Source organism: Trichosurus vulpecula, chromosome 3, assembly GCF_011100635.1.
Source record: "Trichosurus vulpecula isolate mTriVul1 chromosome 3, mTriVul1.pri, whole genome shotgun sequence".
Taxonomy (NCBI): Eukaryota; Metazoa; Chordata; class Mammalia; order Diprotodontia; family Phalangeridae; genus Trichosurus; species Trichosurus vulpecula.
In genome coordinates this window covers 217372367-217643269 of record NC_050575.1, presented here as the reverse complement: position 1 = coordinate 217643269, position 270903 = coordinate 217372367, and the positions used below count along the sequence as shown (strand labels likewise).

At 37.3% G+C, this 270903-nt stretch overlaps 2 protein-coding genes across 3 annotated transcripts; both read left to right on the top strand.

The window, feature by feature from the left end:
• Positions 1-42986: 42986 nt before the first annotated feature.
• DPY30 (dpy-30 histone methyltransferase complex regulatory subunit) lies at positions 42987-60100 on the top strand. Of its 2 annotated transcripts, none has more exons than XM_036753074.1 (5): positions 42987-43072; positions 43343-43416; positions 43500-43547; positions 54930-55072; positions 59765-60100. In XM_036753074.1, exons 2-5 carry the CDS (start codon positions 43381-43383, stop codon positions 59835-59837), a joined length of 300 nt encoding a protein of 99 aa, XP_036608969.1. In that variant the 5' UTR covers positions 42987-43072; positions 43343-43380; the 3' UTR covers positions 59838-60100. The 2 variants fall into 2 exon arrangements, with proteins under 2 accessions (XP_036608969.1, XP_036608970.1); XM_036753075.1 differs by having other exon boundaries at positions 43010-43031.
• Positions 60101-65060: 4960 nt separating this feature from the next.
• On the top strand, positions 65061-186414 carry MEMO1 (mediator of cell motility 1). The gene is made up of 9 exons (XM_036751559.1): positions 65061-65553; positions 111376-111457; positions 140038-140106; positions 147549-147661; positions 149388-149499; positions 159173-159315; positions 167933-168009; positions 183631-183735; positions 185738-186414. The coding sequence occupies exons 1-9, from the start codon at positions 65493-65495 to the stop codon at positions 185867-185869; spliced, it is 894 nt and encodes a 297-aa protein (XP_036607454.1). The 5' UTR covers positions 65061-65492; the 3' UTR covers positions 185870-186414.
• The last annotated feature ends 84489 nt before the right edge of the window (positions 186415-270903 follow it).

The following is a 270903-nucleotide window of genomic DNA, read 5'->3' as shown; positions in this document are numbered from 1 at the left end:
CTCCCATTCTTTTTGATTCTTCTATGCAACATGACTAATGTAAAATGTGTTTGATAGGAGTGTATATGTAGAGGAGGTCTTGCATTGCGTGCCGTCTTGCGGACGGGAAAGGATGGAGGGAGGGAGGGAAGGAGGGAGGGGGAGAAAATTTAAAACTTATGGAAATGAATGTTGAAAACTGAAAATAAATATTTTTTTTAAAAATAGCCCTTCCTCTTGTATGGGACAGAAATTTTAAATAATAGGAGAGACATCTTTAAGAGAAACAAAGTAAATTTATTATACAAACCTTGCAAGACTTGGGCACACATTCATAAGGGAGGAGGCAAAGTAAAAGAGAACCTTCCTTAATTTATAGTCTTAATGAAGAAGATTCCCACCCACCTCTATCCCTTCTCACCATTGGCAGGGTGGGTGGGCTTACAATCTAGGCGCGAAAACTACACAGAGGACCAGGATTGATCCGGTTCGTCCAGGTTTTTCCCTATCAGAACTCAACTGCCAAGGTGGCGTGAAAGTCTAGGAGGAGAAATGGGATGGGGGAAGGAGAGACCCTTCCCAGAGCAGAGAACAAATAGCTCACAGGAAGTTCATTATCTTCTAACATCTGAGAGAGAGAGGGAAGGGCATGCCTTCCCAAAATTACAAGGCCAAATCCCAAAACCTCTCCATTAGACATACCCTGTGAAGTCTTCACAATTATCCAACCCACACACTCTCGAGATTACAGTGCAATGGGAAAGACAACATGCAAAAATTATGAACAAACTAGACAAATACAGGATAATTTGGGGGTAGTCTGAGGGAAGGTATTAAGATAAAAGAGGACTGGGAAAGACCTTGCAGAAGGTGGGACATTGGTTCTTGACAGAAAAAATCCAGGGAAACTAGGAGACCCAAGAGGAGGGTGGGAGCTCCTAGTAGGGGGACAGACAATGATGGACTATCTTGTTCAAAGTACTGCAGATGTCAGGATCTTATATTTGATCCTAGAGGTGCTAGGGAGCCACTGGGCATTTCTCGAATAGCTGAGTGATGTGGTCAGACCTCTGCTTTGGGAAAATTGCTTTCAGAGCTGAGTGGAGGATTGACTAGAGTGGAGGAAGACTTGAGGCAAAGAGCTAACAGCAGGTTATCGTCTGGGCATAAGGTGAAGAGGGCCTGCGGGAGAGTCACTGGAGAGAAAGGAACCTATATGTGAGATATCACCAGTGTATAATGGACAGGACTTGGCGACAGATTGGATAAGGAGGGGTAAGAGAGAGCAAGCCAGGTAAAGGATAGAGTACTGGAATTGGAATAAAAAAGATATGAGTTTCAATTCTACCTTAGACACTTAACAGCTGTCCCCCTAAATCCTTCCACCTCCCCAATTTCCCTATTACTATTGAGGATACCACTATCTTCCCAATCTCTCAGGCTTCCAACCCAGATGTCATCTTCTACTCCTCTCTCTCACCCCTCATATTCAATCAGTTGCCAAGTCCTCTCATTTCAATCTTCATAATATCTCTCATTTGTGCATAATTGTTAGCTTGTCTCCCCAATTAGACTGTGAGCTCTTTGAGAATAGAGACTGCCTTTTGCATTTCCTTGTATTCTCCCACCAATTAGCAAAGTGTCTGGAACATAGTAGGTGTTTAAATAAATATTTACTGACTAACAAAATGACTCTGGAATGTAATCATGGGAAGAGTCTTTTGGCATGATCTAGTCCAGGGGTGGGGAACTTGCGACCTCAAGGCCACATGTGGCATTCTTGGGCGCAGCCTTTTGACTGAATCCAAGTTTTACAAAATAATTCCTTTTATTGAGGGGATTTATTCTGTGAAGTCTGGATTTAGTCAAAGGGCAGCACTTGAGGACCTAAAGGGCCACATGTGGCCTTGAGGCTGCAAGTTCCCCACCCCGATAGTCAAAAGCTTTCTTTTATAGGGGAAGTAAACAGGAGGGCAAAGGGACTAATTAATTAGATGAATAATGAAAATAAGGGCTTAAAAAAAAACGTTAGATGATGAAACCCTAGATGATGTGAACCTCAATATAGGGGAAATCTCAAATCTTAGGATAGTAAATTTAGAGCTGGAAGGGAATTTTAAAATCATTTAATCCAGTCCCTTCATTTTACAGGTAAGGAAACTCAGGCACAGAAACTTGACCCTACTTCACCTCTGAAGTTTCTATATGGTTTAGACTTTAGTGCAAATCATTTAAATTTCATTTAATTATGCCACAACATAACTGCCTTCTAGTGTAAAAGACCCTCTAGACTTCATTATTTTCCCCATGCTGCTTGCTATATAGCTGCAAATCATGGAATGGCAGGATCTCAAAGGAAACATATTGCCACAGATTACTTGTGACGGTCTTGTTCACTCACTGAGGGGGAGTGGGAGGAAGCGCCACCTTCCCCTTTAGCCCTGTGGCCCTAAGAAACTGGTGTGGAGTCCTGGTCTGTTTCAATTCTTTTTCGGTTCCGGGTACAGGTGGTAGAATTCTGGACTGGATGGGGTGCTTGTGCTTGGACCCTAACTCTAACGTTTCCCCTTAGCCTCTGCTTGAGTGCCTGTGCCTGGACCCCAGTTCTAAAATCATCTCTCCCTACCTTCAAAGCATTGGCCCTAGCAGTCCCTCTCCAGTTCAAGGGCAGCATGCCTTAGCACAACACTTATCTCTCCTCCTGATACTGTGGCCAGCTGCACATATAGAATTTATTGGTCCAACTCCTTGTGTATTGCTAATTGGCTGTGCACTGGGACATAACAATATTTACTACTTACTGACCTTCCTGATATGTATCCTAGACATAGTCAAATGTATACTCCCTTACATTCATCTTGTCTAACAAGACATTTGATGGAAGCAAGCTGGATATCTTCAGCCAGCCCTGACCTTTGGTTGACTTAGTGATGTTTCATGGTCCAAACCACACCCTCAGGTAGCCCCACTCTTGGCCTATTTCCCAGTGAACTCTGGGTAAGATACCTGCACAGTAGATACAAAAAGTGCATGTTCCTTTAAGAACTGATCACCCCTTAACCACTCCCTAATCCCACCCCAAAACACCTAATTGACAAGTTTCACCCCCAAATCTCTTATAAAAACTTTCCTGCACCCATGTAAGGTTGCAGGTTCCCTAAGAACTCTTGCCTGCTGTAAAGCGTAATAAATCTTTGCCACCTTGACTTAAAGAATGACTTAAAGAATTCATTCAGAACAGTGCAACCCTCTCCAGTACTCGAGAGACCTTAAGCAGTTAGAGTCTGTAAAGGTGCTCCACTCTCAGAATCCCTTCCTAAGCAGTTAGAGTCCCTAAGGATGGGTAAAACCAATTTGATTCCTGAATCCCTGGGTTTTTCCCCCTCAACAGACCCAGAAGCTCAAGCCATGGTAACCTTAGAGCCAGGATACCAGGCCAGATGTTACCATCAGCTGAGAAGCCAGGGTGCTAGGATGAGAGCCAGAGAGGGGTTTTGGGCTTAGAATTTGGTAGAACTAATACAGGGGTGTGGTAGTAAATGTTTGACAACCAGCTTGGGGGGGGGGGAATTGCGGGAAGAATGTAGCCACAATATATGTTTAAGTTTAATCTGTATTATTTACATTTTGTCCATCACTATGACTGGTAGTACACTGGACGGTGAGTGGTTCAAAGCAGTGAAAACCTTCACACAGTTGCTATCACAACTCAACTCTGTCATTTTTCCGTAGACAATAAATAAATGAATAAGCGTGGCTATGTTCCATTAAAACTTGGACACTAAAATTTGAATTTTATAAAAATTTTCATGTGTCCTGAAATATTATTCTTCCTTTGATTTTGTTTTAATGATATAAAAATGCAAAACCCCGGGCTATACAAAAACAGGTGGCACAGTGGGAGTTGGTCAAACAACAAATGGGCCATTTAAGTCTGACACCGATAACTTCACCTAGTATATTAGGGGATGCAGTTAGTCATGTGTTCCCTGATCAACCGTCCTACCACACAAGGGTCTCTGGTTTTTAGTTTTTAATCTTTTAATAAATCTTTCCACTTTGCAATTGTAGATATTGTGACTTTTTTATTTGCAAGTGAGTTTGTGTCAGCTGAGATCCTTACATTGCTCCCTATGGTGTTGGTCTCAGTCTTTACTAGACATGGCTATATTTACTATCGCCTTTCAACTTCTGTTTCCACTGAAATCTTGACCTAGGGTACTGACATGCCTTTTTCTGCAAAGAGAGTGGACTCTTACTCTGGCATCAGCAAGTGTTTCCATTAATCTACTGCCTCAGCCCCAGATGAGGCCTGCCATCTCCTATGCAGCAGTATCATGCTCTTACTAACTCACCTAGGCTTTGCAGCTGGACTTCTTCTCAGGCTGCACTCTAGTACAAGCAGTTCCGCTATAGCAGGATGTATTAAATCCCCAAAAGCACCTCTGCTCTATACAAAATTACCTGATAAAAAACCACAGAGCTTATGAAGAAAATGGAGTTAATAACAAAATGCTCAAAAACTTCATCATGACATATAAAAAATAGGAACCTAATAAAAAAAATGGTAGGACAGTTTTATACATTTTAAATAGTTAAAAAATACATAAGGATTACAATAAATTATAACTGCATCTGCAGCATTGGTGCCTACTCCACTCCACGTAAGCAAGGTAGGCAGATCACCACTGAAATTCCCAGCCTTGGGGCTTTGGGGTTATGGAAGAAGAGGATAGGAGTAGCTCCTCTCATAGCTCTTACTGAACCAGAAAATATACCACAAACATAGCACTTTACCTTGAGAAAGATCCAAAGTTTGCTTGTGGAAACGGGAATTGGAAGGGTTGTAGCTTGTGGGTTAGCATGAAATGGTACATAGGTTTCTGCATTCTCACCATTTCTAGTAGAAGAAATTTCCCTAAAGCAATCTCAAAATTTCAAAACATGCATTACACATGCAAGTGTTTAGAAACATATGATAAAACTGACTGTTCATGTCTTTTGCATCTGTCTGCTTGCTAAAATACACCAACGTTGATGAAGGGGAGGAGAGAGAAGGTCTTATTCTTTTGTTCCTTTTTTTTTTTGGAAGGGGGAAGGCAAGGCAATTGGGGTTAAGTGACTTGCCCAAGGTCACATAGCTAGTAAGTGTGTCAAGTGTCTGGGGCCGAATTTGAACTGAGGGCCTCCTGACTCTAATCACAGCGCCATCTAGCTATCTCCCTTTGTTCCTCTTGTCTCCTCTTTTTGACTTTTCTCCCCTACTCAGATGCAAGCAGTAACAGCTTCCCTAATTTTGATTGCTATTTATCTAATAAGAGGACAGAGAAAAGGGAAGGCCAGAAACAAGTCCATTATCTCTGAAAATCTTCAGTGAGTTAGTTTCTTGACCCTTTTAGACCCTTTTAGCAAATAGACTACTCAATCTGAAAGAGGCTTACCCACATCTCTCTCTCTCTCTCTCTCTCTCTCTCTCTCTCTCTCTCTCTCTCTCTCGTTATCTGACCCTTGTGTTGCTGCTGTTGTTCAGTGGTTCAGTCAGACCATGGGACCAGACCCTTCTATCCTCCAGTACCTCTTGAAGTTCGTCCAAATTCATGTTCATTGTTTCCATGACACTATGTATCCATCTCATCCTCTGCCTTCCCCTCTACCTTTTGCCTTCAGTCTTGCCCAATATCAATCTTTTCCAGTGAGTCCCATCCTCTCATTATGTGGCCAAAGTATTTAAGCTTCAGTTTCAGTATTTGACCTTCCAGTGAATACCATATTTCCCCATGTACAAGATGCACCCTTTTTCAAAAAATTTGGGGTCTAGAAACCGGGTGCGCCTTATACAGTGGTTATAGATTTTTTTACTTGCATTTCCCGCTTTTTTGCGTTTGTTTTTACGCTCATTGTTGTAGATTTTTTTACTTGCATTTCCCGCTTTTTTGTCCTTGTCTTTGGGCTCATTGTTTCACATTTGTTACCAGTATATTAGGTTACATTTTGCCACGTCCTGCCCAGAAATGTCTCAGAAAAGATTTTCATACAATGCTGAATTCAAGTTAAAAGTGATCCACTTTGCAAAAGTAAATGGAAATCGTACTGCTGAACATAAGTTTAGTCCTCCTCCAACTGAGAAAACAATCCAAGACTGGCTACAGGAAGAAGAAACCCTAATGAAAATGCCACAGCAGAAGAAGGCCATGAGACGCAAGAGTGAAGAAACCAGCTATAGGAGAAGTTTGTACCTGGGTGAAAAGATTCTGGGATAATATCAAGATTGAGATTGTTGTCAAGTCATTTAAGAGTGTGGCATTTCAAATGCCATAGATGGAACTGAGGACAAGGCAATAAATGAAGACAGTGATTCATCATCAAACACAGATGAAGAAGACAAGCTAATGGATGGGAGTTTTGACAGTGATAAGGAGTTGTATGAGTTTTATGATGAATAAAACTTGAATTCAATAGCTTTATGTAACACATTTTTTTTAAATTTCGGGCCCCAAAATTAAGGTGCATCTTATACATGGGGAAATATGGTAGTCTGAATTAATTTCTTTAAGTATGGCTGATTTGATCTCCTTACTGTCCAAGGGACTCTCCAATGTCTTTCTGTAACACCACAACTTGAAAGTGTCACTTCTGAGGTGCTCAGCTTTCTTTATAGTCAAGTCTCCCAGCCATACATTGCTACTGGAAAAACCATAGCTTTGACCATATGGACCTTTGTCAGCAAGATGATGTCTCTGCTCTTAAGTATGCTGTCCAGATTTGCCATAGATTTCCTTCCAAGGAACAATAATTTCATGGCTACATTCACCATCTGCAGTGATCTTTGAACCCAAGAATATAAAATCTGACACTGCTTCTATTTCTTCTCTCTCTATTTTCCAGGAAGTGATGGAACTTTTTGTCAAGATCTTCAGGGTTTTTTTTTATGTTAAGCTTCAAGCCAGCTTTTACACTCTCCTCTTTCACTCTTCTCAAGAAGCTTTTTAATTCTTCACTTGCTGCCATCAGAGTGGTATAGTCTGCATATCTGAGATTGTTAATATTTCTCCCAGTGACCTTAATTCTGTCTTTTGATTTGTCCAGCTTGCCATTTTGAACAATGAATTCTGCATATAAGTTAAATAAATAAGGTGACAATATACAGCCTTGTTGTACTCTGTTTCCAATCTTAAAACAATCAGTTGTTCCATGTTTGGTTCTAACTATTGTTTCTTGACATGCATACAAGTTCTTCAGGAGACAAGTATGATAATCTGTTACTCCCATCTCTTAGAGGATCTGCCACATTTTGTTGTGATCCATACAGCAGAAATAGATTTTTTTTTCTTCTGGAACTCCTTTGCTTTCTCCAGAATCCAGCAAATGTTGGCAATTTAGTCTCTAGTTCCTCTGCCTCTTCAAAAACAAGCCCGCTTTACTGTTAATTCTCTGTTCACGTATTGCTAAAGCCTAGCTTGCAGAATCTGAAAAAACATAACCTTACTGATGTGAAATAAGTGCAATTGTTCAGCAATTTGAACATTCTTTGACATTGGCCCTTCTTTAGGAGTAGAATATAAACTGATCTTTTCCAATCCAGTGACCACTGCTGTTTTCCAAATTTGCTGGCATATTGAGTGTAGCACTTTGACAACATCATCTTTTTGGGATTTTGAATAGCTGAGCTGGAATTTCATCACTTCCACTATCATTTTTAGCAATGCTTCCTAAGGCCCACTGGACTTCATTCTCCAGGATGTCTGGCTCTAGATCAGTAACCACACCATTGTGGTTACCAATGATGTTAAGATCTTTCTTGTGTAGTTCTGTGTATTCTTGTCACCTCTTCTTGATTTGTTCTATTTCTATTAAGTCCCCACTATTTTTGTCTTTTTCACATCCATTTTTGTATGAAACATTCTTTTGAAATCTCTAATTTTCTTGAGGAGATCTCTTGTTTTTCCCACTCTTTTATTTTCTTCTATTTCTTTGCATAGATCATTTAAGACAACCTTCTAATTTCTCTTTGTTATTCTCTGGAATTCTGCATTCAGTTGTTTTACATCTTTTCTCTTTTACCTTTTGCTTTCCTTCTTTCCCCAGCTATTTGTAAAGCCTCATCAGACCACCATTTTGCTTTCTTGCTCTTTGTTTTCTTTCAGATGTTTTTTGTTGCTGCCTCCTGTACAATATTGTAAACCTCTATCCATAGTTTTTCAAGTACTCTATCTACCAGATCTAATCCCGTAAATCTACTCTTCACTTCTACTTCATATTCATAAGGGATGTTATGAAGTCATACCTATATGGTCTGATGATTTTCTCTATTTTCTTTAAGTCTGAATTTTGTAATAAGAAGCTCGTGATCTAAGCCACAATCAGCTTTAAGTCTTATTTTAACTAACTCTATAGATGTTCTTCCCCTTTGGCTGCAAAGTATATAAGCAATCTGATTTCTATATTGACCATCTGGTGATGTCCATGATGTCCACATATAGAGTCATCTTTTACGTTCTTGAAAAAGAATGTTTGCTCTGACCAACAAGTTGTCTTGGCAAAACTCTATTAGTCTCTGCCCTGTTTCATTTGGTAATCAAAGGCCAAACTTACCTGTTATTCTAATTATCTTTTGGTTTTGATGAATGTGACATCTTTCGTTGTTATTTCTAGAAGATGCTATATGTCTTCATAGCCCTGATCAACTTTGGCCTCCTCATTATCAACGGTTGGAGCATTGTTATGTTGAATGGCTTGCCTTGGATTCAAACAGATATCATTCTGTAATTTTTAAGATTAAACCCAGTATGCTTTTCTCTACCTCTTATTGACAATCAGGGCCACTGGGTGGAGCCAAGATGGTGGCTGGAAAGCAGGGACTAGTGTGAGCTCCCTGCCAAGTCCCTCCAAAAACCTATAACAAATGGCTCTGAACCAATTCTAGAACTGCAGAACCCACATAACAACAGAGGGAAGCAGGGCTCCAGCCCAGGACAGCCTGGATGGTTGCTAGGTGAGGTCTTTCGTGCATGGAGCTGGGAGCAGAGCAGAGCAGAGCCCAGCGTGGGCTGCGTGGACCAACCAGACCAGGAGCTGGGCAGAGTGTGCCCTAGTGCCCTGAATCAGTGAGCTACAGCAGTTACCAGACTTCTCAGCCCACAAACACCAAAGGCAACAGAGAAGGTTAGTGGGAAAAGCTGTTAGGGACAGGGGGATAGAGTTTGTGGTTCAGCCACCGCCCCGGGGGTGGGTGGAGCGGAGGTGGGGCAGCTACAGAACTAGAGCTGCAGTTGCTATTGGCCCCAGGCCCACCTGGTGGGAGGAATTAAGTGGCAGATCAGAGCAGGAGTGCAGAGCCTGCTGAAGATCTAAGTCCAGTCCAGGTTGGGGGTTCTTGGGGAAGGAGGAGTGCTGGTGTGGCAGAGATGGCTGTAATAGCTCTGAAATCAACAGCGCATCCCCCCAAGCTTGGAACATCATACTCTTTACTCTACAAGCAGTCATACCCCGCTGAAAAACTCAAGGGTCAAGTAAGTTGGCTGGGAACGTGGCCAGGCATCGAAAACGCACCCAGATTCAGTCTCAGACTTTGGAATCTTTCTTTGGTGACAAAGAAGACCAAAACATACAGCCAGAAGAAGTCAACAAAGTCAAAGAGCCTACAACAAAAGCTTCCAAGAAAAACATGAACTGCTCTCAGGCCATGGAAGAGCTCAAAAAGGATTTGGAAAAGCAATTTAGAGAAGTAGAGGAAAAACTGGGAAGAGAAATGAGAAGGATGTGAGAAAACCATGAAAAACAAGTCAATGACTTGCTAAAAGAGACCCAAAAAAATACTGAAATATATACTGAAGAAAAAGACACCTTAAAAATTGACTAACTCAAATGGCAAAAGAGCTCCAAAAAGCCAATGAGGAGAAGAATGCCTTGAAAGGCAGAATTAGCCAAATGGAAAAGGAGGTCCAAAAGACCACTGAAGAAAATACTACCTTAAAAATTAGACTGGAGCAAGTGGAAGCTAGTGACTTTATGAGAAATCAAGACATTATAAAACAGAACCAAAGGAATGAAAAAGTGGAAGACAATGTGAAATATCTCATTGGGAAAACCACTGACCTGGAAAATAAATCCAGGAGAGAGAATTAAAAATTATTGGACTACCTGAAAGCCATGATCAAAAAAAGAGCCTAGATATCATCTTTCAAGAAATTCTCAAGGAGAACTGCCCTGATATTCTAGAGCCACAGGGCAAAATAGAAATTGAAAGAATCCACCGATCACCTCCTCAAATATATCCCAAAAAGAAATCTCCTAGGAATATTGTTGCCAAACTCCAGAGCTCCCAGATCAAGGAGAAAATACTGCAAGCAGCCAGAAAGAAACAATTTGAGTATTGTGGAAACCCAATCAGAATAACCCAAGATCTAGCAGCTTCTACATTAAGAGTTCGAAGGGCCTGGAATATGATATTCCAGAGGTCAATGGAGCTAGGATCAAAACCAAGAATCACCTACCCAGCAAAACTGAGTATCATGCTCCAAGGCAAAATATGGATTTTCAATAAAATAGAGGACTTTCAAGCTTTCTTAGTGAAAAGACCAGAGCTGAATAGAAAATTTGACTTTCAAACACAAGAATCAAGAGAAGCATGAAAAGGTAATCAAGAAAAAGAACAAGAAAAAGAAATTGCAAGGGACTTACTAAAGTTGAACTGTTTTGTTTACATTCCTACATGGAAAGATGATGTGTTTGATTCATGAGACCTCAGTATTAGGGTAGCTAAAGGGAATATGCATATATATATGTATATATATGTGTGTGTATGTATATATATATGTATGTGTGTGTATATATATATATATATATATATATATATATACAGAGAGAGAGAGAGAGAGAGAGAGAGAGAGAGAGAGAGAGAGAGAGAGAGAAAGAAGGCACAGGGTGAGTTGAAGATGAAGGGATGATATCTAAAAGAAATAAAATCAAATTAAGGGATGAGAGGATGAGAGAGGAATATATTGAGAGAGGGAGATAGGGAGGGATAGAATGGGGTAAATTATCTTGCATAAAAGTGGCAAGAAAAAGCAGTTCTGTAGGAAGAGAAGAGAAGGCAGGTGAGGGGGAATGAGTGAATCTTGCTCTCATCAGATTTGACCTGAGGAGGGAATACCATACACACTCAATTGGGTATCTTACCCCACAGGAAAGAAGGAGGAAGAGGATGAAAAAGGGGGGATGATAGAAGGGAGGGCACATGGGGGAGGAGGTAATCAAAAACAAACACTTTAGAAAAGGGACAGGGTCAAGGGAGAAAATTGGATAAAGGGGGATAGGTTAGGAAGGAGCAAAATATAGTTAGTCTTTCACAACATGAGTATTGTGGAAGGGTTATACATAATGATATGCATGTGGCCTATATTGAATTGCTTGACTTCTTAGGGAGGGTGGGTGGGAAGGGAAGAGGGGAGAGAATTTGGAACTCAAAGTTTTAAAAACAGATGTTCAAAAACCAAAAAAAAAGTTTTTGCATGCAACTAGAAAATAAGATACACAGGCAATGGGGCGTAGAAATTTATCTTGCCCTACAAGAAAGGAAGGGAAAAGGGGATGGGAGGGGAGTGGGGTGACAGAAAGGAGGGCTGACTGGGGAACAGGGCAACCAGAATATATGCCATCTTGGAGTGGGGGGGAGGGTAGAAATGGAGAGAAAATTTGTAATTCAAACTCTTGTGAAAATCAATGCTGAAAACTAAATATATTAAAAGATCCCCCCCCCCCAAAAGAAGACAATCAGGGCTACTTCATTTCTTCTAAGGGATTCTTGCCTACACTAGTATATGTAGTGATCATCTGATTTAAATTCACTCATTCCATTCCATTTAAGTTCACTGACACCCAAGATGTTGATGTTTAATCTTTCCATCTCCTGTTCAATGACATACAGCTTACCTTGGTTCATATATCTTATATTCCAGGTTCCTATGTGATATTGATCTTTATAGTATTGGACTTTTCTTCCATCACCAGACAAATCTGCAGCTGAATTTCCTTTTGGCTTTGGCCCAGCTGCTTTGTTAGTACTGGAACTTGTAAATATCCACCACTCTCCCCCAGTAGCATGTTTGATACCTTCCAACCTGAGGGGCTCATCTTCCAGCATCTTATCCTTTACCATTTTAATACTGGCCATGGAGTTTTCTTGGCAAAGATACTGGAGAAGCTTGCCATTTCCTCCTCTAGCGGCCTACCTTTTGTCAGAACTCTCTACTATGACCTGTCTGTTTTGGGTAACCCTGCACAACATAGCTCATAGTTTTATTGAGCTACACAAGTTCTTTTGCCACAACAAAGTAGTGATCCAGGAGGGGTAGTAACTGACCCAGAGTCCCCTTATTATTCCCAAACACACGATCACACAAAGATAGCATCTGGTATAATCAAAAGCATAGCATTGCAATTCTTTTTTCCTCAGAGGAGAAATATAGTAAGCACAAAAGCTTTTCTCCTTTTCCTTCTTGGGCATACTATCTTCCTGAAGGTATTTATGGTGGCGCCTTGGAGCTGGTAACATTGGAGTTGGTGGAAACTAGAAAAAGAAAGAATGGAGCACCGGCAATCAGGGGGAAGAAGCAGCAACATTAAAAGTTTTATTCTCTTTTTTGCACTAGGAAGATCTCACTGAAGGACCAGTGAACTCTAGAGACATACTCAGCATGCCCAAGAAACTGTTAGACGATATGTACTCTATCCTCCATTTTGACTAGTAGAGTTTAAGCAAGCCAAGACAGTGCATGGAGGAGCCACCATCAGAGATCTGTATCCAAAAGGAACTATGTAAAGACAGAAAGAAAAAAAGAAAAGAAAGAAAGAAAGAAGGAAAGAAAGGACTTTCAGTCTTTGCAATTCAGTGTTGAGTTACCCTTTGCCATGCATGTATCTTCCATGTGTATACCACTACAAATGGAAGTTTGATCCCACACTCCCCATGAACACTGCATGTATTTGTGGGATAGTATACCCCAGGATTGGGGGAGAATGTTTTACACCAATTATTCTTTTGTACAATAATACTATAGTAAAATATTATATATAACTATTATGTGTATAATATACAGTATTGTATTATATATAACTATTACATGTGTAATATGCAGTATAGTCACATATGTAAATATACTACAGTACAATATGGTCTAGTCTAGCACATGGCTCAGTGTATGGAGTGCTGGTCCTGTAGTAAGGAAGAGCAAATTTCAAATCTGGCCTCAAATACTTATAAGCTGTGTGACCATGGGCAAGTCACTTAGCCTCTGCTTGCTTCAGTTTCCCCAACTATTAAATGGGGATAATAAGCACTTTGATCCGAAGCACTTGCTTCGATGGATTGTTGTGAGAATCAAATGAGGCAATGTTTACAAAGCACTTGTACAGTACAATACCTAGCATGTAACATATAAATGCTTATCTCCTCCCCCCATACGATCTTGGTGCTAATTAAATCTACTAACTAATTTTTAATGAGAAGTACACTGGTAGGAGCTCATTTCATAAGACACACTGTTAGAAATGTAGTCCCACAGGGTTACCGCTAGAAATAGTCTCTCTGCTTGGGAACCCAACCCATGAATATTGAGTTCAGGGAGTATTTCATAGGGTGTCTCACACAAGACTATAAGTAGAAGTGTGCTGGTAAATATTTAACAACTGGCTCTCTGAAAAAAATGTATGGACAGAACACTTTTAAGTTTGATATGCATTATTAACATTTTCACCATCACTTTCCTGTCTAGGCAATAAGTCAAGTTCTGATATGTAGCATTTGCAGATTTGCGAGCTCTAAATGCTCACAGACCTAGAAAACTTAGTGGTCTTTGAAAATTTAACAATCAGCTCTCCTAAGCCTGTTCAGGCTGCCTCTGGCACATCCCTGATGGAGATTTCCATAAATATTTGGGATTAATGGCTGCTCAGCCTAATGATCTCTACTTTATTCTCCTTAATTCAATAACATTTTGTTCTGTACTATTAAGAACAGTATACTTAGAACTAGGGAGTTGATCTCAGTATGCTATGGGTTGTCAATTCATACACTTCCCTAGATTTTCTGGTGTGTATATGGCAGGGGTGAGGGGTATATGTGTCTGACGTAAGAGTGGTACTATGAAGCAAGAGACTGAGAAAATTCCTCCAAGTATGCTTGGATCCTTTGTGTCATGAGATTCTTCAACACAAGAGTTACATTGACAGAACTTATACAGAATAAGGAAGCATGCATACATTACAGCACCAAGTTATGCCTTACCCAGCTTCTTTATGAATGGATATACAAGGGAATAAGACACATGAAATTGAAGGAAAGGCAAACTTAGACAAACATTGATGATTTCAATAAGTTAGATGAGAAGCTGCCATCACATAGTAAAGAGAGTATTGAAGCAGGAGTCTGAAACTTGGGATAATGTCCTGGTTCTCCAAGGGGAAACTGCTTCCTGGGAAATGCAGCTTTAAACATAAAAGCAAAGCTTAAGATATGCACTTCCGTGTAGAAGGCAAACAGAATCAGTACAAGATTTGGACCTTTTGAGCCCCTTCACAAGCCGATAATACAACTGCTGCCTTCTAAAACTGTTTATGAAGACTCTCAAGGAAAGTCTTGCATCAACAGGAGCACTAGCCTTGGAAGGAGAAGACCTAAGCTCATATTCAATCCAAGGCAGTGGAAAGTGAAATGGAGCCAGAAATCCTGGATCTTAGTTCTCCCACCTGTATAACTCTGGCTAAGTTATGTCACCTCTCTGACCCTCAGTTTTTTCATCTATAAAATAAGGGGGTTAGACTACATGATCTCTAGATCCCTTTCAGCTCTAGGTCTTTGAGCTTAAGATCCTCTGCTATTTTCCCACTTGTATGATCTTTGGCAAATCCCTTAAAACTCTGATCTTCAATTTACTCATTTGTAAAATGAAGATTTTGGACTAGAAAATCTCTAAAATATCTTTCACCTATGAAGTCTATGATATTGGAGAAATTTTTATAGAGCTAATGTGTTTACTTCAAGAATACCTGATATTTGCTAAATAATATTCCTTTTCTCCATCAAATCCCCCTTTCATGTGATATGGAGGTAATGATGAGTTCTTGAAAGCTATGCTAGCTGAGCAGAAGCTCTAGCAGGTTCTTCCATGCTGGAAAGGCTTCAAATACAGTCCTAGCAATAGTAATTCACATATTCATATTGATTTGGAAATCAATGATTTATTAATATGTACTACTGTCAATCATATCTATCAACACCAAGAAATATTTTAAGAACCTATCTTTAATATGCTCAGAGCACAGCCTCAGCATTCTAAATGGCCACTGAGCAATAGACAAAGTTCTCCTAAAGCTTATAAAGTTTTCAGTTATCTAAGAGAATATAAAAAGATACAATTAGAATTTACATTTGTCAGAGAGAGAGAGAGAGAGAGAGAGAGAGAGAGAGAGAGAGAGAGAGAGAGAGATAAGGACTTAGATTTCAAAGATAGGCTTGTAAAATGTATAGCAGCCCCTGGAGTTAGGAGGACCTGAGTTCAAATCAGCCTCCAACACTTGATACTTACTAGCTGTGTGACCCTGGGCAAGTCACTCAACCCCACTTGCCTCTCTTATTCAGATTTTTTATTTCATCAATGTGGGGAATTCCCAATGTGAAAACTGCCCCCACTGATACAGATCACAAACTTATCTATAATGTGTAGTACTAGAAAATAACCTATCAAGATCAGAGAAGGGATTATTGTGGAGGAGTCAGGAAGTGATCAAGAGAAGACATAGGTTTGTCTTTAGCAAGAAGGGCTACCTTTTCATCAAAGTCTAGGGCAAAGGAGAAAAAAGATGGTGGATGACTTCTAGGAGAGTTGAAATACAGAGTGGGAGAGGAGATCATAAGGAATAGCCTCTATTTTCTCAGTAAAGTATGAGGTGAGGTCCTTTCTGAGAGGAAGGGGGAAGAGGCAATATTGAAAGGAAAATGCTTGAAACAGCTGCTATGGAGATATGATAGTTAATTAAGTGTAATATATCCTCTGGGATATTCCCTTCAACTCATACTCACAAATTAGGTACTCAGGAAGGGACCTTCTTCCAGGAGGGCAAATACCCTTGTGGAACTGTACTCCTAAAACTTTAAGCCCTCCAGTGTACTTCCCATTACCAATCAGCCAGTAGACTTAGTTTTCAACTAAGGCATTTGTTAATTGGGTATAGTAAAAATAATTGGTATAAAACATTCACCGTAAAATTTAGGGCTTACTCTCCCAAAAATATACACCATCTATGGGGAGAGTGGGCTCAAACTGAAAACATAAAAGACTCACATGTAGACAATACATGTGGCAGAGGCATACCTCCCAACTTTTTTTTTTTGCAGGGGGGAAGGCAGGGCAATTGTGGTTAAGTGACTTGCCCAAGGTCACACAGCTAGTAAGTGTGTCAAGTGTCTGAGGCCGGATTTGAACTCAGGTTCTCCTGACTCCAGGGCTGGTGCTCTACTCACTGCACTACCTAGCTGCCCCTATCTCCCAACTTCTAGTCCTGGATATCTTTTCTCCCTTTATAATGTCTTCTCACAGCTGCATTGAGATGCTGTTCTTGTCTAGGAGGACCACTTGGCTGGGCTTTAGGGGCTTTAGGGGTCTGTGCCTTTATTGAGTCAATAGGATAATAGATCTAGAGCTGGAAGGAACCTTAGAGGCCATCTTGACCAACTCTCTAATTTTACAGGTGAGGAAACTGTGGCCCGAGGAGGATAAGTGTCTTGCTCGTAGCTATACAAGTGGGATGAATTGAGATTTGAATTGAGGTCTTCTGACCCCAGGGCCAGTGCTCTTTCTACTGTGCCATTCCTATGCTTCTTTGGGCTATATTGGGGATTGGGGATGGAAGGATACCTACAGAAGCTGCTTTTCCCTTCATGGCTATCTTTCCTCATCCATGGTTTTCCCCAGGATGTCTCTTCACTCCTGATATAGATGTTTTTACTGACCTCAGCCATTGCCACTTTAAGGACACTGCAGCTGCCACCTCCAAGCTCTCTTAGAATCTTTAGACCTTTCAAAACCCTTAAAGTAACCTGGACACTTCTTGGGATATTTATCACCTAAAATCAAGAAAAAAAAGAGACAGGTGCATTCATCTGCTCCCAGTTGGCATGGTCAGATACAGAGATGGAAGCAGATGCTCTGCCCTCACCTGGCTCTCAGGAGGTAGCTCAAATTAGTTCTACCTCACTGTTGCTTGTAAGAAAGGACAGTGATAGTTTGAGAGGATTGTCCCATTTGTATATCTACTTAGTTCCAGCTCAGTAGTTAATTAGGGAACTTTTCAACATTCCATAGTATAAGCCACTAAGTGACCCATGGCTAGAATTAAGCCTCCAAAGTTCCTTGTGGTAATAAATGCTTATTGACTGGAACCAAGCAAGGCATATCTATGCTTGCCATTTTTGCCAGTTGATCAATACTGCTGCAGCAGTGAGTGTCTAGTAATGATTATTTAACATAAATTTGTAGTGAATTAAGTCAATAAGCTTGTGTAACTTCCTCCTGCACCATTCAGCAACATGAGTAGGAATGGAGAAAGTAGATGGTGGGGATTAGTCAAGGGTTGGGGTTTGGCAATGAACAATGATAGGACTTGATAGGGTAAAATATAGGTTTAAGGGCTTTCATCTAACAAGGTGTCTCTATGCATATATTATGAGCATGCAAGATTGCTTGATAGATGCAACAGAAAAATCTTTAATCAACAGTTCTCTATTCGTCAATACCAAAGGTATAAAATAGGAAAATACAAGTTCTTCAAAATTCATGCCATTGATGAGGTTGAGGTTTGTGCAGGTAGATAATCCCCTTGTATTATGATCTTTAGGAACAGCTGGAAATGACCAGATAGAAGAAAATTAGGTGGTGGAATCTGAGATTACAGATCTTGCTAGAGATGGATGGCCATCTGCTGCCTGGGAGTTTTAAATCAAACCACCCTCTTAGTATACTGGCTCCTTCTAATGCCTACAGACATGTTCAGGTCTCTCCTTTTCTTTCTGGCATTTTCTCTTGCAGGTTTTTGGAATGTTTCTCAGGCATATTTTGTTCTTTTCCATGAAACACAATCACTCTCTTTTTTAATGTCTCATTTATAAACAATGAATGAATTAATCAAAAAGCATTAATTAAGCACTTAGTATGTGCTAGTAACTGTGTTGAGCTCTGGAAATACAGAGAAATGTAAAAAACATTCCCTGCCCTTTCAGGAGCTCACATTCTAATGGGAAAGACAATATGAGAATAAGTAGTTCTATACGATATCTTAGAGGGGCCGTAGGCACTATTTATATTGCTTCTTTGAGGTAAGTCAGCTCTACACTGCCTATCACTGTGTCTCTTTTTTGGGCCTTCAAGATGGAGACTGTGCTATGGAAACACCTATCATCTGTCTCCATATCAGTCTAGATAATAGGCATTTTTTATTCATTCTTCCCCATATGGACTATTTGGCTTTTTGGACTGTTTGAAAGGTTATGTGAAGAGGCTCTGCAATATTATGGGGCTTGATGCAATTAACACAATGGCACCCACAAACAAGGAGACCTGGAATACCTTATCATCTCTAGAGAATCCCTTATTTTCCATGCAATGGCAAATATTTTGGAGTTCCTTGTGTTATGTCTCATTTGAGGCTGATAAACAGAATTATTGACCAAGGTTATCTCTATTGTTACATCTATCAAAGAAACTTGTGAGTTCATAATGTGTACATAGAGACACCTTGTAGGAAGAAAGCCCTTAAGTCTGTTATTTTGCTCTATCCAGTTGAGTGCTTCTAAAAAATAATGAACAATAAATATGATTTCAGTCAATTATGTGACTGTGAATTAAAGTCTACTACAGAAAATTGTTCATGAAAACCAGCCTGTTTCCTTCTCATAGCTTTTTTTTTTATCAAAGATAACATGTGTTTAGATAATTTTCATAAAAATAAGAAGTTAGACATGTATGTAATTGATATAAGGCAGTGTGGTTTAATGGATAGAGCACCACTCTTTGAGTGAAGAGCTGAATTCTTATCCTGTTTCTGACAGGATCTACTATCTATGTGACCATGGGTAAGTCATTGGACATCTCTGAGACACAGTTTCCTCATCTGTAGCATGAGGATAATAGTACTTGTTAAAATTTATGATATTTGAAGTCTCAAATATGGTAATATACACATAAAGTGCCTTGCAAACTATAATTCTGTTTATAATTGCCAGCTATTATTGTCATTATAATGAACAGAAGGATGTGGAAGAGAATTATTTAGGCATGAACCAAGGTCCTCTTCCTTGTTCTTTCGTAACAAGATGTGAATTCCCCTTGTTGTTCAGTCATTTTCCAGTTGTGTCCAACTCTTTGAGATCTCATTTGGGGTTTTCTTAGCAAAGATACTGGAGTGGTTTGTCATTTCCTTTTCCAGCTCATTTTATAGATGAGGAAACTGAGGCAAATAGGGTTAAGTGACTTGCCTAGGGTCACACAACTAGTAAATATTTGAGGCCAGATTTGAACTCAGGAAGATGAGTCTTCCTGACTTCAGGCCCGGTTCTCGATCCACTGCACCACCTTAACTATGCTGTGAATTCCCTTGAAAAGATAAAAATTCCCTTTGTCTTGCTCCTCATTAATGAAGCCCAAATTCTGACAATGACTGAAGTTCATGGGGAGTTCACATATCTGAGTTAGGCCCTGAGACTTGACTTTTAAAAGATAAGTCAGACAGAATTTGAGACAGAAAGATAGACAGACAGACAGACAGACAGATATATGGGCACATAGATACACACACACACACATACACACACACACACACACACACACACACACACACACAGAATCATACCTGGAGGAAGGCCAGCTCAAACAGCACAGTCTCCTAAGTAGAGAAGGAATCAGTGTTAGATGAAAACAAAGATTGATGTGGTAGGAAAGAAGGATCTAAATGGAGATACAAAAGGGGAGAAGGATAGGCACAATAAGGTGGGAGGAAATAACCCAGATTTATCACTTTACACCTGGTATTGCCAGTCAGTTAAAAAGTGAAGGTCCTGATGGAAAGCGTTCCTTAGAATTAGGGAGGGTTGTTAGTCTCCTTAGCAACCCCAGAATTGTTTCTTTTTGTAATTAAGTGCAGGCATCAAGAGTAGACCTAAAAGTCTTGATGATTATATAAGTCCCTAGTAGAATTGTGAATTGATCCAATCATTCTGGAAAGTAATTCAAAATTGTGAGAAATTAACTAAAATGTTCATGCCCTGTGATTCAGAGATCCTATTGTTAGCATATAAGGACATTGACAACAAAGACAAAGGCTCCATATACACCAAAATAGAACTTTTTTGTTGTAGCAAAGAATTGCAAAGTAGATACCCATTGACTGGAGTATGGCTAAACAAATTGTACCTCATGCATGTAAGGGAATATTTCTGTGCTTTAAAAACAATGAATATAATGAATAAGAAAAAGCACAGAAAGACTTGCATGAGCTAAAGCAAAATGAAATAAGCTGCAGGAAAACAATGTAAACTATGATCACAATATGTAAATGGAAAGAAAAATATCAAAACAATAGAAACTAATGCTTCAAAATTATATTGATCAAACAGCCTCAAATAAGAGACATGAGAAGACATTGTCCCTCCAACCCTACATATAATGCTAGGCTTTTTTGATAGTTTGACTGAACATTTTGTTCTTCATCTCTTAAAAAAAAGTTCTTGATTATAAGGAATGGTTTTCACTCCCCAGTTGATAGATGACCAAAGTTTATGAACAGGCAGTTTTCAGTAAAAGAAATCAAAGCTCTCAATAGTCACATGAAAAAATGATCCAAAAATCACTATTGATTAGAGAAATGCAAATGAAAACAGCTCTGACATACCATCTCACATCTATCAGATTGGCTAATATGACAGAAAAATAAAATGACAAATGTTGGAGGAGATGTGGAAAAAATGGGACATTAATGCACTGTTGGTAGAGTTGTGAACTAGTTTAACCATTCTGGAGAACAATTTAGAATTATGCCCAAAAGGCTATGAAACTCTCATATATAACCCAGTAATACCACAACTAGGTCTGTATCCCAAAGAGATCATAGAAAAAGGAAAAGGACCTGTTTGTCCAAAAATATTTATAGCAGCTCTTTTTGTGATGGCAAAGAATTGGAAATTGAAGGGATGCTCATCAATCGGAGAATGGCTGAACAAGTTTTAATATATGATTGTGAAGGAAGGAAGGGTTCAGAAAAACCTGGGAAGACATATGAATTGATGCAAAGTGAAGTGAGCAGAACCACGAGCACAGTGTATACAGTAATAGCAATATTGCAAGGATGATCAACTGTGAAAGACCTAGCTACTCAGATCAAGACGATGATCCAAGACAATGCCAAAAGACTTATTACAAAACAATGCTATCCATCTCCAAAGAGAGAACTGAAACTCTGAATGCAGATTCAGGCATAATTTTTTAACTTTATTTTTATTGTTTTATTTTGTTTGTATTTTCTCTTGCAACATGGCTAATGTGGAAATATGTTTTGCATGACCTCACATGTATAATTGAAATAAAGTTACTTGTCTTCTCAAGGAAGAGGAGTAGGGCAGGGAAGAGGGAGAGAATTTGGAAAGTTTTAAAAATGAGTGTTACATTTTTTACATGTAATTGGGAAATTTTTAATGAAATAAATAAAAATAATTTTTAAAAATAAGTAATTGTTCTGTAGAAGGGTGTTGTTGAAAGGGTACTGTGGGAAATGTAAGTAATATAAAAACAAAATATTTCAATAAAAGTTAAAGAAGACTCATAGGAATAGTAGTATTTGATTTCTGGGCTTTGAAGAATAAATATTATTTTGATGGAAAGATTTGAGAAAAGGAAAGGTATTCTAAGTGGAAGGATTATCCTAAGCAACGGCATAGATATGGATGAAAGTAAGATTTATTCAGGAAATGGTGATTAGAACACGTCACCTGGAGTGGAAAGTACCTATGGTGGTGATGAAAGTGAAGACTGGAAAAGCAGAAGTGTTATTTAGGAGGTAATTGTTATTATCAAAGTGGTACTGTAAGAAAATTACTTTGATTCTATTTCATTGGATAGACATTTTGGAACATTTTTATAAAATTGCAGAAACTCCCAAATGAAATTCATAATCATTCAGAAGAATTTATTTTAAACTATCCCTACAGGGAAAACTAAGTGGATGAAGAATGTCTATTATCCACACTATTAAATACAGTTAGATGGATGACCTACAGAGCACATATTTGTGTCTTGGACAGACAGTGAGGTTGGATGATGAATGCGGCCCAGAATTAGAGGAAGAGTATGTTTTTAATTCGATTGATTAAATTTAGGAAATTGCACAGTGATGACCAGGATAAGAAGGTATGGATGCATTATGTAGGATTAGAAAGAGTCGCCACCTAGATGAAATCACACATCCACCAAAGCTTGGAAGTATCTTCATTCAATCACTGTTCTGGGTAATAGAGATATAAAGAAAGGATGATATAGTACCTACTCTCAAGGAGTGTACAATCTAATATGAGGATTAATTTCTACCTCCTTTATGACCTCTTCTCTGACTGTTCTATCCCACGTAGCTCTCTCCCTGTTTCAAATTTTTACAGAGTTCATGGTCTTATAAATGAACTTATGAGGTGTTATGTGTATTGTCAATATTGCCACTTACTCCAATACAGGGCTGTCCAGAATCCAGGCCGTGGGCAGCATGCCACCTGCAGTGCAATTTATGCAGCCTGCCTACAAGCATAGAAATTTACATAAATGCTTTAATAAATGAAGCCAAGCTACTGCAGAGCTCTCACTAAAATAGCAAATCAAAATATATTGTCTATTGTTTCAATAAAAACCTAAGGTTGGACAGCCCTGCTCTAATACTTTATTATTATAATTTCAATGTTTCACATTATTCTTATTCTCACAACTTGATTGTAAGCTCTTTGAGGAATATAGCATCTTATACATTTTGTAGTATTCCCTACTTTACATAGCATGATGCTGTGACTATTACATGTTTTCAAAGAAAATGTATTGAATGAGTAAAGTAGAAGTGATTTTTCATTCAGGATCAACATGTGCTTCTCCGTACTGACTCCCTATTCTAGCATATGAGTATACTTGTTCATTGTTACTCTAATTTGTGGATTTTTTAATATTGACACAATTATCTGGATGTCCTTTATTTGCTCATATCAGCATCTTAGATTATAAATTTTTGGAAGCTATTGGCCATTTACATTGCTTTGTACAGCATCTAATATGCATAAGTGGTTGTGGAATCAATTTATCAGTAATAGTATGTGGTAAACAATTAGAACAATGGTAATTGTAAAAAATTTAAGTTGCATGCCAATAAGTAGGTCCAAAATTGGAGGAGAATGTGGAAAACTGCTTATTTAGATGTACCATCTGGTACCATAGAAAGAAGCTGGTATCAAGATAAGAAAATGTGTAATTTGAGGATTTTAAGGAAAAGATTCACACTCTTAGCTAACTAGAAAGTTTGTTGAATAAGATACAAACCATATGATCATATCCATACCTAAAGAATACATGTAGATGTACAGGCTCTACTTTTTTATGGCTTAGGGAGAAGATGCTGCCTATGAAACTAGTCCCAGAAAGTCAGTTCTACCCAGATCATTGGATAGAATGAAGCTGATACCAGTCTTATACTGAAAAAGACAAAGGGAGCTGGTGTCTTTTACCAATGTACCAGTCCAAGGTAAGCAGATAAGACTGAACACAGGGACTGGCAGAATTCCTTTGGAGTCAGAGATTTCATTCATGGATATTCATCAGTCACTCTAGCTGTTTCTGTCTCTCTTCCTCCTCTGGGTAAAGTTCCTTGATCTGACTCACTGTGTGAAAAGAAGACTAAAAGAAAAGACCAGTAAGCCTTGGGACACAACATTAAAAAAAGAGAAGTGGCAATAAAACTTATGACCTCAGATGCCTATAATTTATAGAAAAATGCATAAGGGATGGATAATAAAATAAGGGAAACCAGAGATCCTTACCCACAGAAAGCAAATCCTCAGAGGTATCACTGAGACTTTGTTGGATAGAACCTCTGAGTAGTATATGGTCCTGGATAGCTATAGTATATTCAAGAGCAATAGAATAGATAAAATAAGAAAAAATAGATAAATGGGTGCTCCTTGTCGAATTAAATCGGAGAAGGGTCATAACGTTGTATGTTAAGAAGATAATCTTCACATGAAGAACTATAGGAGCCCTAGGAAGAAATATGATAGAGGATGTTGGGATGAGGGTCAACAGAGGGAGAAAAAATAAAATTATCATTGAGCATAGATACAGAATAACTGGATAGAAGAAGGAAATAAATAAGAATGTAAGTAAATCAATCACAAAAACCAGTACAGAAGTATTATATCATAGTGATAGGGGACTTCAGGTACAAGACCACTGGGGGAAGTCTCTTTTTTTTTATTTGCCAAAAGCAAAGTGGTTGATAGAGTGGGGATTTGTCTACTTGATAATTGAATCATTCAGCAGGTGGAATGTTTTGTCTGTTACTTTCTATAGTTTTTGTTAGGATGTTTTCCATCTCCAGTTGGAGTTTCATTGCTCTAGGTGCCAAGCTTATTAAGACATAGAACAAGGTCTTCCCTACTGGCTAATAGCTTAAGGCTTAATCTTTTCTTTGATAACTTCCTGGCTTGGATTGGAGGCTCTCTGTTGGAGATCTTACTCTATCATGAACATTTCCAATGCTTCCTGACCTTAATCTCTGACTATTAACTTACTCCTAGTTATCATTCATTGAAAAGTATAAGGTGGAGTCACATGACCAATAAGATAGGAGAACAGACATTTTCCAATCTTTACTAACTCTCAAAAAAATTTCTAGAAGAGGAATTATGTTCCAAAAGTAAAGCAATTACAGCTGAGTCCAAAGGACAAGAAAACTAGAAAATCGATGACGTAAATTATCAATGTAAATTAACAGACAGCACTATGATGGTTCTTTTAGCATTGACACCACATTAGCTGAACACATAAACCAAAACACAAAGCTCATGCTTTGGGACCCACTTAGGAATATCATTTCTATTAAAGAGTCTCTAATGGCATACCCCATCCTCGTTCTTCCCCCATCATCCTGTTCCAATAAGCCATGGACATCAACTCTTACTAACTATGTGACAAGGAGGAGGAAGTATAAGGTGGGTTCTCCCAACCCCACAAAAATTGAAAGTAGTTGATTCACTCCACTCAGAGAAGTAAGAAATGGAGGGAACTGAGGCACTAGGGTTAAAGGAAAGGTGACTAGAATCTAACTGAAGATAGTCCTGTCCCTGGAGAAGCTACTTGGTATGAAGATCAAGGTCACTGAAAAGTAAATTCCTCCCAATTCATACTCAAGTCAAGATATCACCCTGTGATGTCATTGGTTCTCTTCAAATCAAAGGATAAATAACATTAATCCCATGCCTGAATGTAACTCACATAATCTTTCAGCAAGAAGAGGGTACAGAAGAATGAATGAGGTGGCTAAGGGAGGGATTAAGGAAGCCTCAATACAATGAGGAGAGAAGATCTCACTGAAGAGAATTTTCAAGGGAGAAGAGGTACGTTTTATAATCAGAGATGGAGATCTTACAAAGGGTGTGGTCTTCAAGGGGTTGATGCACAGAGAGACCACATCCTCTGAGAGGACATCGTGCCTCTATTGACAATCCCCTATCTTAGGAGAAAGGATATTAGAGTTCTTTGAGGTAATTAGCACCCAGAAGGGTGGAAGAACAAGGCCCAAGGGAGATGATTTCATAACAAATTAAAAATATAATAATCATGGGGAGGGCAGAGGGTAGAATTATAATGTATAACTGGGGAAACGAGGAAATTCCTGCCATGGGGGCAATGATAACAACAACAAACAACAACAACAACATTTATATAGTGCTTAGTGGTTTGAAAAGTTTATCTCATTTTATCCAGTTTACAAATATTTTCTCATTTGATCCTCAGAGCAAACTCTGGGAAGTAAATGCTATTATTATTCCCAAGTTTACGGATGAGGAAACTGAAGCAGATAGAGATGAAGTGAAGCAACTTGTCCAGGGTCACACAATAAATGTCTGAGGCTAGATTTGAATTTAGGTCTTCCTAATTTCAGGTCCAGCACTCTATTCACTACAGTATCTCACTGCCTCTATTACTTACCTCATGCATTGACACTTCTAAGAATGAGAAAAAATGGGTAACGGAGCAAGATCTACAAAGGCAATAAAACAGATATTGGCTTAAAAAGGGTGTACAGATTTGGTCCTTCAGAAATATTAATTTCATGAGAAACATAAAGACTAAAGAAGAAATAATATAAAAATATATAGACCCTGAATCGAAGAATAAAAGTACAGAAAGTCAAAAAGAGAAAAAGATTAGTAAAGGGAACAAGATAAATAACTACTTCTTAGAGAAAGATGCAGAAAAAGGAAAAAACCCAAACAAATAAGGGGAGGAAGTGCAGAAGAATTAAATAATATATTAGAAAGAAAGAGAAATCAGTAAGTTAAGTAAAACTCCAAAATTAGAGAAAGAGTTGATAAATGGAAGAGGAAGATTTGAGGATAGAGAAAATAACCTGCAGAAATAGGGTTTCATTGAAATATACTATGCAAAACTACTCAAAGTGATAAAATACTAGCTAAAAGAGGAAGGTTAACAAAATAAATCTTATTTTGAAAAAAAAACAATACTAGAGGTATAAATGAAGGAAAACCATAAATCGGACCAAGTTAAATTGACTAGATTAAGCAATCTAATAAGATAAAAGAGAATGGCAGATTGGATATGAAAACAAATCCCCACAATCTGTTGCTTTGAACAAACACATCTTAAAAAGCAAACATAGAATAAAAAGGAGAGGCACACAAAATGTATTATGCATCAACTGAATCTAAAAGGCAAAAGTTTCAATCATGCTATCAAAGTGAAAAAATAAAAATTCACGACATAAATGGAGAGCTTTTATGCTCCAAATGACATAGTATCTAAGTTCATAATGGAAAAAATATTGAATTTCAGAAAGACATAGATAGTAACACAGTAATATTAAGAGACTAGTGTTGGAGAAATCAGTGCAGAAGACATATGACACCTTCAGAATGGGATCATAAAAGACTGTACTTATTTTTCAATAACACAAAAATTGACCATGAATTTCAAATAACTGTAAAATAATAGAAATACTAAGCATGTTATTTATAGAGTACAAGACAATAAAAATGACCATCAATTCAGGGACTACATAAAAGACCTAAATGGAGACAATAATGAAATCCTAAATAATGAGTGAGTCGATAAATAAAGAAATAATAATTGCGTGAAATGAGATGACATACCAAAATTTCTGGGATAAAGCTAAAACAGTCCTCAGAGGAAAAATCATATCCCTAAACACATACATTAACAAAATAGAAAAAAAAGTGAGGACTAATGAACTTTTAAAATTTTTTAAATTTAAAAAAAACTAGATTAAAATTTTAATCTAGAAACCCTGAAAAATTAATAAGCTCAAAATTAGCACAAAAAGGAAATCTTGAAGACTAGAGGACTAATAATATTAGTGGTAATGATATTAATAACAAAGCTAACATTTATATAGTGCTTACCAGGTACCAGGCACTTTAGTAAATACTCTACAATTATTGTCTCTCTTGATCCTCACACAACTCTGGGAGATAGGTGTTATTATTATCTTCACCATTTTACATATGATGAAACTGAGGCAAACACAGATTAAGTGCCTTGCCCAGAGTCCCAAAACTAGTAAATATCAGAGGTAAAATTCAGTCAGGTCTTCCTGACTACAGGCCTGGTGCTCTATCCATTGTAGCACTTACTTGTTCCCAAATAGATAAATTGAAAACCAGAAAGATCCTACCATTGATAAACAAAATTAAAAGCTTGTCCTTTGAAAGTACTAACAAAACTGAAAAACTTTTAATTTACAGCTATTTGCTCAACTACTGCCAAGGCGCTTGGGTCACAGGATCTTCCATTTTTTCAATCCCAAATCTCATTCACTTTCCCAAGTAAAGATGAATGGTCAGGAGATGTTTCATCTTCCTGGCTAGTAACATTCCCAGACTTTCATATGTAGACATGGTTAGTCACCCTTACATCACTATGTACTACTCAGGGTCCCTTTCACATTTGCGAAAGGAAGTTATAGTTCCACTGTGCACTCTGTGCTCAGTTGCTCAGACCACACGTGGGGTAAAGTTCATTACGTTCAGTGATGGGCACTGCATTTTAGGAAGATCACTGCTATGCTGCTGTGCCCAGAGGAAGATCAGGATAGTGAATGGCATTAAGATCTTGTCGCACGAGAATTAGTTAAAAGATCTGGGGATGTTTAGCCTAAAGAAGAGAAGACTTGGGAGGACGTGTTAACAGACCAAGAATTTGAGGCACTGCCATGATGGAATAGGGGTTATACTTGTTGTCCTTGACCTCTGGACTCGAACCAATGGATCTAAATTACAATTGTGTATTTAGGCTTTATATAAGGAAACTCTTTCTAAATAATGAGAACTCTGTAAAGACAGAATGAGCTGCTCTTTCATTGGGGCTGTTTATGCAGGGGCTCAATGACCACTCGTTGAGGATATTGTAGAGATGATTCTTGGTCAGATTTAGGCTGAACTAGAGAACATTTCTAATTCTTAATTTATAGTATAATTTTGTTGTATAAATAACCATTTGAGAATAAAAGTGAAGGAAATGCTAAGAACAAATCAAGTGCCTTCCAATTAATTTGTGTTTATTAAAATATAATAAAAAATTTTGATATGTACCCATGACTGCCTATTAACAGTGAGCCCTTATAATTATAGTCTAAAACACAAATATAAAGTATGAAATTATTCATGAAGGAAAGTAATATTGAAACAATGTTCTGGATAGAAAATAATAGCCATCAAGTACTGATGGAATAGAGAATGCAATTTAATACTTACCTCTCGCTACTTTCATATACTGTTATTTTGTATGTAGGTTAAGTCTATGTGATGTAAACTATTGGATTATATTGATTTTATATAATGATTAGATCTGATCAATTAGGCTGATTGAAATAGGTGAAAATCCTCAGTTGATAAAAGTAGTAAATAATAATAATAATAATAATGGCCACATATAAAAACCATATGTATAACACAAAGTATCCCAAAAGTCTTAGTGCAATTTGTAGTCTTTAGAGGTTTTAAAGCTTAAAATTGCACTGAGATTTTTGGGACATTTTGTATAGTATTGAATGTCATATCAGATACTCAGAAATGAGAATAGAAAGAGACAGCTAATGGCATAGTCTTGGTGGTAGGATGGTTCAGGAGCAGAATTGGGAATTGGAGGAAAGAAGAGGTGGGTAGATGAAGTTTAATGGTGGAAAGAGTATTAGACTTGAAATCAGGAGAGACCAAGGTTCAAATGATGCAGCCAACATTTCCTATCTGGGTGACCATGGATAAGTCACCTAAGCTATCTGAGCCTTTTTCCAACTGGGAAAAGTAGATAATAAAACCTGTAGCACTTGCCTTACAGGCTTTTTGTGAGGATCACTGAATGTAACAGATATAAATGCTATATAAATATTAGTTATTATTTTTGTACCACTCATTCCCCAATGACCTGTTGGCAACTCAATTTACCTGACTTGGTACAAACTTTAGGTGTGCATTAGGTCCTTCCTACTTCCTATGGCTCCTTCTGGTGATGAAAGCACTCTGTACAACTCTACTCAAGGATCATAATGCTCTACCTTCCTTGTACTGGTGACTCTCTGTGTGACCCTGGAATCATATCTTGGTCCTCCTAGTGCCTCAGGGTCCCTAAGTATAAAATAAAAATGATAGACTTGGACAGTCATCTAGTGCCTAATACTTAAGTCCTGACATGGTGCATACTGGACAAATAAAAGAGAATAGTTAACACCAAGAACCTTACTACTACATGAGACCCAGACCTAGAATAGAAACATTCTTGCTTTAGTGTTTAATATGTTGGTGTTTACCTATCTATCTATCTGTCTATTTATCTATCAATCCACTGATAGGAAGATACTGAAAAAGTGTTACAAGCATACTATCCCTTCTTCATTATTTTAGTAATAGTAACTTACAAAGAATAAAACTAGTGTAGAGAGCAACACTCTGATACAAATGTACAAACTAGAAATATTTGTTTGAATCCAGCAAAGCTATGGGCAGACAGTATGCCGGGTAAAGGAAAATGTTTAATTTATGCTCACAAATTAAAAAGTTAAATTTAATTCTTCTAAATAACATTTATTTATAACTTGAGCATATTTTAGTAAAATAGAGATTTAAACTTCAAAATAAATATGATCACTCTTTTGTATATACATACTACTTCTTTCATTGCCTCCCCTCTTTTCTGTTCTTATGTTTCACTTAGTCACCTTCATGTAGTACAAATGCTTCTGAAACTATTTTCTTCTATTAAAATCACAACCAATTAGGTCACTTCTCTTCAGTCTTCTATCCAAACAATTTTCACAACACTCTACATCTTCGGAACACTTTACAGTTTCTCCTACTTTCCCACTAATTGGTTTGGGTCACTGTTTTAATCGGCTGCCTTTTGCCTTTCTCTTTCTAGGGTCTGGACACCTTTAGCTTTTGACTGGTAAGCTTCCTTACTTCAAATTCTTTAGTTTGGAGATTGTCAAAATGTGGTCTCTGAGCCCCAGTGGTCCTCAAGACTCTTTCAGGAGGTCTATAAGGTAGAAACTATTTTCATAATAATACTAAGGTGTTATCTGAGTATTCAGCTAGTTCTCCTCCATCCCTCCCCGCCCCCCCAGCCCACCACTACTCAGTGTCCATGTGAGGCCGGATTTTCTTTAGGTACTTTAACCAAAACAACATATTACAACAGACTGAATGCAGTGGCAGATTTGAAAATCCAGAGAGGAGGTTAGGTGGTAGGTGATAGAGTTCTGGGCCAGGAGTCAGTAAGACATGAGTTCAAATCTAGCCTCAAACACTTACTAGTTGTGTGACCTTGGGTAAGTCATTTAACCTCTATCTACTTCATTTCCTCATCTGTAAAGTGGGGAAAATAACAGCACCTTTCTCCTAGGATTGGTGTGGGGATCAAATATGATGCTATGTGTAACGCATTTAGCATAGTGCGTGGCACACTGCCAACAACAGGCTGAAGGAAGAAGCTTAAAAAGAATCTATGAAGCTCTGACTTGTAAAATAAGCCCTTCTGGTTAAGGATTAATATCTACCAAAGTAGACATGCAAGCTAAGGTTAGGAGTGCTTTCCTCAAATGGAAATGATCCCATTATTATTTAACCTTTTAAGACTGGACTTCACTTATTTCTTTCTTTATTTCAGACTTAAGCCTCATAGAGGGAAAAACTTCAGTTTTACTACTTATAATTGCTCAGGAATTTAAGTTAGTAAATTGTTGTATTGATATATTTAAGAAATTCAAATGACAACTGAGAAATCACAACAGAAACATTTTAAAGTAGGCAGAACTCTGAAAGCCTTTTAAAATTACCAATGTAATCATTTGATCTTACTGCTTTCAACATTTTCTTCTACAATTAATTCCACTCCAGTCAGTACACAAGCAGAAGGGAGGTCAAGGGTTTGAGGCATTTCATCAGTAAGGAACAGTAGAGTTCATAGGAGTGATGGTGTGTGGAAGCAAGGCAACTTCCTTTGCCTTATCCACACTCCATTGGCTTAGCACCCGAAGGGACTTCAACCTTTTTACCCTGTGCTCTTGATCCCATCCTCTCCTACCTTCTCTGGTACCTTAATCCATTTATTATCTCTCTTATTCTCTTTCATCTTCCATCTCTTCCTCTCTTAGTTTCTTCTCATATGTCTACACATGTGGTCAGGTTTTCCTATACCCAAATATTCAGCAAGAATTTATTAAATACTTATTATGAACAAGATACTGTTCTAAGCTCTGGAATATGAAGAGAGAAGAAAAATCAGTTTCTGCCCTCAATCAACTTGCATTCTAAAGGGGACACGTATATTACTAGATACATATAAGATAATAGATATTGTAAGTGGAAGGTAATCTCAGAAGGAAGGCATTAGTAGTGGGAAGGTATGGAAGGGTGCAGAAATGGGGAGAGAGAAGGAAGAACCTGGAAAAGCCTCTTGCAGGCGGAAATTTCAATGAGTAGTATTTCTTCAAGCAGGCCAGGGAAACCAGGGGGTGAGGATGATAAGGGAGTGCATTCTAGGCATTGGGGACAGCTGGTGCAAAGTCAACAAAAAGGCTTGCTCCACCAGAAGGGGCAGAAAACAGCCACAGAATACCTGTGTATGATCGAAAAGGAAGAACCAGATCCTTTCATCCATCTCATTATGAATTTCCAGAAGCAAGCTTACACAGTCTCTACATCAGACAGAAAAGGTTGCACATGTACCTAAGGACTGTTTGATACTGTTACAGAAAAAAAATGCTCCAAATCTTTGTTGATTAAAAAAAAATGCACATTTAAAAAACTTTGAGGTTCTACCTCATACTCATCAACTAGGCAAAACTGACAAAGAAAACCTAAAGCAACAAATGCTGGAGAGGATTTTTGAAAACAAGTACATTAATGCACTAATAGTGGAACTGTGAACTGGTCCAACCATTCTAGAACTGATTTGGAACTTTGCTCTAAAGCTATTAAGCTGTGTGTACGCCCTTTGACCCAGCAATACCGCTATTAGACCAATACCCCCAAATATATCAAAGAAAAAGAAAAAGAACCCATTAGTACAAAAATATTTATAGCAGCTTTTTTTTAGAGTGGCAAAGAATTGGAGACTAAAGGGGTGCCTGTCAATCGGGGAATGAATGAATAAATTATGGTTGTATGTAAGGAGGATTTTGTCAGCCTTATAAAGTTCAATTTCTCAGGATCCATGACTACGGCAATGTCTAGTTTCCAGGTGTTAGATAATAACTCCCAGAATAGCCCCAAGGATCCTAGATAGTAATTCCCAGAATCATAGCGAGGCAGTCCTACTGAGGCTGCGCCATGAGATATAGGGGTGACATAATTGGTATTTACTACTCTTGCACAGAATGATGATATTGCTAAAGTTAACCTATGAGCTTAATGTTGGCAAGATGCCTTGTTTGTTGCCCTATAAAGCAAGTGGGCACTGGTCAGTGAGTGGAGAATCCATGGGAAAACCATGGGTAATGCATAGAGGAATGCATGTAACCTGCCTCAACTGGCCCCTAATGAGGCTTGAGGGGATTTAGAGGAGTGCACAAGTTGTGCTTGTCTCAATTGACCCCGTTGAGATGTAGGGGGTAGTTGCCTCCCTTTCTTACCGACCCCTGAAAGAAGGGTGATTAGGGAATGCTGTAGGAGCTGGTTCTCCCATTATCAGCAACCTTCTGAGAAGACTAGATTAGAATTATTAACCCCTCCAAAGCTGTCCTTCCTGTCTGACCAGATCAAAAGTAAACCTGTTAGAGGCTGAAGTCTGAAAACTCCAGTGCCTCCTGTGTGTTATCAGTGAAACAATGGTATATGAATATATTGTAATATTATTGTGCTATAAGAGATGATGAAAGCGATAGTTTCAGAGAAACCCTAGGAAAACTTGTATGAAATAACATAGATTGAAATGAGCAGGATCTAGACTCTAGACAATTAATATGATAACAACAAATTGTAAAGAAACACAGTATTGAAAGACTTAAAAACTCTGATCAATGCAATGAGCGAGTATGATTCCAGAGGACCAACATGCTACCCTCTTCTTGTCAGAGTTGATAGACTCAAGTTGCAGATTGAGACATACATTCTTAGACACATGAATGTGGGAATTTGTTTTGCTTGAATGTGCATATTTGTTAGAAAGGTTTTGTTTTTCTTTTTTCTCAGCTAGAGTGAGGAGGAAAAGAATAGAGAGAAGAGAGCTTGGGATACGAGAGGACAACACTCAGCATAGTGTTACAGAGGGGGGAGAGAAAGAGAGAGAGAGAGAGAGAGAGAGAGAGAGAGAGAGAGAGAGAGAGAGAGAGAGAGAGAGAGAGAGAGAGAGAGGTGGGGGAGTCTTTGAAACATTTTTTAAATGCACAAAAGGGAATAAAATGAAGGTCTGGAGGAATCACAGATGAGCAGGACAGCTCTGAAAGTAACAATCTGAATTCATTAGACTTGAAAGGAAAAGCAAGCTGTATATAATAGATAGGCACTTTCACGTACTACAACTCCCTGTTCTACCTCATTTTAGTTGATATTTGTTGTACTCGGGATTTAAAAATGGGAAAAAATGAGTAAAATAACACTTAAGCTGAACCTTTAACAAGCTAAGGGTTTCAAAAAGTGGAGGCATGGAGGGGACTCTGTGCAAAAGCCTAGGAGCACAAGATGGATGTTGTGTACAGAGAACAGCAAGCAGGCAGACTAGTTTACCTACAGCATAAAGAATGTGAGGAGGAGTAATATATAATCATCTTGGAAAGATAAGAGTGTAGCAGAATTCTGAAGTGCCTTAAATACCAAAAAGAGGATTGTTAAAAGTTTATCCTAAAGGCAATGGAGAACCACTGAAGCTTCTCCAATAGGAGAGCATCACCATCAGACCTAAGCTTTAGGAATAACAATTTGGCAGCTGAGTGGAAGCTAGCTTGGAAATGGGACAGGTTGTTTACAGTGAGATAAATGAGAAGGTTATAGAAATAGTTCAGGCAAAAGGTCATAAGTACTTGAACCAATATAGCTGTCATATGAGCAGAGAGAATGGAACAAATGAGCTATGGAGGTGCAATCAACAAGCCATGTCCACTGATGTGAAGAATGAGAGTTGAGTCCAAGGTGACCCCTATGTTGTGAATGTGGGTGACTGCAAGAATGGTGTTGTTGTTAACAGAAATAGTAAGGTTAAAGAGGGCAGGTGAATTTATGGGGAAAGATAATGAATTTAGTTTTGGACAGGTTGATCTGACATGCTTATCAGACATCCAGGTAAAGACAAACAGCAGGCAATTGGAGGACTAGATCTCAGGTGAGAAAAGAGGTGTGGCTATATAGACTTGGGAGTGACCTGTACTAGAGATCATAGTTGAATCCTTGGAAGCTGATGAGGTCAGCATGAGAGAGTGTAGAGATAGAAGTGAAGGTCCAGGGTGTCTCCCCAGGATATGAAAGACATCAGACATATATGATGGTATTGCAAAAACCCAAGGTCCAAATCTCTCATTTTGAAGATGAAAAAACTGAGGTAGAGAAGTTGGGACTTGCCCAGAGTTATAGCTAGTGTTTGAGGGTAGGATTTGAATCCAGATTTTTGTAACTCCAGGTCTAGAGATCTATCCAATATTCCTTGCTACTTTTGACAGGGGAAGATAGAAAATCAGTAGGTTTTGGTTAGATAAAGGAATTTTAGAATTATGGATTGTAGAGGTGGAATACTTGTAGGTGGCAACAGGTCAAGGCCCAAATATTGGTGTTTGTTCTTTGTTCTCAGAGAGGACCATGACATCAGGAAGGTGATGCCATGACTTGCAAGTGAATTGGATTTAAGTGAGGGAGGGCGGTGCAAAAGTCACCAGCCCCCCTTTCTCCTCTGGAGTCATCTGGGTCCAGTGACAAGATATAGATCAGGATGACTGGAGATTGTCCCCAAGGTCCCAAGTATGGGACAAAGATGAAGTGTAAGGCTGTTAGGAAGGTATTTAACTCCTTGATTTAAAAAAAGGAGAATGATCTATGGGTTGGTAGATTCAATTCAATAAACATTTATTAAGCACCTCCTATATGCCATGCACTGTGCTAAGCACTGAGCATACAAATAAGAAAGACAGTGCCAGTCCTCAAGAAGCTTACAGTCTAATGGAGAAGATAACACACAAAAAGAAGCTGAAAAGGGCAGGGGGAAGGGCCACCAGGGGGTGGAGTATGATGTTCCATGGAGTGAAACCACATAGAGCTGCTGCTGAAAAGTAGAGTTATCTGAAAAGTTTAGATCCCAGTCTGCTATAAAGGAAGGCTTTGGGAGGAGTTTAATACTTCGACTTTTAGTCCTCCAGTCAGAGGAGAGAGTCAATTGAGGGATCCCAGAAGGTGTGGAACATCAAAAACTGAGTTAATCAGCATGATGATGAAACTTAGGTGATCAAGTTATCCTGGGTAGTGCATGATCTTCCATGGAGTCTAAACTAAGCAGAGATGCTGATAGAGAGTCTCTAGATAGCCTCCAGGATCTGGATATATATACATATATATGACAAAATATATATATATATATATGTATATGTATATATACACATATGGATGGAGTGAACCACAACAGAAGAGAGTTTGAAGATGCTAAATGATAGTGGTGAGGGGAGTGGCTAAAAGTGGAAGTGAGGAGCAAGAAGCATATCTGCACTCCATCCTGGCTGAGTAAATGAGAAAAGGTACAGATAGTACTGGAAAGAATATCAAAGGCTGCAATAAAGGTAAAGATACTCTTTTGGGAGAGATTCAGCTTTTCTTGCCTGCAAAGAGAAGGAAGGAACATTAATGTAAGAAATCTAATTAAAGGGAAGTTTGTTAACAATAGAATGGAGTTCCAGAGGCATAATGGAAGGTGAAGATAGAGTGAAATTGGCACTGGGAAGCCTAGGGCTGACATGGATGAGTATGAAGAAATGTAACTATGTGAGTCAATGGTGTCAAACACAAATAAAAACAGGGGCTACTAAACTATGCATACAGATCCCTGCAGGCCATGTATTGACATAGAAAATCACATATTAATATTACCTATTTTTTCCTTGTATTTTTATTTTTTTGTTAAATATTTCCCAATTTCATCTTAATCTGGTTTGGGTTGCACTTGGGACTGTTGTGAACCATATGTTGACACCTCTGAACTAAGTGATGGCTGGTGAAGGGGGTTTTGGTTATAGATTGCCTGTAACTCTGAATCACAGGGATTCTGAATGGAGCCATAACCAGTAGATGGTGACAGCCTTCCTAATAGCAATAATAATCAATTGACAGTCAATAAAGCAGCATTTATTAAACCCCTACTTTGTTCAAGGCACTGGGTATACAAGTGGAAGAGTCACAGATCACAGAAATTGAGAGCTGAAAGGGAACTCAGTGGACATTTACTTCAACCACACATGAAGAGAATCTCCATAATAATGTACCAGTGGTTGTTCAGCCTCTGAGGAAAATCTTCCATGGAGGACAACTCTACCACCTTCCCAGGCAGCTCATTCCACTTTTTGACCGTCTTAATTGTTAGAGTGTCCTCCCCTTCCTTTGACATTAAGCTTAAATTAGCCTCTTTGCAGTTTTGTCCTTTGGGGCCAAAGTGAACAAGTCTACTCTTTACTCCATATGAAAGTCATTCAAGTACATGAAGATAATTATCATTTTCCCTCTGAGTCTGCTGCATTCTAAATATGCCCAGTTTCTTCAACAGGTATGTATATGACATAGACTCAAGGCTCTTCGTCATTCTGGCTAACCTCTTCCTGAATAGTCTCCTCAATGTTCTTAAACCACGGTGACTAGAACTGAACACAGGACTCCAGGTCAAGCCTAAAGAGGTTAGTGTATAGATTACTTCTCTTTTTCTGGAAGCTATGCCCATCCTCATACAGCCTGAGATTTCATTAGATTTTTAGCTTTCACATCAAACTGCTGACTCATTTTGAATTTCCAAATCTTTTTTGGAATAATTGCTAATTATGCTTTCTATTTTTTTTGTACCTAAGTAGATTTTTTTAACCCAAGTGTACAACTATATATTTACGTATATTGATTTTTATACTACTAGATTCATCCCAATGGCCTATTGAGGCCTATTCCCTGACCTATTGAGATCCTTTTGGAATTCTGACTTTGTCATTGAGTGTCAGTCATCCTTCCCAGATTTGTAGTATCTGCAAATTTGATAAGTTAATATCTTTATTCTAGAAATGGTAAACAGCCCAGGACCAAGCACTGATTTCTGGGGTACTCCACTACAGATCTGCTGATATACTGACACGCAACCATTAAAACTATCTTTTGAGTGGGGCTATTCAACCAGTTCTGAATCCATCTGATAGTATCATTTTTTTAATTGGTAACACTGCATTTTCTCCATAAGAATAGAATGAGATGCTTTATCTTAAGTTGTGATAAATTCTAGGTAAACTATGTATACAACATTCCCCTCATCTAGTAGTTTAGTAGTCCTATCAAAACGGAAGTGAGAATAGTCTGACATGAATTGTTTTTTTTCAAATAGATCTTTATTGAGATCATTTGTTTTTACATTGCCTAGTGTTCCCCATTTTCCCACTCCTCCTTCCCCCTCTCTGAAACATACCCCTTATAACTAATCATAAAAAAAAAGAAGAGGAAGGACATGGTCTGTTCTTGATGAAGTCATTCTGGCTCTTTGTAATCACCCTTTCCCTTTCTAGATATTCACCAACCATCTCTTTAATGATTCTTTTGTGAAATTCCCAAGAATCACTGTCAGGCTCATTGGCATATAGTTTGTAGACTCAGTCTCTCTTCCTGCTTTTTTTGAAAATTGGGACATTTACTCTTTTGCTATCTTGGTATGTCTCCTGCTTTTCCTGATTTTTAAATACACTGAAAGTGACTCAGGAATTGCATTTCCCAGTTCTTTTAGGACCTGAGGATGTAGTTCATTTGGGCTAGGTAACTTGAACTCATCAGCTAGGAGGTATAGTACATAGAGTTTTGGCCCTGGAGTCAGGAAGACCTGAGATGAAATAAAATCTCAGGCACTTACTAGCCACGAGTCACTCAACCTCTGTTTGCCCATTTCCTCATCTGTAAAATGGGGATAAAAATAGCACCTCCCACTCTCCCTCCCCTCTGGTTGTTGTGGAATAAACGAGATAATAATTGTAAAGCATTTAGTACAATGTCTAGCACATAGTAGGTCTTACACAAATGTTAGCTATTATTATTATTATTAATCATCATCAGGAAGCAGTGAGATATCTCTTCCCTATTAGTCATTTTTGTCCTCTCCTTGTCAGTGCTAGGGCCTTTCTACTTTGCAGAAAAAAAAAAAAAACAGAAATAAAATAAGAACTAAGCAGCTCTGCCTTTTCTCTTGCCAATTATTATCCTGTACAGTCTGAGTAAAGGTTCTGTGCGTTCTTTCATCCTTTTCTCCCAATATGGATAAAAAACAAAGCAACAACAAAAAATCAACCCAATTCCTCTTCCCCTTCTGTTGCCTTTAGCTTTCCTGGCTACCTTCAGTTTTGTCTAAGTTTCATCACTTCTGATACTATTTTTATGGAATAGTGCCACATGATTTTATTCTCAGGCTCATGGACTTGCTTCCATCTTCTGTACATTTCTTTAAAAAAACAAGACAAAACAAAACTATAGTAGTTGGTGAGTTCCCTGTGCATCTGTATTAGTATCTCCAGATAAATTTCATTTTCCCCCTCAAAGAAATTTTTTTCTTTCTTTGTGTCTTCAAAATTTAATGTGTCACTCCAGTCCCAAAGCCCATTAGTATGGGACTTTCTTCTCATCGGTGAAGATCAATGCCTTGGGTCTCTGGGAGGTGTGGGCCAGGTTTTCTTCTAGGGGAAGGCAGGCAGCTTCAAGAAAGAAGATGGAGGAGGCCAACCAGATTGCTGAACGAAAAGACTCATAGAAGTAACCAACTTAAGAGGAGTTTCCATCATGTCTCTATCCCCAACTTCCCCTTGGGTGACTTTTGGGATTCTTTCTCTCTCTCCTCTCTGTCTCTCTCTGTCTTTCTCTTCCCCCCCGCTGCTGAGCTGAGTTACCTCACTCCCAGTGGGAGAGCTCCTTCACTCTGTATTGCTGGTATATTTTCTTCTTTGTATTCCTTTTCTGTTTTTTGCCTGTCATTGAATTGGCTAAATAGATTTTTTTGCTAAATTCTATGCTTGTTCATTGCATTGTGGCACTGGTATTTGTGGTATTTGTCAAGCCTTGGATATAAATTTTGAGATCCTGTTTCCCTTCATATAATGAAACAGAAATCAGAAGTTAGCTCGAACCTGAAAAATCATCTCTCTTAAACCAGGGATGGGGAACCTGTGGCGTTGGGGTGGTGGTGGTGGGCAAGAAAGAGGCTAGGGAATTCTGTTCTGCCTCCCTTTGAGCCACACAGATATCCCACATACATGCTTTATGTGGGGGACAAGCCCTCACTACACATTTTTGAGCATATATAATTTTTCCTGGGCTGACTTCCCCTGTAGCATGGGATCCTGCTTATTTTTATTTTGAAACTTTTGAAATCTGCTTTCCCTTGCATATCAGACTATGCTTTAATTTCCTCTCCTCTACCACAAATTTTGGGATGAGGCTGGCACTTCTATGATTCTTGGCCTTTTTTCAATCTTTATTATCCTTGATCTCTCTGCAGCCTTTAATATCCTTGAATACCCTCTTCTCCTTGATACTCTCCTCTCTCTAGGTTTTCAAGATACCTTTCTCCTGGTTCTCCTCTTAATCGATTGGATCTCCCCTTAGTCTCCTTTGCTGGATCTTCATCCAGATCATCTCTTCTAATTGTAGATGTCCCTCAGGGTTCTGTCCTAGTCCTCTTCTCCCCCCTATATTACTTTATTTGGTGATTTCATCAGCTCCCATAGATTTAATTACCATCTTTATGCAGATGATTCTCAAATTTATCTATCCGGCCCCAATCTCTCTGCTGACTCCAATCTTGCATTTCCAACTGCCCTTCAGAATTTTGAACTGTATGTCCAGGAACCATTTTAAACTAAACATTTTGAAAATGCAACTTACTGTCTTTTCCCCTAAACTCCATCTCCCTCCTACCTTCCCTATTACTGTAAAGAGTGATACCATCTTCCCAGTTCCTCATCCTCCACTCCCTTCTATCGCTCATTCCTTATATACAATCTATTGCCAAGGTCTGTCAATTTCACCTTTGCAACATCTTTCTAAGAAGTCCCTTTCTCTCCTCTGACAGTGGCCACTCATCACCTTATGCCTGGGCTATTACAATAGCTTGCTGGTTGGCCTGCCTGTATTAAGCCTTTCTACACTCTAACCCATCCTCTATTCAGCCAACAAAGTGATTTTTCTAAAGCACAGGTCCTACCATGTTATCTGCTCTGCTCCCCTCTCCCTGCTCCCCCCGCCCCCGCCCCTTCTTTCCAAGATCAAATTAAATATATTGGTTTGGAATTCAAAGCCCTTCATAGCCTAGCCCCCTCCTATCTTTCTTACACCTTACTCTCCAGTACATACTCTGCCATGCAGTGACACTGGCTTCCTGGCTGCTCTACAAACAAGACACTCCATCTCTTAGCCCTGGACATTTTCTCTGGCTGTTCCCCCATGCCTGGAATACATGCAAGGGAGACCTCAACTCTGCTTACTGACTTCCTTGGTTTCCTTTAAGTCTCGACTAAAATCCTATCCTGACAGGAAGACTTCCCCATCACTTCCTGGCAAATAGAGGGAAAAGAAATGGAAGCAGTGTGAGATTCTTATATTCTTGATCTCAAAGATCACTGCAAAAGGCAACTGCTGCCATGAAATTAAAAGAAACTCCTTGGAAGGAAAGCTTTGGTGAATCTGCATAGCATACTAAAAAGCAGAGATATCATCTTACCGACAAAGGTCTACATAGTCAATGCTATGGTTTTTCTAGTATCAATATATGGCTGTTAGACTTGGATTATAAGGAAAGCTGAGTGCTGTAGAATCAAGCCTTTTGAATCGTGGTGCTAGAGGAGACTTCTGAGAGTCCCTTGGATAGCAAGGAGATCAAATCAGTCAATACTTGCAGAAATTAATTCAAACTATTCAGTGGAAGGTCAAATATTGAAGCTTAAATACTTTGGCCACATAATGAGAAGATGTGACCTTATTGGAAAAGTTCCCCATGTTGGGAAAGATTGAAGGTGAGATGGACAGATAGTGTCATAGAAAAAAAAATGAACGTGAACTGGACAGACTTCAAGAAGTACTAGAGGATAGAAAGGCCTTGTGTGCCCCATGGGGCCACAATGAGTCTGACACCACTGAATGATTTATCCTGTACATAGCTTGTGTGTATATATTTGTTTGCATGTTGTTTCTCCCCTTAGATTGTTAGCTCTTGGAGGGCAGGGGTTGTCTTTCACATCTTTTTGTATCCCCTGTGCTCAGCACAGTGCCTGGCACATAGTAGGTGCTTAATACATATTGATTAATTGATTTACCCCATCCACCAGTTCCTCTCTTTTACTGAGAATCAGATCCAGAATAGAACTTCTCTTTGCTGGTCCCTGCACTTTTTGACTAGTCGAGAACTTAATAGCTGCTGTTTTTTGGCAGGGAGAGAGCTCCAGCGGACGGCTGGATAATTTGTCTATGTCTAGAATTACCCCTAGGAGAGTATTTTTCTCCATTAGTAGCAATTTAGTTTAATTCCAATTGAACAATCATATTAAGTACCTACTAGGTAGTAGACACTGGGTTACATAAAAGATTAAAGAAAAGGAAGCAGTCCCTGCCAATGAGCAGTATAAGTGTGAACCCATGAACGTGCAAGTGTACACAGAAAAGCCAATTCAAAATGTATACAAAGTATTTTCGGGCTCCAGAGAGCACTGACTCTTAGGCAGTGGGTGGCGGGGAATCCGGAAAGCCCAGCATGGGAGCAGAAAACAGGGTTAGCAGAGAACGAGGCCACCCCCTTGCTTGGGCAGCTGCACTGACCAGCCCACGTCCTCCCCCTAAAGTGCCCCCGGATAACCCTCGTCACGCTCCGGGGGACGGCCCCCTGCGGCGGGAGAGGTCACGGGTACCCAGGGACTCGCAGTTTCCTTTACCGCCCTCCTTTCTGCAGCCAGCTCCGGGGGTATTGGGATCTGCGCAGGCGCGGCACTCGTGCGACGTCCTTGCTTTACGGCCGACCCCAGCGGTTTGCGGTAGGGAGACGGAGGTGCGGTGCAAGGCTTTTGGGCGCGGTTCGACTTGAGCGCGGTAACGAGCGTCCTTCCCTCCGAGCTCCTTTCTGTAGCCGGGTCCCGGGGCTGTGCGCTGCCTCCCGCGCCGCTCCGGGCAGGCGGGCGGCCCCACGTTCCCCTGGCCAACTCCGCGGGCCGTCCCTGGGCTCCGGTCGGGGCTGCGGGGGCGGGGCCCGGCCCCGGGCCGGTCTCGGCCCCCGGTTCTGTCCCTTCCCTCCTGTCCCAGCCCCTCCTTTTTTCCCGCTCTCAGATGGTAACTGACGCGGGGCTCTTCTTGTTTCCCCAGACTCGCGTCCCGAGCCGGCCACTTGCAGGGCCCGCGTCATGGAGCCAGAACAGCTGCTGGAGGGACAGACGCCGGTACCCGGGGGCCTGCAGGGAGTGGGGGTGCGGGGCCACCGCGGGCCGTGAGGCTGTGCCCTGACCCTTGTCTTGTCTTATAGGTTTCAGAAAATCCTCACTCCGAGTATGGCCTCACTGAAAACGTCGAGGTAACAAACTCCACTTCTTTAACTGACTAGTAATACTTTTGCTCTGGTTGTAACCGGGAATGTGCTTGTTTGTTTTTGTTTCTGTTAGATTTGCAAATGAGGGAGACCTGGATGCTTGTGATGGTATATGCTTGATGTTTTAATCTTACTGATAGTTTGTTTTTATTGCATTTGAATTCTCTGTCCTGTAGTATTTTACATTGATAGTATATGCTTGATGTTTTAATCTGACAGTTTGCTTTTTATTGCTTTTGGATTCTCTGTCTCGTAGTATACAGTGTAGTTGTCTTCTTTTGCATCTATAAAATACGCTTATTAAAACTGGACTGAAGAAAACATTTCTGAAAGTTGTCAGATACTTTATTTGGTGGGCAGTGGTGATCGGTTTCACCTGTCAGTTCATGTGCTATTACCTACGGCCTTTTCTAATCCTTTAGTTACTAGTGCCTCCTGAAAATTACTTTGTATTTACTTTGCATATACTTTGTATTTACTTTTATTTATACCTGTTGTTTCCCATGATAGAATGTAAGAATGTAGGCCCTTTGAGGGTAAGGAATGTCTGTTTTTGTTTTCGTATCTATAGCACCTAGCATAGTGCTTGGCATTTAGTAGGTTTGTAATAAATGCTTGTTGATTGATTGATCTTTCCATTACTTTTTAAGTTATTTAAATAATCGAAAGTTTTTTTTGGTTGACTCATGGTTGCTAGTCAGTATTCATTAATTGGCTAAGAGATACATAATGCTGTAGGAGTTGCTGTTGAGATACATTTAGTTTAATTCAACAAGCATTCACAGGTTACTATGTGCCAAGCACTGTGCTAGGTGGGGATATGTAACAGAACAGAAACAGTTCTAGCCATTAGGCAGTCTAAAGGAGAAAGGAGGATGAATTCACTAGAAAACAAAGGAGGTATATGCTTTAAATATAACGGTAAAGCATGTACCTCCTTTTGTTTTCCAGCAAATTTATTTTCTAGTTTATACTATATACATATTTTTATATGTGCATATATTATGTATGTATATAATACATACATATAAGTGTGTGTAGATATTCAGTGTGTGTATAGATACACACTATGTATAATATGCAAGGGAGTATCTTTATCATTTATATATAATCTATTATATATAAATTATTATATACATTTTTATTTTGTTATATGAAATTATATATTATGGAAATAACATATTAATGATAAGGGGATTTTCCCTTGCATATAATAGGTACTTAATTTTTAAAAATAGAGTGACCAGAGCTAGGTACTTAATTAAAAAATTTTTTCTTGGAAAATAAGATGGGTGAACATTATTTCAAAGTAAGTGAAAGAAAGGACCTGTTTTGGAAACAAAAGGGAAATGCATTTCAGGGCTAGTGGATCTGATGTTAGTGGGATTTAATTGAAATAGGATTGAAAAAGCACTCTCTAAATTCCCCTACTGTCAGAGTTGACTTTGATGAGGTAACTGGTAGATTTTATAGTGCTGTGTTAGTAGGATGGAAGTTTTAGAGCCGGGAGGAACTTTAGAAATTAACCAATTAATATCTCTTTGATTTCACTACCCAAAACTCTCCTCCTTGGCCACTACTCCTCTATGTTTATTGTCTTCCCCTCTTAGAACATAAGCCTTTTGAGGACAGAGATTTATTTATTTGCTTTGCTTTTATTTCTGTCCCTAGTGCTTAACACTGTATCTGGCACTTAATGTTTATTCATCATTTTCAGATGAGGAAACTGAGGCTTGAAAGGTGAAGTGATTTACCTGAGGTCACATAGATAGTTAATAGCAGAGCTCCAGGATCCTCCAAATCCAGAAGTTTTGTGATCAGTACTAAAAGGCGGTTATGTGGTACAGTGGATAGAATGTTGGACTTCAGAGTCAGAAAATCCTGAGTTCAAATCCAGCCTGACGCTTAACAAGCTTTGTGACCCTGGGCAGGTTGCTTAAATGCTGTCTGCCTCAGTTTCCTTACCTGTAAAATGAGGATGAGTAGCACCTACTTTCCAGGATTGCCACAAGGATAAAAATGAGATAATGTTTGTAAAGTGCTTTGCAAACCTTAAAAGGCCATATAAATACTGGTTATTTTATATAGACTATGCTGGGGTTTTTTTTTGTGTGTCGATGAATTAAATCAACCACTTTTAGCAATATAGAATATTGTTTTTGTTGCACCATTGGGTTAGATCCGGAGTAGAGGCAACATAATTTGCTTGTACTTTGTACTTATAAGACATTTCTAGGTACCAGTACTCACCCTGACAAATGATTTGAACCTAAGGCACAGCTGCAGCTCTTTTCTTAACTAATTTTCATCCTTTATTTTCAGAGATATTGAAATAGATTAACTTAGGGTTATAACTAAAATAGAGTTAGAAAGGAATTTCTTGTAATTTAGTACATATCTAACTTTTAGGATACCTGGTAGTTATGTTTTTTATTTGAAGTTTTCATATTGGCTTTATTATTAAAATATGTAACGGACTACACTTCTTGACATAAATACATGGTGTGTTCTTTCTCAGTTTTTTCACCTCTTCAAGATTTAGGTAGGTAGTGATAAAACTTTACAAAATGTCCTTGATTCTATGTTGCTTCTTCTTTTTTTTGCAGTAAAATAATCCTCAGAAAGATGATAGTTTTTGCCATAGGACAGAGAGACCTAACCACAATGACTTACCATTTTCAGAATTTAAATGTATAAAATGTAGTCTAGGAATTTGGTGTGGAATGGGGAGGTGAATTTATAAAGGAGAGAAAGGAGGGGCATTTCAAAAAATAGTTAAATTATATTCATAATGATCAGCAGTATCTTTTGAGCCCAAATACAGTTTTTATGTAATGTAATTTGTATTTGTTATACTGTCATTGGATTTTTTTTGCACTGAAGCACATTACAATACCTCCATGCATATTCATCTCATACAATTCTTTTCCACATGTTTCTATAGATCTTCTACACATACTGTGGAGCCCTTTTTTCTACCTTTTATACTATTCCTAAGATTCTGCTGTAACAATCAGAAAGTCTTTTGCCTCTCATTCTTACTACATGACCAGCACATCTCTTCTTCTGGCCATTTGTGTCCTAGAGAGGTTTTAGGTGATAACCAGCAAGTGATGGTTATTGTTGGTAAAAAGTTTCAGTCTACTTTTCATTGCCATTTGAGGTTTTTGTAATTTTGATTCTTGTGAGATTATGTTCTACAATTCATTTCTACATAGCATCACTAAGAGAATATTAGTTTAACAGAGATGGGACTTTTATATTGGTTTTAGATAATTAAAAGTACTTGAAATTTCTCAAATGTGCTCTAGTCCATCTTTCTTACTCAGTTCCTGGCTCAGCTGATTGTTCATACATTTCTCTCTCTCTCATACACACACACTCTCTCTCTCTCTCTCTCTCTAGACGGTGCAATTGCATATCAAGTCTATGCAATATGTATTTTTCATCCTTTTTTTTTTCTTTTGCTGTGGATTGTTAGACTGTTTTCAAATTCTGTGAGTTTCACTTGTGAGGCTTGATGTAATTAGTACAGTTTCATATGTGAGTAGAAACATTGGAAAACTTGCCATCAGTAAGGAATTCTTTTATGTAAAATAATAGTACTTTTATTACTTACCTCGTAGGGCGATTATGAGGAAATCACTTTGCAAATCTTAAAGTACTTAATAAATGTGAGTTATATTATTATTTTCTTTGTAATCTGTTCAGGACGTCTTCTATGACACTGGTGAGCACCTTGGTTGAGCATGAATCTTTTATAGTTACCCGTTGACAGTGGATTATTGAACAAAATTATCTCTGTAGTTGTATCTGTTGTAGTTTTGTATAATTTTAAGATATATTTGGAAGACCTTTTTTTTTTTGAGAAGAAATTTTGTGACAATTTTTTCTTGTCTCAAATACTTAGATTTTTTTCATGACTGCAAAATTGATCCACTATAGAAAAAAATCTATAAATTCCAACGTGCTCTAGTGTTATCCAGGATATTCTTGATGTATGCATACGTGTATGTATGTATGTGTATATATGTATACATCCACACATATGTATACATGTATATATACATATATGTATACATATGTATACATTATTATTGCAATAAATATATTAAGATTAAAAGGCAAGCACATGGTGATGACCAATTGATGGTTGGTGATGACTTCTTCGCTGCTGGTTTTTTTTTTGGTTGTCAAAGCACTTTAAATAATCTTCATTCCTTTGACATAATTCCCTTTTTTAGGACATCTTAAAAATCCGTTCAAGGTTGTCTTTAAAATTGGGTTACTTCCAGTGTGGATTTAGTCTGTATTCATTTGGTCAGATAACAAATGCTTGTTGAATGAATGAATCAATTCAGCTTCTTTTTGAATCAAAGGATTATAATATAGGCTCTAGAGCTGGAAGGGACCTTTACAGATCACTTAGTGTGGCCCTCTGTGTTTTGCAGATAAGGAAAGTAAGGCACAGGCTTAATCCAGAGGTTAAATAACTTCATTTTCTTAAGTGTTTTTGATGTTTCCTAACAGTATATTTCAATCTTAGATGAGTTCAGATGTGATAGGACATGAGAAAAACTTAATCACACTGGTTTCATTTTGTTTGTTTGATGCCCTGGTTTTCATCTATAAATGTTGGCATTGATCTCGAACCAGGTTCTCAGGTGGCTTATTTTCTCTGTACAGACAGATCTTAGTTTACATAAATTCTATCCCACCCTCCTGCCTTCTCCTCCCTCCTCCCTGAGATGGCAAGCAATAAGATATAGGTTATACATGTGTATTTATGTTGCTATATTAGTCATTTTGTACAAGAAGACTTGAGTAACAGAAAAAAAATGAAAAAAGTGAAAAATAGCATGCATCTGTCTGTATTCAGTCAGTGTTAACTTTTCTCTGGAGGCAGATAGTATGCTTTATCATTAGTCCTTTGGGATTGTCTTGGATCATTATATTGCTGAGAATAGCTAAGTCATTCACAGTTCTTCATCATACAATATTGCTGTTACTGTGTACAAGGTTCTCCTAGCTCTCCTCACTTTACTATGCATCAGTTCTTGCAAGTCCAGGTTTTTCTGTCATCATCCTGCTTGTCATTTTTTATAGCACAATAATATTCCATTACAATCACATACCATAGCTTGTTTAGTCATTCTTGAGTTGATGGGCATCCCTCCTTTTGATTTCTACTACCACAAAAAGAGCTGCTGTAAATATTTTTGTACAAATAGGTCTTTTTCCTTTTTTTGGATGTCTGGCATATAGACCTAGCAGTTGTGTTGTTGGATCAAAGGGTATGTACAGTTTTATAGTCCTTTGGACTTAGTTCCAAATTCTCTCCAGATTGAGAGGATAAGTTCACAATTCCAACAACAATACATCAGTGTCTCAGTTTTCCCACATCCTCTCCAACATCCAACATTTTCCTTTGTTGTCATATTAGCCACTCTGATAGGTATGAGGTGGTACTTCACAGTTTTAATTTGAATTTCTCTGATAAATAGTGATTTAGAGAATTTTTTTCATATGACCATGGATAGCTTTGATTTCTTTTTCTGAAAACTGCCTGTTCATATCCATTGACCATTTTTCAATTGGGGAATGATTTCTATTTTTATAAATTTGACTCAGTTCTCTATATATTTGAGAAATGAGGCCATTATCAGAGATACTTGTTGCAAAATTTTTTCCCCAGTTTTCTACTTTCCTTATTATAATTTTGGCTGCATTGGTTTTGTGCAAAACTCTTTAAATTTTATATAATCACAGTGATCTATTTTATATTTTGTAATGCTCTCTGTGTCTTCTTTGGTCCTAAATTCTTCCTTTGTTCATAAATCTGACATAAAATTAATCCATGCCCTCTTAATTTGCTTGTGATATCACCCTTTATTTCTAAATCATGTACCCATTTTGACCTTATCTTGGTATATTATACCTAGTTTCTGCCATACTGTTTTCTAGTTTTCCCAACAGTTTTTGTCAAATAATGAGTTTTTGTTCCAAAAACTTGGATCCTTGGGTTTATCATATACTAGATTACTATGGTCATTTACTATAATGTAATTTGTACCTAATTTATTCCACTGACCCACCATTCTATTTCTTAGCCAGTACCACAGTGTTTTGATAATTACTACTTTATAATACAGTTGGAGAAATGGTATGGCTAGCTAACCCTTTTCACATTTTTTTCATTGATTCCCTTGCTATTCTTTAGGTTTTATTCTTTCAGATAAATTTTGTTACTATTTTTTCTAGCTCTATAAAATCATTTTTTGATAGTTTGGTATAGCACTGAGTAAATAGATTAATTTAGGTAGAATTGTCATTTTTATTATATTGGCTCAGCCTATCAATGAACCATTGATATTTTTCCAGTTGTTTAGATCTGACTTTATTTGTGTGAAAATTGTTTTATTTTTGTGTTCATATATTTCCTGGGTTTGTCTTGGCAGGCTGACTCCCAAGTATTTTACATCATCTCCAGTTATTTTAAATGGAATTTCTCTTTGTATCTCTTGCTGCTGGACTTTGTTGGTAATATATAGAAATGCTAATGGGTTTATTTTGTATCCTGCAACTTTGCTAAAATTGTTAATAATTTCAAGTACTTTTTTTAATTGATTCTCTGGAATTTTTCAAGTATAACATCATGTCATCTGCAAAGAGTGTTAGTTTTGTTTCCTCACTGCCTATTCCAATTCCTTTAGTTTCTTTTTCTTTTCTAATTGATATAGTTAACATTTATAGTATAATATTAAATAATAGAGATGATAACGGGCATCCTTGCTTCATCCCTGATTGTATTGTGAAGGCTACTAGCTTATCCCCATTACAGATAATGCTTGCTGATGGTTTTAGATAAATATTACTTATCATTTTTAAGGTAAGCTCTTTTTGTTCCTATGTGCTGTATTTTGTCAGAGGCTTTTTCTGTATCTATTAAGATAATCATATGATTTCTGTTGCTTCTGTTATTGATGTGATCGATTATGTTGATAGTTTGCCTAGTATTAAACCCGTCCTATGTTCCTGTTATGAATCCCACCTGGTCATAGTGTATGATCCTTGTGACATACTGCTGTAATCTTTTTGTGCTAGTATTTTGTTTATAATTTTTCATCAATACTCATTAGGGTAATTGGTCTATAATTTTCTTTCTTTGTTTTGGCTCTTCCTGACTTGGGTCTCAGCACCATATTTGTGTCATAAAAGCAATTTGGTGGGACTCCTTCTTCACCTGTTTTCCCAAATAGTTTATATAGTTTTGGGATTAATTGTTCTTTAGATGTTTGGTAGAATTTGCTTGTGAATCCATCTGGTCCTGGGAATTTTTTCTTACGAAGTTCATTGATGGCTTGTTTAATTTCTTTTTCTAATATTGGGTTAAGTATTTTATTTCCCCTTTTGTTAATCTGGGTAATTTATACTTTTTGTAAATATTCATCCATTTCATTTAGATTGTCAAATTTATTGGCATGTAATTGGGCAAAATAGCTCCTAACAAATTGTCTTAGTTTCCTCTTTATTGGTGATGAATTCATTCCTTTCACTTTTGATACTAGTAATTTGGTTTTCTTCTTTCTTTTTTTTTTTAATAAAATAAACCAGTGGTTTATTTTTATTGGTTTTTTTCATAAAACCAACTTCTAGTTTTATTCAGTGATTTTCTTACTTTCAATTTTATTAATCTCTCCTTTGATTTTCAGATTTCCAATTTGGTATTTAATTGGGTTTTTTAAATTTGTTCTCTTTCTAGTTTTTTTAGTTGTGTGCCCAATTCATTGATCTGCTTTTTTCCTGTTTTATTGATGCAAGCAATTAGAGATATACATTTTCCCCTTGGAATTGCCTTAGGTGCACCCCATAAATTTTGGTGTGTTGTCTCATTGTTGTCATTTAATGAAATCATTGGTTGTTTCTATGATTTGTTCTTTGACCCACTTTGTGCAGCTTTTTTAAAGAAGCTATCGAGAGAGGTTTGGACAGTGGCTCTCCTTTTTCCCCTCATATATCTGACAATAGCAAGCAGTATTATCCTCAATTAGTCTTTGAAGTATTTGGATCCAGCTTTGAATACAAGAAAAAAATTCACTCAATTGATGAAATGTTTTTCTGCCAGCTGTTTCATTGTGAACCTTTTTGGTTTGGCCTTGGGTTCCAAATCTTCCCTTTCTTCAGTCTTTGCAGCTAGCAGCTCAATCAGATCCTCATTGGACAACTCTTGTCATTGAGATACACTTAATCTCCACGTCATTCTCGTCTACTTATAGCTCTAATTCTTTTGTTAACTTTACAATCTTCTTTCTCACTTCTTCAAATTGGGAATGAACTATGCGCTCTCTTCATACGTGTTTGTGTTACATCTTTCCATGCCTTAGCATTACTCTGGATTGCATGCTAAGTATTTTAGGACTTCCAGAAATCTCTCAGTGTCAAGTCTTTGTCTGAATCCAAGGTGCAATTGCTGGGCAAATGTAGTGCATAAATAATATGTCTGCCTTGAAATTCGCAATCACTCCATCCATACGTTGTAATAATGAGGTAGCATTAGGGGGAAGGTAGAGCATTTGTATATTTTCATTTGAAATTGTCCAGACGGGGAGGGAATGAAGCAGTGTATAAACTATTGTTCAAAGATGATAAAGGTTATCCATGCCCTAGGATTAGTGAGATAATGCACAGGTGGTGTTGCTCTGCTGATTTTTTTCAGTGCTGTGGGATTTTCTGGGTGGTGTACAAGAACAGGTTTTAATTTACAAGTCCCAGATATGTTTTCTCCAAGCAGAAGAGTAATCCTGTTTTTCAAAGCTTTATGCTCTGGTATAGTTTTTTCCTCCACCAAGTTGTAGGTTCAAGATGGAATTCTTTGATAAAATAGGCTGGTTACATCTATACTAAAAATTTGTTCTGGTAAGCAGGGACGTTCATCTATATTTTTTGTAGGAACTCTGGGAACTTCTTTGCTGCTTCAGTATCTTCACTTGTAGCCTCTCCTGAAACACATTCATTATGAAATCCTGCACAGTTTTAAAATCATGCAAACCGAGTACTGCTTGCTGTAAATGCCTGTGTTCCTTCAGGGACTTTACCTTTAAATCTTCAAAGAATCTTTGAGTCTTGGCTTGAATTGTTATTAAGCTTAAGGAATATTCTTCTGAGTCTTCTGAGTCCCACATAGTTAAGTAGTTGTTCCATCTCCAGACTAGTACTTTCTTTTCTCAGATTAAGTCACCTTCATGCAAGTACTGCCTTTTGCGTACTCCTTTGTTTGGGCAGCATCCTTCACTGTGGTGTTTACAGTTGACACTGCGAGACTAAGTTCACATGCTACTGATGACAGTTTTTGTCCTCCGTATTTTCTAATTATTTGGCTTATGCTTATGAGATGGTTTATGAGTCCCCTCAAGAGTATATTTGATGCTAGCCATGGTGAAAATATAAGAATCACTATTGAACACAGGGAGAGGCATAGTATTCTATGGGACAGAATTTTTAAATAATAGGAGAGACATCTTTAAGAGAAACAAAGTAAAATTTATTCTACAAACCTTGCAAGATTTGGGCACACCTCCATAATGGAGGAGGCGAGGTAAAAGGGAAGCTGCCTTAATTTATAGTCTTAATGAAAAAGATTCCCACCCACCTCTATCCCTTCTCACCATTGGCTGGGGGAGGGGGGGTGGGCTTACACTCTAGGCGCGAAAACTACAGGGAGGACCAAGATTGATCCGGTTCGTCCAGGTTTTTCCCTGTCAGAACTCAACTGCCAAGGTGGTGTCTGAAAGTCTAGGAGAGACCCTTCCTGAATCAGAGAACAAATAGCTCACAGGAAGTTCATTATCTTCTAATATCTGAGAGAGAGAGGGGGAAGGGCATGCCTTCCCAAAATTACAAGGCCAAATCCCAAAACCTCTCCATTAGACATACCCTGTGAAGTCTTCACAATTATCCAACCCACACAGTATCAGTCACTGTCTGCTGACATGTGGGAACTACTTTAGAGATACTTCTCAGCTTCCTCCTAGCATTTAGGCTGCCTCAATCATACAGTGTCTTACTGTCCAATGTCTGCTTTATGTAAGGAATGTTCCCAGTTTTTTTTTTTAGAATGCAGATTTCTTTCAGAATTCTTTATATAAAGTCCAATTTATGTAAAGCAAGAATATTTTTCATTCTTTGTTTTCTTTTTGGAGGGGGGAAGGCAGGGCAATTGGGGTTAAGTGATTTGCCCACGGTCACACAGCTAGTAAATGTGTCAAGTGTCTGAGGCTGGATTTGAACTCAGGTCCTCCTGACTCCAGGGCCGGTGCTCTACCCACTGTGCCACCTAGCTGCCCCTATTTTTCATTCTTTAAAGAGGCAGTACTACTCAGTTTTCCATTACCTTTAAGTCTTTAGTTATCTTCTTTCATAATATTTTTGGAAGTGAACTTTAAACCAGTATTGTCTTTAGCTACCATTTTTCTTGGCAGTGATAACTGGGACATAATTGCTGGCCTCTTTATTCTAGGAGTTGGAGATGCTGTAATTTCATATATTTATCCTTTTGTAATAGTAGTTAGTCAAGGAACATTTTAATATTGTTGAAAGTTCTAAAACTAGACTGAAAAAATGGCTGATAATATGATGTTGGTACCTGCTCTTTATAGTAAATTCTTTTTTTTAAATGTATTAACTTAGTATAAAAGTGTTTCTTGCCCTTTGTATAGTTTTGCTATAGCTTGGGTAAAAAGTAATTTAGCTAGAAAAGTATTTACATTATATACACACACATACATATGTATTTGATATATATGTGATATACAAAACAGGTAAAGTATATTTCAAACATTGCCTTTTATGACTTTCTGCCCTAAATTTCTAAAATACTTAATTGCAAAGACACCAAATTGAGGATTTCAGTAAAATATTTCTACCTCATATGATTCCAGTTTCTTGAGAGTTGGTTGAGGTCCCTGTGGAAACTCACAGCTTAAAAATGCATTTGGGCTTGACGGATGTTGCAAGTAGAGAGGTTGAATAAAAGTTATGAAAATATATTTTAATGGAAAAGAAGGAATATTTATTGCCAGAAATACAGAGGGGATTTTAAAAAGCAGAAGTAAAAGAGAAAAATCTGATGGTATATTACAAACATAAATGATCAGCAGTTATGGGGAGTAAGGGGAGAAGTAACCTGGATGAAATCTGGTAAGAGAAATTTGGGTAGGTTCTTGGCAGAGAGGGATTTGGAAATTGAAGTGTTCTAATTGAAAAACATTTTATTTCATTATTGATCTACCTTGAGATACTTAACTTGTTCCTTCGTTTATTTTTGTCACTCAATGTGTCAGATTGATGGATCATTTTTTAATTTATTAGCGAATAGTGGAAAATGAGAAGATTAATGCAGAAAAGTCATCAAAACAGAAGGTGGACCTTCAATCATTGCCAACTCGTGCCTACTTGGATCAGACTGTTGTACCTATTTTATTACAGGGACTTGCTGTGCTTGCAAAAGAAAGGTGAGAACATATGTAATCTGATTTTCAATTCTTTGACAAATGATTTATATTTTTCTTTAAAGTACTGTATGTATGTTAACATAAGTATTTCACATTTTGAAACAACTATATGAGTTGTAAGCCTGAGGTTGAGTCTAAGTAGAGACAATAGATGATACTTGAGTCCTTTTCTTCGAATTGCCTTTTCCTAGGTACCCAAATCAAACCAGAGCTAATTTGGGCATGATAGGAATGCTTTTCCTTGCCATTTCTTTTCCTTTCCTGTTCCTGGGTACTTTATAAGTCTTTAAGAAAGATCTTAAGAGAAATTATGAGAGGATTTGGTATTTAGAGAGATGCCATTGCCACCCTTGGAGTTATCTTTAGCCAGGGTATTCTCTCAGTCACTTAGACAATGATGGGAAAAGGATTCAAGGAGTAGCAGTGATGATAATACATTTATGCTACTACTTTTCCTGCAAGTCACCTGAGGGGATAAAATGACCAGTAAATTTACTCTGGCATTTATTGTTTGACTGTGATTTACATTTCATTATGTAGTAAAGATAATTATAAAAGTTAACATTTTTTGCATGTTATTATTGCCTGTAAATTACAGTAAAATTGGAAATCATCTTGATTTGCAACACCATTGGCTTTACAGTTATTTTTCCTTTTTCTGCCTGTTTATTTTTCCCATAACTCCCATCTAATTGATTTCTTTTTAGGTAAGTAGATCCATTGGAAAAGATCTTTTTGCTAATGAAGTTAGTCATCATTTTAGTGCCCATTGTGTCCTGGTGTAATGAGTTTAAATTTTGTCAAATAAATTTGAAAATTTACCATAGTACAATTTAGGAACATATCTCAGGCTTGAAGAGATGAGTATTATCTAATATTTAGGCTAGATGTGCAAGTTTTTGCTACTTCTGTCAAGTGTAGTTCTAATGTAATAGAAGCTTAGATATTTGTTTTGATTTTTATGTGTACAATTTAAGATTTCAATGAAATTGGAATTACTCTATGGGTATTTGGATTTATCATTGAAATATTTAAATTAAAGGTGAGTTTTTAATCTCTGTTTTTTTCCCTCCTGTTAAATAAATATAACTTTGAATATAAGTTAAGGTTTCAAAAAAAGTTTTTGAATGGCAAATACTGGAATTTTAAAGTTAAAAATAACTTCAGCAAATTGATATTAAATAAAATAAAACCCAGTTTGTTTACATGTGAAGCAGATGGTAATTTGTTTTTTCAATTAGAGCAAATGGATGTTTCAGGTCTTAACATCTTTGGGCTAGTGTAGGTTAGATGTCAATATAATATACCGTGTTGTGTGAAATATGCCATTTTTAGCCTCCAGATATTTAGACTTCTGAAATATAATAAAATGTGGTACAAAAATGATAAAATGGTATAAACTTTATGTGTTCCAAGGTGATGGTATTTAAAATTGTCACAATGTAAAACCATGATGTAAGAAGTGACTATAAGGCAATGAGATGAATTTGTACCTCCAAATGGGTGTGGTCTTTAATGTAGTCACATTGTGGAGGCTTTAAACATTCCACAATGTTACTTCTTTATCTTGTCATCGCATTTCTACTCTAGCCCTTGTCTTACTTGAGTAGCTTCAATTTACATATCAGTACAGGTGCAGACACCTTGGCCTTCCAGTTCATTAATCTCCTTAGCTTCAGTGACTTCCATAATTATTTTACCTTATCCACAGAGAGGGATGGCCATGCCCTTGATATGAACATTATCTATAATTATTCCACTTCCCCTGATCCAGAATTCTGAAATTCATCTCTTCGACCTCAGCCTTCTGTTCTTCAGTGTCTCTTGCTTCAGTCTCTCTTGCTTCAACTCACCTAAACCTGGCCAATATACCTGTAAGACTTTCAGGCCTTTACATCTATCTTGTAGTTAAATTTTCTTTTATACCTCTTTGAGAGCAGGCACCTTCTCACTTTTTCTGTTTATATTACCAGTGCTTAATATGTAGTAAGCACTTAATAAATACTTTTTTCTTCATTCTCACTGAGAGTTCCGTATAGCAGAGAAATCATAGGTCCAGTCAATATCCTTGTCCCAGGTACATGGGCAAGCTTCATGACTGTAAAGTAATAAAGTGGAATTTTCAAATATATGTACTCTAACAATGCATCATTTTACTCATATGGTTTATGTCTTACCACATTTCTCTGAATCTTATATTCATCATTTCTTATGGTGTAGTAAAATTTCATTATATTCACATACCACAGTTTGTTCAGCCATTACCCCGATAGATGGACACCTATTTCTAGTTCTTTGCTGCAACAAAAATGCTGCTTATAAACATGTTTTTATGTGTGCCTTTAACTTCCTTGGGAAGGATGTTGATGTCAACAGAAACAAAGAAGTTTGGAGGAAGGATGGATTTAGGTGAAAATATACTGAATTCTGTGTTGGATACGCCAAATTTGAGGTGCTTATTTATATGATATATGCCTCATGGCAATATTGTTGGATCAAAGTGTATGTGCACAGTTCAGTGACTTTTTTGTACATTGTTTCTAATTGTTTTCCAGAATGATTGAATTAATTCATAGTTCTATTATTGTTCTTATCCTTCCACAGCTCCTCTAACCGTTGTTATTTTCCCTTTTGGTCTTATTTCCCAATCTGAGGAGTGTGAAGTGGAACCTTTTGAGTCCTATGAGCTACTCTTTATCTTCACTATGACTTTTCCAGTTCTTTCACAATCTTGACCCCAAGTTAAAACATTGCAGCCATTCTCTGTCAGGTACCCTTGTTCCCTGAGCCTGTTGACACTCATACCTTGCCAGAACCAAACCAACCCCACCATCCACCTTCTCTGTGTATATGAGCACATCTGGAGAAAGTAACATGTGCTGGCTGGCTTTCCTGCAAATACAAGTTATCTCAGCTGTGCTCTCACTGCTTATGTGGCAATCTTTCCCTGATTAATTTTATCATACTCTCCACAATCACTATTCTAACCATTTTCTGCTTGCATCAAACTAATATCACTACCCCTTACTTACTCCCTCTCACTGAAGGAACTCCCCTTTTGTTCTACTGAGAAAATAGAGGCCATCCATCATGAGCCTCCTCATTTTGTACTTCAAAACTCTTCTTTATTGGCCTCCTTTTGCTTCTGTCTTCCAGTTCCTTGTAAGTAGGTGGGTCTCCTCTTTTTTAATACTAACCCCTCCACTTATGTTCTCGATTCCACCCCTTCTCTTTTCCTCTGGGTGCTTGCCCCCTTGATCATTCCCTCTCAATTGGATTCTAGTCTTTTCCTTCTACTAACTTCCAAATTGATATTCATAAAACAGATGTGAACATGTCACAGCACCCTTCTCCTACTCAACAGTTATCAGTGGCTCCCTATTGCCCTTAGTATCAAATACAAACTCCAAAACTTGCTGTTTAAAGCCCTCTACAATCTGGCTTTCCTATCTAACTTTGCAGTTTTACTTCATGTTAACTTTTTGTCATGTACTTTCCATTTCAACCATAGATGTTATTGTCTCAGTGCCTTTACACAGGATGTCCCTGATGTCTAGACACCCTTCTTCCTCACTTTCACCTTGTGGAATTCCTATCTTTCTTTGAAGCACAGCTCAAGTACACCTCTTTCAAGAGGTCTTTCTTAACTCCCCCGAAGAAAGTAAGGTCTTTGAGGTTAGGGACTCTTTTTTTGCCTCTTTGCATCTCCCCTTAATAAGTATTATTGAATTCATTTGCTAAAATTATTTTTGGATCTTGGCTTTCTCCTTCAGAACCATTTTGACAGATACAAAAGGAAACCAGCCTTTTCATTTTACAGGTTATTTTTTAACTACAAATGATATTTTTCAGCTAAATTACCCATTTACTCATGAGACTTCCCTCTGAATAGTTTTGGCTTGTTTCTAAAATCAAAACCACCTTCACAGATTGAAGACTTGCCTCCACTAAGCATATTCTGAAATGTGCACCAGGCTTTGAAAGTTAACTCTAAAAGAGGGTTCCAAAAATACTTTGTTCGATGGTACTGTCACTAGAATTGTGTATAGCCACGTCTAGTGATTACTTTGAAGGGGTTAGCATGCATTTGGATGTATGACTCAGAGTACATTTATTTGAAAACTCCATCTTATTGCTTTATAGTCATGAAACCTGCCCATGTTTTTGTGGGATAGGGATATTGACTGGACCTATGATTTCTTTGCTGTAAGGATCTCTCAGTGAGGAAACTCCCTTTAACAGTGCATCTTATTTAGGGAGTTGCCTAGAACACTTGAGAGGTTTAAAAATTGCTTAAAAAACACAGCTAGTATGTGTTTTGAGGTGAGACTAAAGCCCAAGTTTTCTTGGCTCTAAAGACAGCTTTCTACACTACAACATGATGCCTTTTCATGTTTGAATTGAAGATATAGAATGTTATATTTTAATTGGGAGTGAAGGTGAAAATCAAAATAATTATCAGTTTAAATTTTGAGAAATACATGGTTATTTGCTAAAGAAGTAAATGATTTTCTTGTGTTACAATGAAATAGAATAAAGATATCTATTCCTTGAATTTTGGTAAGAAATTTCTTCTGAAAATGTGTTAAATGGTTATTATAGGGCAATAGTACAATGTCATTTTTATACTAGTCTCCTTGGATGGATATATCTGGAATAGATTCTAAATCTTGGATCTCTTTTTCTTTTCAGACCTCCAAATCCCATCGAATTTCTAGCATCGTATCTTTTAAAAAACAAGTCACAATTTGAGGATCGAAACTAATTTTGGGAAAAGAATAAAATAATTTGGTTGTTACTGTAGATACGTATGATTAAGAGGCAGTTCATATTGCCATGATTCCTTTTTTTTCTTTTGAAAGTATATGAATCTTCAGGACCACAGATCTTGTTTCAGTAACTCCAGAAGGGAACATATTTCCCTTATTCTTATTTAATGAACATACTTATTTAATGAGCATATTCTTTGTTTTTATTTTTTCACATTGTCTTAAAATCAACCTTCAGAATAAATTGCTAAAAATTTGATTATTGGAAAGCAGTTTTTATTGAGGATATCTGTGTATTGTTTGGGTATTACTTCATAGTTAGTACTGATCCTATTTCTGATCATTTTTGCATCACAGTTTCCTTTTGGCTTCATTTCAGAATGTTGTATTGATTTACACCACAATGAAAATACAGCACAGAGAAAGGATACTATAAAAGCCTGAGCATTTTAAGTGGGATACAGTTTGTCATTTCTACTTAACTGTCACTATATTGCCTTAACCTGGTTGTCTCCAAATAGGTACTTCATATCCAATCAAAAGGTAGCATTGTTCTTCAGTTGCTTCCTTAAGCAATTACATGGCACCCAAGACTGATGCATTTGCTTGTTTGCTTTATGTAGATATGTTGAGGTAACCTACCAAACTAGGGAGAGAGAGTTTCTGAATACTCTTTGGAGAAAAGGGTTTTAAGATAGGCAAGGAAAAAATTACAGTAAGTACCTGTTTTAAAAGAAAATAAATGAGTCTCATGTCTTTCAACTAAAAATATTAAAAAGTTTTTGCAAAATTAAAAAAAAGGCAGGACATGGCATAACCGAACTAGGTCTATTAAAGAAAAGTAGTGCTGATCTGTGTCTTCCAAATTTTTGTTTATATGAGTAACAGAAATTTGGAAATACTGGTTATCGTCATTTGCACAGTTGTGTCATGATGTAGTAGGAAATATATTGGATTTGGAGTCAGAATACTTGGGTTTACTACTTATGAGGCCTACTCTTTCAACTGCTTCATCTCTAAGATGAAGATAATACTTAAGTACCTCACAGGGTTGTTACAAATGTAAGAACATACATAACACTTTTGGAGACTGCAAAGTGCTTTACAACCTTAAGGTGCTATTTTCAAATGGGTTAGATTGTGAATCCTTGAGAGCAGAGCGATGGTGTTATCTTTGCCATGTGTACAGGTACTTAATAAAATGTTTGAAGGAATCAGATACACCAGATGTTTCACTCTGTCTGGTTTATTCCATTTTTATGAATCTCCCCTGGAAGTTACATTTTTTATTTTAAATTTAATTTTCAAAAATAATTACACATACAATAACATGTATTTTCACTTACCAAGGTCAAACCAAGTAAATTAGCAGGAAAAAGGAAAAGAAAATATGTTCTCTGTCCCTATTGCTTCCAAGGCTGTCCATTACATTTTGACTTTAGTTTTATTTGAAAAAGTAATTGTAGTCAGTATATGGTACTGGTTCTGCCAGTCTTCATTTTTGCATCAGTTCATTTGGTCTTTCCATATTATATTCTTTAAATTTGTAAAATTCCATGGTATTAATACATAGTTCAGCCATTTTCTAATAATTGAAATACAGGTTATGCTATTATAAATAAGGCACTTGTGAATAATTTTGTATAGATAGACTCCCCCTCCCATCCTCCCCTCCACAACCCCCACCCTTCACTTATGATAGTCTTAGCACAAATTACTGCTGCTGGAATTGCTGGATCAAAAGGTATGTTATCAGTTTTGTGAATTTTATTGTATATTACCATAGTCTCCCAAACACTTGCACAGGTCTGTAATTGCCATTGGCATTGTGTTTAGAGTGCCTATTTTTCTTGACATGTTAAAACTGAATTTCATCATTTTTTGTTGTTTCTATTTTGCGGGTATGTAAGATGCTATCTTAAGGTTTCTACGATTTTCATCTTTCTGATTATTGGGGAATTAGAACAACTTTTCCTGTGGTTATTAAAAGTTTGCATTTTCCCTAAAAATTGTTACAGTTGCTTAGTTGAACGAAATTGTTTAGGTTGACAACTAAAATGCATACCATGCAGTTAAAAAATACAGCTCTGAACTGGGAACTCAGGGAAATAATGTAATTAGACATGATTCCTTAAAATCTAAATGAGACCAAATACATATCTTAATTATATACACATATATACACACATGTGTATGTATTTATTTGTATCTTCAGTAGTAAGCACCATGCCTGGCATATAGTAGTCTCTTAAATGCTTAATGATTATTTCCTCCCCCAAACTTAACTTTTCAAGGAATGTTGTTTAATGATTTAATTTCTTGTTAGCTTTTAGTTATTGTTAATGTTTGGGGAAGCAGAGGTGTTGATCATCAGCTGTCGTTTATATTTGACCTGGCTGACATTATTCCTGTCCCAACCTTCTTCATTGATATCTGAAACAGTTCCTAAAGTAGCAGGTTGGGGCAAGTCATCAGGGAGGACTCAGCAACCCATTTGCCTTGGGTACAAATTAGCCTCAACTGGAAAATTTTTTTTTTAACTTTTTTAGGGTTTGATACTTGTTACTCTAATCTAGAAGTTTAAATCTCTAAATTCTAGTTGATGTCAGGAATATAATGCTAATTCTAACCCTAATTATAAAGATATGTGTTATTTCCTTACTTGATTTTTCTTACCTCCAATCTAGATTTATTAAAAAGCTTTGTTGTATTATTCTAGTATTTATTGTTCCTCAGGGCCATATCAAATACAGTATTTAGAAACTTGGGGGCCACTCATGCTATCAGCAGTGAATAAATTGAATCACAGAATTTTAAACTTAGTAATGCTTTGCATCTCACTGCTAGAAAACTCCTTCTACCTGTACAAATGAGAAACTTTCTTGTAACTTAGCCTTAGTTGTCTGGGGCCTACAACTGGTATTTATCAGAAGCAGGACTTAATGTCTTCTGATTTCAAGGCTTGCCTATCTACTACATCTTGCTGCTTCTCAGTATTACAAGATGGAATCTAAAGTAGTATGACTGTGTATTGTCATACTGGGCTTGGTCTCCTTAAATTTTGTTTTAACAAAGACCTTTTCCCCCAAACTACAAAAGCAGAGCCAAGAAATCTTTGGGTGTCCAGAAGGTAGTGATCGCTTACATAGATGACATTTATATAGTGCTTTTTCATTTGTAAGGGACTTTACATTGATTCTCATTTGAGTTTTGGAACAGTGCTGTGAGATAGGTTCTGGAGGCATTATCAGTTGAAAGTAGAAGAAACAGCTTCATATAAGTTAAGTTCATTGCTCATGCTCAACAAAGTAAACGTCAGAGGCAGCATTTGAATTCAGGCTTTTCTAATTCTAAGTTGTTCAGTCTTAACCTACTATACTACACTGCCTCCCCAAATATACATATTTTTGTCTTAGGAGAAAAGAGCAAGGTATAATATAGAAATCCTTGAAAGCTGAGAAATTAACCTTTATGAAGGGAATTTGGACTTTTGGATTGACAATTAGAATAGCCTGTCATGGTCAAAGGAGGTTGGAGATTGACAGTAGCATATACAGTGTTAGAGCAGAGGACTCAAGGTATTTCCAGTTTTGTTCACCTCACCAAGTTGCATTACCAGTGGAGACTCGGCTGATCTGTCCAGGCTCACCAGTGTAAAAATTTTTTGAAATTCTGGGCATTTTTTTTCCTTCTCTAAAGAGAACCTAACCTTAAATTTTGTGTGTGTTGTGGAGGTGACATTTAGGGTTGTTGATAGAACAGATGCTCTATGCAGTTTTTCATTATAGAACCTTAAAATAGGATGCCATTTTTATTTTGCTGTAATTCTCCATTTCACCACAGAAACACAATTACCAATCATTAGGAGGAAGAGCTGGCATGTTGCAATGATTAATGATCAAGGCTCACCAATCCTTAGAGGTTTGTAGGACTTAAAGGAGGGTCCAATTTGGTATCCCTAGATATTGGTATCATTCGACTTTGTGTACTTCACTAAATTTGTCTGCTCCTTACTTGGATTTTTGAGAGGTACCTAGAAAGATTTAGTATTGTTGTACATCGAGTATATCTGGTTAGGCTGTTACAAAGAAGGTGGGTATGTTGTGTTGATTTTGATTTTTTTTTAATTCAAAAATTTAGGGCTTGAGTGGAGAAAGACTGAAGAGGAAAGCAATAAATACTTAATCCAGTGAGGATTTTATCCCAGCAGAGGCAGGAACCCAGACAGTTTAAATGAGCCAGACTTTAACTGAAAAATTTCTTAGTGGAATTTCATATAAAAAGAGAAGTGACAACCTACATTCAAGAAAACATCAGGCAGAAGAGAGCTGATCATGGGAGTTTCTTTGTAATATCATAGACTAGTATTAAAAATGTTATTAGGTGCGTCTTACGCACTGCTTTTCTCTGTGCTAAAGAGGCCTGGCCAGTGTGGAAGTGGATGTTATTTCACTATCCTGGTTTTTAACTTGTGTTCTGGCTGAAGCTGTCTGGTTTCAAGACTTGTTTCTCCACGTGTGAGACCAAGAGCACCTCCACCAAACCACACGGTGCACCTTGTTACATTGGGCCTGCTTTTGGAAACCTTGCACTACTACAGTAACTGTCACCGTGAACGGAGCGCTGAAGGGGACAAATCCCTCCAGGACTAGATCAACCCCATTGGTCTCCATATAAACTCTCCCTTCGTGGCCACAGGCTAAAGTTACCCAGTAAAGGAAACCTTGGCGTGTGGACTCATAAAGGCCGCCTTTTTGCAAAGTACGAGACTTCTGGGGGGCTGGCCGGGTTGGGGGTGATGGACCTTCAGTGGGTCCGGGTCTCCGGTCCCTGCTTTCGGCCCCCCTCACGCCAGGGGAGCGCAGAGCCGCACGTTCTGCCGGCCGACAGCTGGGCATGCTCAGTGGGCAGCTGTCGTTGGGGGGAGGGGGGAAGGTGGAGAGTGAGGAAGACTTGGCTCATCCCAAGCTCGACCTCCTCAGCTGAGGCCCCGGCCCCAGCCATTTTTGTACTCGCGACCGCCTCCGGGGGCTCAGGCAGACCTCCGATGCAGCTCTGAGTGGCCGCAGTTCGGTGTCTCCCAGGCCCCGGGGCGGGCGACAGGGCAGGCGCGGGCAGGGGCGGAGCGCGGCGGGGCGGGGCGCGCCGGCCCGGCCCGGGGCGCGCTGGGGGAGGGGAGCCGCGGAGGGGCCGGGGCCGGGGGCGGGAGCGGAGTCAGGGGGGTGGGGTCACCGGCGGCGGCGGCGGCGGCGGCACCCGCCCGAGGGCGGGGGGTGGGGGGGTCAGAGTGGTGTCGGGGAGGCTAGGCAGCGGGCCCTGCCCCCGAAGGGGAGAAGTGGCGACTCCGGGGGCCGGCGCCAGGGATCTGCCAAGGTTTGTGAGGCCGCCGCGGGCCCCTTCTTCTGGCGGCCATCCGCGTGCATGGTGATCCGGGACGGGGCCGCCGCCGCCGCCATCTCCTCCTCTTCCTCCTCCTCCGCTACCGCCTCCTCCTCTTCCTCCTCCTCCTGGGTCGGGCCGATCCCCTCCCCGCGGCCGCCTCCTCCTGGGCTGGGCCCGTGGTGCCTCGTCCCCTCCCCGAGCCGTTCCTGCAGCCGCCGCCGCCGCCTCCTCATTCATCCTCGTGCACCATAGGCGGCACAGGTTCCAAGATGTCCAACCGAGTGGTCTGCCGGGAAGCCAGTCACGCCGGGAGCTGGTACACAGCCTCAGGTAGGAGGGCGGGAGGGCCCGGGCCGGGCCGAGCTGAGCCCAGCGGCCGCCGCCGCCTCCACGACTCCCCCTGCGGCCCGGGGCGCGGCGCGGCGGGGAGGAGCGGAGCTAGCGGGCCGGGCCCGTCTCCGAGCCAAGGCGCTCCGCGGCACGCCGGGCTGAGGCGGGCGGCCCGAACGGGAGAGGAAGGGGTGTTGGCCCGTTCTTCCCCCGTGTCTTCGCCCGCGGGATTATTCCTCCTGGCCTCCGCCTTTCTTTCCGACCTTCGGGCCGAGCTGACCGATCCCGCCCCGGAAGCCGGGGCCGGAGCTGTCGGTAACCCCGAGCCCTGGCCTCCAATTCACCCTGCGAGGGGGGCAGGAGAGGGGCAGGCAGCCCTGCCCATGCCCCTTGGAGGGTATTTCCTCCTCTTACCTCTGAGAATAGAAAGGGGGCAGACCCTCCCCCACTACCCCCGGCTAGGGGACGATCTTTCGTTCCTGAGTCACGGGTAGGACCCTCCCTCCTCTTTAGCCTCACTCGCGAGAGAGGGGAATCCCCTACCCGCCTGCCTTGGAGAAGAGACACGCTTCCCTTCTCCCCCTCTTTCCCTTCTTCCCTGTGTTTCTCCTCCCAGAGCCTCAGGCTCCAGGGAGTTCTCTCCCTCCGGAATCTCTCCCCTGCCCCCTCACGCTTCTGCTCTAGAGTCTCTTGTCTAAACTACCCGTGATAGTTTAGAAAGCGTGGCAGCTTCCTTACCTCCTTTCCACCCTCCTCACTCCTCGAAGACTTAGAGTGAAGGGTGTAGACTGAGCAGATGTGTCGAGAACCCAGTCCTCTCCCATCCTCTTTCCTTTGCTTACAAGTGTGCCCTTCTTTGGTGGTGTGGGAATGGATTTGCAGGCGTGTGTGTGTGTGTGTGTGTGTGTGTGTGTTGGGGGTGGGGCAGAATTATTGTTAAGCCGAGGACTGGGGGTAGCCTGTTGGTTCTTTTGTCAGTGTTTTGTTGTTACTGTCATTTACCCAAGGGGCAGCTAGAGGTGGCATCAGCACTTTTCCAGGGCGACCTCACCAATCTCTTTCGTAGTCCCTCTGCACCCTGCAGTTGCTAAGGCTAGCTACATAACAGACTAGTCCAGCTTTGAAGTGAATAAGCCATTCCCACTTTAAAGCGAATAAACCTTCCATGCTATGTGTCTCTTCAACCATTACATTAGTGTGTTCTGTGTAGGAGGAAGAGAGACCTTCCCCTATGCCATTGTTAAAACTTCTGTTTCCCGGGTGACTTTTTTGAAGTTATTTGTCTCAGATACTCCGGTTGTAACTACCTATAATTTCTTATTGAATCTTAGACTATTACCCTTATATATATTTGGGTTAGAATAGTGACATGCTTTGTGGGAAAACAAAGGGATTCAGAAAAGTTAGACTCATAGTTTGCTAAACCAGTTCATAAATATATTTCACTCATTCATTTCAGAATTTGATATGTTATGAAAAAAGATACAAAGAAATTGTGCTCATGAGATTTGCATATAGCTGTGGTTCATTGTTAAAGATGGTATTTTATATAGTTACACTGCTTTTCCTCTATGAACCTTAAAGTACTTCATAAACACTTAATTGATTCTCACAACCTGAGAATATCAGTTGTGCTATTCCTGTTCAACAGATGGGGAAACAGATGCAGAGAAGTTGTGATATCCCTAGCACCATGCAGTAAGCCAGTGAGTGGCATGGCAGAACAGAATTTAGAAATGTTTAGTGTTTCAAACTTCAGGACTCCTGCTCAGAACTTTAGCAGTTCTCACAGTGGGGTCCCCTTCTCAAAATGTGATCTGGGGCCTCTGAGAGCCTGTCAGGGAGTCTGTTTTCAAGGTAATATTAAGATGTTTCTTAATCTATTAAGACACCTTAAACTATTTTCAAGGTAATATTAAGATGTCTTAATTTCTAATATGGTAAATATTGATAAATATAATCACGTAAACAAAAGATCTTTCTCAGTAATTTTTAAAGCATAAAAACGTCCTAAGGGCAAAAAGTTTGAGAATTGCTGTTTTAGACTACTACCAATTTTAAAAAGAATGTCAACAATTACATATTCTTCTGTGATGTAGGCAATTTACCTGTATAGCTATGGGGGCTTTCTCATTATACATTTTTAAAAGGGCCAGCTTCTCAGTACTGACATTATGGACCAGATTTTTTGGCTTATTCTTTTGTCGGTTTTTACCCATTTCCTTTTTTTTTTTTTTTTTTTTGGATTTTGGACCAGACCTGTGATTTTATTGGCACAAGGAACTCATGATGAGGAAATCTCCTTTACCAGTTCAGATAGTCACCTGCTTAGCAACTTAGTCTTAGAGTTCCTGGGTTTTTCGAGCTTGAATGATTTGCCCTGGCTCACACAGCCATTGCCAAAGGCCATACTTGAATCCAGTTCTTCTGACTCTTCAGACCAACTCTCTATCCACTATTTGATGCTACCTCTCACAGCTTCCTAAGTGATAAAAATTTTTTTTGGTAGTTTTACATTAAAAATTGCATGACTTTTTAGGCTTCTTTTGTGTAGAGTGCTGGAGTGTGGAGGCTGGGAGAGCTGGGTTCATATTCTGACTCAATAGTTATGGGGCCTTGGGCCAGTCACATTTATAGATTACAGGTTACAGATTATGGATTATAGATTTAAAGAGCTAGAAGGGACTTTTGTGGTTACCTGATTCAAGCCCTTCAGTCCCAGAGAGGTCCGGTTGCCTAAGGTCACACATTTCAAGTGGCAGAGCTGTTCTTGGACTTAAGTCCTCTGACTACAAATCCAGGGTTCTTTAAACACCCTTTCCTGCCTTAAGTTGATGAACTTCTCTCTGAGCCACAGTTTTCTTACCTGTTATTGGAAATCCTGTCACCTGTAGGATCTGATTCTTTGGGATTTGTGAGGTCCAAATGAGATAATGTATTAAATGCTGTTTGCATGAATGCCATTTAATGTTATCATTATTATAGATTTCTGAAGGAATCCCATCCATTTTATCGTGTGTGTGTGTGTGTGTGTGTGTGTGTGTGTGTGTGTGTATCTTGTTTGTACATTGTTGTTTGTATGTTTTCTCCCCTATTAGAGTGAGGGCTTCTTGAGAGCAGAGACTGGTTTTTTTTTTTTTTGCCTCACCAGAACAGAGCATGGTACCTAATAGATGCTTAATAAATTATCATTGACTTATTGATTGAAAGTTCCTTTGTAATAAGTATGTAACATACAGCAAGTTACAATTTGAACTTGAACTGTCCCTTTCTTCAGTGTAACTCTTTAAATATTATAAGAGCCCCTTAAAGTCCTCTAGCTTAAGAAATCTAGATTACACCTTTTTACTAACAATGAACTATGTCATAATTTCATTAAAAATTTAAGATAAAGACTTGCTTTTCTTTATCAATGAAATGGTTTGGGAAATTGCCTATATGGATTCTATGGAGGAAAAAAGTTAAGCATTTATTTTGCATTAAAAAAAGATTAGGTGATTTTTAATAGAAAAGTAGATGAAAGATTAGCACAGAATCTATAAAATTAACTTTTTTTTACTTAATTTATTTTTATCTGGGATCATAGGATCATAAGAGAGTCAGAATTTGTAACACTTATATTGCTTTTTGTTAAAATGTTGTTACTTGTTACTGTTTCTGTAGAGAATTTGCTTAAAAAAACAGAAACCAAAAAGACAATTGTGATAGGTGATTATCACTTCATAATAATAGCTCAATTTAGTATGTACTTAAAGAAAATCTATAGCATTTCAATGTCTACAAGGTTCTTTCCTTAGAACAACCATTTGAGATAAATGGCATATGCATTTTTTTTAATTATTTTATAGGTGAGGGCATGATCTTAGAGAAGTTAAGTGATGACTTAGGCTTTAAAATGTCAGACCTGAATCCAGGTTTCCTGATTTAATCAGTGCTCTTTTACACAGGGCTTTTCTTCTGGTTCCCAACATATTTGTGTTCATAAGTGTAAATTCAGATAAATAGCAAGCACAAATTCACATTTTTTTCCAGTGTGTTTTAAGTAAATGCTTTCATTTTTTGTTTGAATTATCAAGATAGGAAGAACTGGATTTGGATTTGGTTCAAATCCTGTGTTAATTTGGGAAAATTACTTAATCTTGCTGTTCCTCATTTTCCCAGCTGTGAAATTACAGAGTTGATTAGGTGGTCTCTAAGTTCTTCTTTCTCTAAGTCCTCTGAGTCTATAAATCAATGCCCAAAAGGTGGAAGGAAGCATTGCTTTGGAGAGAGAGAGAGAGAGAGAGAGAGAGAGAGAGAGAGAGAGAGAGAGTGAGTGTGTGTGTGTGTGTGTGTGTGTGTGTGTGTGAGAGAGAGAGAGAACTTTAGAGAGGAGAAGTCATATAGTGTGAGATGAGGCCCAAAAAGTAGGTATGAGACAGATTGTGGAGGTCCTTGAATGTCAGACTTAAGAGTTTGGATCTTATTTTGTGGTCAGTGGGGAGACATTGAAATTTTTTGAACAGGAGAATAACTTGATCAAAGTGGCACTTCAAGAAGATTAACTTGGCAACAATGTACAGTATGAACTGGAGGAAGTAGAGACTGGAGACATGGAGACCATGTAAGATGATAGTGGCTTGAACTAGGTGGCAGTAATGAGGCTGGAAAAGAGAGGAAGGAATTGATAAAAGAAAGTACCGTGAAAAAAGACTCATTAGGGTTTGATCACTAATAGGGTATAGGGCCAAGGGAATGGGTGGAGATATTGAAGATGACTTGAGAATGCAGAGTTAGAACACATTGATTATGTTTGTTGAAAAATAGTAGCAATAAAAATGTGTAAGGACACAGAAGGATAAAATTATTGAATTCAAAAGACAACACAGTAAATCAGTTGGAAGTGTGGCTTAATGGGAAGAGTGTTGGAGTCAGAAGACTTGAAGTTCTCATTCTCACTCTGAGTTACCTTTTTATATCCCTGGTTTCTGTTTGTATAAAATGGGGACAACAGTATTTGTACGTTCTACCTCATAGGGTTGTAGTGAAGAAAGCACTTTGGAAAACTTAAGAATATTTTATCAGTGTTAGCTTTTGTAAGTAATTATTTATTAAAATGTGAAATTTTTATCTTTTGTGAAATGTCAACAAGCATTTATTAAGCACCTACTATGTTCTGTCACTGTCCTAAGCATTGGGGATACAAAGAAAAGGCAAAAAAAGTCCGTAAGGTCAAGTAGCTCACAACTTAAAGGGGAGACAACATGCAAACAACTATTTATAGATAAGATATAGAAAGGATAAATTGGAGATAATCAACAGAGGGAAGACACTGGCATTAAAGGAGATCAGGATTTCAGCTGACACTTGAAGGAAAGCCAGGAGGCAGAGATGAGGAGAGAATTTCAGGTATGAGGGATAGACTGTGAAAATAGGCATAGAGCAAGGAGATGGAGCGAGGATGGAGAACCTGCAGCCTTGAGGCCACAGCCTTGTGGCCTTCTAGGTCCTTGGATGCAGCCTTTTGACTGAGTCCAAGTTTTACAGAACAGTGATTTGTTCTGTAAAACTTGGACTCGGTCAAAGGGCCACAAGTAGAGGGCCACATGTGGCCTTGAGACCCCAGGTTCCCCACCCCCGAGAAGTGTCTTGTGCAAGGAACAAGGAGGCCAGTATCACTGGATTATAGGCTGAGGGGAGTAAACTGTGAGAAGACTGGAACAATAGAAAGGGGATTGGTTATTAAGATCTTTATAAACTGAACAGAGGATTTTATATTTGATCTTTGAGGTGATCGGGAGCTATTGAACAGAGGGGTGACATAGTCAGACCTGCCCTTTAGGAAGATCTCTTTAACAACTGAGTGTAAGGTGGACTGGAATGTGGGGAGACTTGAGGTAGGGAGACCAACAAGAAGCCTTTTGCTTGTCCAGGTATGAGGTGATGAGGGCCTACACTATGGTGGTGACAGCGACAGAGTATAGAAGGGGGCTTGTATCCCCGAGATGTGATGAAGGTGGAATTGACAGGACTTGACAGTAGATTGGGTATCATGGGTGAGAGTCCAGGGTGACATTTAGGTTGTGAGCTTGGGTGACTGGGAGGATGATGCGTCCTCTGTAGTAAAAGGGAAATTAGGAAAGGAGGAGAGTTTGAGGGGAAAGATGATGAGTTCAATTTTGGACATTTTGAGTTTAAGATGTCTTATGGGGTGTCCAGTTTGAGAGGTCTAGACTGGAAGTCCTGACTGGGCTGGATAAATTTAGATCTGAGAATCATCAGCGTAGAAATAATTCAATCCATGGATCTGTTGAGATGACCAAGTGAAATAATACAGAGACAGAACAGGAGGGCTCACAACAGAACCTTGCATAACATTTACAAGTTTAGGTAAATGGAAGAAGCCATGGAAACAATTTGTGGAAATAGGTAAGTTATATATTTGAAACAGATCTTGGATGGGGTGCTAATCTTTTTCTGAGAAAGGATCTACTTTTTATTTTTCCTGAAGCCTTCTGGTCTGTCACCCTGGTTAATGGGAAAGTGGGGGTTGCTTCTAAATACCTGAACTTGTCTGGGATGTTGATAACAAATATTTTGGAAGCTAATGACTGGGAACCAGTATCCTGGTTAGAGATCTCAGAAGTAAGTTATATAATCCAGTCTCTTTGGTATGTGGTGCTTTCAAATTATATTAATTGATACTTCAATTAAAAAAAGAAACACTCCACAAACAACACAGTACTCATTTTTCCCCTTAATGGCTTTTTGTTATTTTATGAAGTTATAGCTTGTAAATGAGTGGGTAGCTAGGTGGTACAGGGGATAGAGTGCTAGACCTGGAGTCAGGAAGACCTGTGTGACCCTGGGCAAGTCATGCCTCAGTTTCCTCATCTGTAAAATGAGCTGGAGAAGGAAATGGCAAACCACTCCAGTATTGTTGCCAAGAAAAATCCCCCAAAAGGAAACAAGTGAACGATGAACAGAATGTAAATGAACTTTTATTCTGAATTGGTGTTGCTCTTAGCTTTCATGTTTAACCTGTTGGCAAAGAGATTTTTACTGGCCGAGGTAGTTTCTGAACTTTTAGTGTTTTTTTTTTAAATGGCAGTTATGTTGCATCAGTTAAACTTCTCTATGTTAGTAATCACAGTCAATATCTTTACTTTTATCCTTTTTTAATTCTTTAGAATCATTAGCTTGTTTAAACAAGGTTGGAGTTGATGTAATTGTACATAGTGTTGGCTCATCTTTATTCATTTTTATAATTTGGTGTTGATTTCGGCTTTACCTAGTCATTGTGTGGTTAGAAGGAAGGTTTTTTAGATGTTCCTTTTTGGTGGATACTTTGTAGTGATTATGTTATGCCCTGGAATGCTATAAGGCTGCCTCAGTGAGATCTGTTCTTCAGAAGAGTAGTACACACAGCAAAAATCAAGTGGAAGAAGACATGTGGTTAAATTGGAAATCCATTAAAGTCATCCTTAGTACCTATGTATTTGGGTAATCAGTGTAGATAGATTTGAGCTAGCGTTAAATAGAAGAAAGATACTGGGCATGAATGAATTTTGGAAAATGCCCTATCCTCAGGTACTCCCTTCTCCTGAACAGATTTTCTTTTTTAATATCACTGTTCTCCCAGTGATGCTATGTAACTGAAATGTGGAACATTGTGGGGTGAGGAGAATTAGATATACAGTTCAAAGGGTAATGGAAATAGGTCTGATGGTTAGGAATGGGTTGTAAAATATTATCATTGGTGATTTGATTGATAAGTACTATAAAGGATATCATCAAAGATGTGCATAATGGGAACTGGAGGTGGGCTGGTTATATAGCAACAGTGAGTTATTGCCTGAGTAACTATATTGATATTCATGAAATGTTATAGGAACCTAAGGAAGATCTCAGACATTTTCTAGAAATATACAGGGAAGAAGCACACAGAATGAGAAGGCAAGGATGAGTTGTGATCTGAACCTGTTGAAGGGAGGACTTGGGTCTAGGAAGGCACAGAACCAGTGGAGCATAGAAAAAATGTTTTTACTTTTTTAGTTACTTTTATTTATTTCACTTTATTACTTTTTAAACATTTACTTAGTTGGGTGATTCTAAAGTTCTTGAGCTTAAAAACCCCATTAATCTTTTGTATTTTGAGACATTTGGCTTTGTCTTTTGTTCTAGGGAGTCAGAAGAAATTTGTAAACAGTTCTATGGTTTTTAATGAACGGGAGCACCACTATCTAGTAAAGTGTATTCCTGCTGTGCTGAACAACTTTGCTGAGAAAAGATGCTATATAGCATTTAGTGACTTAAAAAATTCAAAAGTTCATTTCTAACTAGAGAGTTTTATAGTATGCTGCTCTTTTCTTGTGTATTACATATTTCTTTACTTTTTGCCCTGAAGACAAAATTGTATAGCAGGGAATGCATGAAGACCAAGGTTAAGCTTGATTAAACTGGCAATCTGTTCTCTAGTACAGGGGTGGGGAACCTCTAGCCTCAAGGCCTTAGGTTCCCCACCCCTGCTCTAGTACCTTTCTTGTTGGCTTTTCAGATTTAAAACCCTGACTTTAAACCCCATCTCTGATGTAGCAGTTTGGCATATAGTATAAAGAGCTTGTGAGCAGAGTCAGAGAATTTAGGTTCTACCACATATTAGCTCTGTAGCTTTGGGCAAGACACTTAACTTTTTTCGGAGTCTTAGTTTCTGTATCTGTAAAATGTATATGCCAGTGCCTGCCTTGTCTATTTTTTAAATTATTGAAGTTGGGATACTACTACCACCTCTTAGGATTGTTGTATGGAAAATGCTTTGTAAAACCTAGAGTACCATGTAAATGTGAATAATTGTAATTCTTATTTCAGGCAAAACCCACAATTGACTTAGGGCAAAACAATAAAATTTAAAGCAATATTGTAAAGGTTTGATCCAGATGTGGCCAGTAAGATTTGGGCCATTTTGGAGAATTAATTTTAATATAGCTTCTAAATTCTATTATGTAGTTTTTTTTCTGGGCATCATCCTTTTTTTTTTTTTACTGCAATTAGAAATTATACCAGCTATCCCATAGAGGATATTTTATATATGCTTAAATATTTTTATAGTTGTTGATTTGTACTGTTCATTGAAGGAAAAAAGCAAGAGCTTTGGTGAAGCTATTGACTTTATTTTTATTAATTGTAACTGAGGCAGTATTTCAAGAATATTGTGTTTCAAGAATTGGAAATATGACAAAAATTTTGTATTCATAAATAAAATCACACACAAGATAGTACAAAAGCCAATAACTAAAATGTTTGCCTATCTCATTGGGATTATCTGATGCCGGTTTATCACTGTTTAGGGACAAATTTAGTTTGGTAAGCATATCTGTAAATGCTGACCTGTGTTATATTTATTATAGGGAAATTGTTACTAATGAATTTTCTAAATGCTGAGGGGAAATGTGTATAACTTATTTAAATATTTTTATTGCTATCTTTTATTTTTATATCATTTGCATTTCATAGATGCTTTCCTCCTTCATTTTTCCTCCCCCAGCCTATTCCATTTAACAAAGAATAAAAATCCACTTCAGCAAAACCAGTCAACTGAGTCTGACATTGTATGCAATGAGGAATTGACTATAAGTTCCCTACCTTTGCTTCTTATATCTCTTCTTTGGTGTCAACGTGGGTCATTGGAATTTCACTGCATTCTCTTTCTATTTTTGTTGTTATTCTTGCCATTTACATTGTTATAGTTGTGTATATTTTCCTGGGTCTGCCTACATTATTTTGCAGAATGGCTTTCTATGTTTCTCTCTGCCCTGTCTGGAATATTCTCTTTCTCATCTCCACCTTCTGGCTTTCTTCAAGAGAGCTCACATCCTGCCTTTTTGCAAGCAGTGTTTTGCCCGGTTCCCCTCATTTAATTCCTTCCTTCTAAGATTGCCTCCAGTTCACCTGGTTTGTTTCTTGAGGATAGTTGTTTTCATGTTGTCTCCTTCCTTAGAATCAAGGGAGGTTATTAAGCTCCTTGAAGATAGGGATTGTTTTTGCCTTTTTTTGTATCACCAGAACTTAGCACAGGGCCTGCATATAGGAAGTGCTTAATGAATTCTTGTTGATTAGTTGACTAACCATATTCATTGTTTCTTATGGTGTATATTCATGTTCCATAGTTTGTTTAACCATTTCCCATTCATTGGACATCTGCTTTGTTTAGTTCTTTGTGATTACAAAAAACTACTGCTATAAATATTTTGGTATACATAGGAACTTTCTTTGTATCCTTTACCTCCTTGATATGCCTAGTAGTGAGACCTCTGAGTCAAAGGGTATGGACATTTTAGTACTTAACATAATTTCAGATTGCTTTCCTGAATGATTGGATCAAGTATAACTTGTTTTTAACTTTCTAGGTGAATCATAGCAACCCATTTAACAAAAAAAAATCTTCATCTTTTCAAATTTTTAAAAATTGGAGCACAAATAAGAGATGACATGTTCTTTAGTGCTTGTGGATGTAAATAAAAACGCTAGCATAGGTCATAGGATTTTAGAACTGGCAGGAATTAATTTGCCCCCCTTCTCTCCCCCATATGAAGCATATTTTGTTATTTTGCTCATTATTGGTATGTTTTTACTGATTATCTTTTCCCCAAGACCCACCTCTCCTCCTAATGTTCCTGAGAACAGCACTATCCTTCTAGTCATCTAGGTTCAAAACCTTGGGGTCATTCTCTTTCCCCTTGGCTCCTTCTACCTCCATCTAAACACTTACGAAGCCTTGTCAGTTGTACCCCCTCAGCATCTCTCCCATCCATCTACCTCTGCTTATCTCCACTCCAACCAAGACCAGTTTCTTGCATCTACTTTTGCAGTAACCTCCTAATTGGTCTTACTTGTCTCTTCCCCTGTACAACTTGTCTTCCATATAGCTGCCATTAAAAAAAAAAACCACAATCCTGTTAAATGTGGAATGTAGAATTACAGGTTTTGTTCTTTTTTCTACTTGAGGGTGTTGTTAGAAACATACATTTCTTTTTATGATAATAACTCTTCTTGCCATCTACTTTTAGGAAGATATACTTTATACATTATTTGTTCATGTTCTTACCCCTTTACTTTCTGAAGTTTACTTTGACTTTATTATGCTGTTCTTTTGTTTAATTTTCCCTCTTCTTAGCCTCGCGTTATAACTGGGTTAAATTCTGGTCTTTTTCTAGGGAATTTACAGCTTATGATGACATCTTTGTGTTTACTCTTTAAGATCTTTATTATTATTATTACTGTTTTATACCATTTCTTCTGACATTTTTTTCCCTGCTTGGAGTAGGGAGAAGTTGAGAGCATGTTGTCATTGCCACACAGAAGTATGGTAGTGTTATGTTGAATTTATTCTTCTCTTCTGCTGTAATTTAAGCTGGAATTTGTGTCAGAGAGAGCTCTCTATATTAGACATCCATTTCTGAGAGCTTCCAGTCTGGGTAGAGCATGTTTTTTCCCTTTTTTTGTGGGGAGGGAGAATGTATAAATATATATCTTGAATTAAAACCCATTTCTATTGACTATTGTGTGTGTGGAGGGTTCTTGAAGACTGTGCTGGCAGAGTACCAGTTGAGACAGGTCCTGCCAAAATTGGAAGATAGAGCTTTCAGTGAACTCTGTGACTCATGAGGACTAGTTTAGCTAGATTCAGGGAGGCTTATCAGCTAATGATACAAATCATTTAATACGAGGAATTTTTTTTTTGTAGCCACAGCGGCTCTAAATCATACTGGCTTATCTACCTGCTGAGAGAGGCAGTTTGGCAGAGTGGAGTAAGAGGACCCTAGGTTCAAATTCTTCCTCCTTTCAAAGAGATTTCCTTTCAGATTCATTTTTCAATTTCAATCCTTATTATGTTTTTTCTCCTTTTTAATGATATAGTTATTATTTATGAATATATTTCCCTTCATACAGTGTTTCTTAATAAAAAAAATATATCTCTGCTGACCAGTGATTATTTTTCTTTTACAAAATGTCATTTGTCATTTCTACCCTAGAGTAGATAGAAAAAAGTTTTCTGTGTGTTAATGGATGCCTAGTGACAAATTAGAAGTTAAAGTTCCATTTGCCTTATGGTCAATTAATTGGATTACAAATTCTTTTCATTTTGAATATTTAAGGTTCTAGATACACATCATATTAGATTTTTGTGTTGACTTGAGACACTGGGAAGATAAGGAATCTGATTTTTAATTTTTTTTTGTATTGTGTCCTAGTATAATAAAATGAGGTATGCTTGTAATAATGATGCATTTAAAATACTACATGGTTACCTCAAAATTGTACAACTTAGCACAATCTCATTTTTGATCTTTAAAATATCTTTATTTTTTCTAGCTGAATCATAGTTAAATTGACAGAAAACATGTCTCCCAATGGTATTGATTTTGTAAGAACATACATTTAGAACTAGAAGGTATCTTAGAGGTCATCTAATCCTGGCTCTTCATTTTACAGATGAAGAAATTGAGGCCTAGAGTTTAGTTATTTACTTAAGCTAGGTGTAAGTGGCAGAATTGTGATTCAGACCTAGGTTTTCTGATTCCAGGTCCAATGTATTTCCCACTGTATCATGAATTGTGTGCAAGGCCAATGAGGACACATTTATCTATTGCTTTATGTATTACATAGTACTTTCAAAATAGCAGTCTTGTGAAGAAGTTTGTTCTAATGTTATTCTTTCCATTTTATAGATGAAGAAACCGAAGTTCAGAGAGGCTAGGTGTTTTTCCGACCCCCCAAATTATCTTTTTATGACATTATTTTTCATTAAATTAAATTTAAGTTGATAAGTTTAAGTTATCTGCCAGTTACTCACATGTCAGGAACAAGTCAGCCCACATGCTTTATTTGTATCCCTGAAATGTCAGGAGAAGATGAGGAAGACATTCAGTGAGTGGATCCCTTGTGGCAAACTTATGGAAGACATGGAAAAGTTATTATAGGATAGGCAGTCTTGGCTCACTTGTGATCTGTATCATTGGAGGAAATATCCATGGACAAGATCATGGATCCAATTCTGGCGCCTGTCCTTGTTGATTTTTTAGCCAATATTTATTTGGAAAGGAAACAAAAATGAATGCAGTCCAAAGGTACTTGGCATCCTGGCCCAGTCTGTATGTGTTTTTGCTTATCTATAACTTAAGAACTTTAAATATAGAGATATTATGCAGAATTATAGTTATTTCTATAACTGCTGTTTTCAAGTGCAGGTTGTGGCATAATTAGAAAATATAGAGATTAGAAAAGAAGTAAAACTTTTCTAATCAAGTAGTTAATTGATAATTGTATTTATTAAGTATCTACTTTGTGCCAGGCACTGTGTTAATTGCTAGGGATATAATCTTCACTCAACAAGCATTAACACCTTTGCTCCAGGCACTGTGCTAGTAGGCCTTGAGGTTATAAAAGTAAAATGATGTCCTGAAGGACTTTACAGTCAGTCAGTTAATTACAAGAGTTTCTTAATTTCCTTCTATGTGTCAGATACTGTTCTAGTTGCTGGTGATACAAAGCCAAGAATGAAATAGACTTTGTCTTAAAGAAGTTTATTTTCTTGCAGGGAGGAATTGTGGTGGCACAAATAAATATGATATAGAGTAGAGTAAGAATAATTATCAAGAGATGTAGGCTAAGTGGTAAAAGAAAATTTGAGGAGAAAGATTGCTTTGTAATGCGGCAGGGGTGTCATGGTAGACTTAGTGGAGGAAGTGCATCTCAGTTGGGCCTTGAAGGAATCAGAGACTTTAAACAGGAAGAGAGACATGGAAAGAAAAGTGGCAATGTGAACCAGTGAAAAGTGTTTTGGATTTGAAGTCTGTAACAGAATCAAACCTGTCTCTCTTACTACCTTTTTGGGTGACTACTTAATGGGTCTCAAGTTGTTCATCTGAAAAATGAGGGAGAGTAGACTCCATCTCTAAGGTTCCTTCTGGCTCTAAATGTGTAATTTTGATCCTGCGATTTAGCAGGTAGGAACCTGCACAGTTGTCATCCCTGTTGGAGAGAGCACTTGACATGATGACAAAGACTGTGGTGCCCCCTGCCCCCCCATTTTTCTTTTCTCTTCCCTTCTCTGTCAAACATCAACAAATGTGAATGTTTCCATATACAACAAAGAATGGAAAAAGAAGATTCTATATGAAAATATGAATCTTTTTTTTTTTAACCTACAGTTTTGTGAGGAGGTTGGGAGTTAAGTTTAATACCCTAGTACTATCACTGCCTTGCTTGTCTTTTTCCCCTTGTCAGCTTCCTTCTGCTCTTTTCTGTATACTTAAAAAATGTTATTGTTATTTTTCTTTTTCTTTTTTCTTCCCATCTTTCTCACCACTCCCTCAGAAAAAGAAACCAAAACAAACCTCACTTATAGGTATCATCAAACAAAACAAATTCACATGTTGATTATGTCTGCAAATTCCTCATTGTTCACCTATAAGGGACTGTTTTTTAAATGACCATTCAGTTATTTGGTAGGATATAGAGAGCCTATGCTACTATTGTGATATGCCCACAAATTTTTGTTTGTAAATCACGGTAAAAATATGTAATCCTTATTATTGAAGGAAGAGGCAGTAGAAAGAGGCTCAGTCAAGGTAAATGACTATGATCTTGAGGTGGGCCATTAAAACAATAAAGTTTCTAATCCTGAAAAAATAATTAACCTCTTTCTTTCTTTGTTTACTCATCTGTAAAGTGGAGAATATGGTAGCACTTTTCTCACCGGATCATTGTGAGGCTCAAATGAGATGAAATGTAAAGCTCTTTGCATAACTTAATATATTATGTTAAAATTAGGGGGAGTTCTGAGACTACTATCCCAAGCCCCCATTTGCACCCGGTGGAATTCCTAGATGGTGGCTAATTATTTCTCCCTTCAGGATTCTAAGTGTAACCTTGAGGGTTTTGTTTTGTTTTGTAGCATAATTCCTTACAAGCACTTACAGGTACGCTCTACTTCCTAGTTGAATGGCAGTTGATATCAATTACCTAGCCAGACTTACTTAGCTTTTAGAAATAGGTATTCACTAAGGCAATATATAGTAAGAACAGTGGGTACAAAAAAATTCCCCTATATGAGAGGACACATTCTCCCACGAGTACCTGTAGAGTCCCAGGGAAAATGGAACAAAATGTAGCAGAGAGGGTAATTCACAGCTCCTGGTTGCTAGAAGTCTTTCTACTTTGTGGGATCCTTATGAAGTTCTCTTTAAGCATGGTATAACTTTCTGTGAAGTTCCTTTTAAAATTCTAAAGCTACATTTTTTCATTGTGTATAGTTTTTCTTCTGTTTCCAATGCAGATGCTGCCATCAGTCATTGATGTTCTTGGGGACGCTGCTAGAATGTCTATGGGAAGTCCAAAATGTTCTGTCGTTTTGAAGTTCACATGGTCATCTTCAGGCCAAGTGGAGTCTGGCAGACAGAGGCTTCCCCACTGGGATTCCCTCTCAGATTCTTGGCTGAAGCTGTTTTCATCACTAGCCTGGCCTGACACTGGAGTTCTGGGTTCCAAATTGACTTGCTGTTAAATCCAAAGCCTCAGGGCATTACTGACTCTTCAGCCAATCTTAATGTACTTCTGTGTAGCATCATTTCATTGCATTCAGTAGTTGGAAGCATTTTTGCTTCTTCCAAATTAAGAACTTTTTGTGTCTAAAGTAAAAAGTGAGGATTTTTAATACCTTTGACAGATAGATCCAGTAGCGTACGTAAGGAGGATTTTGTTATCCTTTTTAGAGTTTGGTTTCTCAGGATCCATGGCCATGGCAATGTCTAGTTTCCAGGTGTTAAATAATAACTCCTGGAATAGCCCCAAGAATCCTAGATAGTCATTCCTAGAATCATAGTGATAGACAGTCCTACTGAGGCTGCGGTATGAGATAAGGGGTGACATAATGTGATAGTTACTACGCCTGTGCTGAGTGATGCTGTTGCTAAAGTTAACCTGTGAGACCATTGCTGGCAATATGCCTTCTTTGTCTGTTGCCCTATAAAGCAAGTGGGCACTGGTCAGTGAGTGGGGAGACCATGGGGAATCCATATGGCAACCCATTTGGAATTTGGGTAATGCAAAGAGGAATGCATATACCTGCCTCAACCAGCCGGCATTGAGGCTTGAGGGGATTTAGGAGACTTCACAAGTTGTGCTTGTCTCAATTGATCCTGTCAAGACATAGGAGTAGCTGTCTCCCTTCTTGTTGGCCACTGAGAGAAGGGTTGTTAGGGAATGGTGTAGGAGTTGGTACTCCCATTATTAGCAACTTCCTCTTGAGAACACTAGACTAGAATAAAGTAAGATTATTAACCCCTCTGAAGATGTCTTCCTGTCCTTCCTGTCTGACCAGATCAAGAGTGAACCTGTTTAGAGGCTGGAATCCAAAAACTCCAGTGCCTCATGTATGTTATTTATGAACCAGGGAGACATGTTCTGACCTGATATGATATATCAATGTATAAAGCATCTTTCTCATTAGTTACTTTAAATGGGTTGGGGTAATTGATACATTGGCCTTCTCTCCCCCGCCTTCCCTTCCCTTCTTTTCCCCTAGCTTAACATTTGCTTTCCTCAGCAGATTTCCTAGAGTGTTTGGCAAGATCTATTAGTTCCAAATCCTGTATAGCTTTTTGGTGACTTGGGGAGGTTCAGCATTCTCCTTTTTTAGTGCCTTATCTCATACTTTATACTAAAAACTCCTTGGAAAAAGTCTATGTGGCACAGTTCCTAATCAGATTTGGTAATTAACATTTCCCCATACTAACAAATATATAGTGATACAGTTGAACAAATAATCATTTTGCAGTCTTTGTAGGTTATTTCTGCCGTAGTGCTTGCAAAAAGGCATTACTCAACCCAAAAGCAATAAAGATTGGAAAAAAAGAGTGAAAAAACCAAGTATTCCTTCTCAGAAGGAAAGCCTATTCCTCACAGAACTCAAAAAGCAGAAAGAGTTCTCCCCACAGGGATTAGAAACTTTGGAAGTCACCCCCTCACCCTTCAGGTTGGAAACTAAACTGATTTAAATTGGTGCTTGTATAGCAACACTGATCCATTGAAGGGAATCTGAAGTTCTTGCCCTTTTCCTTCCTGTCCCTTAAGGGGTCCTTCTGCTCTGTGCACACACACATACACAGAGTTTAATTGTAAACTAATTTAAAAGGAAAGGAAAAGGGGCAGCTAGGTGGGGGCACAATGGTTAGAGCACAGGCCCTGGAGTCAGGAGCACCTGAATTCCACTGTGGCCTCAGAAATTTACTAGCTGTGTGACCCTGGGCAAATCACTTAACACTAACTGCCTTTTGGAGTTGATAGGTCAGGAGGCAAACATTATCCTATGAACTTGTTGCCAATAAAAAAACAAAACAAAACTCAGATAAGCTGTTTAGCCTCACATCACAACAAAGTAAGCAGTTGTTAATACCTTGAAGGCAGGAATTGTATTTGCCTTTTTTTTTTTTTGGTATCCCCAGCACTTAGCCCAGTACCTGGCACATAGTAAGTGCTTAATAAATGTTTATTGACTACTTAAAAGCAAAAGAAAGAAATGCACATTTATGAGCTAGGCACTAATATGTTCTGTATGCAAAATTTGTACATCTTATTAGCTACAGTTCTAATATTGGATGCAATAATACAAAGCTGTCAGTAGTACATAAACATTCAGACTAGCAAAAGTTATTATAAAGAAACTAGATTAACTTGTAAGGAGACACATTAGTAAACAGATTGTTCAATTATGATCTAAAACAAAGGGAAAAAGGAGAAAAAGAATCTTAATTTTTCTCTAGTGCATCCTTAAAACTAGACTATCCAATAACTAGAGTTCTAGGTGGGCAGTCCCTGTAAATGTGAAGGGCCCCATATTTATCACAGAAGTTCCACTTATATAGCATGTTGGCTCTGGGTTCTCTCATCCATCCCACATTTGGCTATCAGGTCTGGTCAGAACAGCTATTATTCCTCTTCCTTAAGGTTCCAAGAAGTAATTATGAGGAATTGGAGATTCTTTAGTTCTATAGCCTATGAACCCCCATTGGTATACTTCCCCTTTGAGTATCAATTGAAATCAATTAGACAGCCAGCCAGTCAACTTTTAGAAATAGAACATTTTCTCAAACTGGAACACATTTTCCCCCAAGTACAACTTCGAGGGCACATGTAGCAAAGAAGTAATTTATGGTTCCTTGTTGCTAGAAGTCCTTTTTCTCTTCTGTTGGGGTGTCTTTGTTAATTTTCCCTTAAGGAATGATGTAGCTTTCTGTTGGGCCCCTTGTGGAATCCTGAAGCTGCCTTTCTTCCTCATGTTTTCCTAGTTTACTTTGCTCTTGATGCCAGTGCTGCCATTATCCATTTTTGTTTCAGGATCACTGCTGGTATGTCCAAAGTCTTCCAACCTCATGATATTCACAAGGTCAAGGGGAGGGAAGGGAGGAGATAAAGGCTCTTTCATTTTCCTGTCAGGGTTTTGGCTGAAGCTGTGTTCATCACTAGGCTGGCCTGACACAGGCATGCTGGAGTCTGAACTGGCTTGTTAATTCATCTGCACTCCATAGGGTGTGTCTGCCTTTTTAACCAATTTTTTTGTATTTCAGGTGTGCCGTCATTTCATTTCATCCAGTGGCTGGAAGATTTTGCTCCTTCCAAATTAAGAACTTTTCACGTCTAGTTCAGTCCCTTTGATTAATTCATGAGATGAGTTCTGACCTGATAAATGTGTATCAGATTATAGAGCATCTTGTTACAAATTGATTGATTCGTTGTACCCCCTGCTGCACTTGCATAAATCAAATCTTTGTTGTCCTTGTTGTTGGGAAGTCATTGATATCTAGCTGAAGGGAAGGGAAAGGTATATTATCTTTATTGGCCCTTAGAGTAATTTAGCTCAGTCAGTAGCAGGAATTTAAGAGAGTACCTGGGAGCACAGTTTTAGAACTAGACAACAAATTAATCTGATTGGAATAGGCATGGAATAAGGGAATGGAGGGACCAGTTCTTTATTTCTTTGTCTTTACGTGTGTAAGCACTTAGAAAAAAAGGTCTATACTGTAAATTTCACTTTCTCACTACTCACTTGTTAATCCCTTGCATTCTGATTTCTGACCGTGCCATTTATTGAAACAATATTCTCTAGGAGTAACAATTTTTACTTGCAGAATCAAGTGGCTTTCTCTGTTATTTATTTCCTTGATCTGTCTGCAATTTTTGGTATTCATGAGCAACCCCTCCTCATCGACATTTCCCTTAACTTCCTGGTTTTTTCTTAGATTTCCGATGGCTGTTTCTCTATCTCTTTTCCTGGATCCTTTATTAATCTCCCAAACTCTTGCTCGGGGTATTCCTTAGAGTTTGAGTTCTTTTCTTTCTCCACATTCTGTGTTGATCTTATCAGCTACTATTAGATGAAATATTTCTATGTAAATGACTGTCAGATCTGGCCTTCTCTCTGTTCCTCACAGAAAACATTCTGTCTCCCCTTTTGTTGCTTTGCATCGGCTGTTGTCCCACATTCCTGGAACGTGCTGCACCCAGTTTACCCCTGCCTCCCCCCATTCCCTGTATTTCTTTAAGATGTAGCTCATATACCATCTTCTTCATGAAGCCTTTTCTGATTTCTCCATCAGCTGCTACCCTCCTTCACAAGTCACCTTGTATTTAATTTCTTTGTCTATATTTGTATTTGTTAATTTCATATTTACTCTGTTTGCATTTTTAAATGTACTCATTATCTTCTCCCATTTTAGAATATAAGCTTCTTGCAAGTAGGGATTGTTTCCTTCTATATATTTGTGTTACAGTGCCTAGCCCAGTACTTGACACATAATAATACCAGCCATTTATATAGCTCATTAAAGTTTGCAAAGTGCTTTATAAGTATTATTTTATCTTCACAACTGCAAGGTTTAAGTGATATTATTTTTCTTGTTTTAATGAGGAAACTGGGAAAGGCAAGTTAACTTTTCAAAATCACATATCTAGTGTCTGGGTGTTGAGGGCGAGATGAAGTCCAGAAACCCTAAGACTGGAGTTCTCAGACAGAGTCATCGAGGGGGGTACCCCTCAAAGACTAGAGTACCGAAGGGGCAGGGCTGTCTGTAAGGAATTCAGGATCTCAAGCATTCTTTAAGTCAAGGTAGCAAAGATTTATTATGCTTTTCAATGGCCAAGAGTTTTTAGGGAACCTATAACCTTACAGGGGTGCAGGTAAAGTTTATATAGGTTACACTTTAGTAAACCATGTGCCAAATATGTTAATTAGGTGATTCAGGGTGGGATTAGGGAGTGGTTAAGGAATGATCAGTTCTTAAAGAACATGCACATGTGCATCTATTGTGTAGGTATTTTACTCAGAGTTCACTAGGAAATAGCCCAGGGGGGCATGTGGAGGTGTGGTTTTAGGCCTGACTAGGATATACCCAGGCTGCTCCTATCAATGTCTTGTTAGACAAGATAAATGTAAGGGAGTTTATATATGTCTAGCTCTAGCATGCACATGGTAGGTCAGTGAGTAGTAAACATCTCTCTGAGCCAGTACATGGCCAGTGCAGCATATACATAGCTGGTTTAAACTAATAAATTCTATAGGTACAGCTGGCCACTGTATCAGGAAGAGAGATAAACGTTTTTCTAGGGCATGCTGTCTTTGGGCTGAAGAGAAACTGCTAGGGAGAGTGTTTTGAGGCTAGGGAGAAATATGATTTTGGAACTGGATGTGATTTTGGACCTGGGATCCAAGCACAGGCACCCAAGCACTCCACCATGGGCAGGATTTGAACTCAGGTCTTCCTAACTCAGCACACTATCTACATTGTCTACTAGCTGCTTCCCTAATAGTCATTTAATAGTGCTTGTTTAATTGATGCTATTCATCTAGACCTAATTTTTCTCTTGAATTCCAGTCCTGCATTGTCATCTGCCTGCTGGATAGTTTTCCCCAGGATGTTTTCTGGGACTTTCAAACTCATTATGTTCAAAATAGAATTCATTATCTTCCCTAATTCTGTCACTCCTTCAAAATTCCCTATTTCTGTTGAGGGCATCACCATCTGCCCAATTACTCAGATCTTCAGATCTTCTCTCTTACTTTCCTCTCCCCCATATCCATTCAGTTGCTAAGTCTTGTCAATTCTACATCTACACATTTCCTGAATCCATCTCATTCTATCCATTCATGTAGTCATCACCCTAGTACAAACTCTCATCAACTCTCACCTGGATTACTGTAATAGCCTCTTAATTTGTTTCCTTAACTAGTTTCTTCTTGGTCAAATCTGCCTTCTACATAGCTGCTGGAATAATCTTCCTAAGGCACAGGTGAGCATACCACTCCCTTACTCAGTAAAGCTCCCTATTTTCTGTAAGATAAAATACAAACTCTTTTATTTGGCATTCGAATCTCTTCATAACTTGGCTCTACCCTACATTTCCAGTCTTGTTATATATCATTCACCTTCATATGTACTTTAGTCCCCTCAAACTCGTCTTCTTTCTGTTCCTCACACACTGCATTCTGCATTTCAGCTCCCTCCTCCATACTTTTGTACAGGTTGTCCCTCATGTCTGGGATGTTTCACTTTTGGCTCTTAGAATCCCTGGCTTCCTTTAAAAGCTGATCCTAAATGCCACTTCCTACATCAGGCCTTTCCTGATTCTTCTAGCCACTGATGTCTCCCTCCCAAAATTACTTTTATTTACTTTGTATATAGTTTTATTTTTACTGATATGTGCACATGTTTCTCCTATAGAATATAATAAGTTCTTTGAGGGCAGGGGTTCAGTTGTTTTTGTTGTTTTGTCTTTGTATTTTCTTTGTGTATTCTTTGTATTTTTGTATTCTTTGTATTTTCAGTGCTTTGTATGTGGTAGATGCTTAATAAGGACTTGGTTGATTGTCAGTGAACCTTCAGTTGCTTTATATTTATAGGGTGAAACACCTACCTTAGCATGGCATTTAGGGCCCTATTCTGGTTCTGCTCTTATTTCACATTGCTTCCCTTCATAAATTCAGTGTGCTAGTCAAAAACTGGATTTCTAGTTCTTCCCTGAATGCTCCTCCACCTCTGTGCATTTGAATGACCTGTTCCATGTGTTCAGTATGCTTTTCTCCTCTCTGCCTTATACTTCTTTAAGATTCATCTTTGGTGCCCCTTCTGTGAGACCTTCTCTGATTTCTGAAATTTTTTCCTATTTTCACCTTCTTCCATTTTCCTTTTATTATATTTAATCGGATACATAGTGTATTCTCTCAGTAGAGTGTAAATTCCATGATGTCATATACTCTTTTCTGTCTTGGTATCCTTAGTGACTGTTGCAGTGCTTTGCATATAGCAAGTAGATGATTAATAAATGGTAGATGAAATTGTGGACTGATCAAACTAAATCAGATATTTACACATATATATTTGTGTATGTACATGTATACACACACATACACATATGTACACATTTGTGTATGCACATGGTATATATATATTATATAGATATAGATATAAAATATATGCTTATATACACATATATTTATATTATCTATATGGTTGAAAGTAGATCTGTCCCAGTAGAGAGCTTGATTTCGGGTTTAAAAAGCTCTGAATGAAAAAAAAAATAGTGATCCAGAGAGCAGTGATTTTGAAAAGAAATTAATAAGTACTCCCTCTCTATTATTACTCTGTAAAATTCACTGTTAACTTGGCTTTTTTGCTGTGTGTTGATGTGTGTTTCAGATCACTTTTTAAAAGTTTAGTAACATTTAAGTTAAAAGCTTTTCTTAAATTACTAAATCAAGCTTTTGTTAGAACTTGGTTAAGTCCTATTAGTCAGTTTGCAAATGCAGTGGATATTTACCAGTGTTCTAGTTTCTGCATAATAATTGTTTATTAAGTCAGTCATAAAGTATGTATGTATAGATATGTATGTACGTGTGTGTGTGTGTGTGTGTATGTGTATGTATATCTATCTGTCTATCTCTGCACAAAGCACTGTGCTGAACATTCCAGAAACAAAAGCAAAACAGTGGCTGCCTCCAAGGAACATTATTGATCTGCTACCCACTATTATCAGTTAGTTAACAACTACTATCACCTGTTACTCTCCTTATCCCTGTATTATTCAGTCACCTAGGCAACACTGCATCCCTATCCATCCCATCCACCACTGGATGAACTTTTCACTGACATCTCTTGACTTATTGGTCCTGGAGGGGGAGTCAAAATACTCCTTGCTTATTACTGTCATTTTCAAATTCTTCAGTTCTTTGCCTTTATCAGTTTCCTCCTTTAAAATACACTCTACCAATATTTTCCACCATATTCAAATTATAGTGGATTTTTTTATAATGGCACCCAGGCCACATAGAGCCTTGAGGCTGCAGGTTCCCCACCTACCTTAAGTCCTGTTTTTTCTGTTTTTTTTTTTTTTATTTTATCATTTTTATTTAATATTTTAGTTTTCAACATTGATTTCCACAAGATTTTGAGTTACAAATTTTCTCCCCATTTCTACCCTCATCCCATTCCAAGATGGCATATATTATGATTGCCTTGTTCCCCAGTCAGTCCTCCCTTCTGTCATCCCACTCTGCCCCCCCCCTTTCCCCTTACTTTCTTGTAGGGCAGGATAGATTTCTATGCCCCATTCCCTATATATCTTGTTTCCCAGCTGTATGAAAAAACAACTTTTTAAAAATTTTTTTAAGCATCTGCTTTTAAAACTTTGAGTTCCAAATTCTCTCCCCTCTTCCCTTCCCACCCACCCACCATCCCTAGGAAGGCAAGCAATTCAACATAGATCACACATGTATCATTATGTAAAATGCTTCCACAATGCTTATGTTATGAAAGGCTAACTATATTTCCTTCCATCCTATCCTATCCCCCTTTATTCAGTTTTCCCCCTTGATCCTGTCCCTTTTCAAAGTGTTTGCTTTTGATTACCTCCTCCCCCTATCTGCCCTCCCTTCTATCATCCCCCCCCCTGCCCCTTTATCCCTTTCCCTTTACTTTCCTGTGGAGTAAGATACCCAATTGAGTGTGTATGTTATTCCTTCCTCAAGTTGAATCTGACGAAAATAAGATTCACTCATTCCCCCTCACCTGCCCCGTTTTCCCTTCCAACAGAACTGCTTTTTCTTGCCACTTCTATGTGAGATAATTTAGCCCATTCTGTCTCTCCCTTTCTCCCTCTCTCAATATATTCCTCTCTCACCCCTTAAATTTATTTCATTTTTTTGGATATCATCCCTTCATATTCAACTTATCCTGTGCCCTCTGTCTATATTCCCTTCAACTCCCCTAATACTGAGAAAGATCTCATGAATTACACACATCATCTTTCCATGTAGGAATGTAAACATGACAGTTCAACTTTACTAAGTCCCATATGAATTCTCTTTCTTGTTTACCTTTTCATGTTTCTCTTGATTCTTGTATTTGAAAGTCAGATTTTCTATTCAGCTCTGGTCTTTTCATTGAGAAAGGCTGAAAGTCTTCTATTTTATTGAAAGTTCATATTTTGCCTTGGAGCATGATACTCAGTTTTGCTGGGTAGGTGATTCTTGGTTTTAATCCTAGCTCCTTTGACCTCTGGAATATCATTTTCCAAGCCCTTCAATCCCTTAATGTAGAAGCTGCTAGATCTTGTGTTACTCTGATTGTGTTTCCACAATATTCAAATTGTTTCTTCCTGGCTGCTTGCAGCATTTTCTCCTTGATCTGGGAGCTCTGGATTTGGCGACAATATTCCTAGGAGTTTTCTTTTTGGGATCTTTTTCAAGAGGTGATCAGTAGATTCTTTCAATTTCTATTTTGCCCTGTGGCTCTAGAATATCAGGGCAGTTTTCCTTGATAATTTCTTGAAAGATGATGTCTAGGCTCTTTTTTTGATCATGACTTTCAGGTAGTCCAATAGTTTTTAAACTATCGCTCCTGGATCTATTTTCCAGGTCAGTGGTTTTTCCAATGAGATATTTCACATTGTCTTCCATTTTTTCATTCCTTTGGTTCTGTTTTATAATATCTTGATTTTTTATAAAGTCACTAGCTTCCACTTGCTCCAATCTAATTTTTAAGGTGGTATTTTCTTCAGTGGTCTTTTGGACTTCCTTTTCCATTTGGCATTCTTCTTCTCATTGGTTTTTTGGAGCTCTGTTGACATTTGGGTTAGTCTGTTCTTTAAGATGTTATTTTCTTATTATTTTGGGGGGTCTCCTTTAGCAAGCTGTTGACTTGTTTTTCATGGTTTTCTTGCATCACTCTCATTTCTCTTCCCAACTTTTCCTCTACTTCTCTAACTTGCTTTTTCAGATGCTTTTTGAGCTCTTCCATGGTCTGAGACCAGTTCATATTTTTCTTGGAGGCTTTTGGTGTAGGCTCTTTGACTTTGTTGACTTCTTCCGGCTGTATGTTTAGATCTTCTTTGTCACCAAAAAGAAATCTAGAGTTTGAGTTTCAGTCTGTGTTTGAGTCTGAGTTCTTTTTTGCTGCCTGTTCATGTTGCCAGCCAACTACTTGATCCTTGAGTTTTTCGTCGGGGTATGACTGCTTGTAGAGTAGAGAGCACTTTGTCCTAAGCTTTAGGGTCTAAGCACTGCTTTTTTCAGAGCTACTTCTCCACCATCACCCCAGGCTCTGTCACCGCAGTGCTCCTCCTCCTCCGAGAAATGCCAACCAGGACCACAATACAGATCCAAGCAGGGCACAGCAAGAGAATCTGCCTTTGTGCCCACAAAGTGCTCCTTGCACTCTCGCTGTGATTCCTCCCACAGTGTGAGCCAGGGACTTGGGAAGCAGTTAACGCTGTAGCTCTGGAAGCAGCCTCAGGAATTTCCTGCAGCTGCAGCTGCCACTGCCACTGCTGCACCACCTCTGCCACCCCTAGAGCTGGTGATCGGACTGCTCTTTACTTGCTTCTGCAGTTTCCCTCTAACCTGTTCTTTGGCGTTTGTGGGTTGAGAAGTCTGGTAACTGCCACAGGTCACTGTTTCATGGCCCCAAGGCCTGTTCTGGCTGGCTGGCTTTTTCGAGTCTGGTCTGTCTTGGCGTGGCCCACGCTGGGCTGTGCTCCGCTCCCAGCACCATGGGATAGACCATTCCCAGCGACCATCTGGGCTCTCCTGGGCTGGAGACCTATTTCCCTCTGCTATTTCATGGGTTCCAAAGCTCCAGAATTTATTCAGAGCCAGTTTTTACAGGTGTTTGGAGGGATTTGTGGGGGAGCTTAAACAAGTCCCTGTGTTCTAGCCACTATCTTGGCTCGGCTCAAGTCCTGTTTTTTCTATCTACTTTAGTCACACATAGGGATGACCACTCCCTGAATTTCACCATTACACATAAGTATTACGCTTCCTTAATAAAAAACAATGACATTCTGATATCTGAATTGTAATCTTCTATCATTCTATGCCTCTGGTCTCCTAATCTCATTCTTTACCCTAATTACAAACTTCTTTTCCTGACCAGTCTCCTTTATCTCAACATTCCATTATCCCTGATAGGACTTCACTTTCTTACTTTCCTTAACTTACACCTATAGCTTACCAGTTCAACTCCATACTGTTCTCTCCCTTCTAATCCTTTGCTCTTGCATTTTACTGCCAGTCATCTTTTGCCACACCCAAGCCCTTAATTATTCTGCCCCCAAATATTGCTGAAAGGGGGCTGTAGGAAGTCATACACTGATTATTATAAATTCTTATTATCCAATGTTTACTGTACTTTGACAGCAGCAAGACAATCCTTTTTTCCCTCCATAATTGATTCCCTATTTTACTCCTTCTAGTAGCTATTCCAAACCTGCTCTAAATCATAATTCATTCTGTCATGCTCTCGTCCTTCTAACTTTTTTTCTTTCCTTTCTTAGCTAACCTCATTCTCTCTCTTCTCTTTCTCTGCCAAACTCCTAGGAAAAACTACATTTATTGTCTTTACTTCCTCTCTTTTTATGCCTTTCTCCATTTTATTTTCTTATTATTGTGAACTTAAACACCAAATAAAGTGAGAATTTTACATACAGTGTGAAATAGGAGAGCATTGTATACAAAATGGAATTTCCTATTATATAGTTTGTTTTTGAAGTATATAGTAAATTGGCCATGTGACTTTCAGAGTTGTCCAGCTTTTCTGTGATTTTTTTTTTCTGACTTTCCTTCTGTTGTTTTATTTTTGGGGGTGGGTGTAGAAATCCTATTCTTAGCCTTACACTCTTCCTCCCTTTCTGCTCATTGGAAAATAAAAAGAAAAACAAATATGTTTTTGTAACATATGCATAGTCAAGTAGAACAAATTTACATATAAACCATATCCAATATATAGTTCTCATTTTGCCTTCAGTCCATCACTTGTCAGGAGGTGGGTAGCATACTTCCTTACTGGTCCTCTGAAATTGTGGTTAGCCATTGCATTGATCAGTTTTAACTCTTTCAAAGTTGTTTGCTGTTACAATGTTATTTTTCTTGTATAGTTTCTCCTAATTCTGCTAGCTTCATTATCACTTGAAAATTTAAAGTGCTATATTATTAAGTGCTACTTATTACTATTATTATTAGTCTTTCTAGGTTTCTCTGAAATCATCCTTTTCATAGTAGAGTAATTGTCATATGCAATAATTTGTTCAGCCATTTCCCAATTGTTGGGTGCTTCCTTAGTTTCTACTACTTTGCTACTACAAAAGAACTGTTATAAATATTTTTATACATATGTGGCCTTTCCTTCTTTGCTGTTTTTGGGGTATAGACCTAGTAACAGTCTTAAAGAACTCATCAGCCATTTGCGTTGTGATTTTTGGCCTCACACCACTCAAGTGAACTGCTCTCCTTAAAGTTACAGTGATCTCTTAAGATTGAACAATACAGAAAATATTAATATTTAAAGTTTTGTATGACTGCACATGTATAACCTCTATCAGATTGCTTGCTTTCTCAATGAAGGGGGAGGGGAAGGAGGGATTGAGAGAATTTGGAACTCAAAATTTTTGAAAAATGAGTGTTAGAATTTTATACATGAAATTGGAAAAAATAAAATATTTGAAAAAAATTTTAAAAAAGGTATTAATATTTAAATACTCAAGGAATCAACAAAGGCAGAGTTGACAAAATTACACTAGTAGAACTGACTAGTGAAGTAACATATACCAGAAAGAAATAGTCATCTAATCATCTGTCCAATTGACATTTCCCTCCACCTAGTTTCTGTAGAGTTTCTCAAACTAGGATATACAAAATTTAAAGTCCTGGGCAAAGAATCTCCCCACAGATGCTTAGAGCCCAAGTTTATTCCAAGAAGGACACATAATGTAACAGTTATTCTCTGCCCTCATCTCCATCTACTTCTACTCCAGGGTTCTCCAATACAGAGGTGTGTGATACACCACTCAAGGGCCAGGTCTGCATAGGGCTCATAACACTCCTGAGTGTAACTAAACCAGATTAAAATGTAATTAGGAAATATTTGATGAAAAAAATGAAAACACAATAAAACATAGATAATATTAATATGTTGTTTTCTAAGTCAATATGTGGCCTTCAGGGATTCTTATATATGATTTAGTGACTCCTGTTTCTATTTTGAGTTTGACACCACTGCTCTAGTACCTTTAAGGAGTGGGAGTGGGGAGTGTCTTTCTTCTCTGCCATTGATTAGAGCCCCCATTGATTACATTCCCCCAAGTTTTAGGTGTTCTAGCATCCATCCTAGTTCTGTTTAACCACTTAACAAATTAGCTTTTATACAGGATAATTTCTTCAAAGATATAGAAAGAATAAACATAAAACATTTTTCCTTTACCCTTGGGTTGGGAGGTGGGGTGGGGCAGATAATCTCCCCTTGAATATCAACCATCTTGGTCTTTGAAGAAAGGAAAAGGATTAAGTTTACAGTTTAGCTCAGTTCCTACATAGTATTAGTCCCTCCACGTTTCAAGTCCATAGCCCACCAGGGTTAGCTTTCAGGGCCCAGGCTGATTAGAGGTTCTCTGCTGAGCTGGTGGCAACATCTGCTGAGCTGGTGGTGAACTCTGTGGTGCCTGTGGCTTGGGTTCCAAGCTCTGGGTCTCCACTTTCTGCACCTAAAACTGAGAAGAATAAACTAAACAGACCAAAACCCCAAGTTTCTTTCTCTAGGGCCCAAAAGGAAGGGGGAAGGTGGCCCTTAGGTCTTCCTCTACTTGGCTGCATGGTGTTACCTCTGAAAGTGGGGCTCTTTATCTCTGGATAGAGTTGGAAAACAACAAGATTATCTAAGCATCCTGTCATTTTAAAAGAATGCCCTGGCTATCAGCCAATACAAAGAGACTGCCCCTAATCATGAGGCATTTTGTGCTGGCCTGCACCTATGTGAAAAGACCCTGATGTTGGGAAAGATTAAAAGCAAAAGGAAAAAAGGATAGCAGAGGAAGAGATGAATAGATAGTATCATGGAACAATGAACATGAACTTGGATAGACTTTGAGAAAGAGTGGAGAATGGAAAGGCCTGGCATGCTGTGGTCCATGGCATCAAAAAGAGTGGACACAACTAAACAACAGCAACAACAAATACCCAGTGGATACCTTCTACCCATTAGGTCCTCAGTTAATTAAAGTTTGTTGATAAAATACCACATGTATTGTCTGAAATTTACTGTTACTGCAGAAGTCTTTAATTTTGTTTTTCTGAGTAACATGCCTAATTTATAATCTAAACATTTGTATCTTTGTAGGAGATTTTGGCATACAATTTCCTATTAGAAATGGCTAGGTGGTGCAGTGGATAGCATGCTAGGCCGGGAGTCAGGATGACCTGAGTTCCAGTTTGGTTTCAGATACTTACTAGCTTTATGATCCTGCCGCTTAACTAGTGTTTGCCTCAGTTTCCACTGTTGATCTGTAGAAATAGCAAAATCAGTATTAGCAATAACAGTGATTAATGTTATACTGTAGAAATAGATAGCTCTAGATGTTTATAAAACTTAATTCTCTCTGATCTTCAGGACATTTCTTTAGTCCTTTATGTTTGTTATTCAAAAGACTTAAAAAAATAGTCAGTAATTTCACATCATTGACTGTAGTAAAAAAAAGTTTTAAAATTGCCCAGCTTTGAGCTATTCATTAACTTAATTTTTTAAAATTAATTTTTTTCAGTTAAGAATTTTTCTTCCCCTCCAAAGAAAATAAAACCCTTGTAATAACTATATGCATATTCAAGCAAAATAAATTTACATATTGACTATGTCCAAAAATAATGTCTCCTTTCTTATTAAGTTCATTACTTCTGTTAGAAAGTAGATAGCATTCTTCACTATTGATTCTCTGGGATCACAACTGTACCTTGCATTGGTCAGAGTTCTTAGGTCTTTCAAAGTTATTCATACTTACAATATTGTTGTTTTGCTTTCTCCAAAGTTACTAATGATCTCTCAATTCCCAAATCTAATGGACTTTTTTCAATCTTCATTCTTCTTGACCTCTCTTCAGCCTTTGACACTGTTGATCACCCTCTTCTTGAAATTCTTTTCTCTCTTGGTTTTTGTGACATCTCTCTATTTGGTTCTTCTCCTACCTGTCAGACTATACTTCTGTCTCTTTGACTGGATCTTCATCTAGGTCATGTCTGCTAATCATGAGTGTTTCCTAGGGCTCTGTTCTGGGCCCTTTTTTCTATCTATATTATTTCACTTGGTGATCTTATCAGCATGCATAATTTCAGTTAAAGGTCACTCTCAGGTCTGCTTGTCCAACCCTAATTTCTCTTTGGACTTCCAGTCTTGCATTTTGTAACTGCTTATTAGACATCTTGAACTGGATGTTCCCTAGTCATCTAAAACTCGTCATGTCCAAAACTAAACTCATTATCTTTCCCTTTCCTCCAAACTTACCTGTTACTGTGGATAGTCATCCATACTAGGTGGAGCCTCAGCTCCTCAATCATTCACACTCCCTCCTATCCAGCTAGTTGCCAAGTCCTGTTGATTTCTGCTCTAAAATTTCCTGTTTTTTACATTCATATTAGCATTTTTGGAAGAAATAGTAAGTCTTGATGTTTTTTAAATTACAGTTGAAAGAGAAAGGATGGGATTTTAAAGATATACATATAATTTGATTAAATGCATTATTCAGTAAAGTAGAAATAGTTGAACTTTTAGAAAAAAATTCTGTAATATTTGTCCTTTTAGGATGTTATCAGAAGTGTTTATAATGCACATAATTGTGTGCAATTCTGTGTTAAGCAAAGGTTCTGATAGCTTCTTAAACTTAGCTGGTATAATATTAGATCTCTAATTTCTCCTCATGCTGTATTGAATAGAATGTGTGCATATCTGGTACTCTTCAGTATAAAAAGTTTAATTTCTCTCATATATCTATGTAGCTAAATGTTTATCCTATTTGATGTTTAATAAAAAAGTGTACAACATTCTTAGAACAATATAGGATCCTCTTTCCCTTTTGGGGAGGTAAATTTTAGATTAACCTAGGTATAATTCTTAAACAATGTATCTGTAATAAGCTCAGAAAAAAATTCAGTTTAACTTTATCAAACATTTAAGTCCCTATTATATATAAGACATTGATCACAGAAGCACAGAATCTTAGTTGGAAGTAACGTGTCTGTAATAAGCTCAGAAAAAAGTTCAGTTTAACTTTATCAAATATTTAAGTGCCTATTATATATAAAACATTGATCACAGAAGCACAGAATCTTAGTTGGAAGTAACATCAGAGGCCAACTGGCTTAATATGTACCTAATTGAGAATCTCCTCTATAGTATCCTTAATAAATGATTATCCAGCCTTTTACTTGAAAACCTACAGTGAAAGGGAGCTCACTACTTCTTTGGCTTTTCAGCTCACTTCTTTAAAACTCTCAATTGCTAGTTTTTCCTTGTCAGATCTAAATTTGTCTCTTTGCAATAGGTAATATTGCTGCTAGTTCTGCTTTCTGTTATTGAGTAAAACGATTTTTATTGTTTACCCTTATGGTGAGCTAGCTAGCTATCATGTCCGTTTTGATGTTTTTTCCTGCTTTCTAGCTTATAGATGTCCTGCTTAAAGTATGGAGCCAAGAACTGAGCATGATACTCTAGAGAGGTCTAACTAGAGTAGAATACATTTGGAATGTCACCATCATCCCTCTAAGCTGAGAGACCATGAGTGAGTCCCATAATAAATACTAAGATCAGGGTTTTTTTGGCTCTATATGAAAGGTAATTCATTGAATGCATAGTAGAGTACATCTGTGCTGTGAGCTAGAGATACAAAAATAAAAACCCAACTTTTTTCTTGATTTCAAAATATATAGTAAAGAGGTCTGGATCTATTGCACAAAAAAGTTTTAGAACTTGATGATCCCATAAGTCTCTTCTGGCTTGAAAATGTCATGATTTTCTGTGAGTCGAGGCTTTAGGGTAAGAGAAAAGTTTCCAGCCTACTTAATAGGTAGTTTCATAAAAACTAACTTTCACACAAGTAAGGAAAGATGATAAGTGAGTCACAAAGCAGCTAGAAGCTGTTGCTATGATAAAAAGAATAAAATGTCTCCTGCCTTTTTTTTGTTGTTAAGCCTGAACTGTAGGGCACAGGACTCATTGGAAAAGACCCTGATGCTGGGAAAAATTGAAGGCAGAAGGAGAAGGGGAAGAGGAAGGCAGATGATGAGATCGACTGAGTGTTATGAAAACAATGAACATGAACTGGACAGACTTCGAGAAATAGTGGAGGATAGAAGAACCTGGTGAGCTGTGCTCCATGAAGTCAAGAATCTGACATGGCCGGAAGGTTGAACAACAACAACAATAGGGCAGCTAGGTGGCACAGTGAATTAGAGTGCTGGGCCTGGAGTCAGGGAAACGCCTCTTCCTGAGTTCAGATATCACCTCAGACCCTTACTAGCTATGTGACCTTGAGCAAGTCACTTCACCTTGTTTGTCTTAGTTCCTCATCTGTAAAATGAGCTGGAGAAGGAAATGGCAAACCAATCCACTATCTTTGTCAAGAAAACCCCAAATGGGGTTATGAAGAGTCAGATAGGACTGAACTGAATAAAGCCTAAGCTAGGACTGGGATATTTGTTTCATTTGCTCTTGCTAGCGCGCTCTCTCTCTCTCTCTCTCTCTCTCTCTCTCTCTCTCTCTCTCTCTCTCTCTCTCTCTCTTGTTTCTGACTCCCTCTCTCTCTATATATATATATTATACACACACACACACACATATACATATATATTTTTTCCAATTACGTGTAAAAACAATTTTTAACATTTGTTTTAAAAATTTCTGAGTTCCAAATTCTCTCCCTCCCTTCCTCCCTCTGCCCCTCATTGAGAAGGCATGCAATTTGAAAGGTTATACAAATGCAGTCAGGCAAAACATATTTCTATATGAGAGGGACTGGGGTATTTGACTTAATATATACTTGAAGGTCTAGAACCCATTAAAAAGGAAAGGTGACAAGACAAATCTTACCTGAAAAATCCTGTCTGTGAAGTTGTTTATACAGCAACTAGAATGGGTGCTATCAAGCAGCAGTGTGCAAAAATAGTTGTGTTTTCAGAATAATGAAAGTTGTATTGTAAAACTACGATGTATAGTTCTTGTACTGGATATAAAAGTATCACAAGAATGTAGTAGAAAAGCCATCATTTTACTTTGTGAGAAGGTCCTGGCCTGTGAGTATTTGAAACTTTATATCTTGAGGGTTTCATATATACATAACAAGTTTTTGTTTATTAAATATCTGATTCACGTAGTGTGTGTAGGTACTTCGTCAAAGACAGCTCCTGCTAGCTTAAGATTTTAGAGCCTAAGATAGACTATATTAAAAACGTAGGAAATAGAATTATAACGAAAATGTTAAATATATAAATAAGTAGTCAAATATGATACAGCTTTGAGTTCCTCAGGCACATATTTAGGTATAAGTATGTGAGTAGCCAAGTCTTAGGAAGTTAATGGAGTCAGTGAGAAGATAGGTGCCCTAAATCTTGGTAGACCAGGACATATATTATTGCAGATTTTTCATTTAACGTAGTTGCCATCTCCTGAGGGAAACCCCTTTCTTTTATTATCATTCCTCAAGCTCTTATCCCCATCCAGACCTATCCCTTCCTCAAGTATTGTGCCCATTGGAATCCTGATCTAGACTTTTGTCACACTTTTCTTACTTGTGTCTATTGACAAGCTGGCTTTCTCTTTCTTCATCTGTAGCCATTCCCTCCAGTACTGGTTGTTAACTTTTTTCATGCCACCCACACTGGACTGGGAGAAGTTGCCATCTTCTGTTCTTTACTGCCACTGCCAGACTTTGTAATTTGTCTTCCTTTAGGCTTCAGTCCTTGTAACAGTGCTGCTTGCTGCAACTGTGGCTGTTTAAGACCAACAACATCAACACACAGGTTCTTTGATCTGCTTTTCAAAGGAAAGCAACTTTAAGGGGTTTACAATCTCACTTTAATCAAATATTCCTCTATCATTCACTTAGTTCAGGTGGAAAAGCCAGCACCCTAAACTTCAGAGAATATATAGAGATTGCAAACAGAGATGATATAAAAAGATCAACAGACATATTTCTGTCTGACCAAGTCACAATACGTAGTTACCAGAGAGAGAAGCACCAACATCTGGGTTTTTCAAAGTCCTGGGGATGGGGGGGTGGTGGTGCACTCCTTAACAGCTACCCAGAGTCTCCACACCAACACTCTTCCAATGAGTGAGCCCCAAATAAAATGCTAACCTCAGAGTGTGTATACTTCTTCAGGGTCAGAGTGCTTCACACCTCTGGTAACCTAAATAGCAAAAGGGTATGGGCTTTCCTACAAACAAAGGCAAGACTCAATCAAAGACACTTGATTGCTCCAGTGCTGAGAAACACTCCAAAACAAAAGACAAAAAAAGTCTCACTTTGTTTACCTTTACTATTACATCCTTGGTCTAGATAATTTTTGCTGTAATCCCCTGGACTCTGGGTTATTTTCCTTCCATTCTTTGATAATTCAGTACCAGGCTCACAGTCTTTCTACTGCAACCTCTCTCTTCATACCTAGGGACTTCAGCATATACATTTGCATCCCCTCATCAGCATCTTCATCTAACATAAGAGGTTTTCACTGTATTTCATTTGTTCACATTAATGGTCAATACCTTTGATTCACTGTTACCTCAGAACTCTGTTTTTCACCTTCATGATCTGGAACTATTAAATTCATCTGTCTTATAATATACTTCCACATTTTCCCTCTGTTTTACTTCTTCTAAACATATTCTTCATCCTCAAGTTGACTTTCATTCCTACCTGTTATCCCAGTCTGTGGGATATCTGTGCTCTGGTCTAATTTTTCAACTTCTGCCATTTTAATCTTGTAGTTAACTCAGACATATACTGGCCTCTACCCTTGAATGTTCAGATAATATATGTTGGAACCCTGCTGGCCTATACCTTTGAATATCTTGTTCTTAAAGGACCTGCCTATCTTTAATACCAGGTGACCCCCAGCTCTGCTGCTGAACACAACTGAATTCACAATAAGTTCTTACCTAATTTCTACTGGATCCTCATATAGCAGGATGGTCCTTTTAGTCCTTTCTGTTTGACCTTGATTGTTTAAAGTCTTTTATTTCCCAAGGCATCCATCCCTACCTTCTTACCAGCCCCTTTCCCTAGAAGGTGCCTGTATCTCCTTTAAAGAGAAAAGCAACGTCATCTGCCATGTCTCTTGTCCGTTCAGTCAGAATCCTTCTAGACTTTTCTGTCCTAACTAGGCAGCTAGGTGGTACAGTAGAAAGAATGGTGGGCCCGGAGTCAGGATGACCTGAGTTCAAATATGACCTCAAATACTTATTGGCTGTGTGACCCTGGGCAAGTCACTTCAGTTTTCTCAACTGGAAAATAGGGACAGTAATAGCACCTATCTGCAGGGTTATCATGAAGATCAAAAGAGGTAATATTTATAAAGAACTTAGCACACTGTCTGGTTCATAGTAGAGGCTTAATAAAAATGCCTATTTTCTTCTCTTCCCCTCTTCCTGTGCTTTATTTACTGAGGAAATGAGTATCTCCTTGCCAAGGCTTAAGACTTTTAGTTTTTCTCTTAGTTCTATCCTCTGGAAGATTGCCACTTAAGTCATTGTGTCTTTGTCTCATTTCAAATTTTTCTCTATCTTGGTTCCTTTCTTGATGCCTACTAACATGTTCCCCTATCCTAAAGATATACTAAGGATAGGTCTTCTTTTCCTTGAAAAACCTTTGCTTAATTATGCAATTCCTTGAGGCTGTTATCTCACTCCTTTTTTTTAGTGCCAAACTTGTAGAAGTAGGCATTTACACTTTCTAGGTAAAGGAGAATGAGGTGTGTAAGATGATCCCAGTGTTGTGAACCTGGGTAGAAGGCTGGTGGTGTCCTCAGCAGAAACAGGTTTGGAAGAGAGATGGGTTTTGGGAGAATGATAGAAGTTCTGTTTTATACATGGTGAGTTTGAAGTGCTCATGGGACATCGAGTTGCCGTTGTACAGGAGGCAATGGTGATGTAGGACTAGAGCTCAGGAGAGAAATTCAGGTCGGATGTACAGATCTGAGTCATCTACATAGACGTGATGATTAAACCTATGGTAATGGATGAAGTCATGAAGTAAAAGTACAGAGAGAGAGAGCAGCACAAGACTGAGCCTTAGCATACAGCCACATGTTAAAGGGCAAGTGCATAGATGATGTACGGGTAGGAGAACCAAGAGAGCAATATTAGGAAAAACCCAGAGAGAGTGGCCAGGAAGAGAAGGGGGTTAATAGTGTCAAATGCTGTTGAGAAATGGAGAAAGATAAAGATTGAGAAAATGCTCTCTGATTTTTAAGAAATCATTAGTAACTTTGGCAAAAGCCATTTAAGTTAAGTGATGAGGTCTGAAGCAAGATTGCAAGGGTTCGATAAATAAGTGAGAGGAGAGAAATTAGAGGCAATGATTGTAGGAGTTTGCCTTAGAAAGGGAGAAAAGATACAGGATGATATTGTGAGGGAATGTTACTGTCAAGTTAGGGTATTTTAAGCATGGAAGAGACCTGGGCATTTTTCTAGCCTGCAGGGAATGAGCCAGTGCATAGGAAAAGAAAAGAGAGGATGCTTGTAGGCATAATCTAGCAGAGGAGGAGACTGGATAGGATAAAAAGATAAGAGTAGAGTAGTGGGCCTTTGTGAGAAGGACCACGTCTTCAGAGGTTGGAGTAAAGAAGGAGAGAATGGGGGATAATGTCAATGAATTTTGAGATGTAGAGTAGGGGAGAAGGGGATGTTCCTAGCCAGTAGTCTCCATTTTCTCAGTGAAGATATAATCACAGAGATTACCTTGTTAGGCAGATCATTCACATCAGGTAATTCAGAAAAACAGTAATTCTGAAAACAAGTGAATGTGTGCTTCAGAGCCTGTGTGCAATGTGTGCAAGATCAGCAAACACTCAAAAATATTTGGTGCAAGCATCTACTGTGGCAGTTAAAAAGGTTCCAGAGACATAATTTCTGGGTAATTTTGTCATTTTATTGATAATACCAGCACATTTATTAATAAAAGAATGGTCGTTTGGCCATCTCTCTTAGACCCAAGACAGTTGTGGAGGAAGGCTCACAGGTTATATATCCTTTGAAAAATAGGTGTTCCCCAGGGTGGGAGTCAATCCTGATTGGTTAACAATTAATGAGAGAATGAATATTACCATGAGGAGCTGGACCTGAACTTTGATTAAGTCATTTACTTTTTAAGTTAAACCCCAGCCTTGGGCAATCTGGAGAATTTATGCCCCACCCAAGCCTGAGCAGAACTATCCTGGGTAGAGTCTAAAGAAGAAAGTTAGTCCAATCTCATCAGCAATGTCCTTCCAGAGACTGAACTTTTAAAAATCAAGACTTTAGAAAATGGGGGAACTTTGGATCTCTCTAAATCATTGGTTATTAACAATCATTTCTCTCATTCCCCCATTTGATTCTGTTGAGAGGTGCAGCTGCCTCAGTGAATCACTGATATGACAAACGCTTCATCAAGGGTTTCTAAGTATGGGACTGATGAGGGGAGACAGTGTGAGGGGCAAAGGGAAAGATGAACAGGAGGTGCTTTGACAAAGTCAAAGGGGGCAATCACCCTTTTGATAACATTTTGACAAAATCAAAGGGGATGGTCCTCTTTGATAAGTACATAAAAAGAGCAAAAGGAAAAGGTAGAACAGTAAAATAAAAGTCTGATTTTCTCTCATTACAATGGAAGAGCTAAATTATTGAAGAATTGATGTTGTCCAGGTTATGAAAGGTTTTGAATGCTAAACAGAAGGTTTTATATTTGATCGGGGAGATGATAGGGAGCCTCTGAAGTTAATTGAATGGAGGGTGGGGGTGGGGTGGCACATGGTGACCCTGTCCTTTAGGAGGATCAATTTAACAGCCAAGTGGAGGATGGATGAGAATGGGGAAAGACTTGAGGCAAGGAGAATAACTAGTTTGTTGCAATTACCCACTTTGTTCTGACTCTTTGACTACCTGTCTATCTGTTTCTATCTCCATCTCTGTCTTTATCTATACCTATATCCATATCCAAATCCATAGTTTGGCTCTCTAATTTCATTGTTGCAGGGAATTCCCAATGAGGAAACTTTCTACCAATGAGGTTCTTCATCTGTTCAGCAATTTAACCTTAGAAGAGTTGTCTGAGACCTTGAGAGGTTAAGTACCTGCACAGGGTCTTACATACTGTATGTAGTAGGAATTGTATGTGTTATGTTCAATTTAAGACATCTTGACCTCTGAGCTTGGTTGTCTGTCCAGTAAGACATTCTTTGTCGCTAATAACACCACCACCACCACCACCACCACCACCTACAACCACCAAAACAACAGCAGACAACGCCACCAACAAAAAACAATTATTTTGGACTAGACCTGTGATTTCATTGGTATAGGGAACTACTGTTGAGGAAATTCATTCTCCCAGTGTACATTCACGCTAGCTGTATGACGTTTAGTATTATAGGGTTTCCTGGGGCACTGAGAGGTTAAGTGTCTTGCCCAGGTCATATAGCCAGTGGTTGTCACAGGTGAGACAAACTTAGGGCCTTTAGTCTTGGAGAGGCCTCTCTAGACACAGTGCCATGCTGCTTCTCTATGAAGTTTATTGTGTGTGTATTCATAAAACCATGGGGAATTATCGTTGTTTCGTAGTGGCAGAGGCCTGCCTGTAGTGGAGTGCAGTGGAAAGAGTTCTGGATTTGGAGTCAGGGGACCTGGGTTCAAAACCGTATTCTCTCATTACCCTTGTAGCATTGAGCAAAGCATTGTGAACTTTCTCATCCTTAAAGGAGAGGGTCTGACGAGGTGACCTAAGTCCCTTTTAGTTTTACATCCAAGATGTTATGACCTATTTTAATAAAAGCTAATTATTTGTAATTAGCATATTAAAACATTTTTATTTTTATTCATGTTATAATTAAATCAGGAATTATAAAGGACCTTTAGAGATCATTTACTTCAGCCTCTTTAACTTGAATAAACTGAGGGCCTCATTGGGGTTAAATGACTTTTCTAAGTCATAACTATTTAGTCGTTTTCAGGTTTCTTTACTTTTACACTCGTATATTACATGCCTTTTTTTTCCTGCCTCCCCAAGTGCTTTTCTTCCTATAAGCAGAAAAGTAGAAAACCCTATTTCTTCTTTTAAGGGGGCCCCTGGTGATAATAGATTTACTCACCCAGGTTGCTTCTTCTAGTGGAGGGGACTAGAGGAAAATACAAATGGGGAAAGGGTACCTCTGGTCCATTGGTTTTCCTCTTCTCCGTCTTTCTGCTCTATACCTGGAATGAACTCTCCTATATAGAGCTTCTGAAATATTTGAAAAGTTTGTCCTCTTATTCAGGTAGATCTTGCTGTAGTTTTCGTTCTTATAGTATTTGAATAACATACTTTTCTGCTTCATAAATAGTGAATGCTTTATGTAAACCTCAACTTGGTGCCTTTCTCAGTTGTTCCAAACTTTTGTACACTTAATTTATTTCTTATTTTTGAATGCTTTTAGTCATTCTAAATTCTTTTATGTCCCAAGCCATGATGGCAAAATAGTATTAACACATTTTCAGTTGTTTCACAATGAAGTTGAGGTTATTTCTGAGCTTGTTCTCTGCCACAGTGAAACATGTCCTCTAGAAAGTTTCTAGTTAATAGGTGTTTAATGCCTGCTTTGATGTTCACAGCTAACAGCTAGCTAGTCTATAAACTTCACATACAATTAATTTTTACATAAATTATTGGCTTCTTAAGACATAGTTACAGAATTATCTGGATTCAGTTTATTGGTACATGACAAAAATCTTAGGAGCTTTCTGCCTTTTTTTTAAAAAGCATAACACATTTAAAATTGAGGTTATTAATTTTTTCTTTAATTATTTGGTTGGTGTCCTAGAAACATGTTAGTAAATGCCTTAAAATGATCTCTCCCATGACTTAACTTGCCTTTGCCTTTGTTACTTTGCCCGCCCTCCCCATCATTGATGGATCCCATTTAAGATTACATTTTAAGGAGAATGAAATGAAATAATGTGAAATCTTGGCAACTTAAAACTATGAGAATTGTAGATTATGAAGAAGGAATGACCCCATCACAGTTAAAACTAATCAGTTGTGGTTTCATAATCACTAAATCCAGTGACCTTTTTTCAATTAGCATTCCCCTTGATCTTTCTGCATCTTTGAATATTGCTGATCACCCCTTCTTCTTTGAACTTTTAACAAATCAAACCTAGAGATTGAACATTGGAACTATACAGGAAGTAGGCAGGACAGGGGACCTGTGTAGGTATTGCTAGTGTTCCTTTTGGTTGTGGAAAGAGGGGATGGAATACAATTTTGGAGATATAATGGATGAGAGTATTGCTTGAATGCATTTGTGTGAAGTAAATGAAATCAGAAAATATCCATGCATAGTCCAATAGGGAAGAATAATTGAAGCAACCAGAGAAACAGGAATGAGATTCAAAAGCCAGATGTACTAGAGCAGGGTTTCTTAAATTTTTTCCACTTGCGACTCCTTCAGCACTTTTCAAACTGTGAGTTGCGACTCCATATGAGTCTAGTAACTAGAGTATACTGTACAATACACACCCTTTTCAGAGCTGCCTCTGTGCCTTGGCTCATATTCTTTCTTTACTTTTACACTTGTATACTACATGCCTTTTTTTTCCTGCCTCCCCCGTGCTTTTCCTCCTATAAGCAGAAGAGTAGAAATCCCTATTGCTCTTTTAAGGAGGCCCCTGGTGATAACAGATTTATTCACCAGGTGACTTCTTCTAGTGGAGGGGGACTAGAGGAAAGTGCAAGTGGGGAAAGGGTACCTCTAGTACACTGATTTTCCTCTTCCCTGGTCATCCTGGAAAATATAGATGATTAGATTTTGAGGTGATTGTGAAGATTTTTGCTCAAGTTTAGCTAATAAACCCCTCAGGAACCTTCTAAATCTATAGTCAGGATCCTAATCTCATGATTCTAATTAGTTGTTTACTTCTAGTCAGTTATCTTGACTATATAAAAGTAGCTGATTATGAAATTACTGCAATGCCTGGTACTGGTTGTTTCCTTCCTTTAAAAATATCATTTATTTAATTTAAAAATTGGTTAAGTTGAAAACCAAACCCAGCATGGAGTATAAAACACTGATAGTCAACTTAAAGGTAAAATAATATTATACAACACCATGGAAAAGTTAATATGGTGAAGAAAGGATTTTTAGCAATCTTTCGAAAGTGAGGAAGGGATACATGCTTTAGAAAGGTAAGCACTGGCTCCAATAATGATAGTACTGGCTTGGAAGCTGCTTTTTGGGGTGCATACATTCTGTCATTCTTGGGCAGGGGACTTGTGAAGACAAAGAAGTCCTAATGAGTGTCTTGCTAGGTGGACATTTATACAACTGATGTGGTCTCTAGACTGGCTGTTTAACTATTCATAAAGAATTTTTAGAGGCAATGTGGGCTTTTAGCTACCTGTAGTAGATTGATTTCATTGTCTTTATTTCTTGAGTTTTCATTTTATTGCTTACCTCACTGAGCTTTATTGCTTTCTCTAATCAAATATTTTTAAAAAATGTTCATATCAATGTAGGATAATCATAACATCAACCTATGCTAGACAAATGTTTGTTAATTATTAGGTTCCAGGTTTGCTCTTATGAAAAACTTGTGCTGCATGAGAATCATTATTGGTATTCTTGAAGCTTTTCATTCAAAACTTATGCTTCTGTGCACTGTTGTTGTAACCAGAATCCACTCCATGATGAACATACTTGATAATGTTGATGATTTTACAGTACACCATGGGGTAAGATATTATATTACAACAAGTGCTTTGCATAAGCTATTTCATTTTCTTCTTATTACTGCCTAATAGATATTATCTCCATATTTTGTATGAGGAAACTGAAACTCAGAGAGATTGACTTATCTACGATCACACAGGAAGAGGTAGATCAGGGACTTGAGCCTAGTTCTTTGGACCTCAAGTCCAGGACTCTTTCCATTGCATCATGCTACCTTAACATTAGGATGATGGTCACTCTTGTTATTTTCTTATTAATAATAGTAGGAGGTTCCAGCTGTTTTGGAATATATTCTAAATATACTTTTTATCTTCCTGTATATTTGCTTCTCATAAATAACTTAAGTATAGATATAGATATACACACACAATTTAGGAAAATGGAAAATGAAAAAATTCTCTTACTGTTATAAACTGAACAATAAAGAATTGAAATAGAATATTTAAGGTTAATCTATTGAGTTCAACCCTGTAGGATGAAGGCATTATTACTGATGATTGAAAACAAATTAAAATGTTGACAGAACTTGACAAGTCAGCATATAGTAGATTATTATTGGGAAAGTTGTAGAAAATATCATTTTGTTTGCGGTTTGGTCTACTCCGATATTTGAGTGGGCTGATGTAAAATTATGAGCTTTCTAATAATAAATCTGAATAGTTTTAATGTAGTTAATTATGCTTTTTTGTTAATATGACATGTTAGCTTACTTAGAACATTGTCTTTAGTGGGTTCACTTTGTACACAGTTCAGTTCGCTTTTCCACAATCGCGAAATGGAATCTTGTAAAATGGATATTATAGGTTACAGAGGAGACTAAGTAAGAGTATGGACAGAATATTAAAAATACATTCAGACTGAAAAAAGCTATTGTCATACTAAAGATGAATTAGCATGTTATGTGCAGTAAGTACCTTAATTGAAAAACATTTTTCACTTCTTCAGTTTATAATCATTGTAACTTAGTAGTCAGAAATGAATAATATATATCTGTTATATACATGTGTATATATATGTATATTCTCTTATATGTGAAGTATTAAAGTGCCAAATATTTTTCCTTTTTGGTCATGTCCAACATGACCCCATTTGGGATTTTCTTGGCAAACATACTGGAGTAGTTTCCATTTCCTACTACAGCTCATTTTACAGATGAGGAGATTGAGGCAAATAGGGTTAAGTGACTTGCTCAGGGTTACACAGCTAGTTAGTGTCTGAGGGCAGATTTGAACACATTAGATGAGTCTTTCTGATTCTAGGCCTACTGTAGGACCTAGTCACCCAACTATTTTTATCGTCTTATTCAAAAGTAAATAGAGAGACTTGGGATCTGACCCTTCTGTCACCATCTGTATGACATAGTGAGACCTTTTCACTGCTGCAGTATTTTCACATTGGCAAAAAGAACCCATACAGGTATAGATTTAGGGCTTTTAAAATGAAGCCAATAAAACACCTATGAATAGTAATAGAAAGTTAATTCATAGTACCTAATGTTCAGTAGTAAGTTAAAGATTAAAAAATAAAGCACTTTTTTTGGTTCAAACTGATTATTAACACAATTATTTTTACATGTAGGAGGTTTGGTTTTTATGAACTCTTATTGTTTAAGCCCTGAATCAACCGTCTTTGTTTTTGGTCCCATATGCCAATTTACAGATGGTTCTACCTATTTACAAATGCACTGATTTCTGTAGATGGGCATTTATGTAGTTTCAGATCTTCAAGCATCTTTAGAAGTCTCTCAATTTTTTTCAGGGAATCATCTTTTATGAATGATTTTCTTGGAGGCACATAATATATAGAGAACATGGGTCAATTGTGGAGGTAACACGGTGTTTTAGATTAAATTCAAGAAGAAATCTAAAGCTTTCAACTAACTATATCTGAAAAGTCCTATGAAAAATATTATTGGTAGTATAGATAGATAATTTAAAGCTGTTACTGAACTCTGCTAGTTGAGTGGCATGCTACCAAATGGTGAATTCTTCCAAGTTCAAAATGCAATTTTACTCCATATTTCAAAATCATGCAGTATTTCAGGTTTTTAAAAAATGCAATTCTGAGTTGACTTTTAGCTGTCTTTCTGTAGCATGTCCCCCATGCTTGAAATGCACTTCCTCTTCAATTCCAGATCTTTCTTTAAGGAGACCTAATGTTTCCCTCAAGTGTATTGCTGTGTAGAGAGAGATTTTATAATGTAAGATAAACATGTAAAGGTAGAATTGCAGTGTTTTGAATAGCAAATAGAAACTTACGCTAAAACAGGAGTTCTTTAGTTTGGGTGTGTGAACTTTAATAATATATATGTATTTTGACAACTACATTTCAACATAATTGGTTTCCTTTGTACTTTGTAATCCCGTGTATTTCATTTTATTCATTTACAAGCATATTGAGAAGGGGTTTATAGGCTTTTCCAGACTTTCAAAGGGCTCCATGATACAAATAAGGTTAAGAACCCTTGAGTTGGAAAGATTTATTTGATCTTTTGAGGAATACTTTAATTGAATGGGATTTCTTTGATCAAGCAAGGTTTGTTTTTGGTTTTCTAAAAATCTGAATTATCTTTTTCCCAGATGTTTTGTTTCTTCTTATTATGCTTAGAATCCTCAGATGGTTTTATTTTGCTGAAGTAGAACAGTCTTATTTACTAATTCTTTTTAGAGCTTATAGGAAACTGTAAGTTTCTAAGTCATTAACAATGAAACACGTGATTGAACTGCTTACTTTTATATATTGATTAAATATTTGTGTGAAGTATGTGGTTAATCAGCCCAAAGTGTGACATTAGTTTTTTATATATTTTTTTCTTTCGTGGTAAGAGTTATTATGAATGTAAACAGTAAGTTCTTTGTTGTCAGCTATTCATGATATTAAGAGATAACTATTATTGTTACCTTTGGCATTATGTGTACCTAGTTTATAGTACAATTACAATATTAAAACATAGTCTCTGATTGTTAGGCTGTTTGAATAGTTATTCTCAAAAGTCATTATTCTGTTTTAGATTTCTGTATGTTCACTCAGGCTTGTCTCCCATGCTTGAAATGCATCTCCTCTTCAATTCCACATCTTTCTTTAAGGTTTTACTCAGGTGCTTTCTGTTTCTTGAAGTGTTCCTTGACCAATCCTAGTAATTGTTAGTAATCATAGAATCATATTAATGAGGTCATAGATGTAGAACTGTAAGGGTTTGGAGGCCAAACCACTTATTTTGCAGATAAGTGAATTGAAACTCAGAATATAGTGACGGCTTGCCCAAGATCAGACAGATAGTAAGTGACAAAGGCAGGACTTGAACTCAGTTTTTTTAAAAAAAGATTATACTTTTTCTCTGCTTCATTACTTTGTATTTACTTATTTGTCTTGTTTCCTCCCAGAAGAAACTCGAGAATAGAGAGGTTTTTGGGGGGAGGTCTTTGTAATCCTAACTCATAGCCTAATGTACATAGTAGGTACATGGTAGGTCTGTTGAATTCAATTACATTCTGTTTTTATCATATCTCTTTTTTTTTTTCCAGGTCCTCAACTGAATGCACAATTAGAAGGTTGGCTTTCACAAGTACAGTCCACAAAAAGACCTGCTAGAGCCATTATTGCCCCGTAAGTTTTAAGTGTACTTTTATTGCCCTGCAAGTTTGAAGTATATGTATATGGTGCCTTTCATGTATCCATTGCTGATGAAGTAAAACTATTTAGAAGCTGAATCATTCTTTCTAAAGAACTCACTAAAGAAGTGTGCCAAAGGAAAGTACAACCTATAATTTCCATGCTGTCACATAGTTGGAAAGACATTAGTTTGTTTCCTTAGTTATAATGTTTTAAAAACTTTTAAATGATTTCCATTGTGGAGCGATAATAAAGACTTGGGGCAGCTAGGTAGTGCAGTGGATAGAGTGCTGGGCCTGGATTCAGAAAGACTCATCCTGAGTTCAAATTTGGGCTCAAATGCATTGTAACTTTGTGACTCTGGGCAAGTCACTTAACCCTGTTTGCTTCAGTTTCCTCATCTGTAAAATGAGTTGGAAAAGGAAATGGCAAAACACTCTGTTATCTTTGCCCAGAAAACCCCATATGGGGTCAAGAAGAGTGGGGCATGGCTGAAACAACTGAACAACAACAAGAGACTGAAGTTTAGCTATACTGAGTGGATGATACCTGTATTAAAAGGGAATAAGTACTATTACCTTTTTTAAATGTCCTGTTGTCTTAAGAAATATAATTGTCGTTACAATTAAAAATATACTTTAATATGATACAGAGGAAGATGAAACATATTTTGCACTCTGCAGATGTGGAAATTGAGCCAAGTCAACATGAAATTATAGCATGGTTAACTGCTTGTGAAAGAGTAGCCAGGCTTATTTCCTTCTGTTGGCTAAGTTTGAAATTTTCATTAACATTCCATTTCTTAAGAAATGGAATTTTGAGTGCATTATAAATACATGCACATATCTCTTGTATACATATAGACATATATAAAGCACATCTATGTTTTATTTGTTTAGGAATCTTAAGCTAACTTTAGCTAGGTCTGTTAAATATACTGGCATTATGTTCGGATTTAAGTTCTTTGAGGACAGATGACTCTTATCTAACCCATGTATCTTCCCCAGTATCTGTCATAGTGCCTTGTACATAGTCAACACGCATTTATTAAGTGTCTACAATGTGCCAGGCTAATCACTAGGCACTAGGCAATCTCTGCTCTCAAGGAGGTCACAGTCTAACATGTGGGTGACTGTTTGCAAACAAGGAAAGGCTTCTTGCAAGAAGTAGGACTTTTCCTAAGACTAGAAGGAAACCAGGGAAGCTGGGAGGCTAAAATGAAGAGAGAGAGAGAATACCAGACATAGGAGAAGTCAGTGTCAATGCTTCTAGTCAGGAGATGGAGTATGTAGTGTTGTGTTTGATGAATATCAAGGAGGCAGGTGTCACTGCATCTTGGAGTATGTGGAAGTATTTAAGATGTAAGGAGACTGGAAAAATAGGAGTGGGGCCAGGTTATGAAAGGCTTTGAATGCCAAACAGAATTTTATATTTGATCCATTGGAGTTATTGAATAGGGTTGTGGGAAAGAAGTTTCACCCATTCAGATACACAATTTATTATTATTTTTTAAACCTTTTAATTTATTATTTATTTTAAACATTCTTTTCTTTTTAAATTTTGAGTTCCAAATTCTTCCCCTCCTTACCACATTCTCCCACATCCAAATATATATGTGGAATCATGTACATGATTAGCCGTATCTCAAAAAAAAATCAAGAAAAATAAAGAAAAGTGAGAAAATTACATTTTGGTTCACACTCACAGTTCATCACTTCTGTCACTGGAAGTGGATAGCATTTTTTCATCATGAATCCTTTGGAATTGTCTTGGATCATAGTATTGATCAGAGGACTCAAGTCTTTCATAGTTGATCATCATTACAACATTGCTGTTACTGTGCACAATAATCTCCCAGTTCTCATTTCATTTTGCGTTAGTCATATAGGTCTTGCCATGTTTTTCAGAAACTACCTACCCTCTCCGCCTTGTCATTTCGTGTAGCACAATAGTACTCCATCATAATCATGTTACACAACTGTTCAGCTCTTTCCCAATTGATGAGCATCCCCTTGATTTCCAATTTTTTGCTACCACAAAGAGCTGATAGGAATATTTTTGTACATATAGGTCCTTTTTCCTTTTCTTTGATCTCTTTGGGCCACACACCTAGTAGTGGTAGTTTATAACTTTTATAACTCTTTGGGCATAGTTCCAAATTGTTTTGCAGAATGATTGGAATAGTTGACTACTCCATCAGCAATTCAGTAATGTACCTATATTTTCCTCTTCTCCTCCAGCATTTGTCATTTCTGATGGGTGTGAGGTGGCATGTCAGTGTTATTTTAATTTGCATTTCTCTAGTCAGTGATTTAGAGCATTTTTTTCATATAAGTATAAATAGTTTTGATTTTTTTCTTCTGGAAACTGCCTATTTATATCCTTTGACCATTTATCAATTGGGAAATCTACAATTTATTTTACAGCTGAGTGGAGGATGGACTGAAGTGGGGAGAGACTTGAGGCAGGATAGGCCAGACAGGCATGAGATGATGAGGGGCCTGAACTAGAGTGGTGGCAGCATCAAAGGACAGATGTTATGATGGTAGAAAACATAGGACTTGGGCAACTGATTGGATATAGGGGATCGGAAAGCCTGAGGAGTCAAAGATAGCATCTAGGTTGTGAGCCTGCATCCCTGGGAGGATGGATATGCTTTTGACCAAAGTAGAAAAATTAGAAAGGAGGGAGTAGTTGTTTGCCAAATGTTCACAGAATTTAAAAAACAACTTCAAATTACTTCACCTTATGAGTACACTGGCAAAATGTTACTTCTGTTAAAACATGAAAGAACTTGCAGTGTATTCAGAGAACATTATTTTAACATGGCTTTCAGAAGTAGCTCTTGGATTTCTGTCTTCCTAGTATTTGAAGAAAAGAATAATGACAGATGTACAATAACTACATTAAGGGAACTAGCTTTTTTATGAGAAAGTACTGATACTTTGTAATTGGAAAGTCTTTGGTTTTTTCAGTTTGTCTTCTAAATTATATCTATAAAAAGACTACTACTGTTTAAATAAAATTTTAAGACCTTTTAGGAAAATGATCTTTATCAAAAACCTGTTTTTGGAGGGAGGGGGTACATGTAGCCCCTATTTCCTTGCACCAAAGCATAGTGTCAGAATTGTATAAACTTAGTCTTTGTAGTAAAACATTTACTGGAATCGATGGCATCAGATCTCTTTATTGTGTTTCATAGTAATTCAGGCTCCTAATGCTAATGTGATCAAACATGCAGGCATTAGGTATCTGGCTTCTATCAGTTGTTGGTTTTTTTTTTTAATTTAAAACATGACAGGAGTAGTTTCTGCCACTTTGGTGATTATTTTTGGTTGGTCCAAATCAGAGGGCAAATGCCAGTCATGGTTGCAGGACTCCTTTGGCTGGCATCTTGGCTTCTTTTTTACAATGAAATTTAAAATATTTTAGGTCCAGTTCAGGGTGAGTTTTGAGCATTCCTATTGGTTTTAAGGTACTTTGTGCAGTGTCCCATTTCTGTGCTTAGGTAGCTCCCAGCCAGGGAGGTCAATTTACTCCGCCGGGCCTGGGAGATACAAAGGCAAAAGTGAAAATAGCTTTCTGCCATCAATTAGAATACTGTCTAGTTAGTGGAGACTATTTCCAAGACCTCCACTTAAGATGGGTGCACCCAGGGCCAGTCAGTGCTTCATTTTCTGCTCAGCTGTATTCTTTTGGACTTCATCATCATCTTCACTTCACACCATACCTCTCCTCCATCCCTTCTCCATCTTTTTGAGTGTTATCTTCCCCCATTGGATGTAATCATCTTTGTAGTATTTGTATCCCCAGTACAATGCCTGGGACAGAGTAGGGGCTTAATAAATGTTTATTCATTGATTGACTTAAGTATACAGACATAGGTATATACAAAAAAAAGATACAAAATAAATATAAAGTTATTTTTATGGAAAAGTACTAGGGCTCCTAAGGTGAGTGGGGTGGATAGGAGAGATCAGGAAAGGCTCCATGCAGAAAGTTGTGCTTGAGGTGACCCTTGAAGTATAGGGTTTCTGAGAGAATGAAAGGGAAGGGTATAGCTGTTCTTCTGGGGACAGCCAATACAAAGATAGGAAGGTGAGATCACATGCCATGTACAAGAAATAGCAGGGAAAGTCAGTATGATTGGACTACAGTAGGTTAGTTAGTTTATCATTTTCAAGTGGTATTAATACATGTAAATAGTTCATATATCATTCACTCCTTTACTCTTCTTATGTGTGGAGGTCCCACACATTTGCTAATTTTGGCCTGACACCACGCCACACCGGCCAGCACCGCACAATTCATAGTCGGCTACAGCAGTTGCAACAGTTTGGGATGCTGTGGAGAAGTTCGCTTACCTCGGCAGTATACTCTGCAGAGATGTGCACAGAGGTGATAAGATTGACACATAGGTTGCTAGAGCTAGTTCAGTGTTTGGGAAGCTTCAAAGGAAAGTATGAGGAAGAAGAGACACTAGGTTGCCTACCAAACTGAAGGTCTTCAGAGCCATTGTGTTGACCTCATTGTTGTATGCCTGTGAAACCTGGACAGTCTACCGGTGTCATGCAAGGATATCGAATTGCTTCTATTTCAGTGGTCTTAGGAAGATTCTGAAGATCACCTGGCAAAATAAGGTACTGGACACTTAAGCATTCAAACTTTACTGCAGCGAGTGCAGCTCCGATGGACTGGCCAGTTTGTTTGAATGCCAAATGTACATTTGCCTGAAAGACTATTTTACAGAGAACTCAGACGAGGCAAATGCTCACACAGAGGTCAGAAGAAGTGATGCAAGGACACTCTCAAGGTCTTTCTGAAGAACTTTGGAATCAGTTGTGAGAAATGGTAGACACTGGCACAGGATCACCCAACATGGTGTGCTTGCATCAAGGAAGGCATTATGCTCTATGAGCAAAGCAGAATTGCAGTAGCTCAAAAGAAACACGAAGTGCAAATTTAAAGACTTCTCCATTCTAAACATTCATGTGGACTGTTTGTGCTCAACCTCTGATAGAGCCTTTGGAGCTCATATTGTTCTGATCAACCACAGTTGTTGGACATACTGTGTGTTGACCTCGACATAGTGATGTCATTTTGGTCATCTTCAAACACAAAGGACAGCAACCATTCTTATGTGTGGCAGCATGCAAAGATATTTAAATACTCCTAGGCATAATGGAAGGTTATGCAGGTATGCCTTATTGTGAAAGAGAAAGAAGTACCACTTAAGTTACACATCATTATGGGATTGGGGGATGGAATATTTTATACACACACACACACACACACACACACACACACACAACTAAAAAATTATGTAGCACCTTGCAAAGTGCTATATGAATGGGTACTAAATAAATATTTATTGTTTTAGATTTATATCTTTATAAAAGGTTTTTTTCCAGTATGCAGTACAAGTTAAAAGTACAATAAAATAAGTGCAAAGTGCGATATTAATTCAAGAAAAAGAGAATTTCTGAGATGATTTCTCACTGGAGAGAGCAGGAATGGCTTTGTGTGAGATATCATATTTGAAGTAGATCTTAAAGTGTTAAGCTGAAAAAAGTGAGCGAGACCCGGATATAAATTTTGAGATGGATTTATTCAAGCACACGACTATTCAGAGTAAAGACTCAAATCAAACAGCCCCGAGCAGGGGTAGGTTCAGGGTATTTAAAGGGAAAAAACAAACTGATTTCCGTGGAGATGGGAGCACAAACTATGGGGCAAGCTGGGGCAGGATTATTTCGGTGGAGATGGAGGGTAAACCGGGGGACAGGGCACAACAAAAGGATGTTAGGGATTGGACAATTTGAGAGACAGCTGATGTCATAGACAGAGTGAAGGGCATGAGCAAAGGAATGGAATAAGTAACCATGGATTATTCCCATGTTTTAATAAATAAAAGTTAGGACATTTTGACCGGAGCATAGAAAATTTTGGAGGGCTTTGAATGCCCGGCAAAGCAACATAGACCTTATTTAGCAGAAAACAAGGTACCATTGAAGGTTTTTTAGTAAAGGGGTAATATGCATAATACAGATTAGACATGTGCATTAGGACGATTAATCCTACTATTGGACTATTTGCTGTTTGCAAGCAAAAAACAGATTGTTTCACGGGTTGAAACAGAGGAAATGGTGTAAAGGATGTCATCTGAGAGATGTATGACAGGAGAAGAAGGTGACCTAGTCACTTGTATCATGAGAGTAAGTAGTTCCTTAGGGATGACCTGTGTGCCCCATTGGTTCACATGCAGTGTGTCAAGCTTCTTGAGGGCAGGACATATTTCATTTTTGTCTTTGTATTTTCAGTGCCTTCTATGCACAGTAGATGCTTAATAATGCTTGTTGAAAGAATGAATGAAAGCACCTCTAAGCACATTTGTTCGACTTCCTATAGAGGAGTCCTTGGAGAATATGGGTAAAAATAGCACAGGATGAGATATAGGTTGCTATCTGTACCTTTGGAGAGAGTGCTCGAATTAATTGAAGGCTGTTGATATACCAGAATATGGGCAAAATGCCCAGCTTTGTTCTTGAACCTTTGAGATCACAAGCTTTAATGATGGTGGTACTCTGAATTGAGATCAGAGGTGGATGTTAGGAGCAGCAGGAGGCAATTATGACAATAACTGATGTGTATATAGTACTTTAAGGTTTACCAAGTAATTGATGTGCATTATCTCATTTGAGCCTCTAATAACCCTGTGAGATGAGCAATCTCCATTTGAGATTTAAATAATTTGAGGCTTAGAAAGCTTAAGTGATTTGACCATAGACCTTCTAGTGTTGGAGCTGATATTTATGTCCAGGTCTTCCTTATTCCAACTTCAGCTGTGTTATGTCACATTGCCTCTAGTAAAGACTGTAAATAGAGAGCAAAAAAGTAATTATTATACTCTTAGTTATAGTAGAGAAACTGGCAAAACAATTATGGTTCTTGACGAAATAACTATTGGAAATGTGAAGAAGGCATGATCAATATGTGGTAAAATAAACACACATTTCTGTTATTGGGTGGGTAGTTGACATTAATGATCTGAAGGTCCTCTCAAATTTAGTATTCTCTAATGCTCTGTTTTCAGCTAGTTAGCCAAATAATTCAAGACAGGTACATTTTTTTTTTTACGATAATAACAATGCAAAGTCTGTTCTTGTTGCATGTATGTGCAAAAATGCAATTATTTGTCTTTCTATTGGCCTTAACAGTGGTGCTTTTCCTTTACCATAGCACATACGCCATCCTTTTATTGTAATTATTGACATTGTGTCCATGGACATACTCTGTTATTGTAAATCTAAATTGTATTAAGATGGCAGATCTTCAGAATGCATTGTTTTGCTGTTCTTCTTGAGAATTAAAAAAAAAAATTATGTTTCCAATGACTGGTTTTAGGTTGCTGATCTTGAATACATCATTTCTTGAGCTTTGTTGTGTGATCTACATAGGTCATCTAACTTCTCTTGGTCTCTAGCCTCCTTCTCTTTATCTTAAAAATAAGGACACTACCCATGTCTCTAAGGTATTGTGTGGGAAAGGACTTCGTAAACATTAAATCACCTTAAGAAAATTATTATCATACCTTTTGTGAACTTCTGTTCTTCAGTTGTCTATTTTTCTAGTACATTTAAAAGAAGATTTGATTTACAGAAATCTAATTTATATATCTTTTCTATAACAACTGTTATTTAAAGGGAATGTCTTTTTAAATTACCCCTTTACTGTCAAGTTATATGTAGACACCTCTTCTGATGTCTATATCTCTATCTAGCATAGTCATGAAATATTTATTACTCATTATAGGATGCCAAGTCTTTGGGGGTGTCAGGGGAGTGGAACCTATATGGAAGTAGGATGTCTTTGTTCTTTTTTCTGAAATTACTTATTTTCTGTATAGATTTCTTATAATGCTATGTAAACTTTAATAATATTTATAAAGTGCTGTTTTGTAAAAAATGAAATATTATTTTGACTAATTTTCCAGTTCTGAAAGAACAGATCTGTACTGGGTACCTGCTTGGAACATAATCATTTACTACTATTGTTGAAGCAGGAATCATGTAGGCAATATAGTAGTGCTACACAAAAGATAATTCAGTTCAATTCAGGAAACATTAAGTAGTGCTCTATGCCAGGCACTTTGGTAAGTGCTGGGGAATACAAAAATAAGAAATACAGTTGAACTATGCCCAAAGGGCTATATAAATATGCATACCCTTTGACCCAGCAATACCACTTCTAGGGCTGTATCCCAAAGAGATCATACAAGTGGGAAAAGGACCTGTATGTACAGAAATATTTATAGCAGCTCTTTCTGTGGTGGCAAAAAATTGGAAATCAAGTGGATGCCCATCAATTGGGGAATGGCTAAACAAATTGTGGTAAGTGAATGTAATGAAATACTATTGTGCTATAAGAAATGAGGAGCAGATGGACTTCATAAGAACTTGGAGAGTCTTCTATGATCTGCTGATGAATGAAGGGAGCAGAACCAGAAGAACACTGTACACAAGCACAGACACATTGCTTCTGTGAGGACTAACTTTGATAGACTTGGCTCTTCTCAACAATGCAGGGTTCTAAGACAGCTCCAAAAGACTCGTGACGGAAAAGGCTATGCATATCCAGAGAAAGAATTAGGTAGGGAATATGTATGCAGACTGAAGCAAACTATTTGCTCTCTCTCTCTCTTTCATTTTATTTTATTTTTGGTTTTTTAAAATCTTGCTCATGGTTCATTTCATTGGTTATAACTCTTCTTTACAACTTGGTTATTGGGAAAATAAGTTTAATGTGAAAGTATAAGTAGAACCTGTATCAGATTACATGCCGTCTTGGGAGGAAGTGGGAGGAGGAGAGGGAGAAAATTAGGAACTCAAAATTTGTGGAACTGAGTGTTGTAAACTTAAAGAAAAAATTAATTAAAAAAAATAAGATACACAGTCCCTGCTTCAAGGAGTTTACAATCTAATGGGGAAGACAACTTACAAAAGGAAGCTGAAAAAGGAGGAGGGGACACTGGGGGTACCTGGGTCCACTCAGTGTACTATAAGGTATCTAGAGGGGCCTTCTAGATCCCTTACTTTTGTGTGACTAACAGTGGAGTATGTGAGCTGTCTGTTGGTTATATCTAACTCTCAGAACATAATATCTGTTAATGCTGATTCTTTAGTTCAGGTCTTTGTATTGAGTTTCTGTTTATGAACCCCATATCCTTCTCCATTGCCCTTTGGGTATCTGTAACTTGGAATATCAAAGTCACTGAATAATTCATGACTCAGACCTAGACATTATTAGACTTAGACCTAGTATTATTAGAAGAAATACTGATTTTTTTTAAACCTTCCCCCCCGCCCCCCAAAAAGCTTGGGATCTTTACAAACTCTGTACAGTTTCTGAAGTGCGGTCCAGTCTTCTTTCGGCTTGGGACTTAGGCACACACCCCAACCCCCTTTTTTTGAATCCAGGATGGGTTGGGTGAGTCTGGACTTGTTCTTTCGTAAGTAGTGGAAACTTCTGGTGTGGATAGCTCAGTATAGATCCCGTAACCCCAAAGTAAGTTATTGTCTTAAAGAGTTGCTCAGCTTATTTTTCATCAGCAGGCTATCCAAGGTGTATTACTGATGGATCATTTCAGTAGATTATGTGTCCATCTACATATCACAGTCACCTCAAAGGCATTTAAGGATGAAAGGAGAAGGTAGACAGGTTTTTGTTTCTTTGTTTTTCCTGTTTGGATAGGCTGAAGAATTATAAATCTCAGACTTTACAGTGTTATGGGGCTTGATGTAGTCAGCACAATGTCATATACTAACAGAAGCATTTGGAGGCTCTCAGCACTTATAGAGAAATCTCTCAGGGGTGGGGAACCTGCAGCCTCAAGGCCACATGTGGCCCTCTGGGTCCTCAAGTGTGGCCCTTTGGCTAAATCCAAATTTCACAGAACAAATCCCCCTAATAAAAGGATTTGTTCTGTAAACCCTGGACTCAGTCAGAAGGCCTCACCTGAGGACCTAGAGGGCCACATGTGACCTCTAGGCTGCAGGTTCCCCACCCCTGCTTTTCTATTTGAGCTCTTTGTTGGACATCTTCCACAATGGTAGTGAACACTTGAACATATATTTTATGCCTCACGTGATATTGAAAATCAGAGGATTGTTAAGAACGTTATCTCTGTTACATTTTTCAAGGAATTGACACATGGTTGGCTGACACATTATTGAAGAATCTTTAGCATTTTGTTGTGAATCCAATTTGAAAAAAAAGCACAATGGGGTCTTGTATTTTATTTTTTTTTCCTACTTAATAGCATTTTATTTTTTTCCAGTTACATGTAAAGATAGTTTTTAGCATTCACTTTTATAAGATTTTGAGTTCCAGATTTTTTTCACCCTCCCCAAGATGGCAAGCAATCTGATACAAGCTATACATGTACAATCATATTGGGGTCTAGTATTTTAGTTTCTCTTCATTCAGTTGTGTGATTGTAAGAATGTGGTTTACTGTAGAATATTGTTTTCAGGAGCCCACCTATTCTTGACTCATCCCTTTATCAAGGAAACACCTGATATCTTGTGTAAATTATCCTTATAAAGATTTTATAGAGGTGGGAAAATAGGCATACAGGCACTTGATATTTTCTCAGTCACCTTTTTTTTTTGTTTTTTTTTGTAGGTTTCCCTTGATTTCTTTTCTCTTTCAGATACATTAAGAATCAGTTCTTCATTACCTTTAAAATGGTGTCATCTCCAGCATTGACCTGCTCCATGTATACTCAGTCTAATCTAGTTGCCCTTTCCATCATTGCTTTCTTTACTACCATTTCTACTTCTTCACACATCTTATTGAGGATCATGTGTTTATAATACCCATGTGGCTCTACTGTCATTGATAGAAAAATGAATTTGTTATAGAAATCCTGTCTATTTTTCTTTTGTCATCTACCTTCCAATTTCATCCTTAATTGCTTTTGGGATGATCTGTCTTAATTCTGTCTCATCAGGCTTTCAATAAACTTGGTTCTCTCTCCATTGCTTCTTGCTGTTTTTTATGAGGTGAAACTTGCCATAATTTTCCACTACTCTTTGTAAGATTTTATAGACTACTTTATATTCTAAACCCTTGTTGCCCTTGGTTGCCTTCTTTTTGGGAAAGAGATCAAAGCTTTATTGATTTAAGGTTGTTTATAATTTGGGGGGATGCCTTTTTTAATTGATTTATTTACATAAATTACAGTGTAACTGCAATTGCAGTAATATGAAGGGCAAAACTAGGAGTATTCGATATAAATTGTAAAGTAGGAAATTTAAGCTTCAGGAGTAATGTTCTAAAAATTGAATCTATCCAGAAGTGGCCTGGGCTGTCTCTGGATATGGTGAATTTTTTCTCAGTAGAGGTGTTCCTAAAGAGGCTGGATGACTACTTATCAGGCATGTTGTAGTAGAGATTCTTTTTGGGGGGTATAGTTGAACTAGGCGACCACTGAGATTGTTTCTAATTCTCCAACTTTCTTTGATAATGGGAAATTCTATTTAGACCTCATCCTAGGAATCGCAGCCCTTAAACCTTGTTCTTCAATTATGCTTCCTTTATAGGTATGGGGAAGGAAAGGTCATTCACACAAGACACCTTTAATCAACTGTTTAGTATGAAACTGCTTTATTGCATTTTGGGAACAAGTGAGGTTCAACGTATATGGTAGGTAGATAGATAGATGGTATAATAACAAGCCAGATGGTGCAGTGGGTAGAGGGCCAGTCCTGGCGTCAGAAAAACTAATCTTTCTGAGTTCAAATCTAGACTCAGACACTTATTAGTTGTATGATCCCCGGGCAAGTCACTTAAACCTGTTTGCCTCAGTTTCCTCATCTGTAAAATGATTGGAGAAGGAAATGGCAGACTACTTCATTATCTTTGCCAAGAAAACCCCAAATAGGGTCATGAAGAGTTGGACACAACTGAATAACAACAATGTATAAAATATAATGTATAATAATTGATTCTATGAACAAGTGAAATTTATCCGTTACTTCATAGTCATATCTCATAAAGCTGTGTAATTTTATAGATGCATAGCTCAGTCATTTACTGTAACTTGAAATTTGGTTTAGCACATAGTTCGCATAACTGAATGTAGCAATTCCATTCTATTTGCTTTCTAGGCTTCAGGGTTTACCTCTTAACTCAGGTTCCTAGAGGAGCTCAGTTTTAGGCAGATGGTATAATTTTAATTGAGACAACAGAGATGAAACACAGCTACTATACTCCTATTTGCTTTCCTCTTCTCTATTAAGAAGAATAATCTTTAAGCTGGAAAAGGCAGAACAATTTTTAAAATTAGGTTTTATTTTTTTCACGTGCCAAGCGTTTTTTTTCTCTCTCCTACCTTATGCATTCCCCTCACACTTGGGAGGTGGGGATAGGGAAGAGAAGAAGAAAAAAAAACTTACATACCAAATATTTGTACTCAAGCAAAACAGATTTCCACGTTGGCCATGTTCCAAATCATCTCATTCTTCGTATTAGTTTATCACCTCTCTGTCAGGAGGTGGGTAGCACTTTGTTCCATTCTTCATGGATCCTCTGGAGTCATGATTGATCACCAAATTGATGAGAGAATAAATGTTAAGAGGGAATTCTAGGTAGGTGAGGAGTTAGTAAGAGAATCTGATTTTCTGAGTTCAAGTTCCTTGTATCATGGATTCTAACTCAGGATAATAAAAGAACTTAAAAATTGACATCACTGATTGAACCACTGTTGAGGAATTATGAGAAAGGGGAAAGTTCTTGAAGACTAGAGATAGGTTAATCTTCACTTAAAAGAAAAGGAGGGATGGGGGCGGGGAGAAATGTATATTTCAGAATTTATAGATTGGTGAGTCTCATCTTGATTCCTAGAAAAAATTTAGAATATGTTATCACTTGGGTAGTTGATGAGCACATAGGTAAAGGATTAAGAGAGCATCAAAAGTTTAAAATTTAAAAAAAAGGTTTTTTTGAAAATATGAACTTAAGTATTAGCATTTGAATATGTGAAAAACATGAAGCCTTGAATCTCTGTTATATGCAGGTTTTTAAAAAATGTATAGGTTAAATTTACATGATAGTACCAATGCTATGGTTCCTTCTGGATTTACTTCTCCTCTGTGTTGTTGTTGTTTTTTTAATATTGCATTGTTCTTTGCTTTCTATTTATTTTTGTCGTTACTGTTACTACTCCCCCATTCCCATCCCCTCCCCCCATTCCAATTTTGTTACAAGTAGCATATATAGCAAGCAAAACAGGTTCCTCCATTAAGCATGTCTGAGAATCTACGTCTGATTTGGCACTATTAGTACATCACTTCTCTGCCAAGAGGGGAGGCACACTTCATTATTAGTCATTTGGTTATTGCATTGATAAGAGTTCTTAGGTTTTTCCATGTTATCCTTTACATTTTTGTACTCATGTAAATTGTGGTTGGTGTTTTTTTTTTCTTCTTCTTTTTTTACTTCTGTTCACTATGCATCAAGTCATGGAGTTTTCCCCGGGCATTGCTGAATCAGTCCTTTTCATCTTTTCTTACAGTATAATAATATTCAGTTATTTTCATATACCATAATATGTTCAGTTATTCCTCAGTTTTTGGGTACCTACTTTGTTTCCAATTCTTTTCCACAAGAAAAAAGTGCTGCTATGGATATTTTGTACATATGTTTTCTTCTATTTGACTTCTTTGGGTTGTGAGCCTAATAGTAGCATCACTGGGTCAAAGGGCACATAGATTTAGTGACTTTTGGATGTACTTTGCAACTGATTTCTAGAGTGGTTAGGGCACTTTACAGTCCCACCAAGTTAATGGGTGTTTATTAAATGCTTTCTATGTTTCAGGCACCATGCATTAGTGCACCTATTCAGCATCCCTCCAGAAACTGTTATTTTCCTTTTTTTGGTCATCTTTGCCAAACTGATGATGTGTGTGAGGTGGAACTTTGGTGATTTGGAGTATTTTATTTTCATAGGGTTGTTAATAGTTTTCATTTTTTTTTTTTTGAAAACTGTCCATAACCTTTGATATAACTCTTCTCTATTCCCGTGAGAGTATAAATATATCCCAAGAAGTGGGCAGTCGGACTTCTGAAACTCTTTCAGGGGAGTTGGGGGACCAGGGCTGATCTTACTGCACCCAAGTGTGTGCTTACTCTGCACCAATCTTAAACACAGTCTCTTCTCTCTAGTATCATTCTTTTTTGCCTGACCTAGTGTTTCTTTTGAGTGTCTTTTGTCTGCTTGTTGGATGAATTAAAAAAAAAATTTTCTTTGAAGGTAGTCAGGGTTAAGTGACTTGTCCGGGGTTGTATAGCTAGTAAGTGTCTGAAGCTGAATTTGAACTCAAGTCCTCTTGACTTCAGGGCTGGTGCTCTATCCTCTGCACTACCTAGCTGCTCCTTAAATGAAATCTTTTAACATATCTGGCACATGTGGCTCTGCCTGCTGCAACTGGCCCTTTCTTTAGCTGAACGTCCAGTCTCCAAAAATCAACCTTTTCTCTCCATAACCACCCTTATATGTACCTTGAGCCACTTTTGGCTGTGACCTGACCTAACTTCTTTTCTAAAGGACCATTAAACTACTAGAGACACTCCCAAGTCATACTACATCCTGTTGGGAATAAAAGAGCCAGCATGGATTCACTAGGAATAAGTCATGCTAAACTAATATTCTACCCCCCTCCTTTTTTGAGGGTGGTGGTGGTAGAGCAAGGCATTTGAAAAGCCTCTAAAGATGTCTTCATGAACAAGACCTACATCAAAGAATAGGCGAGTAATGTAAATATGTAAAACTGAAAGTTGTTTTCTAGTGTTTCCTTTATTCTTTTCCATATTTTTATCAATAACCTGAATGAATACATAAGTATCAAACATATTTTGGATATCATAATGTCTTGAGGAATAGCTAATGCATTAGATACGGAGCCAGTATCCAAAAAAGAGCTTGACTGCCTGAAATGATTGGCCGAATCACTGGCTTTTCTTGGCCCCTTCAGTCATTAGTTTTCTTCCCTTTCAGGAATTATTCTGTGTATACTTTGTATTTAATTTGTGTCTGTGTTTTATTCTCTCAGTAGGCTGTATGTTGCTTCAAGATGGTCTGTTTTACTTGTATCTTTGTATCCTTTAGTCCTACCATAATGCCTCATACTTAGTAGGTGCTAAATAAGTAATTTTTGAATTAAAGATTACATTTAATAGTGATGAATATAGATGTCCACATTTAAGTTAAAAAATCAACTGCCAAAGTATTGAATGAGAGCATATATAGCTTAAAATTATTTCATATGAAAAAGACATAATGCTTGGCATGAATTGTGAAATTGTTTGGAAAATAATGAAATTTTAGTTTGGTCTAATAGAAGTTTGGTGTCCAGAAAAATGAAGCTATTACTTCTACTATACACTAATCAATCCATATTGTAATCATTTCTGAACAACATATTTAAAGAGAGATATTGATAAGTGAATTTGTCCAGATGGATGGTAACCAGGATAAAGAGTAAAATCTATGTCATCAATAATAGTTTGAAAGAAATAGGCATGTTTAGTTTAGAAAAGATTGCATAGGGGAGAAATTACTATAATTGTTTTCAAATATTCGAAGGGGAAGAGGAATCTGGCATATTCTTTGTTGAAACAGTGGCCAGAGCATAAACCAATGGGTGGAACATAAACTAGGGCAGATTTTGAGTCAATATGAACAGGAGTGAACAGTTAGTACCATTAACAAATGAATGGGTTTTTTCTGTGTGAGAAAATTTTGGGGTACAAAAACTACATGCACTGGAGTAAGTCATGTGCTATATACATACTTATGGTAGTATAAAATTAAGGTATTTAACAGTCTTTGTCGGATTTTCCATCTTGTCATACTTTTTTTTGTTTTTGAAACTTAAGCCCTTTCTCGGAAAACATGACTCTTGAAAATAACATTTCTTCTTGCTCCTGTGACTGTGTTTCACCTAAGTTTATCATTTTCCACTTGAAGAAGCAAGAATCAGTTTGGTTCACTGCTTCAAACCTGCTTTTCCGTTCTCATTAAAATTGTCCTTCTTGTGGTCGTCTCCTTCACCAGCTCCGGTGGCCCCCTAAACTTTGTCCCTGACATATGTATTTTCTTTTTTGCAAACTCTTCCATGTTCTTGCCCTTAAATTTTTCATTACTCCATCCACTCTGTCATCTGAGTCTTTGTCAGTTGCATGTTGTTGCAATGGACACAAATGTTAAGATGACTGACTGGGGTTAGTAGGTCTCCAATGGTAGTATAGCTAGAGACTGGTTTTTATCTTTGAATTATCTGTGAATTTTTATCTGTGACCCTGGATAAGTTATTCAACTCTATTTTCCTCAGTTTCCTCATCTATAGGATGAGCTAGAGAAGGAAATTTTCTTTGCCGAGAAAATCCCAAATGGGGTCAGAGTCAAATATGACCGAAACTACTGAACAACAGCAACAACAACAACAACAAATAAAATCAAACCTGCTAAGAAACCCCAATACTTCACAGAGTACAGTGTTGTTCTTCTGTAACATACTCCTTTTCACTTAATTTTCTAGTACAATGGATTTTTGACATCCTATTACTGAGAATTGATATCTTGTCGCATTAGTGTCAGGCTGCATAGGAAAGGATTTTCAGTGGTAGAAGCTTAGGGTTGCCATTAGGGCCTTAGGTAGAATTGCAAATTAAGTGAAGTTTGATTTTTTTTGGTTTCGTTATATCTTTCTGAGAGAGGTAGCATGACATACTGGATAGAGGATATACCATAGAATTAAGAAGACCTAGATTCAAATGATTTGGCTGACAGACACATTGGCTAGGTGCTCCTGTACAAGTCAGTGAGCCTCTAAGTGCCTCAGACAACTCTCCAAAACTCTGTTTCAGAATAATCATTCTGCATTGATGTTGAGAGTTTCTTATGTTGGGGAGACTATATGATTCCCTCTTGACTTCCTGGTCCCCTTTAGGAACTTACTGCCCTTATCCTCCTAGAGCCTCTGTCTGATAAGGGGGCTAATATCTTTCTAGCTAACTCAGGTTGGAAACCTGAGCCATCCTTGACTTTTCCCTTTCTCTCACTTGCTGCTCTCTTCAGTCACCTGTCACCTCTTGTCAATTCCAACTGCACAGCAACTTTTAGGCCTTCACTACATCTGCCTGGATGTAGTGTAGCAATCTCCTAATTGGTTTTCCTTCTTTTAAACCATTCTATTCTCCACACAACCATCATACACTAACTTTGTCACTTTTTAAATCAAAAAATCGACAGTGGTCCCTTGTTGACTACCTCTCTATAATTTGGTTTCCATCAACTTTTCTAGTCTTATTTCATGTTGTTCCCCTTCATACATTCTACATTTCAGCTAAACTGCCTTTAATGTCACTAATCCTGGACTCTATATTCTGTCTCCTATCTCAGTGCCTTTCCACAGACTATCCCCCATTCCTGAAGTATGTGTCCTTTTCCATTACTGCTCTTTGTAATCTTGGCTTCCTTCAGAGTTCCACTCCGGTGCTACCTACCTTCCTAAAGGAAGTCCTTGCTGATGTTGTGTTAATTTTCTGTCCTTGAATTATTTTGTACTTATCTTTGTCTTGTTCCTAGAAGAAAATAAACTCTTTGGGGGCAGTGATTTTCTTTTTTGGCTTTTGTTATCTCTAGCAAGTGTTAAATGTTAAATTGAATTGAATTGTGATTACTACTCAGGGTTACCCTTCTATAAAACACTTCTTGGTTAAAAGTTATACTAGCCTGACCCCCACAACAGCTTTCTAGCCCCCTATGTAGAACTGCCACTCCCATAGTGAATTTTTAGAGGAAAATAATAAGGTCCCTCCACCAAAGGAATTCAACAATTTAATGACTGATAGACAATACTTTCTTAGGGATAGTTGTATTTGAAAGAAGAATTTTATATAGCCCAGATGAAATAAATTTTGTTTTTCTTGTCAGGAATCTGTAATTTAATTTAGAATTTTACTTCTGAAAAATTGTTGACCCCCCCATTTCATGTACTTATTCTCAAGTTTGGTGAAGCCCCGTCTGTTTATTTATTTATTTTCTTTATGATAGATTTTGTTGTTATCACCTAGATTTCCCCACCTCACCCTCCCACTGCATATTTTTCATTGAAAATTTTAATAACTTGACTTGCTTTCCTTAGTGGTTAAGCTGCTATTTAGCCAGACATTTGTTGTATTGAGTTAGCTCTTTATGTGAATTCTTGGCAAACACTGTATATAGCTACAGCTGAGATTAGTGAAATGGGGGAGACAAATTTAAATCTCCAAATGTAGTGCACTTATAAGAATTTACACCAGTAAAACTTTTATTTTTAAGAATCCTTTTGAAGGAGATCATTCTAAGGGTGAGAATGAGCAACTTTGACTGGCCAACTGCTTTCCACAGTAGACTTCATGCTTCTGAAAATTTGGGACTTTGCCTTCTGCTTCCTTTGTAACTCCTGACAATGCTAGTATAGTGTGGTACTCCTTAAATGCTGTTGACACAATAACAGTTGAGCAGTGTTCTCCACCACCTTCATTTTCCAGTAAGCATTGTGAGAGAGTAGGAGCAAAAGGATTAAATTGATTTTCAGGCAGGATGAATTTTTTTTTAAGTGACAAAGCTGCTATATTACTAAAGTTTTTAAGTACCTAAGTTTCTTTTTTTAAGGTAAAGAGAGAACACAGAAAAGCTATTTTCATTAATGGAATGTTGAGTTTTATGTTCTTGCCTCTCTTGAGATGTTTAGATTCCTTTACAGTTTGATAAACTTCCACCAGATTAATTTTTGCATTAAAGAGATGATACTTTATACATCAGAAAGAATACTATAACTGTAGGTATTCAAATGGATCTGTGATCTCATTGATTAGGGAATTCCCTCCAGTGATCTAAATTGCAACCCAGCTATGCCTGCCCATCCTGTTTGACTTTTGTCCATATCCTCCTAAAAGTTCATCACTGGAGCTCCACTTAACATGTTGGAGGACTTTCTCAGTTTCTCCTGACACTTCAAGGGTCCCAGTAAAGCACTCTTGACTGTCTGCTTGTCATCACTTGCATTAAGTTACACGATTGACCCATCTTCTCTTTCTGTATTCCTTGATGACGTTCTTTATTCCTGTTGTTCGGAGTTTTTCCTTAGCTATATGTTGCACCCTACTCACATATACTGTATGTCTCTCCATTAAGGCAGTGATGTGCCATGTCTTGCTGTTATATAATCACATTGGTAAACTACTAATTTTGAAAAGATGGGACCTTTACTTTCATGGGCAGCTTGGAGTCAGCAGAAGAGGTTGCCAATTTTCTAAAAGCAATCCAGTCCACTTTTCCTGTTTAACGTAGGGCCAAACTCTTTGTCCATTGACTTAGATATCTGTCTTATTTACACTCACACACAACTGGGACAAGAAGCTCTGTAGGGTATCCATCCCTACATATTGAAATCTGGGCAATAGATCCATCCACTTGTGTTTTTTTGGGGTGTATGTGTGTCTGTGTGTGTGTGTCTGTGTCTGTGTCTATGCCAGGCTACTTTGAATAATAACAGGTTTCTTCCAGGAGGTTTTAGAGTGTCCTACATCAGTGCATGATAGTAGTCTAAATTGGATTGGAAAGGAGAAGTTAGAAGGCTTGATGTGGAGAACTTAAAAATGTCGAGCTATAAACTTATTTACCTTTTATCCTACAACCAGTAATGATTCTCTTAAGGTTTTTGAATATGGGAGTGACATAGTATGATAGTTAGACCTAAAAGGAAGACCTTTTTAGCAGCAGTTTGGATGATGGATTGGAGAAGGTAGAGCTAGGAGTCAGAAAAAATAGTTAGGAAGTAATTAAAATAGTTTAGACTAGAGAGCCTGGATTAGGGTGGTGACAAACATGTTTGGAGGTAGAGTTTATTTTGGCAACAAAGTAGAGGGGTGCTGGTGAAAAGAGAGAGTAGTGTTAAAGCTAATTGAACTTTTTGAGTCTCGGTCTTTTGGTTTCTGACCCCACAATCTTTGTTTATTATTATTGAAATGAATGTGGTTTGTTTAACCATTCTTTTTTTGACATGCATGTATATGTGAGGGGTGTGTGTGTGTTTATAAAAATATGTATGTATGTGTGTGTCTGTATTTCTACCTAGTGGGAAGAAAAGTAGAGATAATGGTAAGTACACAGCTTGCTATCAATATAGATTTTATTTTCCCTTGCCTTTGCAGGAAAACCAGAGAGAAATTTTCTTACCTTTCATGGCCTCTGGCCAAATTTTAGTCCTTTGTTATTAGGCAGGGTTTTCACAGATCACAGAAAATTAGAGATTATATAATTTAACCTTCCTAAATTTAGACAAGGACATTGATAAACTGAATTGCATACAGAGGATCAGGATAGAAGGGGACAGTATACCCTGCTGTGATTTAGAGGAGGGTAGTTTTTAATCCTTCAAGGTATCTTCTTGAATCTTGTCCCTTAGAAGAGGGAATAGACATTTTTTTTTGTTTTTGGACCACAGAGGATAGAACTAGGAGTTGCAGAGGGGTAGATTTAGGCTTTATGTAAGGAAAGCTTCATAACAATTATAGCTATCCAGAAGTAGAGTGATAAGCCTTTGGAAATATTAGGATTTCTATCAATTAGAGCTCTTTAAGCAGAGGCTAAGTGATTTATGTACATTTGTGAGTTGGACTAGATCAACCTCCCAGTTTCAGTCTAACTCTGTGATTGTGAAACTGAGGCCTGGAGAACTTAAATAAGAAAAGTTACATGGTGAGGTAGAAAGAGAACCATGTCTAGATCCTGCATTTCCTGATTCCCAACTAGGTCAGTTCTATTCCTACTGTTAATTTCTTTTTTCTTTTCAAGTCGTTGGAATCGGTATTTACTTTAGCTATCCATTTTATTTATCTTTAGTTGAAATTTATGTTGTGCCATTGGACTTTTATCACTTTCCTATTTTAATTTTCACATAGATTCTCCTTATATTTATTATTTTGGTCAAATGGCATTTTATTTGTTCTTAAACTAGTAAATATGAATTTCTACTCATATGATCAGTAGGAAGCATTTCCTGTGATACTGATGTTTATTTAATTAGATTTTCTGTGTTTGGTCTGAAGTACTTCCTAGAGACATGGAGGGTCTATCTTGTTTTTACTTATGAAGAACAAATATTTCATCACTACAGTTGGCTCCCCTTCCTTATAGGTATTAATCAGTTTTTCTTTCAGATTTGCCCTTGAAAATCCTTAAATAGGATGTAAAAAGTTTATTTCAGTGACTTAGTAAGTAATAGATTAGAATCTAGGTAGTCCTGTGAATTTTAATTCTAATTCTTACCTGGTGTTTTTTTTTAAAGGAGTTGTAATTTTTCTGTACTTATGTTTTGTCATTTATAATGATATGCTATTACTTTGATTTTTTAGTTAAATACTAGTAACAGTATTTTGCACATTTGTATTACAGTTTTAAATTTGAAAAACTGGATGTAGATATGAAGTTTGGATCTTACCATCCCTTCCAGCTTTAACCTTCCCTAATTCTGTGCTTTCTTGATATAGTTGTCAAATAATGAAACTGATGTTATAAATAAATATCTCAGAAATTATGCCTGCAACAAGAGCTTTCCTTCAAATAGTCTTTTGGGAACCTATCCAACATTTATCCAACAATGTTGTTGTTAGTAAAAACACTTGTTTTTCCAAGTACACAGGCGTAATCAAATCTGTCCATTGCCCAGAAGCCTTCATTGGATTCCCATTTATTCAGTAAACTACTTTATCTGCATTTATTGCCCTCCTTAATCTGCCCTACCTTTCCAGAATTATTTCTCATATTTGACACTCCAGCCAAACAAAATTTTTTGCCATATCTATTATATATCTCTGCTTCATGCTCATATTCTTCCTTCTTTATACCTGAAATGCCCTTTCCCCTTCTCCATATGTTGAAGTCTTGGCCATTATTAATGTCTCATCTCAAAGGCTCTCTCTTCCTTGCTTGATTGCTTCAGTTGAAGGTGATTTTTTTTTCCATATATGATTTTACAGGTTTTTATGAAAACATGTACATTTATACAGACAAATAATGCAAAGAATATACTTGTCTTTCTTTCCATCTATTTGATTCCTTAAAGGCCAAGACTATTGGATATAATTTGGCCAGTGTTTAAAGTTTCAGGCCCTGTCTAGGAATTGAGAATATATAAAGAGGAAAAAAGAAACAGACCCTGACCTTAAGGAGTTTATGTTTAATTTGGAAGATACAACATGTACACAGATAAATCAGTGATAATTATATATGAAATAATAAAAAGTAAATTTCACAGAGAAAACTAACAACTGAGTGGAAAATTGGGAAGGGCCTCATCTAGAGGGTGGCACCCAAATTGTGCTTTAAAGGAAGCTAGGGATTCCAAGAGGAGGAGGAAAATGGAAGTTAATGCTTAGTTCTAAAGTGTGAGAAGGTAATGGGGCATTTTTAAAATGGGATAGGAGAAGCAGTAGGCCAAACCTCAGTGACATTATAAATGTATTTTTAAAGTTGGAAAGCATTAAGATTTTATTTAAACCAGGAAATTTAATTATACCAGTCATACTGTTTAATTGTTGTAAATTCCAGGTCCAGGCTTTTTCTACTATGCCCATGTAACATTTATTAGAGGAAGTCAGAATTTATTGATTCCACTTAAGTCAGTTTCAAATATTTCATTTATTTTTTAAAGATAGAACCAATCCTCAACTTTTGTGGGGGGAATGTTGCTAGGAAATGGCACAAAAGCAAAAAATGTGAGTGTTGATAACATTGAACCTATGGGGTAAATAAGGAGTTAGGTTCCTGTGACCACTGTAATCATTCATTAGAAATTGCTGAAAAAACACTTTTCTGCATACAGAAAATATATAACTTTATATTAATATAATTTAAAACAAAACATTATAAAATATAAATTATAACAAAATGTTAATTCTGATAACATACATTTTTCCTAACACAATAACCATGAAATAACCTATAAAATGCAGTACACAAAGTAAAATTGGTACATGCAAAAACTTTTTCTTGCTACCTAGAATTCTGTGATCTTTAGCACCAACATATCAATTACCCCAAAAAAAAAAATCAGACATTGATTTCAAACACCTATTCACTTTTCTTAACCCATGAAATCTGCAGTCCTCTTAAGTGCTTAACTCTTTATTTGTGGCTATAGTGAATTGTCCATTCATTAGCTCCAAACTTGTGGCTGACAGTGGTTACAGACATTCCAGCACGAAGTTTATCTGACACTTATTTTTTCACTGAAGTGCATCACTGACTTTGTACACTTGGGCTTATAGCCGAGGACTTGCCCTACACACTTTGGGGGCATAATTGCAACATAAAACTTTTAAAAGTTTTAAAAGCAGGGAATGAAAATATGCAGTGAATGACTACACAGGGAGCTCTTTGCTCTTCAATGGTATGGTGAACAGGACCAGGGAAGCACCTGGTAGGGTACCACTGCTGCTCTACAAACTTAGGAGCATCATGCCTCTCATTTTTTTTTCTCTGTTGCACATAGCTACAAATTTACCCAGTTGCCAGTGGGAAAATGAAAATGACGCTACTAAATGAATGCTTTAAGTCATGAAAGTTAAACATGCAAATGTTGAGGATCGATTGTATTTCTTTCTTCGCTTCAAACATGAACATTAACACAGAAAGAAGTACAGTAAGGATGATTGGATATGAAACGGTGAACTTGTATTATGTATAGTTTGTTTAAAAGAAAAATAGATGCTAAATTAAACAAGTCGGTAACAAAATTGTTCAACTTATTTCTGTGAATTCTGGAGTTTTTTCCTCTTTTGCTTTTATTTTGGTTATTTGGATGTTTCCCTCCTTCTGTCTCTCCCTCTTTCTTTACTTTCTCCTTACCCCCCTTCCTTACTCCTTTTATCCCTTTTTACCCCCCAAAAAGTAATCTTAGTTACACAAAACAACTCAACACATTGTCCGTGTCTTAATTCTTTTAGTTCATTGTCTGTGCTGGGAGGCAAGTTTCATCATCAGTCCACTGAAGTCATAGCATGATAGATTTAGAGGTTATTTAAGGATAACTGAGTCTCCTAAAGTCATATGGGTAAGAAGTGTCAGAGGACAGATTTGGGAAGGGAAAACAGGATAAAAGTGTTATGATTTCCCCATTGGAACCATCATAGGAAAATGGCAGTGACACAAAGACTAACTGCACAGATAACTAGTGGCAAAATAATTTTGATTGACAATTAAAACTCATGTTGATTTAGTGAGGGAAGAAATCAATAAATAAGAAACAGAAAATAATACAACGAAAACATGAAGTAAAGGGAAGGAGGACCAAAAGAGTGAATTATTTGATTATAAGCTTTACTATTATTGAGGAAATAATCTTAGTTATGATTGGTCGCTGCACTGATCTGGGGATGCTGAATTCTTTTGTTTTCCTTTATATTATTTTGGTCATTGTATAAATTGCTTTATCAGTACTACTTAATTTTTTTCTGCATCATTTCATAAGGATCTCTCCAAATTTCTGTTCATTCTTCATATTTATTTTTTTTTATGGCCCAGTAATGTTCTCTTAACCGTTTAGCCATTCTTCATTTGATAGGCTCCCACTTAGTTCCTGTTTTTTTGCTGCCACAAAGATTTGCTAAGAATATTTTAGTAAATATGAGTCCTTTCCCTTTGTCTTTGATCTCTTTGTGGTATTATTGGCTAAAAGGTTATACACAATTAAATGTCTTACTTGCAACTTCATTTTGTTTTCCAGAAGTTCTTCCTCTATCATTTGACATTTTTGTCTCTTGTTATTGCAGACTTTCTAGTTATAAACAAACAAAAATTCATACTGGAAAGAGTATGCCTATTAAATATTGTTTATTTTATATTTTTTATATTATTAGATACACGTATTGGATTTTTTTTATCAGTGTGTATGTTACTATTCTGATAATATGTATAGGAGCATCTCAAGGATTTAGGAATTTTAGGAATCACAGTATTTAAGGCCTGTGTTAAATATTTTCTCATAATGCTTTGGTTTATAGATCTCTGGAAAGAGTAGGTCTGCTACTGTAGAGACTGTTGTGACCTTTGTTCCTGGGTATGGATCACCCGGCAAGCTTTCATGAAGTACCTACTATGTTTCAGAAATTATGCTATGTGCTAGGGATACAAAGACAAAAATAAAACCGACCTTGCTTTTAAAGTACATTCTGTTGGGGAAACACTATTCCTATTTCCTCTCTTCAAATTCATCCCTCAGTCTTTTGCAGTCTGGCTACCAATCTTGGTAGTCCATTGACACTCTTCTGTCCAAAGTTAATAATCTTGTAACTGCTAGATCTTTATGACCTGTTCTCAGGCATCAATTTGCTTAACCACTGATACATTTGGTATTGTTGATCACTCTCTTCTGGATATTCTATTTCTCTTTGGCTTGTTGTGACACTATTCTCTCTTACTTCTCTTCCAACTGTCGGACTACTTCTCCTTTGCTGGATCTTCACTCGTGTCATGCTGCTTATCTGTGAGTGTACCTAAGTGCTCTGTCCTGTGCCATCTTCTCTATTCTCACTCCTTTGGTGACCTTATCTCCTGTCAAGGGTTTAATTATCTTTTTGAAGATGACTCATAGATCTACATATTCAGTTGCAGTTTCTCTCTTGAGTTCTAATTCTATGTCACCATTTGTCTACAGAATATTCAAAACTAGATGTCACAGAGATACTTCAAAACTCATCATGTCCAAAACTGAACTCATTATCTTTCCCTCACAATCTTTCCCTTCTACTGAACATCACTGTTTTTGTCTGAAGATACATATTTCTCATCTTCCAGTTTAGTAACCTTGGTGCTATTCTCAACTTCTCACTGTCCCTTGCACAACATATCTATCTAATCTATTGCCAAATCTTGCCATTTTTAACCTCTGCAACATCTCATAATCAACCCTTTTCCCTCCTCTGCTCGAGTAGCCACCACTTTAGTTTATACCAGAGATTCTTAATCTGGGACACATGGACCCCAAAAAGGTCTATAGTTGTTCAGGGAGTCTGTGAACTTGGATGGAAAAAAATTGCATCTTCATTTAAGTATAAGGTTTCCTTTATATTACCATGTATTTTATTTTGTGCAATCTATAAACATATTTTGAGGAGTCCATAGATTTTACCAGAATGATGGAGGACTCAATAGATTTCACCAGACTTCCAGAAGGATCCATGACAAAATAAAAGTTAATAACCCCTGGTTTAGACTTTCATCATCTCTCGTTCGGCTTTTTGCAGTGGCCTCCAGTCTCTCCCCACTCTTAAACTCTGCCCAGCTGCCAGAGTGATTTTTATTAAACACAAATCTGACCATGTCACTTCCCAACTAACTCCAGTGACTCTATTTCCTGCAGGATAAAACATAAAACTCTTCTGTTTGCCTTTAAAGCCCTTTGTAACTTGTCACCAAGCTTTTTTTAAAAAAAAAAATTTTTTTTTCCATTTTAACATTTCTTTTTTAAAAACATTGGTTTTCTTTTTAAAAACAGTTTTATTGATGTATTTTGTTTTTATATTACAAACCTTTCGATTACCTCTCCTTTGTGAGAGGTCTCCTGTAACAGAGTTACTAACTAACAATACAGAGACCCACCCATCTGAAATTGCATGCAGCATTTTGTATCTGTAGTACCTATCACCTTTGTATTGAAAATAAATAAATATATATGTATGTGTATGTATGTATGTATATACATGAATCTACTTTCTCACCTACCCCACCCCACTGGGAAAAAAAGGAAAAAGAAATTCCTTGCAACAAATGTGCATAATGAAGCAAAATATTCCCTCAATGGCTGTATAAAAAAACATTTATGTCTCATTCTTCATCTTCTTTCCATCACCCCTCTGTCATGGATAACATGTTTCATCATTAGTTTTCTGGAATCATGAATAGTCATCGTATTGAGCATAGTTCTTACAACTTTGAAAGTTGTTTTTACAGTCTTGTTATTGAATTAATTGTTCTCCCCCTTCTGCTCATTTCATTCTTTATCACTTTGTAAGTCTTCAGAATGGTTCATTTTTATAAAATTGATATTATAGTATAAAGTATTGTTCTGATTTTGCATACTTCACTCTCTGTCAGTTCATGTAAGACTTTACATGTCTTTGAAATATTCTACTTCCTCATTTTTTACAGCACAGTAGAATTCCGTCACATTAATACACCATAACTTATTCAGCCATTCCCCAATTCCCCTTTAGTTTCCAGTTCTTTTTTTTAACCATCACAGAAAGAGTTGTTATAAATATGTTTGTGCATATAAGACTTTTCCATTTTTCTTAATTTCTTTTGGGTATAGGTCTAGCAGTGGTAGAGTTGGGCCAAATAGCAAAGATCTGTGGATAAGAGAAAAGTTTATTACCAAATTAAGGACAGAAAGAATTTGCCGCACATAAAATGGATAATTTTGATTACATAAAATTACAAGGTTTTTCCATAAACAAATCCAAGGGAAAAAACTGAGGGAAAAATTGTAGCAGCAAACTTCTCTGATAAAAGGCTCACTCCCAATATATATTAAGAACTGATTCAAATATATAATAAGAGCCATTTCCCAATTGAGAAATGGTCTAAAGATATGGACAGGCAGTTCTCAAGGGAAGAAACCAAGGCATTTATAGCCATATGAAAAGTTTTCCAAATTACTGTTTACAAAAATACAAATTAAAGCAACTCTGAGATTCCATCCTCACACCCAGTAGAACTGCAAAGATGACAAAAAAGGAAAATGATAAATGTGGGAAACAGGCACACTGATGTACATTGGCTGACCTGTGAATGAGTACAACCACTCTGGAAAACAATCTGTAATTATACACAAAAATCAATAATGAATGCCCTTTGATGCGTATTTATTTTCTACCCTCGCTATGCATTGCTCTTTGTCTTGCACTCTATACTAGCCTTCTCCATGTTGAGGTAGCTGGTGGCACAGTGAATAGAGATCTGGGCCTGGAGTCAGGAAAACTTGAGTTCACATCTGAACTCAGACACTTCTTAGCTATATGACCCTGGGAAAGTCACTTAACCTCTGTTTGTCTCAGTTACCTCAGCTGTAAGATGGAGATGATAATAGTACCTTCTTTGCAGAGTTGCCCTAAGGATCAAATGAGATTGTGTGTGTGTGTATGTGTGTGTGTGTGTGTTTTTTAAAGGGCTTAGCACAATTCCTTGCACATAGTAGGCTGTGTGTGGCAGGGGGCGAGGGGGCAGGGAGAAGGGTTATTCTCTTTCCTTTTCCCCTCTATGTGGTACTTCATTGCCTTTACCAGCCTATGTACTGGCCATCTACCATGCTTAGTTCTACTGTTGCTATATTATTTCTTGATACTTGTTTCAAATCTTGTTATGTTTATCATTCATTTAGTTGTTGCTTTTCCTCTAGTATATTCTTATTATATCTTGATTTTGACATCGATGATTAAGTTTTTGAAATTATTTTGTTTTGTAGCCATGCAGGATATACTTACTGTGGGTCTTGTGCTGCTCATGCTTACAAACAAGTGGATCCATCTATTACGTAAGTAATATGATCAGGTGTTTTCTTTTTCAATTGGGAGAAGTTTGGGAAATGAAAAATAATTGCTTTGTCACAGAAAGCAAATTGCTTTTGAGTTTTTTGATTATTTGATTTTAAAAATGGATAACATCCTTACTAATGTCTTTATGCATTCTTTTCCAAAATTCCTTTTACTTCCCTTTTATTTGGTTTACAATTTTAAATAGATTCTTAAATATATGTCATAGGGTTGCCAGGGGATAAGACATTTTATCTTTGTTTTCCTGATAAACCTAGAAATAGAAAAGCAATATGTTGAGTGGCGGTGATACAAAGGCAAAAACTAAATAGGCTGCCTTCAAGAAGCTCATGTGCTGTTGGGAGCATACAACATGTATGCAATTACATGTTCTTGTTCTAATCTTTAAGTGTAATTTAAGGATAGCACGAGGTCTAATAGGTGGACTGATGAGTGAAGGCTTCACAGAGGAGGCAGCACCTGAACCAAACCTTGAAGGAATCTAAGGATTCTAAGAAAAGATAGGGCTGGGGTGGGGTGGGGTGGATGGCTTGTGATGGATGGGATTCCCAGTATATATGAGAGCTTTTGGAGCAGCTAAGTAGTATAGTGGATAGAGTGCTGGGCCTGTTGTCAGGAAGACCTGAATTCAGATATGACCCTAGATACTTACTGTGTGACCTTAGGCACGTCACCATCTGCCTACCTCAGTTTCCTTGTTTGTAAAAATGGACTTAATAATACTATGTGTCCTGGGTTTGTTGTGAGGATAAAATGTGGTAGTATTTATAAAGTCTTTTGCAAGCCTTAAGGCACTATATGAATTCAATTGTTATTGTTGTTATTATTGTAGTTATTGATATGATGTAGTGGATAGGGATCAGTAAGACCTGGTATTCAAATTATGCTTTTGATATCTACTGTATATAATTGTGGTTAAGATATTGATTAGAACATTGTTCCCAACCTTTTACATTATGTTACACACCTGTGAATGTTTAAATTTTAGCATGCTGTAGCATGGCCTTTTTCTTTGAGCAACATTTGATATAGGAATAGGGGTGGGGACAGCATTAATTAGGGGTGAAAGAGGAAGTAGGCCTTAACTGAGGTAACAAAGAGAGAGAAAGAAGTAAAGAAGACCGTACAGAGAAAAGAAAGAGGTAAGAGAAATCATAGAGACTCTAAAGAGTAGGCAGAGAAGGCAGAAAAAAGTGAGAGAACATGTCCTTATAATTTTAGAAAAAAGATTGCTTATTTCTTGTCTTTTAGCAATGAATTGTTGGTAGGAGCAGTGATAATATGAAAAGAAAAAGTAAAGGAGAAACTGCAGAGGTAGAGATGAGGCAGATTAAGATGCTTTTACTTTTAGTTAAGGCACAGCCTTGCTTTTCTGATGTCGTGTTCATCTAGATTATAAGCTTCTTAAGGAATAAACTGTATCCTAATTATCTTTGTGTCCTCTATTGTTTACTTATTTTGCAAATATTAGGTGCTCAGTAAATATTTATCGAATTGAATGTAATCCGACCCTGGCTGACTTAATTCATTATTTTATACTATTGGGCTCCATGTCTTCAGGGTATGTGACAAAGAGCACGAGAGTAGAGATAATGATGAAAACTTAAGATACAAAGAAAAATTGGAAGTTTATGGACGTAAGCATAAGAAAAGAGATGAAAAAAAACAGCTGTGAAAAGTGTAAAGAGTTAGAGGAAGGGAAGGGATGATTGGGCAAATGCAGGATATATTAGAAATATTGTATATAGTAACAGAGGAGTATAAGAAATTAAGCACATTGAGAATTCTGAAAATTTATAAGTGTACATACATACATACACGTGTATAAAATATTGGAAGCTTTGTTGCATTGTCATCTCACACTATTAAGATAACTTGAGGTTATTGAAGATTGTGTTATTGGAAAACAGTGGTCCTCTTAAATTAGAAAAGCCTTACGTGTGACCCCCAGCTTAACTAAATTGGGAGGAGTTCATGACTAGCAAGTTCATTAGCAGGTGCTGATTTTTTTTTTTCATCCATAACTCATGACTAATGTGTTAAGACTTAGAAGGGTTGCCATCTATGCACACCAATACATTAATATTTGCATGTTTATTGGGTTTGATCTAGTTGGAGAATTTTACATAGGACTTGAACCAACAAAATAGACTATTTTTGTGATAGCAAATCTTCTTTTATTCAGTAGTCACCCTGTAAGAATCATAATTTTATGAGTGAATTTATGAAAAGTTATTGATGTTGACTTAATCTAGGAGTGAAATTCCATACACACACACACACGCATGCACATGTGTGTGTGTGTTTCCCTTTGAGGAAAAAATAGTTTTGATTAAAAATTAGTTTTTTAATGACTCACATGATCATTTGGGTTATCCTGGAAAGTTGACTTCCCATGTTTGTAGGTTGGTAAGCCCTGTTGTTATGTCAGATCATTTATTAGATGAAATTTCCATATTTGAGGTAGATAGGCAGAGCATTAAGATATCAGCGTAATTTTGATTCATTCCTTTTGGAAAAGCATTTGGAGAAAGAAGGAATCTTCTTTTGTTAAGGAAGATATTTTTATTTTATTTCTTCAGCTTTTTCCACAAGACTTAAAAAACTGGCTGCTTCCCATAACTTAGAAAAATGATAGTTCTCTGTAAATCATGTTCGCATACTGTATTTATGTAAATACATGAATATAGATTCTTTAGAGGCAATATTCTCAGACTAGTCAGCCTTACAAGTAAAGTTAAAAAAATTTTTTTTTTCCATTTAGTAACAGTTAGAAAATTTCCTCTTAGATACAGGCATTCATTACATTTAGAATCTGTAAGGAAATGATGATACACATCTATAAAAATGACATTTCACTCTGCCTGTTGGGAATATATTCAAAGGGATGGGTAGACTTTTTGTAAATGAGGGAACACAAACGTGAAAAGATATGCAAGTCTTTAATAAAGAAACCAAAGTCAAGAAAAGCTTAAGAAACCAATTTCCACTCATTTGAATTTTAAAAAGAGCAAAAAATGATCAAACCTAGTGTTGGTGGAACTGTGGGGAAGTAGGATTGCAAATAGAGTGATGACTAGCCTGGCACAAACATATATTTTAGAAAACAAAAATTCATTAAGTCCTAAAACTAATAACACATTTGGACCCAGCTATTCCAGTTTTTTCCAGAAAGCATCAAAAACAGAAAAAAAAGCACTCATTTGTACAAAATACTCACAGTTCTGTAGTCACAAAAATTTCAAAGAAAAAATATATCCAACAAATAGAGATGGCTAAATAAATTATGTTTATGGTTTATAAATTATGGTTTATTATTATAGTGCACAAAATTATAAATGTGAAGCATACCAGTGAGGCAATCTATACGAAGTGATGCAGTGAGATCAGCAAAATCAGAACTATGTGTACATTGACTACAACTATATATATTTAAAAAAAATAATAAATCTAGAGGTAATAGAAATTAAACTACCTGGAAGGGAAAAGGCAATAGACATTTGTGTAGTGCCAAAGAGGTGCTAAGTGCTTTTAATGAACATTATCTCATTCGATCCTCACAAGAGCCCTGGAAAGTAGATGTTATTATCCCCATTTTACAATCGAAGAAACTGAGGTAAACAGGTAAATTACTTGCCCAGGGTCACACAGCTATTAAGTAGATGGGTCTGGGTTTGAACTCAGGTCTTCCTGACTCCAAGTCCAGCTCTGTCTACTGCACCACCATCTGTCTCTGAAAGGATGCTGAGCAAAAGCATTTCGTTGTTTCTTTTTTGTTAGATGCTCTTTGAAAGTATAACAGGGGTGGGGAACCTGCGGCCTTGAGGCCACATGTGGCCCTCTAGGTCCTTAAGTGAAATTTGGATTCAGTCAAAGGGGCCCCTGGATACATGATTTCATTGTTTGTGTTTGTACCCTCAGTGTCTAGCACGTACCAGATGCTTAGTAAATGCTTATTAATTGATGGAATTTATTTGGTTCTACCTTAAGTGCTAAAAGTTTTGTATGCTTATTTGATTGTTTTTGTAAGTGGTCATTAAATTTGTAAGAAAAATTCCTTGGTGGGGAGGGAAGAAAATTTCCTCTAGATGATGGCATTAGTACAAGAAAAACCTTTTTAAATTAGCTAATGAAAAAGAGTCTTTCAGTCTCTCAAAGAATGAGACATTACTTGTAGTCTAGCTAGCAATCATTCCTACACTCTCTCCTATCTCGTTATTTCTGTTTGCCATTAGTGTTTGAAGGTACCTCCGTAAACCCATTCATTAGCTTATTTACATATATTCTTCTCCTTTTCCTTCTATTAAGGATCTAGTTGCTGAGTTCTGTTATGCTTTCTTTAATGGTTTAGTGACTTCTTTCAACCAGTAAATTAAAAAAATAAAAAAGAGTTGGTCGTATTAACTGTGGCCTACATATGTAGTAATTCTTTTCATGTTTACAGAAAACTAATTTGTAGAACAAATATTGTAATTTCTAAAAGTTGAGAGCCACTTATGAGTTAGTTTAAAAGTAAGTATTACTGTGGCAGCTAGATAGCACAATGGATAAAGCTCCAAACCTGAAATCAGGAAGAATCCTCTTCCTTAGTTCAAATCTGGCCTCAGATTCGTACTAGCTGGGTGACCCTGGGGCAAGTCACTTAACCCTGTTTGCCTCAGTTTCCTCATCTGTAAAATGAGCTGGAGAAGGAAATGGCAAACCACTCCAGTTTCATTGCCAAGAAAACCCCAAATGGGGTCACGAAGAGTGAGACACAGTTGAAATAACTGAACAACAGCAACAAGTACTACTTATATATACTTGGTTCTTAATGAATATCTTAATACTCCAGTAGTCTTAGTTAAACAGATAGTGAAAATGAATTTGGGGTACAGAAAACTCTTGGTCAACATTATATTTGGGCAAGTTTAAAGATATGGATATTCAATATAGTTATAAATTTTGGTAAGTTCTTGGAACTAAGGTACCCAAGTGCTGTTGCCCTCTATTTTTTGGCAGGAGCTATAATTCTTTAGTATCATCATTTTCCTCTTCCCTTCTCTGGTCCTTCCCATTTCCCATATAAACACTTATGAATTCTTAGAATGTACTAGCTACTTTTCCTAGGAAGCAAAAGATAAGGGAAGAAAATAGAAGAGTTATTAAATCTCCTCATGCATGTCAGTCTTTATGTCTTAGGTCTAAGCTGACTCTTGCGCGTGCCTATTTAGCTCACTAGTCTAACTCCTTAGTTACCGTAATGAATGCATATTGAGGCCAAGAAGCAACTGGTAGAACCAACTATGGAACAACTGATTGGTTTAAGGTTGGGAAATGAGTATGACAAGGCTGTATATTGTCACCTTATTTATTTAACTTATATGCAGAGTACATCGTGAAATACCAGACTGGATGAACCAAAAGCTGGAATTAAGGATGCTGGGAGAAATATCAACAATTTTAAATAATGCAGATGATACCACTCTAATGGCAGAAAGTGAAGAAGAATTAAGAAACCTCTTGATGAAGTGAAGGAGGAGAGTGTAAAATCTGGCTTGATGCTTAACATCAAAACAAAACAAAACAAAACAAAAAAACAGCTAAGACCGTGGGAAATGATTCCATCACTTCCTGGCAAATAAAGGGAAAAGAAATGAAAGCAGTGTCAGATTTTATGTTTTTGGGTTCAAAGATCACTGCAGAAGGCAACTGCAGCCATGAAATTAGAAGATACTTCCTTCTTGAAATGAAAACTTTGGCACGTCTGGACAGCATACTAAAAAGCGGAGATATCACATTGTTGGCAAACTATGGTTTTTCTATTAGTGTTATATGGCTGTAAGAGTTGGACTATAAGAAAAAGCTGAGCAGTGCAGAATCAGCAATTTTGAATTGTGGTGCTGGAGAAGACTTTTGAGAGTACTTTGGATAGCAAGTGGATTGAATCAGTCAATAGTTAATTTAGGTTATTCACTGGAAGGTCAGATATTGAAGCTAAAGCTGAAATACTTTGTCTATATAAGAAGATGGGATTCATTGGAAGAGACCTTGATGTTGGGAAAGATTGAAGACAAAAAGAAAAGGGAATGGCATAGGGATGAGATAGATAGTATCTTGGAAACAATGAACATGAACTTGGACAGACTTAAAGAGATAGAGGAAGATAGAAGATCCTGTCGTGCTGTGGACCATGAGGTCATGAAGAGTCAGACATGACTGAACGACTGAATAACAACAATAAAATCCCCTTACTTGTAGCAGTTGTTCTAGTTCTCCAAATTGTTTAGGTGCAATGCAGTTTTTTTGAAATGATTATGTTGCTGGGGGAGCAGGGGTTGGGGGGGGGTGGGAGATTCCTCAGTCAACAAATCCTAATGATGAAATAAAATTAGACCAATTTTCATCAGTTAAAAATAAGTAGCAAATACATTTGAAGTTAGGAGAAAGATCATATTCTATGCCATTCCATATTTTCTTTTTCATAGTCCTGGGTCTTTGAGTTGTACGGTGCTCTTGTGTCTGTGCTTGATTTTTGACACATCATTTGGTAATGTAGTTGGTTGGTTTTTTTTTTTTTCTGGTGAAGGAATTATCATTCATTGAGAGGCAAAAGCAATTGCATCTCTTAGACTGTACCACAGAAACATACAGTCAGGTTTTTTGTTTGTTTTTGAGAGTGCCTTTTTCTTGAACTGCAAACAGAGAGGGTAGAGCTTAGTATTGTTTTTACATAATTTTAACTAACAGCGCTATGTCTGTGGGCCCTGAAAAGACAGCGAAGAAAGTGTTATCTTACAAAATCTTTTGTACTTTGTCTTTTGTGTAAAAGGGAAGTATTTATTACTTTAAGAGTACTATTTTTCTTATAAAATTTTAGCTAAAGGTGATTTATATAGACTTATATACATCATTATCTTTACCATTAGAGTACAAGCTTCTTGGAAATAGGCATTCTTTCATTTATTTTATTTGTATCCATAGTATTTTCTTATTGATGTGAAAATTAGGTAGTGGGTTTAGATTTCCTTTAGCAATATGCATTTACTATATATTTCAAAATGACAAGTTCCTTTAAATTTTGTAAGAGAAATGCAAGATAATTTCCTCCTGGGTTGATTGTAGAGAGTCTTTCACTTCTTTTATTATATAGTGATCACCTCTACTTTAGACTAGAAATTTGAATAGAGCTTTAGTTATCTTTTTCCATTTTTGTAGCTTAGCTTGGTTAAGTACTTGGTTTTTTTTTTTTTTTTCTGGGGACCAATGTTGATCCTTCTAGGTATCCCATTCTAAATAAGGAAGAGACTTGTAATTAAACCTGTATGGCAGGAGAGATTCTCACTAGATAATGAAATCAGATCAAATTTCTTTTTTTATTGGAGCATGTTTTTGTAAATGTTCAATTTTCTTGTGTTTGTTTTTTTTGTTTAAATTATGCTAGCCGGAGAATATTCATCCTTGGGCCTTCCCACCATGTGCCCCTATCTCGATGTGCACTTTCCAGTGTGGATATATATAGAACACCTCTGTATGATCTTCGTATTGATCAAAAGAGTAAGTATGTAGTAAGCTTGCAAATTGTTATATAGCTTTTGTTTTAGTGGTAGGTATTTTAGCATCTTAAATGAAAGGATCTGAATTTTTTTTTTGAAATTTGTTGATAACAACAGAAGTTTTGTTGCCAGAGAAACCTAGGAGACAAACAGGCCTGTCAATTTTGTTCTAGAATTTTTTTTTAAATGAAATAAGCTTGTTTTAGCAAAAAGTAACGCTGAGGTCAAGAGTCAGGATACTTGTATCACTGTGTATGATTCAGGGCAACATAATCAACATTTCTAATCCTCAATTTCTTAGTTACAAAATGATATCATAGTTAAAAAATTGTCCTTAGTACTCCTTAAAAGAAAACTGTCATATAAATCTACCATGTATATTATTTTTTGTCTTTGCTTAAGGTTTTTAAAAATTAAAATAAGAATAAAAATAATTTCCATATAGATATACCTGACATTATACAAGAGATATAATAAACATATTTTGGAAATGCAATTATATTTCAAATGATATTGGGAACCTTAGCATTTACTGATGTCTTGTGGTGAATCATTTTATAAAGCAAAGAATCTCTTTAATCATTTCTTTTCTTGTCAGGGCAAGGGTTAATAGTTGATTTCTGTAGATTAGATTTGCTTATAATGAATATTTACATTTTTGCCATAGTTAGTAACATTTTGTTTTTAGAACAGAACTTTATTATTACCATGTCCTCTATTTTGGTTGTTTTCTAGGAACATTAAAATAGCATTAAAATAGTCTTGGTTTTAGATAGTGTACCTGTAGGAAGACATTTTTAAACTAGCAGTTTTGAGAGAAGTGGTTACCCCAGTATTTGTCTTTTATAATATTTGTAAATTCTTTTAGCAGAGTGTTTCTAATAATGGTGGAGTGTTTTTTTTGTTTTGTTTTGTTCTGTTTTTTTCTCTGTGTGTGTGTTTTATGGTAGAATAAAAATGTTAAACTCAAGAGTTTTAAGAATTAAATACCATTTCTTCTTTTGTTTAAAAAAAAAATAAACCAACCAACAACAAAAAAAAACCCTGACACTTTTAACTCATTTACAAGTACAGCAGTGTTACTTAATATTGTGTGACATGCCTTTGATTATGAGACCTTTTAAGCTGGTGTGATGCCTCACTAAATTAATGTTCTGATCTTCCATGAACTTCATTTTGAAGTTCTGAGAGAATACTCTGCCTATATACTGGAGAGTTTCCATCTTTTGGTGTGTTGCCAACATGTCTGTTCCTAACACGCTGGAGGGAGTGAGACTGAAAGTCCTGTAAATTCCTTGTCTGTCATTAACCTGGTGAGTAGGTAGACCAGCGTTTTTCCATGTTTCAACAGTAGCTCATTTTGTCAGCTATGTTTTGCCAGGCCATGCTAAATAAACTTAAAAGCCCCAGACACAAAGGTGACTTTATATAATGTGAATATAGCTGTTTTACAATTGAAGTTGTTTTTTTTTTGAAATCCTTATCCAAGCCCTGTTTAAGGAGCATAAGCAACTACACCCTAGTTTGTGTATAACATGAATATATAGTTGTGCCTTGTAAAATGTTGCCTGCATTTATATAAGAAGATTAAAGAGAGTACTGTGTGATCAAATCCATTCCCCCATTTTACACCCATCCCATGCAAGTGGTTTTGTGTCTTGTTCCTTATTTCCAATGAGGGTAAATGCTAATGTATTTGTTTTTAATATATTTTGAAAATTTTTCAGTTTATGGAGAACTATGGAAGACAGGAATGTTTGAGCGCATGTCTCTGCAGACAGATGAAGATGAACACAGTATTGAAATGCATTTGCCTTATACTGCTAAAGCCATGGAAAGGTATATTGTTTAAAATTGTCAGCCCAAAAGAAAATACACATATTAATTACATATGAGTTGTTAATTTGGATGAAGTAATTCATTGGACAAGGAAGTATAATCTTTCTTTGATTTATTTGAAGTTAAATGAAATAAACATTTGAGATTGGGCTTTCTTGACAATGATAGATCAGTTTGTCTGTACAATGTGAATACTTTGGTTCAACTGATTATTTTGTTAGTATGATAAAGCTGACTTAGCTAACCTTCTATCAAATGAGAATTTCTCTAAGCTAGTATCTTCGAAGACTTCCATGCATTGGAAAAGAACTTAAAGCTAATTTGCATAAAATCGAAGGGAACTCCCTCTCTCATAGGTTGTTCCATTGTCACACATCTTTGGTTGTTAGAAAATTTTATTTTGAGCCAAAATATGCTTTCCTATAACTCTCCTTGTTTGATTCTGTCCTTTGGAGCTACACAGAGTATATTGACTCTCAGCTACCTGACAGCCCTAAAAACATTTTTTGAAGACAGATATTATGTCTTTCCTTAGTTTTTTCTTCTAGGTTAACATCTGAAGGTCCTTCACATCTTCTTCATAACATGGTTTCCAAATAGTCATTGTCCTGATAACATCCCTTCTGAATATGCTCTAGTTTGTAAATTTTCCTGTTAAAATGGGGCACCTCGAATAGCAATAGCAAATAATCAGCAATAGAACACAGTATTCCATATGTCTGCTGATTGAGTACTGTGAAACTATTATCTCCCTTGATCAGTACACTGTTCATACAGGCATACAGTCTTGACTGGAGAAGGAACAATTTGTTGATTTGATTTATTAATGCAGCACAAGTTTGCGTTAATTGCTTGGCTTATATTAGATTTGTGGTCAACTGAAATCAATTCTTTTCTCATTAAGTATTTTCAAATCAGGTAACCTTCCTAGCCATTGAAATTTTTATATCTAAATATGTCTTTATATTTAATTTTATAACATTTTCATCTAGTTGGTTTTGGTCCATTGTTATACATTTCAAGAGCATATTGACTCCTGATTCTATTACCCAGTGTCTTAGCAATTATTCCCACAAATTTGATAGTTTCCTTCCTTATTTCCTTCCTCTCTCGCTTCTGTATCTCTTGATAAGGCATTGTCATTTTCCTGATGACTAAAATACAATTTTAGTGTGAAATATATTTTATTCCAGTTATTTGGAAATTGATAATCCATATTAGTTACCTATTAAGCAGTTGGAGCAATTATTCTATCCCATTCCTTAAACTTGCCAGATAACAGCAAGTTCTTTTTTTTTTTTAAATTTAAATTTTTTTTTTATTTTATTTTTTTCAGGGGAGAAGGCAGGGCAATGGGGATTAAGTGACTTGCCCAAGGTCACACAGCTAGTAAATATGTCAAGTGTCTGAGACCAGATGTGAGCTCAGGTACTCCTGACTCCAGGACTGGTGCTCTACTCACTGCACCACCTAGCTTCCCCAAACATCAAGTTCTTAACTGCTTTTTAACATATAGTAAATTCCATAAGCTTCAGTAATACTGAAAAATAAGATGACAACCATACCTTGAAATTCTTGTATTTGTTTTAAATAAAAGATTTTAATACTTATAATGTTTTGCTTTTGGAAGAGTAATTACATTTCAGGAGATTCTCCCTGCCTCCTAGCATTTCTTAAGGTTATATTAGGACGTATAGAAGCCATCTAGCTTACTAGAAAAATGTAGTTAACTGTGAAAGCTTATAGCACCAAGTCATAGCTTTTCCTTTGCATTTTGCTCTGTTAAATGAGTTTTTTTTAATTGCTACTTTTCTCCCAGACTTTTGGAGCTATTGGAATGTTTTTTAATAACTTTGAAAGTGTAAGAGTGAGAAATACAGTACTTTAAAACTGTTTACGTTCACTGTAAAAACATCATTAGTACTGTGGCCATATAACACATTTTGGTACTGCCATCGTTTGGCAAACAGACATTTGAAAACACATGGTAGTGTATTTATGTTTGTTTTACCTTATTTCTTGGATATTCTTATACATTTACCAGGACTAGAAGGTGATAATTCTTTTGGAGATATCTGACGCATACCTCTCAGAAGTGTACTCTATATTCTTGTCAGAGTTATCTAGAAAATCTTGGTTTTATTTGAATTATTTAAGTGTCCCAGTAAAATATTAAAACACATTGTACTTACTGCATACATGGGGGCTGGTGGGACCAAGTAAGAACCTGCCAGGGAGTGAGAAGGAATGAATAGGACAATAGGTCTGCATAGAGGGTGCTCTTAGGGTTTGGGGTGGTTGCAGGGATCAGAAGGGCAGATGGCAAGATGTCCCAAGGTGTTTGGGGTGGATAGATATGAAGACTACAACCACTCAGTTAAGAGTGATAACCTATTCCCATATACACATGAAAACTGTAGAGGCAAAAATAATAATCATTATTAAGGTTATTTTTAAAAAATTACTAAATGTTTTAAAATCCTGTTCTCAAATATCTATTGGTTTTTACTGAAGATATGAATGCGAAAGTGGTTGAGAAGGAATATGACAGACCCATTAGAGAGCAGCACCAGAGCTTCACCACTAAATTATATTATCATTATAGAAATTTTTAATCAGCAATTTTTCCTTTCTTGGACTTAGTGCTCTCTCCATCTAGTTCCTTGAGAGCAGACGTGGTTTTGTTTTTTGTCTTTGTATCCCCATCGTGGCATAACAAAAGGCAGCTAGTGAATCATTAATTGAATGATAGCTTAGATTTGCTCTAGGTTCTAATATTTTGTTAATTTGTAAATTTTCTGATAATAGTGTAATGTTCACAGCTGTGGATACTGGAAAAACTAATGTCTGGGAGCTCTTTTCAAGTGTAATGAAATGTTGGTTTTGACAAGGAATAGAAGTGAAGTGGGGTTTCCCGAATAGTAAAGGGAATAAACCAGAAGTTTTAAACTTTTTTCCAGTGGTTAACTGATTGGATTAAATTCTAGATCTAGAACTATTGCCGTTATATGACTGTGTCCTTTTTTGTTTTACTTTTCTGTTTATAATTGTTTGAATAGATCTGAATAAATTGTATATCAAGCATAGCACCTATTTTAGATATTTAGAGCAAGTAATTTTGTTGTTCTCTAAAGTTATTTCTAATTTTTTCTTATCTGTTTACTTTTATTTCTAGTTTTTCCCTACTCCACACTTTATTCCTTTTAAATATTCCCCAGCCCTCAGTGGGGAAACCATTTTTCAGAAATTACGGAAAACAGTATTGCTCAAGGTGGCAATCTCTTTAGTTGGTGGAGCTAGAATCCATTCATTTTAATACTTATGCTGAAAAGAAAGAACAATAGATGAGCAATGCAAGTGAATAAAAGTATATTTGACTTGTATTAAAATACAGATTTACTATAATTACATGAATTCACTGGTTTTCGTAGCTATTTTCTAGTTAAAAAGAGGATGAAAAATTTTACATAATTCATATTATAACTACTTATAGCAGGCCATCATAGGTAATTTCTCTAATATGCCTATGGTATTTTATTGTATTAAACTCTTCATAAATTTTAGGATGCCCAATATTAATACCTAATATTCCAAGGGCTTTCGTCGGGGATTGGGAGGTTGGGGATGGTATTTATTCAAATACTTCAGGTATCTGTGATTTGCCAGTATGCTCATTTAGATAGGTGATTATGTGGAGGGAAAAAATTCTTTCATTTCTCCTTGAAGTTGGAGAGAAAAAAGTGGTCTTGAAAGAGAAGACCATGCAAATAAATACTATACATTTAAGTATTAATCAACATTTAAGCAAAATAGCTCAGGCTTCATCACTCTAAATGATTTTTGAATCTTAGTCACTTTTCCTTCAAATATAAAGGAAAGGAATATTACAGCAGTATTTCCTAATGCTTTTCATTGTTTGACATACCTAGATACACTTAGCTAACAAGGGACTAAAGAATAAAATATAGAAAGAGTGGTAGGAAATTGTGGAAAAACAAGAGAAAGAAAAAAAGAGTAAGGGGTAAACCTGTATGTTGCTTTTGTACATAGTGTGTGAGTTTCTTTCTGTGTAAGTGGATTTAGTGGCTCCAAGCTGGAGCTGATTGACAAGTGTGGCTGAGTCTCCTGGAGACTGGTCTCAATGTCAACAAAGATCCATTTCTTTAGAATAGTTCAGAAGGGGTTGTTTGAGTGAGGGAATAACTTTTCACACTATTAACCTTTCAGCTACCTTGCTGGAGGAATGAGACATAGAGTTTTACTAACTGTCCTATATTCTAGATCTCCTACACCAGGTGCCCGCCCTCCAAAAAACAAACAAAAAAAAACCAAACAAACTAAAAACCAACCAACAACCAAAAAAAAAAGACACTTGCTCAGTTATATTCTGCACCTTCATACCATAATTTCATTAAGGACCTCCTTAACTGTTACTAGTTAGGAAACAGTATCTCTGTCACTGCAAATAATGTGGCTAAAGTGGGAGTGGGTATTGTTCTTGAAACTTAGAGATCTCTGGTGACTATGGGGGTTAATGCAGGAGTATTTCAGGTGATAATGGAATATGATAAATTTCACCCTCCCTTTTTTTTCCCCTTAAGAGCTTACAACTCTTTGTGACTATTCTTTACCTAAGCAAGGTGTAAAGGGTTAAGAAAGCACCCCAGACAGACTCCTTTGTCAATTTCTTCACTCTTTTTTATGCTCCATGTACAGAGGTATTGTTGAAAGAGCATTGCAGTTGAGGCTGCATACCTGTTTATTTTGTAATTAATAATCATAGAATTTGGATCTTGTATGGACCATAGAAATCCATTCTAGTTCAGCTCCCTCATTTTACATAGGAAGAAACTGAGACACAGAGAGTTAAGTGACTTTCCTATGGTCATATAGATAGTAACACAACAGATTTAAACACATATTTTCTGACTCTAAATCCAATGTCCTTTCAGCTACATTCATTATAGGGCCTTTTTTAGGGTAGTAGTGATATTCTACTCCAGAATGCAACCTGATGCTGTGGAATTAACAGTTGTTTAAGGTCGTCTTTCTCAAACTAGTTCGGCCAGTGGAACATTCTTAGGCTTGAGCTACGTAACTGGAACACACAAATGCTCGTTCTAGGGGGTGTGAAACAATATGCTTTAGTAATTGACAACCTTTTGGAGAAAAATAGAGAAAATTCGGTATTTTCATGCTGAAAATTGACCATATATAAGTATTCTGAATTCATACATATTTTGTATTGACTGTTTTCTCACATTTTCTCACTGAGCCCTTAATTTATATCATAGAACACTGTGAAATGCTGATTTAAGGAATATTTAATATTAGGTATTTTAAAATACTCTTTAATTGCTTCTCTGCTACACATCAATTAAATGTCCTGACTTCATGGGAAAATTTTACTGTTAAAGACATCAATCTGACATCAAAAAACATTTATTAAGGGTTTTATTTGTTCACGGTGTCATGTTAGGTCTTGTACAGAGCAAATAGGACAAGCATTTCTGGTGTCTGAAGTTTTGTAACCTGGGGCAGACAATATTTTTCTGTCTTCCTAAGTGTAAAATGCTGTTAAAATGATAAACATTGAATAGCTAATATGTAAGCAAATTCATTACAACTGAAACCATACAAAGAAAGGTTCTGGTTAGCTACTGTATTTTGGTCCGTTTTAATTATCCTTTATCTGGTCACACCAACTTCTTCACAATGAAAATGCTTTTTCTCTTCCCTAACAATTTAACGTTCATGCTCTATGATGAAAGGCCAAGGTAGAGGAATCAGTGAAGGGTCTTAATTCTATCTCCAGTCAGGAGTTGGTGAAGTGGAAGTGATAGGAAATTTGGAGTCAAGTGGCTCTGCCAGCCAAGAAATCCATGAAAATGCTCAGATGTGTGCTAAACTTGAGAAAAGTAACATTCAAAATGCTTAGAGTATAAACAGCATGTTACTGTAGCTTCAGATTATAGAAGAAGTGATAACATACAAGTACAAAGAAGCTGTTAAAGGCATTCTGGTTGTATAATTATGGAAGACTTTGAAGATAAAGAAAAGAGAAAATACTGAAGAAGGTTGATAATGCCTGCAAAGAGAGCTCTCTAACATGCTGTTTTAAAGACCTTGTGTAAAAGATGGGATGAAGGTTGCTTAACTAAGAACAAATCCTAAAGAATATTAGAAAGGCTAAAGTGCTAAATAAGCAGAAGTTTCACAGATTTTAAGGGTGTGTTTATATCCTAGCAAGAAGAGGAATAAGGAAGGGATAGCCCCCCTTACTTGGGGTAGGTTACATAAAGTTAAGTGAGGAGTCCTTGGTTGTTTACTTACAATATAGGTACTGCAAGTATCGATTTCCCCATTTTACAGATGAGGCAGTTGAGATTTAGAGAGTAAGTTACATAACTAGGTGGTTGTAGAGTCAAGCCTTGAACCCAGGTCTTTTGACTCCCAAGTCCTGTTTTCTCTCTGTTATACTAAGTTGCCTTTCTCTAAGAATAATACTGTATGGAGTTCTGTTGATTACAGTGTGCTTTCCCATGCGTCATTTCACTTGGTTTTCATAACTGCGTGATAGTAAAATTAGGTATGGATCTTCATTTTACAGACAAAGAGACCAGGGCTTCTAAAAGTTGAGTAGCTGGTAAGATTACTTCAACTCAGTTTTTCTGATGCCAGGCCCTTTTTTCTTTCCATCTATGCCATATTTCCTCTCACATGACAGAAAGCAGAATTACTCAACTCTTAAATTGGTTGTTTTCTTTCTCAAGAATTACCATCATTCACATGACTTGAAAGTAATTAAGACCCAGGAGAGGTGAGGAGATAAAACTTACCTGTTTTAAATGGGCTGAAGTCTCTTGGGCCAAACTATTGTGTTCTCCAGAGGAATGCTAAGGCTTAAGAAAATGAGGGCTTTGGAACTCTTTGGGCCTTCAGGATTTGCAGGGCCCAGTATATTCTGGACAAGCCCTGGCAGCAGTTGTGCCCAATGAAGGGATTGCCTACAGTTGGGCCGCACTGGTTATGATGAAGATCAAACAGGTGTCCACATGTACTGTGGCAGGGGAGTAGTGTAAACAACATTTTGACTTCCAGAGGGGACAAAAAGGAATTATTGTTTCAATATTATGGAAGTTGGCTGATACCTAAGACAAATTAGAATGACCAGAAGCATAGAAAAGATCTGAGTGAGAAGCTAATGTGAACCCTGAAGGCAGATGAGGCTAAGGTGACATTTTTGGTGGACAAAATTTGTTCCTGATAGGGCTTCTATATGTATTAAGCCCTTCTGAACCACCAGAATGATGTGGTTGGTATCCTCCTCTCTATGACTTTAAAGTTGGTGCCTTAGGAATCCTTGGCACCTGACTGATAAATTTATATAGTAGTGTGCTGAAAGAACTTGAAAATATGATTACTAAAGCTTTTTTTTTTTTAAATAAACTCAGACCTTCAGCGTGTCCTAGGAGACTAGAGAAGGTCATAGAACTTGTTTCAGTTTTCAGAATAATTGCCTGAAACTACTGGAGTCTAATGGTGATTCTTGATAAAATTCTGGACCAGAATATGAAAACTCATGATTTGTGTACATTTAGAAAGAGAAATTGTGATTACTAGCAGTCATTATAGGTTCATTAAGATTAAGTAATGCCAAATTAACTTCGTTAAGTATATATTATGGGCAAGACATAAAGTTTTAGGTGCTGTGAAACCTGTACATTTATGGATTTTTTTAAAAAGGAATTTGGCAAGCTGTCATGATACCTTTGTGACCAAAGGTGTTATATAGGCAGATACAGTTAGCTATATTCAAAGCTGGTTGCACAGTTCTGCTCAGATTTTGCCCAGTGAATTGATGTCACCCTGGAAGAATGGGCTCTAGGGATTTGCTGCAGGACTCTGTCCTCAGCTGTGTCTCTATTTTTTATCAGTATTTTTATCAGTGACTTTTAAGATCTTGAAGACAACCTTATCAAATTTATGAATTTCATAAACTTGGGAGGAATAGTTAATGTATTAGATGATAGAATTAAAATTCAAAACGATCTTGTCAGATTGCAATGTTAGGTTGTATTTAGCATATGGAGCTATATATAGGGATAAATAGACCTATAATTAGGTTCCCCAGATCAACTGAACAAGTATAGTATGTGGTGGGGGTGGATAGGGAAAGATTTAACTTGACAGCAATTCATATAAGAAAGATTTGGGGGTTTTTGTTTACTCTAAGTGTAATATGAATCAAGAGTTTGGATTTCCTGGCAAAATAACTAATGTAGTTTTGGGTTACATTAATAGGACTATAGTACCTGGAAAGTATAAATAGTTCCACTATGCTCTGCCTTGGCCAGACCAAGTAAGTTTAGAGTTCTTGTTCATTTCTTGTTGCCACTTTTTATTAGAGACATGGAAAAACTGGACTGTGTCTGGAAAGAGAGAAATCTTAGTGTTAAGGAGACCTCAAACCTTGTCATATGAACAGTGATTAAAAGGAACTGGAGGTGTTTAGCCTGGAGAAGGTAACACTTGGATGAGATAGGATAGCTGTCTTCACATATTTGATAAAGTTTCATGTGGAAGAAAAGATTAGCTTTATTCTGTGTAGCTCCAGAGGACATGACATGGATCAATAGTTAGAAGGTTCAGGGAATCAGATTTTGTTTATAGTAAGGAACAGTGTTCTCTTATTTATTGCTCTCCAGAAATGGAATGGATTGTCTTCTAAGTTAGTGACTCACTTGTCACTGGAAAGGTTGAAGCTGTTAGAGATATTATAAAGTTGATTTCTCCATGGAGTGGTAGGTTAGATCACCCCTAAAGTCCCTTCCAGCTATAAGATTCTATGATTCCATGATACTTGATTATGAATTTGCTTACATTTTAGATGGGGTAGGTGAGATATAGTTGAGTTTTTTGCATTTCCTTTGTCCTATCACTACAAATTGGCATTCACTTCCTCAAACTCTACATTTACCCAACACTGTCAATGAAACTCCTGTAACTTGTTCATACTCCTCACTGGTGCAGGTGCAGAAGTGCAGATGGTGAATTTTATGAGTGATCTGTGGTTATTTTTTTTTAATCTGGTTTTACTCTTTGGTTTCAGAGGATTGAGTGAGATCGTATGTTATGGAGTCTAGTGAGGTGGATGAGATGGGGAAGGACCCTAAAGATCCAGTAAGGCAGATCAGATCCTGGAAGTTTTTGTTGGGAGATTGCAGCTTAGGTAGATGATGGGAAAGGACTTGAGTCTCTGCAGGTCCAATCAAATGTGCACTGTATATTTTTGCCTTTGCGAGTATTCATCTGTACTTTAGAATTTCTAAAGATGTAGTATTTAATATATATATATATATATATATATATATATATATATATAGCATTACATGCATCAGTATATATGTACACGTTTACATACACACACTTTATAAGTTACGTTCAGTGGTTACATAATATTCTGTCCATGATTTCTCACCCCTTTTTTTTTGGTTGCCTTTTAAAATATTCAGTTTATAGCTTTTATAAATTCAGGGTACTAATATTATGTTAACTGTTATTACCAATTCAGTACTTTGAATGGTCTCTTTATTTAATATGAACATATTTGAAAAATTATTATTGTTGAATTCATTAAATGTGACCATCTGCCTCCCCTGTTTCCTTTAAGCCATAAGGATGAGTTTACCATTATTCCTGTATTGGTTGGAGCTCTGAGTGAGTCAAAAGAACAGGAATTCGGAAAACTCTTCAGTAAATATCTAGCGGATCCTAGTAATCTCTTTGTGGTTTCTTCTGATTTCTGCCATTGGGGTAAGTTGTAGACTTTATATTATCATATCATGTTAGATAGTATGCATTTGTAACGAAAGGTATCCTGTCATGTTAAGCTTCTATTTTCAGTTCTTTATAATTTTCTCTTGAAAGTCTTAGTATTACCTAATAGTGATAATTTTAAAAGTTACTTGGTTATCTTTGAATGATTAGTAGTAGTGGGTTGATGAACACATTTCCAAAGGCGACTGGTATAAATGGATTCACACTGTGAGGGTCTCTGCCTATATGGATATATCAACAAGACCTCTCAGGATTTAGATCCACTAGGCCCTCCCCAGGCAGAAGGTCCCTTGTAGAGTCTGAAGGGAGAATTTCTTGGTGATGGTGCCACCAAGAACCATAGAAGATCCTTTTGTGCTTCACTAGTGCTTTTCCTTTTTTTCCCCCCTTTTATCCTTTTCTAATGCTTGATTTTTGTCCAGCATTACCTTTACTTTAGAGATCTACATCACAGATTGGAATTTTGTGGATATTGAAATTGTCTTCTATTCAAACTATCTTCTGTTCTATTAATGAGACCTGAAAAGTGAAGACTCTTGAACGAGATGGATCACAGAGAAAAAAGGAAGCATCTCTCAGAACTTTCCATTTAAATATACCTTTTTAAGAGCAATTTTTACTGTTAGACCCATTGTTATTATCACCTATCTTACAATTTCTTAGCACATTTTTGGGTACCTTTTAGAACATCTCTTTAAGACATAGCAAGTCATTGTTTCCTGAATGCTGAGCTCTTCTATTTATTGCCCATTTTTCTCGTATGTTAGAAAAACGAAGTCGCCTACAATTTTCAAGATGTGTTGCTATTTTTCGTCAACATGCATTGTCATTCAAAATCAAATTGTATTTGCTTCTTGGTCTGATATTAGAAGAAATTATTCTTTATGTATTTGAAGATGTTATTTGGAATTCATATCTTAGGTTAAAACTTCAAAGAACAGCTTTTGTTTTTGATGAGATCTGAGATTCTCTCATAGTTCATCCTCAAATATGTACAGCATCATTCCTAGAGAAAAAATGCTATATTGTGAAATTTTATTGGTACTGAGGCTTACCCTTGCACTTTAATAACCTTTGAATGCTTATCTTTGTCTTTTTGCTTTTGTTTTCTGAGTTCCTTTGTTCTTTAGAAATTAGAGATTCTTGGATTTTCAGTTCCTCATGATGAAGAGTTATCATTCTTAAATTTGCAAAAATCTAAACTGTATCCATAAACTACTTTAACTTTTCTCTTGATCCATCCCTGTGGATCCTTAAGGCAAGTGACTGTTGATGATAGGATACATGATCCTGATGGCCACCTTTTTATTTCCTACTTCTGTAGAATCTTGGTTTCCTCAATGGAGAAAAAAATTCTAGTACTTCAGGAGTTTAAAAGGATTCTAAAGCATTTTGCCATTCTATATTGATTTTAATGGGGGAAAAATCACAGATCTTTAATCTTATGTCATTTATATTACATCAGGAGCAAGGATTTCTTTTATTAAGGTTGTCATTAAGGATTTTGCTCTGAGAAAAGCCTTCAGGTTGCCTTCTTCAAAATTTTGGGGTGGAGAGGGGTTTAGCTAGCAGAAGATAAGCTGTTGGAAATTCATATATTCTAGCAAAAAATTCAAATCAGTATTGTTCATAAAGAAAAAATGAATTTTGTTGTGGTTCAGAATTCTCCGTTCTTATTAACTAAAAACTTTAATATTTAAACAATAAAAGAAAATTTTCATACAAAATTTATTGGAATTCATTCAGCACATAACTGAATGTTTGTCATGAGAAAAGCACTCAGAAGTCTCTTCAACTCCTGTTCTCAATTGACTGCCTACTAAAGGAGATAGGACTTAAAAATGATTAATAAGAGCTAGACTGTTAAAAAAAAGTTATAAAAAGAAATATAAGCTCAGTGCTACGGGACATCAGAGGAGGGAGAAAACATTTCTTGTTGAGATAGTAGGACAATCATTTTCTAGAGAGAGCCAGAGATAGATGTTTAAAATGTCTAATGGGTGAAAGAAAACTCAAGTTCTCCTTATCCACCTCTTAGTATCATCATCATCAGTAAATATTTATTAAGTATATGTTATATGTAGTATAGTCAGGTATATTAGTCTTGCCAACAAGTTGTTACATCAGATTTCTTCTTGGATTCTTAAGTAATTAAACATTATTTCTGCTACAATTATACTCTTACATTAGAGTAAGATTATTAGGTGACTTTTATTGCCTAATTTTTAAGTCATAGTAGGCACTAGCCATGGGACCCTAATCATAATCTTTATTTGTGCAGAAGTATCTGAGTTCCTCAAATTCATTATGCATAACAACAGGGTAATTGTGCTATTGTGAGGATCCTAGAAATTTAGCTTTCCTGAATATGCTCAATGTTATGTACCTTTGAAAATTTTATCTCTTTTTCAGGTATGATCCTGTTTAGTAAGCCAATCAGATCCCTGAATTCTCCTAGTTAGGAAAGTCTGCTTTAAAAAGATTATTTTATATCATCTTGAAGCACTTGAAATAAGTTGTCTTATTCTGCTAAAAGTAATAGAAAATGGGATCGTAAGCTTTAGATCTCTTGCAGACCTTAGAGAATATTTTATCTGTTTCTCTCATTTTGTAAATGAAGATACTGAGGCCCAGTGAGGTTAAATTACTTTACCAAAGATACACCAATTGTAAGTAGTGGATCTGGGATTTGAACCTGAGTCCTTTGACTTAAAATTCAGAGTTCTTGTGACTGTGCCACAGCTACTTGTTTATATTTGGTAACTTCATAGTGAATTGATGATAGTTTAATCAGAAGAAATAATCTGAGTAAATCACTTTACAAGAGTTTAAAATGTTATATAGATGTTAGCAATAATAATTCTCATCTATATTTTTGCTCGTAGTACCCATAGCTTCTGAATGAATGTAAATTGCTTGATAGAATGAGGCTCTTGCACTTTAATTAGAATAATTTTGTCCAGTGGATTCATCATTTAATATGAATGAAATTTCTGTTCTAATCTGAATAGTGTAAGGATGACATATTTTTTTTAGTATGTTTCACTTTGAAAAACTGTAGAATTCTCCCTCCATATTAGTTTATCTGCTTTTTAAGCCTTTGCATTAATAGAAAAAATAGATTTTTTTTTAAGTTGGCATCCTACTCTTTTCTGGGATGATGATAAAATGGAGACAGGAACATGAGCCTAAATATTCCTATCATACATCCTGTTCTTTAATCTGTATTCTCCATATATTGGCTTCTTTATCTCTACCTTTATTGGTCTCAGAAATCATCAAAATAGCCAGAATGATGGAATACTTGTTCATGTAGGAATAAGAACACTATCTTATGCCTCTCACTTGCCTCCCCACTAGCATCAGAAAATGGAACAAAGGCTAACACAAGAGAATTGCCAGTATTTGACTTTTGCTGTGGGAAAGGCTCTAGTTTTTAAGCATTTGTCAAATGTATTCTCTATGATTATTCCCTAGGATTCAGCAGTTCAATAAAGGATATAATTTTATTTGGTTTGATTTTAATGGTGATATAGAATTTTCCTTTTATTCCATGGTATCCTGTTGGCATCCTCATTTTTCATGAAATATATGATTGGAACCAACTTTCCCTAAAAAACTTTCATTTGTTCCCATGCTTTTTTTCCATTCAAATACTTACTATTATATGTCTTTGCCTTTTGTAGAATTAGCTTTTTACTTTCCCTAAAGATAATTAAAATGAGAAAAATAGTCAATTTGGCTCTGATGTATTTGTTTCAACTTACATCATTCAGTAGGGAAAAAAAGATTACCACTTGTTTAGGCATATTTGGCTCTGATTTATCTTTGCCCCCAAATCTCTGTCTTTTCCCTACTAGAGTATCTGAATAAATGATGCTACTATTTACCCAATCATTCATACTTAGAGTCTTAAGAGTTTTCTTTGACATCACCCTTGTTCTACACCTCATATCTTCTATCTTTCCTTTCATAGAGGTATCTCACTACTATCTGCATTGCTACCCTCTTAGTTCAGGCCATTATTGCCTCTCCCAGACTATAGTAATATCCTCCTAACAGTTCTTTCTACTTCCTTTTTCCCCTACCTCCAGTCTAATGTGATATAGCTGAAGGATCCCAGGTTTTGGAGTCAGAGAATTCGGGTTCAGATTTTGACTCTACCACTTATAGCTGTGTGAATTTGAGCGGTCACTTCCTGTGCTTCAGTTTCTTTATCTGTAAAATGAAGGGGTTGGATTGAATGATCTTTTAGGGAGAGCATTTGTAGCTCTAAACCCAATTACTTTATAGATTTCCCAATTTGTACTCATTGGCAACTTATTTGTAGTTACCTGAAAACGTTATTAAATAAAACTGGTTTGCCTGAGTCTGATAATATGATAGAAATTTCCTTTTTGAGTGAATAATTGCCACTTGTTATTACTATTAACTGTCTTAGTGATAATTTAAAATCTAGATCATTGGGGATAATTTTCTTAGGTAAAAGTGCAATGCATCATACTATATTTTGTTAAAGTTTAAATAAAGTTTTGCTTTTTCTCTTCACCCAATGATTTTGTATTTTTATCTATGAAACTGTTGAGTTTGGGCTTTTGTGATATTTTTTTTTTTTAACAAATGTATTCTGCTCTGTGCATAATTGCACTCTTTGACATATTTGTGGAATTTGCATCAATATTTATCCTATTTTATCAGCTTCAGAAATGCTGGAGAATCATTTCCCATCTACATTCCTTTTTCCTTTTTTAGAAGATTGGTAACTTTTGCTAGTCTTCCTGTGTATCTCCCATTTTATTTTACAAATATATTTTAGCAGTTTAGATGTTAGCTACTACCTAAAGTGTATGTCACCAGGGCATACAGGTTTGTAGTTTTCTCAGATATTTTAGCATACTGAATTAACATATATCAGATATTGGTAAGAAGCTTTGTGCTTTTATTTCATTTTGTAGTTCCTAGAATCAAGGAATGAAAATGCGTTGCTTAGAAACATGATTTCTCTGGTTAATGCCAGTTTGTTAGCACTTTCTTCCTGAAATAAAGTTTCCTTTTAATAATGAGACCCTATATTTACCCCAGACTAGGCCCTTATGTTTAGGGTAGAATGGGCTAATAACCTACCTCACAGGGTTGTTGTGAGGATTTTATTTGTTTAAAAAGGCGATTGTAAAGCATTTTGCAGATCTAAAGGGGTACAGTGATTAAAAAATGCAAATGTATAATCCTGAGTTTAATCAGAGAGAACAATGAATGAACATTTCTGTAAAATTTTCTTATTGCCTGGGTTTTTGAGGGTTCAGCTTGTCAAATTCATTGTTCCTTTTTTTTGTCTGAAATACTGTTTATGTTGAGGTACTGTTTTTAGTTGTTGTTTCCAGATTCTTAAAAGTAGTGTTGGTACTTGTGCCATTCATTGTTTTGTTTGTCCTCATTAGTTGATTGTTGTGTGTTAAATAGACATCCCTGGAGCTTATTCTCCACACTCTGTGAATCCACTCATTAATCACCAGTCACCTTTGGAGATGGGAAAATTACTTACCTGTATTTCTTTTTCTCAGAAAGCGTGCTCTGGAATGGATTCACAAATGAGCTACCCTCCTTTCCTCAAAGAGTAAGGTTTCTGCTTTACAGGATTTTTTCTTGGGTTATTTTTCCTCTCATCTTTTGAATTTGAAAAGAACTGAGGGAAGGCACCTGAAGAAACTACTGACTTACACTCACTAGGGGAGTTCCAAAGCTTGTACTGCTTCTAGGGGGCAGTGTCAATGGCTCTTAAAGCTAGAAAGCTCATACTTGGAGTTGAAACAGGGGCTCAAAGAATCCATTTTCCCAGTGTACCTTCTGAAAGGATAAGTTTCAGGTAAGTAATTTTCTCTTACTATGTGATGTGTAGTATGCTTTTTTCATACTTATAAAAGTGCACAAGTTCACTTGTCCAGGAAAGTGGGCAGCTGCAGAAACTGATTTTAATGTTGAAAATGTTAAATATTGTGACTCAAAATATATTGGTAGTTAAGACACATTTGAAATCACAGGGTTTTTTCCCCCCCTTTAAGTCAACAACAAAAAATATTTGAGGGTATACTTATGTACGAGATATTATGCTAGATACTAAGACTTCCAGGTGTAATTAATCTGGTTAATAACTCCTTTTTATTTTTTTAAGAAATAAAAACCCCACATTATTCCATGGCCTCTTTTCACTGAGATTTTAATATACATGTCAAGATGGTAGCAGTGTTAAGTCAGTTAAGATTACTCTGAGAATAAAAGCCCTAAGTATTTCTGAATCATATAAAGTGATATAATTTCTGTATTTAATTAATATTTAGGTACTTATCAGCTAAGATAGGAATGTAAGCTCTTTTAAGGCAAGACCTCTTGTTTTCTTTTTTCTTTCTAACACTGGTGCCTCTTATAATACCTTCCACGCAGTAAGCACCTAATGAATATTTCTTGAATTGAACTAAGTTAGGTACATCCTCCTTAGCTCTTTAGTGGGAATTAGCTCTATATGTGGGAATGCTAATAATGGGTCAAAGGGTATATCAACCATTTGCTTCAATTTATCCTATGTATTTTTTATTATGACTCAGCTTGTAACATTGTATCCCAATTTAAAATCAAGGTTTCTCTTGATATTATGTTTTAGTGTGTATTTTTCTTGCAAACAGAGTTCTTAAAATTATTTTTAAATGGTCCACACCAGATGAAAGCTATTTTGAAGTACAGTAACATTTCACTGATCATGCAGACTTTGACAATCACTAACATCTGGAACATAACTGCAGTCCTGGAAATAAGCAGAATATTTTTCTTCATGGCAAATAGCTACCATAAATTTTATGTACTTTACTCCATAGGAGAGGGAGAATCAAGCCAGAATTCAATTCAAGCCAGAAACTTGCCTTTAAGGCAGCAGATTAGAAGTTCACACTGGCCACAAATAGGAAGCAGCCACAAGGGACAGTACTTCTGGTATAAAAGCACAGCAATATTAAAAATAGCTTTACAAAACCTCAGTTCCCTTGGAGTTGGCAGTTGTATTATCTGGTAGTAAATAGTTGATCCTGAGTTATCAAGAATATTTTAGGTGATATTTTGTATATTCTAAGCAGGCAGAAAAGTGAGTTGTGCATCTTAAATTTTTGTCAAAGGTGATTAAAATGAAAAACTTTGGCAATCCGTAAATTTTTACTCGTGTACAGCTCCTCTCTGCCACAGGATAAATGAGTTGGTACTGTCTATCCATATTTAGTTTTTCCTTTAAGAGACAATCTTGAAAATGATGCGAAGATTTTTTAACTGCCCCTTATTTTGAAGTGAATCATCCTAGTAGGTGAGAAGATTTGAGAGATAGCCAGCTTTATCTTTAATAATAGAGTTGTGAAGACCTACCATCTTCCATGAGATGATAGGATGAAGGCTCATATATAAAACATTGCTCTAGGGTAGAACTTAAATTCATCAGGCCTATGTGCACAGCTCTGCTATAGAGTAATCTTTATCAAGAATCATTTAACCTTACTAGTTGTCTTTTTTTCCCTATTGTAAAATGAAAAGCTTTGTTTCTTCCAACTCTAAATCTATTATCTGGTTTTAGAAATTGAATAATATGCTAAATATAATGCATCTTTAAAGATTAAACCACCTCTTTAATCACTAATTTAATCCAGATTGTCAGACTGTAAAAAATTGTGCAGGTACCTGTGTAATATGTACTAGTCTTAAGAATCACGATCCACAGTGTGTTGTGGTTATCCCTGTAGCAAAGAATGGTGAGGACAAAATTGTATCAGCATGTCCTTTGTTGCCCAGTTCTTTTAAGCAGGTTTCTTTTTTTTTTTCTTTTTGCCCCTTTGGCTCTTTCTGTTTGTCTATTTTTGGAAAATGACTGTATAAAAGTTGTACTTCTACCTGGATACTGTTATTGAAATATAAGTCAAGAGGAGTGCACTATTTATTAGAATTACTCTTTCTTGCAACTCATTTATTCTTCAATTAAGGAACCTATATTGACCTTTCTCAAAAAGAAAAATTTTGAACAAAGGACAAACACTTGTATTTTTAGGTTGGGAAAACCACAGGCATGAGCCACCTGTATATCTCTGACCTCCATAGATTTCTTATAATGGAGATTAATCTTTGCTCCAAAATCTAAGCTTTCTGTGGCTTGTCAGATTCAGGTTGTTTGTTTCCACTGAATTGCTCTAAAGAATATTTTGTGTACCTAATTTTCATTATTGCAAGAATTGTAAATGTCTTCTTCACTGACCAACTATACTTAACCATGCTTCTAACTTTTTAAGCTGTTTTGTGTTTCTTTTTTAATCTTTTATTTTGCTGGTAACTTTACTATTTTACAATTTGGAATACCTTTTAACGTTAAAAATGCTGTGATGATTATAATTTCTTTATTACAATACCAAATTCACCTTTTTTGGCTTACTAAGGGCTCATGGGAATGACTCACAGAGGCTTAAGCATCTATGCTTTGCCTTCCATGAGGACTGAACTTATTTTGGTAAACATTTGCTTTTTTAGCTTCTAATTTTCCCTATTTTATTTTGTACATAATATTTGTTTCAAGGTCAAAGGTTCCGTTACAGTTACTATGATGAATCCCAGGGGGAGATTTATAGATCCATTGAACATCTAGATAAAATGGTAAGTCTTCCAGGTGTTGGGGTGTTAATAATAATTTTTCTTCTGCAGTCTCAAACAAGAATTTCAAGAACCTGATGTTATCGTATACAATTGAATAATAGATCTTCCTATTTAACAATGTAAAAAAATGTATATTGTAATCATGTAAACATTGATTACAGAATAACCCCCTGCACAACTACTACAAATATCTTTCATCTTAATTTTTATTTGTCAAAGATTTCACGGTCATAATGAGAATAATCAGCAAACCTTATGACTTTGAAATTTACTTTTGGCAACCCAGTTTTTTGTGTATTGAGAATACTAACATCACTTTGGTTTTGATTCATATTTTTATGAATATTTAGAGATTTTAAAAAATGTGCTTTGATTCATTGTCCTTAGTTCGGTTACTGTTTCAATAGCTATTTGGTTATAATAGATTTTGTTTTGGTGGACAGGTTAAGTTATACCAAATTTAAAATCACTAAATGGCATGTGCCACAGAATGTAGGTGTAATGGCTACAGGCTTAATGGATTTTTGCTTTAAAAATATTCAATTTGGAAGGCTGTTGGGTTTTTTTTAGTCACCCCTATGTGAGGCAGTTCTTTTCTGAATTGATTCACAACCTACTGATAAAGGAGCGAAGTGTAGGAAATTTTGTATATGTATTTCGTAGACTATTCTAGGCTTGACAGTGGTGTAAAGGAAAAGATGACATGCTTAGGAAGATGAAGCTGTAGAGATCGATCATCTAGTTTGTTTCCTTAATATTATAAATAATTTATTGTAATTTAGTCATTGAGGTTTTATTTTAAATCTTAGAAATTTAGTTTTTAATTCCTTTTAACTTATTTGTAAATGTATTTCACTTCACTTTGAAATGAGTTGAAATGACCTAACATTTAGGGACAGCTAGAATTTTTCCATAGCAAATTTTGTGATATGTTTATAGAGTTATTATATATCACTCTTCTTGGCATAATTGATAAATAACGGAAAAGTTGTCATTAGTAAGTACAAAACAGTTAGGTATTATAAGCCCTATGGTTCTACAAATCCTCTTATAGTGTACATAAGTTATTTTCTGTCTGGGATTGAGAAATGTTAGGGATTGTCTTTCTATGAATTCTTATTTCTTTAAAATTTAAAATTTTTAAGGAGTAGCATATATTGTTATTTCAGGAGCTAAAAGCTCATCTAGATGTTTATCTAGGCTGGTATACAAGAGTGCAGGAAGTGTTAACATTGAATTTTGGTAACATTTTTCTTGAGAATAGCAGTCATTACATTTTTATTGGTACTCCTTTAAAAATGTTACTACTAGTTAGCTTTCTGTTTTAAATTGGAGCTCACCCATCACTGGAGCTTTCAATTGAGTTTTAGTAGCCTAGAAATTAGTTGTATCATTTATATAAATTATCATTGGAAAAACAACTTTTGACTGTTGAATTTCTTGCCAGGATGTAGCAAAGTGTTTACATGTTATGAAGAACCAAATGGAATGATCAGAATCTGATATCCGTAAATGTTCTCTATAAAGAGGCATGGCCTTTTACAAAAAGATGTGTTGTTTTTTCTTTTTTTCCCCAAGTTATTGGTAGGTCTTTTCTCTCATTCTGTATGGATTATAAGAAATAAAAAAGATAAGCCCACACCTTTTAGAAAATCAGTCCCAAGATGTGATCAAAATAAATAAAGCTAGTATTCTAGGGGAATGACTTATGACAAAGTTAGAGTAGGGGTTAAATATCTCCCCCCTCCACTCCCCCCAAAATAATGCTTCTTCTGCTAAAGGAAACAGGGAAACTACATTTGCGTTGTGGCCATGCTGCTTGTGTTTGATGCTCATTTCATCGTAGCAAGTGATCGTGTTTTGTCATCTGAGTTTGCAAGGCCAATGCTTAGGAAGCTGTTTATTTCATTTTAGGGACTGCATCTCCAGTTAGGATTATACTGTCACCAGGCTTTCTTTAGGCATGATTAAATGAAAGAGACAAATTGAGCATGTTCTCCCATTTAGCTGTGATTTTTCATTAAAACAATTAAAAATAAATATTAATTTATAAGTTTAAAGAGATGCAATCAGTTAAATACATTTTCTTCCTCATATCAAACTATTATATTAGAGGCAATATGAAATAGTAGTTAGAATGCTGGGGTTGGAATCAAGAAAACCTTGGTTTAAGTCCTTTATGACATATATTGGCCTGTATATCCAGCTCTAGGACTTTCATAAGAAGTCATAGAAGGGTTGCAATTTGCCTTAATGGAGGTTTCTATTTTGGGAGTTACCCATTTTGACATATTAATAGATCCCTTGTCATATTCATGTATGAAACTAGTGGCCCTAAGAGCTGAATCTAATTCTGCTTCTATTATTAAGCCTGAGTAGAACTAATTCATTGGGAACATTTCTCGAAGTTATGTCTTCTTTTAGTTTAAGTGGTTTTTAACCTCCCCACTAGGTTTGATAGACTTTCTGAGCTGTTCTGCAGTGGTGGAATAGCAGGCCTGGATTTGGGAAGACCAGAGTTCAAATGTGGCCTTATCCCCTTAGTAGCACTGTGATCAAGTCGTTTAGCCTCTGTTTGCCTCAGTTTCCTCATCTGTAAAATGGGGATAATAATAACAACTACTTCCCAGAGTTGTGAGGAACAAACGAGAGAATGTTTGTGAAGGAATCACACGGAGCTATTGTTCTTGTTCCTGTTAATGACAACTGCCTTTTTTAGGGTTGGGGGGAAGACAGAAGAGGTCCTAGAATACTTCCTCTTCTTCCTGACAAGATGGGAATCTCTTTCTTGTTCTCTGTAATTCTCTTGGATTCTAGTTTGTAGAGGTGTGTGAATCTTTACCCTAAATATCTAATTTCTTTGCTATCCGTCCTTAAAAACTTTTGGACGTAGATTTGTGTTGTGGTTAATTTAAAACACTGTTCCTGTTTGTACATTAAATCTTTTTTTGGAGGGGGGAGGGCTGATTCCTTTAGCAGTGACTTTATCTGAGTGACTAGAGTGACTAGACCCAGTGGGGATAGAGTTGGATCTAGAGTAAGGAAGACCACCTGAGTTCAATACTAGCTACTTGACTCTGGGCAAGTCAATCTCTGTCTGCCTCTATTTCCTTATCTATAAAATGGGAGTAATAGTGGCATCTACTTCTCAGAGGTGTTGTAAAGATCAGATGATATGATTTTTTTAGTTGTATTTATTAAACGTCTACTATGTGCCAGGCACTGTGCTAAGTTTTGGGAATACAGAAAAAAATCAGTGAAAGGGAGCAGAGAAATAGAATAAGAACTTGAGATGAATTACTTTCCTCAGCTGAATATTGAATTTAGCTCTGAATTTCATTTTTAAAAATTTTTTTTGATTTTTTTTTTTTAAATTTTTAGTTTACAACCCTCAGTTCCACAAGTTTTTGAGTTCCAAATTTTCTTCACCTCCCCTCTCCCCCCAAGACGGCATGGAATCTGACATATGTTTTACGTATACCTTCACATTAAAATTATTTACACAATAGTCACATCGTAAAGAAGAACCATGATCAATGGAGTAAATCATGGGAAAGAAGAAACAAAACCAAAAAAGACAAGAGAGAAGAAAAAAAAAGAAAGAAAAAGAGAGCAGATAGTTTGCCTCAATCTGCATTCAGACTCCATAGTTCTTTCTCTGGATGTAGATAGCTCTTTCCATCATGAGTCCTTTGGAGCTGTCTTTGAGCCTTGTGTTGCTGAGAAGAGCCAAGTCTATCAAAGTTAGTCATCAGTATGTCTGTGTGTACAATGTTCTCCTGGTTCTGCTCCTCTCACTCAGCGTCATATCATGTAGGTCTTTCCATGTTATTATGAAGTCTGTATCTTTCCCATTTCTTATAGCACAATACTATTCCATTACCTTCATATACCACAGCTTGTTTAGCCATTCCCCAGTTGATGGGCATCCCCTTGTTTTCCAATTCTTTGCTACCACAAAAAGAGCCGCTATATAAATATTTTTGTACATACGGGTCCTTTTCCCCCTTGTGTAATCTCTTTGGGATACAGCCCTAGAAGTGGTATTGCTGGGTCAAAGGGTATACACATTTTTATACACCTTTGGGTATAGTTCCAAATTGCTCTTCAGAATGGCTGGATCAGTTCACAATTCCACCAGCAATTTAACAGTGTTCCAATTTTCCTATATCCTCTCCAGCATTTATCATTTTCCTGTTTTGTTATTTTAGCTAATGTGACAGGAGAGATGTGGTACTTAAGAGTTGTTTGATTTGCATTTCTCTAATCAGTAGTGACTTAGAGAATTTTTTCATATGCTTATAGATAATCTTTCATTTCTTCTTCTGAAAACTGCCTGTTCATATCCTTTGACCATTTCTCAATTGGGGAATGACTTGTTTTCTTATCAATTTGGCTCAGTTCCCTGTATATTTTAGATATGAAGCCTTTATCAGAGACACTGGTTGTAAAGATTTTCTCCCAGTTTTATGCTTCCTTCCTAATCTTTGTTGCATTGTCTTTGTTTATACAAAACTTTTCAATTTAACATAATTAAAATTATCCATTTTGCATTTTGTAATGTTCTCTAGCTCTTGTTGGGTCATGAATTCTTCCCTTTCCCATAAATCTGACAGGTAGATTATTCCTTGTTCTCCCAAATTGCTTATAGTATCAGCCTTTATTCCTAAATCATGAACCCATTTTGACTTTATTTTGGTATATGGTGTAAGATATTGGTCCATGCCCAGTTTCTGCCCTACCATTTTCCAATTTTCCCAGCAGTTTTTGTGAAATAGTGAATTCTTAGTCCAGAAGCTGGGTTCTTACTTACTGTGGACTATTCCTCTCTTAATGCTCCCTAAATTCTCATTAGCATTTTTGGCTACCACATCACATTATTTACTCAGAGCCTTCAGCCCTTTAAAACTCTCAGATTATTTTTTTTGGATGAACTGCTGTCTTTCCACATCTCTTTCATCTTGTATTTTTAAAGTTGATTCTTTGACCCTAAGTGGAAGACTTCATATTTATCCCCGTTAAATTGCACTGTATTAAATTTGGTCCTTTGTTGACAGTTTCTCATCTGATGTATTAGTCATAGATTCTATTTTGGTCTCTTCAGCAAATTTAATTTTTGCCATCTATATCGTTGTCCAAGGTTTATGGATAAAAATGAAAAAAGATAATGTGGTGTAGTGGAAAGAGTGCCGTATTTAGAAAGTAGAGACTTTGAATTTGAATCCCATCTCTCCCACATATCTATGTAACTGACCTTTGACAATTCAGTCATTCTCTGGGCCTCATTTTACTGGTCTGTAAAATGAGAGAATTGGACTACATTATATCTGAAGTTCCTTTTAGCTAAAAATTTATCATATGTTGAGCAACACAGGGTCTAAGCAGATCCCTAGGTTACTCTATTAGAGACCTTCTTAGAGACCAAGTTGATATCAACCTATTAATGACAATTCTTAGGGTCTGGTCATTAAGACAGTTTAAATCTACTTAACTGTACTATTGTTTACTCCATATTTCTCATCATTTGATAGAGCACAAATGTTCACTTGGAGGGATAAACTCTTGTTTGTCTTGGATTCAAAAAGGAATTTAATAGCTTAAATCCTGATGTAAAGGACATTGTGTAATATTCCCAGTGTCATTCTTTAACATTTTTCCCCCTAATACCTGTCTCCTGTGAAAGCTAAAGGAATAACATTAATTCTTAGCATTGCAAAGGTGTTACCATAGATAGCTAAGGTTTAATTATCCATTGTTTTTTGTTATTCTTGGTTAACATACAGAGATAGAACTTAGAGAATCAGAACAATGGTTAGTAAATATATCTGTTAGGTTTGCTCTGAGAGAGCTGAGTTCTCAGGTGAAACTTAGGCTAGTGCCCATTTAATCTCTGATTACTGTGTGAAGTGCTGATGTTCTAGGTTGTGGATGAGAGATGGAGCTGTATTTAATACCAAATGTGCACAAAGCAGAGGTGAATTTGAGTTATAAGTTTGACTTGTATTTTCTTCCAGTTAGAGGGCTAACTTTCTACATGGAAGTAAGCTATAGGAATGACCTTGAGTTGGGCCAGTATTTCATTCAAATTTGTAAATCTTAAAAAGATAATATATGTGAGCTATTAATAAACAAATATTTAATCTTTTTAACCATTTTGGGTCATTTGAGAGCCTAAAGTTCTATACCAGATCTAATTTGCCCTGAAAAATTTTTTTTGACAACTTTTACTAGTCAACTGCCTCCACTATGAAATAACCATAGCTTGCTCTCTGTAGAATGTTTGATTTTGATTAGAAATGTACTCTTAAATGCCTGAGTGAATTAACCTGTTGCATGGGGTTTTTTAGCGTATACTTCAATACCTAGAATGTCTGCAATTTTGTCAATATGAATACTTTCCTTACTTAGCAGATAGTCTTCAAGAATTGCTGGGGGCTGAAAATTTTGTTAGCCCATCTTTTGGTCAGCCAGCCTGATGAGTTATGTCTCTCTGAATTTAGCTAAGTTAATGCTTGGACAATAATTGGCGGTGGGCCACCCTATATTTGAAGCCTCTCCAGCGTGGGTAGGTGCTGTCAGAATTTGCACTTGACTTGTTTAGGCTAAGAATCCAGAGTTACATCCACATAGTGCTGAGGCATCAGAACAGGATGTTAGAGAGATAATTTTTTATTATTGAGGTCCATCGATCTAAATGTTGGAGAAAATTTACCCCCCAAAAATAATTTTGGTTTTAGTATAATTTATGCTTAGCTGCTCTCTCTCTGAAAATAGTTGGCCAACATGCTTAGTTTCTTATGTTTCTTCCTAGTTCAAGGTAATCAAACCATGCCATTTGTGTAGAGGAGGATGATTCTTTTTTTATTTGATATAACTGAGAGGTGTACCTAATTAATTCATCCTGTAATTGTACTAAATTGTTTAAATAGAAATCCGTGACATAGCCCTGCTTTTTGTACCATTTGGGAATGAAATTTTATTTACATAAAGTTATTCCTTAATTTTACTAAAATTTTAGCAATATGACATAGGCTTTGAAAAGAAGCAGTAATCTGGCCTGGAATTTATAGCAATATCTTATAATTGAAGTCACAGGCAATTTCTTACTATGGGGTCTAAAGATGATTAGAGATGAGTGAAAAATCTTATGTTGTACCTCAACATTCATTTAACAAATATTGATTTTATGTGTAACATTCTCCTCCACAAAATTTAAACTCTTTAAAGACAGAAACATTCGTTTTTGTCTTTGTTGGCCCCAATCTGTAGTAAATGCTTAATAAATGCTTATTTATCAAGTGTAAAATCATGCTGGGGAACACAAGGAAAAGTATAGTATAATCTTTAGAATCTAATCAGAGGTAAATAACTATATAGAGTATTATATGAAATTAGCAGTAAGGAAGATACAAAATGCTCTCCTTAGGAGAGGATGGAGAGATTACTTTTTAACTTAAATCGCTTAGATAAGTAATGTGGTACCCCTAGCAGAGAAGTCTAGTATAGTAGAAAATGCAGGATTTAGAATCAGAGAATCTGGGTTAGGATCCTCCAACTTATTGTGTGATCTTGGAACTTAGTTCTTTTCTGTAGAAGTAGGGAGTTCAACTAGAATAATCCTATACAACAGTGTAGCAATGACCATTTCTTCTGCTTTAAACCTGCTTGCTCCTCATGTACAATTTTAGATGGAGAGACCTAACCCAGCAATTTGTTAGAAGAAAATTGGCATTGAGTTTGGTGACTGGCTGTATTCAATGTGAGCATGACCCTCTAATGAGACTGTAATGTGAAATAGAGAAGATTTCCTTCAGTGCCAAAGAGATGTATCTTTTATGCCTTTGGGGTTATCTGATTCTGTACTTCCTGGTTGATACCATAAAATGGACGCATGTAGATAGAGTTGTAGTAAAATAGTTTAAGTCTTACAATATGAAAGTTTGTATACTTCATAGGTAGAGCTTTTTAAGATGGGGAAATATTTGACAAGGAATCTGCAAGCCTGGAGAGAGTGGGGTTAAGTGTAGGGGAGGTCAGCCTCAAGGCTGGAGTCATAAATCAAGGAGATTTGGAAGAAAATTTATATCCAGGAATAGGATGGTTATTGTTCATTTTTCCTTGATAAATAGTAGGATATGTAGGCAAATTTCAGACTTCAAAGCAAATGCCTTAATTCCAACTGTCACCACATAGAGCTTCATCTGATACTATTTTCAATCAATCTGTCTCCCTCTGCTCAGTCCCCCCCCCCCCCCCCCCCCCCCCCCCCCCCCGCCCCCGGAAACTTACACTATTAGGAATTTCACCCCATCTGTGGAAGATTAAAGGATGTTGAAGGCTCTGCCGTTTGAAAAATGGAGTAACCTAAGAGAGTTGTGGACACTTCCAACATATTAAAGATCCTGCTTGAAGTGATCCCAACTCAAATCACCATCTCCTCAGTTTTCACAAAAGTAGAAAGTTGTGAAGTACTCATTTTTTTGAAAATTAGAATTTTCTTAAAAGTTATTTCTTGATGGGAAGATATATCTGTATAGAAACCAATGTTATATATATAGTAATACAGATTAGCATAAAGGCCAATGTAAAGCGAATTCTAATAAGCTTAGTTAAGGATCTTTTATTATGCCTCTCATTGGAAAAGCCTTACTCAGATCCTCCTGCTTATTTTCCAAAATTGAATTTGTTAAAGATTTGTATTGGGTGGTTCTTTCTGGGGATGAATTCCTGCCTGCCTTGTTCCTAGTCTATTGCTGATCGAGAGGCTTGGTCAATCAGTGCTAGATATTTCTATAGGTAGGAAAATGTGGTTTTTAGTTTGTAGATGTTTTCATAGGGTTATGGAGACTACATGGCTGTAGATATTTAAAAAACAAACAAAAACCCTTTTGTATTTTCACCCCAGAATTTTTCTCAATAATGAACTTTTATTTCTTTCTTGAAGAGAAATTTTTGTCTTCAACCACTCTTAGTTGCCAAGATTTAATATTTTTTAGATGTAAGGCAGACCTAAAGAATTTCCTGTCTTTTAGGTAAAGGGGCCTGGAGAAAATGTGCAGTTTGGAGCTGCTAAAATGGTTTCTATGTCTTTCTTGAGTTTTGCTATCCAATTACTAATATAATGAATGGTGAAATCTGTAATTGGCTAGAAAAATCATAAAAAAAGAGGTAATCCTAGATTATGTAACCAAAATGGCATAAATGTATGTTCTTATGTTACTTATGATGTAATTAAATTATAATTAAATTGTTTAGATCATGGATATCCTTTTTTCTTTGGGAAGAGTCTGTTTTCTAAGATGACGGTGTATTTTATTTTTTAAATTATAATAATACTTTGTATTTCAGTGAAGTCCACGTAGTGTCAGGGCTGCTGCTAACTCCCAGAACCTCTTTCTTGCTGATCATGGTCAAGTTGATCAGTAGTAGGTATTGGTGGTAGCAGGGAGGGTTAGACCCTTTTCCCATAGCTAAAGCAGAACTGTTGTAAACATTTTAGTTCTGTGGAAACACAAAAAAGAATGTTTTTAAATTATAAAATTTTGGACATTAGTGTGTCCTTTAGACCAGAGCTGTTCAAAATGAGGCACTGATTTATGCAGCCTACCTACAAGCATAGAAATTTACATAAATGCTTTGCTAAATGAAGCCGAGCTACCACAGAACCCTCACTAAAATGGCAAATTGAAATATATTGTCTATTGTTTCAATAAAAACCTAAGGTTGGAGAGCCCTGTTTTAAACCATGCTCCAAATTTTGATACTTTTATTGTTCTACTAGAAAATTTTACTTCATTGCCTAAGATTCCACAGTATGTAAGTCAGTAAAATAATGAGATAAGTTCAGCCTTTTCTCATCCTTTTAAAATTAATACGTCTCTTGACTATAAAATGTCCTTACCCCAAAATGTTTATTAATTTCATAATTGGGGGAAAGATTACAAATATATTGCATGGAAGAATAAATTGCATAGTGGGACACAAAGAGGAAAGAATAGGTAGGAATACAAACTAGAACTCCCAGATTGGTTGAAAAAAATGGTTAGCCATAATTTTTAAAAGTAGATAGTGTTAACCAAAAGTCATGCCTCTCCAAGATATGGATAGGAACTTGATTTATTACAGGAGAAAGACACATTCAGTGGGAAGTCCTTACACCAAGGAGCCCACCCTACAGACAGAGCCTTGAATATTTATGAAGTACAACAAAAGGGGAAGGTCTCATGGGAGGATAATCTCCTTCCAAATGGGAGTGGCATTGGAGGAGGAAGAAAGCAGTAGGGGACTGGAAGTGAGAAGGGAGAAGGAGGGTGTGGGAAAGTAGGACCATGGAGGGAAGATGTTCTACTTATTTGAAAGGGTCCTAGTTGCACAGTTTATCAGTCTGGGTAGACTGGCCAGAGCCAGGCTTGTAGCTGACTTGGGGGGGGATGGGGAAAGGGGTTTCATCTCTGGAAAACAGGGCAACTCAACAAGTTCAGGGGGCCCCTCCATAGTAAATAATGAAGGGCTTCTTGTGATATAACTGATTATAATTTGAAAAAAAATATTTTTGTGATTGAAAATATGCTGTTTGAATAACTACTGTAACCAGATCAGAAGGTATAGTGTAACACTGATTTTGAGAGCTGTAGGTGACTCATTTGTAAATATGTTGTTTTAAAATAATTCATAAATAGACAAGTTGTATGTGATATTTTTAAAGCTATTTTTAGAAATACGGGCCATTGTGTATCGTTGCAGCATATTACAACTTTTTCTCTGCCGTATTTATTAGTAAAGCTTTTAACAAATTACTACTTACGTAAATGAGTTTCAATTTATTGTTCTTCTGTCCATTTTGTGCAGAAGGTACAAATTGACAGTGACATTTGGCACTTCTTTCTCCCAGTACAACAATGTAACTTGATCATAGCTTTTATTTTATTATTTATGGCACAAAAAACTTTATAGAGCATTCTTTTTAGGTAATTTTTCTATAGCTCATTACAACCTTAAGAATTTCAATAGGAAATTGTTTTAGAAATTTATTAAAATTAAAAGACTTGTTTGGTTCTCTAGTTCAGCTTGTACCTGGAGATGAATTACTACTTCAACATTCTTGACCTTAAAATGATTATTCAGCAATCCACTTGAATGCTTTCAATGGAGGACAACCCATTACTTCCCAGAGTAGCTGATTCTGTTTTTGACTGTCTCTCATTTTGGGGAAATTTTTCTATCAAACCAGATCTACCCCTTTGCATTTCTACCTGTTGACCCTCTCTTTGAGTTTAATAGGGAGACCTATTAAACAAGGTAAATTCTTTATTCTTCCATATGACAGCTCTTAGATAGCTTTGAAGGTAGCTCTCATGACTTTGCAAAGACTTTTCTTCTCTGGGCTAAACATCCTCACTTCTTTTTGCTGATTTTCATATTGGTCTGTCCTTCAGTTCCTCAGTGTCCTAGTTGCTTTGGATGCTCTCTGGATTAGCAATTTCTTTCCTAAAATGTAGCTTCCAAAACTCAACACATTACTCTCGATGTGGTCCAATGAGGACAAAGTTTAACTGGCCAGCCATTGCCCTTATTTTATTAATGTTACCTAGCCTAAGATGACCTTAGCTCTTGTGGCTGCAGTCTACTGTTGACTCATTGAGCTTGCAGTCTACTAGATTTTTTTCACTTAAGCTGTGAAACTATATCCAAAGGGGATGATTATATCTTCCTATACTAGATACAATTCGTTAAAAACAATAACAACCACTGCCACTAGCACCACAAAGAACTCGATTATACATGTCTCCCTATGAAATTTCACTTCTAAGACTTGGCCCTTTGTTCTACACCTGGGGACTGTAAACTGTGGCCCAAAGCTTGGCCCACTTGTTAGACTTAAGGTCTAAGATTTTTTTTTTCTTCCATTTTTAAATACAAAAATGTACAGAACAGATCACAGGCTAGATAGGCCAGGTTTGGCCCTAGAACTGTAGTTTGCTGACCCTCTGTTCTAACATGTCAAGATCATTTGTCATCCAACATTGGAGCTATTCCTCTTGGAAAAAAAGCAGAACTTAGCCATTCTTCTCATCCAGATAAATATATATCCCATTTAAAATTGCAAAATACATGTTTATTTTAATGATTTGGTAAATTATTTAAATTTATTTAAGTCTATGATAACATATGTAGTATGAGTAAACAGTAGTTTTTATAATTTGGGGTCTCTTGAAAGTGTTCCACTACTGGTTAATTTCTGATTCAGTTGGCTAGAGTTGACCTTGTCATACATATATAGAGGAACAACATTGATTTGTCTTTGTTTCCACATTGTAGGTCAGAATTTGCAGATCTTAATGAAAACTTAATATATAAAATATTGATTTATGAAATATATTCAGCTAAGAATACCACATGAACATTGGCAATTCAAGGTTCTCCTCCCCACACTGTGAGTTAAGGAGTTTACTTTCTGGGTTAGACTTTGCAAAGGAATAAATAACTTAGTTTTTGTTTCAAACTAAATCTAGGCTGTCTTGATGATGCTGCCGGCTCAATTGTTCAGAGTAGATTGTGGTATATGAGGCTTTTGTTGTGAATTTAGAATTGGGTTTCTTAGAAATGAATGGATGTCGACATATTTTAGGATGTTTTAAACTGGTTTTATTCCAGATCTTTAGAAAGTTATATATTTGCCTGAAATTGCCACTCATTGACAATATATTCTTTTTTTAAAAAAAAATAGTATTTTATTTTTTCCCAATTAGATGTATAGATAATTTTTAGCATTCTTTTTTTTAAAAAAAATCTGAGTTCCAAATTTTCTCCTTCCCTTCTTTACTTTCCCCTTCCCTAAGATGTTAAGTAATTTGATATATGTGTAATCATGTAAAAACATATTTCCATATTATTCTTGAAAAATATTTTGAGGGTAAGAAAATTTTATTAAGCCATCATTTTTGTGATACATTTTCTTTAGTGTCAAATAATTTTGATAATTGTATTGAACTAGTTGTTGAGGGGCGTGTGATTCCATAGCTATTTTTTGGCAGATGTACTGTATTCAGTTTGCTAATATTTTGTGAGCTCATTTTGTTATTTATGAAGGTTTTAAAAAAAATTTACATAATCTATGAAATTCAGATACTGGCAGTTTACTTTGAGATGGTGGCCATACTTCCTTACCAAAACAAAGAAACAAACAGTAACAGTACACTACTGTTGTATGTATTTGCCAAAGAATAGGTGAGTATGATTGTAATGATTTAAGTATTAACAGGTAAATGGCACATCCAGTTCATTACAGTTTTATCTCAGATGCAGTCTTCTTGTTATTCCAGATATTTTTCCTCAGTGCTGTTATGGTCTAACCAATGTTCAGTCATTATATATGCTTCTGCTTAATCATTTTCTTCTCTTACTCTATAGCTTCATATTTTTCTGTCTGAAAGTGTGATTGGATTGTTCTGTTCCTTAGGTTGCTTTTATAAAACAAATTTTTTGCTTTACTTTTGTAAAATGAAGAAACAAAACAATACTGCTTAAACCGCTTTGAGTTATTAAGATTGAAAATTGCACTAACCTCATTATAACCTTCTTTGTTATAGAGCATAATTCCATTTAAGGCAGTGACCTACAACTATCCAAAGGGGAATACTTACTGAAATGAAAAAAAAAAAAACCTTTCAAATGTTCCTCATAGCATAGACTGCCAAGGCCAGCATTACAGTGAAAGGTTCCAATGTACAAAGAATCCTTAGTATGATTATGAGATAGATTAGTAATCAATTAGAAGTTTCAAGAGATCTATTTTAGATCTAAGACAAGGTATTTTGCCCTTTGGGTCTTAGTTTCTTTATCTTTGAAACAAAGTTTCCTCTTATTTGAAGTCATCTCCAAATCACTTCTATTTGGTTTTGGAATGCATTATGTAATCTTTTTATATTGTAATTTTATGGTATAAGTTGTGGTTTGTTTATGTTGGATTTAAAATTAGTTAGCATTCTCTGAATTCACCCAAAGTTTCTAGAAAATGGTGATTGAAAAGTATGCATGGGGAAACCAGCTTTGAAATGAAAAATGTTCAGTAGATAAACCACAAAGTAGCAAATCAATAAACTGATAATTGAGAGTTAGTTGTATCTGCTCCTACTTGTTTTCAGATAGTAGTACAAGAAAAATAATATGTACTTTAAATATTTTAACTATCTTGAAAGAAAACTGTTTTACAAAAACAAATGCACAACATACCTATTGCTTCACTCCACTGATTTTTCCCTCCCATATTTATGTTATGATTATATTTTATTATAGTCTTTCAATAAATTATTCTCAGGTATTTTATTTAGTTCATTTAATTAAGTTATTCCATGAAATGAAAGCAAGCATAAAGTATATTTCAATGACTTTTTAGCTCTTTCTTGATATAATTTCTTAGCTACCTTTTAAATTTCTCTTGACATGTTCTAATCTAGTTTATTGAACACCTAGCATGCATTTGACATAAAAAATAAAACTGGATGCTAAAACATCCTTTGGATTAGTCTGGATCTTATTTTAATTATCTTATCCAGGTTAATAGCAGCAAAAGTTGTTAGTGCCCATATATAAGCAGGTGATTTGATGAAGTCACATATAGTAGAAATACTAGTAGACTTGAAGTCGGGAGAACTTGGGACCATAGGTCTCAGTTTTTTCATCTTTAAAATAGGCACTTGGACTAGATGACTTTAATAGTCCCTTCTAGCTCCAAAATGTGATTATTCTTTATAATTTATATTAAAGGTTAATGTGAGCAAGCTCCTAGATTTTCCTTTCTAGTGGTCAAACTGGTGGATCAATAATCCAACAAACATTTGTTAACCACTTATCATGAGCAGAATGCTGCTGTCTTAGATAGTCCTGCATTAAATGGATGAAGAGTCACTTTTCCAAGGAGAAGTGGAAATGTTCAAAACCTGTTTCTACCTTTTGTTTGTGAAAGAGTTCATTTTTTTGCTAGCATCAACCTTCAGTGAATTTTACCTTCTTTAAAAATAACTAATCACTAACTTAATTCATGATTACTCCCTTTTCTGGTTCCCCATCATTTAACAGCAAATCCTATGGCAAATGATCTAGTCTGTTTAATTCCTTAGGTATTGTTGTTGTTTTGTTTATAGTGTCTTGCGTACTTCAGGTGTTCAGGAAAATGTTAGGTGAATAATAAAAGGTTGTAGTCAGAAATGCTCAACTCTCACATATTCTTGCAAAAGGAGAATGGTGACATAGAGATACTGAAATATGGCAAATAATTTAAATTTTTATATTTAACTTTAGAATGCATTTTAGCATTTGCCCAATAAGCCAAATAGAAAACTGAAGTGTGTTCAGGGAATATGAACAGCCCAGAGTCAGAAACATGCCATTGACAAGAATAAAGAAACATGGCATTGACCAGAATAAAGGATTAAGATGTTCCTGTAGATTATTGCATAGGTAATTGATGGTTGAGTATAAGAGATATTACTCTAATTTGATATTTCACTAAATTTATTTAGTATGTTTTCTTTAACTAATTAATTATGATGCTTAGCTATTTAAAAGAACATTTCCCACATCTAATTAAAAGTAAAAATTTTTTCTTTTTTTTTTTTTCAGGGCATGAGTATTATAGAACAACTAGACCCCGTATCTTTTAGTAATTACTTGAAGAAATACCATAACACAATATGTGGAAGACATCCCATTGGGGTGTTACTAAATGTGAGTATTCATGTGAAACCTTGACTTTAGAGTTTGTTCCCATCCCAAATGAAAGGATTGGCATTAATTCATTCCTGGACATACTCAAAGTACCTTTTTTCCTGATTTGCCTTTAAAATGATAGTGCTATAACTATTCTTAAAGATATTTTTTTAAACTATCAGAGTGGAGTACAGTGCTATCTTATACTTGTTGGTCATCTCAGTGAGAGAATGTAAGTAGCATTGTGGAAGGAACACTCACTGCACTATACCTGGCTGTGCCACATAGTAGCCATGTGACATTTAGCAAGCCAGTCATACTCTTTAGGTTAGTTTTGAGTCCCTACCTTTATAAAATGAAAGGATTGGACTAGATAGCTATGGTTTTCCACAGCTCTGACATTGTATCAGATCCTTTCTTTTTGTGAACTCTTACCAAGACATTCTTTCAAAGATCTGTTTTGATTAGGAGCTACATTTTTGTAGGTTATCTATAGAGTAAACAAAAGCTTAGTTCCTGTTTTTTAAGAACTGTCTTAAGATATATAACATTGAATCTTCCTATATTGTAGCTTTATCTGAACAAGGAGAAAGGACCAAGAATTTTGGTGATTCAGACTTTAGAGAGGCAGTATAACAGTAAGAAAGATGGGTAGATAACCTAAGAGGAAGAATGGAAAACTAATTTAGGAAGCAGAAAAGACGTAGAACAAATAACAGGAGTAGGTAATTAATAAGGATTAGAGAAGGGATACAGAATCAGATTAGGTACCAGGAGATTTGGGATTTTCATCCTGATTTCACTAACTGTGTGACCTGGCAGCTTTACTTTAATATTCTTTCTTCCAAAAATGAAGGGCTTAGATGATTGTGACATCTCTTTCAACTCTAAAGTTCTGTTTTAGAGTTGAAAAATTTAACATGAAGGAGACAATATAGATGAGAGTTTGACATCAGAACCTTGATACCCATTGTGATTTGAAGGGCAATAAGAAATCAGTTGAAGGTTTTTAAGGAGGTGATTGCAAGTAATATGAACACAGTGGTTGGTACAGAGGGAACATTTTAATTTAAAGATTTTGCATTGCCTGCAGGGGTGTATATTGGCAGTTTTTAAGAATCCAAATTCAGTTGAACTTCAATTTTTTTCCCTTCTTAAGGGCCACCTCATCTATAAGTCCATTCTTGATTTTCCCATTTGCTACTGCTTCCCTCAGAATTGTTTTGTATTCAATATATTTTATCTTTACTCAATATTTACATGCTATTTCCCTTAGTAGAATGTTATTCTCTTATCGAGCTGGTTTCTTTCTTTGTTTTAATTTTCTCCTTGTATCCAAAGCACCTACCACAGTGCTTGGCATTTCACAGGTACTTAATACTTTTTCAATGAATGAATTACATCTGAGTGAACCAGTTAGTACTGGGACTAAGCTTATATATTTTAAAAATTAACAACTGAGCTCTATGGGTCCTTAAGGTTTGCAAAGTACTTTACATATTTTATCTCATTTGAATTTCACAAATCATGGCATCCCAATATTATAGATGAACGTGAACTGAAGCAGTGTTTCATTGGGCTCAACTCTGGTAAGGAAAAGTCTTCCATAGGTCAAGGGTGAAATAGAAATTTATCTTTGAGGCCAAAATTAATGAGGACTTGGAGGTAGGTATGTTAGGAGTAGCCTCATTAAATGTAGGGAGAAAGAGGACCTATAATTTAAGGTGACAGGTATATTGTTTGGATGAATGACAAGGTGATAGTATTTTCTACAGTAATAATAGTTGCTAACTTGGGGGAAGAACTTTGAAGAAAAAAACTGTCAGAATATTATTTACGAAACCTATTTAATGTGAAGGCAGCCCCAAATCTTTTAAAAACCTAAAAAAAGAAGGGTGAAAGGTAAAAAGGTTTAGAAATTATCGATGAAATTGAAGAGATAATCATTAATTATTTAATAATCCTAACTTCATGTATAATTTATGTCCTAACTATGTTTTTTCCCCCCTCTTTTCCTTAGGCTATCACAGAGCTCCAGAAGAATGGAATGAATATGAGCTTTTCATTTTTGAATTATGCCCAGTCAAGCCAGTGTAGAAACTGGCAAGACAGTTCAGTGAGTTATGCAGCTGGAGCACTTACAGTCCACTGAAGCTCTGAATACTCAGGGATACCACCTGCACATACTCATTCTCTAAATGGGGTCCCAGCCTAGCCCTTACAAAGATACAGTTCCTGGTCTTTGGGGATACTGAAACCTCAAAATTAATAGAACTTTCTTCTCTTCTTTTCTAGTAGGTGTAGTCCTTCCTTAATTTCGACTCATTATAAAATGCTTTCTTATTTAGGACAATGGAAGGAAGGAAGGCTGGCATCAAAAAATTTTATGATTTAAAAAAATGATGATGGATGTAAAGTCATGGCGGCAGATGGTCCTTCAAATACAACTGTAAAGCATTTACCATACTCTAAATTTGCACTCTTTGCAGATCTGTGCACATATATTCAGCTTTCAGAATAGTTTTGCAAATTGTAAACAAACAAAAAAGGGTGGAAGCTTTTTAATAATGAAAATTGCATTTATAAATGATCTGTATTAGAATATAATAAATCTCCAGTATAGTCAACTACTACCCGTGTTGTACAACAGATACCTTCTATTTTAGTTGCTAATAAAGGGCTACACAACTCAAATTAGTCTGATTTAAACTTATTGCTCTGTGGTATATATGTAGATTGCTTCTCGTTAACTTCATCTTAGAATTTTTATGTTCAGTTTGGAAAACACCTTCTTTGTAAGATAGTTCAAGATGTGTTTATATTTATATGAAGACTATTTCAGTTAAAGAAATTAGTATAATGTTATACTTTACAAGTTGGCTTTTCAAAGCTACATACAGTATGCCAAAATTGCTTTTAGGTATATGAAATCAAATTTTGTCACTAAATACCATGTTGTAGTAAACTTTACATTCAAATTTGGCAAAATAGGGTTGATTTTAGCCCTTCAGCTGCAAAGATTGTTTGCAGGATGCTAGTTTGCAAAGATTGTGGAACATGTCTTTTATGGTTATCGCCAAATACTTGCCACTGTGTTCCACAGTGCTTTAAAAAATTCAACCTTGTCTTGTACTCATTTTTTTCAGTAAGAAATCATTTTTTAAAAATCCCTTGCTGTTCCTACAGCTCCACTATTTAAATGGTAATTCTGTTTCTTTCCTCTTGCTTAATTTAGACTAAATTAGACTTAATTTGACTAAAAAATGTCATGATAGTAGTTATTATTTGTCCATCCTGTGTGTGCTAGATTGCATTAGTGTAGTCTAGTACTTGATTTCCCAGCTGTTGGATTCAATTTTAAAATCTTCAATACAATATCTGACAAGCACAATACTTCGGTGCCTTGCACCAAATGTATTCAAATATTTGATTTCACTATTTATCAAGCATTAATTTTTTTCTACCCAAGGAGTGATTTAAATGGTAATACCTTTCTAAATGGGGTAAAAGTTTCCTATGCATCTTTGTGGAAAAGTATGTCATTAGATTAGATATCAGTGATTTAAATCTTGGCATGTTCATAGGGAATTTTTTTGGAGGGGATGGTGGGATATTACAGTATCTTTTGCTTTATGGATTTAAATGACTTACATCAAAATTGATTGTGATATATGATTTTTTAATAAGCCAACCATTGTCCCTCCCGTAATGTTATTATAAAATTTACAATATATTTTTTGGGAAAAGTTTTCCAATTTGATGAGTTGTAATTTCCTTTTTAAAGAAAGAGGATAAGATGGTAGCCAGGCCTGCTAAATGCTGGCATTGTAGTACAGGGACTGCTTTTATAGTATTTTTTGAAGTGTAGAATCCTTCCCAATCACCTCTACCCTTTTCCAAGAACACAGGAACATCTGCCATGCCTGGGAATCCCCTGGCTCCACACTTATACCTCCTAGAGTTTAGTGCAACTACTTCTCTTTTTTTTTTTTTTGGTATATATTTACAGTGTCTCAGAGAGTTGGGCTATTGTAGCACACTTCAATAGTGAGTGCCACTATAACCCAGTCTGAAATTTCTTAGTGCCCTACTTTGTCAATTCTGGAAATTTGGTATTCTGGTAAAAATAAATTTGCTTTAAATGGAGAATATCTGTATTGATAACTTGATCAGTATCATTTTACACTATATAAACATCATGTAATTGAGAAAGAGCACTGGGTGAGATAGAAGGCCTTATTTCTAGTCTTGGCTTTCCACCTCCGTATCCTTGAGCAAGTTAATCACTCTGAGCCTCAATTCCTTCATAAGAAATGGACTAGATAATATGGACTAGATAATATGGACTAGATAATATCTGAGGTTCCTTCTAGCTCTAAACTTTTATGGTTCTATGAACTTAATCCATGGCAGTTCTGGTGTCACTTGTATAAAACAAGTTAAAACTGCTAAGTGATTGAAGTATAAGGTGCTATCTTTTTTCTTCATAGTATAAAGATTTTTTTTCTTATAACAATATGAAGAGAGCAGTTAATTTGTATTAGCTAAACGGAGTTAGTTCTGAAATGTTGGATCTAGGCTAATAGAATTTATGTGCCTTTAAAAAGTCTATAGCTTTTGGACAGATTTAAGCATTTTTAAACTGTATATAACATGGTTAAATTGACTTTTTAATTATCTACTTTATACTTCATTCGTGGTACATCACAGATTGATTTCCTTGCATTGCTCAGTGTACCTATGAGTGTTCGTTTCTCTCTACCACCTATGTTGTGATGTATTACTTAGAGAATACAACTTGATTTTTCATATCAACTTAAGTAAAAATGTCATCAAGAAGGCCTGTCATGGTTAAATAACAAAGCCTTCTTGCAGTAACAGAACATAAAACCATCTAGGTCATTATAATGAGGCAATGTGTGACACAAGATTGATTAAGAAACTAGGATTGGTGTGGAATGGGGTAGATCTGATCTAATTGCTTTATCTAGACTATCCAGGAAAGGATCTGGATCTGAAATGTTAAGATATAACAGTTTCCCAGATACCCAGGAAAATCTTTATTAGGGCTGTCTCTATAAGGAACACTTTGGAAAGTAGCTGTTTTAAGAGAAGCTTGACCAGCCGAGGCAATTTCATAGCTAATTGGTCATCCACTCTTCTTTGTGGAACTTTCTTGATCTTAAAGAGCCATAGTTAGCTATAGTAGTTACCTAAGAGCAGATTGAGCCTCTTTAGTCAGCCCAAGAGTATTCATTATCTCTATTAAAGAGAAAAGCTTTGTAAATCTTAAAGTGAAATATGTGTGTGAATTATTAATATTGTTGTAGTTTTTAAAAGAAAACTTCTGTCTCCAGAAACTAATATATCCCAATTTAGGCCTCTTTGTTGCCCATGTTCTTAGGGACATGGTTAAGTCAAACCTAGGACATGGCCTCCTTAGAGATAGAGATCCCAGTAAGATACCTCACTCCATGAGCCAGCTGGTGATGTAGGTTGAAGTACTGGTTCAGCTGGTGTGATAGAATCTAGAGCAGAGGTGGGGAACCTGCGTCCTTGAGGCCACATTTGGCCCTCTTAAGTCCTCAAGTGTGGCTCTTTGACTGAATCCAAACTTCATGGAACAAACCCCTTAATAAAAGGATCGTAAAATTTGGACTCAGTCAAGAGGCTATACCCAATGACCTGGAAGTCCACATGTGGCCTTGAGGCCACAGATTACCCACCCCGATCTGGAAACTTCCATATAAAGATGTCTCTAATGCAATGCTTAAGGCATCTGTGTTGACCCTCTGTTATTTAACCTTTTTTTTTTTTATTAGTTTGAGTGAAGGCACAAAAGGCATACTAATCAGTTTCGCAGATGGCACAAAACAGGGGTGTATATGACATAATCAGGATCCAGAAAGATTTCAGCTGATATGCTTGGACCAGTTCTAGTAAGATGAATTTGACAGGGATAAATAACTTATACTTCACTTCTGAAAGTCAACTTCATAAAGTACAAGATGAAGTAAGTGTGGCTAGGTAATTCATTTTAAAATGATAGGAGTGGGACTGGGTAAACTACAAGCTCAAAAAGAGTTGAAGGTGTGATATAGCTGGCCACAAAAGTTAATTTGGTCTTAGGTTAATTTAAGAGAGGAATAGCATTCAGGAATAAGATGGTAGTCCTGCATTCTTCCCTTTCTAGACCATTCCTCAAGTATTGGGTTCCTTTACATGCCACATTTCAGGAAAAATACTTATAAGTTGAGAGGAACCAGAAGAGGGTAACTAGGATGACAAGGAGCCTTGATGCCATGCCGTATGAGGATTAGTTGAAAGAACTTGGGGATGCTTGTTCTGAAGAAAATATTGCCTCCCCAAATTGGACCCTCCCTTGTAACAAAGAAAAACAGTTAAGCAGAATTGATCAACAGAGAGACCTCATCCAAAAACAGGTACAACATTCTGCCCCCTAGTTCTTGTTCTTACCAAGAGGAAGGAAGTTTGTTATATCATATTCTTTGGGACTGGACTAGGTTATATTTCAGTCTTTGGGACTGAGTTTGTTATTGCAGTTAATCTGAGTTCAACTCCCTTGTCTCAAGTGAGGGCTGTATGATGATTTGTTGGAGATACTATAGAGGAGATCCTTAATTCATTTGTTGGTTGGACTAGATGGCCTCTGAAATCTTTTCCAGCCCATCAGATTTTGTAGTGACAATTTGGATAGCATAGAAAAATTCAGTAGACAGCCAGACTCAATTTCTGTTTCCTAGACATTGTACAGAGCCTTAGTTTGTTACAAGAGTTCTTAGAGGTCAGCGTGGAGATTGACCATGGTGTCGTAGAGCAATGGGGTATAAAGAGTGGAAAGTAGCAAAAGTGTAAACTGCAATGGAGGAAATAGGGATTGTTTTATATGGGGCGGGGAGGGGAGGAACTCATTTGTAATGGAAATTAATCAGAATGAGCCATTTATTTTAGAGGTCTGTACTGCTCCAGAGTTAGGTTACTTAATTTGATCTGCCTTTTCATCTTGGGATGATGAGCTAACATCAAATGAAATTTGTTTTCAATTTTTTTTATTCTGAACTTACTATTTCTTTATACAAATAGAACAGAAAAAAGGATTACATGTGAAACCCCGAATCTATTATGTGCTGCTTACTTTAAAAAAAAATTATAATAAATTCAACGTGTTTCTTTCAAAGCTGGCCTGCTTGTCTCTGTTTCCTTTTGAGCTAATGTTCATGTAAAAAATGCTTCAGTGCCCCCTGCCCCCTTTTGGCAATACTGTTATAAGCTCCCTTCTTCCCTCTCCTAATAATCTCCCTCCCCAGTAGAAAAAAAAAAACACAATGCTTGTAACCAATAATCACAGTCAAGCAAAATTATCCTCCAAGTCGGTCATGTTCACAAACGTATGTCTTATTCTGCAACTTGAATCCTTCACCTCTTTATCATTGGTCTCCTAGAGGTGAGGTTGCTTATTGCGTTAATTAGAGTTCTTAAATCTTTGAAAGTTGTTTTCCTTTACAGTGTTGTTAGGGTTATAGGAATCTTGACCTGGAAAACAGGAAAGAAGATATGACAAAAACTGATTTGATGCTCACTGTCAAATGTGAACTTGTCCAGGATTCCACAGAGGTTGAAAACCTTGTGTAAGATCAAACGAGTAGTCATGGGCTGTATTGATGGCTTCCATCTTTTGGTAGGAGCAGAATTTACATGTGAATATGAACATACCACCAGACTTTACAGGTGACAAGGTAGAAGCTTTTCCTTAATCCACATTTCCCAGATGATAGCATCTTTCTTTCTTTGACAGACACAGGATTAAATGTGGAGTGGTCTGTTCTTATTTTCTCCCAACGTCTTCTCACACTTTAATCCTCCAGAGAGTTGCTGTTGAGGAAATTATCCTCTCCTGTACTTAGGCTCAAATTGACTGTCACTTGTAGATCATTAGCTTTATAGGATTTAGTTGGGACTGTTTTGCTGGTTAGGGTTGTTTCCTTTGCCAATGATGTGTATCACAGATTCCATGAGAATATTAACTTATTTATCCTGAAACTAGCTATATGATGGATTAGAAAGTTAAAGTAAAAAATGGGCCAGTGATTTGCAAGTTGGGATTGTCAGTACAGATGATTCCGATGTTAAAGCCCTTCAGAGAGTTGCCAGAATTTAAATATGTTTGATAGCACATAGTTCTTCTCCTAGTTAAGTTGTATAGATGATAATGTACAAAAAAGGTAAAGACACAGTTACACCTTTTTGTGCCCTTCAAATTGATCTAACAAGACATTGGTACTTCAAATTTTTACCATAAGATAGAGCTGGACCTGATTACCTCCAAATTAGGGCTAACCAGTGTCGTAGTGTCTTAAAGGTGCTTCAGGGACTATTAGAGAGCTTGAGTTTCTTCACAGTGAATTAAATAAGAATCCCAGGAACTATGTGAAGGCCTTAGCTACCTCTGAGTTGTCACTCTAGGACAGTATTTTGCAGATCCATTTTAATTCCTTTGAGTGAGTAAAGCAGGTAAGATAATATCCAAAAAACTGGGGAATTGGGTTAGCTTAATGGGGTCAGGATGAATCAACAGTCTATTGAAGCTGATAAAAAAATAAAATGTGTCCCAGTTAAAAGAAATAATCATGATGCAGCTAGGTGCGCAGTGAGTAGAGCATCGGCCCTGGAGTCAGGAGGACCTGAGTTCAAATTCGGCCTCAGATACTTGACACACTAGCTGTGTGACCTTGTGCAAGTCACTTAACCCCAATTGCCCTGCCTTTCACCCTCAAAAAAAGAAATAATCATTCCATACCTTTCACAGGTCAATCCACACATGTTAATATCATGTTCAGTACTGTGTGCTATATTTTAAGAGAGTCCTAGTAACTAGAGTACATTTGGAGAAGGATGATCAGATTGGTTAAGTGTAGAAATTGTGAAAAGAACTGTTGAAGGTTTTACTTTGCTTGGAATAGTGAAAAATAAAATTATGGGGGAGAGGAGGCCTGATGGCCCCCGATATTTGAAAGGACTTTTATGTGGGAAGAAGTACTTAATTACATATTCCTTCAGACGCTAGGAACAATGGATGGAAGTTCCATTAGAACCCTTATGTCTAACAAGGAAATGGACTACTTCAAGGACTTCGTTAAGGAATGAATATTTTATCATTGAAAGTATTTAAGCAGAGGCTATATGACTATCAGGAATGTTGTAAAAAGGATTTCTTCATTCAATGAATGGGAGGTTGAGCTAGATTTTTCTCCGGTCTATAAAGAGATTATAGAACTCTTCATGTTACAGGTGTTAAATGTGTACTCTTTGAACTAGACATCCCAGTTATGTTCCTAGAGGCGGACCGGTGCTGACAGGTTAAAGGCTGTGTGTTGGATTTTGTTGAATAAATCAGAATATTGTCCAGGCGTAGTCTCTGGTGATATATAGTCCGGATGAAATACTCAGATGCTGAAGTGGCATAATAGAGCCCAAATGGTAAAGTATTTGGTGTGGCCCAGATAGATAAACCTTCCATTCATCCTCCTTAACTTGAAACTGATTTTAAACCCTGCAGAGATTGTTAAATATAGATCCTAAGCCCCTTGCCTACTAGGTGGAGTTTTTGTTACAAATGGTGATGTTGAGAGTCTGGTAGTGTTTTTGGGGGGAGGTAGGCATGGGAAGCTCTCATGGTTAAGACCTATGTTTTCATTGATATGGGGAAACTCATACGTAGAAACTTCTTTTCCTGATAAGTAATTTGTAATTTAGATTCACACTGCTAGTGTGTATCAAGAGATAGACCACGAACCTAAGTCTTACTCCAATGCTCGTCCCCTGTCTACTACACTATGCGACCTGAATGCTATAGTAATCATTTCTGTCCCACCCCCCTAACAAGAGCTAGTTGGGAAGCTGTATAAATGTGTCTCCTGCTTTAAGTTTTTAAATCTAGAAAATTTCAGAGCATTTAATTACATCTCGTTTCTATGAAGATCCACCTCACTAGAATGTTCTCTTTTGACAAGACATAATGGCCATTTCGCTAATGAAGGTGGCTTAATACATCCTAGAACTTGCAAAAACTTTTAGTCAATGTCAGTATAACATTTCCTCCTTAGTAACCTAATCCGAGTAACCTTTTAGAGAGTCCCTTGGGAATTCCATCTACAAAAACTAAAGTTATAGCTTAAGATAGGAGTGTTCAAGTGACAGAGGGATCATGTTGACCACTGTCAGATAATGAGACTATATTGAAGGGAAGTAGTTGGCGTGCCATGACCAAAAAAAGAAATCCTGTCCTGGCTAGCCTTCTGGTGATGAGCTTCTTCATACTTGGCCAGACTGGTGCTTGGGTAGCAGGCACAAGTCTGTTACTATGATTATACTTGGAAGTGTTTCCAGAATCGTAGGACCTGCTAGAACTTGTACTACATTGGCATGACCTTTAAGAACCAAAAATCATTTTTGTGACACATGAGGCAGCAAGCTTGTCATAATAATTTAGATTACCTATTCATGATCCCCAGTGATCATTTTGACCTTACTAACCCGGCCAGAGACCTAACCAAATCATTGATCGGCTGCACTCTCATCGATTCACGCCTTGTTCTTTGTGGGATGTTCATTCATGTTGTGTTCAATGAAGTTGCTGCGTGTGCCAGTCCACTGTGACCTGGACTGCGAGGAGTTGCCTCACTGGTAGTTGGAGGCAATGGCTGGGTTCTGTAGCCACCTTCTATTTTATATTACCCCATTGAAGTTCCTTGAATAATAGAGATATGACAAGTTTTTTTATCTTTGGGGTAGAGGGCCTTTTGACCAGAAAGACTTTGATGCAATAGAAGGCCTCTTACCAGAGTAGAATTAAAGGCCAGCCAACCACAGATGTTTGTTCCCTTGGGTAAAGTGGTGTTGGATTAACCCTGTTCTATGTAGTTCTAATGGGTAAAGAGGAACTAAACTGTATAACCTTAACTCAGAGTGAGAAAAAGGGAATAAAAACTCATTTGGGGAAATCCTTTTTGAAATTAAGCACTGTTCTCAATATCTGCTTACTAGTACTGGAAGATGCCTGAAACATAACTACAAGTCGGCTCACCTTAGGGTTGCTGAGACTCCTAGAACTGGTCCCTTTATTCCAGTGTAGGTCCTCAGCACATAACCAGAATGCACTGATACACTCAACTCACAATTAGGTCTTTTGTCACATTCACAAAGTGGGTTTATGAGTAATCTTTCTTTGCAGGGCTTTAGAATCTGGCTAGACTTCATTCAATAAGCATTTATTAAGCACCAACTATATTATTCCCAAGCACTATGTTTGGTGTTGGTGAAAGACACAACTGGAAAGTGCCTGCCTAGAGAGAATGCGAAATAACATTAACATAGAAAAGTAAATATGTATACAAAAAGATACAAAATAATTTTGGGGGAGGAGCAGGATGGTGTGGTCTTAGTGAGTTGAGGGTTTGGGACAAGTTTCCTCTGGATCTTGGCGTTGGAGCTGAACTTCAAAGAAAGCTAGAGATTTTAAAGGTGAAGGTGGAAGATGGAATGTCCCATGCAGGGAAAAAATGAGTTGACCAGTTTGGCTGGAATGTATAGTGTGAAGGAGTAATGCACAATGATCCTGGGAAGGTGGGTCGCAGCCATATTACTTTGGGGTTTAAAACCTAAGCAAAAATTTTAATTTTTATCCTAGAATCAATAGGGGGCAACTGGAGGAGGGGAGCTGTGGTCTTGACAACTATGTGGGTGATGTATTGGAAAGGAGAGAAATGAGACAGGAAGACTAAGACAAAAGTCCAGGCAAGTGGTAATAAAGGACCTGATCTCGGGTAGTATACTTGTCAGTGGAGAAAAGGGGTCAAATGCAAATATATATTGTGGGTGTAGAATTTGTCAGTACTTGGTAACTGATTAGATGTAGGTGGGAGGAGGGAAAGGGAAGGGTTGATGGTGACACTTAGGTTGCAGTCTGGAGTGACCAGAAGGAAGATGTATCTTCAACAAAAAGGGAAATTAGGAAGAGTAGAAGATGAATCTCTGATACCTCTGGGATATAGATTTAGAGTCCTCAAGGAAAACCATGTTAATGAAGTAGAATATGGATCATTGGGTGGCAAATTTGATTTTTTTTTTTACTTGTCCCCAGAAGGCAAAATTAGGAGAGATATGTAGAGTTTTCGGGCAGATTTGGAGCTCCATAAAATGGACAAACTTCCTGACAATTCTAACTGCCCCAAAGTGGGCTGATCTGCTTCATAAGATGGTGAATTCTCTTTAACTGAAGGTCTTCATATGGAAACTAGATGGTCAGTTTTTAGGGATATTGTAAGGGGGATTTCTGCTCAGGAATGGATTGGACTCTGAGATCTCTTAAAACTGGGATTCAGTGGATATTATCTACAGAAAAGCTGTTGAATGCTGGTAATATATGAGAGATAAGGATGTCAATGTATTTGTTTATAGTAGTAGTTCAAGTATATATGACAAGCATTCTATTTACAAAATACTTTACACACATCGAACTATGAAAGTATTCTCCATGCTTGTGTTGTAGCATGCATTAAAGATACTTGGGGCTTCCAGTAGTAACACCTCTTTGGTTTCAAGAATTATCTTTACCCATGGTAAAATCTGCATAAGGCTGTTTTGCTGAGGCTTTGGTAGTTTTTAAAATCAAGATTCATGTCTTTCTGTGTGTGTGAATTATCCAGTTTTCCTAGGCTTATAATCATAGCCCAGCAGACTAAAATAAAAATTTATGAAAAGAGTGTAAATAAATAAATAAAATGGTTCAGGTTGTATAACTATTAAAGTAGCTTTTTAAAAAAATTTGTTATTTTGCTCATTGATTTGTAAAAAATCTTTATTAATAAATTCTGAGTATGATTGATTATATAGTTACGATTTAGTTGTCATTAGTGGCACACTTCAGTCTAGAATAATTAAATATTCTTTTTACTTTAAAACAAAGCATTTAAATATAATGCTAAATTTTAAACATCCAAATGTAATGCTATTTCTTTCTTAAATATTTTATTTTGCCGAAGTACATGTAAAGACAATTTTTAACATTCATTTAAAAGAATTTTGAGTTTCAAATTTTCTCCTTCCCTCTCTCACTTCTCCCTTCCCTGAGATGGTAAGCAATTTTATATAAGTATATGCAATCATGCAAAACATTTCCATATACAGGGTGTCCCTAAAATCTGGAGACATAGGCAATGTGGAGTTATTGCATCGAGTTCCCGTGAATCTTGCAAAGTGCATTAACCTTTGCATCACAAATGATGGAAATCATATTGAAGATGTTATTTAATATTCCAATTTAATGTTGAAAATTTCATTTCATTTCTTGAAATATGCATTTTCCTGTGTCCAGACGTTAGGGACACCCTGTATAATGCTGTTTCTTAAGAATAAAGTAGTCCAACCACTGGAAGTTGAAAGGATGGGGAGGGCGGGTAATGGGAGATAATATGACTGCCTTTTTTTGACCTGTAATGCCTCTTGAACCTAAAATGAGCCAGATACATAGTAGGGAAGAGAGTGGCAAATACTGGAAGGCCAATGAGCGATTCAGGGACAACTATAATTTAAATCATTTGCCTACTTTGACCTAGGGTACCATAGTGTACTCCGCACGTTTGAGTTGAATACTTTTGGGGTGAAGAGGTGCACATTAGCACTTAGCTGCCATTTGCTAATAGGTGCTTTAGTGGCCCAAAGTGCCTTGTAGGGTATTCAGGTTGTATAAAACCTGGAAGATAGGCTATGGATTTTGCATGTGAGTGGTGGTAATTCCAAAGTAAGGTTTTAAATAGTTATTTCTCTTAGTAACGGACAAGCTTTATAAAACTGTACTGATCTTGCCTACTTTCTTTTGGAAAGATCATAAATTGAATTATGTTCTAATGTCCACTTCCAGACATTTGGGAATGCCTAGTCTTTTACTAGAAGTAGTCACACCTAATCCAAACAAGCTAATAAACCAAAAAGAGCATTAACAACACATGATCAAGTGGAGAATGATGGCATAGGACATTTGCTCATACTCGCATTTTGAAGGGAAAAGAAGTAAGTGCTTGATAATTGAAAAAAAATTTTTAAATAATTAGATCTTGAGTTCTGATCCTGGACTTGTGTATTGAGTGACCGAACTACTCTTCTTAATCAAGATATTTTGGAGAATCATGAGTAGCCATCCATAGTTAAGTTAAAGAAGGCTGAAGGGTAATTCAAATCAGATCATGGAGTGGTCAATATATTGAGAAAGTGTTTCAGTTAGTGTTTTTTAGGCTGTTGAATTAAGTTTGAACGGGAAACTATTTTTAAACATTTTCTTGTGCTAAATGGGAGTACTCTAAAAAGAGTTTCTTAACATTCATATTTTGAAAGAAAATGAAAGCATAGGACAAAATTTTTTGTGTGTGTGTAATTTGCTTTCCAAATGTTGGCATCACATTCCTTTTTAACAAATTGCTTTTTATTTTACAAACCTTTTTGACCTCAATTTCCTTACCTGCAAGATTAGCTGGTTGGAAGAGATGGCCTCTAAGATCCCTTTCTAATAACTTTGATTTCCTTTGAGACTAGAAACCATTTTCCTCTGTCTCCCCTTTTCTCTATTGAGAGATTTATGGCTTTAAAAAAAAAGACTGTGTATGTGGTATGATGTTATGAAATGTTGATTGTCCAAATTGAATACCAGGATAGAATAGTGGAGAGAGCATTGGATTTTGAATTAAGAGCTGGGTTCTAATGCCCCCTCTGTCATTTACTAGCTAAAGGACCTTGAGCAAATCTCTTCTTAACTTCTCTGTGCCTCAGATTCTTCACCTATAAAATGAGGAGGTTGAAGTAGATGGTCCCTTCTAGCTCTAAATCTCTGACCCTGTGATCCTTTTTCCCCTTTCCTTTCTGTCTTCCTTTATAGCCCCCAATACCTTACTCCTTTCAGTGTTTGTTTTCTCCCATTTACCCCTTGGTCCTTGCTAAAAACGGCAAATAGTTCCTCTCTGCACAACCAGATGCTTTAATGGATGCATTGCATACTGTTCATTAGTGCTCACAAATTGTCTTCATTCCTGTCAGTTGTTTTAAGGGTATGTGAGACCATGGACATAGGGTGTATACTACCTCATTTTGAATCACTTGGTGTTCAAGTTGAATTGATAGGTGAGACAGGTCAAGATATTTGCCAGTATCATATCACTAATTTAGGAAGAGTGCTGGAGTTAGAATTCTTAGACCAGTGTACAAAATCAAAGCAAATGGGCATTCACTTAAGTGATGTGGTAAATTCAGAATGGTCAGCCTAACCTTGCAGGTTTTGCAGTTCCTCTATCTCTGGTTATCTCAAAGGAATAGAATATAATTCTCAAAATGAAGTGAATTTTAATTTAAAATAGCATCTTGTAGTTGTATGGCACATTTAACTTTTAACATTTTTGCATATTTTGTTCTGTTTGATCCTTACTGCTCTCAAGTAGTTTGAATCTCATTTAACACATGCAGAAATTGAGAATTAAGTTAAAGAGATTTGCTTAAATTCATATGTCTAGTCAATATAAAGACTAGGGGTAGAAATTGGATCTCTCCTGGCTTTCCGTTTCAAGTTCTTTCCAGCATGGTATAATTGGCCAGTTTATTTTGCAGTATTCTCCTTTGGGAGTAGAGTGAACTGTCCCTCCTTCCTGAGTAGGGAAGCTGCCTGTGGAGGGCTGTCTCATGTAGAAGTAAACAGTGATTGAACATCACAACTTCAAGTATGTTGGGATTCATACCAAAGGTAGCTGTTTGTAATCATACAAATGTACAGTAAATTCTTTCCATAGACTAAAATTCTGCCAGCTATTCAGCAAGTCTCCATTTTATTTTGACCATGAGATCTAATATTAAAGCCTTAACATTATATTGTTCTTTCCAGCCATCCTATCTTCCAGTGCAACAGAAATGATAACGAACAAATAAATGTTTCTAGTGTAAGGACCATTGGATTTGGATTCAAAGAAGCTGTATTTGAATCCTAACTGCTATTTCCTAGCTATGTAGCTTTGTGCAAAGCTGCTTCACCTCTACAGGCCTCAGTTTCCCCATCTTAAGTAAAGGAGTTGAGTAAGATTATCTTCTAAGGTCCCTTTCAGCTCTGGATTCTAGAGGGTTTGTTTGTTTTTTCTTTTTGTAAATTTTTATTTTTTTTTAAATTGATGACCTGTTTTTATGTCATGTACATTTCTGAATATATATATCCCTCCCTGTTTCCCACTCTCCCTTGTGAACTTTGTAACAAAATTTAAAAAATAAAGAGAAAAACAAGTTTATCAAAGCTTACATATGAGACCCCCTCCAGCTTTAAATCTATGATCCTAAGATCAAGCCCATCTGACAACATATTCGGTATTCCTACAGCCCCCATCTTTGCAATGAAAGTAGACAGAAGCAGGTTTTTAAATTTCAGAGATGAAGTTCAATCGTAATTACAGCGCATTCAGTTTTCTTTTATTCTTTCAATTTACATTATTGTAGACATTAAAATAGTTTGATTTCAATAGCCACATTTTACTATATGTAAAATCAGAACCAAGATCCTAAGTGACAATTCATGATCTTTTCTAAAAATCTCACCCCTTGGTCAAGGTATCTTATCCTTTGAAAACTCAGTTTTTAGAACTTGGATGATTAGGTTGGTTATCGTGACTTCTATGAGACATAAGAGTAGGTGAAAGGCTTCATAGAAGAAATAGTTCAACTAAAGCTGCAGGTGTTTTTTCTGTCTGGACTCTTACTGCTGTTGGTTCCTTATTTCTTACTGTACCTTCTGATTATCAGCTGAATTCAAGAAAGCTCTGATCTGGTGGGAACACTAGTTATAAGGAGAGACCAATTCTTGAGGTCATTCCTGTACTTTGAAGTTTATTCTCTGATCCTTACTTAGGCTCAAAACTTTCTAGTTACTAAGTGAATGAGGATTAAATAATAATGGAATTAAACAAAATCTGATATTAAAAATTTAGTACATTTGGAATTTAAATTAGATTGTGTTTATGGGGAGATGAAATAAAAACCATTTTGGATTAACTGTTTTTGCTGAATTTGTGCATTTTGGAATTAGCTGCATGTAGCCTGCATTTCCTGGAAGACTTTTGTAACTCCTTATACTAGTTATTACTGTTTGTATAAAAATGAGCATTGGAAGATTTGGTTTATGGTAATTTCAGACATTAGATCAATCCTCCATGCCCCCCACTTTTTTTTTTTACACATATGGTTTATTGAAGTTCGTTGTCTTTAAGTTTATACTCTATTTATTTATGTGACTTACAGGACTTTTAAAATGGATTTAAAAATGTGGAGAATTCGATCTTCCATGCATAGTTACTTTCATGGAGCTACACTGAAATTGGTATGCACTCCAAATTTCCTATATACATAGGATAATACTTATTTAGGAATTTTTTTATAACATGAGATAGGATTATAGAATAATGTAATTGATTTTTAAAACAATTATTCCAGAAATTTTACACTGAAAAAAGTATTTTTTTTCTTATGGTAATAACTTGCAATGCCTTCAGAGCAAATAGTCTTTCAAATATTCTCTGGTGGCTGATTTAGTTTTAAAAATAGGTCAAAATGAATGAGTGAATGATAAAGCATTTATAAAGCACTTGCTAAGTGTCAGGCATTGTGGGAAGCAATAGGGATATAAATATAGAAAGCAAATCAGTCCCTGCCCTCAAGAAGTATATATTCTAATGCATAGAATTCGTTATGAGCCAAGTTTAGTAACTGAGGTTGGAAGATCCAACTAGGGAGGACCATTTTTAGTTCAAAATGAGGCACAGCTATCTAGTGGCAAAGCTGATTTTCTTTCTTTTTTTTTTTAAATTTTTTTTTATTTTTAGTTTACAACACACGGTTCTACATAATTTTGAGTTCCAGATTTTTTCCCCTCCCTCCCCAAGACGGCATGGAATCTCATATAACTACCATGTATAACTTCGCAAAAGCTGATTTTCTTATGTGGTGCATGAACTGTCTCAAAGAACAGTTTTCAAAGAAAAGGTCAAAAAAAATTTTGATCAGTAATAGTATTGTTGAAATAAATGTGTATCATTACCACAAGCTAACATCTTCAAAAGGCAGCCCTTGTTTGGATAGAGAGCTTTAGTTTTTATTCAAGTTTGTTGCTTTATCATCACATGTCATAAACAAGGGCAAGTGGGAACCTACTGGACCTATTTTGTGCTTAAGCTCTTTTAACAGACTGTCCACTTCCCTGTCTGTGACCATTGTTGAACTCCAATTCTGGAACAAAAGAAAAAATCAAAGAGAAGGAAATAAAAAGTTGAGTGTTGGCTGTTGGAGACAGTCGGAGTATAAAAAATTTCTTGTGAGTATTTAAAAAAATAAAGTGGTGGTTGGAGAACATTGGATTAAAAGTTAAAATCCTAAGGGCAAATGAGTATTGAAACTTTGTCCTGAACCCTAGACAGTTTCATTTAGAACTTGAAGAATGGAGAAGTTTAAGAAACAGCTTTTATAACCAAACATTTATGTATATATATTTTAAAGGGATTGTTCTTTATTTTCTGGAGCTATCCAATACCTCAGTACTAAAGAGTGAAGTATGATTTGGCCTTTACTAGGTCTAGGAAAGGGCTTTAAAAAGAAATTTTTTTTTAATAAAAAGCTTGTGTCATCCTATGATTAGCAAAGGTAGTTTTCAGAGTTGTATATTTATAATTGTGGTGTTGGGGGATTATTTTATAGTTTGGTGTGTATATTAGGATTTGCCTCATCTCAAGATCTTGGTGCAATTGAAAGAGGACAAATGACTTGGGGGGAAAGGATGGTCCTCTTTTAAAATGTAGTTAAAACATTGTTTTAATTTCTTCCGTAAGCAAGTATTATCAGCACTGGTGTCAGGTGTTTAGTAATTTGTAGTTTTCAAAGTAGCCTTTAAGTTAGGAAAACCATGTGCCTTGACATAGTAGTCTCAGAGTGGTGTTACTTGTGTGTAATTTTCAGCAGCTCCTTAAAAACTTGTTGAATAAAAATAACTATTCTTAAGATAGTTAAGTGTTTATTGTATTGAGTGGTAAATGTTTTACTGAAGTCATTACTCCAAAAGTGGGCTAAGGCTTAAGTCTGCTTTCTTATATTGAGTTAGTTTATGGACCATTGTTCAAAGGATGTTTCTTTTTGCCTAGATGCAAGCTTGCTTCCATAGTTCAGCTGTTATTTATAATTTTATTGGATAATGCAACTTTGAATTTGTGTTTTAATAGGTGCTTTATTTTTACTTCACATCATAAATGAATGTTTCTTTTGAAAAGGTTTCCAATCAGGTGGTAGGTCAGTATATGATCTTTTTTTAAGTCATTCCTGGTTCATTGCTGTTAGGACACTATTGTCATGTATTTGCCGTCAGTTTAAATATGGTACCGATGAAAGTTCAAAGTATTCTGTTGAAAATTGACCTCTTAACTGGAAAAACAGCTGCCATTTGGCTCATACGTGCATTGCTAATATAACTTTGAAAGCATCTCAGAATATAAAATGGAAAAATGTTTTTAATAGACTTTAAAATTAGGTCAGTACTATATTGTATAACAATATTTTAGCCATTTTTTTTCCTCTTTAGAATCACCAGTTCTCTCTTCAGTTTAATACATTTCTTGCAAATGGTTAGCATTGGTGCAGCCTTTTCTCCATTTGGAGGAAAATGACAGCACTTGACAGATGAGCCCCTTGTAGGGAATTTCTTTATGTTTTTCAGTAAGTTAAAAGGGCTAAGGTTTCAGAGTAACAAACATTGCTCCCTATTTTTCACTAACAACCATTTTTCTCACCTGAAGATGAAGTTTTTCACACACTTAAGTCATGGTCCTATCAAAAGAGTAATGACTTCTAAAATGTGGCAAAGGCATTATGCAGCAAAATATATACTGTATTTTGAAGGGCTTTTGAGAATAGGATATGCTCTTGCTCATTTTTCATATATATGAAAACTATTCAGTAGAGTAGAAAAGCAATGTTCTTTTGATGTGAAAATAAGAAAAGAATTGGAAAATTTGTAGCATGTGACAAATATTTTAAAAATTATTAAAATCTTGTTAGAGTATTGTGGGAGAAAAGTATTCTATAAAATTATGCTTTTTAATTTCTTGTGCTTTTTCTTGGCAGCGTATAGCTGAATTGGTTAGTGCCAAGTTAGATTATTCTCCCCCTTCTTTAATTAGGGGAGTTTTTGGTTATTGTATGACTTACAAAGGTGAACTTGGTAACCCAAAGTTTCGAAAAAACCATGTCTTTTTACACAGTGTTTTCTTAGAGGTAGTAGAAATGGTTCAGCATTCCCTTTTTCCTTTTCTCCTGGTGTTTACTTCTCTAATCAAGACTTCTAAAAGCTGTTGCAGTTGGGAAAGCCCATTGGCCACCTTAAAGTGAGCTTAGGGGTCCCTTTAACCAAATTAGATAGTTTCTAGTCAGCAAAAGTATTCTCATTCTACCATAACAAGACCTTCCCTGCCTCCTTTTTCCACCAGATTGGGAGTGGTGATGTAAGAATGCCTCATGTCCCTTTACAGTTGCAGAGTCTCCCGCCTGTAGTATGTACAGTATCAATACTTAGTGTACACTTAAGTACCAGCTTTTTCCATATTCTGAAATAACAGTTCAGTAACTAGCTTCATCTCATAAATAAGACTACTTCAGGTTAATGTTAACAGGTTTCTTTCTGATAAACTTCATTGTCAAAGGTCATAGTGTGTTATATTTAAGGCTAAGGATGAAGGAAAGTATTGATGCCATTTTTCATATGCATATGATAAATCATGGTTTAATTTTTTTTGTTTGCCAAATGGGAATACGTTTTTTAAAAGGAAAGGAAAAAGAAATTTTATGGAAATGTTTGTAAAATCAACTTGTATGTAAAAATATTGTTTTACCTCCCAAAAATATCAATAAAAATGTATGGTTTCTTAGCGTATCCTTGAATGGGGTTCCTTTGTACAGAAGAACAATTTCGGAAGACCCAAAACTATCTTTTTGCTTTGTATATTTTTAATGTCACTTGACTAACGAAAGATACCTTTTTCTATTCTTTGATGCCAGGATGTCACTTGTCATTTTACAGTAAGTATCCATTTGTTTTTTCCTTTCGTTTACTTATTTAGACTAGATCTGTAATTTCACTGGTATAGGCCATTTCAGGCAGGAAACACTTTCTACTAATGCAGCTTAGCATCTGTAATGCAACTCAAAATCTTGTAGAATTTCCTTGGATCCTAAGAAATTAAACTATTTGACAAGGGTCTAACAACCAAAATGATGATGATGATGATGATGGTATTTATAATAGCACTTTAGGATTTTCAAAGTGCTTTACAAATATTATCTCATTTTATCCTCAATACAATCCTGGGAGGTAGGTGCTTGTATTATCCTTATTTTGCAGTTGAGGAAACTGAGGCCAGCAATCTAAGGGTCTTGGGTGCCCAGCTACTATCTGAAAGTCTGAAGCTGAATTTAAACTTAGGTCTTCCTGACTTCAGGTCCAGCGTTCTATCCATTGTGCCACATAGCTTCCTCTAACACAGTATGTATAAGAGGCAGGACTTTGACCCTGTGTCCTCAACTAGCTGTGGTTGGCCACAGTTGGATCTGGGGAAACCTTAATTAGCTCTCTTGATATGGGGGTAGGGGGAAGGGAGTTTAATTGGCTTCATTAAAACCTGAAAAAGCTGTTTCCATCCAGACTCTTTCATGGTGGTAGCTGTGATGATCCTTATTCTGGCAGAGAGAAGAAGACATCTGTGGCTCTGATTCTTAGCGAGGTAATTTCATTTTGAAAAGTGTCAGCTGTATTTTTTTAATAGCTGTGTACCCTACAAGTTTTCTTTTTTGGCAAAACCCTTGAAGTTCTTTTTAAAATGTCATTTTGCATTTTTAAAATCTTTTTTTAAATAGCATTTGGATAAACACAAGACATATACTATAACTTGTAATTATAATAGCTAACACTTTACCAATCCATTATATATCTGTAGGGTGTAATATGTCAAATCCTACAACAAATAACATTTTAAACAAACCTATATGGGGATAAAAAAAATTAAATTCTGGTTAAAATGTCTCAATTTCAAGCAGTAGCCAATGTACTTCAATTCTAACACAAAAGTCTGGACAGATCCTCGGACATTCGGGTGACCTGTGAAAACCTTCCATCACAGGAGGAAGGCAATGTGATGTAGAAGAAAGAGCACTGGACATGAAGTCACGAGACTGGGATTTAAACTCTGGTTCTGTCGCTAGTTGTGTGACCTCAGGGATGTTCCTTTATTTCTTGGAGTCTCAGTTTCCTCCTCTATAAAACAGAGATGATTATACTCCCACTGCCTTTCTTCCAGGGCTGTTATGATGAAAAGTACTTTGTAAACTTTCAAGTGCTAGATATGAGGATTAATATGTTGTCATAGGATGGTAGGATGGGACCGGAAAGTAGTGGAACTAGTTTTTCTTAACAGACACACCAGAAGGTAGATATTCAAATGAATGTTGTCTGTCAAAGTAGTCATCTGTGGAGGCGACATGGCACTCTGATGGCAAAGATGCTGACATTGCCCAGGAAATGTTTTTGGAGCTCCTCTTTGGAAATCACCTTCAAAGCTAGATTGGGAGCCAGACTGGAAGTCAGGCTCTCAGTTAACCCACATCACCTATCTTATTTACCTGATTGGGCTCTGAGTGACTTTTGACTGTTTCAAGCAAAATCTGTCCACAAGAGATAAAGCTTTACTGCTATTGCACATATTCAAAAGAATGAGTTGCAGACACCAAAGGCAATTCCTACTGAGGAATTTATAAAATTTTCCACATATGGAGTCAGTATTCTGTCTCCCATGATATTTACTTTTAAGGAGACAAACTTGAATGCAAGACGATCAGTTCTGGTATACCTGTTAATCAGTCAAGTTTCTATATTGTAAATCTATTTTTAAAAAAACCTCTCTATCCATTTTAATTGCATGATTCCTTTCTAGAATACATAATGCATGTTCTTATCTAGAGCAATAATTGGGGGAAAATTTTCGTAGCTCGTATATATACTTTGCTCAGCTTCATAGAGAGTTAAGGAATTGTGTATAAACCCTTTTGCCTAGGGTGGAATGATGAGTAAAAATAAAGTGAAAGATCATTTGTTGCTATGTTTCCTTCTTTGCCCACTGAGCCATCCTCTTTTCTTGCTCTTGATGTAAATTTGGAGTTAGGAGACAAGGTTTCGGATTGTCTTTGCCCCTTCTTCCTTGTATAACTTTGGGTAAGCTGTTTTATCTCTCAGCATGGTCCTTATTTTCTTCCTCTGTAAAGTGAGGAGGTTGGTCTGGATCAGAGATTCCCAAACTTATTTGGCCTACCATCCCCTTTAAAAAAAAAATTACTTGGCGCGCCCATGGAAAAAATGCTTTCTTTAAACTAACTTTAGCAGTTTTAAAAAAAAATTTGCATCATTTCAAAAAAAATATAAATTTTTTTTAAAAAGATGCATCTTAAATTTAATGACATTGTAAATTTGTGGGGTTTTTTCCTGCATTGAAATTTTGATGATGCAATATTGCATCATGTAACTATATGTAACCATATAGTATTATACTGTAAACAAGTCATTACATGACATATTCTTGCTGATGCATACTGGACTTCCCAACTGTGCACGACACACTGTCCTGCCAACACTTGCTTGTTAAGACCTGTTGGCGGACTTGACCATTGATTGGTTATAACTTGCATTTTGTGGTTTTATTTGGAAAATAATGTAGTCACAATGACTTTAACTCTGTTACACAACAGATGAAACATACAAACAGTTTTTCAAAATTTTCTTCTCTTCCTTATGCTTCCACCACCTACTTGTTTTCATTCAATGCCCTCCAATTGCACCTACTGCCCCCTTGGGCCATTCCCCAAGGGTCAGTATCACTCACTTTGGGAACCTCTGGTAGACATTGGCTAAAGTTCCTTCCAGCTCTCAATTCTATGACCTATTATTCTAGAATGAAGGGGAATCTCTGGGGTTCAAGGTGAACCCTGATTAGTTCAACTGGCCACGGTCTTTGATGATCTTTTTAGAAATTTTCCTTCTCTAAAGCTAATTTGGCCATTTGGCCATTTCTTCAATATGACATGCAAGTGGCTTCAATGAAAGAATTATTAGGAAAAGAAAAATAATTCCATTGATAAAAAAGTTTTTAAAACTAAAAATAGAATAAATACAAGGAACACTTTTACTCTGGGAATGTGCAGGGTTTCTCACATAGCTAGTTAGTGACAGAATTAGGGTTAGACACAAGTCTTCCTTACTACCAGTTCTGTATTCCTTCTGAAAGGCAATGCGGTATAGACAGTGCTGGATATAGGCTTAGGAAGTCTTGGGTTCAAATTTAGCCTCTGACATTTACTAATTGTATGGCCACAGGGAAGATATTTAACCTCCACGAATCTCAATTTCTTCATCCCTAAAATGGAAATAATACCTACAGGACCTAGGTCACAATGTTGTGAGGCTCAAATGAAGTAATGTATGTAAAATGCTCTGCGAACATTGATTAATCAACATTTATTGAATGCCTACTATATGTCAAGTTCTGTTCTAGAGGTGCCAAAAAAAAAAAGCAAAGAGGCAAACTCAAGGAGCAAGGAATTCTTTTCTAGAGAAGACGTACATATATTAGAATATATAAAATATATGCAGAATAAATAAAAAATATTCTGAGTGATAGACTAGCAACTGGGTAGATCAGGAAAGGCCTCATGTCGAAGGTGATAAGCTTAAATGAACTGAACTGGGAAGGAAACTTAGTGATTCTAAACTAGGGATGAGGAAGCAATTCATTCCAGGCATGTGCAGAAACATAGAGATGGAAAGTTGTATAAATATTTGCTATTAACATTTCCTTCTATGGTAGATCAACTCAGTTTTAAAAATGAATAGAATAAATATCAAGACCTAATAACCTGCTCACATGCTAATTTCCCTTCCCAACAACTCTAAAGGCCCTCCTTTTTTCTAGATAGGGCCTAGCAGTTGCATTCTTGGTGCCTAGTTTTAGCATTTGTAATCATCAGAATGAAGGAGAGAATGGATAACATGCTTGGTACCTTCTAAATTCTGTTCTTAACTATCTTAACAAGGAAATTATAACACAGTATTATAGCAAGGAACCAAGTCATCCTGTAACCTTCCCCCCTGCTGGGGCCTTCCTGTAAACAATCACTAGGGACTCCTAACTCTCCACTCAGCACTCTCTTCTGCAATTCTGCTGAAGCTGGTTCTCTCAATATCTGCTCTTCAGTGCCCTCTTGATATCTGCTGCCTCAATGTCTTCCTCTCAATTCTGCTCCCCTTCAATTCTGGGCTTTCCTCTTATACAGTCCTAGCAGGCATCTGATTGGCTAGAACTCAGGTCTCTGGCTGAATTCATGATTGACTAGAACTCAGTGCACATACCATTGGCTCTGGTCTTAGCAACTCCCCTTAGGGTCCTGAGGGCTTCATGCCCACATTGGCTTAGCAACTAGTAAGTAGGGGCTTTAGGCCTACTTACAAACAAAGATATAATGAAGCCATCCCACCTAGGCCCACCTGAGACCTATTGAATGGATGGGGAAGATCTTTGATCACATTAATACTACAGGAACTTGGTGAGGAAACTCCCCATGATGTTATATATGAGCAGTTATTATACAACTTAAAGTCTTAGTTACTTGTGGCCTGAGAGGTTATGACTTGCCCAGGGTCACACAGCCAGCGTATTTCAGGCAGGACTTGGACTCCTGACTCTGACCACCCCTTTCATGTACCTCTTACATGGCTAAATTAGCCTGTCCGTAATCCATAACCACTCTCTACTTGTGGCTGGCAGGGTCTTCTTCCTGGAGATGCTTCTACCATTTACTTCTCAGCTAATATGTCATACAGACAGAGCCCATGATTTTTGTCGAAATGGGTAGGTACTCTTTTCCCATTGTTCTCCTATCCCTACTTTAGCAAGTAAAATGACACTGAGGCAAGTTTTCTGGGCATTATTAACAGTGATGAGTACAGCTATTAATAAAGTGTGTCACTGGAAAAGACTGCTTATATTGAGATCCAAAAAGGGGTGGGGGTAGGAGTGGGTCCATGTAGTAGATAAGCCTTAGCTGGGGCTGGGGAAGGTGGGTTAGTCTTCTGGTGTGGCTGATCACACCCTTCTCTGACGATTAAAGAATACTAATTGCTTTATGGGCCTCAATTGCCCCTGGTGATCTTGGCTAGAAAATCAGAACCACGCCAATCAGGATCACCAGTTAGCTGTCCCCTTGGGGAAACCAAACCACCCTAATTTTGATAAGGAGAACCCAGGATAAGAGAGCTGTCCCTTGGGGAGAGGCCCAGCCTAAGATGGTTCTTTGTTTATAGGGGCCCAGGTTTTACTGGTTAACAAGCAAGTATCTTGAGGGCTAGTTGAAAGCTATATCACCACTCCCTTTCAATCATGCCGCTAAGGCAATTCTGTCCTAGAGGAACAGCATTTTTAAGGCAGATTCTGCTCTAAATACACAATTTACATAATCTGTAGATTCTAAAAATCAATGAAGCATAAATACAAATTACTATAAAATCAATGAGCAGAAATCAAAGGTAATATTAATTTTTATCTCTAACGCTATTTCTCTTGTGACACCCCTCCGTAGTTCTTCCAAACTGGAAAAGTCACCCTTACGACTACAATATAGTGCCGTATTTTGAAACCACATGTAGTTTCTAGAAGCACAGAAGTTGACAGTGTGTTACAGGATATGATTCAAAGAGTACTCTTAGCCAACTTCTAACATATAAAGGAAAACAGTTGAAATACTGCAGCAGCTGTCACAGTCTTGATTCCCTGCCCCACCCCCATCTTTGCCTTTCATAGATGTTGGTCAGGCAGTCTCTGAAGTGTTTAATATCGCTGTAGAATTTTTAGTTCTCAGAAATGCCTGAAACTACTGATATGAAGGAATTCTCCTCTACATTTGATTATCTCCTTAAAGTCCAACTCAGAAGAAGTGTTAATATTTTTCATTGTTCTAATCCACACCTTTGGAGTAACTAGGTGGTGCACTGGACTTGGAGTCAGGAAGACCTTTCCTCAGACATTTGTTAGCTGTGTGACCCTCGTCAAGTCACTTAATAGTTTCCTCATCTGTAAAATGATCTGGAGAATGGAAATGGCCAACCACTCCAGTATCTTTGCCAAGAAAACCCCCAAATGGGGTCACAAAGAGTTGAACGTGACTGAAACAACTGAGCAACAATGCATACCTTTATGGATATCTGTTTAGCTCATAACATCACATCTTGGCAGGCATTTATAGGCCAGGGTACCTACTTGTAGTACTTGAGATAAGTTGAGGAAACAGAAAAAAAAATTATTGCTTACATTTGCCTGAAGGATTTTTCCCTAGGTAATAAGGACATGATAATTGAAACACTTCAAATGGTGCTATGTGCAGCAATGGTACCTGATGTAACTGGATGTGCTGGAAAACATTGCTCTAATGACAATTGTTACATCTTATTTTCAATGTTATCTTGAGCTAGTCATCCAGTCCACTGGTGTCAAATATAAAACACGTTTGTTTGTAGTCTATTCGTGCCACAGTTCTCTAAATATTTGTTTCTATTCACATAGACTTAACTGGATTCTATATTCATATTAATTAAGAACTACATGACCTTTATAGTACAGTGGAAGGAGTACAGGCTCTGGAATTAGTAGAACTAGGTTTAAATCCTGCTTCTTATAATTACTACCTGTGTGACCCCAGGCAAGTTCCTTAAGCTCCCTGGGAATCCGTTTCTTTATCTATAGAATGAAGGAGTTGGACTAGGGGGCCCTTATGGTCCTTCCCAGGTCTAAATTTGAGCGAATGGAAGGGTTTGGGTTCCCTGACCTATGACTGCTAGAATCAAATATGTGATCCTCTGTTTGGCTTTTAAAACCCTTCATAAACCTGGATCTTCTCTACCTTTCCAGTCTTCTTACACCTTGCTACCCGACTCGTTCCCCCAATCTGTGATATAGGTACACTGGTTTGCTTGCTCTTCCTCACACAAGATGCTTCATCTGCTGACTGAGCATTTTCCTTGGCTGTTCCTCCTACCTATAAACTCTCTCCTTCCTCATCTCTGTCCTTTGGATTTCCTAGATTCCTTCAAATCTCAACTGCAGTTCTACCTTCTGCAAGAAGCCTTTACCAGTCCTTATCTAAATGCCTTGCCTCTGGAGATATCTCTAATTTGTCTTGTATGTATATTGTTTGTGTATTGATGGGAATGGGGGCTCCAGGTGTGTAGTGAGGCCTCTGGCAAAGAGGGAGGCAGAACAAACATCTCTAGTCTCTTCTCCCCCACTCTTCACCAAGGGAGACTTTCATTCCTGCCAGGAAAGGAACCAGGATATTGGGGCCAGAGACCACCACTCTGCTGTCTTTGGAGAGAGGAGGTAGTAGGCTAGGATTATTTCTTATCTGCTCCCTTAAATATTATTAGTCTAGGGCATATGATTGGGTTCCATCTAACTTTGGATTGCTTTGTCCTGTTACGGAGAAGGAAAGCCCCAAGCTCTATAGTCAAGGCTTGGCCCCTTCCCCAATTAATGCCAATTCCACAATAAACATATACCAAATAGAAAAGATACTTATTTATCCTATTAAAAAAGATGCCTATTAATTCAAAATTTTATGGAAGTGAATGTTGAAAACTAAAAATAAATAAATTTATTTTTAAAAAAGATGCCTATTTATTTGAGTCCCCAAAGCTGGACTCAGAAGGGAACTCTCATTTGGAGAGTCCTGAAAAGGACTCAAAGGTGACTGTTATTGGAGGGTCCCAGGAAGTGGATGAAGACTGAAGTTCTTGCTTCTCTCCAATTCCACCTCACCCCTCAGGGCAGGGCCATTATCTCCACCAATAAGAAGAGAGTACCATACTAATGGGCTTTGGGATCAGGGTTACATTTGTACTGTTGTGCTGTTTCCTCCATTAGACTACTTGAAGGCAGGGACTGTTTTTGCCCTTTTTTTTGTATTTATTCCCAGGGTTTAACACAGTGCCTGGCAATTAGTAAGTGCTTAATAGGTAACTGATTGTTGAAAGCATGTATTCACTTGGAAAAAAATGTATTTATGTTTTCCTTAAAATTTTCAAGGGAAACTAAATAATCTCCCAAATCCCACAGAGAGGAAATTCTTTCCAATTTCTTATCAGAAGCTACTGTTTGGCAATATAAATCAGTTTCCTTTCATCCTATTTTTAACATGGACTATATAATAATCTTCACTGTAATGTAGTATTCCCTTCATGTTCTTGAAATTTTATTCGATTGGATTGCTTTGCTGAGCTTATTAAAAGACAGTTCCTTTAGTCTTTAGTGAGCCTATTTCCTTTTAATCATCTTCATTGTTCTCTAGGAATTCATCACAGTCTACATATACTTTGGTTATGGGACCTGAAACTGGAAAACATGCTGTTTTATTGATTTGGCTCTTGATAGTATGGACCTTTATTTATCTTGGAAATATCTCTGATCCATCCCTTTGGCTTGTGCTTCCATACATGTTTTCTTCTGGGAGCATTGGAATTTGACTCATGTTTTTTCCTAAAGAGTGTTTCAGCTCCCAAGCAAGTGCTTAGGCTAACAAGACATTCTTTCTCCCCCTATCCTTCTTGTTCCCCTCCCCCCGAAAAAAACCACATAGGATTTGTATTCAAACCCCTTGCAGAGTAAAGGCTTCTCTTTCCCTGTCTCTAACCTTGAGCCCCTCCCTCATCATGACCCATTACATGGTTAACACGAGTTATAGTGCCACCCTGAGATTGAGGGCTCACCACTCCCTCCTTGACCCAACTCCCAAACAGAAAAGAATTTAAAAGTTCTTACAAGCAGCCTTCCCTAGTGAGCCTCACTTTTCCCAAGGATTTATAAAATTACTCCAAATGGATTATAGAAATTGCCATGCTAGTGTTGCCTTAGGGTTAACTATCCCTCGTAGAGGGAAGATTTTAGAGTTGCTAGAAAGAGCCAACCAACCCTTTCCCCTGGTGAATCCCACCTTCCCTTGTACCAGTGAAGGGATAGGTCCAAGTTCTTCTTCATGACATGCTTCCCTGATGCTGCAGTCCTTCCTTTCCAGGGTGGATGGTGTGGCCCATGGGCCTTTTTGCAGGTACAAGTGAAATAGCTTTATCTTCTACCTCGCTTCCTCTGTTTCTGGATGTCTGGTGAATAAATGATTGAAAATGAATTTACTCAGTACTAAATATTTGCCAAGCACTGTGCTAAGTGTGGGAGATTGGAACCAGAAAAGTGAGATTGTCCCTGCTCTCAAAGAACTCACACTCTAATTGGGGCAGATGACACATAAAAAATTCAGAGGCGGGACAAATGTGAAGGGCCAACTTCCTGGCTTCTTGGAGGGTCTGGGTAGATGTAGTACTTTGGCTTCTATCCAGAAGATTGAGTATCTGTCACTCAATCTTTCTCTGCATTTTTTGGTTCTACCTCTATGTGAATCTGATCCTTTTAAAGATCATACCCAAGGGCATAACTCAGGTATGTGACCTTGAGTCAATGTCAGGACAAAGGCCTCTTTAGTGGTACAGTGAAGACCCAGTACAAGGATATTCTTGTCTATGGAATACTTGCCTTGTTCAGGAGACACAAGAGGGAAGAAGGACTGCTGAACTTCAATTGGGGTATGCCTGGGCATACATGCTACAATTATGGTGAAGCTTTGACCTAAACTGGCATCATTCTCATTTCTCATCCCTAAGGAGATTCTGAACATAATACCCTTGGGTTAGGTTGCTGTGGCAGTGTTGCATGGTTTTCCTAAGGCAATGCTGCTATGTTAATAACTGTGGTATTTGTGCCAATTGATGTTCAAGACTTGGATATCACCTAGGCTGAGGGGTAATGGTTTAAACTTTGTGAACCAAGGCAATCTAGGTTGCTGCATGAGCCAGCTTTGAAGAATCCCCAAGTACTCAGGATAGGACCTTGGGCTGGGGAAGACAAGGAGATTGGGCTGATCTAAAAGTGGATTTTTGTGGATAGTTTCCAGAAACTGTCCTTTAAAAAATGAGGGGGAGCACATATTTATCTCTAGACTATTAGTGCTTCTCCTATTCTTCATAATCTTTCATAATTCATATAATTGCATGCAAACAATCTGAAATCACATCCACAAAGTCCTGGAGAGGTGAACTTGTTAAAATAACAATAATACATTCTATTTTTATAATTTCACAATTTCAAAAGTGTTTTCCCAGACATAATTTCCTTTAATTCCTCAAAACAGCTCTGATACATAGATATCATTATTCCCATTTTACAGATGAGGAAATGGAAGCTCAAAGGGTAACTTGTCCAGTGATGTAACTAGTAAGTTGTAGAACCAGAATTAGAACCTAATTATATCATGCTGCCTCCCACTTAAAGTGGTTAAATATTCTTTTGCTTACTCCTTAGATGACATGACCATTTTCTCTGAAGATTCTTGTCATTTCCCTGACAGTTATCCTTTGGTTAGAATTCAGTACAGAATAGTTCCTCACCTTATCACTTTCTCCACTTTCCTCTGATTGATCTCCAGGTTTCTTATGATCTCCCAGTTGTTTTTTAATGCTGTCTTGCTATATCATTAAGGCAGAATTCATGACTTCAAAGATAACCATGAATATGCCTGAATGGTCCAGAACTGCAGGATATAAGGAATTCTCTAAGTAGAAGGCAAAGGAGTTAAAGCATTTATTGAAACTCAAAAGTAGCAGACCCATGGACCAGTGTCCCCAATTCAACATCCTGGCAAGAACCTTCCAAAACCAGTATGCCCATCTCACAATAGTGACCAGGAGGCCACAGAAACACATTATGGCAGCAAGCCAAGCCATACTGGTGCTTCCTCTCCCCAATGCCAGGGTCCTCCAGCAAGAAGACGACCCACTGGCCTCAAACCCCTGCTCAGCACTTTCTGGTCTCCCCGAGGGTCAGTCCTGCTTTTTTGTAGTGCCTGCTGCCATCTCAATCTCCAAGCTGTGTTCCAGCTAGCTGACTGCTTCCTCTCTCCTTCAGCTCTTAACTGCTCTCTCCAACTGCCTCATCAATTGCCTCTTAGCTCTGCTCCAACCATTCAGCAAGCTCCTTCCACCACAGGTTTCATGTCATCACGTGGACCAGAACTGAGGTGCCTACCATTGGCTCCAGTCCTAGCCACTTCCCCCAGGACCCTGAGAGAGCCCCCCCCCCCCCCCCCAAGCCCACTCAAATGGGCGGGGAAAATCTTCCCATTCACTGATTGCCTTTACATTCAGCCCCAAGATCTTTCACATCCATTACACAGGTCAATGGGAAACTGGTGTCAATAATACCATAACAATAAAAATCTTGGGGTAAGGGGCAAAGGTCTCATTTTTCATAGCTTCTTCTTGTTGAAACTGGACATAGAGTTGTCTGTGCCCCAAGAGTCCCATTCCAGAGATCAGTTCTTTAGCAAGCTGGCAGGAATTCCAGGAATGCTAGGTGCTTAGGCAGTCATCTGAAAGTGTAGGGTACTTAAACCTAAAGGAGATAGAACTAGCAACAAGGTTAACCAAAACAAAGAACAAAAGAGTAGGCAAGTATGGGCTATTATACTTCAAATAAAATCATCCCCATTCTGGTTGAGACTCCAATTATACAAAAATTCGATCTCATAGCCTAACTCAAGTAGGAAATGTTTCTTTTCAAAGGGAACACAATAAGGAAACTAAGTCAGAAGGGTCCCATCCTGGATGGACACTAGGATTGCCCTCCAGACCTTTTCCCCAGATACAAACTTTCATCTGTTAATCACACAAGATCACCTTCCCTCTGAGTGGCTTGTGGCATTTATCAGCATCAGCCATACTTCTGGAGTCCATGAATCCATTATTATAGCCCTATTCATGGTAAAATATATGGTTCAGGGGTACGATTTAGTAATTATCTTCCCCTGAATAGACAACTGTTACAGTGTTGTCCTTCCCATAGGCTATGACTTCTGCAGCCTTTGGAATATCACCTTAGCTCCCAATTTTATTCCATCAGTAGAACCAAAGCCTTCCTTTCCTCTGAGAGTTATTTTGGAAGGAGGGTCAGTTTTCACAAAGGGTATTTTTTCACAGGGGATAATAACCACTTGGACTATCCTATCATTTCTACAAAATTGTATAGGTTTTTTACCCAAATTCTGGAGTGTCACAACAATTTCTCTTTAATAATTAGAATCTATCACTGCAGCCAATACATGTACTCCTTGAGCTGCTAATCCTGATTTAGGTAATATCCATCCAAAATGATTCCTGGGGATTCTCATACATACCCCAGTAGAAGTTTTTCTTATCTCTTTTCTATTCAACCTAAAATTCTCTATACAATGTAAATAATATCATGCTGAACCAGGTGTTCCTGAGCACGGTGGTAGGACATCTTCCCTCACAGTCCACAATTCAATGTTTTGGATCTCACATGTTTGCTGTTTTCTAATCTGCAGATTTGGGGTCATCATTCTCACTAGAGGTGTACTCTCTCCTAAGGGCCTATTATTCAAATTACATAAGGCAATAGACAAATTATCCTTCCAATGTCGATATGAATTATTAGAGCTTAATTTTTTTAGCTGTTCTTTCAACAATCCATTCATTCTTTCAATTAGCCCAGATGCTTGTAGGTAATATGGAATATGATATATCCATTCTATATTATTCAATACACAATATCTTTTCATTTCATTACCCTTGAAATGTGACCCATCGTCACTTTGAATCTGCATCGGGGTTCCATAGTATAAACTTACAATATCTAGGGTTTTGCGGGTGTTTTTCTGAGTTGCATCCTTATAAGGACAAGCCACTAGTACACCTGAACAGGTGTCAACACTATGTCTTGGGGTAGTGGTCCAATATAATCTACCTGCCAAATTTGGGCTGGAACTTTTCCCCTTGCTATTTCTCCAGTTACTATCCTAGGAACAGTTCGTTCTTTTTCAAGTTGGTATATACAACACTCCTCTGTTATTTGTTTTAACAATGCGTAAGAGATGCTAATACCTTGATCCTGTGCCCTTTGATGGGTGGCCTGCACCCCCAAATGGCCGGTGGTCTGGTGGACCGATTTTGCTAAGGCTGGGTCATCGGTTGGAGGTGGAGTAGGGACAATACATTCAGTAGCAATCTTTGCTAGCCAATCCACGTGTGCATTGTACTCACATTCTGGTGTGGTCAGGGTCATGTGAGCATCAATGTGAAAAACTGACAAACTCATAACCAGAGACATACCCCATATATCTTCCCATAACTCTTTACCCCAAACTTGTTTGCCATGAATCTCCCAATTCTGATTCCTCCATATAGGCATCCACATAGCTAACCCATTAGCTATCACCCATGAGTCAGTAAATATGTGACACTGTCCTCCTTTCTCTGTTTTGATGGCTTGATGCACTGCCATCAGTTCGGCATATTGGCTACTTCCACCTATCCCAGAACTTTCCAGAGTTAGCCTAGTACAGGGGTTATAGGCTACTACTTTCCAATGTCTCTTGTGTCCCAAATATTTTGCTGTCCCATCAGTAAACCAAGCATGTTTCTTCTGTTCCTCAGTTAGTCCATCATATCCATTATTCCATTTCACCAAGGATTGTACCAACTGTTGTTTAGGTTCAGGGGGTTTTTCATTCCCCTCAGCGTCAATGTTCACCACAGATTCATGTAGAGCAGACACTCCACTTTTGCTTGCTCTCGAACTATTCTGAATATACCACTTCCATTTGATTATGCTCGCCTCTTGCACATGTCCAATTCTGTGGGAAGCTGGGGTACTCATTACCCAAGTCATAATCGGAATTCCAGGCCTTAATACCACTTCATGACCCGGAGTTAGTTGTTCAATTTCTACCAAAGCCCAATATGCAGCTAACAGCTACTTCTCAAAAGGTGAATATTGCATTCCAGACGAAGGTAGTTTCCTTGACCAAAATCCTAAAGGTACACTTCGACTTTGTTGCTTTTGCCACAAACTCCAATTCGCATAGTCATCTTGCACAGTCACTTGTAATTCCACTGGCCCATTTTGCATAGGCCATAAATCTAGGGCTAATTTGCTTCCTCAAAAGCTCTACTTTGTTCAAGTCCCCAATCAAATTTGTATTTCTTCCTGGTGATTTTATACAAGGGTTTCAAAATCTGTCCCAAGTGTGGGATGTGGTGTCTCCAGTAACCAAATAGCCCTATGAACTTTTCGGCCTCTTTTTTATTAGTAGGGGTAGGAAAATCCTGGATTTTTTGTCGAGCTTGTGGGAGAATTTCTTGCAGTCCCCAAAATGTTACAGTTTGAGCTGGCCCTTGAGCCTTTGTGGGGTTAATTTCCCATCCTTTGCTTTTCATATGGTCAACTATAGTGTCAAAGTCTTTTCCACTTCTTTTATATTTTCTCCCTGTATCATGGTGTCATCTATGTAGTGGGTAAGTAAGTTGTACACCAGGTAACTTTAATTCATCTAAATGCTCAGCTACAATCCTGTGGCAAATAGTTGGGCTATGAAGATATCCTTGTGGCAGGTGTGTAAATGTATGCTGTCAGCCTTGCCAAGTAAAAGCAAACTGGTCCCATTGCTTGGGGTCTATTGGGATTGTAAAGAAGGCATTGGCCTGCATACCAAGTCCCTTCATGTTTCTGTATTCTCTCTATTAAAGTAACCGTGTCTGGAACAGCAGCATACAGGGGAGGAGTCACTTTGTTCAGCTGTCTATAATTTACTGTCATCCTCCACGTTCCATCTGACTTTTGAACTGGCCAGACAGGGTTGTTCCATTGAGTAGTTGTAGGGACTAACACTCCTGCTTCAACACATTCTTTTATAGTACTGTCAATTTCATCTTGCCCACCCGGCACACGATATTGCCTCAAAGTAATTACTTCAGAAGGTTCGGGCAAAGTGATTGGATCCATCTTGATTTTCCCCACTAAGACTGCATTAACACCTATTTTGCTCACAGCAAATTGGTATTTCCCTTCAGGTAAATTCAAGGTCATACCGTTCAATACATCAATCCCAACGATGTATTCAGGAATCAGCACAATAGCCACAGTATATTCTTTCTTGGGCAACTGTCCAATTTTCATCATCAATTTAACTTGTCTGGCTGATATTTCAGCCCCTCCTAATCCTGTGATAGTAAAAGGAGTTCCATGGCTGAACTTGTCTGGATTTCCACACATAAGGGTGGCCTCTGCCCCAGTATCTATTAATGCCCTAGTTACCATACTTGACCCATTTTTCCAATATATGGTCAAGTTAATGTGGGGTCTGCAATCCAGCCTGTGTATTTCCTTAATTTCGACTGGGGCTTGGCCTGTTTCTTAGTATTCCCTAACATGTGACTCACTTGGGTGTGAGGGTTCAGGGTCTGTAGCATCTACAGGAGAAGTTCTTATTTCCCTATTTTGTCTGTTATCAAGTCCTTTATCTCGGTACATTCTGTACAGTTCATTGGTTGGAATGCCATCTATCATTTCAAAGTCTACCCCTGCTCTCAATAGAGCAGTGAACATTTCTTTTCTGGTCACTCTATTTTGGCGCCAAATTTGCTGGCTATTCACTCTTCTCTCTCAAGGAGATCTATCCCTTCCCCAGTCTTCTAAGTCACTTAACTGTAAAATCTTATCTATCACCACTGAAAGATGGCTCCCTATTTCCCCAAGTAACAGAGTCAAAATTAGGTGTTTATAAGCAGGAGGAGCTATCCTGACTATTAAATTCCTATGAGGGACTCCCAAGGGATCATTGTAATATCTGTCTGCAGTTCCTGCCATGATAGCAGTCTTCATTACCTCCTCCTTTAGTTTTATGATACAATCTCTAAGTGATTACCAAGGTTTATTCTCAGTGGGCCACATAGAATCAGTAGCATATCTCTTATTACATCCCTCAGCAGTTAACACCAACAGGTTAGTCTTGCCATCGCCATCTCTTTGCTGATGATGTTCCCTAAATGCTTGCTGAACTAGAGGATTGTGGCTGATACCTATGAATCTCATACAATCCACCCTATCTACTGATATTCCACTGGCCCCTTGATCACTGAGTCTTACCATCCAAGATATTAACGGTTCTCCCATTCTTTGGGTGAATCTACTCAAAATGTCTGTGATCTCTTGCTGTGAAAAATATTCCTGGATTTCCCTCATAACTGAATTGTCATCTTGGGTTTCTGTCATCTTCCTTTGTATGTGATGAATGTCTGTCTGAATATTTGACCATCTCTCATTCTCTATGCGAGGGACATCTTGAACCTTAGTAGCGTTTTGTGCCTCAGCCCCTGACATTGTCTCATTTTCTCTTCACTCCTTTCCCCTGCCACCATGGCAAGGATAAAGCAGGCAGTCAGGCTCGACCTGGGCTGGGTTGAAATGCACTCTTGGCTTATTTGGCCTCTTCTTGCTTCTAGCCACATTAACGGAAAAATTCTCATTTGAGTCAGTAGACTCTTGAGCAACAGTTTGTTCTCCTGCTATCTGAGATTCCTCTTCTTGCCATGGTGTAGGAGTGCCCCCATTTCTTTCACTTAATCTCAATCTTTCATATACTAGCCGGTAGGCTGATAGCACTATCCAGCTTTGCCTAGATAGTGATGCCCCTGACTGAATTCTAACCTGTTGTAAACATCTTTCCAAATCCCTGGGATCTCCTCTCTGTAGCCTTGGTTCCCAGTTTTCACAGAGTCCAGCTCTTTTAGCCCATTCCTTTGCTATGGAGGAATAAAATGGATCCTCCCACCCTGGGACATTCATCTCTTCCTCTGAAGTTCTTCTGCTTCTAAATAGAGATCTTATACCTAGTGATCCCATCCACCTCATCATCAGATATATCATTAAGGCAGAATTCATGACTTCAAAGTTAACTATGAATATGCCTGAATGGTCCAGAATTGCAGGATATAAGGAATTCTCTAAGCAGAAGGTAGAGGAGTTAAAGCATTTATTGAAACTCAAAAGTAGCAGACCCATGGACCAGTGTCCCCAATTCAACATCCTGGCAAGAACCTTCCAAAACCAGTATGCCCATCTCACAATAGTGACCAGGAGGCCACAGAAACACATTATGGCAGCAAGCCAAGCCATACTGGTGCTCCCTCCCCCTCTCCACCCCCCCCCCTCCCAATGCCAGGGCCCTCCAGCAAGAAGACAACCTACTGGCCTCAAATCCCTGCTCAGCACTCTCTGATCTCCCCGAGGGTCAGTCCTGCTTTTTTGTAGTGCCTGCTGCCATCTCAATCTCCAAGCTGTGTTCCAGCTAGCTGACTGCTTCCTCTCTCCTTCAGCTCTTAACTGCTCTCTCCAACTGCCTCACCAACTGCCTCTTAGCTCTGCTCCAACCATTCAACAAGCTCCTCCCACCACAGGTTTCATGTCATCACGTGGACCAGAACTGAGGTGCCTACCATTGGCTCCAGTCCTAGCCACTTCCCCCAGGAACCTGAGAGAGCCCCCCCCCCCCCGAAGCCCACTCAAATGGGCGGGGAAGATCTTCCCATTCACTGATTGCCTTTACACTTGTGCTGCTTATTGATGTTTTTGTGTTACAGAATTATGGAACTTTAGAGCTATCTTCAGCTCTATACAGTCAGTTAAAACAAAACCTGGAGCTGACTCTGACTTCTTATTGCAAAATTCAGACTTAAATTGAATAAAGTAGGGAAAACCATCAGACTATATAGGTGTGATCCAAATAATATCTCTTATGAATATGAAGTGGATGCGATGAATAGATTTAAGGGATTAGATCTGGTAGGTAGAGTGCCTGAAGAACTATGGACAGAAGTTCACAATATTGTATAGGAGACAGCAACAAAAAACATCTGAAAGAAAAATAAGCCAAGAAAGCAATGTGACTGTCTGATGAGGCTTCACAAATAGCTGAGAAAAGAAGGAAAGCAAAATGTAAAGGAGAAAGGGAAAGATGTCCATGACTGAATGCTTGTTGTGTGTGGTTTGTCCTTCGTTCTTGAAGAAGACCATGAAATCAGGAAGATGATGCCATGACTTGCAAGTAAATTGGTTTTAAGTGAGGGAGGGCTGTGCAAAGTCACCAGCCTCACTTTCTCCTCCATAGCCATCTGGGTCTGGTGGCCAGATATAGATCGGACAACTGGGAATGGCCCAGGATGCAATGGGCAGAATTCCAGAGAATAGCAAGGAGAAATAAGAAGATTTTCTTAAATAAGCAATGCAAGAAAATAGAAGAAAACAATAAAATGAGAAAGACAAGAGTTAGTTCTCTTTAAGAAAAATAGAGCTATCAAGGGGAAATTTCATGCAAAAAATGGGCATGATAAAAGACAAAAATAGTAAGTATTTAGCAGAAATAGAAGAGATTAAGAAGAGGAGGCGCGAATATGTAGAAGAACTATTCAAGAATGATCTTAACATGACTGACAACCACGATGGTGCAGTTACTGATTTAGAACCAGACATTCTGAATAATAAAGTCAACTGGGTCTTAGGAAGCATTGCTAACAACACTAGTGTTGGTGATAGAATTCCAGCTGAGCTATTTAAAATCCCCAAAGATAATGCTGTCAAAGTGATATATTTAACATGCAGCAAATTTTGAAAACAGCAATGGTCACTGGATTGGAAAAGATCAGTTTACAGCCCAGTCCTAAAGAAGGGTCCATGCCAAAGAATGATGATCCAGCAAAGGAGCCTAAGAATGACTGTCAGAGAGTAAGGAAGAGAACCAGGATAGAGCAATGGCATGAGGACATGGGAGGAGAAAAGATCCAGGGGTGGTCGAAGACATAGGAAGCTGTCCAGGAAGTTGAGAAATTAGAAAAGAGGCCTGTATAGTTAGCAATTAAAAGGTTTTAAAAATTATAAGGACCAAAGAAAGATCCAGATATAGAACACTATGAAAGATTGAGGAAGGACTGAATAGTTTTAGTTTAAGGAGATTATTGATGATTTTACGGAAAATATGGAACCTTTTACGGGAGAGTAGAATGTCCTAGATTTCTCCCATTATACACTTATGGCACATAACCTCTGCTGGCCCCTTGTTACTGTTTGCTCTGGAACATATAATTATCTTTGGGGCCTTCTTACTCAAGAATATTCTTCTGTTTACCCCATTTCTCCCATTAGTAGGTTTCTTTAGGGCCCTCCATTTCTGGGGGAAGCCCAGGTTGAGGGACCTTCATTCCTCTGCTGACTTTGCTCCTGATTAACAAACTTCAAAACCATGCCTCAGCTCATCCTGGAATTTCCCTTGCTGCCTGGGGCCTCCTTGCCTTGGAATATCCAACTATTCCTGTGACCTTCTCATCCTGGAATATTCTTGCACCAGACTGTCCCTCTTATCCCACTGGTAGGTTCCTTCTGGGGCTTCTGTTTTTTTCGAAATTTTCCTCCTGGTTTTGCACTTGGCTTACAAACTTCAAAACCATGCCCCCGTGCTAGGTACCTCCATTTCTACCACACTCCCCTAGTTTTTAGCTCTCTTTTGTCTATCATTCTCCCCCATTAGAATTTAAGCTCCTTGAGAATAGGGACTGTATTTCTTTTTACTTAGATCTGTATTCCCAATGATTAGTACAGTGTCTGGCACATAGCTCTGAATAAATGCTTGTTTCCTTCATTCCTTCACCTTTCTCAAAATCATTTTAATTTAATCTTTTAAAAAAACTAAAATTCTGTTGATGTCTTTTGCTTTTATATCACTGTCATTTCCATGTTTTGCCATTCACCCCTGACCTAGTTGAGCCTTTTCACAGTTGAACAAAACCAGGTGTCACAGTAACCACACCTATTAGTACACACAACATTCTGTACCCATAGTCTTTGACCTCTCTAAGAAATTGAGGTATAGTTTTGTCATCTTTTCTCCAGGGTCGAGATTAATCATTACAATTACACATTATTCAACTTTAAAATTCTTTTCATTTACATTTTAACTTAAGGCTCAGCATCCCCCAAGACTTTGGACTCAAATGGACTGAATTTAATTTTGCGGTTAACCCCCAAGTGAGTCATTTTCTCTCTTTGGGTCAAACCACTGCTATTTGTTACAGTAAATTCAAGATTTTCATTGCAACAATATTTCCCCACACATCAGAATCCAGAAGCTATATAATGCCTTTTCTCAAACTGTCACTTTGTGCTTTTCTCCCTGATTCTCAAAACGTAGAAATAAGGTTCAGAATATCAACTAGCCATTTAAAGCGATCATATGATACTTATCTTCATAACATTAAGCAAGCTACAGTTGAGCTACTAACAAACATTACCAAACGGAAAGTAAAAATTCAGATTATGGTGACTTCTCTGCTTTTCAGGGGTAAACATAAAGTCCTTCTGGCTAAAATGTTCAGTGGTCTAAGTCCAAGATATGAGGATTCATTTACATGAAAAAGATTTGTGAGTTTTAATTGACCACAGGCCTAATAAGCCAATAATATGAGACAGTTGCTAACAAAAAAAATATTATGTAAAGGAGGGTTACTTCTTAGATCACAAGAAATAATGGCCTCCCTATACCCTAAACTAGTCAGAACACATGTAGAGTTGTGTTCATTTTGGAGGCCAATATTTTTGTGAGAAACAATGACAAATTAAAGGAAGGTGATCAAGATGGTGAAGAGTCTAAAAACTATTTTGTGAACTAAGGACGTTTAGCCTGGAGAAAATAGGACTACAGAGGAGGCATGAAAATCATCTTACCTGAAGGGCTTTCAAGTGGAGGAGGAACTAGATTAGTAATCTTGTTATTCCCAGAGAGGAAAGATAAAAGGACCAGCAGATTGAAGATAAAAGGGAATTTTTTTTCAGTTCAAGTATTTGTACCCCTACTATGAACTAGATACTGCTACACCCAGTGCTACAGGTGGTATAAGACATAGTCCTTGCTCTCATGGAGTCTGTAACCTAACAGGGAGAATAACATAGGTAAGGAAATCACTAGACTAGAAAGTGGAAAAAATTGTGTGTCATAAGAGGTCAATATATTTGTAAGATCTCCCTCACAATACTCAACACTGTACCTTGTGTATAGTAAGTGCTCCTTAAATGTTTGTGGAATAAAGTATTGTATTTATGGATGTGAGTGGTGGAGGGAAATGCTTATGTAAAGCCAAAGGGACTGCCAGGATGTATATCTTCCACCTTTTCAATTTCTTCTCTTTACCAACTATACCCCTCATTCCCACCTTTCTGAGCTATTCCTACTCACTGCCCTATAACATGAGATAAAAGGTGGCCTTGGCTACCTCAAATAAATCAATTAATAACAAGTATCAATAGTTAATAAACATTTGTTAATCTCCTACTGCGTACCTGGCACTGTGCTGGGGATACAAATTCAAATAAAAAGAGATAATTCCTGCCCTCAAGGAACTTGCAATCTAGTAGGGGGAAGACAACATGCAAAAGGAAGCTGAAAAGGAGAGAAGAAAGGTCCTGCTTCTAGGGCATAACAGAACAGTCCAAAGAAGTCCAAGAGCAGTGCAACTGGTGAGAAATGGAGAGAAGAATGTGCTGGGCCTTTTTAAACAGAGGTTTTGGAGCTCATTGCTCTGCCCTCCAGTCAGAGATGATGATGAGATGTGAGTGTCAAGGCTGATTCAGTCTTGCAGTATGATGAGATTTTCCAATGATGAATTTCCTGGGGCATCTTCGAAGGCATGATGGAGAAGTCCAAAAGCAGTATAACTGATGGGAAAGGCATTTATTAAGTGCCTGCTATGTGCTAGGCACTATGGTATGTATTAGGGATATAAATTCAAGGAATGAAACAATTCCTAGTCTCAAGGATCTTGCATTCTAAAGGGCTAGAGAAAGTACATGTATAAAGACGTACGGAATAAACATAAAGAGAAGAAATACAAATGTGGAAAACAATAGGAGGAACTCTGTTTCCACAGGATAAAAAGTACTCCTCCCAGTTTTGAGTGATGGCAGAATGTAAGTCAGAGGTGACTGGTTCTAATCAGAGCTGTGACCCAGCAGAAGCTTGTACACATGCTTAACGAGCTATTTGAGGGGAGCATGATGTGGGCAGTTCAGGAGGTTGCATCTAGCCAATGGAGAGTAAGGGGGGAAATTCGAATTGGGAAGAGTACAAAAAGGCTGGCATTTGAGCAAGCTGTACTCTCCATACTGGAGGTACCGATTCACTAGGAATGTAGAATAATTGGCTAAAATAAAATGAGAACTTTCCTGGCTTCACAATGAGCATTGTTTATTCCTAGACTAAGCATGTTTCTCACACAAAGTAGTTAAATGCATAAGAAGAAGGGCACTAGTAGTTGAGGGGATTAGGAGACTACACAGTAGAAGGTGGTACTTGAGCTGTATTTGAAGGAAGACAGGTATTCTATGGATAGGAAGTGAGGAAGGAGTATATTCAAGGCACGAAGGGAGCCTGTGCAAAGATATGGAGACAGGAGATATGGAGTGCTATTTCTGAGGAACAGGGGACTGGTTTGGCTGGATCTCAGTGCAAGAAGGAGAACAATAGACAATGAGGCTAGAAATATATGTTGGGGCAAAGTTTCTTTTTTTTTTAACTTTGGAAAAGATTTATTGGTCTGTACAAGTTAGTTTTGATAAACCACTACTACCTGTTACAGTAAATTCAAGATTTTCATTGCAACAATATTTCCCCACACATCAGAATCCAGAAGCTATATGATGCCTTTTCTCAAACTGTCACTTTGCTCTTTTCTCCCTGATCCCCAAAACATAGAAATAAGGTTCAGAATATCAACTAGCCATTTAAAGCAATCATATGATACATATCTTCATAACATTAAACAAGCTCCAGTTGAGCTACTTGAACAAACACTACCAACATGTAAGAATGGGGCAAGGTTTCTAAAAAATTCTGCTTTCCTTCTAATCTTATTTGCATTGATTTTGTTTGCGCAGAACTTTTAAAATTCAATATAATGAAAATGACCCATTTCATATCTAGTAATGCTCTCTATTTCTTGTTTGGTGGTAAATTCTTCCCTTTTCCATATATCTGACAGGTAAACTATTCCTTGCTCTCCTAATTTGCTTATGGTGTCCTCTTTTATGTCTAAATCATATACCCATTTTGACCTTGTCTTGGTATACAATGCTTGAGCTTAGTTTCTGGCATACTGTTTTCCAGTTTTCCCAGCAGTTTTTGTCAAATAGTGAGTTCTTGTCCCAGAAGTTGGGGTCTTTGAGTTTATCAAACATTACTGTGGTCATTTACTACTGTGTCTTGGCATTAAAGTTTCAGGGAGAGAATGGAGCTGAATACATAGATCTGAGCAGGGGTATTGATTATAGAAATGATAATTAAATCTGTAGAAACTGGTAATGACACCAAGAAAGAGAGGGTATATATAGAGAAGAGTAAGGGAGTCTAGAACACAGCCCTGGGGAGTACCTACAGCTCAGGGGCATGACTTGGATTATGAACCAGTAAAGGAGATTGAGAAAAAGTAGTCAGCCAGGAGGAGAATCAGGAGATATAAGCCTAGGGAGAACAGAGTATCCAGGAGGAAAGAGTGGTCAATAGTGTACAGCAGATAATTTGAGAGAGATGAGAACTGAAAAAAGACCATCAGGTTTTAGCAATTAAGAGATCAGTCGTAACTTTGGAGAAAGCAGTTTTAGTCATGATGAGGTAGGTTGGAGGCCAAATTGCAAGAGTTCAGGAGTCAATATGAATGCAGTATAGATAATATCTTCTTTTTTAAAAAAAAATTTCTAAAAATGTATTATTAATTTCTAACATTCTAATTCTAACATTCTTTTAAAAAATTTGAGTTCCAAATTTTCTCCCTCCTTCCACTCCTCCCCCATTTATTGAGAAAGCAAGCACTATATCTATAAATGTGAAATCATGCAAAACAAATCTCCATATTAGCCATGTTGCAAAAAAAAGCAAAAATCAAGTGAAAAAAATTATACTTCAATTCGCTCTCAGAGTTTAGCAGTTCTGTCTCTGGGAGTGGATCACATTTGTTTATCATGAGTCCTTTGTAATTATGTAGACAGCTTTTTCAAGGAATTTAACTGAGAAAGAGAAGAGAGTTATAGGATGATAGCTGGCGGGGGCAGGGTGCGATGATAAGGTTTAGTGAAGGTTTTTTAAGGATGGGAGCTATTTGGGCGTGTTTGAGGGCAGTAGGGAAAGAACCAGTAGAGAGGGAGATGTTCAAGATTTGGGAAGGAGAGGGGATAACTGAAGTGGAAACATGCTAGAAAAGATGGAAGAGGATGGAGTCAAGGTGTATGTAGAAGGGTTGGCCTAGGTCAGAGATGAGAAGGGCTATCTTGTTGTCAGATACTTGGAGAAAGGAGGAGAGAGGGGGTAGAGGATTATGTGAAGGGATTTTGAGATGAGAAGAGGAGAGGATAAAAAGGAACTCACTTGAAATAGCTTCAATTTTCTCAGTAAAGTAGGAGAGTAGGTACTCAGCTGAGAGAGGGTGAAGTGTGGTTTAGAAAGTTTGGAAGGAGAAGAGCTTTTGGAAAAGTTTTTGATGGGAGGGGTAGTAAGATAGGGAATTGATTAGGGAGGAATAAAAAGATCCCCTCGCTGCAACGAGGAGCTAGTTGAAGTTGGACAACATGAATTTATAATATAAAAACTCATGTAAAAAATTAGGGAATCTGCCTGTGGCATGCAAATAGATGGGGTTCCTCATCTAACTCTCACACCTTTTGTTATCTTATAACAAAACACTAAGCCTGTCTCAAATTCCCAATCCAAAACCCATCCTTTCATTTCTGTTTATATTCTGAATCCTTTCCAACCCAGTACCCTTCCCTATCCAATCAAATGAAATAATATTTGCAAAGCACTTAGCACAGTTCCTGGCACTTAATAAATGCTTATTTCCTTCCACCTCCCCATTTATTAAGTGCCTGCTACATGCCAGGCACTGTGCCAGACGCCAGGGACACAAAGGCAAAAATGAAATAGTCTTTGCCCTTAAACTGTTACATTCTATTGGGAATAAATGATATGTATACAAATAAATATATACAAAACACATAGGGATTGTATCTCTGACTTTATGGATATGGGGCACTCCCAGGCAAGGAAATTCTCCCTACCATTGCAAGAAGGCCTCATGTAAGAGATGGCATTTCCAACCTTATCTCAGTTCCCTAGACTCTTTGCCTCCTATGCTTCCCCAGTTGTGTAATGGATCAGCTATGCACCTCACAACATCACTGCAGATAAAGTAAGTACTACTATTTGGGGTTAACTGAGGCCAAAAAGAAAAAAAAAAGGAAAAGAAATGATGGCTGATTTATCATGAAAATATTAGGCTGTAAATCAGTGGCAGGGCTGGCACAGATTGTAGGACTTCCCAGTTTATGCATCACCCACTGAACCAAAATGTTTCTTGTGATATGATTTATAGCAAGGCCAACATTTTTCTCCAAATCCCTGAAGCTTAACTCTTGGAATGATTGTCTATTATCCTTCTCTTGCCTTTAGAAAAATTCAGCATTTCACTCATTTTTGTAATGCGTGGAGCCAGTGACATTTTCCATTTTTAAAAGTCTCCCCAGACCCATTATGGGGGGGCCTTTGCTCTTATGTTTTGGTTACTTGTTATATAATGAGGCCACTTTTCCTGCCAAACCTGCCAAACTGTTGGATCTTTAGATGGGTCAAATCGTAGGTGAACTTTTCAAGAATGCCAAACAAAGTGACAGCCATATCTCCCAAAAGGCAATGATATTTCTAGAGGACATCCTTTACTCCCTGCATCATCATCAGATATTTTGATATATTTCACTTAATACTTTTTCTAGTCGATTGTTTATGGTTGGACACATGAATGTAGTTAGGTTTGTGATGATATGAAATACCCTTTCTTGAAATACCAACAAACTACCTATCTTTGGTATAAGCAATTTGTAAACTAATAGTGGGTTGACTACCTTCCTGGAAAGCTTTCTAAATGGAAATTATGCAAACAGACATCTAATTTGCCCATAGAAACCACAGTATAATAGAAAAGATATTTCAAAGGATTTAATATCTAGTGATTGTTGCATCCTCTGCCTCAGTTGTCTTATGTGTAAAGAGGAAGTAATAATAGCATCTACTTCCCAGTTTTGTTGTGAGGATCAAATGAGATAATAGAATTTGGCACATAGGAAGTGCTATATATATGTTAGTTTTTATTATTATTGTTGTCATCATCATCGTCATCATCATCATCATCATCATCACTATATTTGATCCATGATATTGTGATGCCACCATTTGTGTTTGCTTCTATACTTCTATACTGTAATCTCAGTCAGTCAACAACCTTAATTAGGTCCTTACCATGTGCCAGTTACTGTGCTAAGCCCCAAGGATGCAAAGAAAAGTCATTCTGCCGTTTTGACTCCTTAGTTCTATTATTAATCCAAAGTTAATGGAATCACTCTAAGCAGAGTTGCTCTCTATGTTAATAATTACGTACATTAATTTTGATTTCCCATAATTAGAAGTAGATACTTTACTTTGGGATTAACTTATCCCTTTCTTTATTTCCCTTTCTCCTCTTGGATTTTTTTTCTTCAGTTTCTCTGAAAACTCCCACCTGAAATTAATATCGATCGACTGAAACCTTTTGTGATTTAGCCAATAAGATACTCTGAGGGGCTTTGCATTTTGTCAGCAACTGTCTTATCTTCATTGTTTTCTTTCTGTCTGGGAAGCTTGCTTGCCATTTGAAGACTTTCTTGAAACGGCTATATCTCTCTTGTCAGTGTTCTGACTTCTCAAATATCCATCTCCTATTTTCACAGAGCATGCTCGGTAGACAGTTCTGGTCTCCTGTAAAGGTTATACTCCAATTTTCGTGGTCTTCCTCAAATCTTGAAAAGTCAATCATGATTATTATTACTATTCCTTAGTAAATTATTGCTGTATTTCTTCTGGAAACTAGTAGTATTTTTTCTTTTAACAGCATTGAAGTTCAATTATGATATTTTTTGAAGCCTTAAATCATATATTCTGCCCTGACAATGCGCCATAAATCCTTTATATTTATATTTTTCCACATTCTTTTTTTAAAAAAAACCAATTTTATGAAAATTTGCTTGATGATTTTGTAAAATTTAGTGTTTATATTCTTTTGGTTTTTAGTTCTCTGGGATATCAGTAATCCTGTGGTTGCTGTGTTGGTGTTTGTCTTCTGAATCTGTCATTTGGATCTGTGTGTTTTCAGTCATTTGGAAAATTCACTAATTTATTGATCCTGTATTTCCAAGTGTTCTGCAGAGTGCAAAATTCCATTTTCTTGTGTCATTTTCTTCTATGGGTTTTTAAAAAAAATGTATTTGCAACATTGGTAATTTTTTCATTATTTTTTTTCTCAGTCTTTTCCCATGCCTTTTAATTTTCAGTGGTCTTGGTCTTTTAATTTCCTTATGTATTTTTCTTTTAAACTTGTAAGCTCTTCTTTTATTTGGCATTGTAATTTCTTAGCATTGCCACTTGTTTAATTTCTTTGAATGTCATTTATGCTTTTTTGAGGACATCTCTTGGGATATATTATGTGTTCATTTTTCCATTTCTGTTGCTCCTGGTAGTTTAGTTGATTCAGTTGCTCCTCAGTATTTTCTAAATGTACTGCTATTTTGCTTTGTTCATTTTAAAAATTTTGATTGCTTTTAATTTTTTCTGTGTTTTCTAAATCATTTCTCCTTTCTGTTTTTGTGTGGAGTGTATGTGGAGCCTGACTCCATTTAATCTTTCTACTCTGATCAGTGTCTAATCCAATTTAAGAAGCATTTTAAGAGTACTTATTATGTGCCACTCACCAAACTAGGGCCTAGGGATACAAAGTCACAAATGAAGTAGTCATTGCCTTCTAGGGATTTGCATTCTATTGGAATGTGTAAATTGTAAAGTAGATTTTGGTTTGATGTTAGGGAAAGCATCCAAATAATTAGTGAAACTTTTGTCCTTTACAACAAAGTGGAATGGACTGCCTTGGAAAAGTCATGGGTTCCCTTTCACTAGATGTCTTCATGTGAAAGCTGGATGACCACAGTGCTCAGGAGGGGTGGAGGGGATTTCTGTTCATTCCTGTGTGGGTCATGTTGAAAAGGCTCTGAAGTCCTATCAAACTTTAAAAGTTTTTGAGCTCATCAAAGTCATTACACTCATAAATTCTATGAAGTAATTTGTATCCTATATAGACTACTTCTGAAAGTAGAAAAAGATTGTAGGCTACACTACTCCTTTTATGAAGAAAAGGTGATTTTTCATCCCTGAACCAGTTAAAGGTTTGGATGGCAATGTTTAAATGAGAGGTTTAAATGAAGAAGAAAATTATAGGCCAACATTGTTTATGACTATCACCACTAAATATTAAATATTTGCAAATAGAATACAGCAGTTTCTTTAAAAAATTATTTCTTATGACCAAATCATATCAACAAGAGAAAAAAAGTATGTTTTTTTATCATTAGATGCACAGAAGGCAGTCTTTGGTGTTAATAGTAAAAAATAAAGTACAGATATTTCATAAATATATAACTATGTATGTTTATGTATAGATGTACATATGTATACATGTGTATGTGAGTATATATACATACATATATATATATACACATATATGCCACAAACCAATATATGCAATGCATAGCAATTAAAAATATTCTCAGTAAAAAAATTTATAAAGCAAGACTATCCATTCTGACCACTCTTGTTATACATTGTTTTAGAGGTGTTACAAGAAGACATGAAACCAAGATTAAAGGGTAAACATTATCAAAAACCAAAATCTCTACTTTCAGTCTGTAAGACATAGTTATATATATGTGTGTATAGTACATGTATATCTCTATATATGTGTTATGAATATACATACCTGCACGTGTATATAGTGTGCGTGTCTGTATATAAATATATATGTATATATCCACAGACATTAAACAAAAAAATTATGGTAATAAATGACATTAACAAAGTTGACAGGTATTAGCTAATATGCCCCATCACAAATAATCTCCATTTCTATATAATCCCACCAATAATCAAAAGAAATTGAAAGAAAAATATTCTTTATCATAATAACGCTATTGTTTTGACTAGGTCCAATAAAAATTTATTAGCCAAAAGCCAGTCTCAGCTTACTATTTCACACCAATTCTTTTACTCTTTCCTGATTGATTCTATTCTGTTCCTCTCAGCTTAAGTTCAAAACCTTCTCTTCTGTCCTCAAAACACCTATTTTACCCCATTCCAAACTTGACAAATACTTTATTGAGAAAATTGAAAATATGCCTTGGGAATTCTCTTCTCCCCAACTCTACATTCCAAATCACTTCAACCTAACCCTTCAGTTTCTCCTCCTTTGCTCCAGTTATAGTAGAAGAGGTGACCCTTGTTCTTGTAAGCACCAAACCCTCTACTTATGCCCTTGATCTTATGCTCTCGTGTGTCCTCTGGGAGACTGCCTGTTTGATCATCCTCTCTCTCCCTAATTTTCAATTTCTTATTATCTACTGGTTCCTACCCTACCGCTTACAAATATTCCCAGATCTCACCTATCCTTGAACAACAACCACACACACACACACACACACACACACACACACACACTCTCTCTCTCTCTCTCTCTCCTTCATTAATCCTACCATCTCTTTCAGCTACCATCCTTTACCTTTCTCCCTTTTACAGTCAGACTCCTAGAATGATCTGACTCCAGCCATTACTTCCATGTTCTCACTTCTCAGCCCCTGGGAATCTAACTTCTAAACATTCAGTTGAAATCATTTTCTCTAAGACTGCTAGTGACCCACAAAAATCCAGTGACCTTTTCTTGGGCTTTATTCTTAACATCTCTGTAGTATTTTATATAGTTAATTACAATCTCTAGGATATTCTCTATTCGCTGCTGACATTGCTCTGTCCTGGTTCTCTTACTACGTGTCTGGCTGTTTCTTCTTAGACTCCTTTAATGGATCATCATCCTTGTTCCACTCCCTATGTTTAAGTGGCACCCAGGGCTCTCGCTCTCTGTCCTGGACCTTCTTTTCTTTCCATACTTTCTCTCTTGGTGATTTCAGCTTCCATAGATTCAACTATTGTCTTTGGGCTATATTTCCCAGACTCAGTCTATATATCCCAGAGTTTTTCAACTAGTCTTAGTCTTTATCCTGAACTTTAGTCCCATATCAAAAGTTAGTCAATAAACATTTATTAAGTGCCTCTGATGTACCAGGCATTGTGCCAAGTTCTGGGGATGCAAAAAAATGCAAGGACAGGCCTTCCCCTCAAGGAGCTCATAATCTAATGGGAGAAACAACAAGCAAGCACATGTACAAATAACCTGTATACAGGGTGAAAAGGAAATAATTAAAACAAGGAAGGCACCAGAATTAAGATAGGTTGGGAAAGACTTTGGGATTTTAGTTAGGATTCGCATGAAGCCTGAGAGGAGGGAGAGCATTCCGGGCATGGGTGAAAACCAGTGAAAATACATGGAATCTAGGGATATGGTGTCTTGTTCATGGAACAAAGGAGGTGAGTGTCACTGGATCAAAGAGTTCGTGATGGGAATAAGGTGTAAGAAGACTGGAAAGGTTGTAGTGGAGGGAGTCGTTTCTGAAGGGCTTTGAATGCTAAAGAAAATATTTTATGTTTGATCCTAGCATGGGAGCCACTAGATATTTTTGGGTGGGGAGAGGGGTGACATGGCCAGAACTGCTCTTGAGGAAAATCACTTTGATGGCTGAATGGAAGATAGACAGAAGGAGGGATAGTTGCATGGCAGGTAGGCTCACTCCCAGGCTACTACACTAATTCAGGTGCGAGGTGATGAGGGTGTGAGGTGAGAGAAGAGGCAGTACATGGGAGATGTTGCAAAGGTGAAACGGACAGGCCTTGGCAACAGATTGAATGTGGGAGGTGAGCGATGGGACATTTACAATGGATTGCCTTGTAAGCATCTTAAACTTACCACACATGAAACAGAATTTATTACCTTTCCTCGTAAATCCTACCCCTGTCTATCTTCTCTTTCTGTTTTGAGAGAACCATCGATATTCTAGTCACCTACGTAAGAGATGGGGGAGCTGTTTTGTTTCCACAGGGTTAAAAACATTCTTCCTCTCCCTTTCCCCCAGCTTTAGCCGAATGTGAGTCAGGTGATTGATTGGAACTACTTCCAATCAGAGCTCTGATCTAGAAGAAACCAGGCCTCAGTCCAGTCGGGTGAAAAGTCAGAGGCTTGAATGCATGCTTAAACAAGTCATTTGAGGAGGGCATGATGTAGGCACTCAGGGGGTTGTATCTGCCCAATGAAGAGCCTGGCAGGAGATTCAAAGGGAGCGTCTATAAAAGGATTGGCATCCATCTGTGTCCTTTGTACTTTCTCCTGTACTCTGCTCAGGGGATGTACCCATTTATTCAGGAGGGGTAAATGTAAACTATACGGTCCTGGCTTCCCAACGAGTATTGTTTATTTCCAGACAATGTAAGTACGTTTCACACACCTAGGTTCACAACTTGAGAATCATCTTCTGCATCCCTCACATCCAACCAGTTACTGAGTCTTGTTGATTGAACCTCTAAACTCACATCCATCTCCATCTTTCCACTCACAGAGCCTCCTCCCTTAAACAGGCCCTAATCACACTTTGCCTGGACTACTGTGATTGCTTCCTATGTGTTCTCCTCCCTTTCAGTCTATCCACTATGTCACCAATAAATCCTTGACACAGCTGACAAGCTGATACTCCTAAAGCACAGATATGACCCTGTCACTCTTTTGCTCAGGAAGCTCCAGTGATTTCTTCTTGCCTCTAGGATAAAATACAAACTCATCCATTTGGTTTTTAAAGTCCTTCATAATCTGGGTCCAGCCAGATTTATTGCACATTTCCAAGTTTTATTGCCTATGACTCTTTGATGAACTTTACGGCCCAGCTAATCTGACTTGCTTGCTATACTGGCAGCACATGACATTCTATCTCCTGTTTCTCTGATATTGTACAGGGTGTACCCTTTGCCTGGAACATACTTCATCCTCATCTTCACTTTTGGAATATTTAGGCACCAAAATAGCAATATCACAAGTACAAGATGTGGGAGGCATAACCAGACAGACGTTGTTCTGAAAAAGATCTGGGGGATTTAGTGGACTGCAAGCTCCGTAAAAGTTAGAAGTGTGATGTGGCAGCTAAAAGAGCTTAGGCAGTTTTGGCCTGCAGTAAGAGAGGCAGATTGCTGGTTAGACCTCATCTGAAGTATTGTGTTCAGTTCTGAGTGCCACAGTTCAAAAAGGACATCAATAAGCTGGAGAGTGGCCAAACAAGGGTAACCAAGATAGGGAAGGGCCTTGAATCCATGTCATAAGTGGATAGAGAGCTAGGTCTTGAGTCAGGAAGATCTGAGTTCAAATGTGACCTCAGACACTTAATACTGATATGACCCTGGGCAAGTCACTTAATCCTGTTTGTTTCAATTCCCTTATCTTTAAAATGAACTGGAGAAGGAAATGGCAAACCACTGCCAAGAAAATCCCAAATGTGATCATGGAGTTGGACACGACTGAAACTACTGAAGAACAAAAATGATTATTATTATTCAAGCAGAGGATGTCTGACTAATTATTGGGTATATTATAGTGGGTACTCCTTTTGCACATGGGTTGGACTATATGGATACTAGGTGGCTTTTCTAATCCAATAAACATTTATTAAGAGCTTACTATGTGTCAGGCACTGTGCTAACCTTCCTGCTCTCATACCCTATTTACCCAGTGTTCTAGAGCAGACCTAGAGTGAGGCCTAAACGAGACTAAAATGTAATTGGAAAATATTTAACAAGATAAATTAAAAATTCCATAAAACATAGACTATATCAGTATGCTACCCAAAGAGATCCTTATGTATGGCTTGGTAGCCCTTATTTCTATTTGAGTTAGACATTGCTGTTCAGGAGGCATTTCTCAAGATCTTTTTATACATCCTGGGTGCCAAGCACAACACTCACATTATCTGTTATCCCTTGCTCTTGCCAAATAAGTGGCCTACCTCTTTTTCTAATCATATTTCCTGGTTGATAATACTTCTTGCACGTGTCACCACTGGACTATCTTATAGCTAGGTTGTGTGTAACCTCTGTTTGAAGCAGATTCTACTTCAGCCTATTCCTGTCTGCCCCCATAATTTTTGGATCTTTAGGTATCAAGAATGATAGAAGTCCATGGTTGGAATCCTTTTTTGGGGGACTAACTAAAGGACAACTGTGAAATGTTGTACTCTGGTTGCATGGTGTTCTGGCCTGGGGCTGACTCAAGCTAATTCCCTAGTAATTTAGATTCAGTATTAGAATAGAGAGACACAGCTGAGTTATTCAACAGTGGTTTTTTATTTTGTTTTTGTTTTTAGCCAAAAAGAGATTTATTTAGTCATAGCAGGAGAGGGATTTAACAAGGATTTAGGACACCTCTAGTTGATTTTTGCTGAGTGAAGATTTCTTGCCCAAGTTACCCATTGTGTTACACCAACTAAATATCACCCTCACCTTGCAGCTCATCCTGGCTTGCGTTGTACTCACATGATGAGGAAGTGATCAACAGTCTGAGCCTTCAGTCCCCTGAGACAACCAAATCTTGGGAAAGGTCTCAATACCTTTTAAGGATCAATTAGCCTAACTTGTTTGGGAAAGCAGGGGTTAGGATATTAACTCCACCACACATGCTTTGCTCTACCTTTTAAAGACAAATACACAGTTCTTTCTGGTTGCCTTTCTCTTGGGCTTCTAGGCATTTATGTGACATAACAAGAGGAGACACAGAGAAGTCAGCTGACCAAATGTGGCTGGCCTGGGGTGGATTCTCTGGGGCCAGTCCATTGTGTATAGCAAAATGGTGGCTGAATAGGAGTTGAGAATAGTTCAGTAGCAAGATGATGTGAAGTTTATGGTAAGGTTTCCCTTCCCCATTTTGACTGAGATCAAAATTACTTAGCACCATAGGATTCTAGATTTAAAGCTGTAAAGGTGGTTATAAGTCATCTACTACAACCCTCCTATTTTACAGTTTTACAGACAAGGAAATTTAGACTAAGGGAGTTGAGTCATGCCCACAGTCACAAAACTAAGATGTCAGATCCAGGGTTTGAAGCCAGGTCATCTGAATATAAATACAGTACTCTTTTTATCATAGAGCTGCTTCCAGATCTTGTCAGCCTTGGTCCTTAGGGGATCCTTAATGGTTGTCAGAGTCTGTTGCTCCCAAGTTAAGGGTCTTTGGCTACTCCCCAAGTGCTCCCTTTCCTTCTGAAGGAGGAAGAATAGGTGATGACAGCACTTCACCTGATGCCAATTGGATCCTAGGAATCAATGACATTTGAAAATGTGGCTGTGTCGTTTATAATGAAAGAATGGTAATTTCTAGGTTCTTCTCAGAGGGCCCTCTGATGCTAGATGATGCTAGAAAATTATGGGAGCATGGTCTGTCTGGGATAAACCTGACTCAATATCTTAGTTAGAGGGAGAGAAAGAACCATGAGCTCAGGATCTTCAGGAAGGTGAGGAAGGAGAAAACCCAAGAAACTTCTGTATAGATTCCAAAAGCAATGAAAAAGCAATAAAAAAAAGCAAGAAGTATGTGATTAGAAGGGTCACTTGGGTTTGGCAGAGATGACTCTGGAGATTATAGCTTCACTCCTGACTCTCCAGATTTTCTCTACCCTGCCACAGAAGTCTCCTTACCTTGGCTGTTCGCTTCAACACTGGTCATCTCACACTGGGAGCCCCTGTAATTCCTCCTTCTAATTGGCTGTTTCCTATATGAACTTTCATTTTAAGGAAAGGTCCCAGGCCTGTCACATCTTCATTCCTTTTCAGGTTCCACTCTTTTGACTTTCCAAACTTTTTCTACCAAGCTCCATAGGGTACCTTCTATACCTTCTCCTTGGCCCCACTTCCTTTTCTAATCTTTGGTGAAGTAATGATGCTCATTACTTAGGCTAAATCTCATAATCTTGATTCACCCTTGGTATCTCTCTAGGGCCCTACCCCCCCTGCCCCATCTTCAATCTCTTTTTATGTATTGATTCCTTTCTAGATGCTTACAACTATGCACAGATTTCCCTATCCATAAAAACCTTCATTTGGCTCTCATACCCTCCTCACACTTATCTTACATTTCTCTTCCTTTTCATAGTTAAAGCTCTAGAAAAAACGGTGCCTCTACTTTTTCAAGTCTCACTTCTCACTTCATTGTAATCTAGCTTCCACTCTTGACTGAACTGTTCTATCCAAGGTTACCAAAGTTATCATTAACCCTTCTATTAGGGGTTAAGACTCCCCAAGGGTGGAATGGAGTTCATGAATCCACAGATGGTAGCTCTGTTGGTGGGGAGCTCCAGGACCCTGAGCTCAGCAGCAGGTTATTCCTATTAGACCTCAGTTGAGCTTCTCAGCAGCCATGTGGGGTAGTTAATAGAGTATCTCTGTTTTATAAACGAAGAAACCAAGAATCAGAGCAGGTTCAGTCTTACCAATGATAAGCCTTAACACAGCTGGTAAACAGCAGACAGGATTCAAAGCTAGGTCTTCCTGACTCCAAGTCTAACCCTTTCTCCAGGATGATGTAGTACCTGGTAATATTTTGAGGAAGGTGAGAGTACAAATAGACAGGGGTCTCAGGAAAGGCTTACCATAGGAGGCGGCTCCTGAGATGAGCTTTGACAAGATTAAGGACCCTAAGAGCAGGAGATAAGGAAGTGCATTTGAGTCATGGGATCCAGTTTAGGGAATACCCAACCTTATAGGAAGTGCATTAAAGGAGAGCTATTTGCCACTTAGATGCAGCACTGGGCCTGGAGTCAGAAGGACCTGAGTTCAAATCCAACCTCAGACACTTACTAGCGTGACCTTCAGACACTTTCTAGCTCTGTGACCCTGGGCAAGTCACTTAACTCTATTTACCTCATTTTCTCATCTGTAAAATGAGCTGGAGAAGAAAATGGCAAACCACTCCAGTATCTTTGCTAAGAAAACCCCAAATGGGGTCATGAAGAGTCGAACATGAATGAAACAACTCGACAATAACAACAAATTTGCCACTTGGGAGAGTTGAAGGAAAAGAGTGAGCCACTAGTTGCCTCTCCTCTGTAATGAAGACAGCACCCTGTGCCTACCCCGCTGATGCTTGTGTATGAAGTGCAGACCAAGGAACGGCATAGTGCTTTCTCGGTCATACCAAAATACCCACACCCATGTCCCTGGAAGTCGCCTAGGGAACTTAGTCACACTCTTCATGTAGTGGCCCCTGCAGGTCCATCCCCATGCATGTTCCGGGGGATTCAACCCCTGCCTCAGAGCTAAGGCACGGAAAATACTTTGTAGACTTTAAAATGTCTTTATAAATGTCAGTAGTTATTGTTATGTTGTATTCCTCAGTGGATGAGGCTGCTGTGCAGCTCAGTGGTGGATAGAATGCTGAGTTCAAAGCTGGCCTCAAACACTTACTAGCTATGTGGCCCTGGGCAAGTTACTTAACCTGGATTTGCCTTGATCTACTGGAGAAGGAAATGGCAAATCACTCCAGTATCTTTGCCGGGAAAAGCCCATAGACAATATGGTCCATTGGGTCAAAAAGAGTTGGACATGACTGAACAATAATAACAGCAAATTCTCCAGTGGAACATAAGCATCTTGAGGGCAGGGTCTGCTTTTTGTTTTGTCTTTTTATCCCCGGTGCCTAGAATAATAATTTTTTTTAAATTAGATCTATTTTTTCATTTGTAGAGGAAGTTTCTGGTGATAAAGGCAGTTCAGATCTTCACTCATTCTACAGTCTTAGTTGCCTTAGGGCGCTGTAAATTTTAGTGACTTGTCCAGAGTCACATAGGCGGTTATGTCTCTGAGGTGGGACTTACACCTAGGTCACCCTGAGTACAAGACCAGGTCTATAGCTACACTGTCTCTTGCTTTGAACAAATGTGTGCTTAATCATTGTTAAATAGAATTGGACAGCAAGTAAGCTTAGTTCAGTTAATACTTGTTGAATCAATTAGCCAAATAGATAGAAGATTCAACTTGAAGCCAGGAGGATAGACCAGGATCCTAAATGTTAAAGTCCTTTGATATTCTGGTAATCAACAAATGTCACAAAGAAGGATATTGATTCAAAAACTTGGTTAATAGGAATAGCCAGAAAATGAGTCATACTTTAAGCAGAATCAGATAAACTGAGTAACCAGGGTCTGTGTAGATATAATTCACTTAATTTGTATATAGCTTTCTGTTTATACTCTATGCTCTTGAACCCTTCAACCACCCAATTCCTGGAATGGACCCCTTTATCACTTCTGCTTCATCCCTTTCTTTCTTCAAGGCAGCTCAACTTTTTCTCTGATCTCTCAACTGCTAGTACCCTCCCTGCCAAATTACTTTTTATAAAATCTTGTATTTATCTATGTATACGTTATCTCCCCTGACAGATTATGAGCACCTTGAGGGCAGGGACTGTTTCATTTTTGTTTTTGTACTGTATTCCCAGCACTTAACATGTGATTGATTAACACTAATATTTCTTCACACTCTAGAAGACTAGTTCATATGACTTAAAATGGCCAGGTACACATGGCAGTCCTGCAGTGCCCCCTCTGCGGAAGGGACATTGTAGCAGAAGAGAAAGGGAAAATAATATGAATCTCTGAGCTATGGGTCTTTGGAAAAGAAATTCCTATAGGAGTTCCACCCCCAGAGGAAGTTTGCCTAGACAGTGCCAGCAAAAATCCAGTCCAAAGATTTTAGTTAGGAATAGCCCCAATACCATGTTTTTGCTTGCTTCTCAATTAGGGGATAAATTAAAATTAACCAGACCATTTGGGAAGTGAGCCCACTACCTCAACCTCATTATAAAATTACAGGTTCTAAGCAACAATCCTCTCTAACAAAACAAGAGTCAGTTTGCCCCACCCATTGTAACAGGCTTCTACACTGGGCAGATTCCCTGTTTGGGTAGGACAGGCAACAGTCTCCAGTTCTGACTTGTTACTCCCAGGTTATAGGATTACTCATCCCTCCTGACTGCCCCCACCTACTGGAAGCGTCACCTGTTTGGATCCTGCCATTGTTAATTCACTTAGGCTTCTCATCACTCATGCAGTCTAATTGGATTAAGGGGAAAGTTCGGTGCTAGCACCTAGCACTGTAGTGAGAATTAACATTACTTCACCAACATTTTCACAATAGTCATGAGTTATTAACCCTTCTCACTCCTCTGCTCTGGGTAGAATTCAATTTCTCTCCCTTTCCTCTCTCATAGACCATTTTCAAACTGCACTATAGAAAACCCCCAAATTAAGTGGCTTATCATAATCGCCTGTCTCTGCATGCTGTAATTAATCAGAAAACCAGCAAGCATTGATTAAATATGCTAGGTGCTAGGGACACAAGACCAAAGATGAAAGTCTTTACCTTTAAGGAACTTACACTCTATTGGGGGATACAACATGTACACATACAAAAATCATAAAATACATATAAAATCAATACAAAGTAATTTCAGGGAGGAGGTACTGGTAGCTGGTAAGGAAAGACCTTGGGTTGGAGGTGGCACATAAGTTAAACATTTGAAGGAATTGAGGGATTTTAAGAGGCAGAGGTAAAGGGCAGTTTATTCCAATAATGGGAGAGAGCACATGGAAAGGCACAGAGATAGGAGTTCTAAAGCAATGAATGAGGTATAGCAAGAGGGTCAGTATGGTTGGACTATAGAGCATGTGAAGTGTAGTATAATAAGTCTAGAAAATAACTATGTTAGAGCTCTGTTGTAGAGGGTGATGTTGCTGGCATGAGAGTGATGACTTGCTCATGGATTGTATATAAGCAAAGCAGAGCTGGTCAAAGTCCTCAGAGGGCTTTAATGCCAAACAGAAGAGCCCTGGTTCCCCACCCCCATCTATAGAATGGGGTTAACAATATTTATACTACTCAACTCACAGGGTTGTTGTGAGGAAAGCACTTTTAAAATTGTTTTGTGGAGTTATTAAAATTCACACATTTGTAGTTTGTATCTCTGTACCTGATTAGGGGGATCATTTTTCTTACATTAAATTCTCAGAAGCAACCATAAAGATCTTAACCTGCTTGGGAGGCTCTCACCTGAGGGCACCCTCACTTGGACACATGACTACCCTTCCAAGAAAAGCTATACCAGGTCCAAGTAACTCTGGACTTTCATCCCCTGAAAACCATAACTCACAAGCCCCCAGTAGTGTGTTTGCTTTTACTATCCAGACAAATGATGCAATTAATTCAAAACACTTTTAAGATACAATGGAAATTCTCTCCCTTCCTCTTCCTCCCCTTCTTCCTCCCATCCCCAAACTTGGAGAGGCTCTTTGATTAATACATATACTTTTATTGGGAAGAAATGACAAGAATAAGGATCACACATGAGGGACACACACATAGAGAACATATGTGACCAGGGCATGTGTGGAGAGGTATACATATAGGTAATACATATGGCCAGTGCATACACATGAAAGGGTACACACAAAGGGAACCCATGTGGTCAGAGGGCTTAGATAGAGGATCAACTCATGCTTCTTCAAGGCCACCAATGTCTTCTGGTGCTACTTGTACTGCTTTTGCTGCACACTTATTTTCTGGGCATTTACTTTCTGTTAGTTTTTCTCTGTGCTGGATACTGCATTGTGGCTGCTTATAGGGTATGGCATTTCTGCTGTTCACCCCACCTGTGAGTTGGTCTATTAGTTGTTGAGCTTCTTTCTGCCTCTAGCTTTGAGGTTTCATTTTTTTCAGGGGTTCTGCTAGTCATCTCAGCTCTTCTCTGTTAGGAGCTGTGTCTATTAGTAGTGATGGGGGTGCTTGGGTGCTTGTGCTTGGACCCTAATTCTAACATTTCTCCTTAGCCTCTGCTTGGGTGCCTGTGCCTGGACCCCAATTCCAAAACCATATTCAGCTCTAAAACCACATTTATCCCTAGCCTCAAAACACTATCCCTTAGCAATTTCTCTCTAGCAAAACAGGACAGCATGCCCTAGCAAAATGCTTCTCTCTCCTGATACAGTGGTCAGCTGCACCTATAGAATTTGTTGATCTGACTCCCTGTGTACATGCTAATTGGCTGTGCACTGGGCCATAACTATGTTTACTACTTACTGACCTTACTGATAGATATCCTAGACATAGTCAAATGTATACTCCCTTACATTCATCTTGTCTAACAAGACATTTGATGGAAGCAGCCTGGGTATTTTCCAGTCAGCTCCGGCTGTTAGTTGAATTAGTGACTTTTCAGGGCCAAACCCATACCTCCATGTCGGCCCCTCCCCTCCCCTGCCCTGGGCTATTTCCCAGTGAACTCTGAGTAAGATACCTGTACAGTAGATACAAAAAGTGCATGTTCTTTTAAGAACTGACCACCCCTTAACAACTCCCTAATCCTACCCCAAAACACCTAATTGACATGTTTCACCCCAAAATGTCCTATAAAAATTGTCTCTGCACCCCTGTAAGGTTGCAGATTCCCTAGGAACTCTTGCCCACTGAAAAGCATAATAAATCTTTGCCACCTTGACTTAAAGAATGCTTGGGTCTGCGAATTCGTTCCAGATGGCCCTGACCCTCTCCAGTACTCAGGTCCTTGAGGGGTACTCCTCCTCAACTACCCTGTCTGGGAATTCCAGTCTTGGGGTTCCTGTACCTTGTCTCCCCAGCCCTCGACAGTAGTGTTAATTAGGAGTGTATCAGCATGGCTAATATGACAAGAAAGGAAAATGATAAATGTTGGAGGGGATGTGGGAAAACTGGGACACTAATGCACTGTTGGTGGAGTTGTGAACTAATACAACCATTCTGGAGAACAATTTGGAATACCCTTTGATTCAGCAATACCACTGCTAGTTTTATAGCCCAAAGACATCAAGAAAAAAAAGACAGAAAGGACCTGTTTGTACAAAAATATTTATAACAGCTCTTTTTTGTGGTGGCTAAGAATTGGAAATCAAAGGGATGCCCATCAATTGGGGAAGGGCTGAACAAGTTGTGGTAAAATGAATGTAATGGAATACTATTGTGCTGTAAGAAATGACAAGCAGGATGATTTCAGAAAAACCTGGAAAGACTTACATGAACTGATGCAAAGTGAAGTGAACAGAACCAGCACAACACTGTACACAGTAACATCAATATTGTTTGATGAAGAATTGTGAATGACTTGGCTATCCTCAGCAATATAATCCGAAGACAATCCCAAAGGACTAATGATGAAGCATACTATCTGGCTCCAGAGAAAGAACTGACGTTGTTTGAATACAGACCGAAGCATGGTATTTTTCACTTTCTTTCTTTCATTCTTTTTCTTTTATTTGAGTCTTCTTGTATAAAACAACTAAATGGAAATGTTTTACATGATTGCACATGTATAACTTATATCTGAATGCTTACTGTCTTAGGGAGGGGGGAGGAGAGGGATGGGGGGATAGAATTTGGAACTCAAAACTTTAAAAAAAACCCAAAATGTTAAAAAAAGAAGTGTATCAGCAAGTTTCTCTCAAACAATCACAGTCTGACAGCTCCTGTCATAGCTCTTTAAGCTTGAGGCTATGAGGTAATATATCCAAGTAAAGGTCCTGAACAAAAGCCAGTATCTCCAAGCTAGGGTTGTCTGTCTTTTTTAGCATGTCTTCCTGCTAGCAATATTAATATTACTACTCCACACTACTATATGACTTAGGGTTGGAAGGTCCTCTTTAACTGCTGTGACTTGTTGACCTACATCTCAAACAATTTCACGAACTGACTTTGCAACAATTCCTACTGGGCTCTCCCTCCTTCCCTCCCTCCCTCCCTCTCTCTCTCTCTCTCTCTCTCTCTCTCTCTCTCTCTCTGCTCATGAGCATGCTCTAATGCACATTCATCCATGGAATGGAGGTAAGGAAAAAGCAAGAACAAGAAAAACTAAGTCTGCTTGAACCTCAAATATTTTGTCATAAACTCCTGCCTTTCACTTGTACATGTGACTAACAGCAGACCTTCTAGGCTTTGAGTTCTGAATACTTTTGAGTACCTTTGAGTATCTGTGTCATTAGCTGAGGCCTGGGGGAGGGAGGATGTGACAGGGAGGCTGGTGGTGGTTGGGGGAGGGGGCAGCAGGAGCCTGGGAGTTCTAGGAGGGCACATGGTTCTTGTTCTGGGGAGAGAAGTTGTAGAAAGAAGATCCCTTTACATATGAGCCCTTAGGGTTGTCATATTTCCTCCTCAAGCATTCACAAGTCCTCAAAGGAAGTTTTATATAGAAATTTTTTATATAGAAATATTTTGTATAGAAATGTTCTTCCCTAAAGAACTAAAAGAACTTCCCTAAAATTATTCTGTTATGGGATGTTAACATATAATCTGTAACACAAAACACACAATATAGAAGAGATACTATAAAGCTACTTAAATTGCTAATCAAAATGAGGCAGTGTGGTATTGAGCAGGACTCTGTTACTGGATTCAGAAGACCTAGGTTCAAATTCTACCTCTGATTCTACTTTTGTGACCTTAGGCAAGTCACTTAACGTTCCTGGGCCTCAGTTTCCTCCCCTGTAAAATAGGAGATTGGCCTTGCTGGCTGTTGAGGTCCCTTTAGGTTTAGATCTAGGATTTTATGGTTTGTGTCTCTTCTTTTCCTCACTTTTCCTTGAAACAAAAAAAGACAAAAAATTCCATTAGGTCCACTAGGTGTCAGCCGTGTACTTCAAATAATCTATAAATAACTGCCTGGCCTTTCTCAACCTTTGAGCCCAAGAAGAGAAAAGCAACTGGCTAGACTGGAAGGGAAGATGTTAGTAGATGTTAGGCAGTCGGAATTTGGAAATGAATAAGGAAACAAAAGATAAAATAGATAACTTTGTATCACATGAATCTGACAAGCTTCTACACAAAATTAATGTGCCTAGGATAAGAAGGGTAGTGAGTGGTCAAATGGGCAAAAATATTTGAATCAAATTTCTCTGATAAAGGTTTGGTATCCAGAATATATAAACAATGAACCTATCTATAATATAGATATATAAAACCAAAAGCCATTCTCTAATAGATAAGTGGTCAAAGGATATGAACAAATCGTTCTTAAAATAAGAAATGTAAACTATTGTTGACTGTAACAAAGAATACTCCATATCACTAATAATAAAAGAAATGCAAATCAAAACAACCCTGAGATTTCACCTTATACTCTGCAAATTAGCAGAGACGACAAAAGATTGGAGTAGTCAATCTTGGAGACATTGTAGGATGATAGACATACTAGTACATTATTGGTGGAATTGTGAATCAGTAAATAAAGTGACTAAAATGTCCATACCCTTTGATCCAGAGATTCTGTTACTAGGCTTATACCCCACAAGTAGGCTATTGAGAAGAAAATCTCCATATACAACAAAATATGTACAGCACCTATTTTTTGTTTTTTATTTTGGCAGTAGCAAGGAACTGGAAATAAAATAGATGCCCATCAAGTAGGGAATGGATAAAGTAATTGTGGTACATGAATGTAATGGAATATTGCTGTGCTATAAGAAAAGATGAATATGATAAATACAGGGAACGTGGAAAGATCTATATGAACTGATGCAGAGTGAAGCAAGCAGAGCCAAGAAAACAATATGCACAACGAATATAACAGTGTAAACAGAAAGGGCAACAACAAAAAAGTGAATGTTGCAAATTATAAAAACTAATAATGGTTGAAAGAAGGAAGATGAGAAGATAATTTCTACCCTACCCCTTTGCAGAAGTGGGAGGTCCAAGGGCATACGTTGTACAGTGCATATATTTTTAGACTTTTGTGATACATTGATCAGTTTTGTTGATTTTTTTCTCTTCTTTTCTGGTTTAAAAAATATTATTTATTATATAGAGTAGCTCTTTGGGAGGGGTAGGGGAAAGAATATTGGGGAAAATTTTAGTGATGTGTAATTCTATTTCAAACTGGATAGCTGTTAATCTTACGGCTAGAAACACTCCATTTGCATATCCTATTACCTTGTCAAATCTAACATGTCAAATTTAAACTAGGTTTCTAAGTTTTATAGCTGGAAGGGACCTTAGAGATGACCTAATCTGCTGGTCTCCAAAGTGGGGCCCATATATCTTCAAGGCGCTGGGGCATTGTCCCAAAGGTTTTGCAATGAACTAATCAATGGATGGGTGGATGGGTTGCACCCCACTCTCTCTACAATAGCCAATCATGGGCTTATCTCTGATATGGCTATATCCCCTGCTTCACTTGTTGTTGCTTAACATTTCTCTCTTCTCTCCTCTCCTGCCATTGGCCTCTTAGAACTGTTAGAACCCTGCTGCAGCCACCTGAAACAGCTGTTCAGGGAAAATGCTCTCCCCTCCCCACCAGATAATCTTTTAGCTACTATGGTGTAGCAGCAAGCACACTAGCATACCCAGGATGGCCTGCTAGCAGGTTCTTTAATCTTTACTAGGAAAGACTGCTCAAAAAGATGTCAGTAATCTTCTTTTAGTCATATTCATTAGGTCAGGGGAAAGGTCAGCACCGTGAATGTCAGAAAAAAATACAGAGAAGAGAAATTAGCATAAAGACCAACAGACAGGGCTCTTAACTGCCTGAATCAAAGCAATATTGCTACACACTTTACATACACCACTGGATCAAGAGAGCCTTTACCTTTGAGCAGTCGGGAAACTCTGAACATACAGCTACTCAGAGTCTCTACCACAGAATCACAAGGTCCTTCTCATAATCGGGCCCCCAAAGCCAACTACCAACTCAGAGTATATACACACTTCTCAGAGCCAGAAGGCATCACAACTTTCATGACTCAGTGCCTGATTAGAAATTAGCAAAAGGTGTGAAAGCCTTCCTACAAGAAAGCCTCCCCTAAACAAGCTTCCCTTAATGGGTTTCATGTGAGGCCTATTAATGGGCAGGGAAGATCTTACATCCCATTAACATTACATATGGGCACTGGACTTTGTGCTCTGGATCAGTGCCTAACCAACAAGGGTCCCAGTGGACTCTTTTTTTGTGGGACAGAGTGAGTTATGCAAGATGTACAGGCATAGATGAGTGCATCCAACTGCATTACAATTCTCATTACATTTCCCCTAAAACCCATTTCTTTTCCAAACTTCCCTATTACTGTTCAGGATAATATCTCTCATTCTTTTTTTTTTTAGAGGGGGGAAGGCAGGGGAATTGAGGTTAAGTGACTTGCCCAAGGTCACACAGCTAGTAAATGTGTCAAGCATCTGAGGCCAGATTTGAACTCAGGTCCTCCTGACTCCAAGGCTGGTGCTCTACTCACTGCGCCACCTAGCAGCCCTGATTGTTCAGGATAATAGCATCCGTTTAGTCATTCAGGTTTTCAACCTTAGTACTATGTAAGTACTTAGTGTCAAATGTTTAGTACTATATAAATAGCAAGACAAGTTGTATTTGTCATCTTAGGGGTATATATGTTTTATATTTAATTCATTTATGATCAGGCCCCATTCTATAGCTTTGTCTACATATGGTTAGCTGGAGAGCTTCTGCTGTTGTTGCTATCCTCATTATCTTACATAAGATCCCTGGAATATACAAACAAAAGAAGAATTATGACACAATAAAATATAATGGATTAAAAAGGACAGAGGCAAAAATTTCAGAAGAAAGCTTCACCAGATATGAAACGAAAATTTTTGTAAGATGCAATAAAATGTACAGCAAACACAACAAAGGAACATATGAAATTAGCAAAAATAAAGACTAATTAAGAAAGAACTTAAATATAGCTAAGAAATCTTGGGACAAGATGATGAAACTTAGCAGTTTAGAAATCTCATTGCTAAATATAAAAAAAACAACAGGTCAATAAGTAGCAGAATTATTTTACTGGAGAATGGAATGATGGAAACAATAAAAGAGGCAGAAAAACATGCCCAGAAAATTTCTCAATTGGAAAAATTTTTTGAATTTATTCAGGTAAAAATGATAAAACTAGAGGAAAGAGTAAGAGAATATTTATTGCACTTCTGAAACCCATGAACATTATAACTACTATACAACAGGAATTGGTACCTGGAATACCATACAAAATTTCCCAGGTATATTTAAAGAGGGGAACCAATTGATAGAACTCACCGGTCAATACAAAGATCACATCCTGAATTAATCTCACCCAGATATATAATTGTCAAGCTGTTAGACTACAATGACCAAATGATAATTTTGTAAGTAGCTAAAAAGAAAAACATCACATTAAAAAACACATCAACTGGATTATTTTTTAGTTAATCATTAGATTAAAAAATTACAGTAAAAGCTAGAATATGGTATACTGTCAATTAAATTCTAGAAATTAATTCTTGGATTACAGATTTAGAGGTGGAAAGGACTTTAGCAGCCATATAGTCCTCTCATTTTAAAGATGAAGAAACAGAGGCCCAGAGATCGTCAGTGACTCATTCAAGGTCATATAGGTATTAAGTGGAGAACTAGTATTCGAGCCCAGCTTGTCTGATGCCAAATCTAGCATTCTTTCCACTGTACCTGCTCTCACTAAATCAACCTTCTAGGACTGCTAAGCATTCCTTCCAAAAACAATTTGTGGAGGGCATATTCAGTTTTAAGAGAGGTTTTGATATACATAACCAACAAAGGTTAAAGTCTGAATATCATCAAGATAAATGCCAAAATCAATGGGGGTCAGAATACTATTTAACCCTCCTGTTGCCCTAGATCATCATCCAAACCCCATTCAACACTCCCTACCACCTTATTCCTCATTTCCATGCCCCTCAAACCTCTCACCTCAAAATTTCATCCTAATTCTACCCACCCCTTCCACTGTGCCCTCTGGAATGCCTATTTCTTAGGCAACACACTTCCTTTAATTTTAAATCTGTTCCTCTCCAACTCCTTCCATCTACTAGCTCTTCGTAAAACTTGGCTTTCCTGATGACATAGCCTTTCTGCTCACCTTTTCCAGTATAGGTTGCACCTTCACTCATTCTCCTTGACTCATTGCTCAAGGCAGGGGAATTAGAGTATTCCTTGCTTCCCTTTGCCACTTCCAGGTTCTTGCCCTTCCTCCTTCACTTAGGAACTTCCATTCCTTTGCGGTTCAGGCTATTCATATTCACCACTAAGTAAAAATCCAGTAAGTTGTTGTCTACAGGTCCCCAGGTCACTCCCCTTCCTTCCTCAATGAGTTCAATACTTGGCTTATATAATTTTCCTCTTTCCTTCAATTCTTGCCCTCATATTAAGGGACTTAAACATACATACAGATTATTCCTCAAATAACTTAATCACTCAGTTCCTCAACCTAGTCCCCTCCTATGAACTATTCTTCTACCCCACCTCAGCCACACACAAAGATGGTCATACTTTTCATCTTGTTATCACCTACAAATTCTGAAATTTCTTCTCCTACTATAATTTATTGACTTTTCACCTCTCCCTGTGCCTTGCCTTATATAACCCTACTCTTCATCTTCACTGTGATCCCCAATCCCTTGACCCCTCAATTCTCTCACAGGTCATCTCACCTGCACTAGTGACTCTCTCCTCTTTTCCTGATCTTGAATCATTGGTGAACCAGTTGAATGGTACACTATCCTCTTCTCTTGAATCCCAAGTCCCCTTATCATATCACTTATGCCCAGCCGAGCTTCATTCTTGGATCACTTCCATCAGTAGTCACTTTTGTGTCTACACACAAGTTGCTGAATGAAGGTGGAGAAAATCATGTAACCATTCTGAGTGGTTCCTCTATACATTTATGTTACATAATCTCGACTGGGCCCTCACTGCTGCTAGGCAATCTTCTATGCCTCCCTTATCAATTCACTATCCCACTCTCCATAGCAACTTTCCCAAAGCTTTTCATCCCTCTTCAAACCTCCCATGGCATTCCCTCTCCCCACTCTTTCAACTGAGAATCTTGCCTTATATTTTACTGAAAAAAATTGAGGCCATTTGTGATGAAATCTCTCTTCTTCCCTCTTTCTCTCCCATCACTCAGTTGCCTTCTGCTACCCTCTCCTCCTTCTCCCCTATTTCACATGATGAAATGCCTTACTCCTTACCAAGGCTAACCCCTACTTATTCAAGTGATCCCATTCCATCCTGTCTCCTCCAACAGATTGCCCCTCTGTCATCCCCACCTTTCACTTATTTTCAGTTTCTCCATGTCTACTGGCTCATTCTCTACTGTCTACAAACATGCCTAAGTCTTCCCATCCTGAGAAAAACAAACAAACCAAAAAACAACCTTCATTTGATCCTTGTATCCCTGCTAATTATCATCCTGTTTCTCTTCTGCCCTTTGTGGCTAAACTCCTTGTGAAAAAATCTACAAGAAGTACCCTCATTTTCTCTCTTCTCACTCTCTTCTTAACCTCTTCAGAATGGCTTCTGACCTTATCATTCCACTGAAATATCTCTCTCCAAAGTTTTAATGATCTTTTAGTTGCCAAATCCAATAGCCTTTCTCAGTCCTCATTCTCTTTGATCTCTGCGCAGCTTTTGCACTGTTGATTTTTCTTCCTTGATATTCTCTTCTTTCTAGGTTTTTGGGGTACCACCCTCTCCTGGTTTTCTTCCTACCTATATGACCATTCCTTTTCAGTCTCCTTTACTGGATCCTCCTTCAGATCATGCCCACTAACCATAGTTGTCCCTCAGAGTTCTGTTTCGAGCCCTGTTCTCTTCTCCTTTACTACTTCATTTGGTGATCCCATGGATTTAGTTACCATCTCTATGCTTATGATTCTTATATCTACCTGTCCTGCCTCAACGTCTCTGCTGACCTCCAATTTCACATCTCCAAATGCCTTTCAGACATCCAAAATAGGGTGACCAGTAGACATCCTAAACTAAATATGTTTAAAACAGAACTCATTATCTTTCCCCCTAAACCCTCTCCCCCTCATATCTTCCCTATTATGATAGAGGGCAACACCATACTCCCAGGCCCTCAGACTGCCAACCAAGGGATCATCTTTGACTCCTTGCTACCTCTCACCCCCTATATCCAAGCTGTTGCCAAGACCTGTTGATTTCACCTTTGCAACGTCTCTCCTCTGACACTGCCACCATTCTATTATAGGCCCTTATCATTTCACTCCTGGCCTATCGTAATAGCCTGGTGGTGGGTTTGCCTGCTTCAAGTCTCTCCCCACTCTAATCCACTTTCCATTTAGCTACTAAAATGATTTTCCTAAAGCACAGGTCTAATCATGTCGCTCCTCACCCCATCAGTAAATTCCAGTGGCTTCCTGTTGTCTCTAGGAACAAATATCAAATGTTCTGTTTGGCATTTAAAGCCCTTCGTAACCTGCTCCCCTCCTACCTTTCCAGTCTTCTTACATCTTACTCTGCAATATGTACCCTTCAGTTCAGTGATACTGGCCTCATGGTTGTTCCACAAACAAGACACTCCGGTTTCTTGGCTCCTGGTATTTTCTCTGACTGTCCATCATGCTTGGCACATTCTACCCCACTCTGACTGCAGAGCTCCTTGACTCCCTTTAAGTCCCACCTAAAATCTCATCTTCTATAGGAAGCTTTCCCTAACTTCTCATAATTCCAGTGTTTTCTCTCTTTTATTTTTCCTATTTATCCAGTATATAACTTGCTTTGTATATATTTATTTGCATGTTGTCTCCCCTATTAGATTGTGAGCTCCTTGAGGGCAGGGACTGTCTTTTGCCTCTTTTCGTATCCCCAGTGCTTAACACAGTGCCTGGCACAGGGTTGGTGCTTAATAAATGATTATTGGATTGAATCTCAAACTGATTGAGAATAGGGAAGTTGAATTTTTACAAATTTAAGAGAGCTAATAATGTCAAATATAGGTACTATGTTTAATGTTCTATATATATTAAGGTTGAGAAAAGATTAACAAGGAAAGAAGAAAGATTGTTTTCCCTTCTGCCAAAATGCATAAAGTGACAATGTATAAAGAATAAATCAAAATGAACAATTATAACATTGAATGCTAATGGATTTAAGTCCCCTATAAAGTGAAAAGAGAAAAGGTTATTGAAGGGATTATAAAACAAAATCCAACAGTACACTGCTACAGGAAACAAAACCCTATGCAAAAAAGATACATATAGAGATTTAAGATGAGAGAATAAGGTAAAATTTATTATGCTTTACTTGGTTTTGAGTAATTCTAAATTACTGAAACAGCAATATACATACCTTTATTATCATCATGCACCTAGGCAGGGGGGAGCCTTCACTAATATGTGATTTCTGCCCTAGCACTTGCTCCTCCACGACTTTTTGTCACTGATCCTACAAGGGTGAAATGCTTGTCCTGGTCCCACTTGGAAGTATAATTGGAGTACCTCATTACTTTGTAATGTACTTTTCCAAACCTATTGTATTGCTTTGAGATTGCAGTACTCTGCCTTGTGTTACCACAAAAATGTTGCAGCTGTCTGTTACCACTGAGTACTCAGGCAGGAGAGAGCATCCACTAACACAAAGGCTTCTGCGCCTTCTCCATCACAGGTCCTAAGACAGTTATGGTCTAACCTCAGTTATTATCAGGGATTGAATATGAAAGACACTCTAGATCTGTTTGGATATCTGCCCTATGCCACCACAACTATACTATAACCCTTCACCAATATCCAAGGGCACAGAGATTCTATTTGGAAGCTTCCTTGCTCCAAGGTCCCCTGACACATTAATGGAACTACCTACTCTATTATGTTTGGTTTTGTTCTTTTCTGAACCATTTGAGAAATCCAGTAATGCTAACATTGAGACTCAAACTCTAAGTCTCTGGAACTAGACGCTCCTCTAATCACAAGATTCCATCAGGGTTCTGTCCTGAGTCCTCTTCTTTTTCTCCCTTTATACTACTTCACTTGGAGATCTCATTAGTTCTCATGCATTTAATTGCCATCTCTAGGCTGATAATTCTCAAATCTACCTGTCCTATCCGAACCTTAGATTTGCCAAGAGAAGAGTCTGATACAACTGAAAGGACTGAACAACAAAAGGAAATGTTTATTTTTTATTGATTAAATTTATTCCTACTAAAGTTAATCTTATTCACTCATTTCAATTCAACAAACATTTATTAAGTGCTTACTATGTGTCAGGCACTATGCGAAATGTTGAGGATACAAATAAGAAAAACAAAAAAACATTCCCCAAAGAACAATCTAATGGGGGAAGACAACACACAAAAGGAATCTAGAAAAGGGGTTGGGGAATGAACACCAGGGAGTGGGGATATCATGTTTTGTGGAGTTCAAACCAAAGATAACTAGCTGCATATGGAAAGTGGAGAGTGGGTTACAAAGTCCAGATCCCTGCCCTCAGAATAGGAAAGCTTAAAAAAGAAGGAATTTGGTGTACTACTCTCTAGCCCTTCAGTCAAGAGGGGAGAGGAGTCTGAGGTGGGGTATCCAAAGGCTGAGTATCCAAAGCTGAGTTAAAGCAGGATGAGGAGATTTCAAGGGATCAGCTTATCCTGGGAGAGGCATCATGTTATTAGATTTGGTCCAGTGTTCTAGCTTGGCAAGATCTTTCTGAATTTTGTGGCAGCTAGGTGAAGCAATTAATAGTGTTCTGGGCCTAGAATCAGGAAGGCTAGGTGGAGCAGTGGATAGTGTTCTGGGCCTAGAGTCAGGAAGATCTGAGTTCAAATCATGGGCTAGTCACTTAACCCCTACCTGCTTCAGTTTCTTCAATTGTAAAATGAGGATAATAATAACACCTACCTCCTAGGTGGTGATTGAGATGATCAAATGAGATAATATTTGTAAAGCACCTGATATATAGTAGGTGCTTAATAAATGCTTATTCCCTCCCTCTATTATCCAGTGTATTTGCTATTCTTTTATTATTTTCAAATTTGATAAATATACCATCTATCTAAATCATTGCTAAAAATATTGAGGCACACAGGGACAAACACAAGTACTGGGGAGTCAAATAGCAAATCTCCTTGCAAGCTGACATAGAGCCATTAATGATTACTCTTTTGCATGTAGTCACTTTTGAATCCATTTAATTATATTTCCATCTAGCAAGATCTTCTCCTTTTCCATAACAAAGTTCACACTCCTTCCTTTTTCTCTATTCACAAAGCTGTCCTGTTACCTGGGTTATTGTAGTAGTCTCCTAATTCTTCTCAAAGCTTCTTGTCTCTTCCCTCTCCAATCTATCCTCCCTATACTTACCAAACTCTTAGTCCTAACACATTAGTTTGACCTTATCACTCCTCTACCCAAGTATATATTTTTGAAGATATTCAAATTTTAAGATTTTTTCATTATTAGTTTGTTGGTATGTAATCATGTACAATTTAGTTAATGTTACTCGTTTCTTCATATTTTGTTGTGATTTCCTTCAGCTCATTTCTTTTTTTATTTTGGCAACTGAATTTTTGTCTCTTCTTGTAGTTAAATTAGCTAATGTTTTTTTCTTCTTTGTTTTATTGGCTTTTTAAAAAAAACTAGACTTTGTTTTGCTTATGAATTTAAGTTTGAAAATTCAACTCTTTTAATTTCTCCTTTGATCACAATGACCTCCTCTTTTGTGCTTTTTTTGAGTGTATCATTTTGATGATTCTCTTATTTTGTAATCTGCAAAGATAACTCATTGATCTTCTTTTCTTCTTGTTAATATATAATATTACCATTATTCTAATGCTTGCAATAATATAAACATTTGGGTAAATCAGTTTTATTCTAAAAACTACTTTAGCTGAATCTGATGAATTTCATCTATTTTTATCAGTATATGGTTTGTTTTCTAAGGATTGGCCTTTTTTAGAGACATTACCAGGAGTTGAGGAATTCCTTGTTTATGGCAGCGCATAAAACAAAGTAAAATACAAAATGACCTTTGGTCCTGTGCAGCCCTTCCACAGTTGCAATAACAAAGCAGTAGAAAAGGAGAGTGTTCTAAGAATCACAGTTTCTAGGTGGTCTGTAAACATTAACTTAACTGTTGGTGGTCTATGTAGCATTCTGTCAGAGGCCACTCTTCCAACCAAGCACTGGCACTTCCAGGATTGGGTTCCCAGAAGGATAAATACCAATCCTCTTAAGGTTCTAGGGGTAACCTTGAAGAGTTGTAGCAAAGGGGGTACTTCCTGACTCCCATTTCTGGAAGTTCTCTTCTCCCTTTGTGGAGTCCTCATAAAGTGTGATGGGGAAGGGCATCAGTGAAAGACTAGTAGTCCTGCTGGTTTGGCTCCCTTAGAGGGTGAGATATCTCTGCTGGTCAATCTGCTGCTGAGCCAGCCACCTCTGCCTGTTTGGTTAAGTCACTTTTCTGCTACTGATACTATTTCTACCTCTTCTTCTCAGGCTCCAGAGGAGAGGAAAATGCCAACTGCTACCATATAATTTCTCCAGTTCATATAATGCTTGCAAGGTTAATGCCTGGGAACTTTCATCTCAAGATTCCCATTTGATCACTTTTAGACTTGTGTGGTTATTGCTACAAAGTCTGGTGGATTCAGTTACCAAGTCTGTTTTTTGGTGGAACCTCCAAGGGGACCTCAGGATCTCCCCAAATCACATGATCACCTGGGAGGGAGGGCAGAGAGGGAGAGAGTTTCCTTTTCAGGTCCCTGGCTGGACCTCCTCTATCACTAGAATGTCTGGTTGTTGTACTTTAAGACTCTGAACTGGCCTACCATTTCATATAGAAGCTTAGAAGTGTGTCTAATTCAGGCAATCACATGGCATCTTTATCAAATGATCTTTAGTAACATAGTACTCTCAAATTAATTAAGGACTTCCCATTGACTTTACACTTTTGATTGATTGATTCAATCAAGCTTTCTGGGCCTTCTGTGATTTCATTACTCTAAATGTGAGATTAGTATCTATTTACTAATTAGACAACATGCTACTGGAGGAACTGAATATCAATATGTTCCTACAACTATTTATATTCCTAAAACTCAATGTTGATATATGCCTGCAAATGAAACGAGATGACAAAAGAAAATTGTAGTTATATTGAAGGACAACTCACAGGCCCTCTTTAGAGAGGTAAATAAAAGAATTTACATCTTTATATCCGGTCAGTCTTTTGGCTACATCCTCCTGTAACCCCTCCATAATGGAATTAATCCAATATGCTGTGGGACTTCCTTTCATACTCTTGACATTGTGTGGTAAGCTGCACATCTGGTTTTTCTTGATCTCACTACAAAATAAAAATAAATTTTAATTGATATTTTATGTTTCCTATATTACCATGGTATTCCATGTATCAATCCATTTTTCCCTCCCAGAAAGCAATCCCTTATGACATATAATAAGTTTTTAATGCGGGAAAAAAATCAGCACAACTTATGGATACATTAAAAAAGGTCCAAAAACATGTACAATGAGTAACTCCTGTAGAGCTCTCACCTCCATGAAGGAGTGTGTTAGAGTATCTTCACATATGTTTCATTCTGAGACCAATTTAATCTTTATAATTTTGTGTTAGAGTATCTTCACATATGTTTCATTCTGAGACCAATTTAATCTTTATAATTTTGTTACTTTTTTAATTTTTGGAGTGTCATTGTTCTTTCCTTTTACATTGTTGTAGTTACTGTGTATATTGTTTTTGTGACTTTGCTTACTTCATTCTGCATCAGTTCATATAGATCTTTTCATGCTTCTCTACATTCATCACTCAGATAATTTCCTGCAGCATAGTAATATTCCATCATATCATGTACCACAATTTGCTTAGCTATTTCCTAATTGAGGGGCATTTACTTTGTTTCCAATTCTTAGCTATCACAAAAAGTGTTTCTAAAAATATTTTGGAGTATATGGGATTTTTTTCTTATTGATGGCTTCCTTGGAAGCCCAATAATGGAAAATCTAGTTCAAAGGGTATGGACATTTTAGTCACTTTTAAAAAATAATTCCAAATTGTTTTCCAAAGTGGTTGTACCATTTTATAGCTCCACCAAGTATGTATTTGTGTGCCTATCTTTCTACAACCCCTCCAACAATGACTGTTGCCATCTTTTGGGTCATTTTTTGCCAATTTGCAGGGTATGAGGTGAAACCTTGAGGTTGTTTTCATGGACATTTCTCTTATTAGTGATTTTTTTATATGGTTGTGAATTCTTTTCAGTTCTTGAGAACTATTTGTTCACATCCTTTGATTATTTATCTAATGAGGCATGACTATTAGTCTTACATAAGTTTACTGTTTATATGTCTTGGATACCAAGCCCTTATCAGAGAAATCTAATACAAAGATTTTTTTCCCATTCGACCACTTCCCTTCTTATCCTAGATGCATTAATATTGTCTATGTAGAAGCTCTTCAGTTTTTTAGATAATCAAAGTTATCTATTTTATCTTTTGTAATTGCCTTTATCTCCTGTTTGGTTAAGAATACTATCTCCTACTCATAGCTGTGAGAAGTATATGATCTGTTTCTCTTCTAATATTTTTGTAGTATAAATTTTAATATTAAGGTCTTATATCCATTAGAATGTATTGTGGAGTGTAAGATGTTGGCTTAAGTTTAATTTCTTCCAGACGGCATTCAAGTTTTCGTAATAGTTTTTATGAAATAGGGAGTTTTTCCATAGATAATTTATGTTTTCCACTTTATTAAACACTGGGTTGTTAAATTCTATTGTTCCTGACTCTCTCCTTTCTAATCTGTTCCATTGATTTATCTCTTTATTCTTCAAACAATATCAGATAGTTTTAATGACTTCTGCTTTATAATATAGTTTGAGGTCTGGAAGTGCTATTTCAGCATTTTCCTTGATATTCTAGATCTTTTGTTTTTCCAAATGAATTTTGTTATTATTTTATCAAGTTCCATAACACTAAGTTCCCTAGGTAATTTGATTGGTATAGCATTGAAAGTGCAAATTAATTTTGATAGTGCTGTCATTTTTATTATACTGACATAGCCTAGCCATGAGCACTGAATATTCCTCCAGCCATTTAGGTTGTTCTTTATTTCTTTAAGGAATGCTTTGTGATTGAATCTCTATGTCTTTTGGGTGCTTTGGGATGTCAGTCCCCAGATACTTTATGCATTTTGTAGTTATTTAGAATAGGATTTCTTTATTATTGCTTCTTGTGTTTTATTACTATTATATAGAAATGCTGTTGAATTTTGAGGATTTATTTTCTAGCTTGCAACTTCGCTTGAAGCTATTAATTGTCTCAGTTAGTAGCTTTGTTGGTTCCCTGGGGTTTTCCAAGTAATCCATCATATCATCAGCAAACAGGGATAGTTTTATCTCCTCCTTACCTATCTTTATTCCTTTTAATTCCTTCTCTTAATGCCATTGCTAGCGTTTCTAGAATGATACAAAATAATAATGTGGAGAGTGGGCATCTTTGCTTCACTTCCATATTTATTAGAAAAAGTGCTAGCTATCGTCATTTTATGTAATGCTTTCATTTGGCTTTGGATAGATCCTTTTTATGGTAGTTAAAAAATAGGTCCTTTTATGTCTATACTTTGTTGGATTTTTAGGATAAAAGAATATTGTACTTTGTCAAAGACTTTTTCTGCATCTATTGAGATTGTTATGTGGTTTTGGATGTTTTGGTTTTTAATATGATTGTGTTGATTGTTTTCCTAATGTTGAACCTCCTTGCATCTCTGGTATAAATCCAACTTGATTATAATGAAGGGTTTCTTGGATAAATTGCTGTAGTCTGTTTGATAGGATTTTGTTTACAATTTTTGAGTCAATGTTCACTAATGATATTGGCCCATAGTTTTCTTTTTGTATTTTATCTTTCCTTGGTTTAGGTATTAGTACTATATTTGTCTCATAAAATGATTCTTATAGGGTTCCCTCTTTCCCAGTTTTTGAGATTAGTGAAGTATGGGTACTAACTGTTCTTTAAAGGATCGATAGAATTCTCCTATGAATCCATTAGGACCAGGAGTTTTTTTCCTTTGACAGTTCATTTTCAGCTAGATCTATTTCTTTTTCTGAGATCTGGGTGTTTAAGGTCTCTATCTGGTCTTCTGATAATTTCGGTATTTTATATTTTTGAAGGTATTCCTCTATTTCTTTTGTGTTCTCAGTTTTGTTAGCATATAGCTGTGCACAACATTTCCTGATTATTCTTTTTGTTTTTTCTGGGTTTGCTGTGATTTCACCTTACTTGCAATTTTATTAATTGGATTTTCTGCTCTCTTTTTAAACATCAGATTAGCTAACAGGTTTTTGACTTTATTAGTCTTTTCAAAGAAGCAGCTTTTAGCTTTATCATTTCTATTTTTTTGTTTCCAATTTATCTGTTTCTCTTCTCATTTTTGCTATTTCCCCTCATGCCTGTTTTAGATTTATTTGCTGATGTTCTAATAAAAATGCATCTTCAGCTAACTAATCCTCTCTTTTTCCATTTTGTTAATATATTATTGTGAGGATAAGATTTTCTCCCTTAGGACTGCTATAGCTGCATCCTAGAAATTCTGGATGTTGTTTTATCATTATCATTAATTATTTCTATCATTTGTTCTTAGACTCACTCATTATTTGAGATTTCATTGTTAAGTTTCCATTTTTTTGTGGTCCCTGAACCAATTTCTATTTTTGTTGCATTATCATCTGTAAAGAATAAATTAGCTATTTCTTCCTTTATACATTTGTTTGCAACATCTGTGACCTCATATATTGTCAGTTTTTGCAAAAATTCTATATGGTACAGAGAAATATGTACATTCTTTTGCTGTCCTATTTAGATGATGCCATAAGTCTTTTAAATATAATTTCTCCCTAAATGTATCCAGTTCTGTAGTTTCCCGTTTGTTTATCTTTCTGTTAGACTTATAAAAAAAACTGATAGAGGGATATTGAAGTCTGTCACTATGTTGTTACTGTCTCTGTCTCCTTGAAGCTCAGATAATATTTCCTTTGTGAATTTGGATGTTAAAGCTTTTGGAATGTATAAGTTTACTACTTCTATTGGTTTGTTGTTTATGTTTTCTTTTGGCATAGTACAATTTCTTTTTTTATTCTTTTTTATTTTTTGAATGTTTGTTTTTGCTGCTAGCATGATGGCAACTCCTGTTTTATTTTTATTCACTTGATGCATAGTATATTTTTCCCCATCCCTGCAAATTTATTTTGTGCATGTCTTTGTTTTTAAATTTTTTTTGGTAAGCAACAGATTGTAGGATTTTGTTTTCTTAGCCAATCTGCCACTCCTTTTCATTTTATTGGATTGTTTAATCCATTCACATTTAAAGTTATAAGAATTGGGTTCATATTTTCCTCCATCTGCCTCTAAAATTTTTTTAAGTTAAGATTTTTCTCTTTCTGTTATAAACACAATGTTACATTTCTTCAGTTGCTTTAATCTTTTCTTTTTTTTTTTTAAATGCAATTTATTTATTTAACATATTTGGTTTTCAACATTGATTTTCACAACAGTTTTAATTACAAATTTTCTCCCCATTTCTGCCCTCCCCCCCCACTCCAAGATGGCTTATATTCTGGTTGCCCTGTTCCCCAGTCAGCCCTCCCCTCTATCACCCCCCTCCCCTCTCATCCCCTTTTCCCTTCCTTTCTTGTAGGGCAAGATAAATTTCTACGCCCCATTGCCTGTGTATCTTATTTTTTAGTTGCATACAAAAACTTTTTTTGTTTTTGAACATCTGATTTTAAAACTTTGAGTTCCAAATTCCCTTCCCTCTTCCCTTCCCACCCACCCTCCCTAAGAAGTTGAGCAATTCAACCTAGGCCACACATGTATTATTATGTATAACCCTTCCACAATACTCATGTTGTGAAAGGCTAACTACATTTTGCTCCTTCCCAACCCATCCCGCTTATTGAATTTTCTCCCTTGACCCTGTCCAAAGTGTTTGTTTTGATTACCTCCACCCCCATCTGCCCTCACTCCATCATCCTCCCGCCTTTTATTTTTTTTTTTATCTTCCTCCCTCTTCTTTCCTGTGGGGTAAGATACCCAACTGAGTATGTATGGTATTCCCCCTCAGGCCAAATCTGATGAGAGCAAGGTTCATTCATTCCCCCCTCACCTGCCCTCTCCCCTCCTCCCATAGAACTGCTTCCTCTTGCCACCTTTATGGGAGATAATCCACCCCATTCTATCTCTCCCTATCTCCCTCTCTCAGTATGTTACTCTCTCATCCCTTAATTTCATTTTATTTCTTTTAGCTATTTTCCCTTCATCCTCAACTCACCCTGTGTCTGCTCTCTCTCTTTTACATATATATATATGCACATACATACACATACATACATATACACATAGATACATACATACATACACATTCACTTATATATATACATAAACATATATATGCATATATATATATACATATATGCATATTCCCTTCAACTACCCTAATACTGAGGTCTCATGAATCATACTCATCATCTTTCCATGTAGGAATGTAAACAAAACAGTTCAACTTTAGTAAGTCCCTTGCAATTTCCGTTTCTTGATTACCTTTTCATGCTTCTCTTGATTCTTGTGTTTGAAAGTCAAATTTTCTATTCAGTTCTGGTCTTTTCACTGAGAAAGCTTGAAAGTCCTCTATTTTATTGAAAGTCCATATTTTGCCTTGGAACATGATACTCAATTTTGCTGGGTAGGTGATTCTAGGTTTTAATCCTAGCTCCATTGACCTCCGGAATATCGCATTCCAAGCCCTTTGATCTCTTAATGTAGAAGGTGCCAGATCTTGGGTTATTCTGATTGGGTTTCCACAATACTCAAATTGTTTCTTTCTGGCTGCTTGCAGTATTTTCTCCTTGATCTGGGAGCTCTGGAATTTGGTGACAATATTCCTAGGAGATTTCTTTTTGGGATCTATTTGAGGAGGCGATCGATGGATTCTTTCAATTTCTATTTTGCCCTGTGGCTCTAGAATATCAGGGCAGTTCTCCTTGATAATTTCCTGAAAGATGGTATTTAGGCTCTTTTTTTGATCATGGCTTTCAGGTAGTCCAATAATTTTAAATTATCTCTCCTGGATCTATTTTCCAGGTCAGTGGTTTTTCCAAGGAGGTATTTCACATTGTCTTCCATTTTTTCATTCCTCTGGTTCTGTTTTATAATATCCTGATTTCTCATAAAGTCACTAGCTTCCACTTGCTCCAATCTAATTTTTAAAGTCGTATTTTCTTCAGTGGTCTTTTGGACCTCCTTTTCCATTTGGCTAATTCTGCCTTTCAAGGCATTCTTCTCCTCATTGGCTTTTTGGAGCTCTTTTGCCATTTGAGTTAGTCTATTTTTTAAGGTGTTGTTTTCTTCAGTGTATTTTTCAGTATTTTTTGGGGTCTCCTTTAGCAAGTCATTGACTTGTTTTTCATGGTTTTCTCGCATCCTTCTTATTTCTCTTCCCAATTTTTCCTCTACTTCTCTAACTTGCTTTTCCAAATCCTTTTTGAGTTCTTCTATGGCCTGGGGCCAGTTCATGTTTTTCTTGGAGGCTTTGGTTGTAGGCTCTATGACTTTGTTGTCTTCTTTAGGCTGTATGTTTTGGTCTTCTTTGTCACCAAAGAAAGAATCCAAAGTCTGAGACTGAATCTGGGCGCGTTTTCGCTGCCTGGCCATATTCCCAACCTACTAACTTGACTCTTGAGTTTTTCAGTGGGGTATGACTGCTTGTAGATTACAGAGTTCTATGTTCTACGTTTGGGGGGGAGGTGCCAGCTCTGTCAGAGCCGCACTCCTCCTTCCCCAAGGACCCCCAGTCCAGGCTGGGCTCAGATCTTCAGCAGGCTGTGCACCCCTGCTGTGATCCGCCACTTAATTCCTCCCACCAGGTGGGCCTGGAGCCAGAAGTAACAACAGCTGTAGCTGCCCCACCTCCGCTGCCCCCGTGGCTGGAAGCCGAACCGCGAACTCCTTCCACTCCCGCAGCTTTTCCCACTAACCTTCTCCGCAGTCTTTGGTGTTTGTGGGTCGAGGGGTCTGGTAACTGCCGCAGCTCACATATTCAGGGCGCTAGGGCCCCCTCCGCCCGGCTTCTGGTCTGGATCGTCCACGCCGCTCAGGCTGGGCTCTGCTCCACTCCGTTCCCAGCTCCCCGCTCCCAGCTCCCAGCTCCGTGTGGAATAGAGCTCACCCAGAGACCATCCGGGCTGTCCTGGGCTGGAGCCCTGCTTCCCTCTGCTGTTCTGTGGGTTCTGCCATTCTAGAATTGGTTCAGAGCCATTTTTATAGGTTTTTGGAGGGACTCGGGTATGGAGCTCACTGTAGTCCGTGCTTACCAGCCGCCATCTTGGCTCCACCCTGCTTTAATCTTTTCTAAGGTGACTTTGTTTCCAGTGGCCCTCTTTCTGTTACTCCTGCTTCACTCTCCTCCTTTGTTTTCCCTTTTCCTTTAGGACTTTATCATTTCCTTTTTCTTTTCTACATTTTTATCTGATTATACATTTCTTCTACCTCCTTTTTTCTCTCAGTTAGTCAAATAGATTCCTCTTTCCTCTCCTTCCCTTCATGTAGTCCTGTTCATTACTTGCTTCATTTCTTCATTGCTCTGGCATTTCTATTGTTTGTAGTGTTTGAGAAGTAAATAATATCTTCAGTTCTAGTTTTCTTCCTAAAAGTGTTTTAAACTCTTCTTCATTATTGACTGTCCATCTTTTGTCCTGTATAATTAAGCTCAGATTTGAAGGATAGGTCACCCTGGGATGAATCCTCAGCCCTATTGCTCTTCAGACCATATTGTTCCATTTCCTTCTCCTTTTCTAGTGGATGCAGAATAATATTGTGGTATTCAAATGTTCTTTCCTTTGTATTTGAAGGTCTATTTCCTCCCTGATGTCTTGCAGAGCTTCTTGTTTCTGAACTGAATCATGAAATTTAACCACTATATGTCTTGGAGTTTTCAATCTTGTTTTTTTTTCTAGAGGTGACTATGAATTCTTTCAATTTGAATTTTGTTTTATATGTTCAGAAGTTCCATTATTTTCTTCATTGTGGTATTAAGGCTTTTCATCCTATTTTGGGAGACTTATGATCCTTTGGTTATGTCTTTACATCCTGTCTTTGAGTTTAGTATGTTTTACTTACATGGTGAGCACATTTTTTTTAATCTTATTTTTTTTGCTTTTCATCATCTAGATTTCCTTTGCTTCTATGTGTTTGGAGTCAATCTATTGTTTTCTTTCCTGTTTCTTTGGTGAGGCTTGCCATTGTAGATTAAAATTTTTCTTTTCTGCTCATTATTTTTGCTGTGCAGGACATAAATTCTGCTCTCACAATTCTCATTTCTCTTTAAAACCATTCAGGAATAGCATGTTGTGGTTCCATGTTCTCAGACACAGAGTTCTGTGTCTCATTATATTGGATCATTTTCCTTTATTTTGCAGTATTTATTCATTTATTAGATCTAGAAGCCCCATATCCTTCTGTTGTTACTATTTTTCCTGTTGATTTATCTGTTTACATTTAAGATCTTTGAATTTGTTTTTCTTCCTGAAGAAGAGACTTTCAGTCTCTCCCGGTAGCCCCCATTTATTTTCCTTATTACTCAATTACTCCTTCCCCTTCCCCCCCACCCCCCACCAATGTAATTTCCTTGGCGGCTGGATCTCAAAATATCTCAGCCTTCTCCCATAGTGGGTAATTCACAGTTCACCAGCCTAGGTTTCTGCCCCAATTGACTTTTGGTTGATCAGAACTGGCCCCAGCTAGATGCTGTGCTACTCCCCTCAGGCTTGATGGAATTCTGCACAGCCCCTACATGTATAAGGTCTTGTCTTGGTGACCTGTTCCACTCCCTCTGTTCCTTAGTTCTCTGGCCCACCACTGGCAGTTTAGAACCTGTTTCTCTCAGCCAGTTCAGCTCTTTGCAGGGCTAATGCTTCTGGCTTGGACCCTTTGGAAGGCTTTTGCTTCTGAGGCAGTATGGCTAAGATATCTCTTAAGCTCTGAGCAAACTTCTACAGCCTGGAGATGGGGTCTCCAGGAAAAAGGGAGGGAGGATCAGGCCGTAGGGGTGAGTTTTGATGTAAGTTTGTGTTTTGACCTTGAGTTTGCTAGTGCAGACTTGCAGTAGCGGGAAAGTCTGGGAAGGGTGCTGTGTGAACTCAGTGTCAGTGAGCATCAGTTCCTGGGTTCTGTTTTTCTACCTCCTTTTGGATTCTGGATGACCTAGACCTTGGAGACAGATGAAGTTGTTTTATCTTTACTGCATAATTTCTGTTTTGGGGAGGTTTGAGAGGTCCTGAGGATCAGAGAAAATGTCTAGTCTGCCATCTTCTTACTTATGTGACTTTTAAAAACCAATAAATTTTTACATAAGGTTTTTATCGTATTTTGAATGTCTTAAGGGATCTTCTTTTCATTTTTAAAAATTACTGAATTAATAAAATTTCATAAGTATAAGGCCTATGGTAGGCCTGTAGCTTAAACATTACAGACTTCAGAATGTACATTGAAGAGTCTAATTTAGAAGCTTGTGAAAGTACATAATAGGCAGTACCCTTACCCAGTGGTATTAATGAACTAGTTACTAGATTATTAAATTGAATTGGAAGGAATTAGTTGGTAGCAAATTTTGTTTGCTAACAACCAAGAATATAATATAACAAAGGATATACTGGGAAATCCCTTTTAAAGTAAATGACTATATTTAACCATTTGTTAACCCCAGCACCTCACATAGTACTGGACACATAGTAGGTGCTTAATAAATACTTGTTGATTGATCACTCAGGGATTAGGTCTATCTCTTTTGAGCAATTATGTATTTTATTTAGGTGGCACAGTGATATTTCGGATTTTGATGCAATTAATACAACTTCATCTACAAATAGGAGCATCTGGTAGACTTCAACATATTCAGGAAAAACCTCTACCATCTGGACTTTCCACTGGAAATCCTACATGACAATGGCAAACATATTTAGTAGTATACGTATGCATGTTTCATGCCTTGGTTTATATTAAGAACCAGAATATTGTCAAAGTTATCTCCATTGCATCTCTCAAGGGATCTTGTATTATCTTAATATTTGCATGGTAGAGATCTTTTTGGAGGAGAGAGCCTTTAAGACTGCTTTTTGTTCTATGAAATAAAATGCATTTTTATAGTCAGCAAATAATAAAGCACTACAGAATCTTGTCTTTTCTACACATTTTAGTTATTTTTCTGACTGTAAAGTTGTGGTCTTCTGTAGAACATTGTTTGTGAAAGCCAGTTTATTTCTCTCTTTTATCTCCATGCTCTTGTACAGATTGTTCCCAAGCCTGAAATACATAGATTGTTCCCATGCTTCTTATCAGCATTGTAGAACCTCTATCTTTGTTCAAGTACCATCCAAGTTTGTAATGTCTTAAGCTTAAGTTTGTACTACCTCCCAACTGAGGTCTTTCATGATCTGCAAATTGTTATTGCCTTCCATTTGTATTGAATTCCTTTGTATTTACTTATCTGTGCACATGTAAAATGTAAGTCCTATTCCTTGAGGGTAGGTATTGTTTAATTTTTAAAATTTGTATTAGTAGTCCCTGGAACATAGTGTTTCATTAAAGCATGTTGATTTGGATTTTTTGAAGATGTTCTTGATATGTATGTAGATTTTTATTGTAAAGACTAAATTGCCATGAGAAAAAAGTCATATATGTTGGTAGTTACAGCTATTCAGTAAGGCTCTATTTTTTTTTGGGGGGGGAGGTGTTATTAATAAAATCCTTGATTTCTTTCCCCAGGTATTTTGTATCCTCCACTTTCTCAGCTATTTTGATACTTTAATGATATCAGAATTGTGGCAACATAAGTACAGATCTCCCTTGGGTAAACTTGGTTTGATCCAGATTTTTTTTTCTGCTTAGTGTCATTTCTACTTCCTCATATAGCATGTAGGGGATTGTAATGTGAAATAGATAAATTTTGTGGGTTTTTTTTGCTATTAATGGAAAAAGTGGTTTGATATAGAAATCTAGACAGATCTTTTCCCCTTTTTTGTGTATGTCATCATAGTTTATTCTTAAATGCTCTTAAGACATCCCACTAATCTTTCTGTAAACTTCTTTATCCCTATATTGATTCTCATCATTTTATGAAGCCATGCTGATAATGATCATTCCCGCATCCTCTTCCATAAGATTTTATAAATGGTTTTATATTATAAACTGTTATTGTCCTTAGATGTCATATGTTTCAACTTGGCAAGGAGATCCATTATTTTTTGTTGTGTGTGTGGCTGAAGTGGTTCCCAGAGCACATCTTTTGGTCTCCTTGTTGCTTTAATTCAGCTAAAATTTTGTGTGAAATGGTCAAAATTTGTGTCAATGTTTATTCTTTTACTCACCTCCCATTTTCTCCTTCAATTGCTTGTTTTAATAAGTCAGGTTGAGGATGTTTTGATTTCATGCTGTTATGTCCACCTAAAATTATTCCTTCTTCTAATTTGTGGTTGAGTTTGGTCTTTGATCCAACCAATTGATTAGTTATGTACAGATAGCTGATTCAGAAATGACTTTCACTTTGGTAATGGATTATTTCTAATTTGCTATAACAGTCAATTTCATTTTGTGTGATGTTAGCTGATGCTTATAATACCTAGGATCTTCAAGTTTTCTTCTTGAAGAGCATTTCTTTTTGTGTGGAAGAAATAAATAACTGTTCTATATATTATTTACATTATCCTTTGAGTACCTTTCTATTTCTCCTTTTTCCAGAGATGCTGGATGTACGCAAAATCTAAACTTTGTGCGATTCTCCCTAGGGCTCTGAGAAGGGAGCATAAAGACCCAGATTGTGGAGGGCAGGCTTCCTAGGACTGAATGTAGTTCACATGTATGGGTCCAGACCTGAGAGGAACCCTTTAGTGGAGAGGGAGAGGGCAAGTGTCCCAACCTCCCTGGGCCTATCAGCAGGTACATGTGTTGTAACACTTGCATGAAGCATCTGTGAAGTCTACCAGTCCTTGTTATCTTCTTTACTGATCCTGAGTTTTACTTTCTAATTCATTTCTACCCATCCTCCATTATACTTATCTGTGTTCTGAAATTGGGTATTAAAATTTACGTTGATTTACTTTGGAGGTTCTTACTGAATTTTTTCATAGAATTTTTCTGCCTTCTATGATG

Excerpts from the sequence above, each read along its gene's own strand:
- MEMO1 (XM_036751559.1), top strand. The coding sequence starts at position 65,493 with ATGTCCAACCGAGTGGTCTGCCGGGAAGCCAGTCACGCCGGGAGCTGG. Across the intron at positions 147,662-149,387 it reads TCTTCGTATTGATCAAAAGA|TTTATGGAGAACTATGGAAG; the intron begins GTAAGTATGTAG and ends AAAATTTTTCAG. Across the intron at positions 149,500-159,172 it reads ACTGCTAAAGCCATGGAAAG|CCATAAGGATGAGTTTACCA; the intron begins GTATATTGTTTA and ends GTTTCCTTTAAG.
- DPY30 (XM_036753074.1), top strand. The coding sequence starts at position 43,381 with ATGGAGCCAGAACAGCTGCTGGAGGGACAGACGCCG. Across the intron at positions 43,548-54,929 it reads GCCTCACTGAAAACGTCGAG|CGAATAGTGGAAAATGAGAA; the intron begins GTAACAAACTCC and ends TTAATTTATTAG. Across the intron at positions 55,073-59,764 it reads GCTGTGCTTGCAAAAGAAAG|ACCTCCAAATCCCATCGAAT; the intron begins GTGAGAACATAT and ends TTTTCTTTTCAG.